Source organism: Seriola aureovittata, chromosome 7, assembly GCF_021018895.1.
Source record: "Seriola aureovittata isolate HTS-2021-v1 ecotype China chromosome 7, ASM2101889v1, whole genome shotgun sequence".
NCBI classification, from domain to species: Eukaryota; Metazoa; Chordata; class Actinopteri; order Carangiformes; family Carangidae; genus Seriola; species Seriola aureovittata.
Window position 1 is genome coordinate 507,466 of NC_079370.1, and position 285,502 is coordinate 792,967.

A 285,502-nucleotide genomic window follows, 5' to 3' on the forward strand; every position below is an offset into this window, starting at 1 on the left:
CTATTGTGCTGATTTTTTTGTGAGGACACATAAAAGTATAACTGATATCTGGAGGCAGGGTGGGTTATTTATTTATTTCAATATCTCAGAAAAGGCTGCACTTTCTTCTTTGTTTAAAAGTGTTTTGCATCTAATTCACTTTCTCTTATGTCTCAAAACTCACCTCACTTTCACAGACCATAGAAAGAATATATTTTATTTTGACAAAAAAAATAAAACACCACCAAATGAACACAAGGTTCAGAGCTCACTCAACACGTCGTCTCCTTGTAAAGTTCATGTTCACGTCCATGTGTTCATTTGTGTGGAGAACTCACCTGTTTCTGAGAAGTTGCTGCAACTACCACGATCTGGTCGTTCTGCATTTTGAAGCAATGAAAATGCTGCTTCCTGTTTGACCATTCATTTCTTTCAGAATAAAAGCCCCATTTCATCATAAAGCAAGGTATTGAAATAATATATGAAATAATACAATTCAGAATTGTAGGCAAATGTTTTCTTAGTGTTACAGCAGCATCAAACCTAAAATGAGTTACAAGATTTATATGTGAGAAAGCCCAATATCTCCCTCTGAACTGTAGTTGAAGAACTGCAGTGGAAAGCACAAATGATTGTATAATGTTCATAGTCTTAGTTCATGTGTTTGTCCAGTAAAGTTATAATTTAACATCACTTTGATTCTGTAAGTGGTTTAGAGTCACTGATTTGCACTTGAAACTAACAACAAATCATGCAGATGTGACAAAGGACAGTGAGACAGGTCAACGTCCTCTATATGCTGCTGTCTGTTTCTGTTTGCAGTTTTAATTCCTGCTGAAGAAACTTCTTCCCGACCGCCATGTTATTACAGTATACAGGTCAGACCAGGACTGAGGTGTTCATCTCTGTTAATGCCACTATATAAAAATACTGAACTAAAAGTCCTGCAGTCAAAAACTAACAAGTAGTTGTTGTGCACTTTCCCTGCATTACAGGATCATCAACACGTATCTTAATGTGTGAATAACATTGTTTGTCGTAGTTAATTACTCATAAAGTTTTGGTACATTTTATCTTTGTGTAGTTAAGAATACCTTAATCCATTTTAATTTGAATCAACTAGTTAAAAAAAAAAAGAGGAAAGCAGGCTGCTGCACTACAAAGATGAAGTTGACTTTAGAAGTATTGAAACGTTTGCAATGAAAACAGGTTCAAATATTCTGACTAGAAACCTTTTCTCACCTTTTATTCAAAAAATGTTAAGGACTCAATTCCAGACTAAAATACCTATATAAGGGGGAATCTTTTCCATCTTGGCTGAAGTAGAAATGTAAAAAGGATACAAAAGAATATTTAATAATCACAAGTACTTCAAAACTATACTAAAATTAAGAATGGGTTCATCACCCGGGTTGAAACTACTGAGAAAACAGTGGTTTTACTCATTTGGTCAGAAATTGCATTTGGAAAAAGCGGAATATGAAATTTTGAACTCACACTTCTGCTTCTCTTGATAGTTATTGCTCTTATTTGTACATAACGAGCACTAATGGTTCTCAGTCACACTTTCCGGTTTCGTGTGATGTACATAGCAGAAAAACACACAGCAATTGAACACGTCACTGTCGATAGTTCTGATGCCTTTATTTTTCAACACAGTTTAACACTGTAAAATAAGCGTATGTCTATCAGTGCCACACACACATGCTTGAACCTCCAACAACAAACACATCGAATATAAGGCACATTACTCAAAAGATCGTAATCAACGGGAACAGTTTAAAAAAAGAGAATGAAATGGAAAGCAGCGTTCAAAGTGCAGATTATTAACAACATCTACTCTGAAGTACAAGGGCAAATATTTTGAAGCGACATCCTGAAGTTTGGCAGAGATGGTACCAGCTGAATTAGTGGTAATCATTGACGTACATACAGTCAATGGTATTTTGCTACGGATTACAGTTCCTGGTACCTGATAGTGCTAAGCAGAGATTTCCCCTCAGGCTGTGTGGTTTACTTGGTGGTGACTTCCTCCAGTAGTGGTTTGTAGAGCTCTGGATCAGCAGTGCTCTGAAAGACAAAAACAATATCAGTGAAGCATATAAAGGTGCCGACATTCTCAAATCATAAAGAATAGCACATAATCACATACACTCATGAACTGTACTGCTATACTGTTTCGAGCGGGAATGCACAGGGAAAATAATTATCTTATTGTTTTAAATGTGTATTTATGTCCATACTGACAGATTTATTAGGATTGTACCCACAAATTCTTAAATCAATAGTTTGACGTGTTGTGAAATGAATTTATTCACTTTCTTGCAGAGAGGCGGATGAGAATACAGTGCTGCAGGAAATAGGTCCTAAAACCCAGAATTTAGCTTCATCAGTCCGAACACGAAATCCGATCTACTCACCAGTCCACCTTCGACAGCCTCTTTGTGTTTATACTCAAACTTTTGCAAAGCTGCAGGCTTTTGTAGAAGAGGCAAGAGCTGAATCAAACCGTGAGCTGAGATTTAGTGGTGGTGACGCTGAAGTCATGTGACCGTGATGTAGTTCGTTTATAGCCCAACATTAGCTTTTTACTTCCTTTTCAGTTTCATGATTTAAGATTATCATGCTGAGCAAAATGTTCAAGTATCATAAACAGTTGTTTAGCTTATTTTCTGCAGTAAACCATAAGCCCATGTAAAAATCCATTTGGCTTTTTGCCAAGGGAACCAGGGTGACACTAACATCAGGGATATGAGTACTGCACTAAATATGAAGCTAGAGGACAGCAGGTGATTAGCTTAGCATAAAGCCTTGAAACAGGGACAAATAAATACATTTAAAAAATACACCTACCAGCATTTTTTTCCCCAGAATGTCAAACTATTCTCCAATTGATTTGCACTGTAAATGGCAGCTGAGGTGAAAATACTGCACTGACTCTACGACCAGAGGTTCATAACCTTAAAGCGCTGTTCACGCATAAAGACTCAAGCGTGCAATTAAAAGAAAACGTTCAGTCAAACGTGTCCTGGCTGAACAACAGGTCTAACAATAAGATATGGCTTCGTGTACTCTACCTCGTCCTCTGTCTTCTCCTCGCTCCTCAGAGCCTTGATCCCCATGGTGGCTGAGCTGATGGCGACGCAGAGCTCCAGGGCTGACAAGACAATCAGCACAGCATTGATGCTTCTTAAGAGCATCTGGTGGGACACAAACAAAACCGTGTTACCTTTAACAGCTTTGAACATAATTGTGGATTGTTTTAATTACATTTAATTAAATTGATTTTTTTGTTGCTTTATGCTTTTAAACTTGGCTGTTTCATTTATTTATCCATTCACAGTTTATACATGAAGTCATTCAGTCTATAAAATGTAGTGTAAAGCATATTTTTTGACAAAATGGAACTTGTCAAAAACCTGTATTGTGCAGTCACAATGACCTTTGACATTTGACCACCAAAATATAATCAGTTCATCCTTGAGTCAAAGTGAATGTTTGTATCAAATTTGATAAAATTCACTCAAGGTGTTACTAAGGTATTGTGTTCACAAGAATGAGACGGACAAACGTACATATGGATGGACGGACAAGTTGAAAGTATCGTGCCTCTGGATACGCCAGCGCACCAGCATAAAAATGTTCTATTGATGATTTTATATTTGAGGATCTCAGACAAGATCATTTTTTTCAAAATTGTTTTTAATTATACATTAAAAGTCTGGAGACGGAAACCTTCAAGTCAAAATCTGTTGAATAAAGAAATGCATTATTTATCTAACTGGATTGTATTTTGACTGCTGAAATGACCTTTTACACACTTACCTGACTCAGTGCCAAGGCCTCCATGCATTTTTCCTTCATGACAGACTCCTCAGGAGATAGTGTCACCTGTTGTCTGAAACTGTAGTAATCGTCATGGTCACACATCCACCACAGCCATATGTTTGCCAGATTAATGCTGTAGAGTATGATGGCTGCAATGGCAAAAGCAACCGCTGCCAGATTCAGAATCACACTGACGATGACCTAAAATACAAGACTTGTCAGTTTATGTGCAAAATTAGAACTAAATACAAAACCACACCAGGCAATAAACAGCTGACAGTACATTCAGGGAAGTTCAGAACTGTCCAACAACAAAAGCCATCAGTTGAAAATAAATACTGTAATCATGTGAAAGAATGTGGGTGTGTATATTCTTGAGTGATATCTGCCTTTACATGTAGCAAGTTCAAAATTATCTCATGTTGTTTGTGCTGAAGTAAAAACTAGTAGAAAAACAAGATAACAATAAAATGAAGGAAGTCATTTTAAGATAACATGAGGATGTTATAAAGTTGAACTACTCACCACACATGGACTGGGGTACTTCTCAGACAAAATGCACATGATGCCAAATAACATAAACTACAGAGAAGACAAAAAAAACAAAATCTTTGAACTCCACTCTTCAACACAAAATGAAAATTCATACGTTATTTTGAGCACCAAGTACAACTAGGTAACCCTTACTATAAAATACAAAGCAACAAGCATTTATTAATTAACAAAGCGGCAGTCTGTTAGTGATTTAATATAATAATAATAATAATAATAATAATGATATTATAATACATTTTGGAGGGAATTCCTGTGGGATTTTAGTTATGACACAAAAGAAAAATCCAGCATTATCTTGCTTACCAATGCTCCCATCCAAAAAGGAAACAAGGTTTCATCCATTTGCCACCAAGAGCCACCACGACTGCAGCAGAGAATCGCTCCGAGGCCAATGTTGAGCAACCCAGCCATAATGTGCAGAGCCTGTGGAGGGAGAAGCCCAGTATGAACATCAAACTCCTCTACAGTACAACTCTTGAGACCAGATGATGTTCATGTTCAAAGCAGAACAGGCAGTTTCTGAGCCGTGACAGTGTAATGGAAAAACTCTATAAGATAACTGTAATGTGATTAGGACAACAATGTGCAGCTTTTAGCAGAGAGCAATACAACTTGGTCAACAGATCAACAATGTGTTTTTAGGTGTATTAAACCGCCAGAACATTTTTTTACTCATAGTTCAAAACAGAAGTGCGTGGGGAAAGAAAAGGTGCTAAATAAAAATTGTTGTGTAGCATAGAAAAGATTTAAAGCTTTATTTCACAGAGAACATAAAACATACAAGGTTATAACTCACCCCTAGAACAGACTGAGACATTCTCTGGACCCTCCTAAGGTGCTGAGACACAGTGCAGCACACAGGGTTGTAGCAAAGGGCCTTGAGGATTTGGCACAGTGGAGGGCAAGGACTTTGGGGGTTAGAGGTCAAAGTGAACACAGTGACCCCATCAGCTCTGGTCACGGAGACAGACATCCTGCCGAGACTGAAAGAGACAAGACGCTACATAAACTTACCATAATATACAATGTGAGATTTCCATGTCTTTATTAAGCTGTTTATAAAGCTTTATAAAGATTATAGATCAGCTCTAGCTTCTATATTAATACTGTGAAAGTATCAAAGCCTCAGTCCACAGAGAAATGCACACAGCCTGTTTTCAGAAACTGAGCCTTAAAACCAGCCGTCAGGACTTCTGGAACTTTGTGATGTCACAACAAAGCAGTCACTGCTCTCTGCCAAGCCCCGCCCACCTGGACCCACCATCCAGCCTTGCAGGATTTGGTTTCTCTGAGTGTTCACCTGAAATCTGCTGTATTTCTATTTGATCACTAACAAAACAGTCATCGACCTGTTGTTGCTGGAGCTCCAGAGAGAGGCCTGAGATGTAAAACTACATTGAGATGGTTTTTTATTCTTAAAACCACAAATATATCTTCTTATGGATATCAAAAAATAACTAAATCAAATACAGGTAGTTTACAAGTATAAAATATGGGACCTTTAACGTTTAAGTATGCGTGCTGGTTTCTCTCCTATTCCTGCTGATCCACCATTTCACAAAGACAATTAACTTCTCCACTTTGTTGCTACATGTCCACAGCTGTGTGAGATGGCGGATTTTAGTAATGGAGCTGGGAGTGATTTGCTAGTGAGCTCACTGTCCGATTGGTGCTGATTAACCTGTGTGATCATTTTGAAGGATGGACATTACAGCTTTACACAAGAGGTGTTTCTCTGCTTCACTGATATAAATGGGGTGAACAAAACAGTCACCATGCAATTCAAGAACAGACTACAGCCTCCAAAATGAGCACACTAATGAATTAACAAAACTGAACATCATAACCTTCATGGAGGTATAGGATAATTGCATGACTGTTGTATTTTAAACTGCATTACTTTAAGATAGGTGAGTAAAAAGGTACAACTTGACTGCAAGCGGCATGTAAGTCACGTGTTTATTCGCAGTTTAATTATGAAATAATATCTAACATTGAACCTTCAGCCACAGCTGAATTTCCAGGAAGTTTCAGTCCCATTTCTGTCAACAAATACTGAGGCTCTGCCTAAACGACAGCTCTGGTCGTATTAACTCAACCGGAATCAGATAAATAATCAGATAAACAGTCGAATACATTACTACCAGTGTATATCCAACACCTAGGAGCCTTCACGCTGTGTAACGTTACTCAAGGAAGTTGTTAACAAGATGGATGAGCACCTACGTAGCAATATAGGCCATGCCTTCATTCTGCTAAATCCCGATAAAAACAGACATAACCACAAGACTTACTTGTTTCTGTTTGATGACTGAAGAGAGCAACACCGTCACGCTCCGCCTGAGAATCTGCTTTTCCTTTTGTTGCGCAGTTAGTATTTCGGGGGGGCAGAGGAGCTGCTGCCAGCCTGTTACCAGAAGGACCTCCCCGGATCTGGAAGTAATAAAAAACCTTAACCCTGTGCTGATCATTCACATAAACACAAATAAATGTGAACACTCCTCAGTAATTAGATGCTGTACAACCAGAGAAAAGACGGCATATTCCTCCAGTATAATCCCATCAGCCAAAGAAACATTTGCACTAGCTCCCTACTGAAAATTAGAACCAGTGTTCTGATTTTTTTATTCATGTTCATTTACTGTTTAATAATATTTTCAGTAAATTCTATCTCACCACGTGATAACCCTAAATGCAGTGTCCAGGCCTTCCCCACACTGCCAGTTTGATACTTCATGTACAGACATACTTCATCCCTTTTATTTGAATTTATTGATTATAATTTATTGATATTTTGGGGCTAAAACAGTAACATGCAGTTACATTTGCAACAGATGAACTTGTCATGAACAGTGAAACTTCTTACTTTTACAATGCCTTCCGCTGGGGAAGAGGAATTAGGTGTAAACTCTGACAGCCTGAGATATCCATGTTCTCTTAATGCCAAACACTGTTTCATACATTCGACATTAGTCCAAAAACAAACATACTTAATAGGAACATAAAATCTTTATGCTACTAGGAGTATCTGAGAATATCTCTCATTTTCAGACTGTGGACAAAGTATAACAAACTATATTTAAGTGACATTGTTACTAAATTAGCTCAAACATATTGTAGGTATATCTTCACTGCAGTTTAATGCATCTAGTCATCAATGCCAGCAGGATACATACACAATAACTGATTGTTGACGGACAAGTTTATGTTATTAGATTATTTGGAAATTGTCTTCAAATGGTTTCAAATTGTATTTACACAGACACATTGAAGGCAGCACTATTATATGACAAACACAAAGGCACCTAAATGCATCATAACTGAACAGAACTTTGTGCCACAAACTTTTATGATAGTTTGATTTAAACCTTTAAGCTAATTCACAGGACTCAGACTCATGATCGCTAGAACACAGCATTTCTTGGATCTGGATCATCAAAGCTCTGAGGAGAAAAACACAAACATGTACACAATAAAGCTTACACAAACATCTGGACACTCAGGAAATGCTGTCACATTTGGGAAACTCTCAGAGTGAATCACACATATAAGACAGAATTACCAAACTTCCAGCAGTGGTATAAAAACATACAGATGTCCTGCACTGCAGAGGACAGAAGGGGCAGAGAAACAATCCAGTGTAACTCAATACAAGCCCTGAAATAAATGGTACAGTTGTGAAGCTTCTAAGCTATCTGTGTTATGTCAGGCTGGACAACAATTTTTACATGTTGAGCTTCAGTTTAAACTGTGTGTGAATTTATATACAGTATATATATTTATATTATCAATGTAAGTTTTTATGGCTGAAAGACCTACAGCGCTAGCAGATTAACAGCATAACAACTTTTTATGTAATGATCAAAACATTAAGAACATTCCTGGACCACCTTTCTACTCTAAACTCATCTGCTGCAATATTTTTAAAAATGTATTACGATATGAGAGAATATGTTTTTATTATATTTACACAGTGATGAAAAGAAACTAATTACAGTCATCCAAGTACTGTACTTACAGTTTTGGGATACTTGTACTTTACTTGAGTATTTACATGTCATACTATTACATACTACGATTTCAATACATTTCAGAGAGAAATATTGTACTTTTTACTCCGTTACATTAATTTGACAACTATAGTTACTAGTTACTTTAAAATTATGACTATATGCACAAAACGTATAATGTGATCATTAATAAATTTTTGTGGATTATATCTAACAGTATATAAAGTAATTCAAATAAACCTCAACTATAGCTACATTAAAATGCTCCTTGTTTATGCAACAATAATAATAATCCAAAAATGTAATGAGGTATATAATAACGCTGACAGCAGCAACTCAGCTGCATAAAAAGTTATTTTACTTGTTGGGAACACCTTTGTGCTTTTACTTGAGTAAAGTTTGGTTTGAATGTTGTACTTTTACTTACTTGTGGAGGATTTTAACAGTTTTTCATTGCTACTTTTACTTACTAACCCTAAGACTTATTCCAGGACTGTATTTACAAAGAGCAAATTCAGGCAGCATGAAATGACATGCAAAGTAACTGAGATGCAAAATCACTGAGCAACAAAGATTTCAGATCAATGAAGAGGCAATGAAATAGAATTTATTTCTGTCATGATTATGGTCAGAAAATGTCAGTGGCATACTGCTTCCAAAATCACACAGTTTGAGACTGAATTTAAAATGACAAAGTAGAATACCAGTTTTGGATTACAATACATTTCTGCTTAATACAAGTGTGTATGAGGTGAAAGTAATGTATCAACCTCACCTCTACCACCAGTTTAAGTTGATAACAGTTTGGATAAGGTCAATGCCAGGAAAGTCCATGGCAATGACGCCAAAGCATGGTCTGGGCTGATTGGGGTAAAACTGTCTAAGGTATCCATTGAGCCATGGGTTGACTTTCTCAGCCACTCTTTTTGGAGTCAGAAACATTCCCCAGAAAGTACCAAAGCCAGTGCCGCTAGTGTAAGTCAACATAGCATTATCCCCTCCACAGGCTTCAGTGGCTTGTTCCAGCTGTTTGATTATTCTGTTGTCTTTATCTTTAACATTGCTAACCTTGTTGGTCTTACCTTCCGTATCTATGAGGGGAATTCCTAGTGTGAAGGTGCTCTTCTGCAAAAAGACTATTTTCCCCCTGACTTGACCCATATTTGGCATCCCAGAGGCCACCCACACATGTTGGTCATTGCCAATCAGATTTTGCACCATTTGATTTACTTTGTTCTTCTCAAAAGACTGTGGCTGCACTCTAATGAGCACAGCTTCCGTCTTGAACTCTGACAGGAAGGCTTTAACTGTGTCTAAGACCTCCCTTAGAGTGCTACGCTGGTACATCACCCCATGCATAACGTAGAGGGTGTCAGACAGTCCCAACACTTTGAGATCCAGAAAACGAATGCCAACCCTCAGCTGATCCCTCAGGGACAAAGCCTGGCATTCGACCTCTGGGCCTCCGTAGCGGGCCATGCTGTCATGGGTGCCAGGGATGGTGACGAGAGATAGGGTGCGGAAATCCTGAATGCCCGCCATCCATGGAATATTGTAGGACCCAGGGAGTACAAGGTTTCCGTTGTCATTGAAGAAAACGTCTTTGCCATGACATAGAAAGCTGATGATTTAGAAGAAGAGTTTGGATGTTATAATTACTACAGTGCCACCAAACTGCAGCCTAAAAACAATCCATCCTCATATCTTACTTGCAAAAAGTTCATATCATACTTACATGACAGACAGCCAAATATGGTGGAAAAGCAGACACCCGTGACCAGCCTTCATTCTTGCAGAAATATGAGAAATCTAGCCAAGGATGTGTAGAAGAAACATTATGCAGGTATCACATCAAAATCACTCATTTCAAATAAAAGACAAGCATTGATAAATACTAATTAAATATCCAAGGCAACCATACACCTGGATGGTTTTAATTAACAATTTTCTACCATACCTTAGAGCCAGGAGGATTTCACAGCACACCGCTGCAATGGTCAGAAAGTCGACAGCACAGCAAAAAATCCATATCTTATATTGCTTAGTTATCTGAAAGTTTCTAGGCGTGGATTGATGTAGAAACAATCAGACAACTTTGTACAGATTGGTGTGTTTGTTTGCAGAGTGTTTGAGAAGGTGGGTCCCTTTACTGGAGAAAGAATTGGGTCAGATTAGATTTGATTTCTAACAGGAATTATCTCAAATACATGCAGCTAGGATGACTAAGCAGTGCCGTGAAAGCAGAGGGAGCAAAACATGTAGTGGTGTAAAACAAGAAAGTATATAAGTACAATTTGGGGTAATTTGGGGTTTAGTATTTTATGCCATTTATGCATTTCAGAGGCAAATGTTGTACTTTTTGCTCCATTATATTAATTTGATAAATTTAGTGACTTGTTACTTAGTAGCCTCTAATTAATAATACAAAATATAATCAACAACAAAAGGATGATGTATTATCATAGGTTAAGCTACCCAGCATTACATAAAGTAGGCCCATAACATATATTTATTCTGGAATGGGCAATTCTGTATAATGATGGCTTAAATTTTTGGTACTTATTAAGGCCTATCATTGTCATATTACCTGATGCTCACACAGCCACACATATCTACTATGTTTGAGAGAAATTCCTTAACACACAACAAATGTTAGGCTGACTTTATGAATAGTTCATCAAGTCATCATTTTGTACTCATTTATTTACAAAAAGAACAAATTACAGGTATAACAGAAGGTTATGTCCATATTGTCTCAATATCTCGTTATCAGTGACTATTAAATGGCAGACTCTGAGCCAATAATTAAGCCATTTATGTTCCATACGGCTTTGTTAGACCCCAACATTGATAGGTAGGTAGTATTAGAAGTGGTAAACAATTGGCCTTGTGCATCAAAGGGGCACTCTAGTACTTAAATAAACAGCACTTCACTCTTGCATATAATAAAAATAGCTAATAACAATAATAATAAAAATAACTTTATTAAGCTTTATAGCACCTTTCATAACATAAAGGCAGCTTGGTACTGGGATTAAAAACAACGGATAGAAGTAAAAAGAATAATTTATATAATATATTAAGTGGTATAGTGGCATCTACCAGTGGTATAGACAATTTCAAAATAATAATATAATAAAAAGAGTAATTCATTTTCTCCATTATTGTGGACTTTACCACAAATTTTGAAGCTGCTGTTCAACTGACGGTCGATGGAGGGCAGCAGCACGTCGACCCAACGTTAATTCTACCGGTATTAACAAGCACGAAGGGGAGTAGTAAAAATGGCGGAGAGTAGCAGCAAGGACCATAAGGAGGATGCTAACGGAAATAAAAATGTTGCTCCCGGAGGGTCTATGATAGTGGTCACTGTGAAAACCCCTCAAGGAAAAGAGGAATTTGCGATTTCGGAGGATTCCTCTGTCGCCCAGGTGCGTTAACTGAACCTTTTTCGGCATCTGTTAGCGGAAGTCAAGTTTGCTAGCTTTACCTGAGTTAGCACCCAACAGTTTGTTGACAGTTTAACTTTGCGTTATAAAGTTATAATCGCGTTAAGTCGTCCATTCTTTTTAGGCCTGTATCACTGGTTAAGTCAATCTGGTCTAATCTAGCCTCGTTTGTGTATTTTTAAAGTCTCGCTGGTGTTTACGCAATATTAAAATGGTTGTCTGGGATTAAACTACGACCCATTCCTCCTCTTACCAAGACGTAGCCTACGTGACGTGTGGACAGTTTAACGTTACTCTGATATTTACCAACAGTTACAACATTGTAACGTTGAAACTGTGTGTGTTTGTCTGTGTGTTTGCTCAAAAGCGATATAGACTTATCGTACACTATCTGTCCACCGGTCAGAACAGGTGACAGATAGGTCGCTGAAAGAAGCTCTATCTGTCAGCGATAGATACTGGGTGTAGTCAGACCGTTTTCCAGCTCTTTAGGTGGGGCGCTGTTGACTAACAATACTGATCAAGCCAAAGTGCTGATAATGATCACCCATTCTTTGATACTTATCTGTGAAACAGTTTACCGACCTATTTACACTATCTAATGTTTTAACTTCTGTGACCAAGCCCTCATGTAGATATGTGGCCGGATTAACCTGTTTTGGGTCCCTGGAGCAAAAGCTTGCTGCTTGCCTCAGTTGTCTCTTAAATTTAAATCAAGGGGACACTATAGATGGCAATTTCATTAGTTATACTGTGCACAAAGATTAAGAAAAACCAACCAATACTCCTACACTGGAATACACTATGTTTGTTTTGTTTTTTTTAAATATATCACCTTGTGGTAATTTGAGGGAATACAAATTTGATTTTCGGATTGTCAAACTAGATTTTGACACGGCGCCCATGTTGAAAAGAGGTCCATTAGATTGCATAATAATACAGGATCCGATTAATATGTGATGATATATAATGAACCGGATTCTCTTATTTTTGGAACATCTGGACTGATGTTCACTTTACTCTGTTCTTGTTTTGTATTTCCAGTTTAGACAGGAGGTATCCAAAAGATTCGAGGCCAAGCAGGACCAGCTGGTGTTGATATTTACTGGAAAGATTCTAAAGGATAGTGATACTTTAAAGCAGCACGGTATCAAAGATGGACACACCGTTCATCTTGTTATCAAGACTGCCCCAAAGTAAGTACAATTCATGAGATGTGCGTATGTCAAGACATTAAGCTTGTGCCTGGAAAGAGTATTATTTGATGGTTGCTTTCTCCCTTCAGAACAACAGGTGGCAGTGCATCTCAGACCAGTCCCAGTTCTGCACCACCTCAACAAAGCACCAGCAGCACCAACCCAACGGAAGCTGAAAGCACAAGAGGTGGTACAGGTCACACACCAACACAACCTGCTAATGCAAGGGGTAAGAATGTCTACATTTTTTAAATTACTGCTGCACTCCAGAGAGTTTAATATTTGCAGTTCTTGTCAAATAGGTTATGCAAGAGTAATTAAACTAGCAGCGGGTAGCAAAGTAAGAGGAATATGACATAAATCACCAATTCAAAATACTTACACAATGTTTGACTTTCAAGAATTTTAGGTTCATGGCAAGATTATGCCAAGAAGGACTTAAGACAAAGATAACAGCTGAATCCAGATTTGTTTCTCCCAGTCTAACATACTTTTTTACTGTAAATAAATGTTGATGGTATGAATGGAAGTCGTTTTTGTTGCTGAGGGAATATGTTGAGGAGGGATGTTGCATAAAACATGAAAACATCAGACACTTTATGAGCCTACATTAAAAGAAAATCACTATGTATAAACTGTGCACAAAGCATGTTTGACATCAAGCCTAAGATTTGGGATGATGGTTGTTGATATGCTGCTAGGAAGACCCAACAACTTCAGCTTTCAGAAACTGCATTTCCACACAGACATTTGGAAAAAATACACAATAAATGTAGAAATGTAAAAAGCAGTTTGAGCGACAGCAAATGCAAAATATTTAGGTGGACCATTGCAAATAATTCCCATTGCAAAATATTAAAAAGCAACCACGTGGCAGTTCCCCATCAACATGCCCGCACACCTGCCAGGAACTAATCTGCAGCTGTATTCGTCCTCCTCAGGTGGACTGGGGGACCTGTCTGGCTTGTTAGGTCTCGGCATGGGTTCATCCAACTTCATGGAGCTGCAGCAGCAGGTGCAGAGACAGCTGATGTCCGACCCACAGATGCTGTCGCAGGTCATGGGGAACCCGCTGGTCCAGAACATGATGTCTAACCCAGACCTGATGAGACGGATGTTTGCGGGCAATCCTCAGATGCAGCAGATCATGGAACAAAATCCTGACGTCTCACGCATGTTCAACAACCCTGAGCTAATGAGACAGGTCAGAGCAGGGCTTTCATGTGATATACAGAGATCCAAGTTATTATCTTGTGTGCACAAGATGGAAAAATGTGAGTTATGTCATGTCTGTCATTGAGCAGATGCAGAATCCCCAAACGCTTTCTATGCTGACCAACCCCAGAGCCATGCAGGCCCTCATACAGATCCAACAAGGCCTGCAGACACTACAGGCCGAAGTCCCGGGTTTCATGTCCAGGTACCAGCTATACCTCTGAGTCGAATACTTCAGCTATTTAAATCATGAAAAGAAAAAGAACACAAGAGCTTGGACTAAGTCATTAAAATGTTGTATTAAGATATATGTGTAAAGAATCTGCCACTCTTACCAGACTACATCAGAAAATGAAATTCTTACAAGGTTAATTTATTTAAAGAAATGGTAAAGCCAGCGGTAACACTGTAACATTTCTGTTTGATAGTTGGCAGGTACTGGCAGTGGAAGATGTACTAAATTATCAGCCATTTCAAGTCATAATGTATTTAGCTAAAATTTGCAGGAATCCTGTGAGTCGCCACAGTTGTCTTTAATTGAAATAAATCCTTCCCCTCTAGTTTATCTCCACAAGGTCTCACAGTTCCTCCAGCCACAGGGGGCAGAGTCCCTCCAGAGAACCCTCCCTCTTCTGCCACGGCATCAGGATCCAGTCCCTCACAGCAACAGCTCATGCAGCAGATGTTACAGATGTTTGCAGGCGGGGGGCCATCGGTACGTTTTATCTGGGTGCAGATTCGTCCTGTTTTGTTTTTGTCAAAATCAGAGCAGCAGTTTTTTTTTTTTTTTTTTTCAATAGATAGCACTTTTTATTAACTAAATACACAGTGTGTTGTAGTTCCGTCAATTCTTTTTTCTTAACCTCTTAACACCTTGTTGGATTGAATGTTTTTGAGTAAGAGAAATAGACAATGATATCTATAAATTTGGTATTACACAGTGGGGTCTGAAACCACTTTCCCATTGAGGTCTCAGAATTATGGACCCCACTGTATATATATGTAGTTTCATAATATTAATGTGATGATATAGTTGAACTAATTGAAGTTCAATTCAAAGAGGCAGTGAAAATGCAGTTACTCAGTTGAAATGCCCGTTAAAATGCAAGTGCTGAGGAAAAAGAAGAGTTGAAGTGTCAACTCAAGACTACGCGCTGCGTTTAGATGAAGCATCAGCTGAAGGTCAAGCCCTGGAATAAAAGAATTCAAGTGTAAAACCTGAAAAAAATTCTCAGTTGAAGTGTAAGCACTGCAGATGGAGCAAATTGTGAACGAACAGTGGAAGTTACAAGAACAGATTCTTTTTGTCCCTCAACTATTATTTTATCTTTAGTTTGAAGTGTAGTCAGATGAAGGCAGATAAAGCGTCAGAAGGTTTAAATGATGAAAACACTTCAAATTTCAGTAAAAATGTCAGTTAATCATAATTGATTGGCTCTTCTGTAGTTTTTAAAGGCAAAAAATCTTAATGCTTAAAATGTGACATCGTGTGAGAGGATGAGTAAATAGCAGTTAAGGAGAGTTAGAAACCTGGTGTGGGTGATGTCACTTTGATTTATTTTTGAAAAAACAGTTGTGTTAGTATCAGCTGGTGTAAGCCGTAGTCACAATCTCAAAGGTCCAAAGGTCCGTCCCTGTAAATGAGCAGCGTCTGTGTCTCTTCCCTCACAGCTTCAGAGCCCGGAGGTTCGTTTCCAGCAGCAGCTTGACCAGCTCAACGCCATGGGCTTCATCAACCGCGAAGCCAATCTGCAGGCACTCATCGCTACAGGAGGGGATGTCAACGCAGCCATCGAGAGACTACTGGCCTAACTCGCTCAGTCCATTTTTGAGTTTTAGGGTGAAAGAATAGTAGAGTTAGGGACTGAGAGATTTAAAAATAAAATAAATAATTGAATGAATACAGTCCCCCGTTACATTTGAGTCTAACCTGACCCCCAGACAGATTTAGGAGTATTCTAATCACTTGTAATCTCCTCATCTGTTCTGTAAATAATGGATGAAAATGGAGGTTGGGGGAAGAGTGTTGCCAGTTTGAGTCTCTAACACAATTAGTCTTGTGCTAAATGCTGTGGCAGCACTGCTACTGTTGAATGTCACCATGACTATTATTGCCACTGTGTTTCTCCTGCCAGTGCAGCCGGAGATGATTTCTGGCAGGCTTCTTCACTTGACTTCTGCATGAGGTTATTAAGAAATTAACATTTAATACGTGTTTTAACATTATTTAATTCTAAAATATTGTATTTAGGTGGTTATGTTAAAGAGTCTTGATCAGGATGTTGTTGCAGAAGGTTGGTTTCGTTGTGTTTTCTGTCTGGACAACCAATTTGTTTCTCACATGTTATTTTTCCACCCTTGAGCCTTAATCTTGCCTGGTTGGAAGGTATTCATGAAGTTATCACTTCTTCTAAGTTGTTTTTTTCATCTCGACAGCTTCTTTCCACCATTCTAAATACTTTATCTAATTTATATGGTTGTATCTGCTGCCTAAATGTTTTCAGGTTATAGGACCAAGGCTATGATGTGTCTAGAATTTGGTTGTCCCATATGACAATATAGACTGTAGAGGAGAAGAATCTGTTGCGATACCAGGGCATGTATCCCTTTAATATCTATGATTATATTACACCATTGCTGGCAGCATTGCCAAAATACATATACATACATGCAATATTGTATATACAGGCGTTTCTTGGACTTTCTCTGTCTTTTCTGACTATTCAGCCAGAATGAAAAAGAACTTCCATCTGATTATGATTATTACTGATGACAAATGAAAACAAGCCATATAACATGGTTATGTATTTCCATACAAGCAGTGTAGGGCCTAAATATAACTGTTGGGATCTGCAATATATTACAAAATTACCTGTGAAATATATGGTTGTATGTCTGCATATGGACTTTTTTTCAACCAAATAAATTATTTGCAAAATTTCTTGTCTATTCTAAATACTTTATACTTTTATACCATGTTTATACTATTTAAACATCTTACAGCTCTAAAGATAAATGCAGTGGACTACAAATAATAGTATTGGATGAAAAGTCTCACAAGCATCAAAATGATTAATTTTTGAGTATTAAGTGTCACAGCTGTAGCGCAGTATTTGTCCTGGGCATATATATTAGGGACATTTAGCTAAACGTATTAAGTATGAAAATAAATCGCAATAAAAACGTTTTCCTTTCACCAAAAATTTCGGGATAAATTTGATGCCTACAATTCCCACGATGCTTTGCCAAGGCTTCCGGAAAGGGAAGAAAACATCAGGATCAGCTGACTTGACGTGTGTTGCTCAGTAGTTTTGAGACAGTTTAAAGCTAGATGTTAAGTGACTTTAAATATATTAAGTTTTTTTTTTTTTTGCAGTATCACACTAAAGTAAGTAGTTCGCTATGTTACGGCCGAAGGCGTTAACGCAGGTTCTCAGCCAAGCGAACACAAACGGAGTCCAGAGCACACTGTGAGTACGGTTAGCTAGCTAGCAGCATGCTAGCGACAGGCTGCTTGGTGCAGGAGTTAACTTGGTTTTTGACCATTAAACAGTTTGTTGATGTGACAGTTACAACACAGGGCTTTTTGACATATAAATGTAAATGTAAAGAGTATGCTAAATATCGTGATGAACCGAGCATAAGTCCTCCTCCGTAGTGCTGCGGTACAAGGAGGCTAATATTAACCTCCGCCAGTGGATATTTTACAGTGATAGCTGTTGGCGAAATAGTTATTCAATAGTTCAATGTTACACGTTGTTTGAAAATAAGGGCCCGAACTAACAAACTTGTATCAATTATAAAAAACAATTACAATTGTTTTGCGTATATATTTGTGAAGAATTATCATAATATCCCAGAGCCCAAATTGACGTCTTCAAATTGCTAATTTAATCCGAAAAAAAAACAGCCCATATCACAAAGATATCCAGTTTAATATCATATATGACAAAGAAAATGATCAAATCCTCACATTTGAGAAATTGCAAAAGGTGAAATTTTTAAATTTTTGGTTGAAAAATTACTGTTAAATACTGAAACAATCGATGATCAATTTAGTTGTCAATTTTTTTGTTGATCGACTAATTGTTCCAGCTTTAGTGAAATTATAATGTCTACATTCACTAATTTACACAAGGGTCCATCCAAAGAAAAACTTCACAGTTGGTTGACACTGCACTTCCTTAGTTCCCCGACACTACACCCACCAAGATGAAGTTGATCTGATGAGCAGTTGTCAAGAAAAGGACAGAAAGATAAAGATTTCTCCATTTATTAGTAGGATGCTTTCATTTTTGACTATAGAATAAATATGGTCCTACCATCCATTAAAATAAGTCTTTGAAGAAGTCTCGAATCTAGTTTAATTATACCTGCAAGCACATCGGGTACTGTGACCCGCACATGATTGTTACATCATGATTCAAAAAGTAACATAATTCATAATAATTACATGTTTGTAAATAGATCAGACGGTGAGATATCACTTTATATTCCGTTTATACTTGGTAACCTTCTGTTCAGGTGGTCTACCCTTCCACTGCATCCCTTATCCCTGTAGTAAATATTACATTTAATGATAGGTAGTTAATGATAGCTTGAGTAAAGTTCCTAGACTGTACGGTGTGTGGTCACATGTTAATCTACTAGATACTGAAACATCTAACTTTAAATTTTCACCAGCCTACTGAATAATGAAGGTTCACTTCTGGCCTACTCTGGGTATGGAGACACTGACGCACGAGTGACAGCTGCCATCGCAAGCAACATCTGGGCAGCCTACGACAAGAACGGCCACCAAGCCTTCAATGAAGACAAACTCAAATTCATACTCATGGATTGTATGGTAAGAGGCACAGTTCTACCAAAACCAATGAAATTATTCTCAGGTGTATGATGAGTGGGGCGCTGACTTTGTATCTCTTGATTTCTCTCTCAGGAGGGAAGAGTGGCCATTACTCGTGTGGCCAACCTGCTGCTGTGTATGTACGCCAAAGAGACAGTGGGCTTTGGAATGCTTAAAGCCAAGGTGAGAGTTTTAACACACTAGCAGTGGGTGCTGTTGTCTGTCATTGCTTCACCGTACAAACCATGTCCTGCTTTTGTTGCTATGCTATTTCATATATTCGCTGTGGCCTTCTGTACTTGCCGAGCTCAATTGTATATGTGGGGTTGCTGCACATTATTAATGTACATTAATTCAGTCACGAAGGTTAGGGATATACCTTCTTGTATGACGAAGAACCAATTAACATATACACTTGGGCATTTTTAAACACGGTAGATTTAGTTTTAAATTTTAAATGGGAGAAATGGGGGAAACAGCACATGAGAAGTGCTTAAGCTTCAGAGCTCCAACATATGATCAATGTAAACAATGTCTTCTCCCATCATTTGATAGTGAAGCATGGCTGGTATCATATCTGCAACATTCTGACCACAGCTGTGTCACAGAGCAGGTTTCAAACCTCATGGAAATCTTCATAATTTATCTTGGAGCAATTTCACTTTCAAACAATGAGTTCACAAGTGGGAGAGTTGCACAGGTATTGTGCAGGAGCCCCCAGCATTCAAGCTTTTTTCTTTTTCTTTCACTACATTATATCAAACATTGCGTGTGAATATATATTTTTATGATGGTGAATGATGAACTGGAAAAAAAATCAGCATTCACACCTGCAGGTTCTTGATGTGGCAGATTTCAGTTAGGTTTTCAAAATGCAAGGGAATGTGGCATTGTGGTATACTGACTCTGTACCACCGTGTTCTTCGAAAATATGACAGAAAAATATACCAGTTTGCTGCACGAGGGCTGCAACTAATGATTATTTTCATTATTGGTTAATCTGAGAACTATTTGGTTGTTTAGTCTATAAGTCATCATAAAGCAGTGAAAAATACTCATCACAGTTTACTAGAGGCCAAGACGATATCATCAGGTGTTTTGTTTTATCAAAAAGAAACAGTCTAAAACTCAGAGATTCAATTTAATGTGTGTCAGAAAAGGAAAAGCAGCACATCCTCACATCCGAGGAGCTGAAATGATCAAATATTTGTCATTTTTTACCCCAAAAAACTACTTAAACAATGAATTTATTATCAGAATAGTGCATGATTGCTTTTCTGTCAATCAGTTTAGCAATTATTAACAAATCACTGCAGGTCCATACTGCACTGTATGATGCAGTGTTCATCTTTAAATCATTAAAAACCGGTTGTGTCGGCAGTAAACGTGAGAGATCAGTTTTGGAGGAAGCGTCATAGTGCAGCTCGTACTGTATGAGTCACAGTACAGAAGCATAATGGCTGAAACTATTCCAAGCATCACTCCTCACTCTGCATACATCCTTTCTTGACATTATGTTGTCTTTGATGTGTTTATAGGCAGAAGCACTGGTGCAGTACCTGGAGGAACCATTAACCCAAGTGGCTGCATCATAGTGGAGATGTGTGTGTGTGTGTGTGTGTGTGTGTGTATGTGTGTGTGTGTGTGTGTGTGTGTATGTGTGTGTGTGTGTGTGTGTGTCGCTTCTGTCTGCCTGGAAAAGACAACGTCATATAATCCAGGTCGTTCATGGACTGTTGTAACATTCTGTTTGTTCACAAAGTGCGTAATGCATATATATCTATGAGTGTGTGAGTGAACGTGTGTGTATGTCTGTGTGTCAGTGTATTTATAATCACAATATGGGGTTTTTTAACTCTTTGCCCTCATTTATGAATCTGTTAATTTAATGATCTGTTTCAAAAGTCCAGGCAGTTTATCAGTAGGATGTCTGCATGTCCAACCGCTGACGTGATTCCATTATCAACTGGTCTCACGGTGGATTCACAGTTCGCAGTTTCAGCTCAGACGTGTCGGTTACAGTTGTGCAGAAAAATTGAGCATTTTGGATCCTGTCAGTGGCCTAACGTGCATATTATTAAGTGTATGGAAAGTTTAATGAGAATTTCTGTCTGATAAAATTCCAGTAAAGATTATTTGCTACTTTTAGTTTCAAAGCTGTCAAATAAACAATTTTTTGGATTAATATTCACACATTCTATCTTTGTGTTTTTTTGTTCTCCACTGAGTGCTCTGGGTTTACGTGTGTGGGCACAAACATGGAGATGGTTCACAGGTTTACCAGGATTAGCTGTGAATGTCGCCGTAGTATCAGTATTCTTTGATACAAATTTAATTTTATTGTCAAAGTAGAAACATTATCTATTTATTTACTACTCTGTGCCAACACTACAATTTCCTTGTTTGCATCCTTTTGTTGTGAAATATTTTCTGGTATATAATCACAGTATATACATGCTTCCCATCTTTTACTCTTTGCTTTGCTCACTTGCCTGAAAACCCTAAATGAATATCGGTAAAATCATTTGAATAGCATAATCAGTGTTTAGAAGCATTTATGGGTGATAATGTAAGATTTTTTGATATATTACTACTTAAAAACTAAATTAAAAAGACGAGGAGCCCCAAAGGTTTTCAGTTTCCTGTTTTTAAGATTGTAGCAGTCAGATACACAGAGTTGAGTGAACCATGACTGGGCTAAAAACGCTTATGAATATGTCCTCACAGTGCATTTATGGCCCAGAATACAAAATCTAAGACTCTGGAGTTTCAGTGACCTTGACCTTTACTGCAAAGGGAGGAAGAAGACAGATATCTGATTTAATGAGTCAGGTCTCAATGTAATAGAATTGGGAAAAAAACAACTTAAAGTAAGTTTTAAAATCCAATATTTTGATACATAATCACTGTAATTAGGCACATACATGTCCAGGACTTAGTCTCCGTCACCGCACATTTTTAGAAACAGGCCAGCAGACAAGGGGATCTGATGGGATCAACAGGCCTGGATATAAAAACAGGATTTGAAAAACAGGTGGTTTTTATTGGCCGTGGGAGATGGAAATAGTAAAATAGTATGCATGTGTGCACATTCCTGTAAACTCAGCAGGGATGGTTTCATGGTGTCCAAGGTGCTGTTTTGTTATTTTCTCTGCTGTAACTGATTAAAAATCCACAGATGAAATTGACCTGTTTTATTATAGAAACACCATGTACGATGTGTTTTTTTCCTTTCAGCGATGAAGCAAGAAGACTTTTTGCTATTTGCTTCCTGCATGCTGTCACCTGATTCTTCCACCAGGAGGCACCTGACAGGCCCCCATCAGCCCTACCTGGTAGTCGCCCTACCTGTCCAACCTGCCCTGCGCTGGCTCCATTACTAAGCCACACCTCCATCACCGCTCCACCACTCCCTGACACAAATCCCGCCTGCTGCAGCAGAACAACCTGGATACACTCCACATGTCTTGTTCAAACAAGCAGCTTTCTATTAACTCCGATAGGGAAGGGTAGTGAAGGGTAGAAAGCTGGTGACTGGCACTCATGTGTCAAAACATTTTTGCAGCCATTTTCTCTCCTGACGCCTGAGGATCTGAGAGGCAGATTGGTCTTGGTGTGGGTCAGTGTCATCTTACATCCTGTGATCAGTCTGCGAGAGCCGGAGACACGGCAGTAGAGTGTGGGGCGGCAACACTGAATGGACAGAACATGGGGTCAGATGAGGCCTACAACTTTGTCTTTAAGGGTGAGTACATGTGTTCTGCTTAGTTTTAAATGAATTTGATCCCCAGGTATGTTCCTATCAGGGTTTAAGTGTCATTCTATAATGTTGTTTTGTCATTGAAATTTTACTTCCTTGTTTATTATTAACTTGGTAATAGGAACAGGAATTGTGTTGTTTTTGTCAACAGAATAAAACAGACTATTAGTGATAAACCATTTATTATAATAAACACCACATAACATAGACAGTTAATAGCCTGGAGTTGTGTCTCTGGATGACAGTCAGCTGTTTGATTTGTTTAGGTAAACCTTTGCTTCAGGTGAAAGAGTTTCATTAGTAGCCTACAAAGTTGAGTGATACTGTAATCACACATTACCTGGTCAGTATGTTGTCTCAGGGAAAGCACATGCATACCACAGGCTACTGTTGAAACCAGGATGTGTACTTTAATTCCTGCTTATTGTTCTAAGTATACCGGAGCCATTTTTCACAAATATAACATGTGTAAACAAGTTGTTAGTGCATCAGAACTGGACTTGAAAAAGGCTTTTTGCTTTGAAAAGTATCACCACGTGCTACTCACTCAATTAATTCTGCACTCAACCTACATGGAATAGTAATCAGTTTCCTATATGCAGCTGCTTACGGTACCAGATGGTTCTTAACAGATGTACGAGAGAAATAAAAGTCATTCAGAAAGGTGATTTGGTTCAGGTACAGTGATTTGACCTTTTGGTAGAAAAATGCCATTTTGATAAAAAGCACCGGATGGATAGAAGGCAGGTGGATGGAGAAGTCACAATCACTGTATTCAAAACATCAAACAGCATCACTTACTTTACTATGGAGTTCCACTGCAGGATAAAATATGTAGATAGTCGAGGCAGTTGTATTCATACAGAATCACAGAAAAGGCTTTTTTTTTTTGGGGGGGGGGGGGGGGGGGTTCCCTGGAGGCCTAATGGTAAAGGCACATGCCACATCCATAAAATATCGATAACATCTCTGATTCATCTCTTTTCCATGTGGGATTCAATTCCTGGAGGGATCCCTCACACACACACACACACACACACACACACACACACACACACACACACACACACACACACACACACTTCCTCTCTATCTCTACACTGATTTGGATAAGAAACAACTCCCCCTAAAAATCTGAAACACCTTGTAAATGATGTGTATTTGCCTTCATGCCAAGAGTCGGATGAGAAGATCAACCTGTCCATTACATATAAAGCTACAGCCAGAGTCCAAAATGATATTCTTTCTGCTATAAAGCTGCATTATGCCTGTGCTGATACAAGTTAAGACGAAAAAAATATCTCGTAGAAAAATTAATTCCAATAAATATACATTAAAGGAACATGTTTACATTTAGAGGATTAAAGCTTATTCCTGTGGAGAGGTAGATAAAAAGATTGATATCACTGTCATGTCTGTTTGCTAATTTTAAAGCTGCATCCAGCAGCCAGTTATCTTAGCTTAGCATAAAGACTGGAAGCAGGGGAAACCAGCTAACCTGGTTCTGTCCAAAGATAACAACATCTTCCTACCAGCACCTCTAAGGCTCAATAATTAACACATTATATTTTGTTTGTTTAATCTGTTGAAGAACTCCAGTGTAAAAGCGACATGTTGGGGGTTATTTACGGGGGGTTATGTGTGGAGAACCCTCAGACGCAGCAACAGAGGAGGTATCCCTCCTCCTGCCTGCGAATTGTGAATTCTCTAAGAAGCCGATTACTATCATTGGATAGACTCACTCACTGCTGCAGTGCTCCTTGCTGTCTGTGCCATAGTTTCTCAAAAGTATGTACAGAATCTCATTCCACCAAGAGATTCACTGATAGCTCAGAGAAACTAATCAGTAAAATCAGATTATATAATGTTTGCCTCATTTAACCTTTTGTACTGTTGCATAAAATTAGGGTTGCCAGGTATCTAAAGTTAACTTACAGACAAATACACATATGCCAATGTATAATAGTGCACATTTAAGAAAAAATTGTTTTAATTAAATTCAATTGAATTAAACATGAATGACTAAGTAGCTTTGTCAGAATGAAACCTTGGATAGTTGGATTATTATAGGTTTCCACCATGAGCAATAGTGTAGTAGTTGCATTTCCAGTCCTGAAGGTCGTGAAGACAAACGAAAGGAAAATTGAATCCTCATTGCAACACATGAAGTTTGTCCTAGCTTCCTCAGAATTCACAATCCAGGCCGCCGGAGAGCGTGAAGGCCTCTTGTCTTGTATCGCCATAGAAACCAGGGGTATTGTTTGAATAAGAAGTTACTCAATAGTAGAAGAGAAGAAGAGGAAAACAGACATTCTCACCCACTGGAAAAAAAAGCCCTGTTTTGTGGCTCCAGAGTGAACAATTACCTAAACATGCCAAAGTAGAGCAACTTGTAAAACATTCTTTGCCGTGACCTCAGACTTCCTGTTAAACATACTGTAAGTTAAGACCTGGAGGTTATTTAGTTATTTGTGCTTTAAGATTCATGGGAATCAGCAGGTGTTCAGGACAAAACGTACCAGGTAGTAAATGAACATTGTAGTAAGACTGTTTTCTTAACTTTTTTTCTTTTGCCATGTTGAGAATGAACTTTGAACTTCAACTTTGAAACCAACATGGATTAGAAATCCTTAAAAATGTTTGGAAAAAAATGAAAATGTATACATCAACAAACCCTCTGATTATGGTAAATCATTATGGTAAAGTGATTTAAATGGTAAAGTATTAGATGCAGAATGTACTTTAAGTATTAAAAGTGAGAGCACTCATAATGAACAACTTATACTGCTGGGTAAGCAGTACAAGCTCCCTCAGAAATTGTAATCAAGCACAGTACTGGAGTAAATGTAGATAGTGTGAAACAGTCTTAACCGTCTTTCCACTGTCTCTAGAAAGATTGTGTTATTGTGGTGTTGCCTAGTTCAATAACTGGGAAATCTAAATGGGCAAATCTTGATTATTGTATGTTGATAAAACTTTTAAACCCACGTAATTTTAAGCTTAAGTTAAGTAACTAAACAGTGGGAATCAGCTGGTTGTACTGTCACTTTCACCTTTTCAATCAAATAATGTACGAGAGAGCTGTTTAATGACGTGTGTAATTATGACTAAATTTAATTATGACTACATTTATTTAAATTTATTTAAATTTAATTCTTTAGATAAAGTGCCCCAGTTATAGTTTGACATTTGGGGAAATTGGACTATTCGCTTTCTTGCTAAATAGATGAGAAGATTAATACCACTCACATGCCTGTGCGCTGAGTACGATGTTAGCTAGCAGGTGATTAGCTTACCTTAGCATAAAGACTGGAAGCAAAGGAAAACAGCTAGCCTGGCTCTGTAAGTTGGGATAAAACAATCTGCCTAGCAACACCTCTAAGGCATACAAAAATGAAAACAACAAAATTTGTGGTTTTAGCATAGTATAAAGATGGAAATATGGCTCTGCGCTAAGCTAAACCAATCGTCTGCCGACTGTAGCCTCACATTTTAAGTATTTATGAGAGTCTCAGCAAGAAAGCTAAATAAATGCATCATCCAAAATGTCTAACTATTCACTTAACTCCCACCACACTCTAAATCCATATTTAATGGCTGTGGAGATGTCACAAGAACTTGGATTATTATCTCAGCGTTCTTGAGCTCACACACCTCAGCAATAAGCTGTGACTGTGTCTTACCCAAAATGTGCAGAGATCCTTTTGCCGCGGTGTTTTCACAGTGCGGTCATACTTTCCTATCTGTGCCCATTAAGCCAAGCCTTTTTTCTCTCTGACTCAGCCACTAACAACTGAAACCCAAACATTAGTCACAGAAATGTACAGAGGGGGTGTCTGTGCTATTTCTTGCCCTGTTTACCCAGTAGGTAGGTTCTCAGGGCAAGATTTAAGGAAGTGGCATCTTAACTTGTTCCACCTGATTTGGTATCACCTTACAGAGACTGTTATTTTCTCAAACAAAGGGTGACTTGTGAGAGGTTTTTACTGCAAAGGTTTTCAGTTTTCCAGAGGAGGAAGTGTGTGTCTTAGCCATAGAGCTGACCAATGTGAAAGGAAATACAAAATACAGTACATTTGTCCTTCAGATTTGGTCAAATACATGGCTTCAGTGAATGAAAACACTGCTCTTTGGCAATTTTCTGGAAATTAAGGACAAACGAAGGTACCTTAAGCAAAAGAAAAATAAAAATAAAACTTCAAAATGTCTACTTTAAAGGCTTCCACCTCCAATACTGCCTGTGTTTTGCTTCTCATATTTTGTAACCATCACTTCCTGCTCTGGAAATAAAAGAATAAACAGAACGAGCAGTATATTTTACACCTGGCCTCTCCTCCAGTGTATACTGCGATAGCCTATAGCCTCACAAAATCCTCAGTAGGATAAATAGGACACATGTATGTATGGATGTCATTTTACCTCTTTACTAATCAATAATGGTGTCTTCTGTTATAGGCCAACACCCTCTCTACATCCCCAATTTGAAATAATTAACGTATTTACCATGTGGGTGTGGTGTTGCTTTTAAAACAGGACACTATATCCCTGATGGTGTAATTAGCCCCAGTCAGACGGCTACAGCTGTGGATTTATGGGGCAGCCAAAAAAAGACACACCTTGACTAAAAGCTTCTGTTAAGGATGATGTGAACAGGATTGGCTCATATTTGGCTCTGGGAATATTTGTTTTGTCTCATTTATCTAAGACATACTGGGTTTACTTTTGCAACAACCTAACCCAAAGCCTGGAGCTCTCATTAAAATGGCTCTGTGGTTTGTTTCCTCTCCAGTGGTTCTGATTGGTGAATCTGGTGTGGGCAAGAGCAACCTGTTGTCCCGTTTCACCAAAAATGAGTTTAACCATGACACTCGCACAACCATCGGGGTGGAGTTCAGCACACGGACCGTGCAGCTCAGCGGCTTCACCATTAAGGCCCAGATCTGGGACACAGCCGGACTGGAGCGATACCGGGCCATCACTTCAGCGTGAGTGCCAGGACCCAGCAGCTTTTATAGATATATTAGTATATACACGTGTACCCATTCTCACACACACACACACACACACACACACACACACACACACACACACACACACACACACACACACACACACCACAGCTGTATGTCTGGGTTATGTGTCCTAAAGTCTTTTTTCTGTTAGCAGGCTTTTAAGGCAGTCCTGCAGTTATTTTATGATTAAATATTACACCAATATTACATTTTTTGTTCAACCAGCGGTTCTTAAAGAGGGGAATAATTTATTTTCACTATAATTCCATCCATAAGTAACACAGTGACATGACTGTTTTGGTCATGAGTTTCAAACACTTTCTGTAATAAAACATCTAAAAGCAAAAATATGATGGGGGACCCTGGGACAAAAACTTATCAAATAGGGGTCAGTGGTCTAATTTGTGTCTGTTTATGGGTCCTTGATGAGAAAGTTTAAGAACCACTGGATTAAATAATTCACTTTTTATTTATATCACCTTATATATAACAGGTAGCTCCATGACAAACATATAAGACACCTAAATGTCACATAAGGAGTCAGTCTCCTCCAAACAGGTAAAGACGGTTTTTTCTAAATCAACATTTTATGCACCATAGCTGTTGAACAACCTGTATGTCAGGTTCTAACTGGCACACTGCTTCCAAAATCCCGTTGGTTAAAGCAGAGACGTCTATTTGAACACTCAACCCTCAGCGAGTCTCTGTTCTATCTGCGGGTGCCCCTGATTCATTCTTTTTTTTAATTAAACCAGGAGGATTAACAGTGGAAAACTGGTTTTAAAACAATAAAACCATGTCAATTTTATTTTTAAGACATGGAAAAAAATCGGAGGATATGCTACACCGCTGGATTAGCTCTTTTCTGACTGCTTAGCTTTTTCAGTAATTACACATCGACTAGTATGCAAATTCTCACTCCCATGGAATTTCCCATTTGTGCTGTAACAAGCAGCTAAAACCTATTAAAGTGGAATTAATTATGCTGCTGGAAGAGTGGAGCAGAAATGTAATTGTGAAGGATGTATTGATTGGTTCATGACTTCAGAGCAATTGTCAGCCATTGAAGTTTTTCAATCAACAGCAGGAGAAAGGGCTTATTATCACTGAGGACAGGACAGTGCTTAAAGCAGCTTCTTTTTTTTTTGTTTGAATCAGATGACTAGGGGTCACTGTTAGTGATGAACCTACAGAGAATTACATCTGACCACAGCTCCTCTCATCTCTGCAGAGCTTCATGTCGACTTTCAGTTTGTTTTTGCCCACACTGTAACAGTTCTCTCTAAAAGCCGACCTCACGCTTCCTGCCCAGCACTAAATCAAAGACATACAATCAAACAATTCACTTTTTATTCAAGCAGCTCCATGTACAAACAAATAAAACACCTAAATGTGACATAAGGACTTACTGTAAAGTCAATCTCCTCCAAACAGGTATTACAGAGGTGCTGTTGGAGCCCTGCTGGTCTATGACATAACAAAACACCTTACCTATGAGAGTGTGGAGCGCTGGCTGAAGGAGCTCTACGACCACGCTGACCCCCACATTGTGGTGATGCTGGTGGGCAACAAGACTGACCTGGAGTCAGAGAGATCTGTGCCCACTGAGGAGGCCAAAGACTTTGCAGGTATAAAGTCAGCAAGTGTTTTCTCTGTGCTAGAAATCATTGCACGGGAATTGTGCATTGATTGTTCATAATTAGTTTATGAAAATTGAATTTATGACTGTAGAGAATGGAAATTAGTCTGCCCACCAAATTGTATTCCTGCATTCTTCATGGTGAAAAAAGTGGCTATAAATTCTCACTTGTTGACTCCAGTCGATGGTTAAAGATACATTATGTGATGTTGCTATAGGGCCCAGTTTCTCTGAGGATTTGGCAGTGAAATTTTGTATTTTAGGCCACTGTGACAAAGTCAGAGTGACAAAATGACAACAAATTTGAATTTACTAAATATAAAATAACTAACTTATCTGATTTGTATTATCCAGAAAAGAAAGGGCTTTTGTTTCTGGAGACCTCAGCCTTGGAGTCAACTAATGTGGAAGCAGCATTCAACAATGTCCTAGCAGGTAATTCATTTAAACTTTTTTTTTACTACTTTGGTAATAGCCATTACACAAATGTGGGCTCCCTTAAAGCTGTCATCTTGAATGTCTCTCCCTTCCTGTCTCTCCTCCCCAAAAACTTAATAACAAATGATGTGAACTGGAAGCACACATTTTCCCATAAATATGCTGGGATAAGGCTTCACCCTGTGAGCGTAAATTTAACCTCACATAGCCAGAAGATCCATCTCCTCAGCTGGTGGAGGCCAGGGAGGGGTCAGGATAACACGACCTTTGGTAGCTCCGGGGCAGCTATTTGATTGACTGCTTTGGGAGGGAACACTTCTGGTTGGTTTGAGGCTGGAAATGAACAACTTTAACAACAACTTGAAGTGATGCTGTCCTTTTCTTTTCAACTTTTGTGCAGGATGGAGCGGCATATACTTTCTTTTGTTATCAAAGGGGTTGTGCTATGTTTTCCTGTCAAAGCCTGAGAACACTGTGTACCTTTTTTCTATGCTAACATAATGTAAGTGGATAATAATGTGTGTTAATGTCTTGTTTCAGATATTCACAGAAAGGTGAGCAGTAAGGAAGTGGTTCGAGGCTCCATCAGTGCCGTGTCCCTGAACAGCCCCAGTGCAGAAAACACAGAGGAGAATAAGCCCTGCTGCAGGAACATCTGATTACACCATCCCCCAGGAGCTCAGGGGGCCACAGGGTGGGTGACAGGTGAACTCCTCCTTCACCCACAACCCTGTGCAAGAGCTTGACAAGAGGCAGGCACCATGGCAGCCATAGGTACCAATATTAACGGCCCTGGCTTAAGATGCCTCTTCGAAATGACTGATTTACAAGTTGTAAGAGCTACATGGTGGTGTGAGGTGTTCAAAGGATGTTTGATAAGTGTGAGTGAATGTAGCTGGAAACCAGCATCAGTCTTTTAAGAGTCCCTGCTGACCGCTGAACATACGTCAGTGGTAAAACACAAAACTGTGTTACCTGTAAGATAAAATATTTATAGTTCATGCAGAAAATTGGAAAAATCATAGCATGGGTAAGGTTTTGAAAGTCAATGACATAAGACTGTTTTATGTTTTCTTCAAATCAACAGTTTAGTTGGTGGTGAATATTTTATGTACTGACTGATCTATGATGAGACTGAATGTATTTCTGTTGAGACATAAATGATTTATGGAGACAGTTAGCCTGCTGTGTGTTATTTTTGTCTTACAACAATAGAGTAAGTAATTAGAAATACCAGGTTAGTGCTGATTGTCAATCGCAACACTGCACACTCCAATAGTGAAAAATAATTTCCTGTGGTTAGCTAAAATCTCAGTTGTTTTATGAGTCAGAGTGTTAAAACATGTTGATCTGAACCCCTTCTCAAACTGTTCAAGTCAGGGTTAGGGTTTAGGTTAGGTAGGTGTGCAACCTTTTCAAGCATGATATCTTGTTTTTCCTCTGCATGGGCTGAGATAATTAACTGGCCCAATTAATGTTGCCTACCCCTTCCAGAATAATGCATGCAGTGAATTAGTGCACAGGCCTCTTAAAAGAGCTGGGATGATATGACATGAAAGTTTCCTCCCTGCATCAAATTTAAGAACAGTAAAACCAAACCAGCTGTCACTTTTATGGGACGTCAGTGAATGATAGCCACAGAGTAAACAACAGATGAACAGGAAACTGTACAAAACCAAACAAGTCCTCCAACTTAAATGATCATAGAGGTCGCTATCCTCAGATACAACCCACCATAGGAGTTTGGGTGTCGCCTCTGGCCCCCTTTTTTTTACAGGACAATGTCGCAAAAACACTGAAATTGTGTGACATGTTTATACATTAACCCATTAAATGCTGAGAGTCGTTTCAGGGTCTTTCCAACTCTGCCAGGTGTTTAACTGTGGGAAATACCAACTACTGTTTAGACTATGTACATATTGTTGTTCTGTTTTTACTTTATAATCTATTTTAATGCATAGAAATGTTTATCTTGATAATAAATATGGTACATTTGTTCATATCTCATGCTTGTATATCCCACATTTCAAGATAGAATCTAGTATTAGCTTCTTATAGTTTCTTTTCTATACAGGTGTTGCTTTGGGTGTTTGGGAAGTGCCAGATACATACGAGCAAATCCTTACACCAGAAACCAAACTTCACTGTGCCACTTTGAGTATCTATCTAGACACCCTGAAACTACGTGAGAAATGATAAAACCTAGTCAACTGTCAGATGTCTGCATTGGATAGCTTCCTGTCTTCTCTGTATCTTTGCTGCAAATTCTGTTCTGTCAAAAAAGACTTATTTAAACACAGAATACGTGATGAATAAATGAACACAATATTTCAACTTCAAAAGGTAAAATTTTCTTTCAATTCTGGCACAAAATATCTACTTACAGTAAATAAATGGGACTGGTATTGTCCTTAAAAAAAATGATTTTCACATCAGTCCACAGGAATCACTTTATCTTACTTTGACATCCACTAAACAAACTGCATGTAATTCAAGGTCAACTGCAGCACTGTAGACTGTGTACCTGCAGGTGACCTTGAATTATTTGCCCTAAAGGAGGAGGACAAAGGGAGATTTGACTGATTACTCCCCTCTTGTTTGGGACTGCATAAAAATAATGACAGCAAAATCAATCATTTTTGTAGAAGAGTATTAAATATTTGATTGTTCTGCCCTAAACTTTTGCACATTTGATGAAAGTGACAAACCAAAGGACCATGAAATATTATTGCACCAAATAAAGAAATATTTCATGTTTTTAGGGCTGCAACTAACAATTATTATCATCATCTATTAAGCTGGTGATTATTTTCTCAATTAATGTAGCCTGTAATCAACAAATCCTCACATTTAAGGGGATGGAGGGATTACTAAAACTAAAATGATCAAAACAGTTGCCACTTCATTTTCTGTCATTCAATAAACCAATTAATCGACTGATAATTGCAGCTACATATGTTTTATTTGTTAGATTTATATAGTTTTGGAGGGGTAGTGCTGTGTAAGAAGAATAGTAAACACTGTATGTTACAACTGTTGTCTCTGAGACACCAAAGATCACTAACGCACAGGCAGGTGAAACATGTCATCAGTTCAAAATCATGTTTATAAGCAAAGTCAGTGAGTGTGGCCTTTTATTGAGTTATTAAACCCTGCACAGGGTCTCCAGGTGCCTCACACTGTCTGTACTGCGGCACTTGTTGCACCGTTTGCCAGCCGGGCTTCGCTACTGCTGCTAGCTAACCTGAGGCTTGATATTACCTGTTGTGGCTAGGGGCCCGCAGACGTCATCCAAGTTAACGACCAGCGGCCAAATCATGACCGACGGCAGGACGGACCAATCGCGTCAACGCCAGTGACAGGTGTCGCTCAGCTACTGACCAATAGGAGCGAAGAAGGGGCGGGACAAAGGAATTGACGTTACGTCGCAGCCTCGGTAATGGCAAGTGACAGAGGGTGAGGAAGACGAGGCGAAAGTTTTTCAGCTAGTAGTTGCCGTTGGGGGGAGTTTTTATGCTCGATAACAACAGCAGCGTCACATTCCTCTACTCTGACACGGATTCAGCCTTGTCGTCGTCTGACTGAAAATCAACCGTCTTTCGTGTGAGGCTAAAGTCGTGAACCGAGGGGGTCTGTCGGTTGGTCTCGTAGCAGCTGAGCAGAGATATATACACCAGAAGTTTTGTTCGACTTGGAGCAAATTCACCGAAGAGGAGAAACTATGACCAACAGAGAAGACGAATATGACTATCTCTTTAAAGGTAAGTGGCTGTTTATCTTTGAGCTAAGTTAGGTAGCTAAACGTCGACACTAACGCTTCACCTGTGAGCGTCATTTGATGCCGAGTTGTCTGGAGTGTTGACCCGCGTGCCTGACAACAAGGTGTAAGACGACGTCTCTCAGACATGGAGACAGAGGCACCTGCTCCGAGCTCCAACAACTTTGCCTGTTGTTGGTTGAGCCTCCAGTTACAGAAGGACGTTATAACCGTCCAGCCATATGATTGCAGCATTGGCAGGCGGCTTACCAGGACTGTGATGTGTGTGGTTAAGCAGCATCTGCTGTAGAGTCATCATCTTGCAGGCCGATGATGCAATCATCTTGGGATGCGGCGTTGGTCAACAAGGGGTCATAAGCCATGACAGGGCGGCAGATTAAAACAGCCGCTATTGAGATTTGGTCCGTCGGTTTTCTACCTGGGGACTTCATGGTTTACTGGAAATCACCTGTGTTTGTAGCCTGAGTGTCCGTATCCTCTTTTATCAATACCTAACACAGCTCTAGCAATTACACCACATTCACTCTAATATAAAAGTTGTTAATATGCTCTAACAACCAGTTGAAGGAGAAACGATTAGGCAATTATTCAGCAACTGCTTTGATAATTGATTAAATGTTTCATTTTCCAAGTAAATCTGATTCGTGTCTCTTAAATGTGGGGATTTCCTGCTTCTCTTTGTCACACAACATTATAAACAAAATATTTTTGGGGTATTTGGACTTTTGGTTGAACAAAGCAAGACATTTGAAGAGGCCACATTCAGCCCTGCAAATGCTTTTAGTGTTTCAATGTAGAAATAATCATCAGATTGATCAAAAACAGCAGCCCTATAAATAAATAATAACTATTAAAAAGCTTTCCTGGTGACCAGATAACATTAAGCAGCAGCAGAAACACTATCCTGCAAGGTGTTATCTGGTATCAAAGATACTACAGTGGGAAGTGATTATTCCAATATGGCTGTCTGGCACAAACAGTGCTTGGCAGTTGTACTTTGTCATAAGCAGGGGGAAATGAAGTGCCCATGGTCTGTTCAAATATAGAACACTAAACAAGCATGTGTTGTCAAACTGGTAATACCTGCATTAAAAGTGTGTATGTGGCACAGAGAAGCTCGCTTTCAGAGCGTAGAGAAGATGAGATTTGCTCACTCACTTGCCTGTCCATGGATGAAGTGACATAGTTTCTGGTGACCAAATAGCAGATTTATCTGAATCATGTGCAGCAATGCAAGGACACTGATAAGGTATCAGCTGCCATTCAGTCTTTCGCTTAAAGCTGGAAAGAGCTAACGTAAGTGTTTTGGCTCTCCTTTGTTCCTACAACCCCCTTTTGTCCCTCGCTGTTGGATAGCATGACTCAAGTAGGGTGAGCTCTCAGTGAGTCACATAAACCTTTCCCCACTGATGGAGACATCAGCACAGAGCACGGGACGTCATGTTGCTGTCCTGCTGAAATCATACCTCATTCCTCAGATTTTAAAGATGTGTATGAACCTTAACGCCAGGTTTTTTTTTTTTGTTTTTTTTTTTTAGAAACCTTTAAATGTCATACTAACTGCTTCATTTCTGGTCCTTCCTAGACAGTTCTCTTTTGATTAACTACCCAACTGAGCAAATTATGTTAAAGCCATCTCTCAGTGAATATATTTTCTATTTTTTGAATCTCATTGATGTATTTGATTCCATAAAATCAGCACTGATAAGAAAATAATGATCCTGCTTTAATAGAAGGTATCTCTTTTAGATCGCCTGCCTTAGCCAGCATTATACACTGCTTTAATTTCAGAAAAATGGAAATGATGAAATTGGACATGGGATGGTGATCTTTTATTCCATTTATAGGGAGATATCAGTGTATAAATTAATCCCACTGAACAGGAAGATAGACTCAGATTCTAGGAATGAGTTTCATTCCTTCATTCAGGCAGTCGTGGGCTTGGCTGTGTAACTGGGTGCAGGTTTTGTATAACATAATAGAGAAGTGTCATATCTTTTTAGCTGAAGAATGCAAACCCAACAATAGGGTTAGTGAATGGGTGTGTAATGAAGCTGTGATATTACCTGTCTGATGGCGAATGACTTGGACATGATTGTATAATGATTTTTGTCCTCCGCCCAAGATCTTTTGTATTGGACAGAATGGAAAATTATAGTATTGCCTTTTTTGGTATGTAGTAGTATTTTTATTTTATTTCAAGTCTAAATAAGCCAGCACTTAATGTGGACACACGTTTCTACTGTTACTCTGTATTATCACTGACAAACAGACAAATTATACACAGTTTCCCTTAAGAAGCAACAGCATTGCTTAAAAACATGTGTAGCCACAGTGGTTGGTTTGTTCATCTAATTTCAACATCCCATAACAAGTTCCTATTTCCTAATAGCAGGGTGGTGTGCCGGTGTGGTAGGTTCTTTTTTTGACAGATTGACTCACCTGACAATTGTGGAAGTAGTTTTCTGAGTAACGCTCATCTTATTAATGCCTCGTTCCATACATTGTAGGAGAGGACCCAGTGGAAGAGGAGAAACAGCATAAAAGCCTTTTTTTTATTGTCATGATTATGCACTATGCATTAAAGGAATAGCTCTCTCTAAATTGTAAATGTAATCATTTACCTCTCTTACCATTATGTCGGTAAAAACCCTGCTGAAGTTTATATGTAGACCAACACAAGGCCCCTTTTTTGTAAGCGGAGTCATTGTAAGGGATGTTAGCAAATTTGATCGATCTCTATGCTTTGTTTGGGAAATGTTAAATGGTGGCCCTATTAACTGAAGCTATTTTGGGGGAGGGTTGAGTGCATTTTGTGTTTGGCATTTGCACAAGCTACTGCAAAGGGTTGAGGAGTTGCTGTCTAAACATTTTCAAACAGCAGGACAACTCATTTATACCTATTGATTTGTGCAATATGTGTCTCAGTTATCTCCATGCATAAAACATTTTTCTTTCTCTGATTTACTGCCCTTCAGTCAAATTCTGTCATAACTCAGGTGCATTTGATGGGTGAAATCAGCAGGAAGTCAGTGGTTTCACTTGGATTCATATGCTTAGACTGCATGTATTTCTTGAAAAGAGCAGGTGGTTCTAATATTTTGAGTACTCAGTGGGAGTCCTCTGAGGTTCAGGGCTTCGTCAGCTGGGAGCCACAAATGTGCGTCATCGGCGAGGCAGGCTATCTAATAGAAATGAGAATCAAATTTAATCTTAAAAAAGTCAACCCATCTTGTTCAGTGTAACTTCTTTGTGCTTTAATGAACTGGTCTACCATGAGTTTCCCTTTACAGCTCCAGTCAAAGAGTACGCTGTGCTGCTCAAGCACTCTCATCAAATATCAAATACATCAGTATGGTCGGGTCTCCATGTATATTTTTCATTCTCCTTGTCCACACTGAAATTGAGATTCTGTTGTGCCAGTGAGTCAATCCAGAAAGTCCAAAAAACATTTGCTTGCAAGCAAAGTTTACAATGTGCCATGTGACTGTGCTAATGATTGTTCCTCTTTATTTTCTGTAGTGGTGCTGATCGGAGATTCAGGTGTAGGGAAGAGTAACCTGCTGTCACGCTTCACCCGCAATGAGTTCAACCTGGAGAGCAAGAGCACCATCGGGGTGGAGTTTGCCACACGCAGCATCCAGGTAGAAGGCAAGACCATCAAGGCTCAGATCTGGGACACAGCTGGACAGGAGCGATACCGAGCTATCACTTCTGCGTGAGTACAAGAGAGCAGATCATCAAAGACTTTGTGGGATCACACCGTCGTGCACCAACTCGCTTCCTCACGTACCCACAGATTTCCACTTCACACAAGTACATGCTCAGTTGAAGAAAACAGTGGACCTTCTTAATTAAATCCAGCACACTCATAGATCCATATGCCTCAGTCCAAACAAGCATGTTATCATTACAGAGCCACACCTTGTCTATTTACTTTAATGTGCTATTTTGTCAAAACTGTCATTCACAGTCACATGAACTTTGGCTGTATTATAAAATGTAGGGACTTTACCAGATATAAACTTCCAACCAAAAGAAACTTGAAACAACGGCCCATCCTCTTTGTGATGCGTTACATTTATAATAAACCAATTGATCAGCTTCATCATTCCTAAAATAGCTGGAAAGATTTAATCAGAAGTGATGAAAACTATAAAACGCACCCTTTTGCCTTGGGGCAGGAAGTGTTTTGTTAACCACGGCTTCCTCCTAATCGCTGGGTCAAATTCCCATCCCAACATTTGTCTCTTTTTGCGTTGTCTTCCTTGATGCAGCAGCCACTGAGGCATTGGCATGTACAGTGTCAGGCCCCCACAGGCGCTGAGGAAGTAGACAGTCAGCATAGCCGGTCTTTGATTAAAACAAGTAGTTTCAGTCAGTGTTTACTTGCGTTATGAGCTTCGTGTGCAGCTGTTTTAGCTTCACAGTTTTATTTCTTTTGTTTTTCTGTTTCTACCATTGTTGCTGATCAGACGTCCTTGTGCTTCAGAGCTGTCAGAGCCCATGTCACACACCCACAAAGAATCCTGAAAAGAACGGGCTGTGCCAAGAACAAATTGTTACTCCAATTTATATTTTGTTCATCTCCTCTCACGTTGTCCAGGTACTACCGTGGAGCAGTTGGAGCTCTCTTGGTTTATGACATTGCCAAACACCTGACGTATGAAAACGCTGAGCGCTGGCTGAAGGAGCTGCAGGACCACGCAGACAGCAACATAGTCATCATGCTAGTGGGAAACAAAAGCGATCTACGCCACCTGAGAGCTGTGCCCACAGATGAGGCCAAGGCTTTTGCAGGTATAGTTTCTTTAATGACATTGTGTGTTTGTGTGAGCACATTATGCATATAGTATGCAGCCTGTACTGGCCGGTGAGGTTGTAGGACTCTGCCTCTTTAGATTATAGCCAGGTTAAAGCTGTGATAATGAGCATATGAAATAAACTGACCCCAAACTGCTTTAATTAGGCCCTTAAGTACATTATAAAATATCATGTGCGTTGCTGACAGAGAATTTAATTAATGCTTATACTTGGCGTCTTACCTTTTCTCTCAGTTTAGTTTGGGCTGCTTTTTTAAACTTGCAACGCTGCCAAACTAACACGCTCATTTCCACATGTCAGGAATGTTTGCACTGTGATACTGTAAGGCATTTTGTGTTAATGTGTCCACTAAATGGCATCTGTCCTTGGCTTGAAAGTGTTACAGCACATAAAGCACAGCTTAAGGTAAAAAGGACTTGATTTAAATTAATTAAACCTCCATTTATCTCTGACCTTTGAGAATTTTAAGGCTTTGTTTCAGAGCAGGGAGCCTTTCAGTCCAGTTATGAATAATTTTATCAACCTTTTGACACTAATTATTTTACAGTGGTTGGGCCACATGTTTACGCTCGCCCTTGAGTGTATTAGCTTGTGTCTGATTCATTGTTGCACCTGCTTTGACTGGTAAATGACTCATAATGGGACAGGAAGCAAGAGAGTCAAATACCTGAGTCTTGTTGATCCATATGAGAGTACAGAAAGTCATTTTCGCTGCTATGTCAGTAATGTTTTCACCAGTTAGTGCTTCCTGTTTGTATTGATTTGTTTTTCCTATACCACCTACCTAATTTATGATTCTCAGTTTGCATAAAGACCATGTTGTGGACGCATCTATGCAAAGTGTATGATAATGCCACGAGTGGAGGGTTTTCCTCAAAGACAAACGACCAGTCTGGTGCCGCACCCACGCCACTGTGTGACAATTCTCCCCTCACTTGGGATCATCAAATGTTCTGCTTAGTCAGTTATCAAAATAATTGCAGATTAATTTCCTTTATATCAAGCGGTTACATCTCGTATCATACTTTTTTTTGGTGTTTTCGGTTGTTGGTCGGCATAAGAAGATTAATTAAACTAAAAAACGATTAAATTTGTGCTTACTGTTTGTTATTGAACTTTTTTAAGTCATGGTAAGAAAAGTTGTAAGTAGCTGTAAATAATAAATGAATAATGGCTGAATTTAATTTCACTGCTTCAGAGTCGCACAGTTTCAGGGACCTGGTATTGTACGTGCTTGCCCACTGACACTGTCATGGCTCACTGGGACACTTGAATAGAAGTCCTCTTTAACAGTAACACCTGAGCTTTTCCTACTGTAACAAGATAAAATATCTGCTGTGAAAAGGGCCATTTCATACACAGATAGTTTATTATATGTATAAAACAGATATATTAATCGTTCTTTTGTCTGTATATGTCCTACAGCACTATAATCTTTTTAAATGGGATATGTACCTCCTAGCAAACCATATTCTTTGATTCCAGAGTTTCTCTTTTTTATCAGAATGTAAACCATTATATTCTTCACAGAGCAGAACAGTTAGCTGTTATAAAACCCATTCAGTTTTCTTTAATTACAAAGCAGTTTCGCTCTCTGGGGAAAACTCTGGAGTGAGTGCTGTATTATGTAGGAGAAATCAAATCCTGAATCAGTGCACTGTCAATGCCAGTACAGTACAAAAGTACACCATATCTCAGCTCAGTGTGGTTATGAAAGTTGACAATAATAAAGACATATAATGATTAATAATGGGACTATGTGCATTTGTGCTTTACAGAGAAGCATGGCTTGTCTTTCCTGGAGACATCAGCGTTAGACTCGTCTAATGTGGAGCTGGCTTTCCAAACTATTCTCACAGGTGAATTTAACATTTCTTAGCTTTTTTGTGTTTATATCAAATCACAGACTTAACATGCATTTGATCCTGAATGCAAATGATGTCTAAAGCGTTCTAATGATAATACTTCATATGTGCTTCATGTGATGCCTTTCCATCCAGACTTTGATGGTTTACATAACAAAGCCTATCTTCTGCCACTAGATGGCAGCAAAATCCATGTAATCAGTTCTTTATGTCTACCACTGATGTGCAGTCTGTGCAAAGAACACCCCCGATTTTTTATTTTATTTTTTTATTTTTTTATTATTAAGGTGAAAAATGTGAGTAATTGGCACACTGAAAAACCACTCAGCCACTCAGTCCTGGGGAGAGCCACTATGAAGACAGGCAATCACCAGCAAACCACTACGCACTGGTCTTTGTTTGTGGTCACAAACACTGTTTGACCCGCTGGACCAGATGCATCTGCTTATTGAAGAGAGAAATTCTAATATTGGTTCACAGATATGTTTCCTCAAGTAAATGTCTATGAGCAGTTTCCCCAGGAGGCTTATAGCCACACTGACAAGTGGGTTTTGATCTTGGAGATTTGGTAACATGGACAAAAAAAGCAATTGTTGTGACTGTCAACCCCTGGAGTGCCTAAAGGGACAATCCAACAGCGAGTGGTGCTTCCACTTCAATTGCTCCAGGGGCTATCAGTCTGCAAGTATGTGCCACTTACTGTTTGTATTCAGCTTCTGCTCCATGTTCAATTCCCCTCTGCTTCTGCTTTAGCCGTTTGAGCCACCCTGCCCAGACCACAGCTTTATGAGTAATTTCAGATTCATAGAAACTTCAAACCAACAAGTCCCATTGAGCTAACGCTGCTAATTAGCTCATTAAGGGAGGAGAAGAGAGGAAGTTAGCAGTGCATTAGCAGGCCAGTAAGATCTGAACTTTAGACCTAGTGGAGTAGAGACGACGTCACGTGTAGGTCAGACAGTGTCATATTGTTGCGTTATTGTCTATACAGACACAGCACCAGGTGTTGTGTAGGATCTATAGAAAGTTATAGTTATAGTTTCCCCACCTGATGTGTCATGTCACTGTCAGCCAGGAGTCTTGTTTTGCTTTAAACCTTCTTGCTTCGTGGGCAGTTTTTATTTCAGGAGTTGTGTTCCACATCTGGCTGTAGTTTAGAGTTAAAGTGGCAGTGTGCAACTGGAAGTCAGATCCAGGTTTGCACTCCGCTCTTCAGTCGATCAGCTGACTACCCCAATTGCATCTAAGCCAAAGTTTAGGTAACTGGCATTCAGACATTTATCGCATTATTAAAGAAGTAGATGATGAAGGTTGAACAATAAAAAATAAAAACCTAAAAAAAGCTACACTGAAGTTCACATGTGTGTTCAAACTGCCAGTGTCTGTTAAATTTGTAGTTTTACTCTATTTTTTTGTGTACCAGATTTAGCATGCAGGGTTATAGAACCAAGTCACAGACACATAATGTATTATATTTATTTAGTTATTGCAATTTTAATGTAAAAGGCACCGCAACTTGTAGCTGTGGGGAATGCCTAAAATGAGACTGGGTACTGCCACATGACATAAGGATGCCAGTTTAGGATGGAAAGAATCCTGCACTGCTGCCAGGAGTCTGGATAGAACAGTTGTTGTTCAGTTTTGCCATGCTGTTTGTCCTTATCACAATATGTCCCACTGTTGGCTGGATTTATAGGCATCTACACATAACTCATTCCCTTTCACTCCTCTCTCCATCACAGCCATCTACAACATCGTGTCACAGAGGCAGATGTCAGGGCGAAGCGACTCAGACTTCTCACCAGCCTCCAACGTAGTGCCCATCACGGTCGAGCCCACCCAAAACTCAGCCAACAAGGGCGTCTGCTGCCAGTCCAACTGAGACCTTATCACTGACCTCCTCCTTCACCTCCAGGCAAATGGAGAAACAGCCTCATAGACAAACAGACACAGACAGATGGACAGATGGACAGGGAAAATGGAGAGACAGGTAGAAATAACCATTTCACAGAGGGACATACTGGGGTTGATTTGTCTAGTGTCTGGTTAAGAAAAACTTAATACAGTATGAAGAGAGGGACCAGTGAAGGAGGGATGGTAAAGAAGTTTAGATAAGCAGTCAAGGGGGGTGTGAATAGGGAGGTGCACACTGTATAACTTTGAAAGAGGTACATGATCAGAATTGATTCACAATCTAATGAAAAATTTAACATTATAAGGTCCCTTTTGTATCTCATCACGATTTCTGTCTTTGCAAACTGTCCTCCCTTTGAAAGCTCTGTTTTACAAGCCAGTAAATGCTTTCCCTCAGTTCCCCACTACCTGGATATTGAGCAATAAAAATCCACATCCAGTAGACTGATCTGCAACCCCTCTGTCGCCACTGTCATTCCCATTTTTCCAAAATGTATAATATTTAGATAAGTGTCCCAGATAATATTTATTGAACACTAGATTAAGGTCTTGTTTGGCCAAAGGGTTTGCAATTTAACACTGGTTGGTTCAGAATTTCCCCACTGAATTCTTCATTGCAAAGGGAGCTCTCTTGCTTTTCGTGCTTTTGCTTTTACCTGCAATCAAATCTCTATGTGGAGAAGCTTGTAAGGGCAACTGTTCCTCACTAATGGAAGGAGCCAGGGCTTCAAGTAATTTTTTCCTAAATGCGCAGGTTGGTCGAAGTTGGTCGGTTCAAGTTGTATTCCACCAGGCCACTTAGAGCAATAACATCCCTCCCAAACAGTGGCATGTAATTTCTCTTTGATTGCTTTTGATCTTTGTTTGGAAGCCTTTCCTGCTCTGTGCACACTTTGTACTCTATAGATGAGTCATGCTCTTGTGAGCTTTGCACAGTGTTAACTCTAAACGAGATGGGATAGCTGCATCACTCGTGGATATGTTAACTGCCTAACATGTCGGTGGGATAGCAGCACTGTTGATGACCGTTTCACCCCTGCTCTGAAAATTTGGGCGTAGTGGAAGAGATTATGTTTAAATGCATGGACAACCCTGCACTGCTGCTCCTGCTGGCTGCTAGCGGGGATGGATGGCTGGATGGATGGATGGATGGATAATGTTTCAGGAGATGAGGTAGTGAGGGCACTCAGCCCTGCCCTGCTCCTGTGATCTCTGATGTACCCGAGATGGCTTGTTTTACTGTAAGTGAAATCCTCCGCTGCCTGCTCACCTACTCCTCTCTGTCTCTCTCCACACTGTATATAACTGGAACAGGACTCTGCCTTCTGGGATCTCCCTGAGGTCTGCCCTCGCTCTCACTTGTCTTTATTTCCTGTTGAGGGGGCGGGGGTTCTATTCAGGAGCCAGGATTGGGTTTGTTAGTATGTAATAGTTTAAGCGATGAGGAAAAGGAGAAAAGGATGGAAGTGTTGGGAGGGGCTTGATTAAATCCAAAGGTTATGCACACAGATGGCGTTTATCCTGCTGATGTGTTCCCACATCAACACTGACTCCTGTTGACTTCACAGGTTTTGAACTGGGTGGTGTAGGTTAGGGCTTTTTAAACATTTATTCTAATATATGTATATTTGGACTGCATATGTATAAATAAATCTCATTTGTTATAGCCTGCCTCTTCTCGTGTCTCTTCACGATGTTTTAAAACGATGAAGGGAGCAAGTAGCTGGCGTCTTCATTAGTGGATCTGGTAGAAGGGCACAATTAATTGAATGAGTCGTGATTTTAGGTACCATGATTGCTAATCACAGAATACAGACATGGCTATAATATAAGTCAATTCTTAATGTCCACTGTGATTCGGTAACAAGCTATTTGCAGTGCTGTAAAATGATACTGTTCCTCTGATCACTGAAATTTAAATATGAATAGTCATTATCATCAAAGGATCGATTTAGTCATAAGTACTCCCCCTTCAAACAAAATTAAAAAAAAACCACAATTGGTTTCAATTGGAGATCATTTCATTTTTGTTTTATTAGAAACATTTACAATACATCTTGAATCTTGGAAAAATAACAAAGAACCAGAACTAACATGGCGCAGATACAATAATAATAATAATAAAAATGTCTCCAAAAAATGTAATTCACAAAAAAACATGTGCTATAAGAAATAAACCTGCAATATCACATGCCTTGTAAGGGCATGGCACACTGTAACAGAGTTCAAAGACTTCTTTTTTTTTTTCCATCCATCAAAGTTGACGGTCAGCCACAGAGGGCCACAGTGGCAACCCTCTTTCACTGTTCACAGAAACTAATGCCAGGTGATGCTGGCCCAAAAACTAATGCACTACGACCACTATTAGACCGGTATGAAACACCTCTACTGTGCTGGAAAAATTGGAAACGCTACCAAAGACAAACTGTCAGACTGTATTGGCCTCTTTGGAAAAGGTTGTGAGTTTCACCAGCAAGCACCACTTCAGTCCCCATCCTTTACATGCAGCAGAAAATGTGCCATTGTAGTATTTTTGTCAAGTTTTTTTTTTTTTTTTTCCTTTATCTGTATCAACTCTTATACAAACTAAGAACTTCAAGTTAATTCATATGAGGTGTGGACAGTCTTTCATCACTATCAGGTAACTGAGAATACAAACTCCAACTTTTATGTGGGGACTGAAATGGTCTCTTTGCCTGGCTCCAAACTCATGTCAACTTTCCAGTTTCCAAAGAGACTCCAACTATGAAAATCTACAGAGGAGAAACAGCCCAAGTGCGCTGACGTTAAAGGATAACGCAGGACCTGCGCCGTTTCTCCTGTCTAAGTGACCATACAACATACATGCAACCTAGTACGGTAATGAATCTGTTGTGTGTATATGTGTGCATCTAGTTACATAGATCTACTACACAGTGCGCTCTTGTCCTCTCCTAGATGCCTCCGCTCAATCCGCACGCTTCTCCCAATTAACACATTAGGGAAAGTCTCTCATAAAGACTTTCTTTAAGCTGATTATACTCTGCTGCTATCGATCACAAACTGTCTGAGTAGTAGATGTAGAAAATGTATGAATGAAAAGTGTGTACAAGTTATGTGTGGCCCTATTGGCGAGAGGGTCACAGCTACCTCATTCATTCCAAGCGTTGCAGTCGTAACATGTTTTATACGTTTGATAAGTAAAAGCGAGTTTAGATTACAGAGGAAATGAGTAATGTGGTTCAGTCAGTAACATGGGGTTAGTTGAAGGGGAGAAAGGGGTTACAGCAAGCAGCACTGCACAAAGAATGCTGATGCAGGAAAAATATATAATTGAGGCACAAAATTGATGCTCTGTGACTAAAATATCTCCAAATTCTAAAAAATATTATATTATTTTCTGTAATTATTCCATTGTGAATGCACTGATGTTGACGTAGTGCATGTCTGAAGTTAAAATTTAAGCTATGGGGAACTCTTCGTTGTTCCATTTACTTCATTCACGATAAAGTACATGGAAAAGACGAGCATCCATAACTTTCATAAATAAAACTTCTAAACTTCTTTTCTCATTTTACTTATTAGTAGAAACTGACTTCCCTGTGTTTAGAAATATATTAACTTCTTGTAATTTTAATTAAAAAACAAAATGTCTTGAGGTTACTCATAAATATGTTGCTTCATTTTTTAACTTTTCATAAATAACATCCAGATACTGACTTTTTTTTCCTCTGCTTTCTATGAAATAATAACCCATGTTAGCAAAATAGATTTGAGAAACTGTAATATGTTTTTTTTATTCTTTTTAAGTTACTTTCTATAAATGTATGTGGAAGAACTCAAATATAGTCTACGTTGAAAACCTGTCGCAAATTCTGTCCAAAAAACAAACAAAAACTTAAAGCTCACTTGTAAATTGACAAAACAATAAGCATAAGGAGTGCATTAAGTTGAGTGGTCTTTTTTTTTTTTTACATTCAAATGCAGTACTTGCTCAATGTGTGATTTTCGACAGGTTGGTACAATTGCTTAAGTGCATCCATTGAAAATAAGGATTTCCTATCACTCCTTAAAAGGGATTCTACATAAATGCATAAAGACCTTTTCATATCAAGAGAAGAAAAACATCAACAGTTTCTACCATTACTATAATAGTAAGCTTAATACAATATTGTAAATAATACTAACAAGAACTTAATGAATCAAATGTCACCGTGAGTCACCCCACCCCCTTGTTGCTCCACTGAATTAAAACGTTTTTCATACTGGGTGATTTGGACAAATGAAACTTACGCCTTAGCATATTCTTAAGAATCATAATTAAACTTTATGTATCAATTAGTTAAACTACACGGTAAATATATGATTTTAAACCGATGTCAACTTTAAGGTCTTAAAGCTTTTTTATACACTTCAGGTATCAGGCTGATGAATTCTTTATGTGATCTTAACTTTTTTTCTGATAAATCTTACCTACTGTACTATATTTTACTAACATGCAGTTAAACTCAAGGATACAGTTAATGGCTCTGGAAACGATATTAACTCAAACCACAGTGTTGTTTTGTTCACTGTTACACTGTCGCCTTGTTTACATCTAAGGTAATCCCTTACTATTTACTCTGAGGGTCTTAAAAATGAGGAATTCAGCCTGAATTTTCACTGGCTTGTCGTTGTCAACACGATTCCTCCTCAGCCTGTTTTTTTTTTTTGTTTTAATTACTTGGGCAGTTCCTTTTTATCTCAACTTCTCAAGCTCGGTCAAGTTTTTCAGAAAGATTAAGACATTCCCTGGACTGTGGTTTCCCCCCCCCCCAACGATCTAACCAGGACAATAGAAAACTACTCAAAGGACTGTGTAAGTGCCAGGATGTGCTGTAAGCTGGTCTCTTTGGGAGAAGTAAGTCTGTTACCGGCGCCTCTGTAGTATTAAACTAATCTTACAACGCTGAAACATAATATGCCTTCATTTCACAGATATCGACTGAGTGGCCTCGAAGACTTTCGGGTAAACAGAGTAATTCTAACCTATGAGATTATTTCTTAATTCAATAAACTCTAAACCAAGCGGATTTTCATGCTAAAATAAGTTAACTCAAGTGATAAGTTAGTTCATGTCCCCTCCTTGTAATTTGTTCTTTGGCTATGTCTGACCTTTTTCCTTCAAAAACAATACAGATGACAAGTAGGTGCAACACAAGTATCAAATAGAGCCATGAAATCAGAAACTTATTATCGTCACAATGTAAACAGAACTCATCTTAAGATATGCTATAAGTAACTCGTCTGCCCCTGTGTGTAGAAGAAGAATCAAAGCTCCTCACATGGTCAACATGACTTCAGTGAAAGAGTGACTGGTACAGTACATCATATCACATTGCCCTCCCCCCTTGCTTCTCACTGCTGTGTGTATGTTTTTCGACCAAAGCCTTCAAGACATCAGTCTGTCATAAGCAAAGTCACCAGCTCCTGCTTTTTAACAAGACAGGACCAACCTCGGTGCTCCTGCTCTGGTCTTGTTGCTTGTTTACACTTGAGCGATCACTTTTACAGCTCGATGAGATTCCCTCCAAGTCGTCGTTTCAGTGCTACTTGGCAGGAGGATTCCTTAAAAGTTTGTCTTGACCCCACCTCTGTGATCGGATTGATATCAACGTAAAAATGAAACAACCGAATGACTGAGACCCTGATGAACACAACAAGAACAATCACTTTATCCTGAAACTGTTACTAATTAATTATATCTGTTACTACACTGGCGTGAATCCATAATGAATTTTAAGCAGATATGAGACAGAAATGCAGCAGTATTATCCTAATAATCAAGGTCAATTTCTGAATAGAATATTATTTAAAGAACTGACTAAGCAGGCTCCTCTGTTTATTGTCCCAGTATAGTCCTATTATTGCTTTTCATCCTAATATACATAGAAACTGATTTATTCAGTAGGGGTTAGGTTATTACACATACTATTCATTCGAGTTTTTATTTGAGATTGGATTTATACATCAGCGGTTTCATAAAGGATATTAATTATTACAGTTTATAGTAGTGTCTGGTTAATTTCTCATTTATATATTTGGATGAAATACTAAGTTAATCAGTTTAAATAATATTTCTTAGATGTATGGATCTATCTAATATACTATTATCGTCAAAAGGATGATGGGACACGTATATAAAAGATTTACTCTCCCTAAAACCCAGAAACATTTTGAATTCCATATGCTAAAAACATTGACAATGACACTTTCAGTTTGTAAAAATAATCAAAACCTCACTTCAAGCGGGCCTTTGTCTGGATGTTCGTAACTGATACACATACTGTATTTACATAGATGCTCAGAGTGCTTTCCCATAAAGTACAATACTCATTAACTTATACAGCGTCTAAACTGGGAGAATCTCCAATAAGCCCTCTCTTCATTAAACCAGTGCAAAACTCAACCAAGTCATCAGCATTGACTACATGGACGAGAGGTCTCCCAAATTACCACTAGTACTACTGTAGTATTAAGAATAACAAGAACCACCATAATACAAAAAATGATAGGGAATCCTTATGTGCATGTCTTTCAGATTCTATGAAATATATTTCACCATCAGTGGTCGGTTTGGTATTAATCAAATGCGCATGTTTTGTAATAAGGTGCTTTACTCTGTATTTTAAGTAAAGTGTTTTAAGGGCCTAATTTCCTGAATCCCTCTAATCCCCACCCGAGCATTTTGAGTCACATTCTTCTCTCCAAAAATAAGGACTTTAAAAGTTGTTTAGTGGGCGGTACTGTCAAAGGCCAAAGTTGCTACCTTGTATGCCAAAGTAAGGACATTATTTTAATAAAAAAGATTAAGGCAGAAAACAAAATAACAAAAATACTAAGTTCAAAGAACAGTGTCATACTGCCTTGAATTCGACGTTGAAAGCTTAGGCCAAACCACTGTGCAATTTCTCCATCCATAAAAAAACTATTCTTTATTCCTACATCTGATAGATTTCAAGGTACTTTTTGCAAGTACAGTGCTTTCCCTGCAGTCCACGTGTAATGCGAGTGGTCTGCTGCTTTTATATGTTGTTGTTGGAAAAAAAAAAGGAAAGAAAAAGAAGGAAGGACCTTTTGCGTCTTAGATGACACAATTTGTAATCGTTGATTTTTCTCTGAGACAGAAGCCGAGTTTTAATTGTTCTCCAGTACAACACAAGAAAGGCCTGCTGCATCACCAGTGTTCCCTGTCTTCACTACTGGAGCACATGTGACAACTCAAAACTCCCTGCTACACTTGAATGATCAATAAAATTGCTAGATCTGCAGGGTCTCATTTATATTGGAGCGTTCTTCTCTGTCTCTCCAGCCAAAATGAACCCCCCCCTTATCATTCAACAGCTTTAATCCCTACCCCCATCCGCTCTCCTCTAGCCCTCTGAAATCCCCAGGCTGGGGCTAAGGCAGACACAGAGGGTGTGTAATTTGATTCAGCATGAGTGCTGGTTAAATGGGGCGTTTCCTCTGCTTTCCTGTCAATTACAATTGTCTGATTTCATTCTGGAAGCTAAAAGAGAGGGGGGCTGCTATTGGCTGAAGCCCGGGTGTCCATAGTGAAGGGGCAGCTGCAGGATGTCCCATACAGTAGCGCGCTGACACGGAGGGGTGGGGTGGGGGGGACTGGAGGTAAAGAGGGACCAGGGCTTTATGGAAACGTCGATCTGCACTGGCTCTGTCACACAATCAGTGCCAGTGCAAATTTCAGGGCAGTGTAGCTGGGGAGTGGGAGTGGTGGGGGTGGTGGTGGGGGGTGGCGTGATAAGATCTTTTGTAGGTGAACGTAAACATTTTCATCATTTGTAAAGGGTATATGGCAGATTGTGTGACATTAACGTTGGAAACAGGTAACTGGTGTTATCTCCAGATAACTGTAGATAATTTATTTTGCTCCAAAGCCTCCCCTCATTTCACAGGCACTGCCAAATCCAGCTACTGTCTTTCAAATTTTGTGTGTGTGTGTGTGTGTGTGTGTGTGTTTTGGGACAAAAGAGGCCCCCTCTCCCCAGTAGGGATAGCTCAGAGCAGCAGAAAAGGAAAGGAAAAGGGGGAGGAAGGGGCAAGAGGGAGCGGAAGGAGGGGGTCCTATTCGCCCAGCTGCAACCAGACCATCCAGCCCCCTCTGTGCTTGTAACAGTGGGGCGGGGCGGTAAGGGGGCTCACTGCGGGACCCTGTCTTACCCCTCATACAGCTCCAGAGTCCCCACACGGTCCGCACCTGGACCAGCCCATTTGCCTAATTATCAATGAGTAGATCCAGGCCGTGTCCGAGCACTCTGCAGCCCACGCTGCTACCCAGCCCAGACAATGCGCCCCACTCAGAGAGGCCTTCGAAAGCAAACGATCGAACTGTAAGCAGGGGGAGACATAAAAGCCACTCCCAAAAGAAAGGAGAGAAAGAAAAGGGGCTAGGCAAGACCTCCAACTTGGGGTCACAGTCACAGTGTGCCATGAAACACCTGCTCCTGTACAGCTTTGCTAATTACAGGGGAGACAGCAGGCCCCTCGGAGCTCACACTTAATGCTGTTAGTAATGGGGACGTGGAGTAAGGATTACTGATTTGGGACTGTGTATTTTTACAGTGTCAACTATTTTAATCTGAGTGTGCTGCTGATTCAGGAAACATTTTACAGTTTTGCTCGGCTTCTGTCCACATACTAATTCTCCTCCTTATTTACAGTGCACACCTCAGAGAACTGCTTGTTGACTGGAGCTCTTGCTTTGTCTTCTATCGTTCAGCGACTGTGGCTAAATGACCACACAAGACAATAAAGCGCGGTTAAGGTGGCTTTGAAACAAGTCCATCGGGGAGACAGATGTCGAGAACTAGCCAACTGGATGAATTCCAAGGCTTTCGGCCTCACAAATTAAATCAGTGCTTTAAGCCAACCGAGGGACCACATGCTTTTCAAGCGCCACGAGGAGCAAGCATTTCTGAATCTTTTCAACAAACTGCAGTGACCAAAGTGTAATCAATGGCTACTGGAAAGAAAATTTTACTGGTACTTTATACAACTTTCATCTATCTTGTGAATTATGATACCAATAAAATGTTACCAATTACTATAAATAAATGATGTAATGCCCTATCCCTTTTTAGCATTAATCTGGTTTACAAGACGATAAGGTATAAGAATGAAATAAGGGGCTGTTTTTGTTTCCTCGTAAAGATCACAAGGCTTTGACTAGGACCAATTGATTCACATTTTCATTTTGTGAAAATTAATGTCTCTTTTGGACCAATTATATCAAACCACAATCACAGTAAAACTGAGAAAAAAAAAGGCTGAATTCACCTTCACATCAGCTCTTGAAATTTCAAGGTATGATTGACAATCCTATTTTAGACCAAGATGATTGTAAGGTGCAATGAAAATTCGTTTTTTTTCCTTCTAATAACAACATTGACTTTCTAGGTCAGTCAGGTGCAGATTGGGTACCTAAACAATCATCTTCTTCCTTCAATATAAACCCACTTCATGGTAAAATAAAAATTTGAATAATAAAATGTTCACATTACTACCTCTGCCTACACTGTGATTCATGAATGAAAAACAGCAGCAGTCAAAAAACTGAAAATGCAGGGTACTATACTTCTCTTATAAACAAAACTTTTATAAAATATATATGCATATATATATATAAAAGAAAAACTTAAAAATATTTCTTATACTTTTTAGTAAAGCAAGCAGTGCCTTCTAAAATATCTGCTTGATTGTTTTTAAATTTTCTGAAAAACAAAAATGTGTATTATAATAATAATCATAATAACAGTAAATAATTATTGAACAAACACTGACAAAACTAATGATAAAAACTGATGTGGTTCCTTAAGAGAATATTCGGATGGCCTGTGTGACCTGGGTGTGGCACACTGGGCACTCCGGGTGGTTGAGCTCACAGATTCGGATGGCACACTCCATGCAGAAGAGGTTATGGCCACAGGGCACCAAGGCAGCCGTCACTTTGCTCTCAAAGCAGGTCATGCAGTCCCGCACAGTGGCCGGTGGCGAGTCCGGCACTGGCAGACGGCCTGGGAAACCTTCGCCGGCTGAGGTGGGCTCACTGTGGGCGCGGCGGGCCTGGGCATGAGGTGAGCCGGCTACGGGCACAATGCTGGTGACTGAAGAGTTGTTGGTGCTTCCACCTCCGCAGGACTCGGGTAAGCCGGGGGAGAGTCTGGTCAGAGGGAGCGGGAGGCCTCCAAAGCTCTTGGAACGCTGCTGGGCGTAGAAGGCCACCTGTTTGGGGTAGTCGGGGTCACCCCAGCTCTGGGTTCCCTCTGATCCAAAATAAGAGCATGGCTTCTCTCCGGAGCTGGAGAAGTTGCCCTTGTTGTAGATACCCCCTCCCTCACCTCCTCCTCCTCCCCCTCCTCCTCCAACCATGGCATCTGAGAAGTTCTGGCGGTAGCTGCTGGTGAGAGGCTTGCGCTGGCCCCCCTGCAGCCCCCACACCTGCTGTAGCCGGCTCTCCAGACCACCGCTGCTGCCCGCTGGGCTGCTTCCACCATTCGGCCCCAGACAGTCATTCTCATTATTGTGGTCGTGCAGGCCTCCTGTTCGGAAGGCGATGTGTGCTTCGATCTCCTCGCGAGCGCGCTCGGCGTTGCTCGGTGACCCTGTGATTTCAAAGACAGGGTCGCGGTCTCGACTGGGAGTGACGATGTAAGTACAGGTTTGCTGCTGGATGCGTTTGATAGTGGAGCCTTTAGGCCCCACTACTAGCCCCACAACACGGTATGGCACTCTCACCTGAATGGTGGTTTGACCTGGCAAAGGTGTGGGTGGGGAGCCGCTAAAGGACACTCCCAGCTTGTTACGGGATGCCCGGAGCATGGAGAAGTGCTCTGCAGCGGAGATGATTTCACGGCGGGCCAGTGCAACATCCTCCTTCCGGCCAGTGATTAGGAACACAGGCTCCTCTCCTCTAACCGGGGTTTTGATGTAGGTGTTGGTCTTGGCCCGCAGGGCTTTGATCTTGCAACCTGCAGACACCAAGATATATTTTAAAATAAGTAAATATGATACATCAGTTCAATTTTGTGATTCACAAATAAAGTTAAAAAGGTTACAAGTGACAAGACAGAACAGAAACTCTCCTTTTGAATTCAGATTTGTTAATAATATATTGCAGGTTTTTACCAGCAAAAGATACACAGAGCAAATCACCATAATTCATGTTGTACTTAATTATTTGCTCCAAATTGGACACTGAACTTGGTAAGAAATAGATGGGTGGTGCAGAGGTATTTGGCAGCATAGGCATGGACTGTTTGGAGGCCTGTTAGAGCTCCTGCAGATGCAATATATTTGCAGTATGCTGGTGAGCGATCACTTTCTGACCTCTCCTTGAACTTACAAGATCATACAGTCAACCCACATATGCTTCGTTTTTTTGTTCCTTTTATTGCTCTACGTCTGCCCTGTTTTTGATCAGTGTGGAATCGTTTACTCTGTGAAGTGCTTTTAAGGCAGAGGCTCACAAATTACCTGACATTATATACAGTAAATCAGTAATTATTTAAGAGGAAGGCCAAGTACATTTGAGGTCAAGTAGAACACGGTAAGAAAAGACATAGCAGCTCTGTTTATATTACTCCCCGTGAAGAATGCATCAAGCATCACGCTGGTCACTTTTCATTCAGAAATTCAAGCAGCCTCCTCATTAAGACCTCCACATTTATTGACGAGCTGAACGTGCCTCACTCGTCTCAGCCGTGTCTTAAAGAGACCAGTACGACTCTCCATTGGACAAGCGAGAATCACCAGGCATCTATTCAGTGAACTAATCTGAGCTCATCGGGCCAGACTCCAGGTGCTTTAGATCACACGGCGCATCGTTGCTTTTCCTGTCTGAAAATCACAGCAGCAGGTATCAAAAGGTTTAACGACACCTTAAGTTGACGACGAATGTCTCTCTAATGCTGCTAAATAGGCCCACTTTGTTCAGGAACACTTGCTTCTCAGGGACCAGTGACCCAGACAGAAGGATAGTGATACTCTGAAGGGTTGGTACTGCTCATGCCCAAAATCTGAATAAATGCCTTTTGTGGCCATTGACTGGTGATAGGCCAATAGACCTGTTCATGTCACAGGGGATCAAAGAGCAATTGCCAAATTCTTTTTTTCGACCTACACTGCAGCTTTTAATTAGTCCAAATTAATGTCTCAATGAAAGAATTATCTGTAAACAAAATAGGCAAAGATTAATTAATCGCCAGCAGAAATGAAGGTCACTGGAGGCGAATTTAAAACTGTTAACCTGTGGTGTAAGAGGTGCCTGCGATGGAAAACAAAACACCCTTGATCTGAAGAGCTCCAGAGGAAGGTACAAGAGCATCCTCGGGAATCAATGCCTGTGACTCTGACAGGAGAAAACAATCATATCCAACCCTTCCTTCATGACAGGATGCTCCGTTTGCCAGATTCACCAGGCGGGTGCTGAGAGGAAGGGGGTGTGTATGTAGTGCCAACTAATGAAGGGCCTGAATCAAAAGCAGCTCATCTCAAATCCCCCCAAATCAGCACTTCTTCTCGGTCAAGGCAAAAGGGCCCTCTCCCTGCACTTGTGCTCACCGGATCCACCCTCCGGCTGTCTTCGGTTACCCCATTAAAATTCAAAACTTACACTTCAGAGTAAAGACCAGGAGCCGCAATGGGAGAGACAAGGGGCACTTAACGGCACAAACTAAATCCACATTGCCAGAGCATCGGTAAAAGAAGCCATCTCAACTCCTCGGAGCCCTCTGTGACATTATTCCAGACCTGTTTGTTTTTGTTGCAAGATAAATGAGGAATTGCTGATGGTACCTCACCCACCCTGCAGTCTTTGTACTTCTCTCTCTGCCCCAAGCCCCTTATTTCTCCCTCTCCTGACAGGCAACCATGTGGTATTGAGAGTGTGCAGTGAAGTGGGGCTCATGAGGAGCCCCTTGTGTTGAGCTCCAAGGCGTGACTCCCATTCAGCTTTTTAGATGCTATACTGCCCTTCCGTCCCCATCCTTGTTTTTCCTGCCCCTCTCACCCATGGGTTCATCACATCAGTTAACAAAGGGTGCAGCCACATAAACAACAGCACCGAGCAGAAGAAAGAAGACGGAGGGAAAAAAAAACTACTTCTGGTTTCCCTGCTTCAAAACCAACTTAGGTTCAAGCTCGTTCGCAGCTTATTGTACATAAATAAAGAACTTGGGCAGAGTGAAAAATCACTTGACAACAGCTTTAATGCAAATAAGCACAAACACAATATTATGTTTTTTAAAAAAAAAAAGGATTCCCACCTCCTGGTGCAACTTCTCGCTGAGTCACTCTTTAAGACCATCCCGTGTGCCAAGCAGCCACACTGTCTTAATGCGCCCCTCCCCTCATCCCCCGACTTTCACACCTTTGTTTGACAGCTGCTGTCATTCAACTTCAGGTCTTTGTTCAATAATAGAGAAACAACAACTGTAGGAGAAATAAGCAGAATCTACAATGTGTCTGGAAATGAACTTTCCAACTCCCTCATTTAAAAAAAAAACCAAAAAAACAAGAGGACCACGCTCGCTCTATTGTCCAATTGTGTCACTGGGGCAGTGCGCAACATAAACAACACGCTGAATAAATGTGGAAAGAGGCGAAACATCTTCCACCCTTGAGCCCAAACGTCTGATTCGGGTTATTTTCCTAACGATCGACTGAAAGTGAAAGACATTCCTCCCTTCGCCAGCCGCACGTTGCCTTTTTGAACAGTCTGGCGCGTCTCAGACGACAAAGGAAGCAAGTGCTCTCTCCCTGCTCCAGTGTGTGTCTGTGCGCTGACATTGATGGCGTGGATGTAGAATAATTCGCCCAGGAGGGAACGGGGGGCTCTCTCGTGCCCCTGTGCAAATTCAACTCTAAAATAAAAATAATCAGCACAAAGCGGCGACCGACTTGTTCCAATGCCCGAGTGTTAACGATGAGTACACGGGAACTTGCTACATTGTAGGAGAAAAAGTGGGAGGCTGATGTCTCGGGGGAGTACAAAAAACACGCGAGCACACACACACACACCACTCCCTTTTCTTTGTCAAATAACACCAGGTAACAGTAAGAGAACCCAAAAAACAAAGCACACGGGAAACCACAGCGGGAATAATGCGGCACGGTTAGTGGGATAAAAGCACAAGTTTGGAGGGAAATTATTTGCAAGCCAGCGGTTTACCTTGTCTCCCCACTATTTCGGCCACATGTTCAGAGCTGGGCACTGGGACGCATTCTGTTATGTTGCAGCCTCGTCCTTTCGTCTCACTTGAGGAGCTCTCATACAGGGCGCACAACTTGCTCTTCCCTTGCAGAATCGCCGTGTCCCCGCCACCGCCGACGCTGTTCGTGTGGTTGTGGTGGTTGTTGTTATTGTTACTCCGGTCCTGTACTCCTGTTGTTGGGGCTCCGCCGCCGTCCTCGCCTTCCCCGAGCCCCAGCAGAGACAACTGGCCCAGCGCGACCCTAAGGGCACGGGAGTCGTCTTCCTCCTCGTCGGGCGGCACAAGGAGACCCTCGCTTCCGAAGCCGGAGCCGGCCAGATCCCCGCCGTAGCCCCCATTTTTCTCCATGATCCCTGCTAGAACCAGCAGGCTAGGCATGGCTAACAAAAGAGTGTATGAGACAAAGACAGGGGAAAGAGACTGGAGAAACAGCACCCGTGCCGCCTCCTCCTCGCCCCCTCCTCCTTCCAATTCCCCCCTTTGCGCTAGTCCCTCCCATAGACCGGCCCCCTCTCTCTCTATCCGCCAGACTTTCAGTACAGTAGTCTCTCCGCGAGCTCCAGGCAAACGGGACACAAGGCCGTCTGCACGATAGATGGGGCTGGGCGATGTGTTGCTCCACCCAGTCTGGTTTACACAGCTCCCCTCCTCGCCGAGACAAAACGAGCCGCCCTCCCGTTGTACCATTCCGTCTCAGGTTCCCGAGCCTGTGGCATCTCGCATCCAGCTTCCTCCCGTCACCTCCAGAAAAGAAGAAAAATTCCTCCTCGTGCACCTCCTGCAGCCGCACGCGTTTTAACGCAGACTGTTTCTTTTTTTTTTTTTTTTTTTTTTTTTTCTCTCACTTGGAGCCGCAGTGTTGCCTGAAAACCGCATTTTGGCAACTTATGTAAGAATAGCCATCATCCAGGATGTAAACAGTTGCGTATCAAAAGGTGCAAGTACAGTGCGCACATGGTCATGTAGTGGTGCTGCTGAAAAGATGATGTCAACTTTATCATTCCAACATAAAGAAACTGCAGCTCCTGTGTAATAAACGGGGACCGTGGACCATCTGCCATGAAATGTTTGAGTTAGTGACATTATTTTTTGGGGAGGGGGGGGTCCGCCCACCTCCATGTAGCCGTGCTTTGCGGCAGGTCACCGCGTTGTTGTTTCTGGCGCCGTTGCGCATGAGGATGTTATGTATAGGAGGGAAGGAGGGAAAGAGGGTGTCTGGGGGAGTGGGGGGGCTGTATACGAGGAGGAGAAGAGAAAGGGAGTTGTCAGACAGGCGTTGCAGAACCTATGCAGCGGGGGAACATCAGAAAAGCCCTCGCACATTTCCCGTTAAAAAAAAAAGGGTTTGCAGCAGCCCCGGTGAACAAAGAACCGCGCCGTTCGTTTCGCGTACAGACTCCCCAAGATGTCCTCGACAGAAGCCACGCCTGACGGCATGGCTGTAGTACAACACAAAGACTCAAACTGCAGTTATAAAAATAATGTTATAAAAATTCTACCGATGCAGTCAGTGCATTTACTCCGTCTTTTCCCCCTTTTTGTGGATTTTTTTGTTTTGTTTCACACTGTAAAGTATCTGCAACTTCAATTAATTGTCATCAAAATGTTTGAATTTTACACAAATCTTAAACAAATATAAAAAGATCAGAAAAAAACAATATACACCATAATATTTTTATGACTGAGTTGTAAATTATTATTACACTTGGGTCACTGTCATAAATAAAGCATTGAGGAAACATTGGATCTAAAATATAATTATACAGTGCTGAGCAACAACTGATGTCCATGTTTTCAGCTTCCTCAAAGTGTCAGTTTAACTCAAGCTAAGCCTGTCCTTACCATCTGTGCATATGTATGGTGGGATGTACAGTGAGCATGTGTTGCGTAAGGATACCTGAATGACAAGGCAAACTCTGGGGATGTTTGAGAAAACATTAGATGCTCCACCACTTCACCATCCACACACGCGAGTCCAGGGAAACACTGAACTTTATGTTCACTGGACTTTATATATATATTGCTGTCAGATGAAATGTCTGTGAAATCAGTCAGTGTGTATGTTTGTGTTCCCCAGGGAGGTATTGAATTCACTCAGTAGATTATTTGTGCATTTTAACCCCATCCAATAAAATTAATTTATTATTCTCCATCATATGTGGTGTTTTCCCACAGTGGAACTGGGTTACAACTGTAATAACAAAAAAAACCCACTCACAGTCTTCCATTTGGGCTTATATGACAGACTGAGCATGGCATGTGACTCTCAGACAGATTCAGCATGAATATTTTAGCATTTCTAGTGAGAACACCTCCTGCCTTTTAATAACACATAGAACAGAGCAACAACAATATAATCACAAATTTCCAAACACCAGATCTGAAAATAGAAACAATATAAACGTTGTTATAAAACGGTACCAGAAAGACAGAGCAGGTGTATTTGCATGTGTAATCATAGTCTAGACCTGCTCGCTGGGTGCCAATCAGGAAGGGGTTCGTTCCCCAAAGGCGTGTTGCAGATGAGAACTCACAGGGAGACTCCTGGTATGAGGCCAGGATTAAAACATCCCCCACTCCACCCAATAACATGGATAAAAAACAGCAGCAGGAGGAGAGCAGGATGGCGTGATGCGTGAAGGACCAGAGGGTGGTGGGCCCAGGGGGTCTGCCCCCAATCCCAGCCCCACCCAGTGGAGGGGCCAGAGGATTGGGTGAGGGCATTGTTGGGGATGGGGACGAGAACCACACAAGAGCCAGCCCCTCCATGGTGCGCCGGGTATGCCAGTGTGTCCAAGAGGTTGTCTGGCTCCATTAAAATGGGTCCGCTGGGAGTCCAGAGCCCCAATCAATAAAAAGCATGGATCTGGGATAGTGTTTCCCCCCTTCACACACCCCTGTCTGCCTGGATGTGTGGGTCTGGTGTAGCCTGTTGGAGGCCTGACTGGTGATGCTGCTGTGCCACATAACCTTTGTGACCCTGAACTAAACCTTCCCTGGCTCTGAATGGACCACAGCAGGTCTGGTTTTCATTCAGACTTCACTGCCTGTAGCTGTGGGCTACAATTGTGATTTGCACACTTGTGTTTCTGTGTGTGTGTGTGTGAGTGTGTTAGCTACAGGATACATGTGAAGCCCAGAGTGCTGAGGTCATGTTACTTGCACATAAAAAACTCAATGATCTTGAACATCTGTTCGTCACAGTAGTGCTGTTTCTCTTTTTTCCCCCATGAAAGGCTGACTGGCATCTTTTTGGGAGATGCTGTGGTTTACTGTGCCGCAGAGACACACACACCAACCTCTTTGTCCGAGAGTCCATGCAAATATTGCTTCCACCTATATGGACAGTATCTGTCTTTCAAAGAGGACAGGCTTAATAGGCTGTGAAGACATGTCTGAGAATCCCTAAAGGACATCCCTTTGACTTCCATGGCCAGATGTCCTTTTCAAGACTTTTCTGGTGCCCCGCTGTCACTTGAATGAGGCTTCTGCGAGCACAAAGGGACATGTTGGCTAAGCACCACGTGCTGATGCCATAATGAACGGGCTCTCAGGGATGATGTAAGACCTCATGCAAATGATACCACATCTTGTGCTCATAAGCTGATGGGAGCCCTGAAGTTGATCAGCTGAACAAATGAAACAGAACATGCAGAGGCCACTTCGTGTGTGGGGTTTTGTCGCTTCTATTTTTTTTCTGTTACTTGTTTATTTGTTTAGGTGTTTGCTCATGTTTGTTTTTATTTGTTGTCTTCGCTGTTGAGATATTCCTTTCAAGGAAGAGCAGGCCGAAGCAGCAGCAGACGGACGGCGCATAATGACGATACGATAAAACAAAAAAAACATAAAAACAATAGTTAAAGAAAAAAGAGTAAAGGGGTTGGAGAGTACAATTATAATGTAAGAACATCATTATACATCATTATAAACTGTGTGTTTCTTTAAGCTCATGTTTTATCAACAGTTTGTTGAGTTTCTCTGCAGGTTTATCCACCGTGCAGGGATCCTGGTTCTGATGCCTTTCCCTCCCAAACTTACATCTTTAGGGTAAGTCAGCGAAAGTCACTGCACTAAGCTCCAGTGTTATTACTCAAACGTGGAAGTCGATGTGTATGACGAGCTCACAGATGTAAAACTTCCCTTTCTTTGAATAATCCAAGACACGACTTGACAGGACATGGACCCTGTAAAAGGGATGAGTTATTGCTGTTGGCTTCGAACAAAGCCAAACTCACATGGTATCAGTCTAATCTGAATGTAATTCAATTCAGATTCATTCAATCCGAGCATTGTTACATTGCCTGGGGCTTTGATCAGCGAGCAGTGTGAGCCACAAGACAAGTACACTCTTTACAAACCTATTGTTTGTCTGTGTGAGGGCGTGAGACCACTAAGAGTGTTGTCCTATCCCCGAACTTTGGCTGTTTTTCAGGGCCACAACTAACAACTGATTATTTTCATTAATCATGAATCTGTTTTATTTGTGTTAATCAACTATTATTTTATTCTATAAAATGTGGAAAATAGTGGGAAACTGCTAATGACATCTTCAAATAGCTTGTTTTGTCCAAATAATATGCCAGAACCCAAAGATATTTTATACAGAATTAACAGACAAAACAGACAAAAACAGCAAAAGTAATTGATGATCAAAATCATTGTTGACAAATTTTCTGATTAATTATCTTATTGTTTCAGCCCTACTTTTTTCATCTGTAAACACGGTGCACAACAGCTTGACTGCAAACACTCAGGCAAGAACAAGTGAAACACAACCATGCATATGAAGCGGTTGACCCACACACACATACACACTCTCACCTCACCCTCTGACAACAAACACACACACACACACACACACACACACACACACACACATGCACTGGGATGTTGTGATTGGGAGAGCTGGTGTCAGCTGGGAATATGAGTCAGGTAGTATGACTTCATTGCTTTTTACGGGTATTAGGTCATCTCTCTCACTCACTTTCCCCCCCACCCCACCCACCCACCCCTCCCCCACCCCACCCCCCCGGCTGCCTCTCTAATCACATTGATGCTGTGGAGCTAGTGACACGCCTAGTGATGAGTAAGGCTCACCTCACCACTTGCTTCCCGTATGGTGGTGATCTCACGCTCGTCACAGACCCCTTTGAACTCAAGGGTCCTCACTTTATTCTTGGCATCCGTTTCTCATTTCATTGACTGTATTTCAGACAATGTCAGTTGATTCAGATATTGAAAGTTGCTGTTTTAATCTGCAAAAGGATGAAGTCACAGGATCAGTTCCACGCTATAAAATTACTGATTGGGTCACATTTGAATAAAGAAATGTTGCTACTAAATTCTGCTGGCATGTTAGAAATCCAACCTCTCACATGCCACTTGCACTTAATGAAGCTCTGATGCGCTTTAACCTTTTTTTATATCAAGAACAAAATACAAATCAGATGGGCTTTAAAACCGTTACTGTAATTCTCAGACATGTTTCATCATGGATGGAAAGTAACTGAGTACATTGATGTGAGAACTACTCAAGTAGAATTTTACACATTTTTATTCTTCCTAAAACCACTGGTGGAAAGTAACAAAATACATTTATTCAGGTAATGTACTGCAGTACAAATCAGAGGTATTTGTACTTGTGTATTTCTATTTTGTACTTCTACTCCATTTAATCTCAGAGGGAAATAATAACTAGTGTAACTACACTACATTTGTTTGACACCTGCAGTTACTGGTTACTTTGTAGATTCAGATATTAATCACAAAACCAATGATCAGCTTAAGAAATATGATGCATTTTTATGTGTTAACTACATAACAGATAAAGTAGTTAAAATGACCTTCACTTTTACCAGCCACAACATTAAAATGCACATATAATACAATAATGTAATATATATACAATAGTATAACATTGTGGAAGGGGCATGTTTGATATTTCAAGTACATTTTGCTGCTCATATTCTTTATTTTTAGTAATAGTAGTAGTAAAGTAAAATTTTCAATGGAGGATTTTAACATTGTGGTATTTCTACTTTTCCTTAAATAAAAAGTTTTGAATTGGCTTTAACTGCTGCCTAACACTTCTTCTCCAAATAATACATGTTATTGAAATAATCTATGTTTTATCTGTTGTTTTTAATGTGCGGTGAAGCCGAGGACTGTAATGAGCTGGACCGCGCTACATGAGGAACAACTAGAGGACCGGCTCTTAAATGGAAGATGAATCTGGACTCCAGTACACTTGATGAACAGACTGTCCCAACTTTTTTGATGTTTTTCAATTGTATTATTTTTTATCTTTTGTTTTTAATATAAATGTACCCAGGACTCAGTTGACAGCAGTACTAGGTGGATTATCATTGGGAAATAAAGTAAATTGAATTGAAATGAATTGAACAGGTAAATTAATTTATTTTTATCTTTATATAACAGAACACTCTGAAAGCTGTCGGTGAAAATAACGAACTACATTCACTCAAGTATACGCCTACTGTACTGAAATATATTTTTGAGGTACTTGTACTCTCTGAGTCTTTCCATTTTATACTACTTTATACGTATACTCTATTAGGAGAATATTGGACTTTTTAGTCAACTCCATTTATTTAATAGTTATAGTTACTAGCTAGTTTTTAAATTAAGATTTAACACACAAACCATCATCAGTTTCTGAAATATAATGCAGTTACAAATCAATATACCCGACAGTGTTAAGAAGTGCTCAAAGTGCAGTTCTGAAAGCAGGACTTGAACTTGTAATGGAGTACAGGATAGAGTTACTTTTTGTCGATTGGTCTCCTGGACGCTGTGTCATCACAGTGCCAGACACGTTTACTGTGTGGATCCACTTCTGTAGACAAATGTGCCCTGAAAGCTAAAATGTGGATGTTAAGGTTCTTTTCGTGGGTTCTGTTCTCCTAATGGGACATTCCGGAGGGTACAGCTTTGTACCAAAACTTCGAAATATGTACATCTTTGTTGGCTGGATTATGCAATCACTTCCAAGCTACAGATGACAAACTAATACTATCCTGAAGGTAGAGTATTAGTGTCAGAGTGGGCTGCAGTCACAGCAAGCATGGGCGCATTCTCAGGCTTTGTTTTCTCAGAGATCAGGATGCCTCCGAGTGACCCACAGTCCTGCTCCATCATTTATGAATATTGTGAATGTAAACAAACCATTTACAGCTCAGTGACATAGGTCATGTAAAATTCATGCTCATCTGTTACATAATGATAAGCTTACCCATGAAGAGCTCTGTAAAATATCTCCAGCAGCACACTTCAGATGTTTTTAATTTGTGTTTTTGTTTGTATTTAGAATGAGTTTGGGATCACAGGGAATTAAACTGACTGCGCCATTCAACTGGACCATCTGTACAGCTTGATAGTGGCAGTCGTGCTGGTAAAGTTGCCTTGAGGAATAGTTGTATGATGCTCCCTGGCTGCCTGTTTAATTAAATTATCAATTCATGTGAAACCCAGCTCAGGTCAGTATATCACTCACTGCCAAAGAGGGGTCCTTGGAGTCACAGGGGCCCCTCAGGGCTCTCCAGGGGGTCCTGAGTAAAATTAATACCACAGTTATTTCATTTATTTCAAGCCACTGACAGACAAGTTTATTGATGATGGTTAAGATAACAGATATCTGAATTGTGGCGTGAAATAATAACATTTTCCTCAGGCAAAGAAGACAAAAAATGAAATTAGTAATCAGCGGTGGGGGAAATAATAACATCCTTTACTAAAAAAAAAAAGCAATACCACAATGTAATTCCATTGACATTTAAGTACACTTTTCTGCTAATATTGTGTACTTTTAATAAAGTGAATTTTTGAATTGACAGATTCAAAAAAGATTTAAATGGAAACTGAAAAAAATACCTATAGATAGATAGATAGATAGATAGATAGATAGATAGATAATTGACTTAGTGATATTTACTTAAGTAAAAGTGTGTGAGTAGCATTAGCAAAATGTACTTACCGTCACAGAAAATAGTCCCCAGTGGACACTTCTGTATTATAACGTTGGTTTAAGGAACTGTGGCCGGTTGTTTAGCTGAAGTTAGAATAGGATTGAATAGAATAGGATCGAATAGAATAGGATCGAATAGAACTGGATTGAACATTATATATAAAATTGTCATGTTGCTGAAAGGAAAATCTTAATTTGTGAAGTAAAAACAGTGTAACCTGTCCCCTCGAGCAGAAACACTCAAATAAAGTACAAGTACCTCAAAATTGTACTTAACTGCAGTACTTGAGTTGACTTTATTAAAAATCCTCAGCAGCTAAAAGTAATGACGACACGAAGCGACAGCAGAGCGTTAATTACGGTCGCCAGGTGGCGCCTATAGGCTGCATTGTAATTAGCAGAGACTGGCAGGCTAATCAAGTGTGTTGATGCGCAGGTGTCTGTTGGCTGCGCGCGCGGCTCGGTGGAGTTCATCCTCCCGGACTTGTTTCAAAGAAGAACCGGTCCTGTGGATAAGATCAGGGTCAAGTGGACTGCCGACAGTCGGGGGGGTCAGCGGTGACGGTGGAGAGGGGAGACATGTTTTAAAGCGACTTCAGAAGAGCCTGTTTCCTACTAAAGAGAACAGGTAAGAGACGCTCATTATTTCGCGGGTTTACGGTGGTGGGTCTTTAGTTTGGGTCCTTGTTTGGTGAGAGACTAAACCAGGCAGGCAGCGTGTCGCATCAGTTCATGAACTCTATGACCCGTGTTGAGGGATATCGCCCACAAGTTTCCATTCAGCGTGTCAGCCAGTGGATGGCGCTTCGCATCTTCCCTGTAGAAAGCGCTTGTGAATGACTTGACGTTGTGCCTCTGTGCAGACAGACAGACAGACAGACAGACAGCAGGGAAGACAGGGGGCGTCAGACAGGCACAGAGCGCGAGCTGCTGCAGCCATTCCTGTGGAAAACAGGCAGCACTACAAGGATGTGCTCTCAGTTTAATAGGTAAAATAATGCAGTCAATTACAATAAATCCTGCCTCCGTGGAGAGATGAAATGTTTGCTTCTTCAACTTTATCCAGCTCTATGGAGACCGGTGAACTGCATCACGTGACGTTGAAGGTGTTGATGATATTTTGTCCACACCTTTTTATATGAATGCCTGTTGTCAGGTTGTGTTTTCTGTCAGTATAGTGGCTCCCATCTTTTTGAATATGGAGAACATTTAAAGGAAAGTTTTGTTAATGCAACACTCACATGCTCGTGTATAAAACCTACAGCTGCCAGTTTCTGTTACAACTGCAGACAGGTGACACATTAAAGGAAAAACCTGAAAAAACAAGTGGAAAAGATTCATCAGAGCAGGCTACAGTTTTCCAGTCCTCAACTGCAGCCTCAGATTTCTGTCCTTGTGCTGACGGGACCTGAACCTGACGTGTGGTTCTGCTGTTGTTGACCATCCACCTCAAGGTTCAAGGTGTTGTGCACCTGAGATGCTTTTCCACTCCCCACATTGATAGGAGTGGTTATCTGAGTTAGCGTAGCCTCAGAGTTGTACTTGAGCGTGTTAAAGCACAGAGGTAGTCCCGACCACACTCTGTATTTTCACTTCACTGTTACAGAGTTGATGAGACCCTGGCAAAGAGGTGCTGGTGGAAACACCTGTGATTCCAAAGGTGAGATTTTCACCACTGCAGCATCCAGAGGAGCAGGAATAAGATTTTTAAAACTTAGAGTAGTTAAAGATTGTTCAGCCTGGATGTGGATATTCTGTCCCATCTACAGTTCCCTCAGTTTCCCTCAGGGAGAGTTACTTGTTCCTCAGTCATGGTTTATCTGTTCAGACCCACCCAGTTCAGAACAGTCTCTTATCGGAGAGATTGTGATGCTCATCCCAGCAACATTTATTCCACATTACCAGTACTTCATGAAAAATTATAAAATTAATTTACATAAGACTGGAGGCCTACATGATCATTTGCATGGTAAGCAAAACGAAAGCTCACAAAGCAACAATAGTTTGACATTTCAGTACATTACAGTAAATGCTCTGTGGATAGAAATGAACAGAATATCAAACTATTATTTAGCTTGTATCAAACAACCAAACAAAGAAAGATGAACAGAAGTTTAGTTTCTAACCTTAACTGTTTCCAAAGCACAGCAGGCTCTCGTTCATTGGTTAGAGATATGGCATATTTTATTAATGATTAAAGCAGATATATGAACAATGGTTTTTTGAACAAGAGAGATAACGGTGAGAGAATTAAAGCTGCTGCTGAGGTACAAAACGAGCAGATACAGACTCAAGGACAGTTTACTGTTTCTGACTGTTTGTCAAATGAAAGATTAATGCTCCTGTGAACTGTTAAATTATACAAATGAGTCATCGTTATTTCACCGTGTTATCTGGAAAATAATCTGTACATGAGGGACTGTAGGCCTGCTCAGGAAATGGAGAAAAAGGGAGATAAGGGATGAAAAACAGGAGCTGTTGTATGTACTGCAGAGCATGTGTGAGCTTCAGGTTTTGAAACTGGAATGGGAGCCCTGATTCAGTAGACTCTGTTTACTTGGCTTCAGAATATTCTGACGAGATGACTCTCGCACCATATTTTCTCCTGCTGAAAGTCGTCTGTGTAATCACTCTTTTCTCCCAGGAGAGCAGCAAGCCAGTGGCTCATGATGGAGAAATAAAACCTTCAGATTGCACAACAGGCACGCCTTGTGTTTTCTGCCGCCTGCTTGGAATGTCATGAGGGCAGAGAGAGAGAAAGACGGGAAGAGAACTCATTGCAACCCTTTGTTCAGTACTTGTCTCGCCTGGTGAGTTGCACCACAGTCTGTCATGCCCGTTCCTGTCTTTGGAGTTGATGAGTGGATCTGGGATTCAGACTATGTCAGACGAGTGGCTAAAGATATGAAAGCATTGGTGTTTGTTGGCAGTCGAAAAATGATTGTTTACTTTTTGAGTTTGTCAAATCTCATTATTCAAAGGTGCCATATAGTTTTTGCTATTGCTACACAGCCAGCATTAGCATTAACAGCTGTTTACTCACCAGACTAGAAGAAACTTTGTGTTCAGCATCAAACTTCATTCCTTTACTTGCCAAGATCTGTCTCCAGCAACGCTAATGTTCACCAAGCCCAGGGCTAGCTGGTTAGCATGCTAGCTTCACTAGATATCTCCACAACACACTACATAGATGTAGACTGTTATTTCTTCACATTCTGCTGATAGCTTTAGTTCATTTTTGAATTTTTTTCGTATATAACAACTTTTCAAAGCAGCATCCGAATGATCTATAGCAATTATCATTATGTCTTGCATCACTTTCAAAAATATCCTCTCGATGTCACACATTTTGCCCGTGTTGGACAATATTTAATCAGTACCTTGGGGAGTAAGAGCAAAGATCCAATAGGTGTAAATGCATCCCTGTGCAATTTACTGGAAAAATTGAGAGCTGAATCAATTAGATGTGCTACAGACAATTAATCGTCAATTAATTTGCTAATAATTTGACTCAACACAAAACACTTGCTGATAACAGCCTCTTAAATGTGAATATTTAGTGTTTTTCTTAATTTTAATATCTTTGTAAAAAAGAAAATGACTTTAAAATCATGGTTACGTTTTTTTACGGTAAGTTTTCTTGCCTCTTGTAGCTAAAATGTTTTGCGGCCATGTTCATAGAAGAAGCTGATAATTACAAACAGCAAGAAATGAAGGCATTAGGTTTGCCTTTAAAACCAAGAAGTGGAGAGTTTTAAACAGTGAGTTCATTATTGATAAACCACCTGCAGATTTGTTCTGTGGTATCGGAGAAAATGTCAGTTTTCACAATTTTCCATCTAGTTTATTGTAGTTTGTGCCCAGAGAACATAAACAGAACAGAGGAAGATTCATAAAGGAGAGATGTTCGGCTGCCAGCCAGGCATTCTTGTCTCAGTGTGACTTCCATGGAAACGAGGGGCTGAAAAGCTTGAAATGGAGAGATAGAGAGAAGGTTAGAGGAAGGAGGAGAGGCGGAGAGCAGGAGGACGCTGGAAAAATGAGCTGCTTGTACAAGGACGTGTGACTCAGAGTGGCCGCTTCAGAGACTGACGGCTCCTTTCCACTGCAAGGCCACACCGGAGCCAGGATACTCCCTTACAGCCACTGAGCCTGCCCCATGCCCAAAAACAGATGCTGTCTTGCCCCCTTGTTTAACCACAGGCGAATACAAAGTAACACACACACACACACACGAATGGACAAACCTCCATTTCCATGGTGAGGAGATGCATACACACACAGACACACACAGAAAACGTCTTTTTCTCCTGCATCAGAACTTGATTGGACCTGTGACTCCATTAACTCCACCCCAAGGAAATAAATATAAGACCAGAATCAACTTGGATTTGAGTGTCAGAGCTTTGCACTTTCAAGATGACTTGTGGGAATTATTCTATCATTCACTGGGAATATAATATGAAATATTTTTGGACTTTTTCCTCCATGGAGTCGATGGACGAGCTCGCTGACAGGTTATTATTGTTCTGCCATGGATAACAGCTGAGCCCTGCTACGAGGAGATCAATGATATGTATGTATTTGACGTGTTTGATTTCCATGCTATGTTTGTTTGAGTGTCCTAAGTTCAGCTCTGGTCCTTTCTGCAGCCCTGAGGATTTTTCTTTTCACTGTATAAGACCGAAGCAGAAATTCCTCTTCCATGTGTTTGCTTTAGAGTCGGCTGTCACGGCTGTTTTCAACCAGAAAAGTGGGCTAAGAATGTATTCCTCATAGCAGCAGGGAAGCAGGATCAGGGTGAGAGTCGCACATTCACACACTTTCATCCACCTGGGAGCTGTTCAGTATCATCAGTGTCACCGCGTTTTATTGACAGACCACTTGCACCAGTCGCTGAGGTCAGTCTGTCTGCGAGGGCGCTGTCTGAGTGAAATGAGAGAGGAAAAGATATGGCCAGTGCAGGGAGAGATAAAGCTCAGCAGCTGCTCTGTGTGCGCACACACACAACACACACACACACACACACACAGTCTTTCTAGTGTGAGTCGTTGCCCCACCCTCCTTTATTTGCTCCCGCCCCTCTCCCTCTTCAGCAGTAGGTACATGTGCAGTGAGCGACAGCTAGGAAAGCAGTTCAGGGCACGAGCCAAAGGCACACACACCCACCAGCACAGAGCAAGACTGCATTATTCAACGGATCCTCTTCTCTCCGCTCCTCTGGGGTATGGCACACACACTCTCACAGCAGCTTACACACACTCACACCAGTACTCAACTTCCAGAAAGGTCCTGTACAGTCAGTCCTTCAGCAGGCTGCAGTCGAGAGGTTCTCACACAACCGAGGTAAGGTTCAGAGTTTCCACAGATCTCCGTCTCCCTCTGAGACTTCATGTCGGTCACACTGATAAACAGTGCTTGTTTAACTTGTTCAGTCAGCTCAAAGCCGTCTTCATTGTCATTTTGGCGAGGAGTGGCGTGGAATAAGTTTGTTACTTGTAAAAGTTTTCCTTTTTTTTTTTTTAATGTCTGCTGTTACTGAAGAGTGGAACATCAGACAGCACATTTTGGGAGCTTAAATGGATGCTTCATTTATTCAAAGTTAGTCCAGAGAGTACTTGTGAGTGTATGGGTTTGCTCCTGTGGGCGTGTGCACACATCATGTGCATGCATGTGTGCGCCATCCCACCCACATGGGCGTGCAAGTCCTTGTGTGCACTTTTGGTAATGGGCGGTGAGGGGATGGATGGCAAAGTTTGGTGCATCCACCCACTCCTGAGCCGAACCGGAGAAGGCTTTCCCGCTGTACTTTGACAAAGGGCTGTTCGGTTGTGAGTGGAGCAACTGCTGAGAAATAAAATGGCTCTTAAGCTCCACCTGTTCAGCCACAGGTGCCATCGATAACAACAGTGCTCATACGTTTATCAATATTGTCGAATTCTTCCATACTTGCTGTTTCAAGTCGGATTCATAGCTTGAGATTTTCCTTTACGATATTAGAGGTGTCTTCCATTTAAAAAAAAAAAAAAAAAAAGATTGTTCTCTTTGTTCATTTAAATCTCACTTAAATTCACTTAAATTTAATATTAGATAATTAATGAAGAAAATTCTGGATTGTAGCTTCAATGACAGAAGTCTTTAACACAGAGCCATCTCATTCATTTCACTGTTACTACACATCTAAGGAGCCGTATGTCCTTATCAGGGCATCCTGCAGTATTTGTTGATATTATGAGTCAACACTTTGGTATTATGACTGACGCTGCGGCTAGACTTCTTTTTTCCTTCTTCTTTTTTTTTTTTGTTGTTTGCCTCCATTTCACCAAAAACTGTGAAGAGCTGAGGAGGAGGAGGAGGAGATATGTTTTTATTCATTTTTCCAATGTGCAGTTGCACATTTTACGAGTGATTATAAAAACATGTAATTGCTTTGTGTTTAGCCGGTGAGCCGAAGGTGGAGGCTGGTGGAGGCTGGTGGAGGCTGGTGTTCGTAGGGAACGTGTTTGCTCAGGAGTGAGCTGCATAAAGTGGCTGAACGGCTCCTAAAACAATTTACTGGAGCCAGAGGAGAAAACAGCAAGGCGCATGTTATGACAGTGTGCTCCACTTTGCAGTGAAAATGCTGGTGTGAATAAGGGATGTTATCAGCACTAAAAGCAGGAAAAAGGCAAGGAAACGGTACCTCCTTCTTTTATAAAATAATAGCAGTTATCTGAAGTCCTAACAAACAACAAGTAAAGAAAACAGAGATTACGTTCCTGTGAATCAGTTCTGCCTCTGGAAATCACTTTTAACTCTTAGGTATTAAATGAAGCTTTAGAGATGGGCTCACTGACTGGAAAAAGGATCTTGGAATATATTGTCATGCAGTCATGAAGGCGGGCTGCCCAGACAAGGATCAGGTTTATTCAAGTTATTCATTTTCTCACTATAACTCTATTAAAGTTTAACATGTGACTCAGTCCGTGGTTTGGTGCACTGCGTTTCCAGGGAAGACAGTCCTAGATACGCCTTGTAGTTTCACTGTGGATGCCACTGTGGATACCATAGTTTTCATTAACTCTTCTCGCCCTCCTCCCCCACAGCCAGTGACTCACCCCCTCTGCACCTCTTGCTGAGCCATTATTGCCATGGAAACCCCGAGCCAGAAACGCACCAGCCGTGGTCACACCACCACCCTCTCGCCGGCCCGCATCACCAGGCTGCAGGAGAAGGAGGACCTGTGCAACCTCAATGACCGCCTGGCGGTGTACATCGACAAGGTGCGTTCGCTGGAGGCAGAGAATGCCGGGCTGCGGCTGCGCATCACTGAGTCCGAGTCCTCAGTCACCCGCGACCTGTCGGGCATGAAGACAGCCTATGAGACAGAGCTGGCCGACGCCCGCAAGACCCTGGACCAGGTTGCCAAGGAGCGAGCACGCCTGCAGCTGGATCTGGGCAAGATCAGGGAGGAGCACAAGGAGCTTAAAGCCAGGTAGGAGGAGCATGATAGGGCGGAGCTTGAATGGGAGGGGCTATAGTACAACAGTGGTGTACATACAGCACATGTTGTCATATTTATTGAAAATAATGTATTTTAGCTTATAGCAACATGCAGTTAGTACTTGGTGCATCTCTCAGAATTTTCTGTCAGTGCACTGTTAAATGCATGGGAATAAAAGAGGCTTTCATGTGGTTGTAACCATCCATAAACCTTTCAAGAAGTGCTGCAGTACAGATGACATAACATTTATTTGCTGTTATCTGGTTCCTCTGTGGGGGATTCCCCAGCTTTCCTGAGATCCCACAGTAACTTAGGAATGTCTGTGACTCGGATTATAAACAAGCCCAGTGATGTGTATTGATTATCACATCAACCAGTGCAGGTTGGATGTTGCATTGGTGTCCCTTTTTAAAATCAGCATTATTCATTATGCTCCGGAGCCATCAGCGTTTCAGCTTTCTCCAGAGACTTTTATTTTTTTTTAATGTTAGTGTGTTTCCAAAGCATCTCATAGCCGTGGTTAAGGCGGCGCTGCAGTCAAAACAGCTGATTACATGGATCTGAATGCTGTAATTTTACCTTTTGTGCTGTTATGCCTCCAGTTCACACCTGTTGCTGTTGTTGTTGTGCAGTATGACTGAGGTGGTGCAACACCCTCATTTTCTAGCAGGAATGCAGTGTGGAGTGTGGAGCCAGTGACATTCCTGGTGGTTAAGCTTGTATGACTCGTCATAGCAAGTTCAGTTATGTCACTTCAAGATGGTGGAAATGACACACCTCCAGCAGAATAGACTCCACCTTTAACACACAGCCTGCTCTGTGTAGTGAGGCTGACTGCTCTAATGGCAGAATGTCTTTAACCACAGTGTGTGACTCTGCTGCATAAAGCTCTGCTGTGTGATAACTTGACAAAATAGTGACAATATGGACAGAAGTGTAGAATTCACATCTGTAGTCTGCTGTACTTTGACGGAGTTAGATAAACTATTGTGCTCTGCGCAGCGAGTACAAGTCAGTGGACTGAGAAACGTGTGGAGCAAAAACTACTTTTTAAACAGTTTGTATTCATTAGAAGTAAAACAAACCAAAACTTCTGTCACTTTACATTGCAGCAGAAATATTATGTTCAGCTTCGTTACATCAAACATTTAGAGTTAACATTTTACTATCAAAAAAGTCACCTCGACCTTTGAGCAAACTTGCTACTGAAGGTGTGTGTGTGTGTGTTTGTGTGTGTGGTAGTAAATGAATGACTGGCTTAAGGTATTGTGGAGTATGATTTAGTAGAATTATATTATTTCTACTATCTCTTTTAAGATGCTTACTGACAATACAGTATGAATTTGACCTGTGACCTGCAGCCTCGTTGAATGTGTTATTGTCAGCTGTGATTTCTGCTACGTAGGTGAATGTCTGCAGACTGCTGTCACAGAGCTCAGCCATTGGTGGCTTCTTAGGAATGTGGCAACGTCTTGGCATAGTGCATCTCAGGTTAGAGGGGTCTGACAAAGTGCAACTACTAAATCTAAACTATTTGCACCCCCCCCCCCCCCCCCCCCCCTGCATTTACCTGCATGTGCTCCTATCACAGAGATTCCCTTTCCCTGTTTAGAGAGTCGAGAATGTAGAAGTAGAAACATTCAACACATGCTCTAAAATGGAAAAAGAAACTGGGTTTTAACACGACGAATTTCACTACTGAAACGTGTGTGTGTGTGTGTGTGTGTGTGTGTGTACGCGTGGTAGGGAATGCTCTCCCCCACTTACTGCTATTGTGGTCCTTTCATGAAGTTGGCATTTTTGTTGAATCGGACTGTGAGGCCTGTGAACTCAGTGGGAGTGGTTCACAGCTGCTGCATGTGGAAAGATAAATTAAAGATTTGAATAGTGTATAGGAAATGTGCCTTCAGTGTGGCTCACGTGTATTTGGCTGGTGGCCTTCATTGTGGTGTCAGTGGTGCAAAGCTCATCAATCTGTGGTGGTAAATTTGCACATGCTGTAGGTGGGTGAGGATGTTGACTTTGTTGCATGCTCCGGATAAAAGGCAGTGTGCGCCCTGCGATTGTTGAGAGAACAGTATTATCAAATTTTGTAAATGATCTCCACAGTATCCCCCTGCCTCTGTGCCTCTCCTTACTCTCCTGCTACTTGTCTAGAGAAGTAGCAACGGCTCCCGAAGCAATATTGTTTTCCAAAGGAAGCAGATCTTTTGACGCATGTGTGGTCTGGGCCGGCTTTATCTGTTATACTTCAGCCCGGCGTGTTTGGTGTTTGGTTGTCATGGAGCTCTGGGAGTCTTGGCTCGGCAGACGGGGTGGTGACTCAGAGGTTTTTCATGGCCTCTGGAATGGGCTGACTACGGACTCGCTGTAACGAGAAGTCAGGTTTATTAATACACACTGACGGGCTTCTTCTGACTCGCTGCTGAGCCGGGCCTCAGGTGGCGACAGCAACAGACGGTGGTGCAACAAACACTAAAGTGCTACGTCTCACAATATGTTGACTTTTTTGTTGATGTCCTTGGTTATTCCTCCCGAGTTTGACAGAACACACAACAACAGGTGGAGCCATCAGTGCAGTTCAGTTGACTGGACACACCTGTTTAGCCCAAAGGCACGACACTGCGTCTCTTTACAGACATGTCTTTGTATGCATAACTACTACAAGGAACACATGCTCTCCCTCCTGAGGCAACCCTTCAAACTTCTGGCCCAGAATGCCAACAATTCTCCCTGCAGCACTATTTGACTTGTAAATAATTCAAAACTGTAGAAAAAAGCAAATAACCTGGCAAAAGCAGGTGTGGGAGGAATGTGGCACTGTAAAAGAAAGTCTAAACATAAATCTCAGAGCCATGTACGCAAGTTGAGGAAGAAAAAACAGGTCAGAAAGACTCAATCTGAGCCCCTGAGCTACTGCAGGAGCCACAGAACCATGTTCGCAGGTTTGTCGAGGGCTTGTTTAGTCATCTTGCCTGTAATACTGAAATAGTGCTCCTGTCTGGTGTCTCGTGTCCAATCTAACCTCCAGCTGTGCCGCTGGCTGTGAAGCATTATCTTATGTGGGGGAACCGGCTCATCAGTGTCACTGCCAGTTCTCGTTCCTGAAGTCCTTCCTCAGCGCCCCACCCACGCAGATGTGGAACTTTGTTTTAGTTAGTTTATTTTAATTTACTTTATCAACCTTTTTTTGTTTTTTTTTTTGCAAAAGACAAATTTAAAAACTACATTAGTGTTGATTCAGTATTATCTGCTGCGTGCATGCGTCTGCATACCCACGCTATCTAAATTCAAAACCCAACACCTTTTTTATGGATATTGTAAAGGACTAAGTGACTCTCTGCTTTTGTCTGATAAGGATGAGACTCAACTGGAGCTGTTGAATAGTTAACAGCCAAGCCTTTCTCCTTTCAGTCCATTCTGAATACATAAAAGCAGGGATTTACCTGGGCTCAGTCTGCCCCGCCCGTCGGCATGGTGTGGTTCAGGGTGTGGCACCAGGTAGATGAAGCTCTTAGACGTTTGTTTTTTTCTGCTGCCAGTCTGTTGGAACAATGTAAAAATGAATCAAAGAAGTGCTGCGGTCGACGAAACGTGACGGGACATGTTCAGCTGCAGACTGAAAAAGATCCAGTCTTGTACTTCACATGCTCTTAATGTTGTATTCAAGGACTGATATGTAATGTTGAGGCTGACTTGTGGCATTCACAGCTATCAAAGAACACAGCAGGAAATGCATTTATCATTTAACACATTCACATTTCCTAGATTGGGAATATTTTCTTTTGCCATTTCCTTTCAGTATGTGTTGCTCCTACTAAATATGACCCACGTTTTTGCAGTTAGTGAGTGATGTCACTTATTACATTGTGTTGGATAAGATCACCCTTAGCTCTCTTTCATTAAGACTTTTTTTCCCCCACAAACTACATTTATTCATAATATCCCATTGAGGTGCAAAGCTGTATACTGCCCTTACTTCCGTTCCCCTGGCAACACGTGTACATATTTTTATTGTCCTCTCAGAGCTACACAATAGACACTGACATTCATGCTCAAAGAAAAGAAGGTGTCACATCCTAGGCAACGCTCACAATGTGATAAACAGAAACTTTAATATTCCTGTATCCTGTGAAAGGAAAATGAGGAAGTAAAAGTAGGAGAGCATGATGGAGTGGTAGCGGCAGTAGATGTCATAAGTTAGTGGTCTAGTATTAGTCATAGCTTGAGTTTCAGTGAGTAAAGTTCCTATTTTTACCTGAGGGGAAATTTTAAACTCATCTCTAAGGTAACACAGTATACATCCGTGCTATTACTGACCATGTTATGGATAACAGGAGGACTCATGTCAAGTTTGTTGAGATAAAATGTTTGTGTTCAAAGTCTCTTCCTAAAATGGACAAGAGCAAAGCTGCACTCCCCTTCTGATCGTGCAGTTAAGCCTTTGAAATGTGAAGCTTTCTTTCAATAGACTTGTGGAATCGGTGCATCATTGTTCTGGTTTTTCTTTTCTTTTTCTTTTTTTTGCTTATGCGACTGGGAAAGTACCGCTGACTGAGCAGCTCTGCCAAACGACTGTCATTATAATGACTGAGAAATCAGTGTGATGCACATAACGAAATACTGAGAGATGGAAAATATTTATATTAAGGAAACTCCAGGAAACTAATAAAAAAAAAAAATATATATATATATATACACACACACACACAATCAGTTATTATTATTGATCATAATCTGCAGAATATTTTCATGCTTAATTTTAGAAATTAGAACTGGAGAATATTTGATATTTATCCTCAGAAAGAAAATTACACAGGAAATGATTAATTATCAGAATAGTTGCAGATTCATTTTCTGTGAATTTACTGTTTGAGAGCTGCAAGAAATAATTTGTAAAAATGAAGCACAGCAGGTGAAGGATGCCTGAGTAGCTTCAGATAAGTATGGCATATTATTAGACCCAGAATCTTCCTGCCAACATCTAAAAGACTGATTATGCTGACTTTGTAAAGAATTAATGACTGTAACGAGCTGTTATTAGGTCAGTGTAATTAGTGGGGTGAAAAATGAAGCTCGCCAGGTCGCTGTGATCCTGGTATATCATGGTTTAACAGTCAGAAGTATAGACTTTGACAGGTATCTCTATCTACAGTTTACACAAATCCATTTGAACAGACACTCATGGAAGCTCAAAGTCTGACTGCTTCATTCATAATTAACTGCACCACACTGTCTGGAAAAAAGTCTCCTGGCTGCTTTTATCTTCTTTTTTTTTTTTTTTTTAGAGGAGACATTTAACATGTCAGGAAAAGCACAGGTAGAGCTGATTAAATGAACAATGGCTTTATTTGATGTACATGTGCCAGTAAGTCATGCTGTGAGCCACCACTCACAATACCAGGTATGACATGTCTTAACTTCTGCTCTGAAATATTTCTATTTCTTTTGTCAAATACATCTCTCAGTGTCAATAGCACCTTGTGGGGCAAAAGTCAAGAAACAAACTCGCATTTATCTCACAGAACTTTAACAGTTGAGCGTCACGAGCCCTGCTCCCTGACGCCAGAGACAGGCAGCAGCAGATCTCACTGTGCTGCTGTAGAGATTTTCTCATGCAGTTTGATCACATCCTCCTCTCTTCTTCTGGCTGCCTCGGGGGGAAACCCTGTGTTCCCCCGCGATGATCTCAGCTTGTATTATGTGGCAGGAGACAATTGTCTGTCACGGTGAGTCATGTGAGGGCAGATGAGAGCTCAGAGAAGAGCCGGTGATTTTTGGGTGTCATCCAGCAGTGATGTAAATTAGATCACACGGCTCTTTCTTAGTGTCACAGCGTCGGGCACACCCTTTCACACTAAATAAAAATAAAACATCCAGTGCAGTGCTTTGCATATGAGTGATAAAAAATTTATATTTGAATTATCTCAAAGGGATACATGAATACGTTTTTCCTACCCAGCACATTTTTCTTTAAAATGATTGGAGACATTAAACAGCAGCAGAAGCTGCAGCAGACCATTAAACCCTGAATACAATTCTGCACTGATTTATCATATTTACATGTACAAATATTATATTACAAATATTAGAAAATTGTGAAAAATACACATCACAGTTTAAAAGATTGTGTCTTTATATACATTTTTACCAACAGCCCAACATGCAGAGAAATTTAATTTACATTGATATAAAACAGAAAAATGCATAACTGAGAAGCTGGAGCCAGAGACTGTCTGACATCTGGCAGCTGATTTTCTGGCGATGGACTAATTGATTAATTAATCGTCTTAGCTCTAGAACAGATCATTTTATTTAACAGAATTCTTTTCTAATCTTCTTTTTCTTCTGATACAGTTGGTTCATTATGTGGAGGTATAAAAGGGACACGGGTTTTTGATGGACTGTGACTGTCTGTTCACAGCAGCATTAGAGTTGCAGCACAGTTTTTATGTAACTGCCTCTGTCTTCCCACAGACGTCCTATAGATAATGCAGTAGGTGCTATAAGGCCTGGTGAGAGAACGGCTAGTCTGGTCTGGTGACTATTTGTTCCCTCAGCCTGTAACAGCATTCTCTGCAATGGAAAACAGATGGGGCAGGCCTGTAAATGTGCTGGATGGCTGCAGTGTGGAGCCGTCTCTGTTGGCTTTATTGGTGCGCGAGTAATGAGAGAGTCGGTCTTGGACTTGAGCGAATCAGAGCTGGGTACTGAGCAGAGGTTTTGGCAGGAGGTGTGTGTGTGTGTGTGTGTGTGTGTGTGTGTGTGTGTTAGAGTGGAGTTGATAGAATTAGAGTTTCCATAGAGCCTTCAGATCCAGCCAAACCCATGATGACTCACTTGCACATGGAGAGGGAAAATCACTTTAAGATGGTGGGACTTTCTCTCTCTCCCTCCCTCTCCTTCCCTCTCTCTATCTTTCCTTAACTTGCTCACTCACTCCCTCTCCCCAAAAGACCTTCCCCTATGGATAGTGGGCAAGGTGGGTGCACTGTAACCTCAACCCCCCCCCCCACCCCCCAAAATCTGGTTGGTTATGTAACAATTGTTCCGTTTCCTGAGCTACAAAAGCTCATTTACTGACATAAACGAGTTGAATGGGATGTTTGGGCTTGTTCTGCTATATGATCTAAACAGGGCACTGAGTTTGTGAGGGAGCTCTTTCAACTTTCAGTCAATCTGAGACGCCTCAGATGTTCTGCATTAACGATTGCTCTTGTTTATTACAACTGAGGAAATGTGATGAGGAGCCAAGTTTTTACATCTTGATGTGATTCCTTGTCAGTAACAGAACTTTAGTTGGATTCTCTTGATAAGCATCATTTTAACTCTTTATCACCTGTGTTGCTTTATACTCTACGCTGCTCTATTCTTTCTCAGCAAGAATTTGGAAAATAGTTTGCATGTTTTTTGGTTTTGTTTTTAGCGTGTTGCCAGATGGGTGGGGTTTGCCATGGAGAGCGCCAGAGTCGAGACAGTCACAGGAAAGCTTGGGAATGTCAGTGCAGCATCGTTTTCGGTGTTTTACAGCTCGTGCGACACTGTATGACTGTTCCTGTTGCAAAAAATACCTTTTTTTTCTCCGGGCGTGTGATGTTAGAACAGATCTCTGTCTCTGTTTGATATGCTGTGCAGTCACCAGTGAGCTCTCCTCTGTTTCCTATATGTCTGCTTTCACTGCCAGTTCACTTTGGCATCGCGTGAGAGAACCCCATCGTCAGGCTCGTCCCACAACCACAACTTGGTCACACTCCAAGCATCAAATCCCTTTTTTTTCCCCTTCATAGGCTAGCACACGTTAAAGAGTGCTGACTAGAACTCATCGCATTCACATAAACTCCATATGGGGTTTTTTTTTAGCTTACAGCTAACATTAGCGGAAGTCTCAGTTTTTATTGTAACTCAGCTGGAAAGAGCGGCGTGTCTCACCGGAGAGGAGCCTGGGATGGAGCCTGTTGCTGTAACATGGAGCGTAAGTGAGGGAGGAGATGCACCAGGGAGCTTTTCTTGTTAATGCCAATGAGAATGAAAGTTTTGGATACAAATTGGGACGCAGTTCAATCAGGAAAATGTGAATCACCAACATAAGAAGCACAATTAAACTTCTTATTGGCAGAAGTCTCTACATTTAACACACTGACGTTGAACCTGTTTTCAAAAGAATGCAAAGTCGTATTTGGTGTGTGTGAGGTTGCATTCAGAGGACAGCCGGAGAGATGATTCATTCTAATTGTAAACATACTTGGAGTTTTACACACGTTTGTCAGGTCTGATCAAGATTTTTTTTAAGATGATGAACAGGAAGTTCACAGTTGGCATAGTAACGGTTACCAAGAAGAGTTCTTATCTTGATTTAGCACTAACATTCGAGTTCTTTACTCCTGTGTTCATGTGTTCTCTTGTTTATTTAATGACACTGTAGAAACGGAGAATGAGAGGGTGAAAGTTTGTCCAGTTGCTAAACTAACACAAAGACCCGAAAACCAGCGTCTGACTCACTCTCTGATGAATCATCAGCTAATCACGCAGGAGGAACAAGGGCTGTTTGATATGCCTTTTAGAGTCTGTAGAGACACACACACACACACACACACACACACACACACACACACACACACACACACACTTTGTAACCGACGTTATCGGTGGGTGGGACATTGTTGTCTCTTTACCTTTTGACTGACACCGTGTTTGAGGAACTGTATTAACGAATGCAAATTCTTATGGGCGTGAATGGGACAAAGAAAGCAGATATAAATCTCCTCAGTTTGCAAAGTTTGTTTTGGTGACATCTTAAACAAAACCATGAGTTTGACATGAGAGTCGTCACTGTCTCCCCCTCCCTCTGTGGTTGTCTCGTCAGAAGTCAGTTCCCTGAAACCCTGAAATCAGCACCGCTCTGCGTTTGCTCTGCTTTAAGACTGGAAACACTAAGTTCCCTGTTCTCCTCTGCCGCATGTGGATGTGTACGGGTCGCCTCTGGCAAAGGCTGCGTTGTTGTTGGCTTTTGGTGATTTAACACACGCATATACACGCACACACACACAATCCCTGTGATTGTGTTCTTCATCCCAGAAAAGATACAGGAAATGGTCATGTGCCCGTCTGTCGTGTTTCTTTTGCTGCTTATTCCTGTGGGAGTTGCACAACACATTTGGAAAAGCAGAGTTGACTTGAACTAGCAGGCCTGAACGCATCACTGTTTGCCAACTCTTATTTAATACACATGTATGTATTTATTTTGTTTGCAGTTAGTGCGACAGTTTTTGATGGACTGAATGCATCTTTCTAACTATTGGTTAAAGTAGTTCATTTTATAGTTGATTTTAGATTTATGCAAATTGATGATTTGTCCTGAAATGATTAGTTTAATCGATTAGTCCATCAACTGTAAATGAATTAAACGATTAATTTTTTAACCTTAATTGTTTAAGTGAAATAAGACCGTACAGTCTCACATATGAGGATTTGTTGTTTTTCTCTTTATATTCATGGAAATTATTGCACACAAGTCTAAAAAATATATTCCTGAGCAAATGGCTGCTGCTGTAATTACTCTGATACTGAAAAAAATATAGATTCCTACTTTTTAAAAATTGTAAAAATTATTGTCATTCTTTTGTTTTGATTTTACCGCTCTGTTTCGTGTTGTTTGTTCACCTGTTACTGAACTGTTGTCACATTAACACTAGGATCTTAAAGTAGTTTTACTGATAGAGGGTTTTTGTTTGTCAAAGTCAAGTGAGGACTCAAGTGAGGACTCAACTCTGACAAACATAAATAATCGTTGCTTGTTAAGTAGTTAAATATCTGTGACGTTAAATAACTGGACGATTGGATGGACAAAAGAATTTTGAAGACACCATTTTTTTAACTTACATAAACTAAACAATTCATAAATCAAAAAAATGCTAGATTAACTGATAATGAAATGATCATTATGTATTTTACTTGTAATTAGGTGTTTTATTGTAATGGCCCATTAACACAGTATTATATTGTACTCCCGCATGTTTCCTTTGTGCCAGTTCTGTTTCTGGGCTCCTGTGCTTGTTGACTAAAACCCCATTATTCAACATCCTTCCTCTTAGTCACCTTTTCCCTGCAGTGCTCTCCACATAAAGCTGCTCTGTGAACTAAACGTAGTGGAGATGGAAAAAGGAAAGGTGGGCTATAATTGGAGAAGGGAACATTTTAGATATTCTAAAGGGAATTTGGGAGAACCCCTTTTTTCCCTCTCCTCAGTGTTTGAGCAGTGAGTCATCGGGAAACCCCACCCACACGTGCCCACATATGCTTGCCAGGTTGTGTGTGTGTGTGTGTGTGTGTGTGTGTGTGTCTGTCTGTGTATTTATGTAGCAACATACCATATGGATCAATGAACACTTACACTGCACGTCAAAGGGATTCTTTGAGTAGTACCACAGGAAACAAACGAGGTGATGAATTGTTAGTAACTATAGCAGCTCGTCATAGAGAGTCAGTGATTTTAAACACACTGGCAGGGAAAACATCAGAGGGTGAAATGAATGAGAATACAACCCCCCCCACCCCCCCTGTTCCCTCCACAACTTCAACAGATGTGTCCATGTGCAAAGTGCTGAAGCCCGTTGTGCTGCAGGGGAGCTGCTGTGTTGTGAACACTGCGAGACTGCAGCTGGAGTGGGCAGCTCCCTGGTGCATGTAGGTGTCTCTGTTCCTCGAAGCTACTTTTCTTTTCCATGAAACAGCCGTGAACGAGAACGTGCGAGTCAGTTTTCCTTCTAGAATCGGTGAGAATAATTAAAAGCTTGCTTGTGGATTTTTTTTTTATTTTTTATTTTTTAAAGGTCAATTCATTCAAATTCCCCCCCAAAAAAGAGAAAAATCTTTTGTTGGCTGATTAATCTAAAGTTAATAAAAATAAAATAAAAATTCTGTGGTGGTAGGTGGTCACACTAATAAAATAGTTTTTATTTACCCAAATCCATTTCATTTCTGCCACCACCCCAGCAGTCTCTCTCTAGAAATATTGTTAGATAAAGCAGACAGCGTGCTATCAACAGCTTTTACTCATCAGAATTACTGTTGACAGTGAGGTCTGTGGATTATCCAGAGCAAAGGGAACGCTGTTTCCGCTGCAAACACGTTCCTATTGACATTTTACTCTTACAATGTTGTGGACTCCTAAAAATCTAAAACTACGTGCGTGGGTAGATAAACTAGCTCAAGAAGGAAGGAAGGAAGAAAATGTGTTTTATTGTAACCTTTTTAACTTAACATCAATCAACATAATGTCCTCGCATTATGAGGAGCAGTCTGATCCGTGCAGGACAACCTGTCAGACTACAGCATGGTTTCCCTCAGTAGTGACATCATGGATTTGGTTTGCAAAGTAGGAAAAATGAGGACAAATTTGGCAGCTCCATTAGTGCAAAGGTCAGTGTTTTTTTTTATGTTTGGAAGTCCGGTAAAGTAGCCATGAAAAACATTGTGCACACAGATCTAACATCTGTAGAACCTACCTGTGGTAATTTTAGAAATCCAGAGTGGTATGTTGAAATGGTGCTGCTGCTAAATCTTAAAAATTGTAAACGAAAATATACGATTCTTTTTCTCATTTTCTACGTTTAAATCTGCATCTGCTGTAAAATGGCTAAATATATGTTCCAAATTGGTCGGTTTGCTTTTAGTTCCAGATGCTGATTATCTACTTGGCGTCGGCGTTGCCAAGGTCTCATAAAGCCTTCTATTGGCTATGTGGCTGCAGTAATTCGTCTGTCGTATCTTGAAGAAATTATGGGTTAGAATCTCCTTCACGAGGCTCCAAAGAAAAACACACCGTCTCAGTCTCGAGATGTTTTGAAAAATCTCCACACAAAACCTATTCCATTGCGTCCACAGCATGGTGGAAATGGCATTCTAGCAGGCCTGATGACAAGGCCTTGGTTTCCGTGGCAACGGCATAGCAAAACAGGAGGGGGGGGTGGTGGTGGGCTTTTTCTCTTTTTCACTCCACGAGGCGGGGTTCGTTTCCCGTTACTGGGATGGACAAAGATAGCTGTGAGTCATCCTTGAGGCTGGGAGCCGAGCCAACACATTCCTCCTCCTCCTCCTCCTCCTCCTCAGATTTCCCGTCTCTATTATTCCCCCTCTTTCTCTTTCTCTTTTTGTCTCATTCTTTTCGCATTTCCATTTCACACTCCCCCACTAGCCTACCCTCCTCTCCCCCATCTCACACTGCCTCTGTCCAATAGCTCCCATTTTGTGTCTGTGCTTGAAAATGTGTCATTTACTCTATATTTGCTCTGTAACAAAATGCCTTAAAAAGCTTTGATGTTGCAGCTGAAAAGGGTAGAACGATGATATGAACCTTTATTTTTCGGTAATACATTTATTTTCAAGAGAGCAGACATTTATGTGTGGGAAGAAAGAAGGCATGACAAACAAGACGAGTGGTCTACGCTCAAAAAACAAGAATAAAGCTTGCCAAAATTACTCTTCTTTTTTCCGTTTTAATTCCCTCTCTCTGTGCAGAATATAAAACATGCAGCGCTGCCCTTTTGGCACAAACATCTCTCTCAGTTTGCAAGCTTAGAATCGACTCTGCTGCCTCGTTTTACTTGCAACAGATTTCCGTTATCGTGATGAAACAGGCTGGTATTTTAATTTAAGTAATTTCTCAAACCTAATCTGCATTTCTTTGCTCATCTGTTGGATCTCAGCCGTTTTCAGTACCACGTTTGTTCTCATGCTGAGTGTGTATTGTATTATCAGTATCGATAAAACTGCAGAGTGACTGTACATGTGTCCTGAGCGCCGGCTGAGAGACTTCAATGCTTCAGTGGAACAGAATGTAAACAGAGAGTCGGAGGATATTTATGCCGAAGCTCTCTAATTACATCATTCATACGGGATCATATAAACAGGTAGTCCCAAGCAAAGCACACGCCATGCACTGGGTTATGTAAATAGTATATGGGAAGACACATGTGCAGGGACATACAAATGCTTTCATACACACTGAGTTGATGGCGTACAAACAAACACACACATTCAGTACGCAAATGCACTTAATGTACGTGGTGGTACACACACACACTTGGCAGTCAACACTCCCCCACACACACACACACACACACACACGGGTACACACTGAAATGTGAACATGCACACAAACTCACACACAAAATTTTCTATTGCCTTTAGCCGCCACACAGTCATTTCGGCCGACATCCAGCAGCTGCATCCTGGAGACGCCAGGAGCAACGGTACAGACCAGTCCATCACACCCGTCTGAGCCGAGCTCAAGTCCATTACTGCAACCAGTGGTTCTGTTTTTATTGTACTTACCCACTGATTTCTGTGAACAGATGACTTTTGCAGAGTGCAAATATGTTTGGTTTAATTTGTGAGTGTGTTAACAGCTTCATCAGTTTTATCAATATTTTCTGACAGACGAGGCGTGGATGTTGCATCAGGAACCGATACAGGCTGAACTTTTAACTGCAAATAATTATTTTCTTCCTTTTTGGATTTTTAAAATTTGTCTTCAAATCTGGCCCACATCTTTTCAAACTCTATCAGATCCAGTTATCTTAATAAAATGAATGTGTTGGCAGTGGACTGCCCCATTTACATGGAGATGGAACCAGAATCCATTTAAAAAAAAAAAAAAAAAAAAAAAAATATATATATATATTTTTTTTTTTTTTTTTTTTTTTTTTAATTTGTGACAGTTTCTTTCATTTGAAAACTCAACTTGTTAACACAAAATGCAGCGATGGTACAGCCTGGTTCAGAGACAGATGCTCTAAATTCCTCACTACATTTAGAAATATCTAAGCTACAGTGCTATGCAACAACATGGAGTTATTTTATGCTACACTGTGATGCTGCTCCCTTCAGTGCCTGAAGAGCACCTACCTAAGGCTGGGACTGTATTTGGTGAGATCAAACGGAACAAATTCCATATTTCTCACCAAATTTGAGCTCAATAGCTGCACTGTTTGCCGGCTGACCAGCTGATCTTGTCAGCATTTTAGCACAATCTTGTTCAAAGCCCCTGATATCAGGCAAAAGCCTGAGAGCACCTCTGGATGATTGTGATTTGGAAGTGTTCCTCTGGTCCAATGCACCAGAAAATGCTGCATGACATAAAGAAATTAAATAACACGTTGCTCCGAGCACTTATGATGACAACAGTGCTATGAATAAAGACACTGGAAAAAAGGTCAGAGGTCATGCATATGTAACTAACAGTCTCTGGCACAGTGTGTTGGATTTTCAGTCCACCACTTTGGTCCAGGCGGAAATGTCTCAACACCTATTGGATGAGTTGCCATGAGATTTTGTACATTCATGGTTCTCAGATGATGACCACCATGAGGTGGACATTTGTGGCTTTGAGCTAGAGTTGCAACGATAAGCCAATTATATTGATTAGTCAGTTGACAGAAAAATAAGCAGCAAGTACTTTGATAATCCATTCATTCTTTTTTCTCTTTTTTCTTTTGTTTAATTTAGAAAATATGTCAAAATTCTCTGGTTTAAGCGTCTCACATGTTGAACACTTCCTGGTTTCTTCTGTCTCTCTGATAGTGAACAGCATGTTTGGGTTTTGTATGAAGGTGTTTTACAATAATCTCAATCTCATCATGTCACCTCAAGCTTTGGAAGGTTGTGGCCTTTTTTCTCACAGTTACAAAACTAATCGATCGAATTGCTTCCCTGCTTTGAGCCAAATATCTCTTACTATTATTGGATGGATTGCCATGACACATTCACATTCTGACCATATAACTGAAAGACTTTAGCTGTACTTCATGTGTTAGCATGCTAACACTCTAAACGAAGAAAACTAAACTTTTAAACCTGCCAAACGTCAGCATGGTAGCATTGTAAGCATGTTAGCATGTGTATGTTAATATTTAGCTCAAAGCACCACTATGCCCACAGCACAGTCTCGCAGAGCTGCTAGCTGCTAGCTGCTAGCTGCAGACTAAGCAGAGTCTTGTTTTTCCACAGAATACAGAGTTAAGGGATCTGCTCCCTGTGTAGTGTAATTGGTGCATCTCGTCTGGGCCACTTGTGCTGAATACCAGAAGTATCTATTAAAAGCATTTATCAAATTGTTACACTGCATGCCATCCTGCTGTAAGGTATTCTCTCTGTCTTACCATCACATTTGTGTATGAAGAGAATACAAATAGTCAAGCAGCATGTCGGTACACCAAATCCACTTCTGTCCATTAATTCACTCCTGGAGCCGATCCACTGGGCCCATTAGCATTAATGAACGTCACAGCAGCCACCTACACACACTCACAAGCATTCATCTGCCCGCAGAGTCAGACTCTTAAAATGCTTCACTGAAAAAAATATTAGCATCTAGACAAAGAGCTGTATGGTTTCAAGTAGTGTTTATCTACAGCTCTAAGTGTGTGTGTGTGTGTGTGTGTGTGTGTGTGTACGATGTGAAAACATACACATCCTTAATGCCTTCACACTCCCCAAACCCAGTCCAATAAAAAGAAAACATGCCTCTCTCTGTCTCTTTCTCATTAAACAGACCTATTTGGGTTGATTTGGCTTCATTATTTAAGTCCATAATATGTTAATGAGCAGCACTGTGAAGAATTAAAAATGTTCCACAATAACAACGCCGGCCTTGGAAAATGAGTTTTCATCACACCTAGAGAGTTATGCAAGCCTCAGGGAGCATGGCCCAACCAGAGGTTGTTAAACTCTATTATACCGTTAGAGTCACTACAAGATAATAGTCATGAAGAGATTTTACAGCAGTGACCACGTCTCATTCTACCCCACTTACTAATCTTCCTGTCCAGTCGACGCTTCCACACTGATTGACGACTGACATGTTCATATGGGGCAGCTGTGTTACTGTAGGCTCCAGTGTTGGAAGGTTCAAGAATTCAGAGAATGTTTGGAGGTGTCAGTAGTGTGTGTGTGTGTGTGTGTGTGTGTGTGTGTGTGTGTGTGTGTGTGTGTGTGTGTGTGTGTGTGTGTGTGTGTGTGTGTGTGTGTGTGTGTGTGTGTCACAAGTGCTTTCACGCCTGTGTCGTAAAGAGTCACATTCTTGTCTCTTTTTATGAGTCAATATGTTAGAAGTCTTCTCTGAGATCTACTCAGCATGCTTCTAATGTGTGTGTGTGTGTGTGTGTGTGTGTCCTACAGTTGCAACAACATAAACAAATTATGCAATGAAATGGAGTTAAGCAACCTGCCCCTGAGCAAAACTTTAACACCCAGCTGCTAAATGGAGGACTGTATTTGCACTGGGCTACTAGCGAAGTTTATAAATATGAATTGGTGCATTGCTGCAAAAACCAAGAATGTATGAACATCTGGTCCCAACATCTGGTCATTTAAATCCAGCTAAGGGCTCTGGAAAAGGTAATTGTTGCACTATATTGACTGTATACACTTAGTTTCTTAGAGAGCCTGGTGAAAAGTAGGCGCGGTCTGTAAAACAGAAAGAGATTATGACCTTCATCATAGTGGAATTTATTATTTTAACGAGGTATTCTTAGTAAAGTGGCATTTGGAGAAGATGTCTGATGATGCTTAACTGACCCTCTCAAACACTGGGCTTTCCCTCCGTTTTTTGTTATTGCCCCTTGAATCTGAACACTGAACAGTCTGGGGGGCTTTTATATAATTACCCATTCAGTTTCTCAAAGCCTGATTGTACATCTGTAAAGCATCAGGGATTTGTTTTCTCTGGATTTTGGATGGAGTTTTTTTATTTTATTTTTTTCAGGACATAAAAGACTTCTTCTTTTCTTTTTTTTTTTTTCATCTTTTTCCACTTTCCGTTTTTTTCTGTTCATCCCGAAGCACGCAGCCATGGTGCAGTTCTGCTTTTTTTTTCGCCAGTTTGTCTCGTCTCTTTGTCCCGGTTCTTTTCAGGAAGCAGAATTGCATTTTCATGCTCTTCAAAAGCCGCACTGGTGTTTGCTGAATGCAGTAATAGATATTGATTGCTGTATCATAGACCAATAAGTGGCAGTTTCACGTCTGAGATAGTAGCTTGTGAATGGACTCGATCTTTGTTGTAAATCATCATTCTGCAGTGGAGTAACTTTATCTGGCTGTGAGTGCGTTTGTGTCACAGTGTATGCGTAGCTCACTCGGCCTGCTCCTCCACACACTGGCTGGCAGTGACCGGAGGACTGTGAGGTCTATGTGAGCAGCCTGGAAGCCATCTCCTACAGCAGATGGCCATTATTAGTGACAATGAAGAGTAGCCCACAGGGCCAAATAGAATAACAGGGAGCCCATTTCCTCCTTGGCTGGGCATGAACCACCTATGCTGCTAACAACCTCTCTGTCTCCCCCTCCTCTCTCTTCATCTTCTGCTGGGAATGTATTGTTTTTCCATGGCTGTACCCAAGTTTTTTTTTTTCTTTCTTGTAACCAGTACTCTAAATTGGTTCCTGCAGAGATGTGAGAGGAGAGGCGGAGCACACATGCACAGGCACAGGCACAACAAACGTGAATTCTCTTAATTCAACACAGGATCCCTTGAGATGAAGCTTAATGGGCTCTTATTCTTTACAGAAGGCTAATAACAGAACGCTGATGTGTTGGCCTGAGTTCAGTTCACATCACCAGTAGACAACTGCTGCTCTCACTGTGCTGCACAATGGCAGTTTGTGTCATCCACAGCTTCGGTCACTGCAGCAGTTATCCACTGATTATCGAGTTTCACTTGGGGGCTGAAATAAAAGCACATGTTCTCATGACTAGCAGCACAAATTCAATCAGAGCTAAAAGTAAATCATGACTCAAAGTTACCAAAAAACATCTTAACTTGCATGTAGAGAAGTTCTTTACATAAGGCAAAGAGATGTGTTAGAAAAGCGTTTTTAAAAACACAATGAAAAGGAAAGTGAAATCAAAATAGAATAAGGGGTAATCTTCGGTTTAACGCCACGCAGCAACATTTATTATCACTAACATTTTGGTATGATTACACAGCTCCAAACAGGACACAAAGACTTGAGTCAAAAAGGAAATTGTTTAATATGTGTGTCCGTAATATGTCGTGAAAAAGAGAGACAAGCTGCCAGAAGTGGAACTGGCCAACAGGTATATGACCGACATACACAGCAGAGGGAGATAATGACACATGCAGCATCGAAGAAGCGGCAAACTAACGACCACATCTTTACTGTCCCGTGTCTTCACAGGAACAGCAAGAAGGAGTCTGACCTGGAGGCGGCTCTGGCCAGACTGAGGGACCTGGAGGCGCTGCTCAACTCTAAAGATGCTTCCCTCACCACTGCCTTGGGGGAGAAGCGGGCCCTGGAGGCCGAGGTGAAGGACCTCAAGGCCCAGTTGGCCAAGGTAAAAACATTTTTACTGGAAATCAATGAAGAGTATGTGTCATGTATGTCATGTCTGTTCGAAAACCCCCTTTTTTATACTGTTGAAGCACAGCGAGCCCCTTCACTGATATCAGGATCATTTCAGCTTATAGACAGCGTCGTTCCCTCCTTTACATGAACAAGGGAAAATGTTTAAGATCCTGAGTTACTACCTGTCAGAGAAACACTCCGTAGTTGGAGTGGAAAGCCGCAGTGACTGACATTTGAAGTGATCTCGGTGTGGGCACTTTCTCTGCCTCCACAGCGCAGAAATACCTGAGTGGAAGTAATAATTTGATGTGAACCCTGCAGGCAGTTGATTATGAATGAGGACAATGTGGTGAGGCAGACAAGGTTGCATTCTCTGCTGTTTGTTTTATCAATGAGTTGTACCACAGGACTGACGTAGATGCAGTTGTGGTCTTCCTCCACCTACTGGCTGAATTTAGGAACTACAGTTTTTCTCCTGAAAGAATAGTTCATAGCTCAAACAATGCTGCACAGATTGCCTCTTGAGCTGCGTTACATTTTTTTTGCTCCGATTTATCTCATCTCTCTCTGTTTCCTCCTCCTCCTCCCTCCCAGTTGGACGGCAACTTGGCCGATGCCAAGAAGCAGCTGCAGGATGAGATGCTGAGGAGAGTGGACGCCGAGAACCGCCTGCAGACCCTGAAGGAGGAGCTGGAGTTCCAGAAGAACATCTACAACGAGGTTCCTACTCTTCGCCTTAACCCTTCTATTTGTGTTCAGCTGTCTTAAGTCATCTGTCCTACTTTTCATCTTTTTCCACAGGATATTGATTCGCTTCCAACCACCTACTTGTTTGTTTTGCATTCCCCCTTCAGATCTGTCATGCAGATGTTTCTTTTATTTATTTTCACATAAAAACGACAAAACACAGTTCAAGTAGCATCACTTACAAATTGTACAAGTATTTAAATGCTGACATTTCATTTCCTGCCATAATGAAGTCACATAGTTTTTTTTATTTTTGGTCAGGTCCCAGTCTAGACCAGGACCAGCTATAGATGTGTTTTTTTTAAACATAATGACGAGGAGAAGCTTAAAGGTCACCAGAGCAGTAGATTCGTCTGCTGGAGCTCTGTACCTCTAAACAAGTAATTACTGCACAGGGACTCACTAATCAATGCAGTTAAGTTCATTGACCATAGCAGGTTTCTACAGGTGGAGTCTTTTAAATTGTTTATAGTGCCTGAAAGAAAATAAACCAAACATCAATACAAATGGCGCTTTTTGTAGTTTGGTAAAGTCATAAGAAGCTGAGAAAGTTAAGTCGCCCTCTAATCAACACATTTCCAATTAAGACAAATAGCATCACTAACCCGTGTTTTCTCTCTCTGCTGGTGTTTGTAGGAGCTTCGTGAGTCCAAGCGTCGGTATGAGTCTCGCATGGTGGAGATCGACAGCGGGCGACAGCAGGAGTTTGAGAGCAAGCTGGCCGAGGCCCTCTGCGAGCTGAGGGCCCAGCACGAGGCTCAGGTCCAAATCTACAAGGAGGAGCTGGAGAAGACCTACCAGTCCAAGGTAGGTCTGCATGCTGCAGGAGGCGCAGCTCTGTCGCCACCTACAGTCCAAGCAGAGACTGTCGCCTTAGTAGTTCAGCTTGGTGTGTGGTTGCTTTGTTGTTAAATAGTCCATAATTCAGATAATGCACAACATTGATTTGCACCCTTTTCATACAATCAGTGTTTTCGTTTATCTGTGTATAAAAATACGTTTATAGATTGTTTCGTGCCTTTCATCTACATTCAGGAAGGAAATTAATTTAACAGACGCAACCACTGTCCTGTGGGAATCCTAATGAGCAATGTGGATAAACACCACAGCGGTATTTGTCATTGTACAATGTACAAATGTTCTTCATCTTACTGGAACCCCGGAGGAAAATTATTTTGGGAATTACTGTGTCTGAAATAGTTGAATTAATAGGCGGGATTGTAAGAGGGAACACGACAGAGACTGTATTTTTCTGTCAAACAGCGCAGTTTTCCTCAGGTAGTTTGTTGGAGTAAAGCCGAGCTGATATCTGACTGTTGCACCTCTCTGTCCGTCAGTTGGAGAACGCCCGTCATTCAGCTGACAGGAACAGCCACTTGGTGGGAGCCGCCCATGAAGAGCTGCAGCAGACCCGTGTTCGAATGGAGGGCATGTCAGGCCAGCTCAGCCAGCTGCAGAGACAGGTACACACACACTCACACACACAGTCTGTCAGTGACACTATCTGTCAGTGGTTCGTTATCTGTCTGGTGGTTTTACTGGCCACGCTGCTGTGTGGCTGACTGATATTGACACGAACGCTCCAAAACAAGCTTCACCTCACTCATCAACCTGTGTTTGCAGCGCAACAGACTGCTTAATTGGCCAGTCTTAATTAACCGGCCTTCCTGTGCGTGTGCTCTCTTCTCATCAGCTGTCATCCAGCGAGGCCAAAGTGCGGGAGCTGGAGGAGGCTCTGGCGCGAGAACGGGACCTGATGAGGCGGCGGCTGGAGGATAAAGAGCGGGAGATGGCTGAAATCCGAGCCCGGATGCAGCAGCAGCTGGACGATTACCAGGAGCTGCTGGACATCAAACTGGCCCTGGACATGGAGATTAATGCTTACAGGAAGCTGCTGGAGGGAGAGGAGGAGAGGTGAGATGGTTGTACAACAGCAGGCAGACCATTGTGAAAGCTCGTCATGAGACACCTTGAAGTTGTTACAGGAAGAGAGGGGTCATTAACAAATCAGTGAAGAGTCAGTCGCCAGTGTAGGCGACTTTACACATGTTCCTTGTTACAGAGACAGAAAATAAAGTAATTCCTCTATTTATTGACTAAGGCTGAAAGCACCAAAACAACATCATACATTAGAGATATACTATGTCTAATGTGGTGTAAACACACCTGTGTGTGTCTGCTGTTCACCTCGCTCTGTGTCAGTGTCCGTTTTAAAAAATATCAGACTTTTAGACTAAATTTCCTGGAAAACAAACCAGTCTAAAGTATTTCTTTATATATAAAAACATTGCATTCTCCTTCCTGTAAGTTTTATGAGTGCTGGGTAAGTCGGCTGAGAGTTCACGCTCTTTTACAGCAGGGCCGTATCAACAGGAGCAGGCAGAGAGAATTAATATCTCCTAAAGCTGACAGTGAAGGAGCTGCAGCCTCAGTGAGAGAAAGGTCACTAAGACTGCTGCTGAAGTTGTTGAGAGGTTACGTGTTGTGATGCAGGTTATTCCCTAAGACTGCTGCACTAAGAACGCAGGCAGTTTCTCACAGATCATTCCAGGTTTGGGGCTTTTTGAGCATCAACCAATCACGGAGCAGGTTGGTCAGGTGTATGTAAGAGTGCCAGAGCAGCAAGGATGAGATGTAAAATGTCAACATTTGTGGGTTTGACAGTGTGAGACTGTATCTGTATGCTACACTGACTCCCTTTGTCTGTATCTATGATCTAAACCTCTTGCTCCTTCCCTCCCCAGGCTGCGTCTGTCACCCAGCCCTCCGCCCACCAAGGTCACCGTCACGCGGACCTCGGGCTCGGGCCACGGCCACACCAGCCGCCTGCTCCACTCCTCGACCACCGCTTCTAGCAGCCGCAACTCCTCCGGCACGGCCAGCACCAAGAAGCGCCGCCTCAATGACAACGACAGCGAGACCTCCAGCATGGTGGGCGGCACCGTGACCAAGACTCGCATCAGTCAGCACGCCTCAGCCAGCGGCCGCATCACTGTGGACGAAGTGGACCTGGAGGGCAAGTTCATCCGTCTCAGCAACAAGGCTGACGAGGTAACGGAGGCTATCTATCAGCTGGTTTTCAGACCCCTTTAACTTGGTTTAAGGTCATTTGACAGCAGTGAAAGGTGGCACTGACATATTGTTAACCTCAGCCTGCGCTGTGTCCCACAGACAGCTGCTTTAACACAGACACTTACTGTATGTGCTGTCTCGGTTATATGAAAGTCACTTACACATTTACAAATGTAGGATCACAAATAACATTCTAGCGTAAGTGTGGTAATCATATTGTCATTTTGTGTGACCTTTAGAGCACGTGTTATCTAAAGAGCTGCAGCTTCAGCCTACACGCTTTTGTGTTCGATTCGTTCTGTTGTGTTTCAGATGATCAATTGATTAGTTTTGTCTAATTTTTGGATAATTATTGTGGACTGCAGTGAATTTAAATTCTCTGCTCCCATGTCTCTGGTGTAGGATCAACCACTGGGCAACTGGCAGGTGAAGAGGCAAGTCGGCACCTCCACCCCCATCGTCTACAAGTTTCCCCCGAAGTTCACCCTGAAGGCCGGAGGAGCTGTGACTGTAAGTTAGAAGCTGCTGTGTGCCTGTTTTTAAATGTACTGTGTGACTTTGTGGACCACTAGTAGTGGAGCTATGTTTTGTGGAACGAGTCCACATTAGCACGTGTGATGTAATACATGTTCCTTCTGCTGATCTAGAAGTTGCAATGTGCCAGAGAAACGCAGGGAACAGAAGACTGTAAACTAACACATGTGTGTAAACGAAGCAGGTGTCACATTTACCCCAAAAACTTGACTTTTACAAATCTGGAAGGAAATTGAAGCTGCCTGTCAGACCATGAGACTTTATGGAAACACTGAAGATAAATCCCATAAATAAAAGTCCACAGGGAACCTTCAAGTCTTTAATCCTAGTGATCTCATGCAAACTCTGTGACCTTTTGACCCTTCCAGGTCTGGGCTGCATCTGGTGGTGGAACCCACAACCCTCCCACTGATCTGTTGTGGAAGACCCAGAACTCCTGGGGCACCGGCGACCTCCTGCAGACCACCCTCATCAGTGCCAACGGAGAGGTCTGACTTCACCTGTCCTCAATGACACATTTCTACATATTTCTTTTACAACTGCAACGACTTAACATGTTGTTACTCGATTCCCCCAACAGGAAATGGCCATGAGGAAAGTGACACGCACCCTCTTCCGTGATGATGAAGATGATGACATGGTAAATTCCTCCTCTCTTTAGGCGGCCATTAAAAACCTCCGTGGGCCTTGCATCAGGAACATCACAGCTCTCAGCTCACCGTGACTGCAGCTACTCCCAGTGGAGCGGCAGTGTTAAGTAAACCCACCTTGTTGTGTGTCTCCCCCTGCAGGGAGCTCACAGCACGAGCGGTGCGGAGAACGAGTACAACCTGCGGAGCCGCACAGTGATCTGCGACTCCTGCGGGCAGTCGTCGGACCGCGGCTCAGGTGTTTGCAGCAGCGGGGGTCTACCTGAAGGCCTCGTGGGACATTCCTTCTTCATGGGGACCAACGAGCCCCGACAGGTACCGTACAATTATTGTCACAACATGGACAAAATAATTATGGAGCAAAATATTATTTTATATGATGTTACTGATTAAAATAGTTGCACCACTAAACTCTGGCATGAGGAATCTGCAGTTAATTCAAGCACAAATCATGAAATCCAGGAGCACAGACACTTTCTCTGTCCTTGTGGAGAACGTTTTTATTAAGAGCATTCACAGAGAAACATCAAAATGTACATGTGGAATTGCAGTTCTTCCATGAGCATGTGTAGGAACACATGATGTGCTGCGCAGTGCGATTTGATTATTCTGAAAACATCAAACGACGAAGCAAATAAGTCTCTTTCCATTGGTTGCGACATACTTTACTCTCCATATTATGTTGAATTGTGGGCTTGTAGACTCATTTTGGCATCTTTGGCTGTGTGTTGGCTTCACCAGCAATACCAATTCACATCTTTATTTTCAGGGGACGTTTCTGGAGATTATCATAATATATGAAAAAAGATAACTGGAAAAACAGCAATTAAAAAAGCACTAACTCACCTGTATTCATGGAAATATTTAGCGCAGAGATTTATGAACAGCAATATCTATTTTTCGGTTTAATTTTCTTATTTGGTTTTGTGTGTTTTCTCATTTTAACGCTGCGCTTTGTCACTTTGTCCTTCAGGGTCGTGCCAAGCCCGAGAACTGCTCCATCATGTAAAAACCAAACAGCACCTCACCTGAAGCCACCACCTCCTGCAGCCCACACAGGAGAATCATTTTCTACCATTGGGTCGTTTGTCTTTATTTTTTTATATGATCTTTGTCTTATTTTGTATTCAGATTAATCTGCAGGTTAGATTGGCTTCCAGGTTTTGGCAAAGGGCACACGATTTTCATATTCAGCTTTTGAGTTTGTATGTTTATGTTATCTTATTGCATGTGTGCCGTGCCTGCTCTGCTTGCACATTCACATTTATACACACACACACACACACACACACACACACACCCACAGAGCTCCATTGACCAGTGCTTGTGTGTCGATCCAAGCTGGGGTTTCACATTTAATGGCCAGGCTGTCAACACTCAACACGCACAGCTAGTGAACCCTGTCAGGAATAAGTCTCTGCAGCCATACAGACGACAGGAAAATAAATCCTGTGGGGTTTGTTAATCATGTTTATCTCTTATCAAATCCAGCAAATCTTTATTTAAAGATGTTTACAGTTTGAATTTATTTGCCTTGTTTTTTTTTTGCTGTCTTTATATGACAGAGAGGTTAGGGCTCTTTGTTGAAAATTGTCCAAAGGAAGCCAAAGTACTGTAAGCTCAGGGTGTACAGCAGTTTTTTCTCACCTTAGCCTTAAACAAACACGATGTAGTACGTTTTCCATGTGGATTTAGATCATACGGTTGGGCAGCTGTGGTGCACACAGAGAAAATAATTGTTAGAGATGAATATATTTTTTTCTTCAATTCACAGCGTAGCCCCAGAGAAATGTATCTAGTGATATTTTTTGAAAGTCTGAAAAGGAATTACTTTTTGCTGGAAAAGTTGAATGTACCCGCTTGAGAGTGTCTCGGCTAGATGGACATTGAAATGTGTTGCCTTATTATTTTTTAAGTAATTCCAAAGGTATTTTGTCATGATGATAGAACATTGTAGAATTTGTCGTCTACTTGGGGAAATATCAGGAGTGGGTACTACATTCTTTACATATAAATTTAGTGCCATATTTACAGTATATATTTGTAAGAATTCTCTGCTTATTCAAACCGATCAACACGACTCTAATGGAGAACTGCTGCTTCTCTTTAGAGAGTGCAACAGTAGTTTTTTGGAAACATTTTAACAAGCTTTTACTTTTTTTTTTTACAGATTAAAAATACAATTGTGCCTTCAGAGAACAGGAAAAAGCATCAACAATCACTGTTCTTTGCTCACATGCCTTGTATCGCAGTCTTGTGACTGTCAGCCGTCCTCTGGTTTGTGTGGCTCCTAAAAACTGGTCATAAGGGCTTTTTTCCTTTTCCTCTAAGCTTACTGACTTTTCAAATCCCCAGGCATGATTTTGGGGATCTGAGTAAGACTGTAGGGTTTGTATACTTTGTGACTTTGGCTTTATGCACTGCTTTTTTTGAGGGCCTTGCCAATTATGCACAGCAGCTAGATTTGTACTGTAGTCTGGCAGCTTAAGTCATTTATCCTCCAGAGAAAAGCATATCAAAGCATTTACGGAAAATACTTGATAGCTGTTTTTTGTTGTTCTGCCATATTAGATTCCTCTCTTTTTTCTTTGCCTTAAGCAGATGTCTGATTTTGACATTATGACCCCCCACAGTGCCTTAAAGTCCGTGACAATCGCTAAGAGAGCTTCAAAGATGTTTAGTATTTGGCCTTCGTGTCACAGATTCACAGTTAACAGGCAGTATTTGTCTCATATGTACTGTACGTGTAAATTTATGAGGCATGATTACTGTATGTAATTGTGTAGTATGTGCTCTACTGTTAACTTTGTATGCAATGTTAGCTGACATGAATGAAGACCCAGGACACTTAGAAACTCAGATGTGTTGTATGTTGCTCAAACACTTAGAAGGACCTGAGGATGTCAGCAAAGGGATTTCTTGTTGCAAGTCTTGAATGCCAAAGTTGTATTAAGCTCAAGGTGGGATTTGTGTCAGATCATAATGATGCTACATTATGGACGTTACATTCAGATGTAATCAGTCTTTTTTTTTCTCTTGTTTTCTTTTCTAAAATAATGCTGAGTAAAACCTTTTTTCTGGTGTTTGGTAGCTGTGATTATTTCCTTGATTTGATTGTTCATTGTCATTCAAAACAACTGATCAAAAGTGCAGTCATTTTTATTTACATTATTATACACAACATGTTCCCATGGTTACATTCAAAAATATATGATCATATGTTTAGAAAAAAGCTGCAGCTCTACCCAAAACTATAGCATTTAAAGCAGAATGTACATTCTCTCTGGTACACAGGGTTTCTGTCATGTAGCTGGCAGGATGATGGACCTTTGGTTCAGTATTGACAGACATCACTAAACAATTAAACCTTTATAACGTTTCTAAAATGATTCAGAGGCAAAACGACACCTTGATTTACAAAAAAGAATAAAGAAATGGTGACAAACTGATTAAAGGGTCAATTCAGGCTTAATTACAGAAACATGTTTTTCATTTAGCAGTATCTAGTCATTCAGATAGTTTTGGTTTTACTTCATGTAGGTTTTTATGCAGGTTTCCAGGCGAAGGGAATTTCATTTATGGAGCTCACAGCCTTAAAGCTCATTTTTTAAAATTGACGGGTTGTTTTTTCTTGATTTAAAAGTAAAAACTGTTCATGGTGAAGTTATCTCAGAGACAGCTTTGTCAAAACCATCAACATGAATAAAGTGAGAGTGAGTTTTCTTCTTTTCTGTAATGTGGGTGAACAGGTCCTTTAGACAGAGACTAAACTTGCTGCTGTAGAATTCTGTATTAACATTCATAACGCTGCTTTGATTTGGTTTCTTCTTCCCAGTTTGACGATGGTTTGTTTTTCACATCATAAACAGTATGTGTTTACACACTGTCCTTTTGGTGTCTATTTCTGTAAATGTAATGTATCTTCAGTCCCACAAACCCCCCAAACAACATATTCATCTTAAAATAGGGCTGTTCTTTGACATTACTGTGACGCTGACAATATATTTATTTCTATATTTACAAAGTTTTTCTCTGACAGCAGCAGTAAGTGAGCCACACATGTACACTTGTGTCTCCAAATGCCATATTTGGAAAAAACGGTGATAAGGATTTTTCCTTTTTTAAACAAAAGTTGTTCTTGGCTCTTTAGTGGTAAACACACATGGATACTTTGGTGAAACAAACTTGACTTTTTGGTTTTAGGCTGAAAAAAATGAAACACTGGCAGATTTGCTGTAAAACATGGAGTCAAATGCATCAGTAAAAATGTCCCATGACATTGATTTTTTTTTTTTTTTTTTTAACTTTGACAGGGTTTTATAAAGAGTAGATCAAAACAAAGTCCAGCTGAGATGAGCTCATCCAAAGCTGCCTGTTAAAAAAATAAAAATCAAAAAATTCAATGACAACATTTGTCAAAGTTTGTCTTCTGATCAAAGGGCCTTTACATGTGCACAACATCTGATCAGTAGCGAGCAAAATAAGTGGAAAACTTCAATTACAGCATGTTTAGATGAGTTCAAACACTAAAACATTCCCTAAGTTGCTGCTTTTAACCGTGAAGTCTTTTGGTGTATTTTTTCCCATGGGAGGTGAAGGCAGCTGAAGCCCCGCTGGCGTCGCCACAGTCCAGCCTTCCTCACCGCAGCCTGCTGGCTCCACAGTCTGGATGACAAGTCTGTCACGGTGAAGCGAGTACCACGTCAGCCCACAGAGGGGCGGTGTTGAGTCGGAAACGGAGGGGGCCATCCACAGTAAACAATAGTTCCTCAGCGGGACAGGGGCCTCGCGCTGCTCTGTGGGTGGTCTACAGCTCTGGTTGTCGGAGAAGAGCATCAAGTTTGCTCTTTCTTTGCGAGCACAGGCCAGAAATCATCCCCAAAGTGAGGAGGAGGAGGAGGAGGAGGAGGAGGAAGAAGAGGAGGGAAACTTGATCACTGAGGAGATCTCCTGGGGGAGGGGGAAGGGGAGGGGGGCCGGCGGACTGGTGGCAGGTCGTAGTGTCCCGGGATGTGGCTGTTCACTGGGAGGTCATAGTGGCTCTGTGGGTCCTCGTGTGGAGCGTGACCGAGGGAGCTCTGACGCTCTGCGGGGGGGGGGGAGGGGGAGGAGGGGGGGGGGGGGGGACAAAACACAGCAGGACTAAGCTTCACATTGTTCTACAGACACACACACTTATATACATATATACAGATCCCACATATCCTCAACTACATTTATCAAATCAAGTCCCATCATCACCGTTTTGATGTTTTGTGGGAAATATGTGGACTTGAACATTTCCTGAGGTTTAAATGAAATATTATAGAAAGACTTTATTATCTGATTGTATAACCTAGTTTACTATTTACATTTATTGTAGAATTAATTGAGAGTGTTGATGTTGAAGAAAAAATAAATGTGTACGGAGTGTGTTTTAACATTTTAAAGTTAGTATCCTACACAAACCATTTTATAGAGGCGCGTGAAACGTCAGCTCCACAGACATTACTAATACATAGATAAATGATCGATAATGCAACGTTTGCTGACACACAGTGGTCGAGAAGTGGGGTAGCAGTCATAAGAGCATAATGTTCATAGTGTTGACACGACAGTTTCACTCTGCCTCAGAATGACTGCTTACCTGCTCCTCATGCCAAACCCGGAACCAACCCAACCAGCGAAGGCAGCGATCATTAGCCAATCAGAGCCAATCAACTGTATAGGAGCGTTTGTAAGTTTACATCCGGCTGCTGTAACATTTAAAGCTAATGGAAGGATAAAATCACAATGGAGGAAAAGCATACTGCAGATTTTTTGGGGGGCTAAAGAGAGCACAGGTGAAGAGAGCACAGGTGAAGTCCAGCCTTCCCAGGAGAGAGAGAGCATCGTTTTCGTTTGGCACCCGCCGGACTACCAGCGTTAGCACCGCCCACCACTAAGGACCCCTGCGGCTAACAGGTGTCAGCCTGGGGGCAGGTAAAGGAAACCTCTTCAACCACTAAACTTTAATCTTCCGGCCAGACGTTTTGGGAAAGAAACTTTCAGCTGTGCATTTACACCAACTTGGTTTGCTGAATGCACGAGGCTTCATCACGTGGTGCGGGGGGGTCAGGTTGTGTGTTTTGCTCACGTGAGGAGGCAGCAGAGGGAAAGCGGTTGATTTGGCGCTGTCCCTCACCTTGTCCAGGAGCTGGACTCAGGCCGTCCTGATGGCCACATGTGGATTATTATAACTACTGGAGCACGTGGTCTGCAGCTCCAGGTAAGATATTTGGTTTATGCTGCTGCAGATTCAGTTGTAGATTTCCTTTAACATCACACTGATATAACTGTTGAAAAAATGTGCGTATTTGGATATGTGCGTGTGTGCATGAGCAATGGGCTTTTGGACCTGTGTATTACAGTATTATGGCATTATTGTGAGCTATTTGTTACCTCTGCTGCTTCTTTGGTGTGTGTGTAGCAGTAGTATTGCTGTAGGCCTATGGTGTATTGGTATGGGTTGTATTGTATTATGGGTTGGGGTAAAATGCTCCTCCCACTACAACACCCCCAACCTAAAACATGGTAGCAGTTCTTTCCAAAGTACAGACCAAGCAGGAATTACTCAGCATCAGGTTATACTGTGTTTGTCTTGACTGAAATGAAGGGAGTTCTGCTCCTTTTCTGCCAATCTCAATCTTACAGTTTAAAAAAGAAAAGACAATATAAAGGATCCAGGCTCACTGAGCTCTATATGATCCCAAGAATCACATTTTTTAACGTAACATCACAGGTTTTTACACTTATCAATACTCCAGCAGTTTGTCTAGTGGAGCTCACTTTACAAGTTCAAACAGGCGAGGAGGCCAATCTAAGTATTACTGCTTCAGTAATCGCTGTAGCATTTATTTAATGATACGGGCTTGTATGTTTTTATTAATCACAGTCCTTTGCGTCCAACAGAGCCAGTGAATTAACAGTTATTCCTCACTTCTCCTCCCTCAGGAGGAGACTGTACCTCCACCAAACCAATATTTCCATCAATCGAAGCATTTGATTCTCTTAACCTATGAGAACACCGGTTTCACTTCATCATTAATTAGCCTGACTGCAGGTGATGTATAACCAGGGCTACGTTACAGTGAAATGCAGAGGTAATAGTAGAAATCCTCAGCCGCCCTGAGCTTCCTCTCTCTTGCTCTTCCTCTTCCTCTACACTTCCATGTAAACAGTCGTTCATTCATAAGGCTGCGCCTTGAGGAAGCTCACCCTCCCCATCTGTCAGACAGGCCACGAGCACAAATCCTGTTCAAGTCTGTAAGTCTGTCATGTCTGAAATCTTCCTTGTAAGTCTCATCTGTCTCTAATGAGTGTGTGCATAGTCTGCCTTTGATTGACAGTGGAAGGATGGTACATTTCTGCACAGGTTGGACATTACAAAATATTTCATGAGGTCACCTTGGGCTTTAGAAAGCTGCGATGGGCCCTTTAATATTTTCTGACATTTTACTGCTACTGACGGCAAAGATATGTTTACTTTAGTCTTCTTTCTCTTCTTCATGATGCTTGAACATCCATCTTTTTCAAGTGCTCATACCTTGTTGAACTGTGTTGTCAGTATCTACCTGATCACCCGGAGTATTTCTTTTGGTTGTGACACAGTAGTGAGGTGTAAACTTGTGCTTCACCTCTGTGTAAGGTGCCCGTGTTGAACGGCGGCGGGCTGATTTCAGTGTATGCTCGCTCCCTGGGCACGGCCGACTTCATCTCCATGTAGCTGCTCTCCGGGGGGCAGAAGGGCAACCCTGGCAGGTCTTTGATGGTGGCGTAAGGGTTCTCGCTGTTCAGAGAGCTGCTGCTCGCCGCCACCGTGTCCTTCAGCTCTGTCACCACACAGGACGCAAAGAGACAGAAGTTTAAATATCTCAAAGTATTGGACTGACCGACTAACTGACAATGACCAGCACTGCCACGCTGGCATGGCTGACAAGTGACAGAAGTTATCGTGTGTAAAATTTACTTTGCAGTGTATTACAAAAGAAATCTATCTTAAAAAGCTAAATATCTTATTTTTTGAGCTTTTATGTGGCTGATAATCATGTAATCGTGTAGTTTTATGTAGCATCACCTCGCTGATATAGTTCTGGTGTTCCCATTTCTCAACAGTAAGTAATATGAAAGGAAAAAAGGGTGAAAACAGGGCGATAAACTACCTTTGCTGTAATATTTTCCGAGGCTGGCGCTGTAGCTGTAGCTCCGATCGATTCCAAAAGCTCCTGTAAACAATAAAAGACAAATCTGGCATCTTCTTTTTCTTTTATGGCAAACTAATCAGAAGCAGATAAGCTGCTTCGGAAACCTGCAAAATCAATACCAGGTGAGTTAACGCTGGCAATGCAACTATCGCTTTTTATGAAGCCCCTTATTATTTTTATAGTCTCGTATCAGATGTGCATTGTTGACTGAAGTGATTTTCTGTCCAAAGGAAATGTAATGGTCGATAAAGTGTCCTGTAGACTGTATAAAAAAATTACTTTCTAAGTTTTCTTCCTTGATGACCTCGACTTGAAAGTCTCTACATTTATCTGCCTGTTGTGGTGAGAATATTTGGTTATATCTAAAGGCCATTATCAACACAGGTATTTTATACTTTAGCTGCTGATAGCTGATCATTTCTGCTGGTATTCACTGTCTTAAAGAATGATTATTTCATTGTTAAACACATTAGACAACTTCAGTGTTTAAGGAAATCCATTTAGGTGTGTTAGCGGACGGTCACATTAGCAGTAAGATTGCAGGTTTTACTGATTATTTTTATGTAGCTGTGGTCAGAAGGTCAGGAAACCAACTTCTTACTTTTATTGGCTTGTAAATGTTAATCCACTCATTTCATTTTACTCTAACAGCTGCAGGTCTCTCTGCATCAGTGTCTTCACTTAAAATGTTAAGTAACTGAATCACACAGCGGAGAGCCACTCAGACGGACCTGTGTCTTTGCGAGGCTCGTGGTGTTTCCAGTCGGCAGGCAGAGTGGCGTTGCTCTCGACCCCAAACAGACCCCGCCTCTCCCGCTCCATGTTTTTCACACTGCAGAACAGCTGGTTGTTGGTGTTCTGTATGACAGAGAGAATGATAAACCAATCAGAAATCAACAATGTGAAGAAAAGAGCTGTTTGCTGCGCCTACTGTGGTGTCCTATGATCCCACAGCCCTGAATACATGACCAGTTGTTCAGCATCTGAGCTGACACTCACCTTGATAGTGCGGTCGTGGTTGTTGGGGAGGTGTGGCAGTGGAGGCCTGTTCTGGCTCAGTGTGTGGTAGCTGGGGTTGGAGTAGTAGTGGTGGTAACTGTGAGGAACATCTGCAGGCCAAAACAAACACATGGAATCACGTCTGCCGCTATTAAGTTACCGCAAGGTCAATAAAATGCATCTCTGTGGATCACTGATTAAAAAAAAAACACAACCATGAGACAGAACCAAAAACGATTACGCACAAGAACAACTATAAAAAAAACATCAAAATATAACGACTAATTCATTTGAAAATGTTACCCAGTGTGCACTGCTCAGCATCTGAAATGATTTCACTCCACCACATTTCAGTGGTCATTTTAAGATATGACTTGCATCGGGTTTAAAATCAATAAACCATTAAGCAGCAACACGCCTTCCTGCAAAAGTCGAGACTGACATTTACAGGAAATGTGATCTCAAGTTTGAGAAACACACGCGCAATATCACAGAGGCTGTTGTCTTTGACACGGTCTCACCTGTTATAACTTCTGATTTGTCAGTAATAAATAAAATAGTGTGAATTAATGTCACTTGTTAAATGCCAGATGTTTCGCTTTTAGTCTCTTGAGCTGGATCCATCATTACACACACAGCATGTGATCTCTAGATTTTAAAAGATATCAGATGTGTCACGTGTACAAAGGGATGGATATGAAGACATTTCTTTTTTGTTTTCATTATAAACACAATAGTTTCAATGAGGCATTAGATGTCAGAAGCAGAATATACATCACCTTAAAATCTATATTGGTGTTTGATTGATCTCAAACACCATGTCTACTGTACCTGGAACAGCGTATTCTGAGTTGACTGTGCGGCTGGTGGAGAAGGAGACAGTCGGCGTGTTGTTCTGCTTGTCCTTCTGCCTGCGGCGGTAGAGCAGCAGCAGAGCCAGCAGCAAGACCACCAGAATGACGAGCACCACGATGCCGCCGATGGCCCCCCACGACTCCCTCTCACCGGGAGGGAGGGGGACCATAACGCTCCCTGACTGCTCAGGTGATTCTGTCAAACAGGTCAGTTTGCTTTCATTAAAGGTCCCATATTTTACACCTTGACAGTGTTTTGTTTGAAGTGCTGATCCATAAGAAGATATATTTGTGGTTTAATGTAGTTTTACATCTCCTCTCTCAGGCTTCTCTCTGGAGCTCTAGTAGCAACAGACCGGTGAGCCAATCAGAAGAGAGGAGGCTCTGAGCCTGATCAAACACTCAGAGAAACCAAATCCTGCAAGGTTGGTCCAAGTGGGCGTGGCCCGGGGCATAGCTACAGGTGGTGACTGCTTTGTTGTGACATCACAAACTTAAAGAAGTCCTGACGGTTCATTTTTAGGCATTAGCATTAGCATTTCTCTGTGGACTGAGCACTTTGATACTTTAACAGTATTAATATAAAACCGAAACACGGAAGTCTCACTTTATACAATATAGGACCTTTAACTTTCCAACAGGAGTATCAAGGCAGTGTTTTAGGAAAAGACTGACTTCAATCACAAAAAGTTAATATATGTGAAGGAAAAGAGGCAGATTATCATGTATGTATTATACCTTGTTTGCAGTCATCTCCACTTTCACAAACGCAGTCTCCAGTAAATCGGTCACAGTTGAGGTTGGTCGGACAGGAGCAGGTCTGAGTACAGAATGAGCCGAAACGTCCTGGACTACAGGCTGAAAGACACACGGTACTCACAGTAAAACACCCACGCATCACACGTGCGATAAGTATTTAACTGTGATGCAATGATGATGTGTGTGCACATATTTCACCAACTTTGTTGCAACTAGTGGAATTAGGTGCAATGCTAAATACAATAATATTCTGCTCTTTCTTTATCTGTCTGAAAGAATTTTGGTTTGAAATTCGGAGAAATATTACACTGAACAGCTAACTAATAACTATAACAGGATTCTTTCCACTTATGTTTTCTGACATGTTGCAGAGCAAATGATTAATTCATCTAAAAATAATTTGCAGATTAATCAATGAAAATAATGGTTAACTGCAGCCCTGAGAGACTGTAGATAATTTAAGAAAAATAATAACACTCAAGCGGGCGTCCAAGGCAGCTGTAGTTTTCACACCCATGAGACCACTGAGTAAATTATACCAAAGGATTCAGAGATCAGCCGAACTCTCCTCACTGCAGTTACAGCTACATTAAGTCCTGTGGCACTCACGTATGGAGCAGTCAGTCGCAGTCCAGCCAGGCAGACATTCACAGTGCCCGTCCCGGTGGTCACATGTGGAGTTGTTGGCACATTTAACACACACTTCAGAACACTGTTTGCCATAGTAACCCGCTGGGCAAACTGTGAAACACACAGTGCAGCTTATTAAATCACCTGCACTTGTTTATATGGAGACTGAATGAAGATTTTCTGTGATGTCTACTTTAAATCTTGGAGCATATGCACACAGGTGCGCTGCATAATTGTTGATGCAAACGCCAACCTTGATCACAGTTGTGTCCGGTGTATCCAGGCAGGCAGTCACACTCTCCTGTCACATGATGGCAGCGGTACGACTGTCCACAGGACGGGCAGGACATACTGCACTGCTCACCATACATACCAGCTCTGCATTCTGGGAGATAAAAGAGTGAAGCCAGGCCAGATGTTACACAGTAAATCCGGTTCAGCTCAGGGTCCGATCTGATCAGTTTCTGTCAGCTGGCCGATAACATAACACTCACTGTTCTGGCAGGTGACTCCCCAGTAGCCTGGACGACACACACACGCTCCGTTTTCCCTCAAGCATGTGTCACTGTTGGGACAATGCTTGAAACAGGTCTGGTTACAGTGGCGCCCCCACAAGCCCTCTGAACATGGCTCACTGCAGCGGGAACCTGGAGGACGAAAGTGGATAATGATGAACGAAGCAGTGAAGCCCAGCTGTTAGTGTGATGTAACTGTAGTGGTAGGGCAGGAAAAAGTACTCGTATAATTCACCTAAATAAAAATTGCAAAACTACAATATACTCAATTTTCACATCCAAGTAAAACTGCATTCATGAGTTTACTTCAATAAAAAGAATAAACAGTAAAATGACACTGTTCTGAAATCAGAGACATCTCAGATGGTGAATCTGAGGAAGATTTAGGCTAAGCTAAGTGGCTAACATGTACCCTCACACAGGTGTTTTGAATTATTCTGGCTGATAAGACCTCCCAGGTCACCAAGCTCAACGTATCAATAACAAAAATGATGAAGATGTAAGTTGCCCAACCTACAGGTGCAACCGGAGAGTGAGGGAGATGTCAATCAAGCAGTCTGGACACGCCCACTCAGTCCTAATCAGGTACAGTATTGTAAGTAAAGATCTGAATACTACAGAGAATGCTAATAAATATAAAAAAGCATAAGAATAAACCTTTACTGTGATGGATCATCTATCCTATATAACTTTTAAAATGAAAACTAATGGCTGCATGGTGGAAAATCAAACCTAAAAACCTGAAAATCTTTGGTTTGGTAAAAAAAAACAAAAAAAGAAAACGGTTGACATTAATGTAAAGTATTGGTTACTGAGGTTAGGCAAATATATTCAGTCTCACTGTTGGTCCTTCAGCTCAGAGAACAGTGTGATCAGACTCAAACCTGTGGCTCACTCATTTTCTATTGGACCAGACTTATCTGTGATACCAAAGCCAAGCTGGCAGCGACACCGGGAGGACGTCATCACTTACCCCACCATCCTGGCAGACAGTGGCACTCCCCGGTGGTTGCCTGGCAGCCGTCGGCATGAACACAATCACACCTCTTCAGGCAGGCTGGCCCAAATGAGCCCATCTGCACATGTGAACAAATGCCAACGGGCACAGAATTGTCAGGGGAATCTCTTCAACGTTCGGCCAGCTCAGTCAGAGTCAGACAAAATACTACACTGGCAGTGTGTTGTTATATAGACAACCTGGTGGGCTGGCAGGACAGAGGCGAGGGGGGTATGCATCCAAAACTCTAGATTAAAGCATACAGGGTGAGGGTGAGGTAAGGGATGAAAAGCTGGACCGCATTTCTACAAACTGTCCAACCAGAACAAACATGTTATGTATAATTATCACCCTTCATGATTTGTGTATGCATCTGATCAGAGATAGTGTTTCATTTGTCGACTCAACTTGACATAGAATAAATATATATTGCACTTTTCTTATCTTTTAGAGTTTGTATTGTTTTTACAAAGTGGCGTGTGTTTTCAGACAGAATAAGCCAGGGGGAATTAACACAATGAAACCCATCTTTTCATTATATTGTGCCATAATTTGTACTTCGCAGCTTCCTGTATTTCAGATTTATTTTATATTTTATTTCAACACATGTTTATATAGTATATTTTAAATTGTACTTGAATACAGTTGTAATTTATCTTTCTAACTTACCATTTTATTTACAGTTTACACACTTTTGACTGACAAAAGTCTTTATGACTCAAATTCATATTATAGTCACGTCATAAAACGAAATGGGTTTATTGTCTGTATTGATGCCCTAGCTTTTAATTTTCCAAACTGGGTGGTATAATCTTCTTCCTTTGCAGAGAGAAAGAAGGTTTATGGAAATATATATATATATATATGTTTCAAGGTTTTCTTTTACTGACTCCCATTAGAGAAAACCATCTTGGACTAACAGGGATTGCGGCATAAAAAACAGGCACGCCACAACAATTCACACTTTTCATGTGTACTCTGAGGTTATCTGAAGGATCTGTCAGTATGAGTTTGCCCACCTCTTTTCTACTTCCTAAAACAAATAAATGAAGGTTAAAAAAAAAAAAAGCAGCTCATATCCAGGTACATACGGGGCATGGTTGGTCACAGCGCGCCCCCTGCCAGCCGGCTGTGCAGGTGCAGGATCCATCTGCAGGGTTACATTTTGCCCCGTTGGCGCAGTGGCAGGTGGCGTTGCATCCTGGGCCCCAGGTTCCCTCAGAGCAGGGGGTGGAACAGTCCGGCCCTCGCCAGCCTGCAGACACACAAAGGACCGTCAGCCATGCTGGACCGGGAACATGGTGGATCTAATCTCTTTGTCTCTGTTTCCTCTGTCTCAGTGTCTTACCCTCTTTGCAGAAGCACGTCCCGTCAGCTGGTGAGCAGTCGATGAAGTTTTTACAGGAGCACTCCAGGGAGCAGTTTTTGCCGTAGGTCCCACTTTTACATGGACTCTCACAGTGAACGCCCTACAATAATACATAATAATATTACCTTCAATAAGGCAGGTAAGTGTGAGATTTTGATGTATCATGTACAGTAAAAATAGCCATTCATTTTGAGAGTGTGTACACACCAACAGAAAATGAATAAATATAAATGATTCTTAAAACTGATTTATTAGCTCACCCAGTAATTTCTAGCTAAATGATGCCAAACTGCCCCACTCACCGTGAACCCCGGGGCACACTGGCATCGGCCTGTGGCGCTATCACACACCCCTCCATTTACACACAGACACGGCTCCAGGCAACCGTGACCGTAGAAACCATGAGCACACGTCTCATTACAGTACAGTCCTGCCCAGCCCGGCTGGCATGTGCACTCTCCTTTCATTGGATGGCAGCTGGACAATAGAAACAGAAGTAGATGTGATGAAATGCCAACAAAAAACACAACGGAGCAGTGAGAAACTAATGACTCTGTCGAACTATCGCACACCAAGACAAAAACAGTGTGTGCCATTGTATGTGTGCCGTGGGTGTTCCCTCATTGTTTTTATTAGGGTAAGTGTATTGATATCTACTGTATTTTGTTTTGTCGATGTAGTCATTTTTAATTGGCAAAACTGTTCTGAAATCAAAAATAAATGAATTGATTAAAGAGACTGAATGAGTTTGAGCAGAATTCAAGCTAAGCTAATTGGCTAACCTGTACAGTCACACAGGTGTTTTCAGTTATTCTGGCTGATTAGACCTCCCAGGTTGAATTTAGATCACCAAGCTCAACGTACCAATAACAAGAGTGATGCAGGTGCAACAGGAGAGTGAGGGAGATGTCAATCAAGCAGAGTCTGGACACGCCCACTCAGTCTCAATCAGGTGAAGTGAAAACGCCTGTGTGGATGTGCCATGTTAGCAGCCACTCAGACTCAGTAAGGCGAGGCCTGGTCAAAACAGGTAAGCGCTAGCTTGGATAGCATAGCATAGCTAACAATAAGAGAACCTGTACTTGGTTCAAATCACCAATTGATTTTCTTGTTAGCTGGCTCTTCTTCAGTACCATAAAGGAATAAAAATTATTTTTAATTTATTTTAGTTCATTGTTGTTGCTAACGTTAGCTGTGTCTGAAGGGCAGAGCCAACTGACCCCTTGTTGGCAGAGGTTGCAGGAGCTCACCAGGCCCTCCAGCATGAGGTGTTGACTTGGACCAGCCTTACAAAGGTGAGATCTGTGCTTTATTTGAAGTATTTTCAAACGGTATGCTTCACTGCTTCATGTTTACAAGGAGAGAAGCCTCACCTTCTGTAGAAAGCAGCACAAATCTGAAGCCCTGAAGGTCTAAATGTGGCCATGTACCTGTAGCTAGCTAACTGTTTCTACCTCCAGTGTAGCACTGCCTCAGAGAAATGTTTTTGTAGCTTCAGCCCGTTGTTCTCCTGGCAGCAGCCACTCACCTGAGTGTGTGTTTGGTCTGACACAGACATGTACGTTCACAGTGCATGCCGTATTTGCCAGTTGCACACATCCTGTCTCTGCAGTGTGGACCACTGAAGCCCGGCTCACACAGACAGCCCCCATCAATGTTGTAGCAGCGAGCGCCATTTGCACAGTCACACACACCTTTACAGTCCTGGCCATAAGTGCCTGCAGCACACTCCTCGTTACACCTGAGGGCAGAACATAAAACATTATGTAGATACACGGAGAGGCTCGACAAATGGGAAATAATGCACACTGTCTGTTCTTTATTCGCTCATGAGCCATAAACTTAAAACTAAACTTCTGTTTTGTGTTGCGGTTAGCCAGTATGATGTTAGCCAGTAGTCTGTACTCTTCTGTCTCTGGTGTTTGTTTAATATTTAATTGAATTTGACATAAAAAACAGAAATACGGTTTAAATTAACAACTGCTTTGTGACCAGAAATGTAATATAATGTGACATCAGTACACTGCAAACACAAATGATTTATATCAAAGGACATCAATGCTGAAACATCTAACCAGGCTTTGTCTGACTAAGGATTCAATTACACTCATTGCCTGGGGGACAGTTTTTGTTTTGATTCTTCACTTGCAGTGAAGGGAGAAGCTGTCATTGACTATACCAGACACCAGAAATGGCATGAATGGCCTCATGCACAAGAGAGTGAAGAAAAGGCAAATGCAGACACATACTCTGTGTTTCCGAAGGGGCACTTGCACATACACACCTGTTACCGGTGAAACCTTTAGCACACTGGCACTGTCCAGTTTCAGGGTCACATTTTCCCCTGTTGTGACAAACACACTCCTCAGCACAGTTTGGTCCAAACCTTCCCTCTGGACATCGCTCCGTACAGACTGCACCCTGCAGAGAAACAAGGAAAAACTCACTCAAGAGGCAGAAAGAGACTGATGCACTCAAATTAGTGTGAGTGCATCGGTGCAAAAAACTGGAACAAAACACCAGCAGTTTATGCAATTACTCAGAGAATAATCTGTTAGTTTGCTCTCTGATGGGATCACAATCACGTCTCCTCTTCTAAAAGCAAAGAAACCTCATGATGAATTTTTCACATTGGTGGAAAACCAAGAATCTGCAGGTCTCCAGAGACGACAGGTTGCCTTCTAAATGTCTTTCGGAATAAGTCAGAGATGAGAAAGAGACTTTGTCCAAAGTCTGGAGCCAGCTGGAACATAACACATGAGCTAATTCGAAATCTGGAAACCTCCCCGGATAACATGAAGGTTAGAGTCAGTGCAAGCTTAAAGCTGAAAACGTACCGTCCACCCAGGGGGGCAAGCGCAGATCCCTTTGCCCCTACAGATGCCACCATTCTGACAGGGGCATCGTGCCTGGCATTTCCTGGGACACGCCTTCTCACAGCTGCGGAGAAGGATGAAGACGATGCTTAATAGAGGATTAATGGACCACTTTAGGCAAAAACACTCCATGTGTCTTGGGACATTCCTCAGGAATTAAGTATTTGTTTTGTTCTACAGTAAAAAAGCACAAAATGACTATTTACAGAGTTTTATAAGACTGGTCATTGAAGCATCAGCTCAAACAGTGGTGGAAAGTAACTAAGTGCAAGTACAATTCTGAGGTACTTGTACTTTACCTGAGTATTTAATTTTTTCCGCTATTTCAATATTTCATTAGTTCACTTCTTCAGTCACTTGTTCCTTTGCAGATTCAGATTAATAATACAAAATATAATCAATAAATAAATTCTGAAGTGTTGCTATAAATAAGACTTTATGGAGTCAAGCTGTGCAGCGTATATAGAGTAGTTACAATAGTCCCACCATTATCAGCTGCAACATTAAAGTGATGCAAACACTAATGCATAAATAATTACAATACAATAATGTAATATACCATTTTCGCATAATTCACAATTTTTTTTTTTGGTACTTAAAGTACATTTTTGTCACAAATAATGTTATTGCAGAATTTTAAACTTTTACTTTGTTATTTTTTACACTGTAATATTTCTGCTTTACCACTGAGCACAAATTATGAGATATTAATGTCACCACTTTCACAGTTTAAAACTGTTGTGACATGTGACTCTGGAGCAGTTACATCCACATGCAGTGACCTTACAGACAACATTTAACTGTTCATACTGCCGTACTATATTCTCTCCAAAAAAAATAGTAGAATAAGTAGAAAAAAGGACAGAGTAAAAAAAGAAAGACTAACAGTAGCTCCCTCATTACTTTAAGACTTGGCAGGACAAAAGCTTTGTGGGAATCATCAGCACAGTTGGAACATGTCTTTGACCAATCAGATTACTTGGCTTAAACTTCCTGTAGCACAAAATGCTAGGATATTATATTTTTCTAAAACACCCTGGAGGTGAAATAACATGGACAGACTTCAGATATACACAATTCATCAAGGAGCTTTATCCCATGATCAGTGTTGCCAAGCCCCCTTTTTTATTTAGCTTGAAGTGGCGTGTTGTGCTTTGACATTGGCAGTGTAATAGTTTCCACTAATATCTAGTGGGGATGAATTTGAGTGCTTACTCATCCTCAGGGGCATCTAAAAAACGGGGCGTAACAGATGACTCACGGATTATAATGCACTACATCAGCATCTTTTTTTTTTTTCCATCTTAAAATTGAGTTGTGGAAAAATAATGTAGTTGGCCATGAAAGATCTGTGCCTGTCAGACCCTCGATGATAATGAAGTGATGTGTAATGAAATAATTAACTGTCCACGCTCTAAAAATGTCTCTTGACTTGTGTCGGATGTTTGTCGGTTAGTTCGCAGCTTCGGACCAGAACGAAATATCTCGACCACTGTTGGATGGATCGCCGTGAAATTTGGTTCAGACATTCATGGTCCCCAGAGGATGAATCATAAGAACTTTGATGATCCCCTGACTGTTCCTCTAGCGTTACCATGAGGTTGACATGTTTGCTTTTCAGTGAAATATCTTAACGGCTATTGGATGAGCTGCCAGGTTCAGTACATCTGTACAAAACTTATTTGTCTTTGTTGACCCACTTACCTCAAATTTATTTCAGTCACTGTTCTTCTCCATTTACAAAGTCAACACAGCATTTCAGAATGGATCTCCTCATTATTATTATTTTTCTGGCTTTGTGCACTTACAATGTCCCGGTGAATCCGTCCCGACATATGCACTCTCCTGTTGCTTTATCGCAGGAGCCCCCGGTGCCACACTTGCACCTCTGCAGACAGCCCTTCCCGAAGGTGCCTGCTGGACAGGACTCCTCGCAGTAGCGTCCTATGAACCCTGGAAGACACTGACACGCCCCCTTCACAGGATCGCACAGAGCTCCGTTCTCACACTTGCACTGCTGATTGCAGCTCGAGCCCCAGTGTTTGTCGTCACAGGCTGAAAAGTAAGAGCACAACTGTTATTGATTGTGAATATTGTATTGAATATTGTTCCAGACTATGCTGTTCAGCCAAGATACCGAAGCACAACCCCTGATTCTTTTGTTTATTTGTAGAAAAGATGAGTTGGGATTTTAGATTTGCTTTGTGTTTTGTCTTAAGCTCCAAATTAGATTTTGTACATGATTCTGTTTCCTGGATTTTAAAACGTATTTATCCAGCACCACCCTTCACTTTTACACCAGGGAGGTTCTCACTTTTATTGCCCACATTTTCCAGGGATTCAGACCAGTCTTCTTCCAGTAATATGCCTGCTTCTCCAAACATTGAGTCAAATCTACTCTGCCATGCTGGAACTTAACTGAAAACACCAAGGCAAAATAACATTACACATGATTATTGTAACTTGCATTCGGGGCAAGTCTGATCGTTTTGTGTCAGTTTTGTTTCTCCTAATTCACTTTTCCTCCCATAAACCTAAAACTTACAGGCGTATATGATGTCATGAAAAACTAACTGTGATTAAATTTAATGTGTTCAGCAGCAAAAAGACGAACAACAGAACAGGAACAAGAGAGGAAGAGTGGGAGTGGAGGGTGGGGGCAGACTGTCTCTTCCACACATTACTGTGAATCTCCCCCATGCTTCCATATCCAGATCTGGAACTTTAGCTCAGGAGTGTTAAGTTACCAACAAATAATTTAGAATCGGCAGGGAGATTTGCATGGAGCTCACAAGACGGACAAGTTTTAAATGGTTAATTTTACAGAAGCCTAAAGATCGGCTCTGGGGGGGGGGCGGGCGGGGGGGGGGGGTAGCATGCAGTGGAGATTCACACACGGTTTGGATTTCAATTCATGATGAAGAGATCTCAGTCCACTGAGAAAACCCACATTGGTCATGGGCGCATTCCTCAAATTTCTCATCAATAACTTCGACTGTCTTGGACATCGGACATCACTGAGAAAATGTGATATCCAATAACACTGACGTAACAGATGGATGGGCCTCAGTTATCTCCCCTCAAGCTAAAAACCAGGCCAACAATTTCATGCTGACCTCTGTGAATCATCTTGCTTTTTTTTTCTTCTTCAGACATTTGTGCACGAAATCAAGCTACACATCAGACGTGTCCATGTTGCCCCTACCTCTGCCTCTGCTGCACATGTGTCCTGCCACAGCTGAGAAAAGTACAAGGACTGCTTTGACAATAATTGCACAGAGGGAAAAGTAGAGCCAAATTTGGCCTGGAGCTAACCATGCTGCCATGGACTGTAGTGTTTATAGCATTAACTCGGAGCAGGACCCTTGCCTCTTCTGTTTAAATGAATCATAACCTCACTCGTTCTCTTAGTGGGCATTGGAGAGGGGTTCTGCCGGAGTGTGTCACGTTGAGTAATGAGAAGCTCAGCTGGAGCAGCGATTATGTTTACACAGACATTCTCCAGGACAGCAGGGGAGGTTTACTGAAGGGTGTGCAGGGCAGTCAGCGCAGGCACCGAGGGCTGAAACATCCACACAGCAGAGCACTGAGTGGCTGAAATTCACTGGACGTGTGATTTTCTTGTTTTGTTTTTTTTGTGGGCAGCCAGCTGGTAGAGTCTGAGCCCTCCACTGACCAGAGTCAGAACGCTTCCCATCTGTTAGTTCATCTGCATGTAAACATACAGCACATCACCAAGTGCAAGTCTTTCTCTGACAGTGTTGCTGAGTGTGTTTACCTTCATCAAATACACTCACTTTAGCCTGAGTGAGTCCAGCTTTGACTTCATCACTTTAGTGGAGTGCAAGGATCAACCCAGAACTGCCAGAAGTTTGAGATTAGACCAAAAGAGTTTTCCTCTGTTTGCAGCTGGACATGATGATTGATTTATCACAACTAAGTATCCAGACTGTGCTAGAAAAACTCTCCATTGTTTGTTTGTTTAAACTGTAAGATTTCATCCTATTTTATAAACTGATCATATGTTTGTGTATAAAATCTTAATCCGAAGAGTAACTAATAAGGTGTAGTAAGAAAGTAGATCTGTGTCTGTTACCGTGGCTCCCAGGCTAGATTTTAGCTTTTAACTTGAACTCCATGACGGCGCTCAGTGGATGTTAACGTCTTTCATTTTCTGTCCTTGTGATTTTTCTTTTCTTTCATTGTTTCCTGAGATATTGTTGAGGTTTGCACTTCCAGGCCCACAATATTACATCAATAATATAACAATATAATCTCAGTTAGCATCAGATAAGTAACCATGCCACATAACAGCAGATGCAGCGGTTTTCATTTTTTGTAAACTGATAACCCAAATATTATGGCGCAATGTGAGAAGTCATGTTTTGATAATCCTAAATTATGATATTGTTGGGATACTGAGACAAATTCAAAATCTGGTGTAATGTTATTTGTCTTTCCATTATATTAAAATTATTCACAATATTCCCTTCCTACCTTAAATAAACTGGCAACTCGGTGTATAATTTGCTCCCAGGCTTCCTGCAAAAGAGATCTTGATCTCAATGAGACTTCCTGAATAAATAAAGGTCAATTTAAGTTCATTTCTGTGATGAAGATTCAAACTGAGCATCATTAATATGACCTCTACTCACACATGACCAGCATCCGGATCACTGCGTGCTCGTAAACCTGTTGATTGACATGCACTTCAGATCTGGCATCTCCTCAGTGCCCTTTATAAGGAATGCACACTGATATGGTGGGAAAATTCTTCCTTTTCCCCTGTGCATTGTCCAAGCAGTGGTTTGGGTTTTGCTTGCGTCCAAAGTTCACATAATCTCCTGGACATCTAACAAGCAGTCCTCGCTGCTCGTTTTTGACTCCAGCTCAAAATCTGCTCCGAAACAGGGCTTAAATAAAGCAAATGCTGCTCTGACGTGACATTTCTAGCTCCCAATAAGCCACATTCCTGTCTTTCTATCACCTCACTCACTGTAATTACTTATATTCTCCCATTTTCCACTCTGTCTCGTATCCACTCGGCACCTCCTCTCTTTTTGTCACCTTCTTCAACACTTCTCCCTCCTCTCGTCTATTCTCCAGATCTATGGGCAAACAGTCCTAAGAGTGTTCAGTATGAAAACCTCAGGCCCCTCTCCTCTTTCCCACAGTTAGATAGCTCAACACACAGGCATCCAGGAAGTGTCAGGTCTTATTCTGCCAAAAACGACTCCATTATAGGACGATGCAGCAGAGCCAAGGCAGAAAAGAGCAGAGTGAACGAGTGAAAACAAAGAAAGAAAATTTACGTCAGTGAGGGGTAGGGTAGAGCGGGAGTGTAAGGAGAGACGGCGCAAACTGGGCCACGCAAGACAGAGAGTGGGGTAACATTTTCCATTTCCCCTTCCCATCATCCCCCTGTCAAGACATCAACCGCTGCCCGTTAAAGCTAATTCCCGCTCTCTGCAGTGGAATAGAGGGGAAATGGAGGAGGGCTGTGTACTATTGACCCAGCTGAGTGCGATGAAACGGGCTGAAGGTGGTGGAAAACTTCATTTCAGTGAAATGCGGTCCTGGTTTCACACTCCACCATCTAATTCATGGAGATTTCAGAAAAGACAAACAGGGTTAGACTCACTGTTCTGAGTTGGCGCCTTGAACAACTATTATATAACTATTTCTGCTGATTTTAGTTCTGTAAAAGAAGTTGTAACGAGTAGAAAGAGAACATATAATGTCCGTCTTAAATCTTTTTTATGGACTATAGCTCCTTTCAGTATATCATACAGTATTTAACTCATAAATTATTGCTTTCATACTATTTTTTAACATCTTTGTTGGAGGAACAAGTCTCAGCTTTATTACGCACGATTGTTTTATTCCTTTATTTCCTCCTCAGCTTTATTAAGAATAGCTGTTGTGAAATTTTGACTATAATCCTTAATAATTTTGAATAGTAAGTGAGTGAGAGGTGGAGGTGCAGCTCAGTGTCCTTCTGGACTAGTAAACTGGTTCCTGGACTGAGGCTGACAATAATGACTCACTGCTGTGCATGCGGTAATGCTCCCTTGCTGTTTCCATTGGAAAGGCCTCCGGTGTGTGATGGAATGGTGTATGTGAAGATCAGCCACTTGAGCAATGGCCAACTGTCATTTCCTGTTGTGTATGTGAACTGTTTTTGTGTGTGCACCTGAAGAGAGAAAGTGATGGAAAGGGAAAAAAAAAAGAAAAGCAAAGGAGAGAGAGTGAGGAAATGTCTGAACGAGGGGAAAAGGCTGATTCATACCGCTGGAACAGTCGTCTCCTCGCCAGCCTCCCTCGCACTGGCAGCGGTCTGGAGCCACACACCGGCCGTGGACACACTCCTTGGTGCAGCGAGCTGTTGATGAGAAATACATTTTTATTTATTTCTTACCAGGCGCAGCTTTGCAGGGAACATTCATCCTGCACATATAATGTTTAAAACGCAGTGGATAAGGTGTGCAGTGATCTGAAGCTCAGATACCCGTCACATCGGGCTCCAGATGTTCATCCAAATTGAACTGGATGTTGTTTAACATTGATAGCTCTATAAATGTGATGCAGTGATCCTGGAACTGTCTGTGTTCAGGCTTTGTTTGCATTCGTACTAAAACGGCTCGGTGACAGGAACGCTTTAATAACGCTCTGATATCTGTGCTCATATGTTCACTGTTTTCACACACCCTCAACAGCAGCACTGGCGTTCGACTGCCGCAGGTTGGCGGGAGATGAGTCCTGCTCAACTGATCCTGTAGCTGGTAGTTTAGTGATTATTGTGATGATAAAATAAACTAAAAAATCAGCCTCACACCAGATTACAATCCTATTTTTCCTCCAAACCAAATGAAATACTTTCTATTCTTTCTGATTAATTAAACTCCACAGTGTTTCCACATACACACTGACACCTGGAATCACTGGTAGGGCGTAGTGTCACACATGTACAGTTTATCAGACCAGAAAGAATGTGGATATCACTTTGACCTTTGGCTGAGCTTCTCTTTTCTCTTTTCTGCAAGATAAATCGCCCACTGTCAAACCGGTTTATCTGCTTGTTTTCACAACTTTTTCACCATGTTCCTGTCAAATTATTTGGAAGTCACTTTGCTCATATTTGCTTTTTGTAACGTCTCCAAACTGCTGACTATGTGTGTCCCGTTTGTGCTCTTTGAAATTTGAAGCACACTCCATAAGAAAAAGCTGCTCAAGAAATGCTTCTTCTTCTAATTATTATTATTATTATTAGTATAAGACTGTGTGCCTGTAAAATCTATTTCAAAAGTGCACTTTTTTTTATTCGATCAACAATCTATTCAGCTGAATTGCATTCCTTCCCTCTAAATTTATTCCACCCATCATAAACAGTTATGAGCTGCCAGCCCGACAGCTGGGGCCCGACCAAGCAATCGAAAGCCCGAGTGCTGAATGCCGTTCATACTGTCGGGGAGCTTTGAGTTGTGTGCAAGCCAGCGTTATAAATGGTGCTGCCATTAAGTTCATTCAAACATGCATTTATGAGTGAAAACTGATCATTCTGCCAGAGACCTTTTCATTTTTTGTTACACTAGACAAGTGTTTTGAAACCATTGGGCGCTGAGAACCACACGCTGTATACAACACACACACACACACACACACACACACACACACACACACCAAACAATCGTTTGACTCTTTATTCTTTCTCTAGATGAAAGTGTGTGGACACTGGAGGATGGAGATTTGGGGGATCTAAGAAAAGGCTAACGTCATCAAATGAAAGAGGTAAGTGTAATTATAGCTAATTATATGTATTTACAAAAAAAAACAGTGATCAGGAAGCTTCTTCCTGATGCGAGTCAGTAAAATCAAGAGCTTTGTGTTTGGCTACAAAAGACCTAAACCGTGAAACGTAGCTCAACAATAAGCAACCAAAGCTTTTTTGGTTTCTTATTGTTGAGTATATTATCTCTGCTGAGTGAACGTCAGCTTTCAAGGGACTACAAACCTAGTTTTGTTATTACCATCATCATTCCTCAGATCAACCAGTGATGTATGAGAAGGTTGGTAAAGCTAAGGTAGAAGTGTCTCCACCCACACAAGGCCGTGTATGGTTTCGCTTTATTTATGTGACACTAGAGCGACGACAGTGTGTCAGCAAACTCTTGACAGCTGCGTCCATTTGTCATTTTCAGATTATAACAACGTTCAACTAACTGCTTCTTATTTTAACCGCTGCACCTACGCTTGTTGTCATGTAAAACTGCTCTGAATGCTATTTTAAGCACATGAAAGTAGATTTTTTTTAAAAAAAATCAAATCCAAACTAAACCAAAATGAAATAAATATCCACATCACGAATTTCATGAATAACATGTCACCTTACTCCATAAATAAGCCCCCGTGTTTTGGACAACTTGACATTTACAGTGAAGCCTTTTACATACATAAAGTGGAGCTGCGTGTAGACCCCAGTTATCTGAGAGTATTCATGAACATGCTCACTAATGATATTGTTGGTGTGACAAGAGTTTCTGTTGCTCCACCCTGAGCTGTGCAGGCAGCAGTGATCCAGCCATAACAGATGCTTTGCTGATGGAAAAAAAAAAAGTAGCTGAAATGATGTGAAATCCTTGAACTGAAATGAAAATATTAAAATGACCAAGATGGGAGCATCGGGGATGTTTTCAAGACAGCAACACACAGTTTAAAGTTGAAAATTCCAGCTAGTGCTGCCAGTACATACTGTGCATTTTCAGCATGAGAAGCCCCTGTGGGAATTAAACCCATAATTTTGGTAATTCCAGTCTCATATGCTCCTTATTGACGAAGCACATAGGCTGGAAAAAGGGGAAAAACACACAGGCTGCTGTGAGTAATGACAGTGAGTTAGTCTGTGTGTACAAAATGTCACATTGTCTCATTTGCGAATCACAACGTTAGCAACCGTTTTAGCTGATGCTCGTATTCCTCCGTCATCACGTCCCAGCGTCACGTTACCTTGTTTTACTTGTGTCTCTCTGCACACTGCTTTTGCAAACGTGCACCTGTGGTTGTGCTGGACGATGCCAGATAACTTGGTTTTAACATCATAATTCTAGCTGTGTGAAACAAATATAAAATATAATATGATAAAAATATAAAATAAAAAAAGAAGACCGTGTCGAAGACCCTGGTTTTATTGTGCAGTCGATGGAAAATGATCCGATAATACAGCGAGTGAAAACATGTAGATTGAGTTATGATTAATTAACCTGTGAAGTTCTTTATAATAACAGTGTCTGTGAATCAATATAGTTTCTTACTTAGATCTAGTTTATTTACTAAAGACCATAAAGATAAAAATTCTTCCATTGTAGCGCAGCATGAAGCTCATCTGTAACCCCGGGCTTTTAAATGTAGATTAAACAGATGAACAAATAAGTAGATTAAATAGAATCAGAATAAAAACAACAGGACAGATAAACTGCACATGTGTACATGTCTATGAATGTGTCCATTGAAATTGTAATTGCACTCATAAATGCATTTAATCAAATATTATTCAGTGCTGTTTAAGCAATTGTTTCACTTGCGTCCTGGAAACTTTAAGTTTAGTTTGGTGATGATCGTGGTTAAAACTTAGTCCCTGCTGACCGAGGACTGGATCTTCTCCTCTGCTGTTTCATCCTCAGCGTTCCTGCTGTCGTACTGTTAAAGATTATTAAAAGGTTTCTGCAGTTACTTACGGACACACTTGTCTCTGCTCTCATAGTAGCCTGGACAGCACTGGTACCTCTTGCGATAGTCCGTCTTCACCGCCTGCCTGTAGGCCGTCTTGTAGGTGATCCTGAAAGAATAACACAGTCAAACAGGATGCTTTGACCCTCCCCCGACAGGAGCAGGAAGTCAGCCCGACAGGAACTGAGTCATCACGTTGGTGCTACCTGTGGCGCATGCATCTGTAGGAGGTCCGAGGGTCCGCACAGGGCTCCTCTGTCACATGGTCGTAAGGATGAAAGTAGGACTCTTTGACTGAGGTGGTGAAGCTGAAAAGGGAGACATGAGTCAGTCAGTGATGCACAGTCTCGAGGTAGAAAAGTTATCCTGCTCCATTTCCAATGACCTCTCACTTTTGAACTATTTATTTATTTACTTATTTTCTAGCCAATCAGTCAGTCTGGTCCAGACTTAATGACCAAGACATTTTGTAGATGTTCATGGTCTCCGGAAGATGAATCCTACTTTGGTGATTTCCTGACTTTCTCTCTCGTATCTCCAGCAGCTCAAAGAAAAGCCATGTAGATTCTCCATATGCTTAGAAAGGGAGTGGTGAGAGCTCTTCATCTGTTTGCACTGGTCTTTTAAGATCACAAAACTGTAACTAAATGACCTCATATGAAAGTACAATCCTAATTAATAATTAAACTCAGATACAAAAGGGTGTGTCCTTCAACTTTTTAGGTGAAAGCTTTGGATTCCTGTAAATATCCTGCACACCTCAGGTTGGACACCAACACCAGCCACACACCCAGTGCCTTTGTTTTTTATTTTTGGCAGACGTGAGAGTTAATGGTCTCTGACAGGTCTGATAGGCCAGATAAACAACTATTTCTACCCTGAAAGCCGGGCACTGAGGTATTTTTGTTAAAGAGAAAGTTTCCCATCTCCTATGAGCAAGTATTTACTGCGGTGCTGCTGTTTTTTCCATAAGTTTACTCGACCATTTATGTGATAGATGAGTTCCCTGACCGACTGCTGGCCCTCTTGAATCTCGCTAAAAGCACAGTGTGTAAAAAATGTGTATCACAGCAGCAACATGTTTGTTTGTCACAGATAAACTGGCCTCACCTCTCCCACAGGCTGCACACATTCGGGTCTCTTGGGTTCAGGGAGCAGCTCAGACCAATCAGGAGGCCAAGAATCAGCAGGAGGGCGGAGCTCGGCATGATCGGCATGGTCCTGAGGGCGAAAAAAGGAAAGGCATTTACAGACGGATGTAAAACCCCAAACATCAGAAAAACAGCAACAGGGCCAAACTAGAGTTTATTGCAAAGAGACGGACACATACAAGCAGCGTTTGTACAATTCAGTGCAATCTGGTTCTGCAAGAAATGTTTAAGATCACACTGTTTTGTTAAAGAGGGGATGTTTTAACACTGAAGTCATTTGTGAGGTTGTTCAGTTGGATTGCTGTTTACCTCCTGTAAACGCTCACGTATATCAACTAAAAACAAAAATCCGTGCAAAAGTAATATATTTTTGTAGGTTTTTTTTTACTGAGTGACAAATCTGAGCGGCCTTGAAACACAGCAATAACTTTGCAGAACTCTGCAAGGGAAACACACAGTGGAAAAAGTTGCACACACAGATGGAAAAAGTAAAAAAACAAAAGTTTTATCCCCACTCTCAACAAGAGATTTGCATTCATTGTTTGTTTTTCATTTACTATAATTAATGTTTCACACTGTGGCGGATAGAAGGATTCATTGAAAACTGGTTCTCGGTACCTATAAATTGTGGCTAGGATTTAGCCTCTGACTGTAAAAGAGTTCATTAAACGCTCAGCAGAGGTGAGGCAGAGAGCCAGGCTGGAAGCGCAGCGCTGTCAGCTCCCCGTGGAGCTCCACACCGTCTCAACAGAGTACATAAAACACAGGCATCAGGAGGAAACCCGACAGGATGGATGGAGTAGAGTAAGAGCATAAGAAAGAAATAAAATGAAAGGTGGGGGGGATTCATCCCAACTACATCCTGACCCCTATCAATCAGTGCAGCAGTGCAGCTTCACGCTCGTCTGCTGTCCCCATCCACACTCCAGCAGCATCTGGATCCAATCAGTGCATCGGCCCCAGAGAGCGTCTCGGCGTGGGGACCCTGTTAGGCTCTCAGGGAGCAAGAGGGAGCCTTTTTTTTTTTTTTCCTCTTTTTCCCCTTAAAAATATCCCATGGAAATGAACAGCAGTTCAGCAGAGCAGTGGTGTGAGCCTTCTGCTAAAAGCATCGTGGGAATGTAACGACATTTTCTAGAAAACAGGGACATCGTGTTGACATAGGATCGGTCAAGCCTGTTCTCCACTGTTTTCTCAACAAGTCCCCTCTGACAGAATAACTGCACCACAGCTGCTCATGTCTACATGTGGCCTTGGGGAGATAAGTGACATGTTGGAACAGTGACATCGCAGCCACGGATCCACATTATCTTCATTTGGTCAAGTGACTGTAAACGTAAAAAACATCTCGGATCTCATTTCATGAGATTTCAGACTGTGTATTGACGTGTATTTGTAGATTAGTTTGGTTGCTGTCACTTGACTAACATCACATGGGAAAAGTTAAGTTTAGGCAACTAAAACTTTACCAAAGTTCTGCAATAACAGTTAACAGGGTAAGATTTTGGTCATGGGTGAGTAACATGAACTAAACGGTGTTTTGAGCTAAATGCTAACATCAGCATGCTTATATTACAATGTCAGTTTTTGCTAATGAGCATCGAAGCACAGCTGAATGATGGGAATGCCATTAGTTTTGCAGGAATCTGATCATAAAGCAAAGTATACAGGAGAAAATCACATTTTTAGGAAAAGGCAGGAGATCTCCAAAGTTATTACGATAAATCTTGAAGGGGACGTGAGTACTTGTACAAAGTGCCACGCCAAACCATCCATGGCTAAAAAAACGGATTGAAGCCGCTTTAAATTTATACTGCTATAACTTTGATATGAAATGGGGTAAGATTTTGGTCACGGGTGAGTTAAGATAAACTAAAAAAATGATATGATTTGTAAGTTTGACCCTGGTTGTTGGCAGTAGTTTCCACTCCCTCGCTCTACTGTCAAACTGCATCCTGTTTCCCGCCCTGACTCCTTCATGTCATGTTTGTGGTGGAGAAACATTTCTTTCACTTTCAATGCACATATTTATATTTTAAGAAACTGTGGCCATTTTAGGAAAAGGGTCTTTTGGGACAAAAAAAGATTTGCCTTTGAAAAAGAAAACGAGCATGGCTCTTCTGAGTTGTGTGACTGTCATCACATAAAATGGTTATTGTTAAGTTTAGGCAACTAGACCTTCGGTAGGACTTGGATCTGAGGCAAGGCTAAGTGAGATAAGCACAAAACTAAATTAGTAAAAACAAAAATCTATCATTTGGAAATTAGAGCCTGCTTTCTGGCAGTAGAATCCATTGATTAATTTCACTGTTAAACTACTTTCTATTCCTGTCTCCTTCATGTCATCTCTTTGTGGTGGAGAAACACATTTCTCTCACTCTTCTTGCACATATTTGCATTTTAAGTCAATGTACTTGGGAACATTTTGGGAAGTTTCCTGAGATGAGAAAAAGATTTGCCTGTGGCTTGGTGAATAATGCATCACTCTAACACTGTCGGTCAGCAGTTCAATTCAGTGCAACTTCACGTGCTGTATGTCTTCTTTTTGGTTCTTTGGAGGAAACTACACTTCAGAATGAGCATTGTTTGATGAGTTTTTAGACGCTGCCCGCTGTAAACACCTCTACAATCAATCAGGATCTCATTCAACAGATTTACGTCGACATTAACTCTGTCCAGTGGCTGGTTATCGCCGCTGGAGATTTGGCATGGCGAGGACTGCGGCATAAATCAGTGTAAGTGCTCGGATCTTCTGCTTCTGATAAAGTGCCTCTTACTACTCTCCTCCCCACCATCAGGAGTTAATTCACTCGCTGGCACAAACACTAACGCCTAAGAAATCTGTGCCACAAAAACAGAGCTTTATGAGAGCAGGCATATGGCTTTTATTAAGAGGAGTCACCAGCTTCACCAGCCACTTCATTGGACTGGGGGTAAATATTTTTCATTACCTTCTTTTCATTTTAATTGTGTTTCATTAGAGAAAGGCTTCAAACCACATGGGAATTCTTAAATGCTGAGAAAGAGAGCTTAATGAGTGTAGACGGAGTTGTTTTGAAGTCGAGCTCAGCTGCTGTTTGCATTGTATGTTTGCGTCACCTACAGTGGGAGGGGGGAGGGGGGGGGGCAGGTAGAGCTACTGGAGCTCCAGGTGGTAACATCATCATCGGTGAACTGGACTCTCCAAGGAGGCAACCCTGCTTTTTAGTGCAATAGAGAAGGACAGGTCGCCTAAAACTGGAGCTTTACATGAAACTCCACATCGCCTGTTGACTGATTCTTCCTCCTCCTCATATAATAACCCTCTGCTCCGTTACATCCAGCCGTGAGCCATCATCTTTTCCTCTCAGTGTTTTCCAGCTCTGCAGCTCTGAACCTTTTCACAAGTTTCACAAAGTAGCATGATGCATCTCAACAGCTCCTCCGTTCAGGTTTGATGTGTCTAGCGAACAGGGAACTGGCAGTAATGTATGCACACTCCCACAGTTCACATCCGCCGGTCAAAGAGGTACAGTCTGGACCCAGATCAGTAAAAAACCACAATAGTAGAGGTTGCTCCAACATATTTTTGGTCGTGTTTGTAATGAAAAAAACAGACAATCTCATCCAGCTCAGTGAGACTTTCATGTGGCTCTATAAACCAATAGAAAATAGGCATAATGCCACACACACGCACACACACACACACACACACACACAGGCGTTTGTGCCAGTGCATGAACTCATACACACACATTTAATGCATGCACATACACACTCTACTCTGTAACTCTTTCATGGACTCATCTTGTGTTTTCATGTTCTGCAGTCATTACACACACACACACATCAAATGAGTCCCATACGCTGAAAGAAGTTCAGAGAGAAACTATTTTTAGTGTCTGAGGACATTTTGCTAATTCACTAGGCTTCTATTGACTCATACTGTCGAGGCCCAGAGCAGCGGCCCACGCGTACACGCATCGTACTGAGGAATGCTGCGAGCTGTTTAAGAGCCCCGCAATGCTCTTTCCAGAACCGCACAGGGGCTTCAGTGAAAACAAAGCCCAAATGGAAACAGATGCACTGGTTTTATATTAATCTCGCTAGACATTCGTACCCATGTTATTACCATATTCCGTTTCAATCACGGGCCCTTCAGGACGTGTAAGTGCTGACAACTAAAAAATTATTTTCATTCAATTTCATGCAAGAGAGCCATTATCTTGACAGATGAGTATTCCCATCGGACTGCATGTTTGTATTAGTTAAACAGTCAGGACGGCGACTCTCTCCCCATGCAGAGAGATCTCCTTCTCTATAATCAAAAGCATGAAGCAACAACAACCTGTTCTCTGCCTGGAGGTTACTGATTAACACATCATATCTCAAAGATTTAAAAAACAAGCGTAAAACAACATGTTGTGGTTTTTCTCGGCGGGTTATGTGCGGAGCTTTTCCTTGTTGCCTTGTACTAAACTAAACTAACCCACTGCTAAAACTATCATCTCATTTAAATCAAACTTCAGATATTATTGTTGTTCTGCAACTAACCAGTAAATTACCTGCATGACGTCCCTTATAATCTGCAACTATTTATTTGCTTGTTTGTTTTTTTTTGCATTTGTTTCTGTTTTTATTGTGTATCATGTTTTCTTAATGTCTTATCTTTAATGTTTTTAATGAATCTATGCCTCTGTAAAGCACCTTGACCTGCCTTGGTTTTCAGTGGTGATATATAAATAACCTTGCCTTGCTGGCTCGAGCATCATATTGACAGTGACATGAGAATCATGTTACTCAATCAGGATATCAACAATTACAGCTGTAAATCTATGAACACAAAATGAAACCAGTTGCAACAGCAACTTCTTGCATGAACCATGACTGAGGAGTCTGGCTATTTCAATTTTATCCAAAGCAATTTATAATTTCTTTTTCATTCAGCTACACACACACAACAATAGCAGAGAGCTACCATCCAAAGTGCCACAGCCTGATCATCGAGAGCAATTTGAGGTTCAGTGTTTTGCCCGAGGACACCTCAACATGTGGACTGGAGGAGCTGGGGATTGAACCGCCAACTCCTTTGATTAGCCCCATAAAAATACCAAAATTGATACAACTTATACTTTAAAGTGACTTTATTTTATCCCCTTGAGTTGAATTAAAACTAATAACAGGTTCCGTAGAAAAAGGTCCTTTATTACATTTTTGTGACATTTTAAGCAAAGCACATGGCCCCGATCAAACTGTTTGCTTCCCTGTTTCCTCTCCATCGAACCTCTGAGCTCTGACTCTGTTTATTTCTATGCTAATTGAAATAGAAAATATTAGTCACCCTGCAAGGGAAAGTCACAGGGGGAAAGTCATAAAATAGAAAGCATATTAGGGGGAGAGACAGCTACGGAGAGAGAGAGACAGTTCTGCTAAATACAAGTTCATATTCATGTCAAGGTGAAGGTGACAGAAATACATTTCTGAGCTTGTCCTGGTGTTGCAGATTCAATCCAGCATCTATAAGATATATAACATAAGAACATAAAAGGCCTTTACTCTGTGCAGTATTTCAAAACTCCCACCAAAGCCAGTGAGACTACCAAAGAGAGGCAGCATGGTGAAATACTGCAGGTTTTCTTGCAGACGTTCTGCTTTAGAGTTACGACACGTGATCCTGCAGGTGCAACGCATTCTTGAGTGGCACAGTCGTGTGAATCTGCGGTTAATTTATGGCTTCTTTCATGCTATCCCGGTAATAAGTAACTCTAACAGCACCAGATTCCCACTCCAGTTTAATGTCAGCTGTAAAAAGGTTCATAATAAGGTCACTCACACAACAGGCTAACTTAACAATGAAGGATGCAAGGTTGGAGAGGAAAGCTTGTTATCCTGTTGAGGTTTAAATGGAAAACAAAACTGAAACTGAATACTGTTGAATAATGAAAAATAAGATGCACACAGTTATAAATGTTTTAAAAAACATTAGAAGATCACTTCTGGGAATACTTTGGAAAGGAAATCAAGAAACTGGACGGCCATTTAAATGAAGACAGGTGTTCTTTATGAAATGAATAAAGACATGGGATCGATTTCCTGGATTTTGTCATTGCAATGCAAATAAAGGTGAAAAATCACAAACTAAAAGGCAGTTAACAGACTTACATTTTTGAGTTTTCATAATCCCTTGAATTGCTCATTACAGTTTTAATAACATAATTGGAAGACAGTTTCAAAATAAGAGTTGCCTGCCCAACCCATCAACTTACAGCTGAACTGAGCTGATTTGATTTACTTAACCAGAGGTTCCCAAAGGGAGGGATAAGGAGTGGTTAAACTCTATTATAATGCCATTAAAACAATAAGAGCACAGAAGTGAAGAATCATTGTTCTTGTTTCAGGCTTTACTCCAGAGTGCTTTGCCCACCCAGCGTGAACTCTGCACAAAATCTCCCTGAGCTGAGCTCCTCCAGACAAACATCTAACCAACAGGAGTCTGTGGCCTTTTAAAGGGGCCATGACATTAAAATATGGGCAACCAGGGTATTCTGCAAAATTGTGAACATTACAAACTGGCAAAACCTCCAGCAACAGACAAACAAAGAGAAACCAAAGGACAAAAAAAATCAACTCAAATGTTTCCTGGCAACAACATGGTCACACTGCACATGATTAAAGCATCGCCGTGCACCATTACACTTAAAAATGGGGCCTATAAAGTTGCGGTGTGTATCAGAGCCTTAAGGAGATTTAAATGATCACTCTCTGATTGTGATCAACATGGGTATCAAAAAAAATACCCTCCCCAGGAGACTCCAGCCAGAGGTTTGTGTCTCAAATTTACTGTTCAGCTCTTAGAATAACAAATCTATAAAACTGCTCAAGGGCAGAAACTGACAGTAACTGGAATAAATTAGCCAGAGTCCTCCAATGTGACACACCGACCGCAGCTACAGTCCCCGCTCCCCCTCCTCCCAATCCCACCCTCACATTAAACCGGAGTTACTGTAAACTGAATATAAGACCCATAATCCTTTGCATCTGGGTTCTCGTCTTGATGCGCAGGACGGGTTCGGCTGCTAGACCGCAGTGAGGCTGGCACACACTCTCCAGTTACTGCTGCGCCTCGTGTTGAGTGGGTGGTTGGTTGGTTGGTGTGTGTGTGTGTGTGTGTGTGTGTGTGTGTGTGTGTGTGTGTGTGTGTGTGTGTGGGGGGTGGGGGGCAGAGACCCTTAACAACACACTGGAGAAACCATTACACGCCGCACCCAGAGATGTAATGTGAGAGGGGACGTTAAACTCGAGGAAAACACACCCACAGATTTCACGCCGTTCATTAATTTTACCACATTATCGGGACGGTCCCGTGAAAAATCACAACGCCTACGTCAACATGTTTCACTCTGTTTACAGTAAAGACATCATATACAGTAAAAGGTGGTACTCTGCCACAAAGCTGGAACCCCCACACTGGAAAAAGCTTTTGAGTGGAAAACTCTTGGCAGCTCAAAGGCAGTTGAGAGTTCTCGGGGGAGTTGCATGACAAAAGGATGATCTAGTGAGGGAGGGGGAGGGGGGGGAAGGGGGGGGGAAAGCCTCGCACAGATCTTGGAAACCTGAATTTTCGCTGAGTGAGTTCTGCAGCGTTTGCTATCTTGAAGATCCATGCAAAGTGAGCTGAGTTATCTTGAACCTTTGACCTTTTGGACTTTAACAAACCCTGCACACCTTTGCACTTTGAAAAGTTTATTTCTTTTGTCTCATTTTTGAGACAGCTGTATTGTCTTAATTTGACCCCGTCCTCTGCAGCCGTATCTTACAATTATGTCAGCAGATCTGCGGCACTATTTTTGTGAGAGTTTCCAGTAATAACATGGGAATAAATAATTTGGATGCTCCTCAACAAAAGACTTTTTACCAACAGGCTCTTAAATACAACGACAGATGCCCGGTGCAGCCTGCCAATCTGTCCGTGGGTTCGAGTCATTTTAAAGCTCTGTTAATTAGGGGAGCTGCAATGGAAAAACTAATGAAATCACCTCATGTCAACTCCTTGTCCTCTCTACAACAACATCTAGCCAGCTCTCATTTGGCAGCCTCGGGAACTGTGGTCTGGGATACTTAATTTAACTGAGAAAAACAGCGTATAATATGTGTCCCCCATTCCTGGTCCCCCACTACATTCAATCATATTTAGGTTCCAGGGAGAAGCAAACACTAGTGGAGAGTCGTGGACCTGAAGCAGGTGGCAGATCTGAGACTTATTATCAGTCTTGAACATCACTTCTCTTCCCTTCACTTCGCTTTATTGCCCCATCAAGAGGACAATAAATACACACAAGCAAAGCTGCAATTATTAGACAATTTGCTGCATTTCCTCGTCTTGACAGTTTTAGTAAATTCAACCTTTAGATGTTGGTCAGACTAAACAGGCATCAAATAACATTTTTAACAGTGTTCTGGTGTTTTATAGAACACAAAGTGATTTATCAATTAGTTAAGAAAAAAAAGGCAGATAATTAAGATAATTATTAGTTACAGCCATATATCTAAACATAACAGCAACCATTAAAAAATCAACCAATCAAGGACCTCGACAAAGAAAAACGTAATAATTTAAAAGATTAACTTAAGTAAGTCGATTTAAGGGATTCGAGAGGACGCAGTGTACGATGACCACACCTTTTCCTCTAGTGGTGCTGTGTGTGTGTGTGTGTGTGTGTGTGTGTGTGTGTGTGTGAGAGAGAGAGAGAGAGAGAGAGAGAGAGAGCGTGTGAGCCTGTTTATGTTGGAGAGTGTCTTTATGAGTGAGGTCAGGAGGTACTGGAGCTCATGTCACAGCCTTTGTCCCCATGGTGATGGAGAGCAGAGCCCATGGACAAGTGATAAGGTTACCGTGGCGACGCTGTTGTTTTGGACCATATGAGGACATCAACATGAGCTCAACACAGAGCCGAAGGAAGGCTGATTCGGTCTCGACTCCTATCTGCAACCAGCAGGAACTGCAACAACACTGATAGAACCTGAACTGGACACAAAACACTGGAAATTGAAACAAGCTGTTTTTTAGCAGTAGAGTCAGTATAACACTATAAAATCCCAGTCTGTGGTTTTCTGTCAGCTAAACGTCCCTTGCGAATCAACTGAGTTGGAAGATGATCCGGTCAGTGAGCTGTGGGGAGCTGTTTCCATGACGACGTGTTTTGAATTGGACCTGAGCTCTGATTCGATCATCTCTCCGCTTATGAACCTTGTGAACATCCACGTAAAATCCAACTTTGCAGATCTAAAACTATGTGAGTCCTCCCTATTTAATGACACAATATCTTGTTTGTAACTGCCCATCAGAATCAGACACAGAAGCCTCTTCTGATCTGACACTGTGCTTAAGATTTGGTCAGAAACAGCTGGGTTTACAATTATGGAAAGGTCATTTGGTTAAAATTATATTCTGTTAAGGTCAGGTTAGATGGATTACAAAAATGTCACTTTTAGAAAATTGGGTGTGATATTTTGTTGAGCCATCCCAGTCCATACCATCACCTCACTTCTTCCTTTGCTCCAGATGGATAAAACACTTCCACCAGTGGAGGGCTTCGTCACTGCAGCATACTTTTAGCATTTGTTGAAACAGTTGGGTTTGTTGTTCTGCTCGTTGGGACGGTCTCTCTTCACCACAAGTTATTCAAAAAATGATTTTGTGTGAAATTAGACGATGATTTCCAAACGGCTGCGAGAAAAACCTGAAGCAATGTGACAGCGCTGTGTTTCTCCAGTCGGGTGCAGAAAGACTTCATCCTGTCACCTGCAGTTCAGGTCTACACCCATTAATGATGCCCCTGACCCAAACTAATGCCTACCGATCCACGACAGACAAAAGTCACAGAAACAAATTTAGAGGGTGGCATGGCTTGGGTTTTGCCTTTCTAACCTTTTAAGATGCACATTGCTCATTTAGCACAATCCCCCCCCCCATCACCGAGCAGCTGTAAATGCCAGTACTGGCTAGAAACAGAATTCGAGACGTGAACCGTCTTTTAAAAAACATATATCATCACCTAGCAAAGTATAACCTTCCCAGCAGACACTCTAACCAAATTTGTGCTGTTGGGAAAAACCGATCACGTTCTTAGATCCTCGACAGTGTCACACATGAAGCCTTTGACCAGGTTTTCAGTAAGTGAGTTACGTTAGTTAGTTTTAGTGTGTTAAATATAATAAAAGAAAACAAATGTTGTAATTGAGGTCTTTGGGGACATCGATGAGAAAACAAATAAATAATCCTTGTTTTCTGTTCTGTTTACTTTCTGCAGCTGTGTGTGATCTGATGTGGTTTCCATTGAAACTCTCTAGTTTTTATGTCGCGCTGGGCTCTTTGCCAGTTGGAGGCCTTTGCTCTCCCCGCTGTATTACTCCGACACGTTTGAGGCTCGTGCGCTCTCGTACGCAGACCCACAGTGCAAACTGCCGCCTGGTCTTCCACACTCCAGACACAAACCACAGGCAGGATGACTGTGGCTTCATTGGTCAGAGAAAGCAGAGGGGTCCACAAAAACTAACTTAAACACCAAGACTCTGTCATAAATACACCAACTCACCTCTGTGGAGCAGAACAAACAAGAGCACAGACTCACACACCTTGGATCGAAACCACGTCTGGTCTCTTTAAAGAAGGTTTTTTTTTATCCAAACTTCAGTCGGTGAAATGGTGGAAAAACCAAAATGGAGGCCCTGGCTGAGGTTTCAGAGGGACATGACCATACAGTGCTGTAATTATATGTGCTGTAATGCTCTGTGGATCACACGGGTGCAAAGACACATAGAGTCCTTGTAAAAAAAAACAAAAAAAAGAACAGCCTTTCCACAAACTGTGACCAAAACACACAGCTTTGCATTGTAAACGCTCACAGCAAGAACACAGGCCAAAAACCTCTCCGTCCACAACATTACAGGGCTGCAGCTCATAAGAAACACGAGTAGTGTTTTAAAGAAGTTCGCAGCATGTGGAATCACAGAGACATCGTTTTAACTAAGACTATAGTTCTGTCTCCAAATAAAGTGGTTTAGATGCTGCAATCTGGCGAAACTGTTGGGCTGCAACCTCCACTGTGTGTGTCCCCAGAACTCAGCAATTACTTTGTTCAGCAATGACTGAAATAATGTCCAAAGCTAAGACAACAAGCCAACAATAACCCACGTTGTAAAATAGCAGAGTTATTCTTTAAGCGCTAAACACTAAGCCCAGCTGAGGCTGATGGGAATGTCATTAGTTTTGCAGGTCTTGGGTTTTAACCAAAGTATTGGACAAATTAAAATTAGGATGGTGGTGCAAGATGAAAAGGGAAGGGATCATCAAAGTCATTACAAATCACCCTGATGGGGACATGAATATGTGTGTGTAAAAGAAAAAACAAACTTCATGATAAACCACCCAACACTTGACAGGAAACGTCAGAGGATCAGCAGGGAACGATTAACGTCTGTACAAAATGTCATAGCAATCCATTCAACCTCTGTTGAGGTATTTCAGTCTTAATCAAAGTGCAGAACTAAACGACCGAACGCTGCCGTCCCTGAATCCATGTCACCAGCGCGTCTAATAATACAATGAACTGAATTTGTCCTTCAGTGAGAAACACATCGACAACACATGGCACAAGAATTTACAACCTCAGTGCATCATGTTCAAACTATCTGAAAACATCTCTGCCATAATGATTCTATACGCAGGATATTTCTAATGGCTGTGGCGCTTGATCGACCTCGCCACAGCCATTGTTTCTGCATGACTCACGGACGCGTTGTTGATTCAGACTTAAACTCTCTCCTCATCTCTTCCTGAGTTTTAGTATCTAACCTCCGGCCTCGGCTGTCATTCAGGAAACTCCTCATATTCTTGCAATGAATGTCTCAGTGAGTCGAGTCATTGTATTAGTTCACGATACATAACTGAAATATTGCTTTACTTCCTGATGACATAATAAGTTAATAGTAAAAAATTAAATACAATCCTTTGAGGGCTGCAACTAAAGATTATTTTCATTCTAAAACAGTAAAAAACAGTAAAAGAACTTTGAACGCAACTTCCCAAAACCAAACATGACATCAAATGTTTGGTTTTGTCCGACCAACAGTCGAAAACCACAAAATATTACATTTAACAAAAGACAGAAAATCATCTGAGAACAAGAAACGAATTTCTTTTAACCCTCAGTATGAAAAATGCGTCGAAATGCAGCTGCACAGTGACACTCCCCTGACCATGTGGTCTGCCCTCCAACCTTTCATTTTACCATTGACCCCTCTGAAGTTTTGGTCCTAATTCTCTTTAAACATCAGAGCGTCATCCTCATGCTCATTTTCCCACCATGACAAACTCATTTCTTTAATAATAACGTCTTTCTCTTCGTCTAATCTCCCCTCAAAAACAAATGATGTCTGTCCTCCTCTTTCAGGGTCATAAAGTTGTGGGAAACGCAGCTATAGTCTTTAGCTGATCTTCCAATGATAAAACTATGCAAAGGCCAACACTTATTCATTCATATTTATTATTACGCGGAGATCCCCCAATATATACAGAACAGGCCACAGGGTCAAGAGCCTTTGAAGTCTTCAGACGAGCATTAGAAAACAGACACGACCTCCACTGAACTCTCACAACAACCACAAACTGTTGCTGTTAGTGAGCAGAGGAACTCTGATAAGAGAAAAGCATCAGTAATTGTATTAAACAGGCAAACAAGCAACTATTGAATTGGTGTAAGGACACTTTAGTCCTTTCTCTTATACTTGTTTTGATTTGACTCGGTCAATGACTTGACTGTTTGTTGCCAAATAATATACTGTGAAGCGCCACTGCATCAATGCTTAACCCTCTGTTTGCAACGAGGTTGTGTAGAGCTGATGTGCAGCTACATCAACAGCTGTTTTCATCTGGATGACACCCAAAACTCATTACGTTTCACTGATGGGAAAAGTCCATGTTGCAGCTGTACCTGTCTTCAATCATAACAGTCAATCAAACTTTATTTGTATACAAAACAAGCATAAAAATCATATGACACACACACACACACACACACACACACATATATATATATAAATATATAAATATATATATATAAATATATATATATATATATATATAAATATAATGATTAAAAAAGAAGTAAAAAGTATTGAGTTAGAAGGTCAGTTCGACTTGATTTATTCTGCTTTTGGTCTCATCGATCTCTAAACCATCAGGAACTCTACTTGGAGTAATTCTTATTGGTTGAGGGGTTTCTATTATATTTCTATCTGCAAAATGTGCAAATACAATAGGATGAGATGAAGCGTTGAGGAGCCAAACCCTGATAGAGCTTATCGTGCCACAGAGCTCCATTGTTGTCCAGAACTATTAAAAACACATCAGTGAGCCACACCATTGCGCTGTCTGACCTGTTTCTTCATTGTGATGAACATGGGAAAGGTTTATTTTTCTAGACACACATGTCCTGCTGTCCTGCCGCCATAAAGACTCAACAGAGCAGCGATTGTGTATTAATCCACAGCTGAAAATAGTCCCTGTTTTCACCCACTTTCATCCTAATGCATTGTTGGCTTCAGTTTTTTCAGCTGATCAGTAATCACTTAGTCACACTATCATTATATTTATTGACTGTCATTGGTGCAAAGACTCGTAAAGACTAGGATGTCATCCTGTGCATTGTGCACATCTGGATGTACTTCACGTGTGGTGACATATGCAAAAACAATCAGTATCTATTGCAGCTTTGTCAAACTTTACAGTCTATCCCTCACAGGCTGGTTGATGACTGTTTGTGCAGTTCTCCAGTCACTTCTTTGACTTGTAGTCTCTTACGAGGGGAAACAGGCGATCAGACTGCAGCCAGTAAAGGGAAACGCTGAAGCACTGCAGGCAGCCAAAACTGCCAAGTCATCACAAAACTCAGTATCGAACATCGACATAAACACAGATGTGCACACACAGACCTTGCCTGTTCCGTGTGCCTCGACACACACACCCACACAGGCAGGCAGGCAGGCAGGCAGGCAGGCAGGCAGGCAGGCAGGCAGGCAGGCACGCTGCTTTCTTTTCTTTCCATTACAACCTTTGTTTTGGCTGAGGAGCGTGCAGATTGCTTACTCTTGTGGTCTTGACCCTCATGGTCGGGGAGCTGCTGTCCAAACTCTGTTGGAGAGGTGTGAAATCAAACCCCATCTGCTTTGGCAAAGCCTGCCAGTGAGCACAGAAGCTGAATGGTCTCTAGTGTCTGAAAAACTCAATTCTAAACTTATTTCAACCCCACGGATGCTGCACTTAATAAGAAAGCTCATTTTGTCACAAAGAGTTCCAGAGAGTTTTTCTTTTCTATATTAATCAAGCCCTACTGTATAAAAACACTGGTCGAAATTCAGTGTTTTATTGATATGTTTGATAAAATATGGGCTTCGTGGGAGTTTGGTGACAACTGACAAGATTATATCCCTCTGAATGTTTGCAGCGTCTGAATTATATCACAGGAAGCATCATCCTTTACTGTGAGACAAGGCTAAAGAACGACGTATTTCATACTGTGGATAAGGGTTCCCATGCAAGAGCTTCAATGTAAGTCTCTAAATCGTGGCTGCATGAAACAGAGAGCAATTTACAGTAACAGACTTTAACCACGCCACATCTGGCTTCGATTAAGACAACACTTCTAATGTGACTGGATGGCAGCTTTGTTTTTTTGGTTTTTTTCTCCTTGCAGCTGCTACGATACAGCGAGTGAGCTGGAAACTATTTGAGCTGGTGTGGCCATCGCTTTCTGCTGCTGCTGCTGCTGATGTTTTTCTGCCATTGGTCTCTAGGATTAACCTGTAGTGCCATTGCCTTGTCCGTGGAAAAATAATGTGACACCCGGGTGATTTACCAAAGACTCGAGTGTTGCTTCCTGCAGGGTGGCTCAGCCGTTGTGCAGGGAGAGTGGGAGCTGCACACTGGGAGACGTTTGTGCATTTCAATTAGTGCCATGTGGTCAAACCTTCCTGTAACGGACGTAGCCTAGATAACCAGGAAAAGCTCAGTAAAACTTAAACACAAGCAGCGGCAGCAGCAGCAGCAGCAGAGTACCACCAAGACAGATAGAGTTCCCCAGAGTAGTTATCAGTTATTATCTCTGTTGGCTTTCCTTCACTATCTATATTTCCAGGAAGTCCAGCCTGGGCCAGTAAATTCCTAAAAGTTAAACCACATTGATTTACAGGCCTACCACTGGCACATGGTGTGCTGCCTTTCTGGAGGACAAGGTGGAAACCTGCAACTTATTAAAGTGATCATTTTAGAGCACCTTTTTTTTTTTTTACACATAGCCCCAAAAGCTCCTTCTCTCCTCCTCCCTCCCTCTCTCCAGATGGGCCTCATTCTGCAAGCATCTGGAAGTTAAAGCCTTATTTTCTTCACTCAAAAACTTGAGCCACGTGTGCTACCCTGAAGGTGAACCCTCCGAGATGTTCCTTTACTTAGGCTGATCCTCCGCGCTTTTCCCAGCAGTGCCACTAGACTGAAACAGTTTCAGCCCCCACAGGTGGTGCCATTAATCCACTCTGCTGGATGTCCGTGTGGCTAATGAAAGATGAAAGTCGGCTCTGCAGAATGTGCTCTAGTTAAGTGAAAACACTGGCATGGTCATTTATATTGTGCGACACATTTGTCTCTAGGGGCTTTTTGGTATGACACCTGCATATCTGTGCAACACAACAGGAAATGGGGGAGGCTGGGGGGGCAGATATAAGCCACCACACAGGACATCCTGGGCAAACAACACAGAGGGAGGGCAAACACTGTCGATGGTGTGTGTGTGGGGGGGGGGGGGGGGTCCAGGCGCCTGTCATCTTGTTTGAATATGACGTTCACAACTCAAGGAAACCAAGTGGAGGGGAAACTGTTAACACTTGGTCTTCTTGTGGATGCCCAGAGGCAAACAGAAGCAGCAGGAAACACAGCAGGTCGTCTGTGAGTCATGGAGGATTTTTATTTTTTTATTTTATGACAGTGAGGCTTCTTTTGTCTCTTCAAAACCGGCTGTAAATTGGTTTCATCTATTTACCGATTAATGAGCAAGCATGCAATTTAGCTGTTAACACGTTGCAGAAGCAACTTACCGCAGAGTATCTTGTCAGCATTTCGCTGACAATGTCTTTGAAGATAACATGCTTTTCTCATTAATTTTTAATTGACTACAACTCCCTGGTTCACATTCATCTGTCTACTGCTAATAATGTCATCTCTTCATCTGAGTTCCTCCACAGGTCCACCCTCTCTGTCTTCCATCATCACTGCAGTGCACCAGGGGAATAAAACCTGGGACAAACAATAGGAAGCTGAAAGGAAACATCTTGCATGAACATCCAGGTCTGCACCTCCACGTTCTCTTCCTTTTGACTTGCAAAGAGAAGCGAGTCGGGAATAAAAAAAAAAGTCAGGTGTGCAAAAGGAAAAGTCCTTGACCGCTGCCATCATACCTATACTGTCTCCGCTACTACCACATTTTCCAAAAAGCAAATCTCCTTTGGCTTCTCAGTGTCCTTCTTCACAAAGAACCCTTTTTAACAGACAGACCTTGTGCTGTTTTGAGGAATGGGGACGCTGACAAATAGTGATAATCTGTCATCTTGCCTTTCCTAAGCCTCGGTTTGTCTTTCAGAAGTGGCCTGGAAAATGAAATACATAAAAAAGGAAAATAAGTCCTCTCATAAAATGCAAGATGGACGACTTCGAGTCATAGCTTAACAGCTGGTGGAGTGGATCTGAGTGTGAGCTCAAGAAAAACATCAAGCGTTCTAGCGTGGTGCCAAGCATGACATAAAGGCCATTTGTTTTTCACATGCAAACCTTTCATCTTGCGTGACAGACTCATGACACTTCTCATAACTGACAAAATAAACCTTCCCCTCTCCATCATCACAAACAATTTCACTTTTAAAAACAAACAACAATATAAATATAAACCCTTTTTCATCACCAGGATGGAAACAAAACACGAAAGGCCCTCTGGGCCTTGAATTTGGTGCTGTATTTCCTCTAATTCTACATCTCAGGTTTCACTTGGTTCCAGTCATCCTGCATAGACACCACAGCGAGACATAGACACCAGTGAAAGCCCCAGAAATCTTAATGAACAATGTCTCCACTGCTGCTCCACCCACCAGCCCAAACGCCACCCACCAACCACCAACATAAGCAACTTCAGGAAAGACCCTCACCACAGTACAAGTAGTCTGTGGTCGCTCCATCAAGCTGCTGCTGACTCCACCTCCTGTTCCAGCCCCAAACCCCTCGACCTCTGCTTTTTATGATTTTGAACCAGAGCCCAATGAAACTGAGCATGTTCCACAGCCAGAGCAGAGCGAGCGACCCGAGCTGGAGGGCTGCAGTCCAATCTGCTCCAAATTATTTGCACGGCTGCAGAGCACATGGGGTTGAGAGGCTTATATAAGCCCGTGGTAGGAATATTCAACCCATGTCACCTTCTTTTGAATTCCCTGTGCTCTTTGTCTTTTTCATCAGGACTATTTTTAAATCAAATCAGAGGTTGGGGAGAAGACATCTACTTAACTTTCAAAACAAAAACTTTGTTGATGATGTGTAAGAATGAGACTGTGGGATGAATAAACTGAATTTCCAGTGACATTATGCAACATTTTACACAAAGTCAACGTCAAAGTAAATTATCCTGTTTTATATTTGTCATTGACATTAGAGTTTATAAATTGTGTTTTGATGTATTTTAGAGGCCCATGCACTGCAAAACAGCTTAGGCTATGAATGCTATGAGGCACTGGCTCATGCTATCTTATCACTATATAAATTAAATGAATAAGTCTGAAAACCTCATTCATTAGACAACCTAAGAAAAAAAGAGTGCCAAGTGCCGAAAACAGAGCAACAATGAATATTTGAGACCGAGAGTCAAGATAACTAAAAGAAAATGAAACAAACAAATATGGCAGTGTCTGTGTGAGGCTTTGATAAAGCAGTGCTTTGAGATAAATGCCAACAACAGCATGCCATGACAATGCTAACCTGCTGATGCTGCTAACCTCACCTGAAATGGGTATAATGTTTACCATGGTCGCCATCTTAACATAGCTTGTTAGCATGCTAACATTTACTAAGAAGCGCTGGACACAAAGTGCAACTGAATGTCATTAGCTTTGCAGATATTTGGTAAATATAAACTAAAGTATTGGACACATTAAAACTGTGAACTGATGACGGTGCGAGATGAAAAGTGAACCACACTCGGTTCATCCTGAGGAGAGCATGAATGTCTGTACCAAAGTTCACAGCAACCCATCCAGTAGTTGTTGAGACATTTCACTCAAAAGCTCAAATGTGAACCTCATGGTGGTGCTAGAGGAGAAGTCATTAGGATTCATCCTCTGGGGAATGTGAATGTCTCTACAACATTTCTAGGAAATTCACTAATAGTTGTACTGACATTTCAGTCTGGACAGAGGTGGAGGATGGAAAGACCAATCCATACAGCCACACTGCCAGTCTGGCTACCATTTTAAACCACACAGGTAATTCTATAGCACAAAGTCAAAGCTTATACAGATGATACAGAGACGTCAGGCTGTGACCTCACTTCAACAACACACAAGTGGTTTGTGGCCATTGGGTATAAACATGTCAAGAATCGCTGTGGCTTTCAAAAGACAATGTGCAGACACCCTCGGTGCCCTGTGTGCTATAACTATAAATTTTACACAACTCCAGGCACTGGGGGATCAAATTAACACTAATGAATCTTACCCAAGTTTCCTTTTTTTTCTATTTCTACCTCATCTCTTTGTGTCTCTGGCCAGTTTCATCTCCAACCAAAACATATCCAGTTGCTGGCCTGAGCCTGAATCCTCTCCTGGACAAACAGATGGTAATTCAGCCAGATCTCCAGCTGTCAGACAAGAGACGATCTTGTTGCTTGACCAGACAAAAAAAAAATAAAAAATGGGTCACCATTATACCAGTGATAGCTGAAACAGTCTGGGGGAGGGCAGGCGCATTTTCAAGGAGGAGAGGATATTTTTCCACTAATGAGGATCTCATATGAGGAGAACTAAGATGGTGTTCTTTGTGGAGGCACAGTTGTGTTACTTTTCACATACAGAATTCAACTCATTAAAACAATATTATGTAAATGATGGCACATATAAAAATGGCACGGTGCTTTAGGAATACTTGGAGAAGGACAAAGGAAAGTTCAGTCCGCAGTCAGAGAGACTTCCTGGGGATTTTTTTTGGTTGCCAGAGCAGATGTGATGTCCTGAGTCCAGACCAGGTGGCTGAGATTTACCCGGACAGTTAATCATATGTTGTCTTCCACACAGATGTTTTTATGTGTTAAATAGAGCATACTTAATCAAAAGGCTTTCATTCATAAGTCACGGTCACAACAAGTACATACGTGTAAAATGCTTCATTTAAAGGGTGATTTTACAGCTGCACCGAGGAAAAGAAATGAGGAGTTTGTTTTTTCCAAAACAATGTAATTCCATGTACAGCAGTTTATCATTATCATTTCAGAGCTGTGTCAAAAAGGGGCATGAACAACATAGTTAAGTAAAGTAGTTTGTCTCTAATTTGGTGCTGCTGGTTGGTTTCTAAAATCTCACTGTAGAAACACTCCGCAGATCTTTTCTGCTTCCTAACATCTGGAGCATCACAGCCTGCGCCGTCTCAAGAAAACAATCCATCACAGTCAAAATGAGGGTTAGTTAGTTAGTTAGTTAGTTAGTTAGTTAGTCAAAATGAGCGCACAAAAGCATCTTTATCGCATCCCCTTCAATCACTGGATGAATCAGAGACACTCCACTCCTGCATATCCAACACAACGAGCCCAGAGGCATTAACACCCCACAGCGGCCTCGCACATCTGCAGAGGAAAAAACACTCCACCTCCATCTGCTTCTTTTGATAAACTTCATTGACAATTGACATGAAAATTGAGTCACAGCATCGCACTCAGGATGTCACTCAGTTGTATGAGGTATAGCAACATCGCCGCCACGTTTCACTGGCTTGAGTCAGAGCTCATCTGTGACCCAAAACACAGACCAAGAGCTGGATCCGGTGCTTGGATTAAGACCGAAACGACTTAATGAAAATCAAACACATGAGAGGCAGAAGACGAGGAGAAGGAGGAGGCAGAGTACTAAGGAAACATTAGCAGACCTACTCCCAGCAACTTCCTCTGAAATGAATCAGCGTGCCAGAGGAGCACAGCTTGTCTTGATAGTGGCTGGAGAAGTTTTCAAAGCAAGAGCCACAGATGCCAAAAAAACAGGCAGGAAAAATACAGCAAGTGCATAAAGTGGCAACACAATGCCAGGTCATCACTTCAACATGTGGTTTAATTCACTCACTGATAAGAGCTAGATGTTATGTTTTTTTATGCTGCCTAATAATAGTCTGTTCACTTGTTGATATGCTTTTATTCACAACCTCTGGTTTAATGTCACTTAGCACATTTACGCAAGTGCTGAACTTCATTTTGAGGTTCTTGTACTTCACTTGATTATTTCTATTTTATCCTCTTCAGTATTCCCACCCTCTCTATTTATTTGACAGCTAAAGTTGTTGTTAACATTGCAAATGAAGATTTTAAATACAAAACGTAATTTTGTCAACTAAAATATGATATAATGTCATGGACCAGACTTCCCATAAACTTACATTTCACTTATATAACAGTAGAAATACTGAAATATAAAAACACTATCACAAGTAAAAGTTAATAAACATTGTTAGTAAATGAAAAATGGCCCCGTGAATGTTATATTAAAATAGATTAAATTATTGGATTACTCTTACAGATGCATTAATATGACAGTAGCATTTTATTGTTGTAGCTGGTCAATTTAATGTATAACATTTCACTTATTTCCTATATTCTGAATTACAGGGTAAAGTCGCATAAAAATAGAAATAGTCAAGTGAAGTGCAAGGACCTCAGTTTGTACATAAGCACAGTTGCTTTCCACCCCTGTGTTTAAATACAGTTTTGAATATGGGACTTTACTTGTGATGGAATACATTTTACTTTACTGTAGCCTACTTTTACTTCAGTATAGGATCTGAACTCATATACTGTAAGTAATAGTACACAACCACTGCTCACAACTACATGTGCAAGTTACCATCTTTAAAAAATGACTTATGTGAAAGAACTAATGTCCTCTTTTCGAGCCTTTACCTTTTTTGGGGATGTTTAGAGATTGCGCAATGGTTTGCATATTTCTCAAATGAACTCCTTAGCAAATGAAAACAAATGCGATAAAAGTAGATGACAAGAAGACTACAGTTGCACTTTAAGTCCCTATATAGTCAATAGGCAATTGGCCCTCATCGTTCACCATTTTAGGGACCGTGGTACATGCTGCACTACTGTTACTTTCCATAACAGCACATTCCCATACAGTACGTGAAAGCTTAGGGTACACATCAAAATGTATCAGTCCATCTGGTCACTGATCACATGTCATCATAACTGTTATAAAAATAATAATAAAAATCCTCAGCTTTCAGAAAAAACATAAAAGCTATTGTTCTGTTTTTAAAAAAATCACTGACAACATTTTACTAACCTTGCCGGCCAAGAACTCCCGGGTGAACTGTCGCGCTGATAACGTTGTTACACACCAACTTCCATGGACCAAATGAGAAGAAAAAGCCTTTTTGTTTTAAGGGCTCGATCACTTAGAAAAACCTTGAATCGGTGTAAACATTTAGAAGAGTGTAAAGAGGCAGAGAGAGACCAGTCGCATCCAACGGGGGAGGGTCCTGAAGTGGATCCAAAGAAACTGGAAAAACTGTGACAACACGGGGACTGGTGGAGGGAGGGAGGGAGGAGAGAGAGAGAAAGGAGGGATGGAGCAGAGAGGAGGTTTTGGGAAGTCTGGGGGGAAATTGGGAGTATTGTTTTTGTCTTCAGCAGACCTTGATGTCAAAGTGCGTGTGCATGAGTGTGTTTGTGTGTTGAGGATTGTTAAGGGGATAAAAAGTCCAGTGGGATAAACCTGATGGAAAACAGAAGAACATTTGTCTGACTATTGCAGGTGGAAAAATAAGGCTCCTTTCATTCCTATATGGATAGATAGATAGATAGATAGATAGATAGATAGATAGATAGATAGATAGATAGATAGATAGATAGATAGATAGATAGATAGATAGATAGATAGATAGATAGATAGATAGATAGATAGATAGATAGATTTATGTACCTATCCTTATCAGGAGTGTCCACATACTTTTGGGCCATACAGTTCTTTTTCTCCCTGTGTCTGAGATAATTGTCAGTCGGCCTTTGCAGCCAGCAGTATGGGCTTCTGCTCTAACAGTAGGTCAGCCATGATAACCAGCCTGTCCAGGACGGGTGTCCTCCTCCCCCTGCTGAGTGTTGACACAGATAAACAACTCATGGATGGAGGCCTGATGGAGCAAACATCCTCACTGAACGGAAACCGAGAGCAGAGGGAAAGGGAAATAAAATAGTTTCCTGTGGGCGACATATAGGGAGCTGAAGAGCCGCCCCATGGTGAGCGCACACAGAGAGAGGGTGCCATCACGTTAGTGTCATTTTAACTTTTATAGTAACGCCAGAAAAGTTACTGAAAGAGCACAATCCTAAGTTTAACTATCAGAAATATCACTCCTAACATTTCAAAACTTTTCTTGCTGTTAGCGTTTGCAACAAGAGTCTGGCTCTACTGGTTTCAGACTTATGGAAAAAATATGACAAAAACTGAAATGTTTGGTTAATAAATAAAATGAAATGATGTTGAAAACAATAATCTACTTTTTTTTTTAAAAAGTCTTTATTCTGTGAGATGTTTAAAGGGAAGATGTGATATTAAATGAATAATGATGTAATGTATAATGCCTGCTTTTGTTTGGGAAGAAGAGAGCTTGAAATTGTTTTCAGCCAAGTATGAGAATGACTGAGGTAGTGACTTGGCTTTTGACCAGGAATCTCATAAAGGGAGCTCCTAAATCCTGCAAGCCATTAGCTGAATAATGCATCTATCAGACACAGTATGTTGTGATCAGAGTGGAGTGCAGCTATTAGATGAGTTTAGCTTCTGCATGCAGATCTTACCCAGCAAAGTTCCCACTAATAATTGTTATTACATGGTGTATATTCAATATGTTTTAGGGAACACATATATTTGATATAAAGAACATTACATGTTTGCACCTGCGGTGTTTCTTAGAAAATAACATGTATAGATTATGATGCTTTTTAGACAATAACATGTACAGATTTTACTTTGTTTGTGTGAAATACTGCCATCTACTGGCATGCTTGTGTATTATGGATACTCTGATTCACCTCTGGGACAGTCGGAAAAAACTTGAAGCCAAAACTTTGTTCAAACTTGCTGAACTTTATTTTAATTTCTAGCCAAGATCCAAGCATTTTCAAAGATATCAGGCATGTCAGGGTGAAATATATATTTAACATGGCTGGAGTATTTCCACGTGATGGAATGGTAATGACATAAAAACATGAAGTCATGAATCTTGATTACCGTAAACATCATTTAGCTTCAATGAAGAGCTGAAACAAGCTGATAAAGAATATATAGTGTGATAGAGTGATACTGAGAGATCGGTTGGAATAATATAAGGTTTGTTTTTCCAACCTCAACGCTACTTAAAAGAAAACAAAATGGAGAAATGAGGTTACAGAGTTGAAAGAAAGTGGATATTTGCGAATATAGCAGCAGTTTTCATTTCAAACAGAAGAAGACATTTCGTCAAACAGGCATAACTGAGAGCCTTTAATAAATCAGTGCAGCAAATGAGAACTGATCCTTTTCTCTTTCTCTTCTTCTGAGGTTGTTTTCTTGTTTTATGTCGTAGCCCAGGGGCTCCGAAGTCCCCATGTTTATGCAGTATCATTTGGGTCTACATAATTTGATTAATCGCAATTTTTTTTGAACCATTTGATGTAGAATATCAACTGTGATCCTCGGCCTTGTGACCCTGATCTTGTGGAGAGACCCTGTGTCAAAATCTTTAGCTTTGATTGTTTTAGTTTAAATTGAGCTCATTTGTTGTGAAATTGTCTTTTATCAAATTGCTTTAATTTTTTTCCAACACACAGAAAACCTGGAGCAATGTCGTACTGCATTACAGAAGAACTATAACCAGCCATTATTTTCATAATCAATATGTTGGTTTTGTATTTTCTTTAATAATCAATTGATTGTTCAGTGTATGAAACGTTGTGTGTCTACTGGTCAGTTTAGTCAGGAGAATTTTTATAACAAAAAAAGGAAATGTTTACGTGTGTGTACAAAAGCGTCTAAGGCGAAGTTCATATGATTTACCATCATCTTCTAAGAGGAGAAACAGTCCTCTGCTCTATGTCTATGCCCCTGTTCTACTGCAGAAATATATACAGAGAAGAAGAAAGCATCTGTAGTGACGTGTTTCCGGTGTCATGTCTGCCCCGTGTTGAAACCACATGGCTAGCGACTGTCGCTGCGTTTAGATCTGTGTTTTCCCGTTTCCCGTTTTTAGTAAAGACGTTTTAATGCAAGAAGACATAAAGAGGTATGTGTCGTTATGTTTTTATTGTGTGAGCGTGGTGTTATAAAACCTTAGCTGGCGAAAGGCAATATAAAAATAACGCAGGCGAGTTGTGTGAGTTTTGGCTTTTAGCGGTGAGCAGCTAAATGCTACCTGTCAACATAAAGGATTAATATGACGTGTGTTATTTACATCTGATGATAAGTTTGCGCTTAAGTGCTTTACTGTCATAAGAAAAGATAAAATACGGCGCAGAGATAGGATAGACATAAAATAGAGACTAAGTACAGCAGAAATTATAAAAGCAAAATATGGTTTATGCACGACAAGTAAAAATTTGCCTGACGCATTTAACTTTACAGTTTTAATGGAAATAAAGGCTGTTAATAAGTCTTTGACCTGACTGTGTACATCACAGATTAAACAGAGCAGTGGCTTTGTTTTTAATGTTCGTGCATAGACAACTGAATAATAACTGCAGATTTTTCGTCTGATTGTTCAGATCATTATAAAATGACATCTTCAGTTTTATTAAACACTGAGCAGCAGGATAAATAGAAGTTATCACTTCCCACGTGCAGTTGTAAGCAAAAAAAATTGGCAATTTTTTTTTTGGTTTTGTTTTTTTTTTTAAGTGAAAAGAAGTAAACTCAATCTCTGCTTCTTCAAATATTAATCAATGTCAATAAATCAATTGATCAATATGCGTTGATCAGCTGGGAGGTTAATCGTCTAATTGTTTCATGTGTATTTTTCTTTTCTACATAAAATCTGATAACAGTTTGTGAAGATACAAGATCTGTCATGTAACGTTCACTTAACCTGGAAAAACTTTCAATACCAAAGGTTTCATGGTGAAAATGTGAAGCAGCTTGTTTACCGGACAGTGAGAGGTGCAGCTAGTTTCTAACAGATACAGGGAAGCTACAGCACTGTGCAATGGTTTTACACCAAAGGCTGAAACCTAATTATATTAAAACAATATGCAGGAGTTCTCAGTTACAGGACTTACAGCATCTGACTTAAAGAAATCTTATTTGCTCAGAGGATTTTTTTAAGTCCCACTTTGACTTTGCTGCTTTTGTGTTTTTCTCTCTCAGTTTTATCAAGTTGTCTAAAATGTTTGTACAGTAAATCAATCTTTGTGTTCATGTTATAAAAAGTAATTTTTCCATCTCACACTCATGTCTTTTGAAAAATGTTCAGAGGCCTGAAGTGGTAAAATGATTAAGCGAGGACTCAAAACATAATTTTGTGCTGCAGACATTTGTTTATTCTGTTTTCCTTTCTGTTTATCATCTTGGGATCCCTGAGGTTTATCTTCAACCTCTCGTAGGAAATAGTGTCCAAGCACATAGTGAGATGTTAGTGTGTATCATACTTCACCAGCTGCTGTCATAATTTTACCAGTAAAACATATGTCAACAGAACTTACAATAGAAATAACTAATAAGTAAATAATTCATTTGGAACTTTTCAGTATTCAGTGGTTGTGCCTAATATTCCACTAACTGTCCACAGATGGCAGAAGTTGTACAGGAGAAAAGTCGTGGCTTGAAGTTTGCAGAGCAGCAACTCCTGCGTCACGGCTGGGAACATGGTAAGATACTATTGGTCTGTTTTGTGCAACAATCCAACCAACACCACCACAATGTGGCAGCCTCAGGTTTCTTACTCAGTTACTCTGTCCTCAGGTAAAGGACTGGGACGAGCGGAGAATGGCATATCAGAAGCTATCAAGGTCAAAGTGAAATGTGACAAAGGAGGGGTGAGTGTGCAGTGATACATGAAGGTCTTTTTTTGGGTTTCTTTTTTCATTATTAAGGATTGATGGTGCACTGCTCTAACTGTTGAGGTACCACATCTGTCTCTGGTTTGGTCTGAACTAGAGAGTTGTTGTTTGTAGATTCACATGTTGCTCCTCTCCAGGTTGGCCATAAGGAAGGAGAGCAGTTCACCTTCCACTGGTGGGATCACATCTTCAATAAGGCCTCTTCCAGTCTGCAGGTGGAGTCTGATCAGGTAGGTCTTACCTTCACATGTCTGAACACACAATCACCTGCACTCTCACACAATTGGTGGACTAGACATTTTTATCTAAAGGGTAGTGATGCAGTCTCGCCGCGTTTGAAAGGCTTTGTGTGTGTTGTGTTTATTTTATTTTATTTTATGCTAACAGGGTGACTTGTTTCAGAATGAGGAAATAACTTGATATAATCAGCTCATTTATTGGTCAGACATTAGCTAAGTTAACCACCTCCTCCATTTGTGAATGTAGCTGTATTGAGCCACTTTGTTGAGTCAGTGCTGATGCGTCAGATAAACAACTTTGAAGAGTTAATGAAAGATGTGTTTGAACTCTGAACTAAAGTTACCATTAAAATCACTTTGTGGTGTCTTTGAACTAAAGAAGTTTCCCCACAAAATCCCTGATTACACTGATTAGTTCCTCCTCTCTTGTCAAAGAGGAGAATCAGCTGGTTTAGTCTTAAACAGAGGGTCATGTGTTTTGTGGTTTTCATCCAGGGCGGTATTAAGTTGAAGAAGTCGGTGGAGGAAGATGAAGAAGATGGCACGATCTCCAATAAGAAGCCACGGAAGGCCTCGCTGGCCAAAGCCAAACTTTATGGATGCTTTGTCAAGGTAATCTGTGCATTTCTCATTTACTAAGGAAATGCTCACTGAGTTCTTGTCCTATTTCTGACTCTACATATAACTGACCTAAAAGACATTTATACCTTTACATGTGTAACTTAGTGTCAGTCTGATCTCCTTAGGGCCTGAATTGTGTGTGAGGTCTTATCACTTATATTGACACACAGTGTGAAACAGACGGGCGTCCGGCCACAGTGTGGCAATGATCATATCTCTCCTTGTTTGGTTTGCAAACCAAAGCTTGTAAACTTCTAAAACCTGCATTTACTGGGCAGAGTTTTAAATAAGTGTTACTCTGAGAGGTTACAGATTTATGAAGTGGAGAGGAGTCGGTACAAATCTTATTCCAGTTTTTCCCACTGGTGGAGAATGTATTTGTAGCGCAGCTTAATTCACAAACTAAAGAACAATGGCAAAACATATACATTCATCTGGTAGACTTTGAATTTAATGGTCAGAACTTTATAGTTCAAATAAACCTTTACAAACATGCTGGATGTGATGCTTAAGGATGTTGTTTTGTTTGAGTTTCAGCGCCACAGCAGGAATCAGTCCAGTATTTTCAGATGTGACTGATTGTGGTCTGAAATGTCCCTGATAGTGTTTGCTTTTGTTGGCGTGCTTCTCTTTCAGTCAGCCACACTGATGTCTGGTCAGGAGCAGCCAGAGCCGAAGTCCTCCAACTCAGATGACAGCAGTAGCTCAGACGAGGAGGAGGAGGACCAGAGGCTGGATCTCTCCAGCACCACCAAGTAAGACCTTCACCTCGAACAGACTAAACCTATGATTTTTGGGAACACTTCACTTCACGCCCTTATAATAAACAGTTTAAAAGACAGTTTAACTCACTTATAAGTAGATATAAGGTCATTTTTAAATGGTTATTACAATATTTGTCAATTATAACTTCTATTTTGTACCATTACAGATCTTTCTTAATAGATATTCATTATTCATATGTTATTAATTCAAGTGTCTATACACTAGCCTCTAGTCATGGGTGCCCACAGTAGGAATTACAGTAAATCAATAAACACCTATATCTGCTTACAACAGGGGTGTCCAGGGCCAGGTTTGTTAAGGTGAAAATGTGTGGGGGCCAACCATTCAGCCTGACATTCTTTGAACCATTAACATTAAATACAAATGAACTATATTATGACATTTTTATTGCAAATGGCATACTTCATTTTTTTTTCATTTTCAAGTTTTTGCCAAAATCTTTCATATTTGAACAACATAAAATGAAGAAAAAGTCTGTCTGGGAAAAAAAACTTTTGGGAAGATGAAACATATCTAGGTTCATTTGAAACATTAAATATTGTTCACTATTAAATGCTCACTGTAAACTTCTAAATTTAAAACAGTGGTCCATGCATAATCAAAACTGTGGTTTTGATCATCACAAAAAAATCTATTCACCTAGATTTTAGAAGTTATTCACCTCAGAGGACTAAGCACATATCTTGCCTGCACTAATGTGAAGGGTGATACTGAGATCTGGACTGCAGTATGTAGGCCTAGTCCAGGTCTGGCTCAAAAACAGTGGTTTTGATGCGCAAGACGTCACGCAGGTGAGAGTCACTTAGTCTCGTCCTCACGCGGCTCTTGTTAATGTTCATAACCGAGAATGTCTTCTCGCACAAGTATGTCGAGCCAAACAAGCTCAGCATTTTCTTAGCAAATGTTCGAATCTCTTAGAACCTGCGTTCATCCAGCTGCGGTAGAAGTTGACAAGAGGGAGCCCTCGCTGTCAGCTTTCCTTTTTTTAGTTACAGTCGCCATGTCAGAAATGGGCTGGGCTGAAAGGATCACGCAAGGGTCACGGCGGCGAGAGTGCGGCCACAGGTCTACTGCCATCTTCAGGCAAAATGTAAAATAGCTTTTTTTATACGCGTGTATTTTATACTGTGGTCAACAGAGCTGGCGGGCCGCATATTACTGATTTTATGACAGAGGCTGCGGGCCGGTGAAAATTTGAACACGGGCCGTAATTGGCCCCCGGGCCGGACTTTGGACATACCTGGCTTACAACAACATCTATGTGTGTTTTAAACCATTTATAAAATGTTTACATACTGCTTAATGGAGGGGTTAAGTAAAGTGTTGCCTGTTTTCTTAGAACCTGTCTAATGCACAGTCAACATGACAACAGCGACAGCAATAAGGTTTTAACTGCTGTTTGACTTTATTATTCAGTCTCTTTGAATTGTCTACAAAACACTTTCATGTTCAATTTCAAACTTTCAATAATGCCATAAAATTTAAGCTACTCGTTGATACCCTCAGGCTTTCTGATGCCGATCTGATGAAGGCTTGTGGAGGACGCACGGCTCACAAGTAAGCTGATTAAATTCTACAAAATTTTGAGTGCTACATCCCACTTGAAAGAAACAGGATGCCTCAAACCCTTGTTTTCAGTAAAAATCACAGAGAAACTGTGAAATGTTTCACCATGACTGAATTTTCTATGCTGCTTGTGTTCTGTAGAGGAGCCAGACACGGCCTGACCATGAGCGCCAAATTAGCCAGGCTGGAGCAGCAGGAGGCTGAGTTCATGGCAAAGTACGGCAAGAAGAGCCAACCAGCAAGCGCCTCAGCAAGATCCTCCGGGAGCATTAATGAGCTAGATGGTAATGAAGTGTCTGAAAGTCCTGAAACAGACGTTAAACCCAAAAAGAAGAAGAAGAAGAAAAAAGCCTGCGGTGCAACTGAGGAAATAACTGATGCAGTTTCCACAAAGGATAATGTGATGTGTGCAGAAAATGGTGAAGCGGATCACTCTGACAAAACAAAGAGGAAGCATAAAAAGAAGAAAAACAGAGCAGAGTCCAGTGAAGAAGAAAGAGTGTCTTCACCTGCAGCGCAGAGCAAGAGTCCTGAGGAGACAGCTGAGCTGCATACTGACACTAAAGTGAAGAAGAAGAAGAAGAAGAAATCCTCCAAACACCACAGTGAGGATGAGGAGAGAATCTGTACAGAATCCAGCCAGTCAGAGAAGGTCCAGGACGCAATTTCATACCAAAAAGAAAAAGTTACAGAGGAAGAATCAACAGTAAAGCAGAAGAGGAAAAAGTGTAAAAAGGACAAACTGTTAATTGATGATAAAGTAGATGAGGAAGCACTTCATCCAAAGAAGAAAAAGAAGTCCACAGTGTAGTGTTTGGCTGACTGGGGAACTTAGCTTTACATTAAATCAGCGGCGGAGGGAAACGTGCTGAACGTGGACGATTCGGAGGCTGTGCTTTCTGCTTTGACCTGTAAATGGTGTTTTCCACTGATTGGAAAATAACTTTAATCAGTTATTCAGACCAGTTACAAGATGATGACATCCAGAACTCCTGCCTCTTGAACAACCTCACTTGAAATCTGTCAAATAAATTTTTCCAAGAGCATTGATTATTAGCTTTTGTATTTTTAGTAGCCTGTCACAGATTTACAAGTGACTGAGAAAATCAGGTCTGTTAAGGTTTATTAAGGTTGTTGCTGGTGGTGCAGGCTTTTTTTTTTTTTTTTTTTAAGGTTGTTGATTGTCTACAACTTGAAATATCTGCAGCTCAATGACCCAATTAATCTTTTATGTTGATGCTGTAAATCATTGTTTGGACGAGTCAGCACTCTCAGCTCATCCATACAGTGCAGCCCCAAATGCAGCTTTTCTAAGCTGACACTTGCAAAGAAGTAAATCTGACATTTGTGCAGCCAATTACAAGTCTGTGTTGAAATGTGTTGACCACTTCATGGGGAATTTTTAGTGGAAAACGAGTATGAAATGTAAAGAATTAATTGTAGTTTCTGCACCTCCTCTACGAAGGAGCTGCCAACTTTGCTGTATTTTTATTATAAGGACAAACTATTACAACAAATTCTGAACTTTATATGCAAATGAATATGACACAAACTCGTGTGATTCTTTCAGATTTACAGATTTCATATTTCTGTTATTGGCTTAAACAAAAAAAACGACACCATAGAATTACAATAAAAAGAAATTCATTATACAAATAGAAACAATATTGATACGGATTGACCTTAACGTCATAGTGGGGACAACTACTGCCTTCAATTTGTTATCTCTAACCATGAAAAATTACAATCTCTTTAGCACTTAATTCCAATTTCTTTCACCCACAACATCGTGTGTCAACAGTTCAACAGCTCATGACAGATTTGACACAAATGACGTATTAAATGCATGCAGTGTTTCTGAATGTGAAATGACCTTATTGCATGTTCCATTCTTACTTTTAGATCATTTGCCCACACAGCCTGCTTCCACCCTAATGTGAAGCACGGTAGCCTAGGGACAGCGTGCATGTGAAATGCAATACCACCATCTTGTATGGTAAGAATATGATAAGGCTCATATCCAGTAATAACTTTTATTCAGTGATACAAAAAAGGAGTATAAAAGTAGACCAACATTTTTTTTTGTCTATAACAAATCTTATAATGTCACAATGTGCAAAACACTTTTCAGTGCACAACATGCAACACGACGAACACAGAAACAGACGTTTGTTGCAACAGTTTGTGGATGCGTAGAAGTCCAATATATTTAGTCCGATATCTGTATAATGAAAGTATATTCCCAGTAAAGGTAATTGATATCTAATTCAAAGATAATTACATTGACACATTCTCTAACCTCCATTGCAACAAATGAGTGCTAGCTGGGCTGTGAGTCCTCATCTCATGTGGAGATTATATGTTTGAAATTTCTCATTTTAAGAACTGGTGATACAATTTTGGAAATGTAATTTGCAGGCAACATGTAGAGTAGGAATACACTAAGCAAACAAATATTACTAGTTAACTAATTGGACCTCGTCAGGACTTCACTCTCACAGATGAATTTGTTGTACATTGCGCAGTGTGCTGGGTCCCAGCTGGCTGTTGGGTTTTTCCCAGGGATCATCAGTGCACATGGACCATTGTCACCAAGGTAATCCTTCATCCAGTACCTCCAGACACAAAACATGAATATCATTACCTTTCATAACCTTTCTGCTACAGATGATAAATAAGAACAAATAAAGAGAGGATACAAAAGTAATGAGAATAAAATATGAAAAAAACAATTGACATCATGTGAAGATTTTTATTCATTCCACTAGTAAGATATGAAGAGGTTTGTTTATTTATTTTTGACTCAGTTCAGTTTACTCTCCACATTGGAAACAGCAGTTCATAAGGTTTCAGTTGTATCACACAATGTTCCTCAGCAGGTTACATGTATTCATTCATGTTGGCCTAAATCTTGAGAGTGAAAACTTAGTTCAAAGCTGAGTTCATGTTATGATTGCTGTCAAGTGAAACCTGTCAGATGCTCATGAAGCAGAGTTGGGTAAATTCAAATGCTCACTAAGGTTTTCTTACCCCAGAGTGTCATTGCGTCCATCAACCCAGAGCCAGTCTGTATCAGAAGTTTGATGTAATCCGATCCAGTATCCATGATATCTGTCGTAGTAGTACTTGCTGTGATTAGCGATGAATTCCTATAAATCATACCGTGGCAGATTATTAAAAACATGAACTCTTTCACACTTGTATTCACTGATTCTGAGAAAACATTGAAAACACTCAACTTCCCCCATGTTTAATTTGAATTTAAAAACTAATTCAAACTGTGAATTTGTATTATGGTGGTAGAGCTCACCTGTTCTTGTAGATTATCAATAACAACCAGATGTGCTGCTGTCTTTTGGCAATACTTTTGGCTTTCTTGCCATTTCAACCAAGGATATTTCGTGTAAAACAGATAGCACTTTTCCTGGAATAGAATCCAGCCTTTCTGACACGGTTGACACTCTATATTCATGAAATAAGCAGAGAAATGGAACAAAATTTCAATCTGTTATTTTAAGCACACGAGGCCCTAATGACAGAACTGCTTTTTCTAGGTCGAGCATTCCAGTGCACTTTACAAGTACTGCATAACACCAATAAAACATAAACAAGCTGATTTTATATAAGCTTGGGCAACACCTACCAACATTACATGTGATTAATGAGCATGGTAAACATTAACATTTAGCTCAAAGCAACGTTGTGGTTTATAATTTAGGCATTACAAATTAGCTAAGGCTAGTGAGGCTCATTAAGCACGTGTGCCAATACAAATAAACATAAATGAATAGCAATTCAGCCTCACAGAGCGGCTAGTATGACTTTATACTTTATGGTATGCCCTTGTTGGGGGATTGTCTGAGGGGAAAGCTTTTATCGCAGCTGTTTTGTGACTGCTTTTAGTTTTTCTGCAACCAGTTCAATGCAGACTAAGCTAGCAATTGTATAGCTGCCTGAGGATAATGTGTTGCAAATAACAACATTTTGTATAACTGTTAATTTTCTGATGGGCTAACTGTTAATGCGCTATGTATTATCTCTTTTTACTTTTGCTCTTGTGGGCTCTGTGTTTACCACTGCGTTGTATTTCACATGTGGTGATATTTAGCTTATTATTTTGAAAACTATTAATTTTAGTCGTTTTTTCTTGTTATGACACAAATTAGTTTGGTATCTCATCTTTTCCTTATTTCTAATCATCATCATTGAATTTGTTGTCAAATGCCATTTTCACAGATGCTTACAGTAAAGACCAAACCTTGTCTTAAACCTTTACTGAACGTGTGAGCTTAGCGTATAGCTAAATCCTGCATGTAGGCCTATGTCAAAACAAATGTGTCGATACATAATAAGTCATCTGTGAGTTAAGCGCTTGGCATACTGTGTGTGTCATCATAGTAAAGTACTCACTTTTCTCAGGGCAGTATTCATTTACTGGAAAGGTGTTAAATTTCAGGATGAGACTGAGCGTCCAGTTGAGATCATCTCTGTCTCTGCTCAGCTGCTCTGTCATATTCTCTAAGACGCTGTTCTCCATCATCAGCTGCTGATATTCTGTCGTGAGGTTGATGAGGTTTGCTTTGTAGTTTGCTTTCTGTTCTTTCATCACCATACTGACTATGGGGCGGATGAGAAGAAGACAGCATATGTCAGTCAGTGGATGCAAAGGTGGTCATCAAAGAAGCAGAGCTCCTGACATTTTTAGATCGACTGCTGACCTCCCAGCATCCAAAGTCAGAAAGGAGTTTTTTTCTATTCTTGACACAACTATTTGTCACTTTTTTTTATTTTGCTAATGCTACATAGCCAGTGTTAGCATTAACAACTGTTTACCTGGAAGAACAATCTAGAATAAACGTTGCGAGTTCAACGTCAATCTTCATTCCAACTTCAGCATTAACAGCTGTTTACTTACCAGTTTACAGCCTCTGAGCAGGGCCACTTCCTCAGGGCAGACTACAGTGACTCAGTATCAGAAAGTGATGCCATAGTCTGATCAGACCAGAGCTGGCTGGTTAGCGTGCACACTTTTGTAGAAGAAGAGAAGTGATGGACAGTGAAGCCAAATCACAGTTAACATTCTCGTTACTTCTGGAGACAGCTCTTGGTGAGTAAAGGAATAAAATTTGATGCTGAATTCACATTTCTTCTAGACTGTAAACAGTTGCTAATGCTAACAGTGGCTATGTGGCGATAGCAAAGCCTACAAATAGCTCCTTTAAACGCAGCAGCAGGTGAAATCATCATTGCGATTGAAACATAAATGACTGCTGAAAAAATCCATACGGAAACTTCACAATATAAAATGCTTTAATATGCTTTAGAAAATGCTTTGAAAAAATGATCCAACAACAGGCTTTACGCGTATATTGAAATGTACTCACTGCAGATGATAGCACTGATGCTCGTCACCAGGAGGACACCAAGTATAACCAAACACACCACCAACAGGCAGGAGTGGTGAGAGTGTGCGGCTGCTTCACCATCTGCTTGTAATGAATAAACTCATTTTCAAATCGTGATGGTCATTATTTTTTCCCCCCTTTGTCTTCTGGGATTAGATGACTGAAATGATCACTGTGACTTTTTCCACTGTCACTTCTATAATCATACAGGAAATTAATATAATTATTTGAGTTTTTTATCAGCTTAAGGAGTAACACTGCCAAAAGTCTAAATGTCAGAACCGCTCACATTCATGTTTGATGTGAAAAGGCTCCGGACGGGTTGGGAAGAGCAGATTTTGCTTCAATTTGGTTCAATTTCCTCCTTTGTGAAGCATTTTGTAACAACTGTTACAACTGAGAGATCCTCTTGAAATTATAATGAAATAATATATGAAGTGTGAATTTAGACTTTTTTCCCACAAGTAAAGCATATTGTACATTTTGAAGTGTTTAAGCTTAAATGAAAATTAATTAATTAATTTAACTTACTTGGTACAGTAGTTGGAGGCCCTTTAGATTTTACTGTAGAATAAATTGTTGAGTCTTCATTTTTCTCTGGTTGATGAACTATATTGAGAAATTATAAGAGACAGTTTACGGTGAAGTTTTTCCCCAGTGTCACAATGAAATGACATTATGTGTAACTGTTGAGTCCAGAAGGGACATAACATGGTGATTGTGTGAATGCTCGCAAGTTTTATTGCGTAAGAATGTAATTTGATGAATTTCTGCTACCTGTGCAAATTCTGCAATGTGAGCGCAGATTTCACACAACAATCTTCTGCTTCTCAGTTTGTGTTGACTCGTGTGAGAAGTCAGTATAAATGAATATGTAAAGGAACACCAGGTTAGTTAGTTGTTGTTTCCAAGAAAGAAAGAGAGGAAAGACAACGGAAAGAGAAGCAGAGTAAGAAATGCAGCGTGAGGTTCCAGCAGCAGCAGAAGAAACAATTCAGAGCACTTTTCAAGCTCATACAGGAAAACAAACAGCCTTTTCTTCAGCATGGCTGAGGCACTTTAAATTTAAAATCCATTGTGTATAAAGTTATTAATTGTTAAAAATTAGGAATTAAGAACTTCAGTGTGATTTCCTTTTGAAAAAAGGTCAACTAGTTAATCCCAGTGACATGTTTTATTTCAATAAAGTGAGAGTCCCTTACCTTTCGGAGGTTTGCCACCATTTTTGAAAACCACAGTAGAATAATTTAATTCTTCTTCCATCCTTAAAAGTCACACGTTTCCGTACTTGCTTTAGTGGAGAGAATGAGAACAGGATTCAACAGAAACTTCTGCTGATGCTTGAAAGGTGTGACTGAACCAACTTTCACAGCACAGCAGTATCTGATGGAGAACCAATAAGAGTTTCCTCTTCCCCCTCGACACGTTATAACCTGAACCTTGTAAGTTTGCATTATGACACGTTTTTACCGGACAATGTAAAACAGTGACGCTGGAGCCACAGTGTGGCTTTGTGGTTACTGGTTACAAAGATATGTGTAATGTGTGTTGTCAGACGTCTGTATCCTTCTGTTACAGTGTGTGATACTGAACTCAATACGTTAACCTGTCTGGGACATTAACTCACATTTGGATTTATCAGCTGATGATCAGTTTAGTGGTGACACACCATGTGATGACACAAGCTAAGGCCTGGGGTATTCTGTATTGTTGTGCACACTGTGTTTTTTTTAATGAAATAGTGCATTTGTTTGAGGACTATTTTGAGCCGCAGATTAATGCACATTTGCTCTGGTGCGTATTTACAGCACCAGGATGGTGTATGTCGGATTGACCCAAAATAAACCACCGCATGTTCCTCATAATTAAGGAACAGTGCAGCAGTGTGGCTCATTAATGTGTTTTTGATAGTTTTTTGAACAACAATGAGACTCTATGACACAGTCTGTAGCTACATACACGTGTACGTGTTTGAAGAACCAGTTCATTGCTTTTTGTGGAATTTGCTGACAATAAGAAAAATATAGAATATTACCAGATTCACCCTTCAAATTAGTCCTCTCACCAATCTCCTTCCACAATATACATTATTTAATTCAAAGGACATGTGGGTATATGTTCAGCGAATATAAAGAAATGATCACATTTATTCAGCACGAAGATGATAGATTGATAGATGATCAGTACACGTGTACAAAGGCTGACATATATTTCTATACATAGTATTCAGCAAGGTATGTCATGTATGTGGCAGAAGGGACAAAACTTCAACATCAGTGAGCCCCCATCTTATTACTCCTACAATAACTCAATAGTAATACTATAGTATATAGTATACTATGACTACTAACCATAATATTAATATTAATTGTATATATATGCCTTTGTAGAAACTGCAATAAAAGTAGAAAAGAGAAATGGATATCTTTAGTTTTAATATTCAGTCGTAACAAAACAAAACAGAAAGATAGAGACAACTTGATTTCTTAAATGTGAAATAACTTATTTTGATAATGAGACTGATTCCTAATCCGCTTTGATCAAGGCTCTTCTTTCACAGATATAGCGGTTTTTCATGCTGCAGCCCGCTGTCTGCCAGTTGGACATAGGATCTTCACGTGGCAAACTTAGAACACAAGGCATTCTGGGGCCAGGTTCCTGAGCTGTCCAGTACCTAGTGAAGAAAGAAAAATCACATGATCTTCAATCTGTGTCCCTGCTTACATCTTGGGAAATACACTCTTTTCTTTTCTTGCAAAGAGTTAGATGAGAAGACTGATACCATTCCCATGTCTGTCTGTGAGGTCTATGAAGCTATAGCCAACAGCCAGTTAGCTTAGCTTAGCATAAAGAATTGAAATTGAACAACAAGCCAAGCTTTGACCTAATTTACCCAGTTTCGCCCACTAGCACCTCATTAATCAACTTTAACCTGTAACAATGTCAAACATTAAACTCTGGTTTTTACACTTTTGTCTCTTTCAGTTAGTGTTTGGAGTCTTATCGTGTCCAGGCTCACAGTCACAGCTCACAGTCAGGAAATAGTTCTGCTCATACCTCACAAATTGTTGTTTTTTACATGTTACCTTTTATACAGTTTGAACAGTTAAGCAAGATAAAGCTTTTTGTTTTCCTTTGTTTCATTCTGTTTCCAGTTTATGTGCTAAGCTAAGCTAACTGTTCACAGGCTGTAGCTCCAACTGAAGTATATAGACATGAAACTGATATCGCTCTTCTTATCTTCTCTTGTCAAAAAGGCATGTTGAGGTATTTCGCTAAATTCTCTGCTGCACAGTTCATTGCTGATATGTGTGGCGTTCCCCTGTTCTGCACCAGAGTGAAGTAATGTGTGAGAGTCTGAGTTGTGTCACACTGTGTGCTGTCAGTGTGTCTCCGTACAAGTGTCAGTTTAATGCCAGACTGATTTCTACAGTCACTGTTAAAGTTAGCAAATAAGACCATTGTCAAGACAACTGGTAACCTCAGCCTAGGGTTGCTTCTATGTGAAGAAATAAGGGACTTCCTCTGTTTGAGGACATAGTTTATAAATTAAGTCACTTGTACAAAAATACGGGACAAATTGTGTAGCATTTTATTTTCAAATACAGGACGATCTAGTTTTGTACGAGATACGAGATTATACCTGGCAACCCTATCTCAGTCTTTGTGTCTGTTGGGAGAGGCTTTATTTTTGGCATTGAAAGGGATTTTCCTTCAGAGTTTTATTAATTTCACCATCTGTCCTTTGACACAAAGTGTTATATGCAGCATGCAGGAGGGAAGATGCTGCCAGTCTCCATGCTGATGGTCTGGTTTGTTTGGCGTAATGATAAAAACAATGTGCCTGATCGTTGTCATGGTTCATTGAGATTAAAGTGACTGTTAATATGTTTTTGTGCTTACATCACGGTGACGTTGCTTCCATCTACCCACATCCACGTGTCCATCTCATTCTTTCTCAAGCCAATCCAGTAGCCATGCTTTTCATCATGATACTCTTCAGTATGATTACTGATGAATTCCTACATTTGTGAAACAGGTGTTAATTGTCAAGAAAGATATATATCTCTCTGTGTCCACTATGATATAATAATCAGAAGAAATACAACAATCTTCAGTATGTTTCATAAAAAAAAAGATCCAATACAATGTGCTTCACAAAGGAAGACCTAAAAGATGAACAACATCATCATGAGAACACAGATCCAAGAAATAGGAACATTAAAAACATTGAAGGCATGTGAAAGAAGTTTAAAGATCTCCGTTTCGTTATCTATAGCGACACCTATGGCCATACATGGTAAACGCAGGTTTGTTATTGAACCACACTTGAGTGGCTCAATCACAACTGTGTGACCACATTTGGTGAGAGAGTGAAAAGCTTTGAGATTGCCACTTTAAATATGTGGTTCTACTGCAGGGTACAATGCAAATCATGTTATTAACATGATTATAAGGGAAGGACTAACTTTGAATATTAAAATCAAATCATCTATTGTGTCTAAATGATTGTTTCATATGTACACACTTTTAAAGACTGTGACATCTCTATCTCCAGTAACTAAGTACTGTACCTACTGAATTTTAAGGTGCTTGTACTTTAATTAAGTATGTCCATTTTCTTCTACTTTATACTTCAACCACACTGCAATTCCAGAGGGAAATAACCTTTTTAAACCACTACATGTATCTGGCAGCTGGAGTCACAAGTTACTTTTCGAATGAAGATTATACATGTGATAAACTTATAAAATACAGTACAAATGTGTGTAATTTCAGATGTCTATGAGTTGTTAGCAGTTGCCCAAAGATATATTTCCCCTCAAATGGTTTCATTTAATTATTAAACTGTTTGACGTCCACAGAGGTAAAATTATCCAACATTTCACATGTAAGCAAAGATTGGAGAAAAATCCAAAAACTGAAAATGACTCCTTGGATTTATCTTGTGACCCTTTGGAGGGACCTGACCCCAGAGTTGGGAACCACAAGTACATTTCACTGATAATATTATGTATGCTACTTTTACTTTCAAATGCAGGACTTTTACCTTGTGTTATTGGTACTTTCTTTAAATAAAGGATCTGAGTAGGATACATCTTCCCCCACTGACCTATGAAGATAGAGGTGGAGTGCTTTTAGCTTTTTTGAGCATGAAAATACAGATTGAATCACAAAATCAGTCTTGCCTGTTCCTCCTGGCTGTCAATCACCACCAGATCTGCCACGGTTTGTTTGCAGGATGCTTGACTTTCCTTCCAAGTATTCCAATAATAAGAATATTTATCTTTTGAAAACAGGTAACAGCTTGATTGGAAAGGTACCCAGCCATCCAGACAAGGTCTACACACTGTTAAACAAGAATGAAATAACAAAATCACAGTCGTTTTCTATTGTATGTATATTATGCATCAAAGAATATATATTCTCTATATGACTTTTCAATAATAGATAGTTATATGCTTAACCAGGTCATATTTTTTAGTAAGTTATTTTTGGGGGAGCTTTTTATGCCTTTATTAGAGTAGCAGTGAGAGAGAGACAGGATGGTTGGGGGTGAGAGAGGGGATGACATGCAGCAAAGGGCCGTGGGTCGAATTCAAACCCAGGCTGCTGCGGGAAGGAGTGAGTCCTAATGGTGTGTGCTGTACCAGGTGAGCCACCGAGGTGCCGCTTAATCAGGTCATTTGACTCAAATTAAAAATGTTTATGTTGCAGAAAGTCCGAGCTATGAAAGAGTCATAATCATAAAACAGTAAAAGTAAAATAGAAATGATATCACAAATATAATACATTCATAATTTAAGAGTTTAAGAGGTTCAACAGCAGGAAACAAACAGGAATGGGAACATTGACAAATTTAATATAATATAATATAATATAATATAATATAATAATGTATATAATTTTGGCATATTTTTTGCATAAGCTGTAATTTTTTTCACCTTTCTGTGGACAGTAGGTATTCACTGGAAAGTTCTCATGTTCCAGGATGACTCTGATGGTCCAGTTGAGTCCGTCTCTCTCTCTGGTCAGCTCGTCTGTCTGTCGCTCTAAGTCTGTCTTCTTCTTCGTCAGCAGCAGATTCCGCGCTGTTAAAGTCATGTTGTCTCTGTTGTGCTCTGACATGACTGTTTTCACTGCAGCCAGGGAAGACACTGTTACAGTGGCACTCACTTACTATTGTCAAAGGTGCCTTAGTGGACAGGTGGACAGACAGGTGGACTTACAGTGGATAGTGAGGGCGATAATGACTGACACCAGGATGACACAAACAACCCCCAAACCTGCTGCCACCAGAGGAAGCAGAGTACAGAGTGGAGCTTTCTTTTCACTTTCTGCCAAGAACAACAAACAATTGATTTATTACACACATTTCTGGCAAATAATTATAACATTTCTTTTTTTTTTTTTATTATAATAAACCTCAAATAACCTTGTATGACAGGATCTTTATCCCACAACTGCTCAGTCTTCACCTCATCATAGATTATTTCCAGGTCATTTGGTTTCTCTGTAAAACACAAAACAGCTGTTTGGAAAGCAAAACTTTGAGTTCTCAGATATGTGACTTTCAGGGCCACTGAAATTAAAACATAATTTTATAATTGCAAAGTTAACAATTCTTTCCATTCAAATACATCTTAAGTTAAAACTTAATACTGACATGCTCTATATCTGTGACTGGTCCCCTCCCAAACAGTGAGTTACACCTCCATAACATGACCCCAATCACAAGTAATTTCAGTAATATTTACAGAGAATGTGGCTTTGATGAAGTTGAGCACACTCTATGTGCAATCATACATAAAGACATTTATTCTAGAAAGAGAGTCTGCGAGCTGCCTGGTACTGCATGTGCAGAATGACCTCCTCAAACGTCAGTGATAGAGGCAGCACTCAAATTCTTTACTTTGCTAAAAACAGAAATGCAACTAAATTACACCATTATACAAGTGAAAATGCTATTCAAAATCTTACTCAAATACAAATATTATAATTAAAATGCGTTTAAAGTAAGACATAAAACCAGAATGAACCCTGTCAGAGTTTCTCTACTATATATTATATGGTAGGAAGTTTGTATGAAGTTTGGTGAAGCAAATTTTAACTGATGAGTTACTGTATGGAGTAGTTCAAAGTCAAACAATGGATTATATTTTAGAAGCTGGCCGTATGTTTTGTATGTAAAATATTACTCTTCAAGTATGTCTGACAAACAAATGTAGTGGAGGAAAAAGCACAATACTTCCCTGTTACAGTAAATGCAGTAGAGTGGAAGTTGCAAAGAATGAAAATAAACATATAAAGTACAAGTTCCTTAAATCTGACTGCTAAAACACCTCTGGGTTCAAGTGCAATTAATAACTTCAGGCTGTGCTCCAAATTCAGAATATATGATTTACTCTTACCCTTGAAAGTCACCGTTACATAATTCAGCTCTTCCTCCATAATGATCCGTTTTAGCATGGCAGCTGATCAAATGCAGGTCATATTGGCTTCTGGGGTTCAGCAGCAGAGACAGCTGCGGCTGGTTTCATGATCCATAGTTCTTCTTTTTGGTAGAATGTTGTAAGACAGGAAAGTGGTGCTTTCGGACATTGATGTTCTCGATAGTCATGTCCGGGTGGGTTGGAGTTATGACACTGGATAGAGGTCAGGCCGCCACACTTCTTATTATGACATGTATGAAACAAAAAAGTTAAGATAAAATCACTGGCAGTAAAATCATCTCTTGCAGGTGGTTTGGTTGTAATGCAGACAACAAAGTGTCATCCCTACATACATATCCACTGTGTTGTCACTGCTGCACTGACACCGCAGTAAAGCAGAAACATCTTTGAAAAGACGGAAAGATGTTTGCAACATATGAGTTGGATGAGCGGTAATTGTTGGTTTTTACACAATAAAAAAGTCTAAAAAGGGGAAAACCTTTCTACATTCATGCAATCTGTTCCTCTTCTGCTCTCTGCTGACCCTGAATGTGAGAAATCACCTGACATGTTCCAAGCCAGCTTCTTTAAAAATCTGAATTAAGAGACATGGCTGACTTTACTGCAAAAAGTAAGTAGATAAACTGAGATTTGACCTTTTTGTCCTAATATTTTGCAACACTGTTTGTCCATCAGATAGGGAGTTAAAACTTTACTTAGAGACAAAATATACATTCAAACTTCAACTTCTCTATCTTTAACTGAAAGTTGCTCAAATTGATCAATAAATGACGATGAAAGTTGAGAGGTTCAGTACAGTGGTGTAAAGTAGTAAATTAATTCAAGTGCTGTTCTAAATGCATTTTAAGGTACTTTTATTTTTATTATTATTATATCCATTTTGTGTTACTTTAAACTTCTACTTTACCACTTTTCAGAGAGAAATACTTAACTTAAACAACAAGTACTGCCCACATGTTAATGCATCATTAAAATGCTTCCATAGTTATAACAATTTAAAACTGTGTTTATGAGTGTTTTGAGCATAGCTTTTAATGAATCATTAATGAATACAGTCAAATATCAGCATGTGTGTGTAACCAGACAGAAACTGTATTGAATATTAATAATAACAACACAAAAAGTAATAAGTGCAAGCATTATATAATAATCATTCAATGAAATAGGGAAAATTTGAAAATAAAAACAACATTAAGGTAACACTAATGTAGTAATACACTGCAACAAATTAAACTCACATAAATGATATTGTACACAACAATATTCTGCACCCAGTTAAGTGTCTGAATGGAATTAAACTTCTAAATTCGCTATTTATGTGTCTTCACTTTTACAACTTTACAAAGGACATGCTGGCAACCACAACAGATGAGGAATCTGTTGTGGGGATTTTTAGCCACTAGGGGAACTATAGAGCACAATCATGTAATATAAAAAATATGTATGTTTTAATTTGACGATCCATCTGTCACTCAAGTGAAGTAAACCCAAACACAACATCCTTGAAAGGCTTCAAAACGAATATGAACATTGTTATTCTGTTATTTTGCGAAATTATTGGATATAATTGTCTTTTTTTTTAACTTATAGATTCAACTTTTTTTTTTCCTTTTTTTTTTCTAACAAAAAACGAAGTGTGGGATTAAAGTGAAGGCCTTATTTTAGTAATCTTTCACCTCTATTGATCTGAGTTCATTTGTAACTGGCTATAGAAAAGCAAAAAGTGACTCGTGTTAACAGATGCAACTGACAAATCAGCGCGCGAGGATCCTTCCAGGAAACGCTCCCTGGTTTAGTTCCCACCTGCAGAGCAGCAGGTAGCTACAAGGAGCCAGAGAGAGTCTCAGGACTGACGCAGTCTCACTGACAAAGCTGGAGAAGTAGAAATATCTTTCTCTCTAGGACAGTCCGGAGATCAGCGATGGTTTGTGGGGGATTTGTTTGCACCAAGAACGGGCTCTGCGCTCTCAATATCCTGTATGTTGTAAGTAAAACTTTAATGCTGTTAAATGTTTTTTTCACCGACATGTAGTTGGTCCTAAAACAAGTGCTTGAAGTGGCCTTCAGTTTCCTGTCTGCGTCTCAGGAAATGCGGTACTGGCCGGTTAGTTTGAGTCAAAAGGAGATGAAAATGTTGGAGCTGTTTTCTGATCAGTTGGAACAGGCAGGTGTTGCTGCTGGTTGATTGATTGGGCCAAGTTAATGGTAGCTAGTTGCTTTTGTCAGTGTTGGTTATTGGTAGCTGGTGTATCCCTCAACAACCTCACGAAGAATCTTCTTGAGGACATTAACGTTATGTTGTTGTTGTTGTTGTTTTGTTATTATTTCATTAGTTAATTTAATTTATTTCTTGCATTCTCCTGATTTATATTGAATGGTATCTCTGGATCTGTATGTGTGTGCATTAGTTTGTCTGTCATCCCCTGTTTTCCATATTAAATAACCAATAATAATTCAAATACCTGAGAGATTTGTTTAGAGCTGCAGCAAGTGGTCAATTAATTGATTGACAGAAAATTAATTAGCAGTTATTTTGATAAATTTAATAATCGTTTTTAAGGAAATATTACAAACACTCAGTGGTTCCAGCTTCTGAATTATGAAAATTAGATTTTTTTTTTTTTTTGTCATTTGAAGACCTGTCACCCTGGGCATTGGGAAATTCTAACTTCAATAATAAGGAAACTCAGTTGCAGGATTAGATTTAATCTAATTAGAGAAACAGCTCTCCGGTTCTCTAAACAGTGTAAAACGGCTGATTTTTAGCACAATAAGTACCTGTTTCTCTTCAACCTTTGTCCTGTAGATTAATGAGGGGCATAATGTAGAGCTGCTTTCAGGAATGGTGGGGACACGATGAAGTTAAAAAACATGTGACTGCTAATTCCTGCATTTATACACATTCATATCAATTAAGGAAATGGCAAATTGTGATGAAACTGGTCATCATACTTTCTGTTTAGAGAAAAAAAGAACAAACGTTATGTACATTTCTGTAATGTTAAGCCCTAAAATCATGTTCAGTTTCCCTGATGGACACCTGACATTTTATGATAAATAATTTTGTATTGACATCTGACATCTTGAATTTTTCAGACTATTACTGATTAGCGACCGTGAAGGTCATTGTTCTTTCTTCTTCTTCCACGCCAACATTGTTCTTTCTGTTCCTCCTCAGTTGGTGAGTCTGCTGCTGATCGGAGTGGCAGCCTGGGGGAAATGGTTCGGCCTGGTCTCAAGCATCAGGGTGGTGGCAGGGGTCATCAGCGTGGGTATCTTCCTGTTCCTTGTTGCCTTTGTGGGGCTGTGCGGCGCCCTGAAGCACCACCAGGTCCTGCTGTTCTTTGTATCCTTTGGTTCAGGGAGTCGTCTTATTTTATTTCTCTGCTGGGCTTGTGTTTTTAATGGCTCTTGTGTAGCAGCAACACAGTGAGATGTCAGGGTGTTTTCATGATTGTTAATCTGACGTTAACTTCCTAAACTTGATCCAGTACATGATGATCCTGTTCATAGTGTTCGTTTTGCAGTTCGCTGTGTCCTGTGCTTGTCTGGCCCTGAATAAAGACCAGCAGGTGTGTTTGTTTTATCTGTGCTGAGTTGATTATATTATGCTATTTTTATTCTAACTGTAGATTTTACATAATTCTATATTTGTATAAACAAACATTATCCATGTCAGTGGTGGAAAGTAACTAAGTACATTGACTTAATGACTGTATTTTATTTTGAGGTACTGTATATTAACATCTTTGCACTAAAGTAAAATTTTGAATGAAGTATTTCTGTCCTGCAGTACTGCCACTTTTACTTAAGTAAATGCTCTGATTACTGCTTCACTGGCCCCTGTTCACATTTGTGATCCAGTTGACCGTCTTATCCTGCTGCCACCTAGTCTCAAGCTTTTCAAATAAATGCTGCCTTTCACAACCAGGCTGTGTGACTCTCCTTTACAGAACCTTCTGCTGGAGGCCGGGTGGAACAAATCCGAGGCCACTCAACAGGACGTGGAGAAAACACTCGACTGCTGTGGCTTCCAAAGTGTCAACCTCAATGGCTCCTGTGCTGCTGTAAGTAAACTGCGTGGGAGATTCTCTTCTCTTCGTCTCGGCAGCAACTTGATCTTCACGCACATGACCGTGTCTCTGTCTCTGGGAGTTATTGAATTTTTCTCCCTTACTTCCTCTTCCTTTAGAGCTGCTTTAAGAGCCCTTCACCGTCTTGTGAAACCTGCTCAAGCATCCTCCAGCACTATGCAGGGGAGGTGCTACAGTTTGTGGGTGGTCTTGGACTCTTCTTCAGTTTCACAGAGGTTGGTAAAATGTCACACTGACAAATCTAACAGGTTTTGAAGCTGAAGATGAATGTACTGTATATTGAGAAAACTGACACTTGTTTGTTTGTCTTTCTGTTCAGATCCTTGGAGTTTGGCTCACCCACAGATACAGAAATATCAAAGATCCTAGATCAAACCCTGGGGCTTTTCTATAATCACTCACAATTTAATAAACTGCACTGCTGAATAATTCTTTGTCCCCTTAATTTAGAAAACCACACATATCTGTACATTTATATGATTTAAACTGTAACGTTGGCTAATTAATTCCCACTGTCATTCAAAGTTTTCCAGCATTAACCACCATAAGCGTGTCTTTTTCTTTAATTGCGTGTCTTTATAAGAATGGTTTGACATTTTGGGAAGTACTATTATTTACTTTATCACTGAAAGTAAATGAGATTGATACCACTCTCTCTGTATGGTGAATATTTAGCTGGAGCAAGCGGACGGTTAGCTTAGCTAAGCATAAAGGCTGGAAACAGGGGGAAACTGTTAGCCTGCAGCTCTGTCCAAAGTTCTGTAGCTCATTTACACATTATAGTCTATCTTGTCTGTTTAAATATAGGGTAAAAACTACAATTTAAGGTTTTACAGTGGGTTATGTTATACAATTTTTTTCGGCTCGGACCATTGACCGAACACAACATGGCTCAAAACCCGAACCAGCTGACATACGGTGTTGGTTGTTACTTTTGGACAGAGCCAGGCAAGCTGTTCACTCCTGTTTCCAGTCTTTATGCTAAGCTAAGCTAAGCTAACCGGTTTCTGGCTGTAGCTTCAGACATAAGAGTGGTAATAATCTTCTGCTTTAACTTTATTGCCTCTTTAATTCTAATCTGTCTCAAAGTGATAGAAGCTAACAGCAGCTGTGTATGCTCACCACAGACACACACCTTATGCAAATACAATGCTGGTTATAGTACCATGATGGCTGAATGACTGTAGTCACCACTCCCAGATGAACTATTCACAGGTGACCACATACACTGGTGTGCTCTGCAGGCAGTGGGTTTGGGTGTTGGATGTCTTAACAGTAGGAAAAGATTAACATCAAATCAAAGTCAAACCTGTTGCATCTGAATGGAGAGATAAATATTATTAAACCAAGCTTGTTTTTGTTTTATTTATGTATTTATTGCTCTTTAATTTCTATTAAACAAAGCTTAATGAATTCATAATAAATCAGGTTTCATCATATTCATCGTCTCACAGCTTAGTTTTCCTTAATTGTCCAAAATAACCATGCAGAGTTGCAGAACATAACACAGGAAATTTCCATATGTGCTTTGCTTGTTAGATCCGGTGTTGATAGACTGTTTCTCAGGAGAACTTGGTAACTCTGCACCACATGACGTTGCTCACATTCCTCACCCTAAACAGGATGCCAACCAGGAACTGCACTCACTGTTTAGGTTCCTCTGCATGGACTCAGCCAGTCCGACCTGTTCACCAGTGTCTCTGAACTCTGCCAAAATGTTATGTAAAGTCATTGTGAGCACACCATGTTATTACCTCTATTCTATATTGTAAGTTGCACTTTTGTTTCATTGTCATTGCTGTTTGTATAACTGCAGACTCCATTTTTATGAGGTAGTTACTGTCTAATCAAAATTAAAATTATTTTAATAAATTTTAATTTGAAATGAATTAAATAAAAAAACAGAATACAGTGTGTTTTTGTGTTTTTCTTTAAATTAATGAAATTATTAATTATTGTTGTTACCGATTATCAGAGCTGGCCCAAGCATTTATGGGGCCCTAAGAAGGATTTTTTTTGGTCAAGGGCGTGGGTATGGACGCAAAAACCCCTCCGACCATCCAAAAGAAAGAGATATTTTATTTTTAATGCCATCAACCAAACGGTTTATTAACATATAAGATCTATACATCATAGTATAGTAAGGCATAAAATATCGTATTATAGTAAGGCATAAAAACGTTAAAAAAAATATAGTATAGTAAAACATAAAAACGTCAAAAGACGTCAGTTTAATGAGACATAAAACATTATAGTGTAATAAGGCATAAAATGTCATAGTATAGTAGAACATAAAAACGTAAAAAAAGTCACAGTATATTAAAGCATAAAAACGTCATAGTATAGTAAGGCATAATAGGTCATAGTAGAGTAAGACAAAAAAGTCAAAAACGTCATATTATAATAGGGCCTAAAAATAAAAAATGTCATAATATAATAAGGCATAGAAACGTCAAAAAATGTCATAGTATAGTCAGGCAGAAAAAACATCTTAAAACATCACAGTATAATAAGGCATAAAATTTGATAGTATAGTAAGGAATAAAACGTCATAGCATAGTAAGACACAAAAACATAAAAAAAAGTCATAGTATAGTAAGAGATAAAAAAGTCATAGTATAGTAAGAGATAAAAACATCATAGTATAGTAAGGCATAAAGTGTCATACTTAAGTGAGGCATAAAAACATCATACCATAGTAAGACATAAAAACGTCCAAAAATGTCATAGTATAGTAAGGCATAAAACATTGTGACTGAATGTGTGATCACATTATGTGATTTAATTTTTTCAGTTTTGATGTGTCTATTGTTATTACAGAGCTTTTTTCAGTTAAATTTATGGGAATGTATATTTGGAGTCCATTCCTGATTTTCGCCACAAGGGGGCATCTTCTCTGTAGCGAGATGGTTTGATGAGGCTGATATCCAACTCTCGTCTTCAGTGCAACAGAAGCGAGTGGAGGAAACACATTACCTGTTGCCTGTCTCATCATTTTACTGTTCTTTCCAGGTTAGTAGCTGGTAAAACCACACGTATAAAGCATAGATGTGATGTATATGTAAAGTCCTGCTTGTGTTTTATCTGTCAGGAGGTTTATGTTGTTTAGTTTAAGTGTCAGTCAATCAGAATCTCACTTCTTCGGTACAAGAGTTAGCTTAGCTTAGTTCAGTGTGCATGTATGCTAAGGATGTTTTGAAGTTGATGTTTTATTTTAAGGCTCTCCATAATGTTATTAGAATGTGTTTTGAAAGAGGGTTTGTTGGACATATGTAATGTTTCTTCTAAATTGATAGTGTATTCATCCTCGCTAGCCGTGTTATATTTTCTTTGAAAAGTAATCGAATGTTACGTAACTTCATGTTAGTTGTGGAATAGTATCCATCAGCCAGTTATCTGAACACTAAACAGTGCAGTTGTCAAGCTGTAAGCAGTAAACCAAAGACTTTTGGGAGAAAAATGTATTTTTATTTCATTTGTATATGAAGAATAACAGAACACATAGAGTGTGGAAATTATTATTAATTTTATAAGAAATTGAAGTTTCTTATGTGGGATTGTGTTATGCTTATGTGAACTGGTAGAGTTTATGAAGAGAAATGTGGAAAATGTAGCTAAAATATGAATGTATAATTAAAGTGCAACAGAAGCGAGTGAAGGAAACACATTACCTGTTGCCTGTCTCATCATTTTACTGTTCTTTCCAGAACAAATATAATCTGCCAACAGACCTCAAGTCGGGGCCTGTTACAACATCATAATATAGTAAGGCATAGAAACGTCAAAAAACGTCATAGTATAGTAAGGCATAAAACATCATAGTATAAAAAGGCATAAAATCTGATAGTATACTAAGTCATAAAACGTAACAGTAGAGTAAGACATGAAAACGTAAAAAAACGTCATAGTATAGTAAGGCATAAGATGGTCAAAAAACGTCATAGTAGAGTAAGGCATAAAATGTCATAATATAGGAAGACATAAGAACAACAAAAAAACTTCAAACTATAGTAAGGCATAAAAAGTCATAAAAACGTCATAGTATAGTAAGGCATAAAAAGTCATAGTATAGTAAGGCATGAAAAGTCCTAAAAACGACATATTACAGTCAGGTATAAATAGTCATAAAAACGATATAGTATAGCAAGGCATAAAACGTCATAGTATAGTAAGGCATAAAAAACTCATGAAAATGTCATAGTATAGTAAGGCATGAAAAGTCATAAAAACGACATATTACAGTCAGGTATAAAAAGTCATAAAAACGATATAGTATAGTAAGGCATAAAATGTCATAGTATAGTAAGGCATGAAAAGTCATAAAAACGACATATTACAGTCAGGTATAAAAAGTCATAAAAACGATATAGTATAGTAAGGCATAAAAAGTCATGGTATAGTAAGGCATGAAAAGTCATAAAAACGACATATTACAGTCAGGTATAAAAAGTCATAAAAACGATATAGTATAGTAAGGCATAAAAAGTCATAGTATAGTAAGGCATGAAAAGTCATAAAAACGACATATTACAGTCAGGTATAAAAAGTCATAAAAACGATATAGTATAGCAAGGCAAAAAACGTCATAATATAGTAAGGCATAAGATGGTCAAAAAACGTCATAGTAGAGTAAGGCATAAAATGTCATAATATAGGAAGACATAAGAACAACAAAAAAACTTCAAACTATAGTAAGGCATAAAAAGTCATAAAAACGTCATAGTATAGTAAGGCATAAAAAGTCATAGTATAGTAAGGCATGAAAAGTCATAAAAACGACATATTACAGTCAGGTATAAAAAGTCATAAAAACGATATAGTATAGCAAGGCATAAAACGTCATAGTATAGTAAGGCATAAAAAACTCATGAAAATGTCATAGTATAGTAAGGCATGAAAAGTCATAAAAACGACATACTACAGTCAGGTATAAAAAGTCATAAAAACGATATAGTATAGTAAGGCATAAAAAGTCATGGTATAGTAAGGCATGAAAAGTCATAAAAACGACATATTACAGTCAGGTATAAAAAGTCATAAAAACGATATAGTATAGTAAGGCATAAAAAGTCATAGTATAGTAAGGCATGAAAAGTCATAAAAACGAAATATTACAGTCAGGTATAAAAAGTCATAAAAACGATATAGTATAGCAAGGCATAAAACGTCATACTATAGTAAGGCATAAAAAACTCATGAAAATGTCATAGTATAGTAAGGCATGAAAAGTCATAAAAACTACATAGTACAGTCAGGTATAAAATGTCATAAAAACGACATAGTATAGTAAGGCATAAAAAGTCATGAAAACATCATAGTATGGTAAGGCATAGAAAGTCATAAAAATGACATGGTATAATAAGGCATAAAAAGTCACAAAAACGACATAGTATAGTAAGGCATAAAAAGTCATAAAAATGTCATAGTATAGTAAGGCATAAAAAGTCATAGTATAGTAAGGCATAAAAATTCATAAAAACGTCATAGTATAGTAAGTCATAAAAACGTCATAGTATAGTAAGGCATAAAAAGTCATAAAAACAACATAGTATAGTAAGGTATAAAAAGTCATAGTATAGTAAGGCATAAAAAATCATAAAAACGTCTTAGTATAGTAAGGCATAAAAAGTCATAAAAATGTCATAGTATAGTAAGGCATAAAAAGTCATAGTATAGTAAGCCATAAAAAGTCATAAAAACGTCATAGTATAGTAAGTCATAAAAACGTCATAGTATAGTAAGGCATAAAAAGTCACAAAAACGTCATAGTATAGCAAGGGATAAAATGTCATCATATAGTAAGGCATAGAAACATCAAAAAATATCATAGTATAGTAAGGCATAAAAAAGTCAAAGTATAGCAAGTCGCCACTGCTAAATGAATGTAGAGGAAACACTGACATAGTATAGTAAGGCATAAAAAGTCATAAAAACAGCATAGTATAGTAAGGCGCAAAAATGTCTCAAAAAGTCATAGTATGAAAGCCATAAAAACTTCAAAAATCATCATGGTAAAATAAGGCATGAACATAGTATAGCAAGGCATAAAATCTCATAGTATAGTAAGGCATAAAATCTCATAGTATAGTAAGGCATAAAAAGTCATAAAGATGACATGGTATAGCAAGGCATAAAAATTCATTGTATAGTAAAGCATAAAAAGTCATAAAAACGTCATAGTATAGTTAGGCATGAAAACGAAATAGTATACTAAGGCATAAAAAGTCATATAAAACTACATAGTATGGCAAGGCATAAAAATTCAAAGTATAGTAAGGCATAAAAATGACATAGTATAGTAAGGCATAAAAAGTCATAAAAACGTCATAGTATAGTAAGGCATAAAAAGTCACAAAAACGTCATAGTTTAGTAAGGTATAAAAAGTCATAGTATAGTAAGGCATAAAAAGTCATAAAAACGTCATAGTATAGTAAGTCATAAAAACGTCATAGTATAGTAAGGCATAAAAAGTCATAAAAACAACATAGTATAGTAAGGCATAAAAATTCATAGTATACTGAGGCATAAAAAACGACATAGTAAAGTAAGGCATGAAAACGACATAGTATAGTAAAGTACAAAAAGTTATAGTATAATAAGGCATAAAAAGTCATAAAAACAACATATAAATAGTAAGCCATAAAAAGTCACAAAAACGTCATAGTATAGTGAAGTACAAAAAGTTATAGTATAATAAGGCATAAAAAGTCACAAAAACGACATAGTATAGTGAGGCATAAAAAGTCATGAAAATGTCATAGTATAGTAAGGCATAAAAAGTCATAAAAACGACATAGTATAGTGAAGTACAAAAAGTTATAGTATAATAAGGCATAAAAAGTCACAAAAACGACATAGTATAGTGAGGCATAAAAAGTCATGAAAATGTCATAGTATAGTAAGGCATAAAAAGTCATAAAAACGACATAGTACAGTCAGGTATAAAAAGTCATAAAAACAACGTAGTATAGTAAGGCACAAAAAGTCATGGTATAGTAAGGCATATAAAATAATAAAAACGTCATAATATAGTAAGGCATAAAAAGTCATAAAAACGTCATAGTATAGTAAGGCATAAAAAGTCATAAAAACGAAATGGTATAGCAAGGCATAAAAATTCATTGTATAGTAAGGCATAAAAAGTCATAAAAATTTCATATTATAGTTAGGCATGAAAACGACATAGTATACCAAGGCATAAAAAGTCATAGTATAGTAAGGCATAAAAAGTCATAAAAACGACATAGTATAGTAAAGTATAAAAAGTCATAATATAGTAAGGCATAAAAAGTCACAAAAACGTCATAGTATAGTAAAGCATAAAAATTAATTGTATAGTAAGGCATATAAAGTCATAAAAAGAACATAGTATAGTAAGGCATAAAAACGACAGTATAGTAAGGCATAAAAAGTCATGAAAATGTCATAGTATAGTAAGGCATAAAAAGTCATAAAAACGACAGTACAGTCAGGTATAAAAAGTCATAAAAACGACGTAGTATAGTAAGGCACAAAAAGTCATGGTATAGTAAGGCATATAAAATAATAAAAACGTCATACTATAGTAAGGCATAAAAAGTCATAAAAACAACATACTATAGTAAGGCATAAAAAGTCATAGTATTGTAAGGCATAAAAAGTCATAAAAACGTCATAGTATAGTAAGGTATAAAAAGTCATAGTATAGTAAGGCATAAAAAGTCACAAAAACGTCATAGTATAGTAAGGCATAAAAAGTCATAAAAATGTCATAGTATAGTAAGGCATAAAAAATCATAAAAACGACATAGTATAGCAGGGCATAAAAAGTCATAGTATAGCAAGGCACAAAAAGTCATGAAAATGTCATAGTATAGTAAAGCATAAAAAGTCATAAAAACGTCATAGTATAGTAAGGCATAAAAAGTCATAAAAACGTCATAGTATAGTAAAGCATAAAAAGTCATAAAAACAACATAGTATAGCAAGGCATAAAAAGTCATAGTATAGTAAGGCATAAAAACGACATAGTATAGTAAGGCATAAAAAGTCATAAAAATGTCATAGTATAGTAACTCATAAAAACGTCATAGTATAGTAAGGCATAAAAAATCATAAAAACGACATAGTATAGTAAAGTACAAAAAGTTATAGTATAATAAGGCATAAAAAGTCATAAAAACGACATAGTACAGTCAGGCATAAAAAGTCATAAATACGTCATAGTATAGTAAGGCATAAAAAGTCATAGTATAGTAAGGCATAAAAAGTCATAAAAACTACATAGTATAGTAAGGTATAAAAAGTCATAGTATAGTAAGGCATAAAAAGTCACAAAAACGTCATAGTAAAGCAAGGCATGAAAAGTCATAGTATAGCAAGTCATAAAAAGTCATGAAAATGTCATTGTATAGTAAGGCATAAAAAGTCATAAAAACGTCATACTATAGTAAGGCATAAAAAGTCATAAAAACTACATAGTATAGTAAGGTATAAAAAGTCATAGTATAGTAAGGAATAAAAAGTCACAAAAACGTCATAGTATAGCAAGGCATGAAAAGTCATAGTATAGCAAGTCATAAAAAGTCATGAAAATGTCATTGTATAGTAAGGCATAAAAAGTCATAAAAACTACATAGTATAGTAAGGTATAAAAAGTCATAGTATAGTAAGGCATAAAAAGTCACAAAAACGTCATAGTATAGTAAGGCATAAAAAGTCATAAAAACGTCATAGTATAGTAAGGCATGAAAACGACATAGTATAGTAAGGCATAAAAAGTCATAGTATAGTAAGGCATAAAAAGTCATGAAAATGTCATAGTATAGTAAGGCATAAAAAGTCATAAAAACGTCATAGTATAGTAAGGCATAAAAAGTCATAAAAACGTCATAGTATAGTAAGGCATAAAAAGTCATAAAAACGAAATGGTATAGCAAGGCATAAAAATTCATTGTATAGTAAGGCATAAAAAGTCATAAAAATTTCATATTATAGTTAGGCATGAAAACGACATAGTATACTAAGGCATAAAAAGTCATAGTATAGTAAGGCATAAAAAGTCATAAAAACGACATAGTATAGTAAAGTATAAAAAGTCATAATATAGTAAGGCATAAAAAGTCACAAAAACGTCATAGTATAGTAAAGCATAAAAATTAATTGTATAGTAAGGCATATAAAGTCATAAAAAGAACATAGTATAGTAAGGCATAAAAACGACAGTATAGTAAGGCATAAAAAGTCATGAAAATGTCATAGTATAGTAAGGCATAAAAAGTCATAAAAACGACAGTACAGTCAGGTATAAAAAGTCATAAAAACGACGTAGTATAGTAAGGCACAAAAAGTCATGGTATAGTAAGGCATATAAAATAATAAAAACGTCATACTATAGTAAGGCATAAAAAGTCATAAAAACAACATACTATAGTAAGGCATAAAAAGTCATAGTATTGTAAGGCATAAAAAGTCATAAAAACGTCATAGTATAGTAAGGTATAAAAAGTCATAGTATAGTAAGGCATAAAAAGTCACAAAAACGTCATCGTATAATAAGGCATAAAAAGTCATAAAAATGTCATAGTATAGTAAGGCATAAAAAATCATAAAAACGACATAGTATAGCAGGGCATAAAAAGTCATAGTATAGCAAGGCACAAAAAGTCATGAAAATGTCATAGTATAGTAAAGCATAAAAAGTCATAAAAACGTCATAGTATAGTAAGGCATAAAAAGTCATAAAAACGTCATAGTATAGTAAAGCATAAAAAGTCATAAAAACGTCATCGTATAGTAAGGCATAAAAAGTCATAGTATAGTAAGGCAGAAAAACGACATAGTATAGTAAGGCATAAAAAGTCATAAAAATGTCATAGTATAGTAACTCATAAAAACGTCATAGTATAGTAAGGCATAAAAAATCATAAAAACGACATAGTATAGTAAAGTACAAAAAGTTATAGTATAATAAGGCATAAAAAGTCATAAAAACGACATAGTACAGTCAGGCATAAAAAGTCATAAATACGTCATAGTATAGTAAGGCATAAAAAGTCATAGTATAGTAAGGCATAAAAAGTCATAAAAACTACATAGTATAGTAAGGTATAAAAAGTCATAGTATAGTAAGGCATAAAAAGTCACAAAAACGTCATAGTAAAGCAAGGCATGAAAAGTCATAGTATAGCAAGTCATAAAAAGTCATGAAAATGTCATTGTATAGTAAGGCATAAAAAGTCATAAAAACGTCATACTATAGTAAGGCATAAAAAGTCATAAAAACTACATAGTATAGTAAGGTATAAAAAGTCATAGTATAGTAAGGAATAAAAAGTCACAAAAACGTCATAGTATAGCAAGGCATGAAAAGTCATAGTATAGCAAGTCATAAAAAGTCATGAAAATGTCATTGTATAGTAAGGCATAAAAAGTCATAAAAACTACATAGTATAGTAAGGTATAAAAAGTCATAGTATAGTAAGGCATAAAAAGTCACAAAAACGTCATAGTATAGTAAGGCATAAAAAGTCATAAAAATGTCATAGTATAGTAAGGCATGAAAACGACATAGTATAGCAGGGCATAAAAAGTCATAGTATAGCAAGGCACAAAAAGTCATGAAAATGTCATAGTATAGTAAGGCATAAAAAGTCATAAAAACGTCATAGTATAGTGAGGCATAAAAAGTCATGAAGATGTCATTGTATAGTAAGGCATAAAAAGTCATAAAAACTACATAGTATAGTAAAGTACAAAAAGTTATAGTATAATAAGGCATAAAAAGTCACAAAAACGACATAGTATAGTGAGGCATAAAAAGTCATAAAATCAACATAGTATAGTAAGGCATAAAAAGTCATAAAAAAGACATAGTACAGTCAAGTATAAAAAGTCATAAAAACGACATAGTATAACAAGGCATAAAAAGTCATAAATACGTCATAGTATAGTAAGGCATAAAAAGTCATAGTATAGTAAGGCATAAAAAGTCATAAAAACGTCATACTATAGTAAGGCATAAAAAGTCATAAAAACTACATAGTATAGTAAGGTATAAAAAGTCATAGTATAGTAAGGCATAAAAAGTCACAAAAACGTCATAGTATAGCAAGGCATAAAAAGTCATAGTATAGTAAGGCATAAAAAGTCATAAAAACGTCATACTATAGTAAGGCATAAAAAGTCATAAAAACTACATAGTATAGTAAGGCATAAAAAGTCACAAAAACGTCATAGTATAGCAAGGCATGAAAAGTCATAGTATAGTAAGGCATAAAAAGTCATAAAAACGTCATACTATAGTAAGGCATAAAAAGTCATAAAAACGTCATAGTATAGTAAGGCATAAAAAATCATAAAAACGACATAGTATAGTAAAGTACAAAAAGTTATATTATAATAAGGCATAAAAACTCACAAAAACGACATAGTATAGATAAGCATAAAAAGTCATAAAAACGTCTTAGTATAGTAAGGCATAAAAAGTCATAAAAACGTCTTACTATAGTAAGGCATAAAAAGTCACAAAAACGTCATAGTATAGTAAGGCATAAAAAGTCATAGTATAGTAAGGCATAAAAAGTCATAAAAACTACATAGTATAGTAAGGTATAAAAAGTCATAGTATAGTAAGGCATAAAAAGTCACAAAAACGTCATAGGATAGTAAGGCATAAAAAGTCATAAAAATGTCATAGTATAGTAAGGCATGAAAAGTCATAAAAAAGACATAGTACAGTCAAGTATAAAAAGTCATAAAAACGACATAGTATAACAAGGCATAAAAAGTCATAAATACGTCATAGTATAGTAAGGCATAAAAAGTCATAGTATAGTAAGGCATAAAAAGTCATAAAAACGTCATACTATAGTAAGGCATAAAAAGTCATAAAAACTACATAGTATAGTAAGGTATAAAAAGTCATAGTATTGTAAGGCATAAAAAGTCATAAAAACGTCATAGTATAGCAAGGCATAAAAAGTCATAGTATAGTAAGGCATAAAAAGTCATAAAAACGTCATACTATAGTAAGGCATAAAAAGTCATAAAAAAGACATAGTACAGTCAAGTATAAAAAGTCATAAAAACGACATAGTATAACAAGGCATAAAAAGTCATAAATACGTCATAGTATAGTAAGGCATAAAAAGTCATAGTATAGTAAGGCATAAAAAGTCATAAAAACGTCATACTATAGTAAGGCATAAAAAGTCATAAAAACTACATAGTATAGTAAGGTATAAAAAGTCATAGTATAGTAAGGCATAAAAAGTCATAAAAAGTCATAAAAACTCATAGTATAGCAAGGCATAAAAAGTCATAGTATAGTAAGGCATAAAAAGTCATAAAAACGTCATATTATAGTAAGGCATAAAAAGTCATAAAAACTACATATTATAGTAAGGCATAAAAAGTCACAAAAACGTCATAGTATAGCAAGGCATGAAAAGTCATAGTATAGTAAGGCATAAAAAGTCATAAAAACGTCATACTATAGTAAGGCATAAAAAGTCATAAAAACGTCATAGTATAGTAAGGCATAAAAAATCATAAAAACGACATAGTATAGTAAAGTACAAAAAGTTATATTATAATAAGGCATAAAAACTCACAAAAACGACATAGTATAGATAAGCATAAAAAGTCATAAAAACGTCTTAGTATAGTAAGGCATAAAAAGTCATAAAAACGTCTTACTATAGTAAGGCATAAAAAGTCACAAAAACGTCATAGTATAGTAAGGCATAAAAAGTCATAGTATAGTAAGGCATAAAAAGTCATAAAAACTACATAGTATAGTAAGGTATAAAAAGTCATAGTATAGTAAGGCATAAAAAGTCACAAAAACGTCATAGGATAGTAAGGCATAAAAAGTCATAAAAATGTCATAGTATAGTAAGGCATGAAAAGTCATAAAAAAGACATAGTACAGTCAAGTATAAAAAGTCATAAAAACGACATAGTATAACAAGGCATAAAAAGTCATAAATACGTCATAGTATAGTAAGGCATAAAAAGTCATAGTATAGTAAGGCATAAAAAGTCATAAAAACGTCATAGTATAGTATAGTAAGGCATAAAAAGTCATAAAAACTACATAGTATAGTAAGGTATAAAAAGTCATAGTATTGTAAGGCATAAAAAGTCACAAAAACGTCATAGTATAGCAAGGCATAAAAAGTCATAGTATAGTAAGGCATAAAAAATCATAAAAACGACATAGTATAGTAAGGCATAAAAAATCATAAAAACAACATAGTATAGTAAGGCATAAAAAGTCACAAAAACGTCATAGTATAGCAAGGCACAAAAAGTCATGGTATAGTAAGGCATAAAAAGTCATAAAAACGTCATAGTATAGTAAGGCATAAAAAGTCATAAAAACGTCATAGTATAGTAAGGCATAAAAAATCATAAAAACGACATAGTATAGTAAGGTATAAAAAGTCATAGTATAGTAAGGCATAAAAACTCACAAAAACGACATAGTATAGTAAGCATAAAAAGTCATAAAAATGTCATAGTATAGTAAGGCATAAAAAGTCATAAAAACGTCATAGTATAGTAAGGCATAAAAAGTCATAAAAACGTCATAGTATAGTAAGGCATAAAAAGTCATAGTATAGTAAGGCATAAAAAGTCATAAAAACTACATAGTATAGTAAGGTATAAAAAGTCATAGTATAGTAAGGCATAAAAAGTCACAAAAACGTCATAGGATAGTAAGGCATAAAAAGTCATAAAAATGTCATAGTATAGTAAGGCATGAAAATGACATGGTATAGTAAGGCATAAAAAGTCAAAAAAACTACATAGTATAGTAAGGTATAGAAAGTCATAGTATAGTAAGGTATAAAAAGTCATAGTATAGTAAGGCATAAAAAGTCACAAAAACGTCATAGGATAGTAAGGCATAAAAAGTCATAAAAATGTCATAGTATAGTAAGGCATGAAAATGACATGGTATAGTAAGGCATAAAAAGTCATAAAAACTACATAGTATAGTAAGGTATAGAAAGTCATAGTATAGTAAGGCATAAAAAGTCACAAAAACGTCATAGGATAGTAAGGCATAAAAAGTCATAAAAATGTCATAGTATAGTAAGGCATGAAAATGACATGGTATAGTAAGGCATAAAAAGTCAAAAAAACTACATAGTATAGTAAGGTATAGAAAGTCATAGTATAGTAAGGCATAAAAAGTCATAAAAACGTCATAGTATAGTAAGGCATAAAAAGTCATAAAAACGTCATAGTATAGTAAGGCATAAAAAGTCATAAAAACAAAATGGTATAGCAAGGCATAAAAATTCATTGTATAATAAGGCATAAAAAATCATAAAAACAACATAGTATAGCAAGGCATAAAAAGTCATAGTATAGTAAGGCATAAAAAGTCATAAAAACGTCATAGTATAGTAAGGCATAAAAAGTCATAGTATAGTAAGGCATAAAAAGTCATAAAAACTACATAGTATAGTAAGGTATAAAAAGTCATAGTATAGTAAGGCATAAAAAGTCACAAAAACGTCATAGTATAGTAAGGCATAAAAAGTCATAAAAACGTCATAGTATAGTAAGGCATAAAAAGTCATAGTATAGTAAGGCATAAAAAGTCATAAAAACTACATAGTATAGTAAGGTATAAAAAGTCATAGTATAGTAAGGCATAAAAAGTCACAAAAACGTCATAGTATAGTAAGGCATAAAAAGTCATAAAAATGTCATAGTATAGTAAGGCATGAAAATGTCATAGTATAGTAAGGCATAAAAAGTCAAAAAAACTACATAGTATAGTAAGGTATAGAAAGTCATAGTATAGTAAGGTATAAAAAGTCATAGTATAGTAAGGCATAAAAAGTCATAAAAACGTCATAGTATAGTAAGGCATAAAAAGTCATAAAAACGTCATAGTATAGTAAGGCATAAAAAGTCATAGTATAGTAAGGCATAAAAAGTCATAAAAACTACATAGTATAGTAAGGTATAAAAAGTCATAGTATAGTAAGGCATAAAAAGTCACAAAAACGTCATAGGATAGTAAGGCATAAAAAGTCATAAAAATGTCATAGTATAGTAAGGCATGAAAATGACATGGTATAGTAAGGCATAAAAAGTCAAAAAAACTACATAGTATAGTAAGGTATAGAAAGTCATAGTATAGTAAGGCATAAAAAGTCATAAAAACGTCATAGTATAGTAAGGCATAAAAAGTCATAAAAACAAAATGGTATAGCAAGGCATAAAAATTCATTGTATAGTAAGGCATAAAAAATCATAAAAACAACATAGTATAGCAAGGCATAAAAAGTCATAGTATAGCAAGGCATAAAAAGTCATAAAAACGTCATAGTATAGTAAGGCATAAAAAGTCATAAAAACGAAATGGTATAGAAAGGCATAAAAATTCATTGTATAGTAAGGCATAAAAAGTCATAAAAATATCATAGTATAGTTAGGCATGAAAACGACAGTATACTAAGGCATAAAAAGTCATACTATAGAAAGGCATAAAAAGTCATAAAAACGATATAGTATAGCAAGGCATAAAACGTCATAGTATAGTAAGGCATAAAAAACTCATGAAAATGTCATAGTATAGTAAGGCATGAAAAGTCATAAAAACGACATACTACAGTCAGGTATAAAAAGTCATAAAAACGATATAGTATAGTAAGGCATAAAAAGTCATGGTATAGTAAGGCATGAAAAGTCATAAAAACGACATATTACAGTCAGGTATAAAAAGTCATAAAAACGATATAGTATAGTAAGGCATAAAAAGTCATAAAAACGACATATTACAGTCAGGTATAAAAAGTCATAAAAACGATATAGTATAGTAAGGTATAGAAAGTCATAAAAACGTCATACTATAGTAAGGCATAAAAAACTCATGAAAATGTCATAGTATAGTAAGGCATGAAAAGTCATAAAAACTACATAGTACAGTCAGGTATAAAATGTCATAAAAACGACATAGTATAGTAAGGCATAAAAAGTCATGAAAACATCATAGTATGGTAAGGCATAAAAAGTCAAAAAAACTACATAGTATAGTAAGGCATAAAAAGTCACAAAAACGACATAGTATAGTAAGGCATAAAAAGTCATAAAAATGTCATAGTATAGTAAGGCATAAAAAGTCATAGTATAGTAAGGCATAAAAATTCATAAAAACGTCATAGTATAGTAAGGCATAAAAAGTCATAGTATAGTAAGCCATAAAAAGTCATAAAAACGTCATAGTATAGTAAGTCATAAAAACGTCATAGTATAGTAAGGCATAAAAAGTCACAAAAACGTCATAGTATAGCAAGGCATAAAAATGTCATAGTATAGTAAGGCATAAAAAATCATAAAAACAACATAGTATAGTAAGGCATAAAAAAGTCAAAGTATAGCAAGTCGCCACTGCTAAATGAATGTAGAGGAAACACTGACATAGTATAGTAAGGCATAAAAAGTCATAAAAACAGCATAGTATAGTAAGGCGCAAAAATGTCTCAAAAAGTCATAGTATAGTAAGCCATAAAAAGTCATAAAATCAACATAGTATAGTAAGGCATGAAAAGTCATAGTATAGCAAGGCATAAAATCTCATAGTATAGTAAGGCATAAAATCTCATAGTATAGTAAGGCATAAAAAGTCATAAAAATATCATAGTATAGTAAGGCATAAAAATTCATTGTATAGTAAGCATAAAAAGTCATAAAAACGTCATAGTATAGTTAGGCATGAAAACGACATAGTATAGTAAGGCATAAAAAGTCATAAAAACTACATAGTATGGCAAGGCATAAAAATTCAAAGTATAGTAAGGCATAAAAATGACATAGTATAGTAAGGCATAAAAAGTCATAAAAACGTCATAGTATAGTAAGGCATAAAAAGTCACAAAAACGTCATAGTTTAGTAAGGTATAAAAAGTCATAGTATAGTAAGGCATAAAAAGTCATAAAAACGTCATAGTATAGTAAGTCATAAAAACGTCATAGTATAGTAAGGCATAAAAAGTCATAAAAACAACATAGTATAGTAAGGCATAAAAATTCATAGTATACTGAGGCATAAAAAACGACATAGTAAAGTAAGGCATGAAAACGACATAGTATAGTAAAGTACAAAAAGTTATAGTATAATAAGGCATAAAAAGTCATAAAAACAACATATAAATAGTAAGCCATAAAAAGTCACAAAAACGTCATAGTATAGTGAAGTACAAAAAGTTATAGTATAATAAGGCATAAAAAGTCACAAAAACGACATAGTATAGATAAGCATAAAAAGTCATAAAAACGTCATAGTATAGTAAGGCATAAAAAATCATAAAAACAACATAGTATAGTAAGGTATAAAAAGTCATAGTATAGTAAGGCATAAAAAGTCACAAAAACGTCATAGTATAGCAAGGCATAAAAAGTCATAGTATAGTAAGGCATAAAAAGTCAAAAAACGTCATACTATAGTAAGGCATAAAAAGTCATAAAAACTACATAGTATAGTAAGGTATAAAAAGTCATAGTATTGTAAGGCATAAAAAGTCACAAAAACGTCATAGTATAGCAAGGCATAAAAAGTCATAGTATAGTAAGGCATAAAAAGTCATAAAAACGTCATACTATAGTAAGGCATAAAAAGTCATAAAAACAACATAGTATAGTAAGGCATAAAAAATCATAAAAACGACATAGTATAGTAAAGTACAAAAAGTTATATTATAATAAGGCATAAAAACTCACAAAAACGACATAGTATAGATAAGCATAAAAAGTCATAAAAACGTCTTAGTATAGTAAGGCATAAAAAGTCATAAAAACTACATAGTATAGTAAGGTATAAAAAGTCATAGTATAGTAAGGCATAAAAAGTCATAAAAACGTCATAGTATAGTAAGGCATAAAAAGTCATAAAAACAAAATGGTATAGCAAGGCATAAAAATTCATTGTATAGTAAGTCATAAAAAATCATAAAAACGACATAGTATAGCAAGGCATAAAAAGTCATAGTATAGCAAGGCATAAAAAGTCATGAAAATGTCATTGTATAGTAAGGCATAAAAAGTCATAAAAATGTCATAGTATCGTAAGGCATAAAAACGTTATACTATACTAAGGCATAAAAAGTCATAAAAACGTCATAGTATAGTAAGGTATAAAAACGTCATAAAAACGACATAGTATAGCAAGGCATAAAAAGTCAGTATAGTAAGGCATAAAAAGTCACAAAAACAACATAGTATAGTAAGGCATAAAAAGTCATAAAAATGTCATATTATCGTAAGGCATAAAAACGTTATACTATACCAAGGCATAAAAAGTCATAAAAACAAAATGGTATAGCAAGGCATAAAAATTCATTGTATAGCAAGGCATAAAAAGTCATAAAAATGTCATAGTATAGTTAGGCATGAAAACGACATAGTATACTAAGGCATAAAAAGTCATACTATAGTAAGGCATAAAAAGTCATAAAAACATCATAGTATAGTAAGGCATAAAAAGTCATAAATACGTCATAGTATAGTAAGGCATGAAAACGACATAGTATAGTAAGGCACAAAAAGTCATAGTATAGTTAGGCATAAAAACTCACAAAAACGAAATAGTATAGATAGGCATAAAAAGTCATAAAAACATCATAGTATAGTAACGCATAAAAAGTCATAAAAACAACATAGTATAGTAAGGCATAAAAAGTCATAAAAACGTCATAGTATAGTAAGGCATAAAAACGTCATAAAAACGACAGTTTAGCAAGGCATAAAAAGTCAGTATAGTAAGGCATAAAAAGTCACAAAAACGACAGTATAGTGAGGCATGAAAAGTCATAAAAACGACATAGTATAGTAAGCATAAAAAGTCACAAAAACATCATAGTATAGTAAGGCATAAAAAGTCACAAAAACGACATAGTACAGATAGGCATAAAAAGTCATAAAAAATCATACTATAGTAAGGCATAAAAAGTCACAAAAACGTCATAGTATAGCAAGGCATAAAAAGTCATGAAAATGTCATAGTATAGTAAGGCATAAAAAGTCATAAAAATGTCATATTATCGTAAGGCATAAAAACGTTATACTATACCAAGGCATAAAAAGTCATAAAAACAAAATGGTATAGCAAGGCATAAAAATTCATTGTATAGCAAGGCATAAAAAGTCATAAAAATGTCATAGTATAGTTAGGCATGAATACGACATAGTATACTAAGGCATAAAAAGTCAAACTATAGTAAGGCATAAAAAGTCATAAAAACATCATAGTATAGAAAGGCATAAAAAGTCATAAAAATGTCATAGTATAGTTAGGCATGAAAACGACATAGTATACTAAGGCATAAAAAGTCATACTATAGTAAGGCATAAAAAGTCATATAAAACTACATAGTATAGCAAGGCATAAAAATTCATAGTATAGTAAGGCATAAAAACGACATAGCATAGTAAGGCATAAAAACGTCATACTATAGTAAGGCATATAAAGTCATAAAAACAACATAGTATAGTAAGGTATAAAAAGTCATAGTATAGTAAGGCATAAAAAGTCACAAAAACGTCATAGTATATAGTAAAGTACAAAAAGTTATAGTATAATAAGGCATAAAATCTCACAAAAACGACATAGTATAGATAGGCATAAAAAGTCATAAAAACAACATACTATAGTAAGGCATAAAAAGTCATAAAAACAACATACTATAGTAAGGCATAAAAAGTCACAAAAACGTCATAGTATAGTAAGGCATGAAAACGACATAGTATAATAACGCATAAAAAGTCATAAAAACGTCATAGTATAGTAAGGCATAAAAAGTCATAAAAACGAAATGGTATAGAAAGGCATAAAAATTCATTGTATAGTAAGGCATAAAAAGTCATAAAAATATCATAGTATAGTTAGGCATGAAAACGACAGTATACTAAGGCATAAAAAGTCATACTATAGAAAGGCATAAAAAGTCATATAAAACTACATAGTATAGCAAGGCATAAAAATTCATATTATTGTAAGGCATAAAAACGACATAGTATAGTAAGGCATAAAAAGTCATAAATATGTCATAGTATAGTAAGGCATGAAAACGACATAGTATAGTAAGGCATAAAAAGTCATAAAAACAAAATGGTATAGCAAGGCATAAAAATTCATAGTATAGTAAGGCATAAAAAGTCATAAAAATGTCATAGTATAGTAAGGCATGAAAACGACATAGTATAGTAAGGCATAAAAAGTCATAAATATGTCATAGTATAGTAAGGCATAAAAAGTCATAAAAACATCATAGTATAGAAAGGCATAAAAAGTCATAAAAATATCATAGTATAGTTAGGCATGAAAACGACAGTATACTAAGGCATAAAAAGTCATACTATAGAAAGGCATAAAAAGTCATATAAAACTACATAGTATAGCAAGGCATAAAAATTCATATTATTGTAAGGCATAAAAACGACATAGTATAGTAAGGCATAAAAACGTCATACTATAGTAAGGCATATAAAGTCATAAAAACAACATAGTATAGTAAGGTATAAAAAGTCATAGTATAGTAAGGCATAAAAAGTCATAAAAACGTCATAGTATAGTAAGGCATAAAAAGTCATAAAAACGTCATAGTATAGTAAGGCATAAAAAGTCATAAAAACGTCATAGTATAGTAAGGCATAAAAAGTCATAAAAACAACATACTATAGTAAGGCATAAAAAGTCATAAAAACAACATAGTATAGTAAGGCATAAAAAGTCATAAAAACGTCATAGTATAGTAAGGCATAAAAAGTCATAGTATAGCAAGGCATAAAAAGTCATAAAAACGTCATAGTATAGTAAGGCATAAAAAGTCATAAAAACGAAATGGTATAGAAAGGCATAAAAATTCATTGTATAGTAAGGCATAAAAAGTCATAAAAATATCATAGTATAGTTAGGCATGAAAACGACAGTATACTAAGGCATAAAAAGTCATACTATAGAAAGGCATAAAAAGTCATATAAAACTACATAGTATAGCAAGGCATAAAAATTCATATTATTGTAAGGCATAAAAACGACATAGTATAGTAAGGCATAAAAAGTCATAAATATGTCATAGTATAGTAAGGCATGAAAACGACATAGTATAGTAAGGCACAAAAAGTCATGGTATAGTAAGGCATAAAAACTCACAAAAACGACAGTATAGATAGGCATAAAAAGTCATAAAAACAACATACTATAGTCAGGCATAAAAAGTCATAAAAACGTCATAGTATAGTAACGCATAAAAAGTCATAAAAACAACATAGTATAGTAAGGCATAAAAACGTCATACTATAGTAAGGCATAAAAAGTCATAAAAACAAAATGGTATAGTAAGGTATAAAAAGTCATAGTATAGTAAGGCATTAAAAGTCATAAAAACGACATAGTATAGTAAAGTACAAAAAGTTATAGTATAATAAGGCATAAAAAGTCACAAAAACGACATAGTATAGTGAGGCATAAAAAGTCATAGTATAGTAAGGCATAAAAACGACATAGTATAGTAAGGCATAAAAAGTCATAAATACGTCATAGTATAGTAAGGCATGAAAACGACATAGTATAGTAAGGCATAAAAAGTCATGAAAATGTCATAGTATGGTAAGGCATAAAAAGTCATAAAAACGACATAGTACAGTCAGGTATAAAAAGTCATAAAAACGACATAGTATAGTAAGGCACAAAAAGTCATGGTATAGTAAGGCATATAAAATAATAAAAACGTCATAGTATAGTAAGGCATAAAAAGTCATAAAAACGTCATAGTATAGTAAGGCATAAAAACGTCATACTATAGTAAGGCATATTAAGTCACAAAAATCAAAAAAAATCATGGTAAAACAAGGCATGAATACATCATAGTAATGTATGGCCTATAAATGTAAAAAAAATGTCATATTGTATGAAGGCGTAAAAAAGTAAAAAAAAGATCACAGAATAGTTATGCATAAAAATGTCGAAAACCATCATAAGGCACAAAATTTTCATCGCATAGTTAGGCATATCATATTACGGCATAAAAATGTATCATAGAAAATTCACACTTTATTCATTGGTTCATCACAATTTGTACCTTTGTACTTAGTATGAACTAGCTTTGTACTACCTAGGATGTAAATCTGTCCTTACACGCATGCTCCCTATCTGGTGCTGCATGGTATGAAGTAAGGAGTTGTTTCTCCTTTAATACACAGCTATTTCTCCTTGATAGGTTGACACTTATGAATTTTTCAGACACACACTTCCTGACCCTTCAGTCTGCCATTACACTCTGTTGTGACTGTACGCTGATCCTCTGCAAAGGTCTTATTAAAATTCACAAAAACAACTTGATCATTTTGTCAACTCTTTATTTTCAGATTTCCACCACAAATGTCATAGTATAGTCAGTCATAAAACCATAAAAAAAATCATAATATAGTAAGACAAAAAAAAAAAAAAAAAAAAATGTTATAGAATAGTTATGCATAAAAACATAAAAAAAAATCATAGTATAGTAAGGCATAAAAATGTAAAAAAAACCCATCATAGTATAGTAAGGTATAAAATGACATAGTATAGCATAAAAACATAAAACATAAAAACATCAAAAAATTTCATAGTATAGTAAGGCATAAAACTGTCAAAAAACATCAAAGTATAGTAAGGCATAAAATTACATCATATAGTAAGGCATAAATGTCATAGCATAGTAAGACATAAAAACGGCAAAAAACATAGTATAGTAAGACATAAAACGTCATAGTATAATAAGGCATTAATGTCATAGCATAGTAAGACATAAGAAAGGGAAAAAAAACATTATAGTATAGTAAGATATAAAATGTCATAAAACCGTCATAGTATAGTAAGGCATAAAAACATCAAAAAAACATCATAGTATAGCAAGGCATAAAACGTCATAGTATAATAATCGTATGAAAACGTTTCAGTACAGAATGCATAATAAGGTAAAAAAAAACGTCATAGTATAGTAATGCTTAAAAATTTAATAAATATGTCATATTATAGTAAGGCATAAAAATGTCAAAAATTGTCATGTATAATAAGGAATAAAAACATCAAAAAACATCACAGTATATTAAGGCATAAAATGTCATAGTTGAATCAGGCATAAAAACAACAAAAAAAAGGTCATAGTATAGTAAGACAAAAACATCCAGAAACGTCAAAGTGTAGTAAGACATAAAAATGTAAAACAAATTTCATAGTATAGCAAGGCATGAAAATGTGATATTGTATAGTAAGGCATAAAGACATCATAGCATAGTAAGACATGACAAGGTCAAAAAACACATAGTCTAGAAAGGCATAAAAATGTCATAGCATAGTAAGACATAAAAAAATCAAAAAAACGTAAAAGTATAGTAAGGCATAAGATATCATAACATAGTAAGGCATAAAAACATTTAAAAAATCATAGTATGGCAAAGCATAAAAACGTTAAAAAAATATAGTATAGTGAGGCATAAAATGTCATATTATAGTAAGGCATAAAAACACCATAGTATAGTAAGACATAAAATGTCATAGCATAGTAAGGCATAAAATGTCATAAAACTTCATAGTACAGCAAGACATAAAAACGTCAAAAAAGATCATGGTATAGTAAGGCATAAAATGTCAAAGTTTAGTCAGGCATAAAAACAACAAAAACGTCACAGTATAATAAGGCATAAAAACGTCAAAAAACATCATAGTATAGTAAGGCATAAAAGCATCATAGTATAGTAAGACAAAAACATCAAGAAACGTCAAAGTGTAGTAAGACATAAAAACGTAAAACAAAATGTCATAGTATAGCAAGGCATGAAAATGTCAAAAAACATCATAGTCTAGAAAGGCATAAAAACGTCATATATAGTATGGCATATAATGTCAGCATAGTCAGAGATAAAAAAAAATCAAAAAACGTCAGGATAATAAGGCATAAAAACATCAAAAAATGTCATAGTATAGTAAGGCATAAAACTGTCAAAAAACATCATAGTATAGTAAGGCATAAAATTACATCATATAGTAAGGCATAAATGTCATAGCATAGTAAGACATAAAAACGGGAAAAAAAAATTAGTATAGTAAGACCTAAAACGTCATAAAACCGTCATAGTATAGTAAGGCATAAAAACATCAAAAAAACATCATAGTATAGCAAGGCATAAAGACGTCATAGTATAGTCAGACATAAAAAAAATCAAAAAAACGTAATAGTAAGGCATAAAAACTTCATCATACAGTAAGGCATAATATATCATAATATAGTAAGGCATAAAAAAAATAGTATGGTAAAGCATAAAAACGAAAAAAAATATCATAGTATAGTAAGGCATAAAAACGCCATAAAACGTCATAGTATAGTAAGGCATGAGAAATGTTACAGTGTATTAAGACATAAAAATGTAAAAAAAAAACATAGTATAACAACGTATAAAAACGTCATAGTATAGTAAGGAATAAGTCTCTTTTTCCTCAGAAAGCTCAGGTCCTTTGACGTCTGCAGTGAAATGCTGCATATGTTTTATCAGTCAGTGGTGGGCTGTGTACCGTTTTATGTTGCAGTCTGCTGGGGCAGCAGCATGTCAGTCATGAACAAAATGATAATGGACAAGCTGGTAAAAAAAAAAAAAGGCTGGGTCTGTGCTTGGCAGGAGCGTGGACTCACTCACTACTGTTGTGGAGAGACACATGCAATGTAAGATGGAGGCCATGAGACAATCCCAACCATCCTCTCATCCATTCTGGCAGGACAGAGAAGCAGCTACAGGTGCATCAAATGTGTCATCTCACTGTGCTGCAGAACAGAGAGGTTCAGGAGATCCCTTGTTCCCACCGCCATCAGGCTACACAACACCTCAGCTGAAGGAAGTGGGCTAATCTAATTATTATTGTTTATTTATTATTAACTGTTTTTATTATTATTATTATCAATGAGCTAATGGACACATGCATTTCCCCTAGGGGATAAATAAAGTATCTATCTATCTCTCTATCGATCTATCTATAAATATAGCAATAAACGTCATACTATAGTGAGGCATATAAATGTTAAAAAACATCATAGTATAGTAAGGCATAAAAGGTCAGTCTCGTATGGAATTAAAATAGTAAGGTGTAAAAACATCATAATATAGTAAGGCATAAAAATGTCATAGTACAGTAAGGTATAAAAAGTTATAGTATACTAAGTTGTACTTACTACAATTATTGTAGCTGTAGTTACTTTAGAAAATAGTTTGACATTTTACATACAAAAATACAAAGTGCATAAAGATGATTTGCTATAGACTAAACTACCAAACAGCATATATAACAATTACATGTTTGACTGTATTTTTTCTTTTAAAAATGCCAAACATTTCATGGTTCTTGGTTCACAAATGTAAAGGTTTGCTTCCTTGCCTTTTAACCATTTTAACATTTTTTATTTCTTCTTCTTTCTTTTTAGTTACATTTGTCGAGTTATTAGTTGGACAAATCAAGGTGTCAGATTTCTCACTAATTTCTGAAGCCAATCAATTAATCAAGAAAATAATCTGCAGATTCATTCATAATGAAAAGTAGTTGGAGCTTAATATAAAAGCTCCACCTCAACCAACATTAAAATGGAAAATTAATAACGATGATATACAAGTCTTCCATTCAGTATTTTTACTTCAGATACATTTTCCTGAATGTATTTGTATACTTTTACCATTTAGCATTTTCAGTACAGGACAGGCAGACAGGCGAATACTTACGTAAAGGGTTTAAATACTTCCTCCACCAGTGCTAACAGCAACACAATTCCTAAAATTCCAAACAAACCTTTGGCATTTCTGCACTGCAATTTCATGTTATTTACCAGAATATCCACAATAAGCTAATATCAGTTCATAATATTTGTCAGTTTTACCCAGAAATCAAAGAGCAGTCTGTTGTATCAAGATTTTATTAAGCTTACTGTACATTCATGTCCTGTACAGCATGTTCATCACATGAAAGTATACTCCTGCGCATCAGAGTATTGAGAGGAAGGCAAAAGTCCACTAGATAATGGGAACTCAGGCTCCATATTAACAAAGCAACACGAGGATAAGAAAGCAAAAGAAATACAGACGTACACATGTATGCAAACAGAATTAAAGTGACCTGATTTAGTCAAACTTAAATCTAATATAATACCTTTTTGATAAGGAACATTCGCTCAGCAAAAGTTGGACCAGAAATAAACAAAGCAATAAATAGGCACTGGGGAAGTAGTCACAACAGCATTGGGCAATTAGTCATGAGAGCTGCTAACTGCTTAAATTTTTTTTTTTTTTTTTTTTTTTGGGGGGGGGGGGGCTGCACTGAATGGTAGTCAATGAAGATCCAAAACAAAAAAATATACAGATGAGGATGAAAAAAAGCTAGAGCGCTTATCAATTGCAGTTGTTTATGAGTCTGATGAGAAGGCTCTGTGTGCGTTGGGAAACTGCTGAGAGTTGAAATCCGGGTCTTCCCTCACTCTTTTCTTGATGTCGGCTTTAACCTGCAAGAACAAAAAGATGACAGGATTATGGTGGGAGATACAAGCACAATTAAGAAGCTATAAACTACAACTAAAAGACTTTTTCAGCATTTTTTCTTGAAAATTGAAAATGATTAATTATATATCTTCAAAACTGTTATGGACATTGGATACTCACATTCTCGTCCCTTGAAAATAATTAATTTCGATAAAGTTATTGGAGACCTGTCTAACCACCTGGGTTGTAAAGTGTAAAAGTAAGTAAGTCTCTGCAATGAAGATTATGATTAAACGATATACTAACTGAAGCAAATCATGGGCAAATCTGTCAAAACAAAAAGGACCACACTATGGTCATTATTAGCCTAAATGATATGTAGTTTGTCCCTGGTTTGTTCTACGATACAGGTAGGATTCAGTTACCTGTTCTGCATATGCCTCCTTCAGCTCCTGGGTCTCCAGATCGTCCTGTAGTCGCTCAGCAGAGGTGATTGGCTTCACTCCGGCTGTCCTGGCTGCTTGACTCACTGCATCAGAGAGGGAGAGGAGGCTTCCACCGCCCTGTCCAGTCTGAAAACACACATGTACACACAACTTAAAGAAGGTAAGACAGGTGACACTCATTTTTCATGACTGAGGTTACAACTGATCTGATTACCTTTCTGCGTTTCGCTGGCATGCCGTGCAAATAGGCATCGGACAACGGCGGCTGAGCCTTCATCTTCCTCTGGGTCATCATATCACACCTGATGATGGGCACCCACTCCTACAACACATACAGTAAATACACAAGGAAGATATGTCTTATGAAGATTATGAGTCACCAGGGTTATCTTTTAAAAAAAGGATCAGTTCTCATTTTTAAAACAATAAATCAAATAAAACAATCAAAGCGTCTTTGTGCTATTATCACTCCACCACAGCTCAGCAAGGAAACACAATCTGGGAAACCACAAGGGGGAATTTTGTACTAAAAAGACTAAATCTTGATTTGACAAATTCAGACTGCAGAAGCATTATATTAGCTTTGGCTAAAGTTTAATGTGGATTTTGTCCCCCATCTCTTACACTGGAATTGAAAACTTTTTCAGTGTGCATATGGACTCTTGTTGTTTTAAGACAGTCTCATTCAATTTGTCTTTCCAGAGACAATGTACCAATTACTCTGAGTAATTCAGACTTCACTAAAACTGTTTTCACTGGAACTATTGTCTACTGAAGAAACAGTTCCTATAAAAGTGCTGCAAGTTTGTTCATTGGATTATCCAGAGTAACAAGGAAACTTTCCAAGAAAGGGTTGACATGACTACATGTTTTGTTGCACTGTCCTGGTAAATTAGAAGATAAACGTTAAATAAAACCAGTAAACAAACTGCGGGGGCTCTTACAGGTGGAACAGCAGCCGCCCAGGCCTCTGACTCTCCAGCAGAATCCTCACTCCCTCCCTCAGCTCCCGCTGCTGCCATGTCGCCACCTAATGGTGCGGCTCCTCCTGAGGCTCCCAGGTCCCCAGGTAACACCCTTGTCTCCCGTGACGATGCCCTCGTGTTGGGTGACACGGACATGGCCTCCTCTGCTGTGGTTGCTGCAACTGGTGAGAGGGTGTCCCCAATCTTTTGAAGTGGAGAACAGCAAAATGAGGGAAACTAAAAGGCAAAGCAAAACCTAAAATGTCGCACTGAGTTCATCTGAAAAGGATATTAAAGACTCACTTACCGTTGCACTTTGTGCTTGTTCAGGCTCTTGTGTGCCAGTGGCAGAAGACTGATCTCTCTGTAAAAGAATGTCATCGAATATTTATTAGCCATTTCAGACCTGCTGTCCAAAGTAACACGATATGTAACAGCCATCAGGTAAGACAGTGTTTTCGCTGCAGGTAACATGTTATATGCAGATGTATTCTGTTGTGCAGGAAACTGATAACATTTTCAAATGTAAAATTCAAGAAATTAAATCTACAGATACAGAGTCATTGATAATGAGATAAAATAAATATTTGAAAAACTGTGTGTCTGGACCAATACCTGTGTGTGAACTATGTAGTTCTGGATCTGCTCCTGTGTGATGGGGATGTGCTCCAGAATGACCTGCAGCCTCATCGTCATCATGCTGGTCATCCAGTTGACAAGGCTGGGGCTGATGTCACTGGACATCCTCCGCTGGAACCACAAAAGAAAATTCAGGTTTTACTTAACAACAGTTGTTTTGTTCTGTAGTCTCTCTTTGGTTGTTTTTTCTTTTACATGACCATTGTAGTTGCACAAAAACATTTCAAGAACACAATAGTTGACAGCTGTCAGTAGTTTAGATTCATCGGTTGTAAAATGAGTTTTTCCTGTACAAACTTGTGAGCTACACCACATGATTTCAAATATTAACATAAACTGAGTCTTGAACATGTGAAATGATAGTTGTAGAGTGAGTAGGTAAATTAAATGCAGGTGGAGACAAAATAAACGGTGAAAGAGTAAACAGCTGTAGAGTTAAGGTAGTGGCGATGCGTGGGTTGACCCATAACCTGCAGATCCCTGTGGTTTGACCTGCGCTGCCCGGTGCTAAAGTAGAGGACGGATTTGTAATTGCGCCTTTTTTTCCTCAGTCCTGCCCTTCTGTCAGTTTAGTCTTGGATCTATAATATAACACTCTATATGATAAATACTCCATTTTATACTGCATTGAAGCCTATAGTACACTCTATAGTGTAGTGCCACCTTTGTGATCAAAGTGACCAATAGCAATGTGAAGTTGCATTACAGCAACAGAAATAAGAGACACATTGCTGACTGCGATATTCCTGCAATATTTCTGTGATCATTCAGTCGCATATATGCTGCTGAAAATACACACAGACCAAACCACCTGTCTGACAGATTATGTTAGGGGAGACATGCAGATATAGTTTAGGGCTGGCCCGACCAAGGCCCAGCACTGCATCTACGAATGCCCTTGACTGACTGAGTGAGGAAGTTACACCATTGGACGGCTAAGTGTTAGACTTTTCCTATTGGCCGTTGCGATTCATCTTCCGTCATCCGACAGCTCTTACAGCGGATCGACGACAGTTTTCATCTAGTCCGTGTATCGGTCTCTCTCGTGACTGCACCTAAACCCAAACTTATTACAACGGAATATTTTCGCAGTATTAAGGTAAGTTAAATGCGTAGTACGTTATACATTTGCCAGAAAGTGTTTTTTACTCGTGCAGTGCCGGTTCAAAATGTTTGGCTGCTCGCTTGGCCTGCGAACTTACCCGTTACAGAAACATACTGACTGTTCAGAGGTGCGGAGCCCCCCGTGCCCCGCACGGGAAAAAACATCCATCTGCACATGTGTAGACACTGGGGCTAGAAATCTGTGCGCACGGATTATAAACGGTACTGTCGGTGTTATATTCCTCGCCCTCAGATTTGTACAAAGTGCCCTCGGATCCATGCGCTGTTTAGAAGTGAAAAGCATAGAAACTACAACGTTGCACAATGACAGCTGTGAAACGTACAACGCACAACACGGTAAATCTTAGGATCTATCTCAAACACTCAACGACTTGGTTTGCGTGTGAAAAGCGAAGTAAATACAACGTTACACAATTTCAGTCAGTACACAACATTAAACAGCGAGTTCCGCCTGTTCCCTGGCGTGTATATGGTCCGGGTGCTGCACTGCTCTGGTAGTGTAGTTCCGCCATTTTCTCCACGTCAAGTAACGTAGAGAAGCGGAGGCTGTGGTCGAAAAGTCAAAAGAAAATCTCCTTTCCTGACCACATTTCCATGACCTCGATGAAAAACGTCTTGAGGTCGGGATCAAGGAAAAATGTGAAGGAGAATTCATAAGGATTTAGGAATATACAACTGCGGTGCAGCGAGAATCCGACTGCTCTTTCACTTTTTTTGAGCCAACTTTATTTATAACACACGGACGATATATGCACCTTTCCTAACCACAAAAACAAAACAGGATTGAAATGTTGAAATAAGAATGGCCAACATAAATAGTTGAGGTATTAAAATAATTAAATGAAAAATAAGCAACTAAGTAAGAGGCCAGAAAACGGTATATTCAGACATAAGTAGGCTATATAGAGTTTTAACTTTTTATTTTAAATACATTTGTTAAGTAGAGAAACGGCCAGCTACACCAATAAAACATGCTCATGCGTTGACTTATCAGTATTAATAATGTAACGTTACAATCACTGAACCAAACAAAGCTGCCATAATTCTGCAAGCAGTTCAATCTACAAACTACAATAATAAAATTCTCCATATTAAGTATTAATAATGGCACGTTTCTTTGTTAAACCGCCCCCGTTTGTTCTGCTGTTTGTTGTAATTGCATTGTTAATGCTGACATAAGGCTTTTACTTTGAAACATGTGCAGGACCATGTTGTGTATAATTCTGTCACTTGGACTGTCCTGCAGATATTTAAAAAAACGTAGCTACTGCCATCATGTCTGACTGTAATTCTTGTTGCTCCATGTAGTATTAAATCCAAACCAAATTCTGTCATGTTATCTAATCACAGGCACCTGAGGTGTCAGGATGGTGTTGACCTTAGTGATGACTACCGGGTGGACTTCCTGGGAAGCACACAAACCTCCCACACAACACCACAAAACAATACATCACAGTCCTCAACCTCCAATCTGCCAACCTTCCACATCTGCCTTTCCAGTTCCAGGTGACTACTGTTGTGTCTATAATAGTTTACTCATTAATACTATACAAGTACTCAGTATTTCCATTTTCTTCCCAATGATACATGTTTCTAGATGAAAGAACGGCGCCTCTGGATCAACATCCACGTTTACCTGCACAAACTGCTGAAGAGATAGTCACTGTCATTTACCAGGTACTTCTTTCATTTTTACAGAAATTATTGTGGTTAATGCTGTTGCCAGGTACTTTTCCCTCTTATATGCAATTATAAACCCTTGGACACTATGGAATTAAATGACTCAACACTGTTAAAATTATTTTTGACAGGGAGTTGACAGCCCTCTGTGTCATCCACTGAAGGAGGAACATGAAATAAAGGAGGAATACGAAATAAAGGCGGAACACACAGGAAATCTATTTGACCAATGTCCTGAAAATAAGCAGATTGTTTGCAAGATCTGTCAAAACCAGTTTAAGAATTTGCTAATACACTTGAAGAAATCTAAAACATGCCAAACTCATTACGACATGGATTCTTTACAAAAACAAGCAAAGGTGAAACGAAAATCAAAACATACTGAAGCTCAGGCTTCTTACAGACGAAGGCAATTACTGGAAGATCCAATCACATTTAGACAAAAACACGCTTTGGAGCAAGCCGCTTCCAGACTAAGGAACATGGAAAAAGATCCCATTGGAACTAGAGCTAAACATGCTAGAGTGCAGGCAGCTACCAGACAAAAACATCTGGAAAAAGATCCAATTGGATTTAGAGCCAAACATGCCAGAGTACAGGCAGCTACCAACAAAAAAAACCTAGATAAAGATCCCATTGGAACTAGAGCTAAACATGCTAGAGTGCAGGCAGCTACTAGACAAAAACATCTGGAAAAAGATCCAACTGGATTTAGAGCCAAACATGCCAGAGTACAGGCAGCTACCAGACAAAAAATTCTAGAAAAAGATCCCATTGAAATAAGCGCAAACCATGCTACAGTGCAGGAAGCTACCGAACAAACAAATACTAGGCTCCAGGAGAGCCAGAACAAACCAACAGAGGCTGTTAAGACTGAACAAGAGGAGGTACCGTGCAACCTCCTCACTGATCTGCTTTGCAATGATGAAAATGACCCGACCCAGTTCACCTTCTCCTGTGAGGTTGGTGAAGGCCACTCATCGAATGGAGATGGAGCCAGGTCTCCAGAAAGAAACTATTTCCCTGACTCATCTAAACAGCACCCATCATTCATCTGCACTGCCCCCAAATTGGACCTCAGTCCTCTTGGGAACACAACAACAGTTTTTCTGACAGGAGCAGACTACCCAGGTGAAGAAGGATCAGTCCAGGTGCCAATAACAGTGGAGGTAAAGACAGAAGCAGATGAACAAACACCAAATACAGCTAGTCCCACCTGTAGCCTCTTGAACATGCCTTCCCCAAGTCCTGAGTGGTTCACCACTGAGGACAGCGATTTGAAGCCCCCAGTTGATACAGCTCTGCAAAGGGCAGCAGAGCAACAGAACCTGAACAGACTCCAGGAGAACAAGAACAAACCAACAGAGGCTCTAAAGACTGAACAAGTGGAGGCACCATGCAGTACTTACAGCCTCCTCCTCAGCCCTAGTAGTAGTACCCAGTAGTAGTATTCAGCTAGGGTGCCCAGTGTTCGGAACAACACCAGGCAACCCAGTTCTCTTTAAGTGGTAAAGACTCCCATAGTGGGGCCCACAGCACAGCCTGCACACAGTGAGTGAAACTGTTAACTGGGAGCTGGAACTAGACTTAGTTTTTACATATCTGGGGAGGAGAGAGACCACACATTCCCCTAGGCTCTATACAGGAGAATGTATCTTCATCACCAGGCCTTTTTTGTTTTGTTTGTGTCTTCTGACTTTGTTATTCTCTGTACATGTCAGTGGAGTTTTTTGGTACAGGTTGATGCGCATTTATACCTCAATTTACACAGGTCATGTCAGGTTTGGGTCATATGACTAATATGTTATTAATACTAAGTATTAAAGTGAAGGTATCATATAGTAAGGTTTATATTGGGTTTTAGATGCAAACTGATACAGAATGAACAATATATTGATGCATGTAAATATTTAAATGGGCCTTTCTTGTATATATTGGCATGAGCTTTATCCACGACTGTTTTGTTTCTATACAGCCAAATGCATTCAAAAATGTTCAAGTTCATGTGAATGATGACTGACCGTTAGCAGTATGATTGGCTGCGGTGCCTTACACCTAAAACTGAGGGATGATGTCCCTTTTTTTATATAAAAACTTCTCAATAGTAGTGCAATATATTCCTTAACCTTTAAACACGTGTTTTTCATAAGTACTACTTTTCAGTCTTTTGTTGCATACAAAAACTTTTATTACCTTCACCAAGGAGTTTATAAGTTTATGTTTTCCCCTGTGTCTGTCTTTCTGTTTGGTTTGTTTGTTTGCACTTAGTGAAGGGTTGATGCATGGGCCAAGGAAGAACCCATTAAATTCTGATACAGATCCGGTTAAAGGACCAGATTCAGGAATTTTTTTTTATAACTTTATGAAAGGTACGGCATTTTCCCCCATTTTCATCCATTCCTCAGGTAATAATATATGGATCTTGATGTAAAAAAAAAAGATCGGACATATTTATGGTGTTGACATCTGAATTTGTACTATTTGGTTCAGATCCAGATAATAATCTGGATCTGGTGGAAATAAATATGCTGAATCTGTATTACAGAGTTTTACTTATTAATACTAAGTAACATTGCATACGGCACCTGCAGCATTTAGGAATGAATCAGTATTTAATTTAACATACAACTAAATAATAATAAAATAATAAATAATAATAAAAGTTCACAATAACAATAGCGGTGGCAACATAGTACTGAGACAATTCATACGGGATGTAGAGCTGTATGAATTTTAGAAGGCTGATGTCATTATTTCATGGCTTATGGAAGCACTTTAATAAAACAATTATTGTTAATGTTATTAGTAACGCCTACACTTTTCCTGCTATGACTATGGATTTCTCAGTATTTGAATCTGATCAGTCATTGTTATGTGATTGGTTGTTAGGCCACTATCTGATCAAACTAGAACAAACCAGATCCACATGGTCCTGATGAAGCATATTAGCTGAGTTTTTGAGAGTTGAACATCGTTTTTTGTTTTTCCAAACTTTAACCTGATTATTGGCTCGGCCAACCACAGCCCAGCGCTACATCCGATAATGTCTGCGACCAACTGGTGATGAAGTTACACCACTGGTCATCCGGCCAAATGTTGGCCTTTTCTTATTGGCCATTGCTCATTCAAAATGATTTGGCGCAAACAGTTTCTAGTACATCATCGTGGAGCGTTTACAGTGTATCCATAACAGTTTTCAAGTACTTTCTCAGGGGGTGATTCCTCTCATCACTGTACCTAACCTCAAATATGTCACAACGGTACACCTGGCCTTCAACACAGTTAAAACATACATTACTGCTATTTCGTCCTGGCACGAGGGCTTCAGTGACAGATCAGTGTTTAGCCACCCTCTGATGAAACATTTCCTAAAATGACGCACGGAGACACAAGCCAGTGTCATGCTCCCTCACCACTTACTGGGATCTAGCACTGGTTTCACACGAGCCAGTTAAAGTCTCCTTTGAAACTCTGGATCTGGTTTCGCTTAACTTGTGTAATTTATGGTTATGTTACTTAAAATGGCCCTGCTTGTAGTGTATTGTGGAAACTCTGCTGAATAAACTCAGTCCGCTGCATAAATCTAAAGGTGCATTTACTCATTACTTTAATACACAGACTTTTAATATATTTTATGCTTTTTTTCTTGTGCATTTACTGTCACAAGCACTTGCAAGTGTACTAATCTGGTATCAATGCCTACTTACAAGTAGACATGAGTGTACCTACATTTTCATAAAGCACAAAATTTGATATCATTTGGCTAACATGTTTCATCTGGCATCTGCTCCATGCTGATCAGAGACCTGAATCTCAGCAGAAAGAAACAGTGAGTGATTTAGTGAAACATTGTGTACTAACTATTCGGTGGTTGATGACTGCAGTAAGAGCTCTCTGGTCTCCTCTCAGGCAGTGCAGGTTGAGGGCAAGACACTCAAACAGTGCCTGGTTACACATCTGTAGCAACTGGGGCCCAAAGGAGTCATCTGGAAAAAAAATAATATACTCAATCATTTATTCCAATAACAAATTCCCTTACAGTTAAGTACCACATTTGCTAAGGAGACAGTGCACTTTGTGGTGGTTAATTTTACTAATTCACCTCACAGCAGTATTCCTGATAAATAATGCAAATTGGTTTACTTCTAGTGCTGCAACCTATACTTTAACACAACCAGTGGAACAAAAAGCTCAACACATACAGTGAACTGGAAACGGGGAAAAAAAGAAGTTTACCACTGCAACGCAGAATATGTGTGGCGATGCGAGTCAGCTGCTGTTTGAAGAAAGACATGTTGGTCTGAGTAACATCAACGCCCTCCAACACGGTGACCGAAGACTCTCTCTGTGAGAGGTGAGAGAGAAGGTTACAATTACTTGAAGAAAAGATGGCACAGCATTTCAACATTTGATTGTTTTTGTTTTCCTTATAAACTATTATCTGTCTAGAATTTGAATCTATTCTATTCTTGATACTTCCATAATACAATATATTCACTACTATAATTTTAAGAGTTTTACATTATCACCCAGAACACATGTTTTCATTTCATCTATTTCAATATAGGTTTGTGGTCCATGCTGTTTGTAACCTCTATGTTTTATGTTCTATGTACTGCTGCTCTCTTGGCCCGTACGCTCCTGTAAGAGATTTTTAATCTCAATGGAACTTTACCTGGTTAAATATATAAAACGTGTTGTTGGATCGACCTTGTGAGAAATATTTTACCCAGTACATTTGGCTCAAATTATCCATAATGCATACAAAAGTTGTTGTCCAACAATAAAGTAGGCTAATTTATTGTGTAACATCACAGCCCTGTTTAGTGTCCACTATTATACATTAAGTGACAATGACAAACTATGTACACTACAACAACAGACAGACTTAGTTGTGCTGGATGTCACATGTTTTATCTGTGGTAGATTAATATCTTGTAGTGTAAATAACTGTTTTGTATTTTACTGGAAGGGGAGTGGACATCAAGGACTTACAAAGCTTTCTGTGATGTACTCCTCCAGTTCATTGACAAGACTGTTGGCAGCCTCCTGGAGATGGAAAGAAGAGGACATGAGGAAAAACAAGATAATGACAGCACACAGAGGAAGAAGACAACAAAAACATAACATTTACTGGTTAATTACACAAAAAAATAAAGCAGATAAGCCATCAAACATGTGACCTGTAATGAAAGCTACATTAGCACTAGCCATTTTTTCACATTTATTATTATTAGTATTTAAAGACAGGTAATCCATCTGAAGTTAACACAAATCATTTCTGGTGAGTAGTACTGACAGCAATGTTCTGGTCAGTGGGCTCTCTTCCATTGAGGTAGTTCTGGGTAAAGAACTGGGAAAGCTGAGGCTGGATGCGACCCAGCGGCTGGTGCTGACCATGAAGCAGCATCACCAGGTCTGACATGGTGAACGTCTGGCACACCAGCATCAGCAGCTCTCCAAAAAACCCTAAGAACCATAATTGGAAAAAAAAAAGCAAAAATAAAAGAAGATAAAGGAAATTAAATGATCAATAGGAGTGAAATTCAGGTAAAATATCTTCTGATATGCTCCTTGACTAAATAATGTGATATTCTTTACCGGTAGGATCCTCAGGACTGATGAAGATGTTGGTTGCCTGTGACAACCTCTGCATAAACTGAGCAATGCTCTCTGTGTCGTTCTGGGCTTGGCCCAGAGAGCCCATCATGGTGCTCAGAACGCCACGCACGATGCCTGTGAACAACTCTGGGTTGAGGGCTTCGGCTGCTGCAGACGGGTTAGGCATTGGGTTGGGCCCTGTACCGGGAGCTGGAGTAGTACCAGAGGGAGGTTGGGGTGGAGAAAAGATCGGCTGGGCCTAGAAATGAGATGAGGATTTGTGAACATTACTTTGCCTTACTTGAAATAGAAGTGATTTTTTAAATGGAGAGAACTATATGTATAGCACAAATAACAACACTCACTGTCAGCCTATCTGTCCTCTAGTGGGTCATTAGGAGACATGGTGATGATTAAGGCTGGGTATCATTTGAAATTTTTCAATACTAGTGCCAACACAATGTTAACAAATAGTAAAATCACTTTCTACAAAGTCCTTTTGTTGCATTTAACAAAAATCTAATTTCTCAGTTGTTCAAAGTTGTGAAAACAACAGTTATACAACTAAAAAAAAGTTTCAAATTTAGTTTCAAACTGGCAAAATTATAGTAAAAAATTGTTTAAAAAAAGAGCACAAATCTTAGCAAACATTCAATGCCAACTTTTGGTACTTCTGGCACAATTTCCGATACTCGGTGCAACAGACAAAAAATTTCAATCAGCACCAAAAAAGCGCAGTTCAACAGACAATGATTGAGTCACTCTGTTCCTCCTTACAATGCTGTTAAGTGTGTAGGGTGGTTTATTACCACACACTGATAATGTTGTAGCTGGGGATGTCTACAAGGTGGAAGAAAAATCCTTTGGAAAGTCACAATGAAATGGAGAACACAGCAGATAAAAGTTTTTAAAAAATGTTGACGAAACCTGTTACTCTGATTCTAGGTAATGTATAATCATTGCTGGCTAGTTTTAAGATGTTTTTAGGATTGCAGAGTCCCCAACAAAAAATTGAGTAGCATGAATTGTGCTGCACTTGTCAAATTAATTACTTCCACGTGATGTGTATGCACGTTATTCTGGATTATACACGACACGCAAATTCTGATGTGAGTCATATCCAAATGCAATTTTCCACCAAAGTTTATAAAGTGCACTCAGGTCAAATGTTCAAGCACTGACCTGTTGCATGAATTCACTCACTCCCTGGATGAAGGCTGGGACACCAGATGTGGTGACAGTGATAGAAGGGGCTCCTCCAGGGCCTGCACCAGCTGCACCAGCCACCCCCAGGAGAGAACCCAGGAGCTGGCTGAGGTCTGGGGGCATCTCCTGGGATTGGGCCTGACTGGGGTTGGTCTCAGGCTGGCTCGGTGGACTCGCAGTGCTTGCAGTAGACGGAGGTGTTGGACCCGAGGCAGAGAAAGAAAAGGAGGAGGAGGCGGAGGAGGTTTGAGATGAGGAGGAAAAGGAGGAAGAGGAGGATGTGGATGTGGATGTGGATGTGGATGAGGAGGAGGAGGAGGGGGGGGAAGATGTGACAGTTTGACCAGCTGTGAAAAAAACAGATTGGAATATCACTGATTGACAGCAATCATTTAAAATCTTTTCTCAAGTTATACTATGCAAGATTTTCCTAAAAAACAATCTACAGACTCATACAAAAGTAATCCCTCTCAATCATCACTTATGACCCAAGAGAAGTGTGTGGCAGGGTTTTATCTGCAGAGACCCTGACTATATTTTCTTCTTATTTTGCTATGTTCGGGATGTTTCTGGGCTGCAAGCTTTGGGCAGTGGGTGTGTAGCCCCCAGCTAAAAACAGTGCACAAGTGAAGCGGCCAGGTTACCCAGGATGTTACAATGTCTGTGTCATAGATGTATGAGGAGCTGCTGGTCTGTGTGTTTGTTTGACGGAGGGCTGGGCTGGGCTGAGCTACAGACAAACACAGAGCAGAGAGGGTTGTGCAGAGGTGTGGGCATGTTTATTCATGCCTTAGAATACAACCACCATGAAAACAATTTCTCTGATTACATGCATTGTTCTCGCCAACGTCCCTAGCTCTCTGCATCTGGTTGAGCTGAGGGGGATGGGATAACTTTGTATGTTGTGCTTCCAAACAGCAACCAATAAATCCTGCATAGTATACCTTTAAACATTAAGTGATTGTATTTACAGAAAAATGCTGCTAATACAGTCAAAATCTAAATGTAACAAAAGGAAGAGCTTACCCATTTGTCCTGGCAGCAGAAGTTGTCCAACTAGTCCACTAATCATCTGGTTGAGAGCAGCAGGGTTGAAAGCCTGTGGAGCAAGATTTATTATTAGTCTCAAATGTTGATCATGTTGACAATCGGCCTCAAAAAGCAAACAGGAACTGAAACAGAAAACACTCTACCCACCTGTCCTGGCTGCTGGCCTGGCATGGCAGCCCTCACATTAATGGTGGTTCCCCGGGTACCGAAGGCTGGAGGGGGCATGTTTGGTGCGAAGGGGGGTCGAGTGAACACGACCCTGGCCTGGGGGCCCGTATGGGGAGGTGGTGGCGGAGCAGTAGGGGTGGTGGTGGGTGTGTTCGGACCCGTGGTAGTAGTTGAGGAGTTGGCTGTGGAGCTGTAGCCAGGAGGGGTGGGCTGGGGTGGGACTGGCTGGCCAGTGGCAGCAGCCGTGGCAGCACTAGTAGCTACAGCAGCAGCGTATTGGCTGATCTGCTGCATAAGATTTCGCATAAAGTCGGGGGGGAGGGCACCTGAGAAATGCATAATTTACATTTGTTATTGGCAGAAAGGGGGCTTCAGGGCTGCAACTAATAATAATTTTCATTATCAAAACATAATCATTTCATCAGAAAGTAGTGAAAAATGTCCATCCTAATTTCCACGTCTTGAAATGTCTTGTTTTGCAAAAGTTTAAAACCCCAGCGTACTCAATTTTCTACAATGTTAGGCAGCAAATTTTTACATTTGAGAAGTGGGAACCATCAAATATTTGGAATTTTTGTTCTAAAATTGACTGAAACAATGAACTAATTATTAAAATAGTTGCTGATTAAATAAATCAATTAATCAATTTTTTGACTAATCTTTCCAGCCAGAATGCTTTAATGAACTTTAGTGTTAGAAATGTAAAAACTGGACTTAAAAAGGTTTACATTAAAACTATAGTATGCCAAATGTACAATCAACTGGCCTTTACCTGGTTGTCCAGGCATTTGCTGACCAGCTGCTGCAGGGTTTGCACCTGGGCCTGCACACATACACAAAAACGACAACACAAAACGTTGGAACAATCCTGCAGAACTTGTCGATATATTACGCTCCACAGAAGTGCATTTGTAATAACAGAGCCATCATTCACAACACATGGGGGGAAAAGTCTTATGAGATTTAAGCTTATAATGAAACATGTCCCTTTCTTTAGGTCACTCAGAAAATGCTTGTGACAGCAGAGCATGGGCAATGAAGTGTTGCAATATATGCATTGATTTCATTCCGATGCACTGCACAGTAAAAAGACACACAAACAGCTTTGATGAAGTGGAACATTCAATCAGTGGTGGATACGGGACAACACACCGTCCGTGTTCATCTGCATCATGACCACCGGTACTGCCTGGTGGCTGATCCTGATGACCCGGGGGCCGGCCTGTCCCTGTCCAGCCTGCTGATTGGACGGGGAAGATTGTGGGGGAGAGGTCTGTCCCTGACCTGCCTGCTCTGATTGGCCAGTCGACTGAGTAGGCGGTGCTTGTCCCTCAGTGCCATTAGCCCCAACAGTCACTGTGGCACCCAGGTTCATCTGTTGGTGAAGATGCAAGGACAATCAGCCTGATGAATCAAAGGTTTGCATTAATTACTTCTAATCAAAATATGCTTGTGTTCACTTACTTGCACTGGGATGTGGTGGTGTACAGCTCCAGGCAGAGTGACCGGGGTGGCATAGTGGGAAAAAGGGCGCACCACATGTAGGTGGCGGGGTACAGGGCTCATGAGGTTCAGTCGCAGGTCACTGAGGGCCACAAGGGCGTTACCAAGGAGACGGAGACACTCCCATGTCAGGATGAGAGTTCGCTGATCCTCCTCTCTCTCCTGTGGCAGAAAACAAACCAGCTTGAGTAACTTTTTGAATAACAACAGGATAATCTGTTAAAAACTCCAGGCCTTTTCACCATAAAAAGTTACAGAAATAAAATATAAACAAGCTAAGGTTAGATTTCAATTGCATTGCTATTGGTACTAATCAAACTTTAATATAAATGAGGATTCCTGCACACTGGGCCTCATGGAACTACTCATGAAAGAATTTGTTCTTAAGCAGCACGTACAAGTCCATGTTTCTCCACAGGCGTTATCATTGTGCCCTAATCTGAACTGATTTTAAGTTTTAATATGATACAGAAATTAATTAAAATAAAATATACAACCACAACTTAAAAAACTAATACAAAAATAATTTTATGATCACCATAACATCAATCTACTCTCAGGCTATTACAGATTTTATGATTTGTGTTAAATTGTTTTTACTATATCCTGGCACCCTGATAAAGAGCATCTATTTCAGACATGTACTAAAGATCACCAGTTAATTATTATTTGGCTGTTTGAATCCTACTGTATTGTTGTTGTATTCTGCAGTGGTGGCTGTCTCCAGGATGGTGTGAGCTCTCTGGATGAAGGGCTGCAGTCTTTCTTCCACCCTCCGTAGCTCAGACAACATCTCTGCCAACTCAGCTGGGCTGGGGTGACTGGGGAGCAAAGGAAATCAAAGCTGGTCACAATCAAACACAATGCATCGATTCTATCCCAAATAATTTCAAGTTCTTCTCAAATTAGAACTTAGACTTAGAAAGGTTTAGAGTGAACTTGTAAGTCGCGTTGTGTAAAAGCGTCTGCCAAATAAGAAAATGTAGATAAAAAAAATAGAATTGCTTGTGTGAATCCACACACAACTGTGTGGTATAAGCAACAATCTGAGTCACTGAGGAAGATGATCTCACTTGGGTCCAGGTTGGGGTGTTGGTCCCTCAGACTGTGCTGAAGAGGTGGGTGGAGGTGGGGGAGTTGTTGGAGGTGGGGAGGTGTCCATGGGCTGGGAAGAAGGAGATGGAGTGGAGGTGGTAGACGAAGACGAGGGAGGAGGGGGGGCAGCAGCCGAAGCTGCCTCTGTTTGGGAGGTTGAGTCGCTCTGTCGACCCTGAAAGGAAACACAATATAGGAGGCATATTTGTTACTGATAAGGCAGCAATTTCTCTGGAGCTTTGCTGATGGAATAATTTGAAGGTTGAGCTCTCACCTCCATTCGGTGGATGACATCATTGACGTCCCTCAGCAGGTTTTCAGCTAGCACCAGCCTCAGCCTAGGCTCACTCTGCACTGGCTGGTCCATATCAATGTGCACATTCACGGACCCATTGCTCTGAAACAGAGAAGGTGACAGTTAACAAAACACAAAGTAATGTTGTGTGGGATTGTATACAATCAGCAGACATAGTATCTCACCCCAGTGCTGGTTGTGACTCTGGCATTCCTGGCATTCTCTCCCACCATCTGCTGGACTGACATCTAAACAATAACAACAACATACAGAATTAACATACAAAGAAAACCTTCTGACTGACATGAAATGAAACATGATTAAAGCTGGGCAACATACATTCAGGGACCACTCTGTTAAGTAAACCTGTTTAGTCTAATGCAATCTTATACAACTGTTTTGCCAAAAAGGCAACTGACTGACTTTTATGATTCTTATAATGTTTGAATATTCAATCTGTTTTAGCATTGAGGTCATAGTTTGTGGTGGTGTTGTGCTGGACGGCATTATATTCAGAGATGTTTTTACTATTCTACCCCTCTAATGTATGTAAACAGGGAGAATAAAAATCTCTCAATATAATGTAATCCAGTACGACCTTTAACTATGACCTCAGTAATAAACATGTGTGAATTTACAACAATTTTCCAACAATGTCAACAAAAACTATAAATCAAAATATGGAACCATTTTATTGAATTACAACAGATTGTATAGGTGTAACCGAACCAGAGAACATTCCTCCACTGCATGTATGTGATGATATCTGTCTGGGTATAGAATAAGCACATGCTGGCTTTTTGAGTTGCAGTTTATCACACTGGACTGTATATTATATGGGAAGCTGAAACTCAAATTAGCTTTTTTTATATGAATGCTCAGGAATATCAGAAATCATTCACAGAGATCACAAAGAAATCTGACAAAAACAATGAAAAGTACACCATAATGATTCAGGTAAAGTATAAATGTTATTGGACTGAACAGCCCTAAACAAGTCACAAAGCAGACCTACCTGTATCTGCTGGGGATCCATGATGTTGACAGGAAGGTTGAAGGTGCCGAGCATTACATAGCTGTTAGCATTGCGATCATGTGGAGGCACTTGGGATGTACCTTGGGAGGACGAGGAGGGCCCGCTGTCAGCTGAAGTGCCTCCTGACCCTGAGCCAGGCTGAGAGGGCGGAGGGGGTGCCCGCTCCACAAGGTGTATCACCTTGCCACCCACATCTGGGACAACAACAGAGAACTATAGTTACACCTGCGCACATAAAATAGTGTGTTAACTGAGCTGCTGTATTTGTTTAAAAAGGAGCTCAAGTGGGCACTTGAGACCTAATAATGCTATGCAATGAGGCTGCATATAACAAATATTTTCATTATATATCGATTTACCGATTGTTCCATTAGTTCTTTGATCTCAAGCATCAGAAAATAGTGAAAAATAAACATCAGAATTTTCCTGAGTCCAAAGTGATTTCTTTATATAGCTTTTGTTGGAAAAACTGGAACCATCAAGTCTGGCATATTTGATTGAAATCTGAAACCTAATTAATAAAAAAAATTGTTTCTAAAAAATTTTCTGCCAATAAACTACTTGATTATTCAACCTATTTTTGTAACTCTACCATCCAATTCTGTCATTACTTTCTCCCATGTTAGTGATCCTATAAAACAGCAAAATACACCAAAGTTGCATAAAAAGTAAATAAAATTAAGAAGGAGCTAGCCTAGAAGTAAATTCTTACTTATATGCCAACATGTACAGCCACATGTTGAGAAACAATGTGTATGTAATCATAAATACACGAGAAAAACACATTTTAGAGATCTGCAGTAGTGCTGTACCTAAAAATATGTAGAAATAAATCTAAAAATACCCTTGACACAAGATAAAATCAAGTTCCACATTTCTTTATTTAACCCCTTAATTACTTACTGTAGTCTGCCAGAGTCCTTTCATCCTGTAGCACTCTACCCTGGTAGATCAGCCTTTGTTTGTCCACAGGAATACCCACTGAAGGAGCAATATGCTCCTTGAACTCTTTCACGGTCAACTAAAAAAGAAGATGGAACAGATGTTAGTCACATGACTCCAAAGGCTGACTGAAAATGAGAATTCACTTCTGATTTTGCAGTAGGAAATTATGATTTACCTGAGCACCAACAGTGTAGGTCCGGCTCTGGGAGTCTAATGTTTTGACTGTCACCTCTATGTCTGCAGTTTGTTCCTCCATGGTGTTCCTGTATCATAACATAATGTATCCCAGAAATTAAAGCCCAGCTGATATTGGATTAAAGGCAAATATTGATATTAGTTTTAAAAAATCTGATAACATTATATAAAACAATTTTTAGTATCAATGCATAAAATAAACAACCATCACCACCAAACTGGTCCTTATTTATGCAGCGACAATTCTTGGTACTTGTTGGGCGACAAAGTTATTATACCCACATACTGGCAATAAGATAAGACCCACTTATACATCAGTAATCACTTGTTGGGCTGTAATTTTCAGTTAAACTGTTGAATATTTCTGTCAACGATTTGACTAATTGGCAAGTCTATAAATTGACATCCTTCGATTGTTTTTGTCCAACCAACTAATGCAAAACTCAAAAATAATCGCTTTACAGTAGACGGATGGTTTCAAAAATCTGAAACTGTGTTTAAACAGGTACTGGACTCTACTTGTTAATCGTGTACAGGTTTGACAATTCTAAATAAAATGGGTTTTAACCTGGTCTGGTTAAATTCTGAATAGATTAAACGTTTCAAAAATCTGAAAGTGTGTTTTAAACAGTCTCTGAACTCTCACTGTGAATCTACTGTAATTTAACGGATCTAAGTATAGTGGCTTTTATCGAAACTGTGTCTGATGATGTTTGGATGGGAAAAGCTGTCAAAAAGCCCTTTTTGTGTTTTCACAAATAGACAAAAGGTTTCTTAAATCTGAAACTGTTTCAAACAGTTACTGAATCTACTGAGGGGTTAGCGGTAGTTACATTAAGTCAGCGTATCTATCGCTTGCTCGTTCGGACGTATATTTTAAATGTAAACATTAATTCAACACTTTGAACAATGCTATGTAACCCAAACCATAACCGGATTACGTTAGCCAGCTATCGTTAGTTACCACTGGCTTGCTAGCATGAGTTAGCTTAGCTTAACTTGGGAAACAGGCAGGCGTTTGTAACGAAGCTAAGAGAGCTAAGCTAATGCTAAATAAACTAAACGTTACAATTAGCTTATTGTATCAGAGACAACCGAGTGCTTTCTTTTCATGAAAACCGTGTTGTTTAGCGGTTACCTTAAAAGCTGTAATATCCTTTCAACTTATCCAGTGTATGCAGCTGTTTCTTATCACCAAATAAGACGCAAATTACTTCCTAGTACAAGCTCTGGTACTTGCCAGAAGCTACCAGGCTTCACGGATGTGACGCTCGAGCTACACCGGAACCGTTGAGCAGGGGAAAGAAAAATGGCGAATCTCGTGGAGGCGACAACCCAACAGCAGTTTGAAGACTTCTTAGCCAAAGCTGGAAAATGCCTGACCGTGGTACATTTCCAGGCGGCATGGGCTCCTCAGTGCGGCCATATGAACGAGGTAATGGCCGAGCTGGCTAAGGAACACATAAGCACCACGTTTGTCAAGATGGAGGCGGAAGCGGTGCCGGAGGTGTCGGAGAAGTATGAAATCTCCTCTGTCCCCACTTTCCTTTTCTTCAAAGGGGGGGAGAAAGTGGACCGCCTGGACGGGGCCCATGCCCCAGAGCTGACCAAGAAGGTGCAGCGCTTGGCAGTGACCGGAAGTCCGCGTGGAAATGCGGAAAGTAGCACCACAGACCTGAACCAGCGGCTAAAGAAGCTAATCAACGCGGCACCCTGCATGCTGTTCATGAAGGGGTCATCACAGGAGCCCCGCTGCGGCTTCAGTCGGCAGATAGTGGCCCTGCTGAAGGAGCACAACATCCAGTTCAGCAGCTTCGACATCCTGTCCGACGAGGAGGTCCGACAGGAGCTTAAGACCTACTCCAACTGGCCCACCTACCCTCAGCTGTATGTTAATGGAGAGCTGGTGGGAGGACTGGACATAGTGAAGGAGCTGGCAGAGTCTGGAGAGCTAGAGAACACCTGCCCCAAGGCTGTCACCTTGGAGCACCGGCTGAAGACCGTCATCAACCAGGGCCCAGTCATGCTGTTCATGAAGGGCAACAAGGAGGCTGCAAGATGCGGCTTCAGCAAGCAGATACTGGAGATTTTGAATGGCACTGGGGTGGATTATGACACCTTTGATATTCTGCAGGATGAAGAGGTGCGTCAGGCTCTGAAGACTTATTCTAACTGGCCAACCTACCCCCAGCTCTACGTGAAGGGAGAGCTCATCGGAGGGTTGGACATAGTCAAGGAGCTGAAGGAGAGCGGAGACCTGGTGTCAGTGCTGAAGGGGGAGTCCTGAAGGGGGAGTCGTAGGTGGATTTGCCATGTCATCAGAGACAGGAAACAAGAAGCTGTCACATATGCCTAGATCTGCCCTCTGTCTCTGATGCAAAACTACAGGAGTGCCAGGAAAGTGAGAGAAACCATTTGTGAAGAGAAATTAGAGTTAATAATCAAATTACACTCTTCTAACCTAACTGTTGTAGCATTTGGATAGGTTTATGTTCTGTTTAAAGTTAACAATGAAACTGCAGTTAACAATGAGGACTGACGTGGTTTTCATTCTACATTTTCCATATAGTGTTACAAGAAAGTTTTGCTTCGAGTAATCCTTGAAAATACATCTTCAGGAATGTGTAAAGTGAAAGTTAAGTGTTCCCTGTGCTTGGCCTAATATCATAAATCCCTGCAATTAGTGATTGGTAGAAACACCTCCTTGCTATGTGACACTGGGTGGGAATAGTTGATGTTAGTTCATATTATCTGTTGTCTAGGTTACATTTTTCCCTCCAGTATTCACAGCCTTGCACTTAACAACAGGTTTATATTTAGTGATAGCTGACTCTTCCTGCCGTCCTGTCCAGCTGCTGTCCCCGCATTCTTCACCTGAAAGACAATAAAACTGTCTTTTACCATATCCAAGAATCACTCTGGTTTAAATACTTTAAAACAAATTCTATGTTGCACTTATTGCTTTGTTTCTTCATCAGTAACATTATGATTAAACAATAAAAAATATCAAATTTTGTTGTTTTATGGTGCTGCTTACATGAATTACTTACTATGTGTGATATCACTCAACGGCTCAGATTGAGAGTCAGCAAAATTAACAACTGGGAGTGGACACTTAACAAGAATAAAAATGCTTTCTGAGACAGTAATACTTCAAACTACAGCCTCAAAGTTTTAATTCTCAACAAAAATCCAAGTTTAGTTTATTCACATATACAAATTAAAACAGTGAGGCAGTGGTGTGTGTTACTATATATTTATATACATATATGTACATAACACACACACACACACACATTTGGCAGTTTATGAGGTCCACCGAGCTTAATGCCATCTCATACAGTGGTCCAGCAATAAAGCCTACCCTATCTTATACTGCTCTGTTTTTATGCCTTTGCGCTGGCGACAGGCAGAACCAGAAGCATATTATTTTCTGGTTGTCTGTCCATCCGTCTCATTCTCAGGGACACAATATCTGATGGAACATATTAAAATTTGGCACAAACATTCACTCTGAGTCAATGATGAACTGATTAGATTTTGGGGGTCAAATGATGTAACCTGAATCTACCCAGAGAGGCGGGGGCATACAACAACGAGGCGGTAATTCTAGTTATTGAATTGTACTGCATTATACAGAGAGGTTTTCCTGTTATTTAACCTATCTTCATTGATGTAAATAAGGTAGACAAATGAATGGAAACACCCATCTGTATAATGCAATACTCCACAAACTGCAGCATCCAAAATCACCACAAAGTTGAATCAACACTCCTCTGTTCCAGTTCTCTTTTAAAAGCCTCAACACCAATGGAACATTACAACTTTCAATTATTAAATTAAGTTAAAGTATTCGTATTCATATAAGTCGGCACATTGCAAAGAAACTGGAATCTACATATAATTTTACACTCTGATGTGCGTCTGTAATGTGGATTTTAGCGAGTTAGAGCAAAAACATCTGCTGATATTATTCATTTGGATAAAATCTCATCACCTGGACACATACAGTTCAGTGGATTTAATGCAGAAAGCCCCCAACATCAAAACCGGGGAGTTCCTGGAGAAGTCTATACAGGTGCAATGTGTGCAGACAAGATTGTTGTTTGACACCACCTTGTGGAGGTACATGTCGAATTCAAGTAGAGCCTGATCTAAGACCTCATGATAATCTATAAAGCTGAAAGTTGATTAATTAATTAGTCAATCAAAACAAAAGTAATTGGCAACTATTTTGATGATTGATTAAACATTTAGGTAAAAAAATGCCGTCAATTTCCTGGTTTCCAGTTCTCTAATGTGAATATTTGTTGATTTTATTAGTCTTCTTTATGAGATTTTTGTATTTTGGACAAACCAAGCAATCTGAGCACGTCAGCTTGGGTTGTGTGAAATCGTGATAGACATTTTTTACTATTTTCTGAAATTTTATCGAAGCTTGATTAAGTGAGAAAATAATCAACAGATTGTGTCATCTGAGTCTGTTCCCATAAACCCGACACAGACAAGCACTATTGTAGGATGATAAAAGTACAGTTAACTTCAAACACGTAGTTAATGATTCCCGGTAGATGTATGTTGACAGAGTGTGTGGGACTGCACAAGTCAGGACAGAACGAACTCAAACAAATTAGTAATGTTTTTTTAAGGGTTTCTGGGAGTACTGAGGTTGTAGCATGTTAATTTACAAAGACTTTCTATAATAAACTGCATTGTTAAAGTAATTGAAAAGAAACCATCACCTCCTACATATGATGATGACTCAGTGAGCTCTGAGTTTCTCCTAAAAGCAGATTTTGGAACATGAGTAAAGCTTGGTGTGAGGAAGGATGATTCATTTTACTATAAAAGTGTTTATCCTAGATCTTAACATTAAATGATGCAGACATCCCCTATTGAACCCATCAGCTTCTGTTAAAGATCAGGGGTATTAGAGCTATACAGGTTAATCATTTACTTACACCCACACTCCTTTCAAGTGACATGTTGAAACACCAGTGTCCTTTATATTTACAGGCATTTTGTTCAGGTTCATGATTAAGTATTGACCCTAAGGCTGCAGTTATGTTGGATGGAGCACTGTCATATTTTCTCTATTTATATAGTTTGGTGTATCAGGCCCTCGTTCCCTGCCCAGTTCCTGAGCAGTTGCCTGCCAACACTATCAACCGTCAGCAGGTGAGAAACCAAATTACATTCAGATTTTCCTGTATCCCTGAGTTTGGTTCCACAGCATATTATGATGGACTGAAATCATTTTATAAATTCTGTCTCTTGCACTTTGTTTTGGGTGCTTTTTCAGGCAAAATGAATTTTATGACAAATTTAATTTCAAGCAAATTCATTTTACTGTTACTATTTTTAATAGTGTATCTTATCAGAGCGAAAGTCACTAGTGTTTCACACTTTGTGCAGACATTTACCACTGTAATTATTAGACGCCGCCACACTGATGCACTTTACACTCCCTCTGTTTTTTCCTTTAGTGGCCTTTGTCGCAAGTTGTGGGCTCATATCTTAAAAAAGTTTCCATCTCTCAGCCGTAGCTGCCACCCCACACTTTTATTCCACCTGTCTGTGTCTGCGTGTGTTGTAGTATCTGGGGAAATGGTACTTTAAAGCAGCAGTCAGTCTAAGAGAGGCTGACATCCAGAAATTCAAAGCAATGGACAACATGTTATTCAGCATCGAGGAGAAAGCCAATGACACACTGCTGCTGACCGGAAATATGCGACTGTGAGCAGACACACACACCCACCCACACACACACACATACACACACACACACACCCACACACATACATACACACACACACACCCACACCCACACACACACACACACACACACACACACACACAACGTAATAGGAAACAAATCTCAACACCTGGAAGTCCAATAAAGAGGAAATCAAAGTAAAAAGAAGCATTGTTTATAATGGAACGATGAGGACAAAGAGATGTTGCAAGAATATTATGATCTCTCTTGAATTGAGACTTTAACATGACATTCAGTCTGGATTGGTTATTAATTGTTTTCATTTATAATATCCAGTGGTGGAAGTACATGGATCCTTTACTCAGATAAAAACGTACCAATAAACAATATAAAAATAAGTCCTGCATTTAAAATGACCAGCTAACCAGCTAAATGTACTTGATGTATGACAAGGAAAAGTTCTGCAGAAATATGGGCCCTGTGACTGATATACTAATATATTATTAATTAGTATATTATGATGTATTTCATTATTAGTCAGTATCAATGTCTAAACAGTGTTTTACTTTTGTGGTTGGTGGACCTAGTTTTAACTACTCTATATACAGTTGGGTAGTTAAGTACAGTGATTACCAAACTAGGGGAGGGGGGCCCTCCAAGGGGGGAAATCTCTCTATTGTGAAACAGCAAACATCTCACAGACCTCTGAAACAGTGGGGCCCCAGCAAGAATATACATTTCCCTCTGAATTATAGAGAAGTAGCATAAAAAGGAAATACTCCAGGAAAGTAAGAATTGTACTTAAGGACAGTACCTAAGTAAAGTACTTAGATACTTTCCACCACTGACAATATTAAAGTTTAATATAACAAGATTCAAACACGTGTATGAAACTGGTTTTACAGAATGGGTAAAATGAGACAGGGTCATGAGAAATGACAGAAACAAGAAAACCCAGGATTATTAATAGGGACCAGAATTAGGGAAGTGACATTCAGAAAGCGTGAAAGGTGTGAATAGTGTGTGTGTGTGTGTGTGTGTGTGTGTGTGTGTGTGTGTGTGTGCGTTTGTGTGTGTGTGTGTGTGTGTGTGTGTGCGTTTGTGTTTATCTTGCAGATTTAATTCATGAAACTGCTTTGAGCTCAATTAATGTCTCTATTTTTACTTTATTTTTTAGGGGAGATAAATGTATGAACCAGACCTGGACCTATTATATAAATCCTGAAAGGGATGATTTGGAGCTGGAGGGTAACTACAGTACTAACTGCACACACACACACACACACACACACACACACACAGTCGACCTATAGTTGCGGGTTATGGCCTAAGCCAGGTTTATTTTATCTTTTTAAGACATATTGAAGATGGGAATTTTGTACCAGAGTTTAAATAATAAGAAAAAAACAGATTCATGCCAAAACACTACAGGGATTTAATAATTTTCCCAGAATTGTATTCTTAACACTTTGGGAAAACCCCAGAGCATTTCTGCTGTTAAAGTCAAATCAAGTAAGTTTTATTTATATCGCCTTATATCACAAATTTGCCTCAAGGGGGTTTGTACAACATACAACACCCTCTACTGTTTTTAGTTTTAGGTAGCTTTACAGCTTCAAAAACTTAAGCCAATGTATAAATTCTGACTCATGTCATCTCATGTAGAACAAATAGAAGGATTTCCTTTTCAAAGTCACCCATCGTTTTTTCACACTGACTGAACAAACAACTATGGCATACCAGAGCTTATTTCCAAAATTTACTGTTGTTCTTATTGCTGTAGAAACGACACAAAAAACAGAAATTTCAACGGGTGGATATCAACAGGACAAAGAGAGAAAGTACTATATCCAGGACAAAAATAACTGTACATTTTTCAAATGTGGCACTCCCAAAACATCCTAACCCTCTAATAAACCATTGCATGAATAGATACAGTAAGACTGCCCTCAACTAAAACATTTCTTAGTTGCCTACATGTAATGATTTGATCAAGTAATTGATTTAATTGAAAGGTCTTTCAAGTCATTTCTCCAATTTTACTGTCCTGCCTCAGGTCACATTATGACACAAGATATACAAGCAACATTTTCTATAATGACTCTCCTCATAAAAATACCACTGAAAAGACAATTTAAACAGATTTTACCTTTGTTAATTAAGACCAATGAGCTACTGGGCCCCTACTTAACCCCCTATTCCTCAATCCCTCTATGCAATGTGTGCAGTGTACTATACTGGAATATAAACGGGCCTAGATTTGCTGTGTGGTCATTTTATTAAACACATAGGGATATGCATGTAAAACTGAAATAATGTAGGTCTTAAATTTAGATTTTAAGATAGGAACCCTCCGTAAAGCAAAGGTTCTGCTGTTACCAGAAACAAAAAAGAGCCAATTAATACCTCAGTACATAACCCAAAGCCCAGGATCCACCTTGAGGCCTTAATGTCAGTTCATGCTGTGTTTTTGTGGTGCATATGTCCACCTTGTCCCATGTCACTTACTGGTCAATACTGATGCTCCCTTGCTGGTGTCCCGTGGATTTGAATCAGGAAGGCCGCAGAGGAGGAGCCTGCTCTGGAGCGGCAAATGGGCCAACTGCTCCAACTGCATCATTTTCCAGGAAGTGGAGCCACCGCTAAGCCAAACAGACTCAGTGGACTCTCTCAACAGATTCATGCTGTACGGTAAGCCATCTTCAAGGAAAAGGTCACCCCAAAATAACAATAATTTCAGCCTTCTCCCGAACTATTACCTCCTAGTTAAGTTAAGTTCAGTTAAGGCACATTTGTGAAAACAGCTAATAATGTTTCACTGTTGTTTGGTCAGTTATCTAACTGGTTAGTTGTAGTTTAGTCAGTTAGCTCTCTTATTAGCTGTTGTTTGGTTAGTTTCTTGGAATCAAATAATGTTGGCCCCCAAATCCAGCATGGCGGTGACTGCAGCAAAATCCAGGGAAAAAAACAAAAATCAGGAAATCGTGAGGTAAAAGTAATTAAAGTAAACACTCCATGTGATTGTTGTTAATGTTTTACATAAATCAAAATGTTTCCTGCGCCTTCACCTTCAACTCATTTTTTTTGTCAATTACTTTTCCACGCTAGCTCGGCAGGGTGATGTGGACCCTGAGGTGGTGACAACATTTCTGAAAAATTCTGCTTGTCATCAAATGTCGGCAAGTGTCAGACTACCTCAAACGAAAGGTTTGTCATTTAGACAATTTTGAAATTATTTGGAGAAGATGATGCCTCTGAATCCCAAAATGTTTCTTTTTAAATCTAACAATAATGTATGCATTTACAGAGTTTTGTGCCTAAATCTTAACACTGAGGTACGAACATTACCTTTCACTTTCATTATCATTTAATGATCTTTCATACCTGCCTTGGTCTGTCTTTGCTGATTGAAATTACAGTCCAGTCTCTCCAATTTCTTACAGGATGTTGCTGTGACCTTGGACACCCAGGACAACAGTATGTTTATTTCTTGTTTTCCCTGTAAAGCAGTGAAAAAAATAAAAGCAAAAATACAATACATTTTTTTCCTCTTTGTGTCGTTTTATTCTGAGATAAATTATGAGTAACAGCAGTTCTTTAAATATCAGAAAATACGTAATAAAACCATACATATGTGGTGCCACTAATATGGTGCTACAATGAAAAGCGAAGCTAGCCATGACGATGTTCTGATTATCACTCTCAGTACAAAGAACCACAGGTGCAATAGCATGAGCTGAGTGAAGAAAAACACCTTTTTGGGTGAGGATCAACATCCACCCAATAAAACCCTGGGGATTTCCCATGATGCCACTGAACAGAAATACCTGTTCACATAACTTGAATGAAGGTTTATTCATGAACGATTCAGTACTAGTTTTAAACTAATTGCACATTCAGGTGTATTCAGTTTGCTGTAGTTTAATAACAAACCCTCAAAGAAACATTAGAAAAAAAAAAAAAAAAATGTGACGCATTCAGCCAAGAAAAATATTGGTTCAATGCGACTCGATTAAAGTAATGTTAAGGATCAGGTTCATATATATAAAAATGACCTTTCTGTTACTTTGTGCTGTAACGTGATTTAATATAGATTTTAATCATACACAGTTCATGAAAGTTTTGTTATTAAAATTAGTTTCTGGTCGATTTTCCTCTGAAAAATTCTCTCCTGAACAGGAAGTGACAGGTGTTTCGTTTACGTTTTTGTTTACAGGTGTTAAATTTACTCAGAATAAACAGAGAGAAAATAATTCTAGGAGCGACATGTTTATGTTTATGCTCTTGTTATCACAGCAACTAATATTCCAGTCACTTCCACATTCTTTATACCTCACTTTGTTCTGGGCCAAACAAAGCACAGCGTGATTATGGAATTCATGTTCTGCTGACACGGCCTAACCATACCATTTACTATGTATTTAGTAAATAAAGCACGGTCACTTAGTAACACGCTTACTTGTGAGACAGGCTGAGGTGGTGGAAATGCATTTGGAGAAGAAAACAAAATCCACATACATATAGCAGAGCAAATGACAAAACAGAAAACAGAAGTTAAATTTCCTTCTTCAGCTTGGTCAGGCTGGTTTCCCTTTATTGGTCTCTGCATGGTTAACAGACACCACTGTGCTATGTGATCCTTATTGACAGCCCACTGTTTGGATTTACTGTGGCACTCAACTGCGTGTCCACCTGTGGTAGAGGAAGTACTTGGTAGAGGTATCAGTACCATAATATAAAAATACACTATTACAAGTAAATGTTAAAGATCCTTATTAAGTAAAATACATAAGTATTATCACCAAGATGTTCTTCAAGTAGCAAAAGCAAAATACTGACAATTTACCCCAGTGAGCAACATCATATATGACATTATTAGATTGATAATACTGACGCAGCAATGTGGAAGCAGCATTTTACTGTTGTAGCTGCTCTGAAGTGGAGATCATTTTAACTATAGCCCCCATGATTTCCCATGATGCCACTGAACAGAAATACCTGTCCACATAATTTGAATGATGGTTTATTCATGAACGATTCAGTAACTAATTACACATTCAGGTGTATTCAGTTTGCTGGAGTTTAGTAACAAATCCTCAAAGAAACATTTAAAAAAAAAAAAAAAAGATGTGATTCATCTTACCAAGAATTATTGGTTCAATGAGACTCGATTAAAGTAATGTTAAGGATTGGGTTCATATATGACATTTTGTTACTTTGTGCTGTAATGTGATTTAATATAGATTTTAAATCATACACAGTTCAGGAAAGTTTTGTTATTAAAATTTGTTTCTGGTGGATTTTCTCCGGAAAAATGTCTCTCCTGCACAGGAAGTGGCAGGTGTTTCGTTTACGTATTAATTTACGTTTACATTTGCAGGTGTTAAATTTACTCGGAATAAACAGAGAGAAAATAATTCTAGGAGCGACATGTTTATGTTTATGCACAGCGTGATTATGGAATTCATGTTCTGCTGACACGGCCTAACCATACCATTTACTATGTATTTAGTAAATAAAGCACGGTCACTTAGTAACACGCTTACTTGTGAGACAGGCTGAGGTGGTGGAAATGCATTTGGGAAAGATAAAATCAACTAAATAAATAGATAAATTTAAACTAAATCCACACAAAAGCAGAACAAGTGACAAAACAAAGGTTGAATTCCCCTCTTCAGCTTTGTCAGGCTGATTATCTTTGCCATGTGATCCCTATTTACAATCCATCAGTGGCACTGTGTGACACTGTGGACACTGTGTGTCCATCTGTAATGGAGGAAGTTTACTCCGATCCTTTACTTTATTTTGATTACAAGAAGACAAAACCCAGATTTCTTGCCGCTTTTACACCATGGTATCATGACATGTGAAAATACATAAAAATGTTCTCGTTTTGACAATGCTGACTTAAAGTGAAGCAAAAGTTGAAGAAAACGTAACTCTCACTTTCCATCGTCATACTTTTGTTGCAGGCTCCACAGACATCCTGTAATACTAGCCAGACCAATCAGCCTGGTCGATATATTGGCCAATATCTGTTTAATGCAGACATACCATATCGGCAGATTGAGGTCATTAAGAAACAGTGTCACTATAAGAAGTGTGTACAAATAGAGTAAACTTGTACCAGCAATACTTCGGTGTCTGGGACAATAAAAGCAGAACTGTAAACTCTTGTTAAAAAAAACGGATTATTCATCAGTGCTGTGACACTTAACAAAGTGTTATAATGTTCTCACTAGTCACAGCTGAACTTCAACATGATATATACAACTCGGTTTTTAAGGGCACGCACTTCTCTTCCTGGAGACCACACTGACCTTATGTATTCATTTTATGCCATTTAAAATCTTAATACATCAGAGCTTAGTCCGACCTCATTACCTCGTCACTGATCTCCGCATCCTGCATCTATAGTGGGGAATTATGTGAGGGCATTTGATAAGAGGATGGTAAATGTGTTTTTATCAAACACTTTACTCTTACAGGTGAGATGCACAGGCAACAACAGTGAAAAACAGTTTGTTCCTTTTCATGTTTTGAGTGGGGACAGCACCCAACAGCCCACACCCAGCCCGTTTATCTTTCATGTCGCATGTGTAGGTGTATGTGTGTTTGTTTGTCTCTCTCTGCTTGATAGAAATTAGGTGGGAGAAAGTTGGTGACATTTACATAATCCAGGAGAAGACAGATTGGTTAGTTGGGGATGTCCCATGGAGCATGAAACCAAAAGCAGTAAAGTGAAATGGAAATGGATCCTCTCACTCTCTCGTCTCTTTGGCTCACCCTGCATTCTTTAAAGCTAACTGTCAACTTTCACTACTGTTTTCATACCAAAGATTTCTCATCCTCGTGCCTACATTTACATTTAAAATCTTTAAAATCTCATCTTACTGTAATGCCAGTTACTCTTAACTTGTTACTGTATTACTACTGCCTTGGTAGTTTTAAAACGATAAGTCAGCTGCTTATATGAGCACTGAAACACTGGTTCTTGTTTGCCGTAATCATTCCTCCTGTTCGTATGGGTCATTAAAGGACAAGGAAATTATGTTTATATAGTACTGAATTCTTTTCCCAATCACTGCGGTTAAATTTAAGCAACAGAAAGGCACGTCTTCTGTATTTAACCAGACATGATCTTCCCCTAACGTGAAAGGAGCTATTTGTAAGTGTTGCTAATGCTACATAGCCAGCATTAGCATTTACAGTTTTTTTTACTTACCACTCTAGAAGAAACGTTGTGAGTTCAGCATCACACTTCATTCCTTTAAACGTTAAGAGTCGTCTCCAGAGGTGGAACGTAACGCCGATGTTAACTCGCCTCTATCACATCTTTTCTTCTACTGTAGTTAGCACGCTAACCAGCTAGCCCCAGCCTGTCCTGTCACTTTCCGATAGCGACTCACTGTAGCCTCCAATCTGCGCTGAACATGTAGCGCTGCTCAGAGGGCGTATTAAAACCTCTTGTCTTGTAAATGCAATGATGGCTGAAGCTCTCGTCAAGCAACAATCACCACCACTCGCTCCCAGCAAGAAACCAAGCTTACAAACAGCCCCTTTAACCAAATGCTGCGATTGCCTAAACACAACTAGGCTATATAACAAAGTTTAGTGATGCTGTAGTCAGTGGATATTGCACTGCAGGATGGGATATTTTTGGCAGAAAACAAATGAAACACGTTCAGTGTCAGCATTTCTGGGATGTGCCAGATACATTCATTAACAACATTTCCTCGTTATGTCAATATAAAACATTATCGGTTCAGCATTATGTTTCCTTCAAAACTTACTTTCTGTTGCTGCAGTTGTGTAATTTCTAGGGGATAAGTAAGTGTGAGGGTATTCCAGAGTTTATGAAGCTAATATGAGGCTTCCGCTGTCTGTTAGTCAGATCAGTGAATACATTTTGAATTTTCTAGTATGAATTTCCCTTTATGCGATACTGCCCCTCCGCTGCAGCACAACAAGGAAACACTTCCCGGGGAAACACAAGGAGGGAATTTCATACTACAAAGACTTGTTGAAATCTCATATTCGCTTTGCACAGAACAGACAGTGGATTTTGTTCCCATCACTTACACTAGAAGCTGAAGAAGGAATCTCACCACAGCCAGTATGGACAGTATGAACAGGAGGAATGATCACAGCCAGCAGAACTGTTCCCATGTTCAATATGGCCGACTGACTCTTCAAGACGGACCATTTTAAACCTATCCTTTAATGGCTGTCAGAACAGCTGGACAACAGAACTCTTAACTGCAAATGCAATAAACCACTTAACTTCTATAACTATAAAAACATGTATAATTACCATCAGATAATTTATGTCAAATATCCTGATTATGTACAAAATAAATCTCCCCCAAAGATAAGTCTTATCTTTCGCTGTCTTAACAAGCATTGCATTGTTTAATAGATGGGTTTTGGCAAATACTGTAGAATAGTCAGTGCTGGTGAGAGACTAAATGATCACAAAAAAGTCACAACAAAACTAAACAGTCAAAAAAATATGATCTGAAATTTATGGGAGGGAATTTTACAGTTGGTTCTGGCTAGACGCTGATATTACAAATCTTACTCACACTCTCCTCTCACTTTGAAACAACCATTTAAAAAAATCCTACACCTTTGTTTCATACCAAATATGGGTTATTCAGTTATACCAGAAGCCTCAGTAAGATTGAAATTTAAAAAGGAAAAAGACTTAAAATTTCAATTTGAGCAGTTAATTGGTTTGTCAAGGAACAGGGAACCGAAGTGGCTGAATTTAACTTAAGTGTGGTTTTCTATATGTATTTACATTTATGACATTTTTGGGCATTACATGAAGCTGTTTGGTAGAAAGTGTTCACACCCCTTCGCTTTTTTCACATTTTCCATTTTTTATAGGATATTCATTGTTGTTCCTAGACCCAACCTGCCATTGTGTCTTTGGAGGGTGAACCTGGTCCTGAGCACTCTGGACCAAGTTTTTCACTACCTCTGTAATTTCCTCAATTCAGCGTTACCTCAACCCTGACCGTTTCCCTGCCCCTGCCGCTGAGGTGATGAGCGCCTCCTGGTTTCCTTCAGACATCCTTCTTCCTTCTGACGCTCAGAATTGAGATCAAACAATTCAATCTTGGTTTCGTCAGAGCAGAGAATCTTGTTTCTCACAGTCTGAGAGTCATTTAGGTGCTTTTCCTTGCAAGCTGTTTCCTTGCAAACAGCTTTCATGTGTCTTTCACTCAGGATGCAATGAAGCATTGATGCTGTTGAAGTTTCTCCCATCTCCACACAGGATCTCTGGACCCTCAGGATCTTGGTCATTTCACTTTCCAGGGCCCTTGTCCCCCAGTTGCTCAGTTTGGCCAGGTGACCAGCTTTAGGAAGAGTCCTGGTCGTTCGAAACTTCTTCCATCAAGGACTTACAGAGGCCGCTGTGCTTCCACTGGAAGTTTCAACGCAGCAGAAATGTGTGTGTTTGCAACCTTCCCCAGATCTGCGCCTGCAGGCAGTTCCTTCCACCATATGACTTGGTTTCTGTTCTGATATGCATTGTCAGCTGAGAGACCTTAAATAGACCAAATGCGCGCCTTGTCAAATCATCTCCAAACAATTGAATTTACTCACAGGTGGACTCCAATCTAGGTGTAGAAATTTCAGGTGTCATAGCAAAGGGTCTGAATACTTATGTCTATGTGATATTTCAGTTTTTCCTCTTCAATTAATTTGCAAAAATCTAAAAACTTTTGTCATTATGGGGTAATGAATGTAGATTAATGAGGTTAAATTAATTTAAATGATTGATTGAGCATGAGGCTGCAACATAACAAAATACACACTCTTACCCATACTCTCCTCTTAGCTGTTCAAAAGAGACTTTAAAAATATGCCATGCCACTGATGCCATCACTTTCTATACCTAATAAGATCAAGGCAATTCCATTAGCAGCAGATGGACTTGTGTGCGGTTGGTTTCATTAGGGATTAGTCAAACATGCAAGAGGAAGAAACGAAGTCGACCTTCATGTGATTTTCAAACATATAAAATATCTAAATCTGGGGTATTTGCTAGATCATGAAGCTGGAAATTACTCTTGTGGAGCACAGCTCAAAGCTACAACAAATATGAACACGTGGCAAATCTCGCTCTTACTATCCTCTTCTATCCCATCCCAGAGATACTAATACTTTTTATGCCAAGTAAGGTTAGATCGATTGCATAAGAAACCTCAAAGGAGTCTTAGCTCAACTTGTTCTGTAGCTGATTCATAAAAAAAAAAAACAGGAAGGAAATAAAAGAAACATCCCAACATCTATTTGTGACACAAAATTCAGGGTTGGTTCAAGCACTTCATGAAGTTGGACTTTATACGAATGTAAACACATGTTCAGCTGTTATTGTACATGCTGAGTTTACATTCAGAAAGAGTTTGGACAACATGAGGCAGCAGCATGTATAAAAGGGACGCATGCCACATGCTGCGTGACGCAAAAAAAGACAGTGTGCTTCCCTCATCACGCATCAAGGTCAACTCAGATTAAATGGTGTGGTGTGAAAAAAAGTCCCTGTCATATTTGTTTGGGTGTGAAATTCTCACAGTGACCTTATAAACGTGGGAAATCACAAACCACCCACAACAAACACATGTGTCAAAATGCCGCAGGACCATCGATAACTTTTTGTCACTGAAATGCCGTAAATTATATAACTTACTTAAGATCTAAATCTAAAGTCAGAATTTGTTTTACCCTTGCTCTCTATTTATAGGAACTGAGGGTGACCATTTGTTTTTAAATTAAAGTTATAAACCTACTATATGAAACTGCATTTTGGTTTCATTAATCGAATAAAAGTTTCACACCAGTCTGTATATGGTGCGTCTCAGTTTCGTACCATATGCAATGCACTCGTCGTCCTGAAGTAGAGCCACCTACACCACAGCCCCCCTCTTCCTTTCTGTCTAACCACATCTCTCTCTACGGAAGAAAAAAAAAGTCTTTCTGATCTTCATTACAAGCCAGTGTCAAAGGGAAAACCCTGTCAACCTGACCTGTCTCTCACAGAGAAGCATCAGATGAATTTGGACACTGAGAGTGCAACACAGACTGGGTAAGTCAAAACTTAGTGATGAATGTAGTTCCTCTCAAAGTTTTCTTTTACATTCATGTGATATGATTCATGTGGGGATACTAGAATTTCTTCGTTATCATTGAGTGGGGTGTGGTTAAGGTTATTGCTGCTGTAAAATGCTATAATGTTGAAAGTCCAAGACAGGGGAGGACACTGGTATAAAAGAATGTGATTTTATTTATTTTATTTTTTTTAACAACAATTTGTCACTCGAGCATATTTGTCAATTTACATAATGATACACTGATTAACTTGCTGCTAATCCTTTCACTTTTTAACTAACTGGAATGTAAAGCAGGAAAGGGCTTGGACCAGTAAACAAAGTATGCTCCTGGAAATTACCCCTCGACCACCTTAACGTTCTTGTTTAAAGGTTTAGGTTTTGACTGAAACCCTTCATGGTCATTGGCATTTTAGCCATAACTGGTTAGTTTCAGTCTATGTCATTGCAAATAAACAACCAAACCACGAAGTGTACACTGGCATCTGAAGGACCAAAAACACTCCCACTGAGGTAAAATCCCAGAGAGGCAGCGGCATGGTGGTTATGAGCTGAGGGTACATGTACCCATGATGCAATGTGTACCAGCAGCCACTCTGGGACATACAGTTAGCCCTACATGTATCTGTGCAGTGTGGTTTCATTATTCTTCTTTAGTCAAACTCTTAGTCAAAGTTTTTTTGTTATGTTTTGACTATTATTCCTCTGAGTCATGATAACATTTTATTTAGCAAATAGATCTTTGTACCTTTGGATTTCATTAGGACAAGCAACAGGAACAGACAGGTTTCTCTGTCTATCCTCCTTTGCCTTTTTAAAAATAAAAGTCCAAAGTTATCATCAGCAGAACTTAAAGTATCAAAACAGAAGAAGAAAACAATGAGTGGTGAAACTAGTTTTAACTACTTTACACACAGTTTGGAAATTTGGTCCAGTGGGTCTTAAAGTAGGGGTTGACCCCTCCAAAGGGTCACAAGTAAAATCTGAGAGGACAAAAAAAACAAAGCTCTGCTATACACATTTGCTTTTTTGGATAATTCAACATCTTTGGGCCTCAAACAGTAAGTTAAATGGAATGGAAATCTCAGAGGGTCGGGAACTACTGGTTTAACCTTTAATATTGTATTACATTTTATAACCTTATCATATGTTTTATATGTAAAATATTAATCTGAAAAATTATTATTCCCTTTTTGCTGTCAGATAAATGTTGTGCAATAAAAGCATAATATTCTCGCCTGAAATGTAAAAGTATAAAAGTAGCATAAAATGGAAAATACTCAAGTTAAGTTCCTCAAAATTACACTTAAATACAGTACCTGAATAAATGTACTGTACCTAAACGCCACAGGGGTCATTGGAAAAGAAAAGGGTGAGTACAGTGTTATCATAACCGACAGGAACGATTCTCAAAAACAAGGACCAGGTTATAAAAAAGGTTCAAACTGGGAATTATACAATCTCAAACATCTAGAAAAAAGCCAATATATGTAAGTGTGCGTGTTTGTGTGTGTGTGTGTGTGTGTGTGTTTGCCAGAATGGAGGGTCAGTCGAGGTCCTCTCATAAGTACCTGCTGCTGCAGGTGTGGTGTGGTCTCCTCACTGTGGCCATGGTGGTTATGGCTGCATTTCTCACTTCAGTCAAACCAAAGTCAGCTGAGGTCAGTACACCTGCTACACTGACATTCACATTCAGTGCTCAGGTAGCTGCTTGAAGTGCCATCTGTTTCCTATATAAATGTACTGACGTGACTGTACAGTTTAGTGACTCAATGACTGAATACTGAAGCAGTTGGTTTACTGTGTTAAACTGTTATTTCCCAAGTTATAAAAATGATATAAGTGTAAGAAGCTCCAGATTTATCTCTCGTCTCATCAAGTGAAGTTTGTTGCTGAAAATCAAGACTCCCAGTCAGTGCCTCTAGGTGGCAGCAATATCATGACCGACAGGATTTATCTGTGGTATGAGAGCCGTATCTGAGATAAGGATACGCACAGGTGCCTCAGTGTTACAATGCATGAACACTTAAGAGGTGGATACATTAACTGAACATGTGCACCATACAGTGCAACTCAAAACAAGCATCAGCACAAACTAAAAACTCTTTGCGACTCTTTGATACACAAGATTACTGTATGGGCATCACAAATGAGTATTTACTGCAGCGCTACTATAGAGCAGTAAGGATCCTTGTAGAAGTAGATGTTATATTTTCCAGAAAAGTTAAAGGAGTGATTCTGCTAGCTCATAAAATCCATCCAGTCCACAATGAATCGTCTAAAAATATGATATTTTGGAGATGCACTGGTTTTCACTGAAGGGACAAATGTAATTACAACTGTAGCTGCAGTCAGTGAGAAAGCAAAGTAACAGGGACGATGAAGATGATGATGATGGCACTGCAGATGATGACGCATGTGATGATAACAGTTTGTTTATCTTTTCAAGGACGGAGTCCCAACGCTGAAGCCAGACAATATCAGTTCAACAAGTACGTGAACTGGACGTCAAATTTTACTGCGTTTACATCAAACAATGCCTTTTAAAGAGCCAATGTTTAAAGACCTAAAAATCATGTCACATTTCCATGAATGAAGGTGGATTTAACTCGATACTTTTCTCTTGTAGTCAACCCTTCTCTGGCTCCTATGAAGTTAGTAGGTGAGTAATAATCTACTTTTTTTTTTTTTTATTGCTAATATCTCAAGTTTACCATTTATAAAAGTTTACTACAAACTCACAAAGTAAAATGAAGTGTGAACATTTCCACTGTGGTTTCATGCTTTTCAGGATCTTCTCTCTCATACATCCAGCTAATCAAGTGTAAGTACACTTCCTCTTGTGATTAAGGGTCAGTTTTATTTTCATCACTTCTTCTTTTGTGGCAAATTGATGTGTTTGGATGATTATAAGCTTCTGTCATATATTAGAGTTTTAGTTAGTTGTATGGAGCATTTGTCTAAGTTACAACGTTGTGTTTTTGTTTTAGCTTGAGGGGAAAACGAAAACTACTTTAAAAATGTTAAATCTTTGGCTCTCAGTCTTGCATTTTTCAGTTGCATTGCTTGATTGTGGATTGTATGTGAAAACCTGAGTGAGCATTAATCACGACGAGCTATCGCCGACATCATCACAAACAGTTCCAGCTTTCTAAGCCATCAAGCATCAGTGTGAGGTGTTGCATTCAAAGAGCAAGGACGAGTTTCTGGAGTTGCTTTCTAGAGACAGAGATGACACTTTGTTACCTCCAGAGAAGTTTAAACTGACCAAAAACGTGTTTTGAGAACGGAGCCCGACTCTCACTTTTTCCTTTTTTTTTTTTCTGACTTCTTTTGCTTTCATTATGGCTGCACTGCATAAAAACCGGATGTTGAGTGCAACAAGCTCAAACAGGTTCTCTGGGAGCTGCTGACAGTCATTCTGAGAAACGTGGGAAGTCTGTAGATGACACAGAGGAAGACACAGCGGGGGGAGGGGACATGGGTGCCGCAACAAGTAAATAACAACAAAATAACACCTAAAATAAATTCCACAATTTTAAGTGTGAAACGAAACAGATGTCATTGGGTTTATTTAGGGTCCTGTCAAGATTCCCTGAAAACATATTTTCCCAATCAAATTCTTGCTACAAACTGTGGGGCAGTTTTTGTTACTTCTGTTTCTTATCTCCCTGTGGTTTAAAGTATTTGCAGTTGTGGACTTTTGTTGAGCTTTACCCGAGTTCACCAAGAGTTTCTGTTCGACAAACTCTAGAGAATAATGACTAAAGATGTTCCTCTCCAGACATGTTTTAAACAATGTAAAAAATACCCTGCTAAGATTAATATTTTGTTTAACATGGTTTTCTCATATAAAAACTGAAAACAAAAATGGAAAACTGGGGCTGTAAACACTTACTTCCTCATTGACAAATTCTGGATCAGGCCTTGTGCTAGCGCTCGGTTGACGAGTGAAAAAGCTGACAGTATCATGACGACTACAAGACGTATCCGAACGGTTAGCATAGCTATTTGTCTCTCTGACACAGAGTTAGTGGCTGTGCTAATGCAAACTCTTACTCACTGTACTAACAAGGTTTTTGTGACAGGCATATCAAGATAGTTAACGTTAGAGGAAACATCGGAGAGACTCAGCCAAATGTTTGTGCCTCAGTCAAACACAGACTCAGATGACGAGTCTGTTGTGCACCAAAAAGTGGCGACTAGCATACAGGACGGTTAGCGTTGTTAGCATCTCATATTTGTTTATGTTGCTTGTTAGCTTTCAAGCGGCAGTGGATGACACAGTGTTAGTGGTTGTGTTAAAGCAAACTCTCACTCTCTGTACTGGCAAGTTTTGGGGTTATTCTGCCCACCCCGGCCCTGCAACTTGACAGGATCGGTTCCTTAGGTTTGTGATGTATGAATCCCCGGCTGTCTGAATCTGTTTTTTGTGAGAGTGTCATTGGTTCCAAGGTGGAAATACGCCTCATGATACGTCTTGTATTATATAAAAACACCGCCAACAGCAACAAGAGTACAGTATGTTTCTGCATGCACACACACTCAGTCTAGAGAGACACATTACAGCACTGTCATATTTCCAATTGCATGCACTCTGTTCCTCCCACCTCTCTACATTTTCCTGTGTGAAGTGGGTTCCTTAAACCACAACAAACCTGAAGCCGAGATATCATGTGGGCTGCGCCGACTTCAGGTGCAATTACAGCCCACGGCAGCAAACATCAGTTTTTCAGGGGATGCTTAGTCTGCCAAGAGAAAGGAAATTAGTCATTAACTGAAAGATCAACTTTGGCTTTGTGCAACTTATGTCTTTGTTGAACTTGTGAGTGTGAATGTTTCAAAGAGCCTAACAGTCCAAACCAGAAATGAAAGGAACATTACTGTTAATGTGTGTAATGTAAATTTATTTTTGCATTTCATTTAATTTCTTTGGGCTCTAATGACAAAAATCAGACATCAAAGCCTTTTTATTTTATTACTATAGATCTCTTCTCATGAGAAAACATTCAAGAAAAATGTGTAAAACTAAAACATTAATCATTTAAATACAGATAAATAAATCTGCATTGGTAAATCTGTGTGTTGGGCCACCAACACAAGTTTTTTGGGCAATCAATCTTTTCAATGTGGTTTTCTATAAACCGTTGGTGTCAATAATTTCCCTCTTCAGGCCAGATAAGAAGGAGCTGCACCGCCCACATTGATCAGAGAGATCTGTTAGTGATTAAATTAGGTTTTGTTTAATTATTACCAATATTATTAATATGACCCTGTATTCATCTGAATTTCTACTGTATTTTCATTGAAAATGTCTTGACAACAGTTTATAATCAGAAATGTAACAGCTTCACCATTAATGGATTAATGGACATGTGTATTGATCAGTAGAGACTGTTTTTGGGGGCAGGTGGGTATTGATTTACATCACGGTAAGTTTCATGGGTGAGTTGAGAATGTCTTTATATCTGAATGACTAAAGAAACGTTTGTCGGATCTCCTCCAGCTCTGGACAAGAGCTCTTGGGAAGTATCACCTGGGTGTCACTCCTGCTTCCTGTCCCTGCGTAACGACTCCATCCACTGCATGAAAAGCAGCCTCTACTTCATCTACGCCCAGGTCACCTTCGCCAATCTCCCAAGTAAAACACAGACCAGATCGGTGATCTTGAAAAGAAACCCCAGGGCTGGTAAAAGGATGAAGAAACTGGTTGAGGGGACCTTCCCAAACACAAGTGAAGTCTCTGTGTGGGTGGCCAAGATTGTCAAGCTCAACGAGGGAGACAGTATCAGCTTAGATCTCACAGATGAAGTTCTAAACGACAACACATTCTGGGGCGCCTATCAGCTCCATTAGCGCTGCAGGTCTTTGGATTTGTTACTATACAAGTGAGAATCATTTTTGATTGGACTGGTATGTTGTTAGTGCAGCTATACGTTTCAACAAATGCTGCTCATCACCTGTATTTGTTTTGTTTTTTTTAGTATTTTGGACCAGATATTTAACAAAAATTTAAATCATACAGATTCTGTGATGATCAACAATTACTGAATCTTACTTTTGCATTGTAGTAAAACCTTTAAATCATCGTTGTGGCCAATGTGGAACACTAAAATGCTTTTGGATTTTGGACAAACATATCTTAGCAAAGTCACATACTGTATCAGACCAGCCTTACAGTTTTCTACCTGCTGGAGTGAAACTGTGTGCCGTTTGGTGGTTTTTATTCTAACTGCATTTAAATGAATGTAAACTGAAAGTCGGGGGCATGAATGTGTTTTCTCACCGCTCTGCTTGTTTAACTTATGAAATGTGATATTATATTGGGATGGTTTGATTTCTGAGGGGGAAGTAAAAAAAGAAAAAAAGTACTCAATTCTTTGACTTGTTATTTGCAGTGTGATCCACCCGCTGACCACACGGTGGCACCACCTTCCTGTCTTACATGAAAGAGTCTACGTTCTGTGAATCCACTGTGTATCTGTTACCCACTCACCATCATTGTCACAGATCACATTACAAAGCTTGGAAACACACCGATCAATTAAAAAAAGAAAAAAAACAAAAACAGTCATTCCACTGATGACTGAGAAACCTCATCAGAGTCATTCAACAAACATCTTTGCCAACACAAAAGGTGGTTCCACTCCTGTTACTGGCCTGAGGCTCATACTGTACACACATCTGTAATACAGCACAACTGCAGTTATGTTCAACTGGCCGTCTTGTTTTTGAACCAGCAGGAGCAACAGGTGCAAAACAGGAAGCCACAGATCTGTTGCAACATCAGTCACGCTGCTTCCCCTTTACAGCACATATCTCTTAACACATTCTCAACACACTCCTTGGAGGCAGTTCGGTTCCTGTTACACAATATGAGCTAACATTACTCTTAGACTCAATGTTGAGTGCATATAGCCAGTAGTAGATAATGTTGATGTGTACTATTCTGGCCATATGTCTGATTGTAACACTGGGGTCCTTCAACCAATTAAGCTGCTGATCTGTTGCCGTATCAAATGAACAATTTCTTGTATATTTATTGGATTGTAACCAACATGATTGTGATTCATTTGCTGAACTGAACGAGTCATCAATCCAGCGACATTAAGACTCTGTTGTGAAACGGTTCATAAGCCCTGCAGAAGCCAATTTAAGAGGTTTTCTTTTATGCAAGTAAATTGGTAAAATGCTCAAACATGTTTGTATTTCTGTACATGGGAAAACTGATTGAACAAGATTTATGCCACTGAAAAAAGAAAAAATATATATATCTACTAAGGATCAGATCTTCCCTCTCAACTTTCATAATGTAAACAAAAAACATTTATAGGAGATTACATTATTGTTGATGTTGAAATCGTGACATCGTAGATCAGGTCATTTCTGAGGGTCCGCACAACCAACGAGCCCAAGCACATGTGAAGCAGCCATGATGCATTCAAAGGTTGAAATCAGGCATAAACAAGGACCAAGAGTCTGTGGCTCTGTGAGGCTGAACATGCTAATGTTTAGCAGGTATAATGTTTAATATATTGACCAATTTAGCATGCTAACATTTGCTAATTAGTACTAACTCAAAGTACATCTGGGATTGATATGAACTTTGAGGGATAAACACTTTTACCAAATTTAATAGTCGTCTATCCAAGAGCTGTCGAGACATGTACTTACATATTAAAAACTGGCCTAATCACCTGTGCACTGATTATTTTACGGTGTTGGAAGGAACCTCAAACACCCACACTAAATCTGTGGAAGGTTTAAATGCTGGAAACTGCAGTGTGTGAAAAGATGTTGGGAAGATTAAATAGGAAAAATGATTACATCAATAAACAATGGGACAGCTTGAGTGTGTTTGTATCTAGAGGGAATATTCTGGTTCTGTAAAGAAACTGATTGATAGATTGATCTGATAGATTACATCTGTTACTGTCACTGTGTCCTAGTACCCATCACATTGCTATAGTCACATAACTATTGTTTTCTATTTATATTTTGAATATATATCATTGTTTGTCATTGTCTGTTGCACTACCTGCCTATTCATTTTTGTTTTTTCCTTTTCCACTTTTGTGTTCTTATTGCTATAAAAGTCAATAAAATTAAAAATATATTAAAAAAAAAAAAGATAATTGGTTATTAGTAAATGATAATTAGATAATACATGGACGTATCATTTCAAAAAAATGATCCGACTGTCCAGTCTGTCCTCACTTTCCAGGATGTCTTCACTCTCCTGGCCTAAAACTCCAAGTGAACACAAAGACAGAAGTACATGAACACACAAACACACACCCACACCAACACACACTCACGAAGCCGTTACACTTCATTTTCTGTAAGAGTGATTCATCCACTTTGCCAGAGACGCTTTATAAATAGCATTGACTGGGCTTTGTTCAACAGGGCAAACGTTTCCTTTGTTTAAGGCCCGTAGCTGCCCTTCACCTTATTGTTATTCACACGACCTGTGGGGCCTCGGTCGGCAGCATGACATCACCTCCAACAGGTATCTCGGCTGCTGACTTCCTCACACATTCTCTCCAACACTTGATCCTTTGTTCTCTCCTGCCTTTGTAGTTGTTGTATGTAGTTATGTAATTCCTTTTGGCTTCTTAACTAAGCCAAAGAATCAAACATTAAAAGACACACAAGACAAAATAGCATATTAAGAAACAAGTTAAGGAACTCCTGGTGGTAATATGGGGGGGGGGGCATTAAGAATTCAATAAGGTAATGGCATGTGATGGTATAAGATAAAACATTTCTTCAGTTAATTCCTGGTTGTCGTCAGCATTCAGCAGCACTCTCTGGCGAAGGGAAATCCATTTAATTTTATTACAAGCTTCGTAAACAATGATGCTTCACATGCAGGCCATCTTTGCTGTGTAACAAATAATCACATTATCTGCAATAGTCTCTTTTTCCAGGCATTTTTTCAATAACAGTCACTTTATCTTTGTTCTTGTTCAAGTCTCCTTCCCAAGTTGAATCTTTAAAAGCCAAAATATTTTCAGTTAAGCACTTTTAATTTATAGCAAAACACTCCACACTAAATGTAATGGTCGTCTATCCAAGAGCTGTCAAGACACGTAACGGAGACGCTTTTGTCAAACAACAAAATAAAATATACTTTTTAAAAGGAGCTGGAAGAAAAAATGAGTTCTGTTACATGAGTAAAAGTAGCAATACCTTAATAAAAAAATACTACTGTTCAAAGTAAGTATATCAAACAAAATACTTGAAAATTCTTGAGTAAAAGTAAGTAAAAGTACTCATTGTACCCTTGTCAGTGCAACTTATATTACTTTACTAAATTACTGACATATAAGCTGGTCAAGGTGGAGCTAACTGTAACTGCTTTATACACTGCTGGGCATTTTAATTTATAACACTATATTTTATAAGCTCATTATGTTTCGTATGTAAAATGATGTGCTTCAGTATTTGAGTTCATGTACTTGGCTTCATTCCACCACTGTATTTAAGTCTTTTTTTATACATATTTATAGTGTGTTTGCATTGAAACCCAAAGTGCCATTAAACTTTAATTCCTCACATAGATGCATGTGCAAGTCTTATTTAAATTAGTGTTATAGCAGCCAAGTCACATTACTACATAAAAAAGATAAGATAAGGTAAGAAACAAAGTCAAATTCTATACAAATAACTAAAAAAGACTAAAATTTGAGTTGATAAATGTCACTCCCTCTTCCTGCTTCATTCATGACACCAGTAGATGATATTGGCTTTGTTTTTAGTTAATGTAAAACAAAAAAGGGGGGAAACGTCTACCATCGCTTCCTCTTGCTCGTCACCTGACGTTAAGTCATGTTGATGTACCGTGGATATTTTCTGCTTTGTTTAATTGTAGCTTTAGTCACATGTGGGAGCTCATGTTGAATCAACTGTTCATCATGTGATAGCGTTAACTTGTGCCTGAGAGAAAATACTAATGGCTGCACTCGTGGCATCTTAGTAGTTGCTGAGTTTCCAGAGCGATGAAAGAAGAAGAAACGAACCACCGCTTCATTTTCAAAAAAGAAAAAACAACAACCTTTGTTGCTTCATCGCTGTAAAAACCAAAAAGTAAAGGTCAAAGTGTGAAACCACAAAGGGCAACAGGCGTAGGAGGAATCGAGTGACAAACAAGAGATTGATGAAACGCAGGAATTGATGACCTAAAGATTAGAGAAGTGGACCCAGGACTGGAATGTGACATCTGATTCCCCAGCAAATGGGAAACCTGAAAACAAAGGTGTCTGTCACCCTAAAAAAATACTGTTGTTCTTATCAAGGCACTTTCCCTCTTACAGATTTCTGCTAAAAGGCAGACAGCAGATGTGAAACTATGGAAACTGAGTCTGCAGGCATGCAAATTAGAAAACTCTACTGTCACAGTACTGTATAACTTAGTCACCTCTCTTACTCATACTGACTCCATCTGACCAAATTCGAACTGAAACCGTCCCACATAGTCTGGACAGATTTTATCTGCAGTGATGTTTGTCTGCGTTTCATCATGATCCCACTGGTTTCAACTTGACTTAAAGCTGCTCTAATCAATATTATATATCAATAATTGATTACATGACTGAGTAACGTGAAAAGCATTGATTGTAACATCTCACCCAAACAGAATTTTCACATGTTCCCTCAGCTCTACAAGGCCTTTACCTTTTTGTAGTCTCAGGGATCCTGCCTGATTACATTTAGAGCTTCTGCTCAATTCAATTATAGTCAAATTCAAATATTCCCCATTTTTCTGTGAACTCCCTAGAACCCCCTGGACCACTGGGGGTCCCTGAACCTCAGGTTGAGAACCGCTGGTGTAGACAACTTCCCTGACACACAAACTAATCTATTGTTTTGTCTTTTTCACTTTCTCTTCTCCCTCTTCCTCCCTGCCATGATAACATCAATGAACAGTTTTCACTTCATACACATTTACTGCAGTTAGTGCAATACTTATTTCAACTGAAACAACTTATTATGATGCTTCAATACATTTTAATCATATACTTATAGTTAATACTTTTACTTTATTTTAAGTTAAACAGTTGGCAATATTTCCTCGGGAGTTGGTGGAGATCAAATTAGAGCCAAAAGAAGAATGAATATTCAACTAACGTTGGTCAGGTATCCAGAAGCATCGATCTGAGTAAATGCTAATGGTGTTTCATGTCTGTCTCTGGATGTGTAAGTGTTTACTAAGACCTTCACCACAACAGCTTCATAATGTGACAGCATGTCAGAGAGGGTTGTGTTTACAGCTCTACGCTGCCGAAACAAATCACTTCATTCATTTTTAATGCACTCCACTGACCCACGTTTGTTCAAGGATCATTCTGTTTTATTACAGCATGAGTCTTAACTTAAGTTTTGGTCATTGTTTACATTAGTTGTGATAAAGTTGCACTCACCAAAACTGTAATCTGGGCACAGAGTGACATCACTAAACAATAAAAGTCCAATGAGGCAAGACAACCAGTCAAGTATTAAACAAGTCAACAGACTCATCTGACTATTTTCACCGCTTTGTTTGGAGGTTAAAATGATGTTGGTATTAGTCACTGACTGAACAGTGAGACATGAGCAACCACAGCAAGCACAGCAGGAAGTCGTTCTGATGTCACTGATACAGTGTGTAAACATTGGTAGTCCCCCCCCCCCATTCACCTTCATTGTCTCTTCCAGCTTTTTGGCTCTCTGGAGTCCAGGTTCATTTTGGTTTTCTATACATTCATTTCTGTCTTTGTTTACCACCTTTTAAACTCTCCTTACTCCATGTGCATTGGTGCCCATTTATGTTTCAGTCAGAGCTAACCAGCTGAAGGTCCCACCCTCACGCCCAAAATAAACATCTGCAAAACACACACAACCTGAATCACTTGTTACTATGGTGATCTGGAAAAAGGTAGTGAATGTACAGCATCTCAGCGACGGTAATTAACAACGACGACAGTCAAAGTTACACACAGATGGAGATGATACACAACATGATGAAAGGAAACTAATATTCAGCGTCACCGAGATTATTTAATAATGAGGCGCACGTGAACATAAATCATAGACCAGGTGCACAATCCGACATGTGACACAGCACCACAAGCGGCCCCGCATTTACAGGCCAGACGAGTTATAGAACAGAGAGAAAGCACAAGCATCAATCAGCACACAGGCCCACAACACTACTGAATATTCAGATTTGATTCGTTTTTACTCACCCGTGATTTTATTTTTACTTAATGAGGAACGTGTTGCTCCTTGCAGCCGTGCGCTGCAGCGGGATTCATCTGCGTTTACTTCCGGGTTCACCTGCAAGGAAGCCGTCGGTCCGGAGCGTTGGCCCTGAGCTGCAGAAGCCGCTTCTACAGACGCTTTCCACGGCTGCTGGTCGTGTGTTGTTGGTGGAAGCGGGACGCTCATGTCTCCAGCTGTGCTGCAAGCCTCACAAAAACACCTGGTTTTGTTTTGGTTTTTTCTGTGTTGCCATCCCAGGGAATTTTATTTTCCAGCTGGCTTGAAAAGTCGCTTCTTCTGCTCTTGCTGCTCGCGTGGTGTTTTTGGTTTTCTGATCCATTTTGCTGAAGCAAAGTCTCTTCAGTTAAAGCAAGTTTGTGGCCAGCCTTGACCTACATTGGCGCTTCGTTTGACCCCGCTACGCCGTGCACGCGGGTCAGGTGGAGTGTGGTAAAGGATCGATTGGATCAATCGGATGGGCGCCCTGTGATTGGTGGTGACAGGTGAGGGGCAGGGTGACAGCCAGGGCCCCTTACAGCCAGGGCCCCTGACAGCCAGGGCCCCTTACAGCCGGGGCCCCTGACAGCCGGGGCCCCTGACAGCCAGGGCTGTCCCCCTGATTTTATTTCAATATGTTTTTCACATTTTTCATTGGCAGTCTGCTGTATGTCTGTCTGGAAATGTGAATAAACTTAAAATGATCATGGTCTGCAAACATAAATAAGATAATGTGTGAAAAAATCATATCAGCACTTTCAATTGGTCAGGTGGAGTGTGGTAAAGGATCGATTGGATCAATCGGATGGGCGCCCTGTGATTGGTGGTGACAGGTGAGGGGCAGGGTGACAGCCGGGGCCCCTGACAGCCAGGGCCCCTGACAGCCGGGGCCCCTGACAGCCGGGGCCCCTGACAGCCGGGGCCCCTGACAGCCGGGGCCCCTTACAGCCAGGGCCCCTGACAGCCGGGGCCCCTGACAGCCGGGGCCCCTTACAGCCAGGGCCCCTGACAGCCAGGGCCCCTTACAGCCAGGGCCCCTGACAGCCGGGGCCCCTGACAGCCAGGGCCCCTTACAGCCAGGGCCCCTGACAGCCGGGGCCCCTTACAGCCAGGGCCCCTGACAGCCGGGGCCCCTGACAGCCAGGGCCCCTTACAGCCAGGGCCCCAGCCCCTGAAGGGCTCCACTGACAGCGAAGCAAATCACAGCAGCTTCTCTCTGCTGCTGATGCAACCTCTCACCAATCTGCACTTTGTTATCAAATCAATTTGGCCCTTTTATAGCTTTAGCACGTGGATGCTCGGCATTTCAGCTTATGTATGTATGAGTCTGACTATTTTTTCTTTTTATGTATAAAGCTGCCAGGAACGAAAAATAGAAGAAGAAGAAAAGATACAGAAGCCTATAAAAATTTACAACCCTCTAGTGACAATCCTTCAAAAATATTACCAATATCAATACAACACAAAAATCACAGATATAAAACTATAATGCAGTCTGTTTACATGTAAAGTGATTTTATTTCAACATGTTTTTCACATTTTTCATTGGCAGTCTGCTGTATGTCTGTCTGGAAATGTGAATAAACTTAAAATGATCATGGTCTGCAAACATAAATAAGATAATGTGTGAAAAAATCATATCAGCACTTTCAATTGGTTTTGTTACATGATATAAATAAATATAAATCAAGCGTTGTTACTATGAATAATAAAACATGCTCATTGTGTTCACTGATGAGTAGACAGACCTCAAAGGGTTAAACCTTACACCATCTGATTTCTATTCAGTGATGTTTCTATATTGGCTGATCTCAGAGGCTCAGTGTTATTATGAATGATGAGAATGACGACCAAAACTACAAGAAAAAGACCCAAATTGTAATAAATAGGAACTGTCCTTTGAAAGTTCAGAGGACCACTGTCTGGTTTTTGATGTATCGTAAATGCTGTTGCGTGTTTGCTGTAAAATGTGCTGGAAAACTGTCTAGACTGAGACAAGGAACTATACAAAACCTAACGACACAACCAATGTGGAAGTTCAACTTCCCCCGCAACAGGCTGTGTTCAAAATGTGATATTTACGCCTTTACACATTTATATGTTTCTTAATGTGTGATATCTGTCTGCATTTATAACTTACAGAAATATAATATTTGAGATATATGTCCCTAGATCAAGAGTGCTGTTGCTGTATATTGTATGTCGTTTCATTGACACAATGTATTCCCTGTATTAGAGTTTACCCCGGACTTAACCATCACGTCTGAAGCCCCAACCCTTTCCCTGGCCCTAACCTAAACTTTAGCCCTAACTATAACCCTAAAACCAAGTCTTTTAAAGGTGTGTCAGAAAGTGAGGACCGGCCAAAATGTCCTCACTATGTTGAGAAAATACTATTTTGGTCCTCACTATGTGGCATATACATGTACACACACACACACACATATATATATATATATTCATATATTATTTTCCTGGAGACTTACCTTAACCTTAAAACATGCCTTCACCTTGAAATGAAAAGAGTTTAATTATGTGGACTTGTTTCTTGTCGTCATAAGGAACACACGTCCCCGTAATGTGGCTGTGTAGACAGATTTAGGTTGCCACAACATGTGTAATATGAACCACACATACTGTACATACAGTGACTTTCTAACTTCCTCTACCTGTTGTAATACTTACCTCATTAACCTCAAGCATTATCTCTGACCAAATCCAACAAATGTATTTCTTATCATTTAGTTAAATTGATTTCTTGTAAACATGCACCCTGAGTTTGGTATCAGCTAATTTCATGGTAATGACTAAACGACAATGTAAAATCCCAGATTCACATAAACACCGAATCTAATCTATTGGTTTCCAAATAATATCATGGCAGACTGAATAGGAAATTGAGGAGGTGAAACCCCTAATGGTACAGTAGGCAAAGTGGAACTTCTTGGCATTGGGTGAGATTTGTAGGCCACCAGACTATACAGTCTGGCGGCAGCGGAAGCCACCTTGCATTTGTGGTTAAGCCTCATTTTGGCCTAGTTTATACTCTTACACATCATCAGCTCCCTCTGAGCCCACACATGGCAACACAGATGAAGGGATGATGAGAAGGAAACCAAAATCTTGTGATGTGGATTTTTTGATTCTTCAAGAACTTGCACCTGTGATCGTGTCACCAGCCAAATATGAAAATGGAGCTCGTCACATAAACATGACATCTTGTTGCCTACTTCCTCCACTTCCTCCCTCCTTGCTCGCCCACCCTCCTGCTCGCCCTTCTTCCTCCCATCCTCTCCTTCCTGCCCCTGCGGTAATCTTTGTCTGCATCGTGGCTGAGCTCAACTGCGTGATGACCGCACAATCCTGGGATTTCATGACGCAATCCCTGAGCAAAATCAGCAAAGAACAAAAGAGGGCTTTTTCAAAGTGCTCCAGATATCGCAGGGGGGAGTTACATGTAGGGAATATGTCACCATACGATTAGGAGGGGACTGATAAAGATTCAGACACACAGAGAAGGGAAAAGGGCACGTAGATATGAATGCTCAAACTGGGGAGGTTTAGTTTCCAGGGTTATAATCCCCCCACTTCATGAAAAGAGGCATTTGTCTCCTGGAGGAATCCAGGGGGAGTTTGTGAGTTACATATTACAGATGACCTCTGACTGGGAAAGTGAATGTTTTTTTTTTTCAGCTTGGAAAGGTTCAACGGATTGTACAGCATAATAAGTTTCCTCAGTTTCTCTAATTTTCTGGTGAGGGTTTCCCCATTATCCCTCAAGTTTTCCCTTCAAATATCCTTTTCTATGTCCAATCATAAGACCAGCAGCCTCCTTTTTAGAGCAGCTTTAAGTTATTGTTTCTTTGCAGGCAGAAAGCAGAATTTCATAGAGATAAATAGTAGATCTGTTCTTAAAACAACTTGTGTTATCAGTCCTTCTTACTACAGATATATTCTCCCAATATGGTCATCTCTGCATGTTTTGCATTTATGTGCCTGCACTATTTCCACTATCATCACTGCTGTGGGTTATGGAGTTGTATATCTTTAATGTGAGTTCTGATGAATTAGTTAGTTCTGATTCCCCATTTTACTGTAACATATTTGGAGAAAGAATGTCTTTATGGATCTGAAAATCCCGTCACGACTGGAGACGAAGCCCATATATGAGCTTCCTGCACAGTCTGAGCACACCGGATATGATAACCAAGAACTTAACGAGATGAATCTTCTTATGAATAATCAGGAGGTGGTGGGTGAGTGAGCAGGAGGAACTGTAAAGAAGCAATGTGTATATTTGTTTGTGTGTGTGCGTGTGTGTGTGTGACATGTGGGCGCATATGATGATGGTGACTATGATATCATCCTGCAGCATCTTGCGGTCGGTTTGTATTTGCATGCTGGAACAAAACAGTCATGGTCGGACCGGGAGGTGCGATTTCAACTCTGATTTCATAGACAACAACACACACACTTACACACTTGTTATTATTCAGCGTCGCAGCACTGGAGTCCTGACAGGTTTCACTCAGAGCCACGCTGCAGGGGCAGGCCCACAGGGGATGGCCAGGGGAGCGGTAGGTAGTCGGCCTATCAGTAACATGAATCAATTAGTGAACAGGCTCACAAAATGACCACAAAAAGACTTTTACAATATGAGTCACAAAGATACAAAAAGCCAAACCAACCACAAAGAAGAAAAGAACCACAAAGATGAAAAAAATGACCAGACTGAAGCAAAGAATTAACACAAACTGTCAGAGAAATTACCACAAAGAGACAAAAACCGTGTCAAAGAGGAACTAAACAACCACTAAGGGATTAAAAATGACCTTAAAGAGACAAAACACAACCATTAACAGACAAACAATGACCAAAGACAAGAACAAAAAGACAAAAAAGAGACAAAAAAGAGACAAAAAAGAGACAAAAGAAAACAAATTTCCAGCAAAGGACAAAAAATGATCACAAAAAGGAATAAAATGACTACAAAGAGACACAAAATGTTCAGCATTCATTTCTCGTTGTGAATAAATGATAAATATGTAATTATTAATAATGTACAGTGTATTATTTCCAGGAACTGGGGCTTTAAATGTGAGTCCTAACACTTTCACAAGTCTTATCACCCTCCCTCGGGGCCCTGAGCAGAGAAACTAGTACTATATAAGGGAAACTTAATATGAAACAAATTCATAAGTGTTGCTAAAAAAACTCTGCCACAAGAAAAGGGAACCTAGCGGGGGGAGCATTTCAAGCATGTGTGATAAAAAGCCCGGACTTAAACGTCCTGTCTCAAACACAAAAGGTCAGGTGAGAAAGTGAATTGGGGAAACTGAGGTTGAGAAAATGATCAACAAGCAGAAGTGTAAAAACCTGTTTGTCAAGCGGTTTGAACGGAGTTGCATCACGTCCCAGTTCTGAAACAGAAAGACGAGCGCTGCCAAGTTTTTCTTTCACATGGATTTCTCTTTTGAGACCGAACGAGATTCCAAGACTAAATTGTGCCTCAAATTAAATTCACTATGTCGTAAGGAAAAGGAAAGTGTGAGAAAAATCCACAGCTTGTTGCTCCTGAGGCACTTTCGAGATAGTCACGATAAATTAGTGTTTAACTGAGACTTTTATTGATATTTTACTTCTTATAACTTATTACTTCTGCTTGCATCTGATCACATGTTGCTGTTTGTCACTGTATGTCTTGTGTTTTCAGGAATCTTGTTGTATTATCCTAAATCTTTACTTTATGTAGGTGTAAATATTTTCATTCAGATCTCTGATGAAAACTAGATCTTAATCTCAGCAGGATTTAACATGAATTAAAATTAAGGTTACGTGTAAATAAGATAATATGTTGCACGCCATGTGTAAAGCACATGACTGTCACTGTGTTTACAGTTTAGGTATTTGTCAGTTCATCTCTACTGAATTCTTCTCCTGCTGTAAAGTTAATGATTAAAATGGCTGCAGCACTTTGTTTAACCACCCTGTTTATTTAGCATTTACAGGTTTATGACACTATAATGTAGTTGTGAGCAGATAAGCAGCGTTTGTTAATGCAGCGGTCAACATCTATAACTCCTCCAGTGTGGAAGGGAAATAGTAAAAATAGTAAAAACGCTATTCTAATAATATGAAATATGACTTCATACACAAATGATATATATATACATATATTGAATTTCCATATATGACTCATGTATATATATATATATAGAATAAAAGAACATATGTAAACATTTTTATATCAAAATTAAAACAATTTCATACATTGACATGAATGTCTAGCCCCTACAAATATGTATGATGATGTGTGTATGTTTATATTGTACACATATGTTATTTATATATACAGTATATCCATCTTAAAGCCTGTCAATATATGTTGATATTATATAAGTTACAGCAGGGTCCAAAAGTCGGAGACTGCTTTCCCAGAATGGGAAGATAGACGTGTTTAAAAGGAAAACATATATAAGCATATAGAATTTTTATATGTATGTGTTTCAAGAAACTTACATAAATATATATTATTAACATATATGCTCACAACATGTTAAAATTAAGCATATAGATATTCTTAATATATGTACTTACACATACAGTATCTTGCTGTGGGTATTTCATATATGTTATAAACTTATATCTTCATATATTCAGAGGATATACAGTGACAATCATATAAGTGACACATATGGCAACAGCACTCTTGATATATATCACATATATGTCATAAATTAAATTTCTCTAAGTTATAATTGCTGACAAATGTTGCAAATGTATAAATGCTTATATCTGCTTGTGTGTGCGAGTGTGTGAGTGTGTGTGTGTGTAAAGTGTTACCAAAATAGCCGATGAACAGGTTGATTGTTTCTGTGATCTCACATTTTTGTGGCGTTTCAGAACATCTGGTCTGATGTGACCTCAAAATGTCGGTGAAACTGAAGTGAAGTGTAAACCTCAGCAGTTACATTCTGTGGGTGGCTCGAGCCAGTAATTAATTCAGTGTGTGTATATGTGTGTTTATGACTTTGCGTCTGCCGGTATTTGTGTTTGTGCATGAATTTCACTGCGTGTGCATGCGTGTGTGTGCGTGTGTGTGCGTGTTTGTGTGTGTGTGTGTGTCTGTGTTTGTGTGTGTGTGTTATGACACTGTAATTTTTTTAAAAACCCAAAAGCAGCCACCAAAAACTATCCCTTCATGACCGCGACTCTCGTTGGTTTCCTTACTTCACTGAAACTCCACTAAAAATTCTGTGACTTCTCTTTCCCTCTCGGCCGCGGCTCTTTTCTCTCCACGGCCCGGGTTGCTCTGCTGCAGCCTCCTGTCTCCGCTTACAGAGTGACATCACTGGAGTTTCCCTTCTGCTGAAGCAGCTGCCACAGCATAAATACTACAAGCTCTCCGGCATAAGTTCACTCTAACACAATAGCAACACAAAGAGAGAAGTATCGCCGCAGAGCACTGGAGGCACCTGAAACACAGACACAGCATTCAAGCCAAGCGTTCAGAGTTGTGCACAGTATGGTGGACTACACAACCGCACCGAGCCACGTGGAGTTGGCACTCGAGGACAGGACGGTGATTTTGGTAGAGAAGAAGTCATCTACAGAGTGGATATGGAAGGTGTTGGGGGCTCTTCTCATTGTGGCCCTTTGTTTGGGAGGTGTCCTGCTGTTTGCTTGGCACTGGAATGGGCCAGAAATGATGGTAAGATGAAGCTGTGTCTCTGAATTTGATGATAAAAAAAAAGAAAAAAGAGAAAATGTATATGCATCTCTAATCAATCTGTTTCTCCCCTCCAATCCAGATACAGTCAGGACAAACAGAAGCACTAATCGAGACGGACTCTGGTGAGAAAACAGGTGATTATACACGTGGTTGCTCACTTTTAAAAAACTTCTGAGAGGCTGTGTGGGATATATTAAAGTCTTTGCGGGTTTTCTTGAGACAAGCTCACATTTGTCCTCCTGTGTTCAGATCCCCACTACACGCTGAAGCGAATCAGCAGCAAAGCCAAGGCAGCCATCCATTTAGAAGGTGAGTCACAGCCTACCTTGAGTTGGTTCTCAGCAAACAAAGGGCTCATGATCTTGGCTTTCAAAAGAGCTTTTCAGACTCTGTCTTCCACGTGTGGGATTTCTGTTGCTCCCTTACAGAGGTGTGTTAGCCAGGAGCTCCATAAGGAAGTTGTTGCATTAGTTATTCATTGCTTTTCATTCCATTTTCTTAACGAAATACCTGTTTATCATTCGCTCCTGTGTTTTAAACCCTGGTGAGAAGAACTCCAGTAACGGTGCTTCTTCTTCTTCTTCTCTGTTTCCAGGTAGCTACGATGACGAGGACAAGAGCTCGAAAGCGGCGCTGGAGTGGAAGAACGGTCAGGGCCAGGCGTTCGCTCAGGGCGGCTTCCTGCTGGCCGACAACCAGATCGTCATCCCGCGAACCGGCCTCTACTTCGTCTACAGCCAGGCGTCGTTCAGAGTCTCCTGCAGCGATGGCGAGGAGGACGAGGCGGGAAAACGCTTCATGCCTCTCAGCCACAGGATCTGGCGGTACTCAGACTCCTTGGGCGGCAAAGCGTCTCTGATGAGCGCGGTGAGGTCGGCGTGCCAAACCACCGCCCAGGAGGAGGACAGTTACAGGGACGGACGGAACTGGTACAACGCCATTTATCTGGGTGCAGTGTTTCAGCTGAATAAAGGAGACAAACTGTGGACGGAAACCAACCAGCTATCAGAGCTGGACACCGACGAGGGCAAGACTTTCTTTGGTGTGTTTGCACTTTAAATGAAACGACTCTTTGTTCTGATACTAATGGAGAAGACACACAGATCCCCACAGTGCCAATACTGTTGGCTTGTTTTAACATTAGCATTTTGTTTTATTTTTTTAATCACTATTCATCTTCATGGTGACATAGAAATGTTTAAATCTCAATGGAGATAAAAGTTGTGTTGATTTCTAAAAATGTTTTATGAACTGTAACAGTTTGCAACATTACTTGTATTTCAGGCACTTTTTGTACATTATTTATGCTGACCTGAGATTGTAGGAGGCTAGACTTTCTCTGCTGTACCAGATGACGCCACAGCTCTTCACTGCAGAGCTGAGGTTCAACGATTATGTACATAACTATTATCTCCTACTATTGCAACCTGTACGTATTTATTTGTATTTATTTATATTTAAAATGTTGAGATTAGGTGATTAAAGATTATATTTATGTACTTTCTATGCACTTAAACTTGATTAAAAAGCAAAAAGAACAACAACAACAACCAAATCAAAATATTGTGTCACTACAAAGGAGGAATATGGTTTCATAGCTGAAATACCAAAGCGAAAGTTGTAGCTGAGTCGGCAAACAGCCCCAACCAGCCCGGGCAGCAGCTCTCTCACACTCACACACACACGCACACGCACACGCACACGCGCACACACACACACACTACAGCAGACTTGTATCTATTATTTGGCAAAGAGCTGCAATGAAATTCCTCCACCGCCAGCAAATACTTCCTTTGTTAGGTCAGACAAGACGAGGGGAATTTCCTACTTTTCTTGAGTCGGACTGAGTGCTGTGTCAGGTGGAGGCCCACAGAAGCCTCAGCCCAGAGCGGGTTTTTCCCACTGACACCCCCCCACCCCCACCCGCCCCTGCCCCCGCACACTCACACACTCACACACACACACGCACACACACACACACACACACACACACACACACAGACACTCACACACCTCATCCACACACAAACACACCCTGCAACCTCCCTCCACACCACCAACCACTTTCCCTCTATTACCACATACTTCAGCTTCAGTCAGCTGGAAAGAGACACGACATGCGAGGGAGTGTGTGATTGCATACAGTCTGTGTGTGTCTATGAGTGTTTGTGGGGTCACGGGGCGGCAGCACAGCTGTTTTGTTTTATTTTTCCAGACATTGTCATCAACTAAAAACACACATTACACAAATATCGGATGCACTTGGGAGCAATTTGTCTATTTTTGTTTCATTTATCTACAAACATCCACTTATTGTCTCAGTAACGAGGTTCCCACTGGCCTCAGCAGCTGGACGCTGTGCTGAAAACCACTTCCCACTTTCGGCTAATGATCTCCTCTTCGGGGTTTATTTACTCTTTGACTCCCCTGGGTCAACCTGGTGAAAACTATCAGCAGTTAATTGCTTAAAGGTCGTCATGAGTCAGAAAAAGGATAAATGACTGGTGACACCTAGTGGATGGTGTAAACAGGCTCGGCTGTGTGATGCAACAGGACATTGAGACTTTGGTTTTAAAGTTAGGGAGCTGTTTTTACAAAAAGGTTTACGTTTCCAGATTAATTGAGAAATTGTGGGTTTTATTTAACAAATATGATCTAGCTGAGCTGGATGCAGAATCACTCAATCACCATCACTGAAACACAAAAATACCATGTGAAAAAAACAATGATTTTATTTATGGTACCCATATATTTGCATACACATACTCTGAAATATATTAACATTTAAGATCTTAGATATAGTGAATACAAATATCCCCAAATCCATGTATATATTGTCATATATGTGCAAGATAATAGAACATTTCCTAAATTATTTCTGCATTCATATGTTACACTATCTGATCCATGAACTGCACAGTTAATAAATATGGCCTATTTCATTCATTTATGACTGTCCTGCTCCATACCCTGAGCTAAAATGTATTAGAATATCAGCAACATAAAGTGGAGTAACCATAGTTTGTTCAGTTTAAAGTGCACACTGAAGTGTATATATATATATATATATATTATATATTTAAAAACATTTGTCAAAGTATCGTTTTACCTGTTGATAAAGCTGTTCAGGTCGCTTTATAAAATCTGGAAATAGCTCATGAATGAAATAGTACATCCAGATTAACTGCTGAATAAATACAGTATGTCACATTGCTTATATCCTCCTTTGATACATTTACAGTTATTGAAAGGCAAAATGAAAAAAAGAAAAGTACAAAAAAAGAAATATGAGTCTCCATCCAGATTGTCTGTTATGGGAAAACATTAAAAAAAAAACATCCCTTTAAAATAAAAAGGTCACAATAATGACATGTAACAGATTCACATGTATAAAAACTGTGCTTTCACTGGATGTCTACAGAAACAGCCACCGTAGAAGCCCCACACCTCAGCGCACTGCTGCTGTAGAAATATAAACTGCCTTTTATTTTCAGGAGGCAGGAAGTACAAACTATTCTTCTGGCAAGTTGGAATTTGGAGTTTTGTAGTTTTGGATTTTTATATCCCTCACAAAACACAACAATCAGCTGCAGCAGGAGCCGGTAATATCTGCAAGATACTTTAGGTGCAGGTTGTGGGATTTATTTGTTGGCTACGACTGCACTGCACTGCTAAGGAGAAACAACACAAATCTAAAAAAAATACATTGAAAAACATTATTTCAAATGGCAAAACTATCAAAATTGTCCCTAAACATCAGCAAGCTTTGATCATTTTCTCCTTTAAATTGGGTCCTATAGTCATACATCAGAAAGGACTGGGTGTTTAAGATGCAATGCTGTACTTGAATACACAGTCCTGACAACGGACGTCCATACATGCCAAGCTCCTTGGCCCTTCTAAGTTATGGCTATTTAATAATGCACATTATCACTTTTCAGTGAGACCAGTATTCCACAGTCGAGTTCAGACGCTCTTCGGAGGAAACATTGGAAAAAACTGTACATTGCTTTGTCCCTTTGTAAATTTCAGTTTTCACAACTCTCCAGAAAAGTAAACAAATAATTGAACAACAACTCCATGACAAAACAGATCAGATATTACAGAACAATATAAATCACTACTGTATGTGCTTGTCTAGTCACAAACTCGAAAGACAAACGGTGGAGACGATATAGCAAAGACACAAACACAAACGTTTCCTTTTAAGATCCTCGACGCGGCGTCTCCACAACAGAACGAGAAAACGAATGAGGGAGAGGAATGTTGAAGAGATCTGTCCGTTCGCGCGTCCTTTCAAAAAGGACCTCGAGTGCCGCTAGCCCGGAGATGTGCTTGTTGCCGTGTCGACCAGTCACAAGTGCCTTGTTGCTGAGTTGAACACAGTGAGATCAAAACTGTGAGGACGGGTGTTACCTGTGTGACTCTCCCTGAAGCTGCCGAGTGTAAAGCCACTCCTGTGAACTTATTTGTGCTTCCGCACCGTATTTTAAAACAGTGTCACTACACCGCTGTGCTCATCGCCCAAACAAGTGAAAGTCACAGTGTCTCCTTGTGTTTTGTGTCCCCTGTGTGCACTGTGTGACTGCCCCCCCACCCCCCTCCCCCCCACCCTCGCTCCCGTGCCTCACCTATTTATACAGCAGTGGGATCTGGCTGTTGTGACAGTGGTTGCGGCTCATCTTGCTGTCTGCTGGGTAGAGGTTGGAGGAGTTGGAGAAGGAGGGCGGGAGGGAGTGATTGTCCGTGGAGGGGTTGGGGTAGCCGGGCGGGGGCAGCAGAGACTTGGGATCCGGCTGGGACGAGGGCGGCGGGGCGTTGTGGTTCTGATTCTGGCCTGTGGAGGGGCGGCGGCGGTTACGTAGAGCCTGGCGCTCAGCCAGCTGGTTGCGGAGCGCTGATACCCTCTCTTCTTTCTAAAAACACGACGAAACAAACTCTCTTTGTTTAGCATTTATAAACAGTCTATAAACATTCAGTGGTTTATAACTATAAAATGTAGTTGTAAGCAGAGGTTGACAAAGTACACAACTCCAGTAAAGATACTCCTGGTGTGAGGGAGCTGGCAAGCATCCCCCCTCACTAAGGTGTTTTCATGGAGTGCACACATGGGAATGCTGCCAGACTCAGCAGGTGTCAGTTACCTCATCAGGCTGTACCAAGTGGGCAGGAAGGAGAGAGGGGGAGTGGGTAGAGGGGTTTTACTTAAGTTTGGCTTTTGTTGGGTATTTCTTTAGTTTATTATGTATTCTATTTTGATCTGTGTTAGTATATGTAAATATCAGTGTGGTTAAATTGTAAAGGTATTCAATATGTGTGGTGCTAGTGTCTAGGGTCCCTGCACTAGGTGATGTTTGGTAGAGGCTATGGGTACTTATACCAGGTGGGAAAGCAGGGTAGGGTGTCAGAGAATGGGGGTCAGGTTGGACATCACCGCCGCCGCTGCTATCCAATGTAACCTGCTACAGCAGTCAGACTGCTTTGGTTGTCCAGCCATCCTGTGACCTCTATGTAAGAACTGTTGGATGTTGTTTGTGTCATTTGCCTCAGCTCACCAGTAAACTAAGAGCTCTGCAACCAACTTTTGTGTGCCTGATTCTGTCCTCTCTCATGCTTGTACTCCAATCCTGCTGGCCTTCATCCTGATTGTAAGGGTTCACCATCATCCAAACCTTACACCTGGTCAAATATTACTCCAACACAAGTGAAAGTTTTTACTGGAGTACTTGCTTTTAAAAATACTTCAGTATTCAAAAGTACATTTTTATGTCAACACATTGTTGTATTGTTCCACATTTACAGAACTTAATGACTCTGAAACAAACTACTGACTGAACTGACTGACTGCAGAACCTGTACAATAAAAAGCTTGTTGCAAACATTGACTAAAAAAGGAGCCATTGTTGTTTTCATATTTCTTTTTTTTTTTTAGGCCGTGATGAAGTTTGGTTTTGGTACGTGACAAACATTTAAAACAAAAAGGAATCGCCATTTATTTCTAAGATTTCAAACATGAACTTAAGATAAGGCCAGGGGTGTCGTGTAGCGTAGTGGTCTAAGCAGGCGCCCCATGTGTAGAGGCTACAGTCCTCGCTGCAGTTGGCACCGGTTCGAATCCCGCATCGGACGGCCTTTACTGCATGTTGTTTCCCCTCTCTGCCTCCCCGTTTCCTGTCTCTCTCCACTATACTATCAAATAAAGGCATAAAAAGCCCAAAAAATATACTTTAAAAAAAAAAAAGATAAGGCCGCGGTGCTCCGGTGAGGAATCTTCCTCATGTTTATCTAACGTAGCCATCGTTAGGACACTGACAGCTTCAAACTGAGCTGTTCACAGTTGGCTGAGATTGGTTTTTCTCCTGTGATGAACACAGCATACGGTCTATCACATCTTTTAAAGTAAAATTTAATTCATGTCACCGACTAAAAGCTCTGCTTCAAGGTGGAACGTCATAGAAAATGTAGTGGAGTCTAAAGTACAATATTTGTCTTTAAGTGTAGGGGATTAAAAGTCATACGTTTCCAAAAAAAGTAAAATACAGACACCTGAAAAATCTACTTAAGTACTTTATTAACGTATTTGTCAACAGCTCTAACTCCTCCTGTGGAGGCCTGTAAGGGGAGGCTGCTGTAGAAACGATATTGAACGACACTATAGCGAAACACAGATGCAATAATATAAAATATGAATGAATAAGTGAGTAAATAGAACTCCTGGATTCCACAATACATCATTTAGCACGTCTTCCTCTCTCTGCCGCAGACTCAGCTTTAGGCTTAGCTGTGTATAGTCCAATACAGACGGAGTGCAATAAACTTTATTAATCATTTTAACGTGTATAAACCTTGCACATACCTCTGATATATGCTTCCATTGTGTCAAATATTAAAACCGATCTTATTCTGAAGTTACAACATCCAAATCCTTCTGCACAAGCACTGAATAAAGAAGAATGCTTCATGCCCTTTTCCATAACTGTCAGTGTGAAAGCAACCTCACATGTAATCAATGAGTCAATCAGCAGAAAAGTCATCTGCAAGAATTCTGATGATTGATTAACGGTTTCACTCATTTTCTGAGCGGAAAAAAAAAGGCCGATACTCTCTCGTTCTAGCTTCTTCGATGTGAGGATGTGCAGCTTCTTCTTCTGTCTTACACAACAGCCAATTAAAGATCCTCACAACTGGTGCTGGACAGTTGGTTTGACAAAACATGCAAACTGAAGGCGTCACCGCGGGTTGTGTAGCACAGTGAAAGTCAACTGATGGTAACATTATCAGAGAAAAACAACCAGGAATAACATGCAGTAAATAAAGTCAGAAATGCAAAGGAAGCATGATAACATTGTCACAGTATTTTAAGTTAATATTAATCTACATCTTCTTATTTTAAGCAGCATTCTCCGTTGCATTGTATGTCCAGAGGTTTAACGTGTCTATATGGCACACACATTAAAAAATACACGAGTGTGTAGTAACCTATATGTCCGAGAATATAAGTATAATACAGCGTCTGCCTCCAGGACGAACTGAGAATGTTAACTGATATGGAAATGTACAGTATGTGTCTAGCAGTTGGATGTGCATGTTTAATAATAGTAATAATATATAATGTTCTGTGTATAATGTCTTCACCTCCTGGATGATCTTTTGCAGCTCCCTGTTCTCCCTCTCGAGCTGCCTGGATTTCTCCTCGTCGTTGTTGTTGGTGGACGAGCCGGTCTTCAGAGTGTCCTGCTGCTCCGACTGCCACTCACCGCGGGTGATCAGACGCCGCATCTAAACCGCAACAGGAGCAGGAAGTCAATAAAGAACAAAACCAGGCCTGAGAGAGCACTGCGCTAAATGAATCATGCATCGAATGATCCCACACTTTTAATATCCGCAGCCCCGTTTAGCCAAATCTCTCACACTTGTCTGCAGGCTTCGGAGGGTCGTCATCACTGAAGTTAATCTAAAGTGTTGTTACTTTTTAAAACATTTTTTAAAGAAAGTTTGGTGACATATTTGGCGCTCACCGCTGTGCTGTCTCTGCACTGCGCTCCCAAAAATAGCCTGACAATCAAACAGCGACGACGATATTGTGTTGTGTTTGAATTTCTGTAGGTGGCACTCTTTCCTCTGTTTGCACAGTTGTCTGCAGCAGCGCTCATGTGCACTACCGAGCTCCTCTTCTATTTATTCCAAACAAATCACAGTAGCTGCTGCCAGACATGTAAAATCTCACTTTGCTTGTGCCAGAGAATTTTTACTTTCCTAAAACCAAATGTTTACGGCAGCTAAAAGTGTAAAAAAAACTTCTTATATTAACCGTCCATATTAAAAATTTCTTATCCTTATTTAATAACACAGCCAGTCCAAAGCTGCGCTGCATTAAACATCAAAGTGTGTTTAGGTGAAACTCTGAAAGTGCAGAGCTGTCAGACTGAACAATGTGAGCTTCCAGAAGTTTGTCATTTTCATGCACCGTGCAGAACAGGCTGGACTCTCCTCCTAAAGACACTGAGACTGTTTGACCTTTGGAGTGTAATTGTCAGTGTGTGCAGCAGTTCCTAAAGGTATCAGTCACGAGTCAGAGCACCTTGGGTACGAAAAGCACCACCAGAGTGATGTAGGCAGAGAAGACTACTGCTAGGGAGGCAAAGGCAAAGGAGGCGTCCTGCTGCGAAGACAGGATCATAGTCACCGGAGCTGTGATCAGGCACAACACCTGCAGGAAGAGAAAGACAAAGAGAGACGGAAACAGAAAGAAAGAAAAGCACACAGGTTAAAACAAAGGAACAGGAAAAAGGTAAGAATGAGGTTTAAGCAAAGAGAAATAAAGAGGCAGAGGGTTGTTAGTGGAGAGAGGGGGAGAATAAAGCAGAGTGAGAGAATGAGAGGGGAGGAAAAATCACATCCATAAAAGCATTAGGCATCTGTTTATCATTCCAGGGAAGGCTCCCATGTGAAAACAGCATTAAAAAGTCATGACTGAAGTAGCAACAGCGCACTGACAATCACCACATTGTCATCTCATCAGGGCCTGAAGCTCACAGCTTAGCAAAGAGGAAGGAGGTCCCTTTGCAGACACCATTAACTATTGACATCACCATAAAACTGAAATGTGTATATCATCACATGGAATAATAACAGTAGACTTGTCTCATATTGTGGAACCATGTGATGAAATGAGTTGCGTTTAATGCTGTCATAAATAACCACGAATGATAGATCAGCGATAAATTCTTGATGAGAAGAGGTGAAATCAATCCGTTTATTAGTTCACAGAGTAAAAGTTGATATGAGTTCGGCTGCTCATTCGGATGCTTCCTCGTTTATGTGAATCCCAGCAAGGACAGGAAATGCTGTAAAATGGCATTTAAAAACTAAGAGGAAAAATGTTTCTCTGCATTTGATCAAAACAGAAAAACTCGTCTGGCAGTTAAAGTGACAGAAACCACTTTTTTCCCCCAGACATTTTACATCAATTTCAAAGTTACCCGGTGTCAAGAGTGTCAGGAAATGGCAGCGAGTGTTTGTCTAAAGTGGCTAAAGTGAACATAATGGCAGCTATTTCGGTGTAAAGTGCATCCAAGGTGCCTCCGTTTAAGATGATTCACTTGCTATTAACAGCCACTGAAAAATGTTTATGACTGATGGCTGTGTTTACTGCGTTTACTGCGTTGCTTTAGTGCCCAAATGGGTACATTTTTAAACCTATTCCTGCCATAGGGCAAAGTAATAGCTCCATACACAGCTCTGTGTATGCAATGTCTAACCATCCACACACAAAGATAATAGCACTTTATATGTCATATATTGTATATGCTCAGCACTAAAGCTAAAGGACAAAGCACTCATCTACAAACCTACAGCTGAAGCTGGAGCTGCATGAGATTCCAGCATTATAAAAGTTTGTGTTGCACCCTTTTGTGTTTCATTGATTTTAGTTAACATTTATTTCACCGAGAGGAAGTCCCACTGAGAACAAGCTTTCATTTTACAAAAGAGACCTGAGATATGACTGTTGCTATCACAGCACCACAGGCGCCACAATCATCAAAACTTATGATTCATATAAGACGGCAGTTTGCACTGGCAGTATTATGATTCTGCCTTTTAGAGAATAAAATCTCAAGATGTACTTGTGGAAAAGCTTGAATATTTCATACATAAGGCTGTTTCTGTGCTTCATATTGTTCCAACCAAAATACCAGCATGTACTCTTCAGTATTATATACTAGCTCATCAACTTGTGATGTTCAGCATGTCCCAAAGGTTGTTTTGAGTGGGGGAAGTTGTCATTTATACGCTGCTGTTCCCACAGTTGGCTTCTTCTGGTGGGATTTTTGAAGATGCAAACTGGTGAATGTAGAAACCTTTAGGCAGTTACCTACCCAGATAAGAAAAATACATGACAGAGGCATTAAAGGAGCATTAAGTTATCTGGGAACTCCATTAACTTTTATAAACGCCCAGCAGAAACTGCAATGAGTTGCCCTTTGAGAAACGAGGCTTGTAAGGCTTTGCAGCTGAAACATCTTGAAATCCTGGTAAGTTGCCTGTTTTGTTCTAGAAGGAGCAGGAACGTGTCCTCTGGAGGCCAGACATCTCAGCACAAGGCAAAGTAATCATGGAGGCCCTGGCATTGATTAACTCCCAGCAGATATACTACGGTCATTTTGTGCTACGGCGCAATAAAAATCGTACTTATTGCCACTTTAATGTTATGCAGCGTGCAACAGACTGCTCTTTGCAGAGAAAGAAACACAGCAGGAAAAAGAAAAGCAGACAGCAGCACCCAGAAACAGGAGTTTAGGCATGACGGTGTCGTTTCTTTTTTGGACTCACAGCAACGTTGTAAATAGCCATCCCAACGGCCCGGTGGTCATTGATCTTTTCAGTGGAGACAGACTTGGTCTCGTAAGCCAGGAATATGCCCAGCAGCAGCAGCAGACCCTTGTAGCCATAAACCACTCCTATGGGATGGGAGAAAACAGTGAGAGAATACAGGTAGAAGAGTGAATAAGTGAGTGAGCAGCAATGTGACATGTGTAATGGAATAAAGGTGGTAATCTAAGTAATGGAGCACCTACAGTTTGTATGTATGTATATGAGACAAATTTAGGCCTAATGTTCAATTTGAAAAACAGTGAATTAAATTATGAATGTCTACCAAACTATAGATAACTGTATGTTTGATTACATTGCGTTTGGCGTTTCATTCAAAATTTCATCTCTCAAATTGGCAAAACACATGTCCCCAATTTGTCCCCGAGTATGTAAAGCACATACTGTGATTGTATTAATGCAAGTGCAGTAAGAACTTGAGGTCAAAGCTAGAAAGCAGAGCTAGTTTCTTTGGATCTTCTGAATATGATCAAATGCGCGTTAGGAAACACAGTATTTACAATTTCATGGTATTTTTTTAAGCAGTGTTGTGTGCACACGGAGAATGAGGGCTTCTATACTGGTATTATGGACCAAGATGTCTTTTTGGGTTTTTGATGTAACAAAGAATATGTTGTGCGCGTTGCATGATGTGGAAATAGATAGCAGTCTTAGAGACATCAAAGAACAGGCTTCTTTGTAAGGGTTTTGTTCATATTCACTGAAGTGTACTGAAGACAGCAGATATCAAAAGTACAAAGCAAAACACAAACAGCGTCTCCCACAAAAAATGTCTTCGGTCTGGTTCAAAACAGGATGTCTTGGCATTTGTTGCCTCAGTTTTGACCATTACCTTTTAGCCATGCTCGCTACATGGTGCTAGAGGCGGCAATGCCTTTCATCTTCATCTTCATTTGAAGTTTTGAGTAACTATTGGATGGATTGCCATGAAGTTGTGGCACCAACGTTCACGCCCCTTCCCCTCGGGATGAATTATAAAAATGTTGGTGATTCCATAACTTTTCATGTCGCACCATCATCAGATCAAAATTTTGTCTATTACTTTGACCAATAACCAAATACCTGCAAAACTAGCCTCAGCTGTACTTTGTGTTTAGTGCTAACTAGCAAATGTTAGCATGCTAACACACTAAACATAATACTTGCTCAAGATCAGCATGTTAGCGTTGTCCTTTGTGAGCATGCTAGCACACTGATGTTAGCATCTAATAATAATAATAACTTCATATATATATATATATCACTTTTTCTCTCAAAAGAGAGTTACAAAGTGCTGTACATACATAAAAACATAACAAAACAATATAAAGACACGGGAAAAAAAGCAAAGTGTCAATTCGCAAGACAAGTACAACAGGGAGAATTACAAATACGCACGTTAAAAAAATTAATAAAACAGACAAAAGTAAAAACAAAAAGTAGAAACCAAAGATAAAAGCATTGCAATCAAGAATTAAAAGCTGCTTTATGCAAAGTACAACCTCTTAGCTGCTAACATGATGCAGACTCCTAGTTTTGTTACCAAAGAAATGGTCCTTTTGTTGTTTTTAGTCTGTCTCTTGTCATTTAATGCTAAAACATCACTGTAGTTATTTCTTTACATGGCTTAACAAGGCTATTGTTTGCTTCTAATGTGGGCAACAGTAACACTGTGAACAATGTTAACATGTCAACGTGGCCATTGAGGGAGAGAGTATGACTTTGTTATGCAGAGGTAGAAAACCAAAAATGTGGATACAATACATATAAAGCCTGAAAGATATGAAAAGCCAGTCAGAGCTCGACGGACTGACAGAGGAAAGATGATATGACAGTGAAAATGAGAGAAGCGGGGAAGAAAAGAGAAACCGTGTGACCGAGTGAGTTCGACACTTCTTCAAACTGTCCATTGTTTCTTTTTACCGCCTGATTTTAAAGCACCATCTTTTCTTCTTGGAGAAAAGAAATGCTATGGGGCAATGGCCCAGTTTGTGACCCACATTATTTGAATTTCAGCACCATTATGCTTTCATAAGAGCTGCCACGCTAAGAAAGACAGCAGAGACAGACAGACAGCGAGAAAGAAAGAGAGAGAGAGAGCGAGAGACAGAGAGAGCGAGAGAGAGAGAGTGTGAGAGAGAGAGAGCGAGAGAGAGAGAGAGAGAGAGTGAGAGAGCGAGAGAGAGAGAGAGTGCGTGGGCTGACAGAAGCAAAGAGGGAGAAAAGCAAATGCTGAGAAAAAAAAGGAATCAAACGTAAGGGGGTGGCGGGGGCTGTTTAATTCAGAGTGAATGGCAGTGACGTGTGTGTGCATGTGTGTGTTTGTGTGTACGCATATGTGTCGGCATATGTCCATGTGTGTGACAGAGATATCCAAAAACCAGAGCAGGGCAAAGATTGATAAAGGGACAGATTGAGAAATGTAAAAAACAACAAATAAATAAATAAAACAAAGAAAAGAAGAGAGGTCAGATACCGAGCCATGTGTTCATCTTCTCTGAGCTGCAGTGCTCCAACAAGGGCTGAATCAGGACATCCAAATCTTCTTTAGGGGCCTCCTTAGTGAACTTCTACTCACATGACAGACGGAGGCAGAGGGAAGAGGAATGGAGGGATAAAAGAGATAGCGGGAAGGAGGGAGAGAGAGAGAAATGGAGAGGGGGAGATAATAAGAAACGATGAGACAGCAGCACACTGGAGGAGGTGGTGAAAATGCACAGTAAGCATAAGCCCCAGTGACTGCACGGTTGATTCCCCCGCGTAAATAGGTCCTTCCCACAAGACAGATATAGATGACTGAATTAATAGAGTTCCAGATATCCAATAAATATGAAAGATAGCCATTTAAAATTCCTATATAAGGCTTGAGTGTAGTTAAAGCAGATCTGGACTGATGATAACATCCAGCCTCTAGTTCCCACAAAGGCTGCGAGTCAGGATGAATTGGATGAATGTTCAGTATTGCAGTGATGAGGTTTCACCAATGCTGTAAAAATGTTTCCACATATTTAAGGTACCCTGTGGAGTTTTTGACGCCTAGTGGCGCTGTGGGGCAACGTGTTGATGAACGGGTTATTGCATGGTTTGTGTCACAAACGCATGCCTAACATCGGTTGGTGGAGGGAACATACTGTAGAGGGTAACACCGCAACAATACAAGAAGAGGGGGTCTGCAAACTGACGTAAACAACACAAACATACTCATTCCCTTTTTACTATATAGTGCACTATATTTACTATCCACATCTTCATCCGTGTCTGTTTCGTTTGCATGTTTGTCAGCAGGATTACACAAAAAGTACTGAACTGATTTGCCCCCAACTTAATGGAGGGATGGGGCATGGGCCAGGGATCTAGTTAAAGGGGGTAATCAAGGAATCTTTTTTAAATCACTTTCCTTGACATTGTGAGATAGGGCATTTTTCAATTTAATTTTTGTCAGTTTCTCAGGAAAGAAATCTAAGGTTTTTAATGTAAAAAGAGAAAAAGAGATATTTATGGTTTTGAGATCTCTGACTTTGTCCAATTTGCTCCAGGTCCAGATAATAATCTGGCAGTTTGGCCTTGGCGGAGGTATGCCCTCTACTGAGTGCCATTCTAGTTTGACTGTCTGAATTCTTAATGTGAAATTTATGCTTTACATAGTCCCCTCAAAAGTTCTCACAATGGGACAAAAAAAGTCGTGTTCATTACATGTACACTATGTTCACTAAGTGCCTCAACTAATAGATGCAAAGATTTCAGTCATGCAACACTATGTTTGTCAGCAATGATGCAAAAATGACGATAATTCATTAGTGTCCCATTTTATTGCTCTCTATACAGTTAATGATTGAGTGTCTAATATAAAGGGAATTATCACTGAGTGAGGGAGGGAGTGATTTCAAACACGGCCCAATGGTGAAATCATTAAAGACCCCATGAAAAGAAGATTTCAAAGCTGCAAAGAAAACAATCACTTTCTGAAAAACAGTTAATATTTAATCTTTAGGCAAAACAAAAACTCCCACCGAGGAATTCATAGCAAACTTTAATGAAATCGTTACCCTCAGATAAAATCAGCCATGCTCCCTTCAACTGATATTTAAAGTGGTTTACGGTTCACAATAAGCCATTTTCACAGCAGACATTTGAACTAGTTGCAGTAAAGACACAGGTGTTACTAAGCACATTAACAATGGCTCCGTTCCATTCAAGTGTCTCAGTAAGTCGTGATGTGTGACGGAGAGCATGTACAACACCAAAAAGCCTGAAACCAAAGCAGTTAAAGGAAATTCATGACTCTTATTATTTACACTTGTATTTTTCTCTACTCTGACATATGAAAATGTCTCCTGTAAAGTCCACTATTGTGCAGAAAACATCAGAACAAGCTGACAGGTTAAGTAAACATGTTTCGACAAGAGAGCCTTCCTTTACATCCATAAGAGGCTGAGCAATATTAGCATTTATTTGGAGTTTTGTTTCTGACCACTTGACAAAAAGAAGTTTTTTAGTTCAGTTTTAGTCTCCACCCAACTCTTAAGACATATATCTCGGTTTTTAGCTGCTAAAAGTTCAACTTTCTACAACAACTAGTCACAAACTTTGCCTGACTACTATTCGGTGCTGGGCAGGTCGTGGATCTATGCGTTGCCTAGTTGCGTTTGAGCAGCTCGGAGTGAAACGCACGTATATGTGCAGCAAACATAACAATGAGCTAAAAGAGGCTGAAATACACCAAACGTACACCACCACACAGCTGTAGATTTGGTTGATATTTCTGTGTTTTCTGCACTGTGAATGCCAAAAATAAGCAAGTGAGTCTTTTGAATAAAATGCTAAAGGTGCCATATTGTATGAAGTGCAATGTCTGTTCTGATTGGCTCACCGATCTGTTGTTACTAGAGCTCCAGAGAGAGGCCTGAGACAGGAGATGTAAAACTACATTGATATTGTTTTTGGTAAAAAGCTAAAATATATCTTCTAATGGAAATTGAAACTTCAAATAAAAAACTGGAAAAGTGTAAAATATGGGACCTTTAATACTGTAACATTGATTCATGCAGGTTTAATGAAGTTAAATGTACAAATTTCAAGGGACCATTAAAGGATAAATATTTTATGAGGCAGGAAGTTCATTTAACACGTTTATTCTGTTGTTTGATGAATGTTTAATTAAATGAAAGTTTGTTTATTATATAAATGCCACAGGGTACCCTAAACAGAGCAACAATTCAAAAGTTCAATCTAACATCAAACACAAATAAATATAATTATTGAAGCCATAAATGTCACTGTTGTAGAACTGCTGTTCATCTGTGCTTTGTGAAATGACGTGAAGTTTATCCTTGTTTTAGTCTCTGCTCTTTGAATGTAAGATGAATCAAAATGAAAGAACATTTCTACAAATGATTCTCAGGGTCTCATTACTGCATTATTGACTGATGACAGCGGCTGCACGGTCTGTGCAAATGGGTGATGAAACACAAATTATCTCATCTGTCTCTCGTACTCTTACCTCGACCGTAATGTGCAGAGGATCCACGATCTGCCAAATCATGAGTGACAGGAAGTCGATAGCCAGCAGCACTCCAACTGTTGCGTAGAGTTTCCATGGCTCCAAGTGTTGCTGTGTGAGTTTGAGGAAAGGCAAAGAGAGACACACACACACACACACACACACACACACACACACACACACACACACACACACACACACACACACACACACACACAAGAAAACACAGATACAGAATAGTCATCACAGTCCAAGGGCATCATGAGCGAGTCCACAAACAAAGACAAACAACCAAGACAAATAATACGACAGGCGTCCTTGTGATTTCTGGATGACTGGGCACGAATTGTCTTTCTGTGTCTCTTCTGCGTGTGTGCACAAGTGTGTGTGTGTGTCCAAGTATATTTTAGGAGCAGTGGGAGTCGACGTGTGTGTGTGTGTGTGTCTGCAAGCAACACACGGAGAACTGCAGTGGCTATATATATGCTGCCACCTGAAATCATCATTTATACACACTGAGATGACACTGCTTTTGTGTGGACAGTTTCCAAAGCAACTGATACCAACTCCATTATTCTTAACTCGAGCTATAATGGAAGCAATACACCCGTAACTGAAAACAAGCAGCAAATGAGCTCTCCCACTTTGCTCCCCCTCCGTCTTTCCACACATTTTTCCCCCCTTTTTTTTTTTTTATTCGACCACGCTGGCTTACTCCCAGCACCTCCAACATAGTAACAGCTATTCAAGCGTACAATGAGTAAAACCGAAAAATAAAATAAAGACGAAAACACATTACACAGTCCTGGGCGCCTCTTCACTTGAGTTGCATGAAAACTGATTTGAAAAGCGCTCATTCTCCCCTCGATTTGTGAAAGTTTCTTTAAATACTTACGCAGAGCTCTCTGGCAAATTGCCCTTCTGTGGACATGAAGAGAGTTGAAAGTCAACCCGATTCGTTGTGCTTTGGCTCAAATAATAAACCCCCCGAAGGTTGGATTTCTGCATAGAACTTTAATACTCATCCATATTCATAAATATTCCATAAATGGCTTAATCTCTTATTCTTCTGATTAGGTCTTAGAAATTCCCACAACACATCGCAGACTGGCAGTATCTTGCTGGCTCCAGGATACACTATCTTCAAGAGGAGGCACACACGCACACGCACGCACACACAAACACACACACACACACATACACACAAACACCCACACACATAAACACATGCACATCCGCTCTTAAACACACCAGCATGCAAATAAAGTTGATGACGTTGGCATCAGAGGCCTGCCCCAAATTTGCTATTATCTGCATGTTTCCATGCATGTGTGTGGGTACACGTGCACTGCGTGTGCATGTGTGAAGTACAGTATCTATGTCAGTGTGTGTCCAAAACCCTTATCCTTGCACTCTCGCTACAACCCCGCCATAGTGAATGATGCCGAGCTGGCCTCTTATAAGCTTATGTTACTAGGAAGCCTGCAAAGTTTCTAACTTTTTTTATCAGCCAGCGCCACACATGCTGCATGGCCCGGCCTCCCTCTCCCATCCTTTCTCTACTCCCCTGAGACCGCTGAGAGGCTTATCCCGTCCTCCCTGACTCCCTCCCTCCCTCATGCTCGCCCTTACCTTCTTCTTCTCCTTCTTCTCGTCCTTCTTTGTGAAGAGGGTGTGGACCCACCAGATCTTGGTGAACATGCTGCCGTACGCCAGGCTGAAGCCGAGGCCGAGGAGCCACAGGCGGAACTGGAGGAGAGGAGAGATTATTCAGCGGTGTTGATTTGGGAGGTGGGGGCCCAATGAGGTACAAATTAAATGAACACATCATCTATCCATGCACTTCCTCTGTAAATAAAAATATCGGGTAACATTTTACTGAAAGTCCATAAACATTTCACTTATTGTTTATAACAAGCTGTAAAGCAGTTACAAACAGATGTAAGTGTTTTTAATGCATTTGTCAACAGGTATATCCTGTGGGGGAGTCCACAAACCATGACAGCTCATTAAGGTTATTGCTCTGAGCACAGAGTGATAATTGAAGGCGACTCTGATGGAAAGAAAAATTTTTAACAATTCCTCTCGTATCTCATTTGGACTGTGGTGGCAGGACAGAAAGAGTTGAGAGAGATTTTTGTAGAAAAAATAAAAATAAATAAAAAAAATCAACCTGTAACTATAAAAGTGAGGAGGACAGAAATAGGATTTTTAAGTTTCCTCTCATAAGCTCTTGCCTTCACTACTGCTTTCTTGCAGAAACCCAGAAAAGAAAAAAAACATATCCAGAATATGCTGATTTCCTCCATTAAGCCAGAGAAATAAAAAACACGCTGTGAACATTTTTGACTCAGTCGCAGATCCAATACATCCAATGAAGGGGAGATGAGATGAGAGCAGAGATGAACTGAGATGAGAGCAGACATGAAATAAGATTAGAGCGGAGATGAAATTATATGAGATAAGAGCAGAGATGAGATGAGGTCAGAGATGATAAAGAGAGTAGAGGAAAAAGAAAGGGGAGAAGAAGTGAGACATAAAAGAGTGAAAGAGAAGAGGTAAGGAGAAGAAAGATGATGAGAGGGTGAGTTGAAAAAGGAGGAGAAAGAGGAAAGCAGTGGTGATATGATAAGAGATAAGAATGACGATGATGATGAGATAAGAAGAAGAAGAGAGGAGTGAGGTAAAAAAGAGAAGAGAGGAAAGTATAGGAGAAGGCAGGAGAGAGAGTTGAGATTAAATATGACAGAGAGGAGAAGGGAGAAGGGAGATGAGGAGAGTAAGAAGAGAGGAGGAAAGGATAAGAAGAAGAAAGAGAAGAGGGGTGAGATGAGATGAAAAAGAGAAGATATGAGATAATGGGAGGAGGTAGAGGGGAGGATAGGAAAGAGGGGAGTAAAAGAGATGAGAGGAGAGAGAAGGTAAGGAGATGGATAATTTACAGGTTTTGCAGGAGAGGGAGGTGAGAAAAGATGAGATAGAGAGAAGACACAGATAGATGGATAGGTTTAGGAGGGGTGAGAGGAGCCAGAGAGGGAAGACAACAAGAGAGGGGAGAGAAGGTGACGCAGAAAAAAGATAGGTGACAAGGTGAGACGCAGAGAGCGAGCAGGGGCAAGAGAGAGATAATATAAGTTTGAGGAGATGGAGAAACAGAAAAAAAGCCCAGAGTAGAAGGTCAGAGGCAGAGTGCGAAACAGACGCAGAACAAAGCATGAGAGAGAATAACTGGACAGGGACAAAGAGCAGGGAAGCGACAGAAATGGAAATCTCCCTCCCGCCCATGCAACACAAAGATTCAACATGGGTGACAGAGAAGGACTCCCACTCCTCATTACTGCCGGGATCCCATTGTCTGTGAGTTATTCTGGCACGCAGCAAATCGTGGCTGTAATACCATAAAAAACCCCAAAAAACAAAATTCATTCAAATACTTCATGAATTATGTAAGAGTTTAAACTTTGACCATCTGTCATCCACTAAGTGTGCGTGATCAAAAACCTACAAACACTGCTGATTTGGTTCGCACGTGCCTTGTTTGCCACTGGCAGCGACATCACGACTGTCAGGGCGGCACGAATGTGGGTTTTGCTTAAAGTAGGAACACAATTTCACAGTAGGGTAGGGTTTTACCAAAACTGACAGCTGTAACTGCAAAGTGCAAAACATAAAATAAAAATAAGAAAAATTAACTGCAAGGTCCACCAGCGCTGCAAATCAAATACAAGGAGTCAGTGTTAATTTGAGAGCAAAGAGGTGTACGCTGCTGACAGGAACATTAAACTTTTGGATTGTATGCCTTAACCATCAATGACCTGAGGCCTGTACCATAAAACAAGATTAGTGGGTTAGCCTTAACTCATCACCTCTAACTCTTTGACGGACACCTTCATTTTTGTGCACAAGCGGGAGAATAATGTACCCAGAATTAAAAGGGAACTGTTCATCAACCCTTTTGATTACAGTCATGACCCCGATGTCCTTTGAAAGGTAAATCAAATTAAATTTTACAACCAGAAAGTCAGAACGAGTATAAGAGATAGAGATTCAAAGTTAGAGAGGAACGAACATAATAGAAATTGTTTGTTTTTTTTTTTTTCCTCGCCCTTTATATGTTTTTAAAAAAAGGAATAAAAGTGTTGTGCGGAAAACACTTTGGAGCCACAGCCGACTCTGAGTCGACCGTGACATGGGGATCCTAAAATGCTCTGCACAGGCAAACAATGTGTAATCTGTCAAGGTTATGTGACGATTGAGTGCAGTAAAGACCAAAACACACATAAAGAAGCGCTGCCAGGACCAAAGTGTCCCACAGTTGTTACAGTGACAGCAACAGATACAGAACAGCTATCCTGCTCTGCAGCAGGTTAACTTTACAGGATCCAATCACAATCACAACGACGGAGAGTTTACCACAACAAATAAATACATAATGACAAGTACAGCTGCACTGAAACTGCACCATGATTATTTCCTGACAGTGCTGATGTTTTAACACTCTTATTCCTTCACAGCTCAGAATAACACCGGGCGACTTTGTGATGATAATTGGAAATAAAAACTAAACCCTCTGTTGTCCGTTCTTCGTTGTCCACTGTTAATTAGCTCCCATGATTATAAATGCAATACAATGAAAGTTTGACATGACTTTCAACATATTCTGAATCGTTTGTTCATCACTGGAAAAAAGGACAAAAAAATACTTATTTATTTAAGACATTTATTAATTATCAAAATGATTTATAGCCTTAGCTTTAATTGGGACTTGGAATAGTTTTTCTACTGATTCTTATTCTATTCTAGTTTTGTGATTATATTATTTGCAGATCACCTTGTTGAATATCCCTCTCTGCTGTCGCTCTAACGGATTTTTCCTGTGAGTATTACCGTTTCATCTTATTTCATTTTAAGTACTTCATTTCATTACTAAAATAACTCACTCATGGCCAGACAGGTGAACCCAGAGTTTTCAGATTGGGTAGATTATCCAGGATGGCCAGGATGTTAGGCTCAGCGAGGTCATGTAACCCCAAGAATGCCAGATTTAAGCAGAGCTCACTTTGTGATACAGGTCCCTGCAGATGGCACAAATCAATGGAAACTCATGAACCCACAGATGTTTATATCTGTTGGAGATCACACAGTTTCCAAAGATACCAAATGTGAGAAGCTGAATTTTGAAGAAATGTATATAAGGGCATGCTGAGGGAATACATGAGGGAATTCTGCAACTATAAAAAATACATGGGTTTATATTTCACTCAGTGTAAACACTGCATCGCTTGAATTAAAACACTCACTATATACAATATGTGACAGTGTGAAATGCCACAAGAAGATGATATTCCCGACCTTTAAGCTAATTACCACAAAAAGAAGAGGAAAACTGTGCATAAAAATCCAGCTCGCATGTTTGTTTCTTCTGCTACAGCGTATATATCTGCTGTGTGCATCATGTGAAACATGAAGGTTTTCAGTGTTAAACATTTCATCATCAAACCAAGGTTGGAAAATTTTAATTTTATTTCTTACTACTAATTTTAAAAAGGTAAAGAAGAAGAATTCATGCATGAATTGCTCTGAATTTAATTTCTTGTACTTTGGATAATATCACATAATAAGTATAAACAGCTCTCTCTGCCTTCTGAGTCTTTTCTACCTCTGTCTGGCTCTTTCTCCTGTTACCTGGCAGACGACGGGGAACTGTGATCTGTGGACGTGGTGACCATCTATCCCCAGCGGGAAGACTGCAGCCAGAGCCATCATGCAGCCCACTGCTGTCATGTTGTTCAGGTAGGGCTGAGAGTTCTGGATGTAGCTGAAACAGGGACACAGACACAAAAAAAAGAAAAATACTTATAATTTACAATTCTGCTGCGAGGTACAGTACATCTGATAAATTTCTAAGTAAACAGGCATTAATTTCGTGTGGTGGTCTGCTGTCAGCTCTTAGAAATGCAATCAGTTGCTGTTAATTGTTCTCGTGTTGGTTTTTAATGGAAATTTTATCATCTGTATTTGGTGGTTCAGACAGTCGGCTGTGTTTCATCACTCTGGAAAAAAAAGGTCCTAATATGGAAGAGTGCTCTTCCCCCGAGCATTTCCTTTGATGTGTGATTGACAGTCATTAATCTAATCAGTGTTGACAGAAGGCAAGTTCCTGTCTTCTGTGAAGTGTCTATTACAGGTTACACTTATATCTGCCTGAAGTTTTTACCTAGTGACATAGAAAAAGGAAATTCCTGTGCAGCAGATATTTCAGCACATCTGACAACAAACCAAGCTGCAACACAATTTAGAGCAGGAGGAATCATTGCTCTAGTTAGTGCAGCCCAGCAGCAGGTGAGCTCTTTCCTCATAAATTATGAATTGGCAGTGATACCAAAACATGCACAGAAACAATATGCTGATTCCTCGGGATAATCCACTGATCATAGTGTCAGCTGTTTTAATAGGGACTTATTTTTTTAGTAACAGGACTGAGAGTCTGCAGTCATGTAAGCAGCTCTGCTGTGTGGCTGTACACAGACACAGCGGGGCCTTGAGCTCAATGCTAACACGAGCAAACAGGAAAAACGCCACTTATTCCGACTCGGCAGTGTTCGTGCATTATTCCAAGATGGTTAGCCCGAGTGCTAACACTGTGGTCACACCAGATAAACAGCCTAAATTAGCCTCTTTTGTTGTGTTACATTATTTGTAGTCGTTCGTTAGTAAGTGAAACCAGATGCAAACAGTGTATAGCTCCTATTTAGTTAGCTGAATGGATAGTTTAAGCGTTAATATTGGGTTTGATTTGGCTGTCGGCTGAGGTGCATTTGCAGCCATTCTGCCAAAAGTTCGTTGAAATGTCTGTGGTTCATTTCAGCAAGTGGGAGATCGGTTATCAGAATTCCCAATATTTCCAACTTGGAATTACAAGTCGGAAGCTGATGTTATGTGGTAAATGCATACTATATACTAATTCTAAGGTTGTTCGTGCGTTCACACTTGAAAAGTGACAAAATGAAGTATATTCAAACCAGACATTATGCACATTAAATAGCTGATTTTTATGAGTGCTGTTGACAGATACTATCATTCCACAATTCAATGCACTAAGAAAATGGGGGTGCTGCTCACAGTTGGAAAATAAACAAACTGTGGGTGGTGGTGAACAGCTTCAGAAAGATTAGGGAAAACAACACAAATAGAAGAGTTAAATCTTAAGAAAGACACTTTGCTTTCTGTTTATAAAGTTTAACTTATTCAGTCTGTGGTTGTATGTGTTGCATCACTTCCTGTTAGTATAAAGCCATTAAGTGTGTTTATTCTTTTGTACACTAACTGCTAAAACGATATACCGTGACAATTAGTTTGTACTACCAGAATCAGTATGTAGTTGGATTTGGCACACAGCTACAACGTGTCTTAGCATGCTAATATTCACTAATTAGCACTAAACTCAAAGTACATTCTGGGCTGATGGGAATATGATTAGTTTTTAACAAAATTGAAAATATGACCCAATGATGACAGTAGATGAGAAGTTAAGGGCTAAACAAAGTTATTAGTATTAATCCTGAGGGCAACATGCACATGTGTAGCAACATTTTTCTCAAAACTACAATGTCAACTTCCTGGTGGCGCCTGAGGAAACGACAGGGGATCATTAAAGATTCAGACCATGAATGTCTGTGCAAAATTTCATGGAAATCTATCCCACAGTTGTTGAGATATTTCAGCCTCGACCACATTGGTGGAGTCACCGTGGCTAAAAAGTATATTCAGTGTAGACTGAGATTATCCGGAGTAGCGCTGACACTGTTTCCGGAGAGGTAAGTTGTTGCTGAAATTTTCAAATGTAATTTTCCAGACTCCCTTCTCCTCCGCTGTGAGAGAGATATCAAGGATGGATATCTCAAACAACTGGACAGACAAAACCTCAAACACTTGAATGAATACCATTAAATGAAATTCTTTATTTAACCCAAGACACTGTATCATCTCGCATCAGTGGCAACAATTAATTGTGGAAGTCTTAAGCTCCTTATCATCCACTTTTCTCTACATTTCTGACATCAGATGAAAGTTTTGCCACTGCGCTGAAGCGCGGCTGTGGTAATCATGTTTTAACACAGTACTGTATATGAAAGTGCAGACAGGAGCTTAAAGGATAATAAAGCACAAAGTAATTACCATAATAACAAATAATAAGTACAGTGATTCCTCAAGTTGTGACAATGTGTTCATTTAACCGCTGAATTAGAAACAATCGCAGCACTATAATGTTCTGAAAACCCCAGATTTAAGACTCTTTTGTTTGGTATAATCTGCACTATACCATAACACCCACCCACCCACTCACCCACCGCCACAGCGCAGCAGCTTTCCTCCGCTCCTCTTTTATTCTTTCATCCCATTGACCTGCCCTTGTGTTGCCCTGAGGCCACACTGCTTATTTACTGTATAGCCACACACTCGTGCTGCCTGCATACAAGCACGCATTAACATGTACGCACACTCTCACCCATGCACACTGGCCCCAGTTCAACCTTTGAAACCTCTGAAAAACCTTTAATGCTGCTACATACCATGAATATATGATGTTCGTAGCGCTGCAGGAGTTTTCTTTCTGAGGTGAAGTGTCTCTTTCTTCCCTTATTATGCACCATGTCTTTTGGCTGCTTTGAATTATGGTCAGTTGAGGCTACTGATAGAAGAAAATCTGGCATCTTTTCTCCCTGAACGACTCCTGAATGTCGTCCGGTCTAGAGAGAATTTCTCGTGTGACTCAAAGGGACCAGATGCTTTAGGGTGCTTTCACACCTCACCTGTTTTGTTTGGCTAAACCGAACTCTGGTTTGTTTGGGGTGCTGGGAAAGCTGTCAATCAAACTCTGATGCGGACCAAACAACCAGATGGAGACTGGTTGAAAAGGAGGGACTCTGGTGTGGTTTGTTTGTGTTCTGAGATATTGACTTCAGGTTAGGGCTGGCTTCAAAGAAATCTGATTCAGTGCATTAATGTAACTGGGTCCATTCACAATGTAAACATTAATATTTGTAATAATGCACCAGGTTAGAGCTACAATTTACAGCATTAGTTCTCTGAGAATCTCATTCACATCAAAGCAAAATTGGTAATGAACTAAATTATCTCTAATTGAATCGATTTGGGAAATCAGTGGCAATACCCAGCCCTAATAGTGGATCTAATGATTTTAAACTACTTTTAAAGCGGTCTGCTGATTGTGAATTGTTCAGGTAGAAATCTAAAAAGAAGTGATTTGTATAAAAAATGTATATATTTATACATATCTTGTGGCAGTTCATCAAAAGCAGTTAAAAGTGTGTTGTGGTCTGTTGTGCTTGTGTGCTACTGTGTACTTTGAAATGTGCCTGACATGCTGATCCCACAGCAACACTCCCTAATAATGCTTATAATCAGTTCGCACTTTGTGACACCAGACGACATAATAATGGACGTAAGAAGCTTTAAAGTGCTGCATGACCTGCTGTGAGTCACCACAATTTGATTTTCCCACATAGTTCATGTAGCACTGATGACGGAGGATGAGGATGATCATGTGTTCGGCTCCTGGCTTGTTTATAAAAAGCCAGCGTGAACAGAAACCAGACCAGAACTAAATACAACAATATATCTTTCTTCTCTTGGTCTAGACCAAATGAACTGAATTACAGGTGTGAAAACACCCCGAGGGACCAAAATTCAATATTTGCTGTTGACATTTTAGATCACTGGAGGATATTCTCTAATAAAACTTCTCTGTAGCTGCACTGGAGACATCAAAACATCATATCACTGGGCAAACAAACAACAGCTGATATATAAACAGTGTCAAAGTGTTTCATTTTCCAGAGAGTTGCTCCTTTAAGACTGTGATTGCATTTGACTTTTTCTTGTTTTCAGTGGATTGGTAATGTATTTTTGCCACCTAACGAGACAGTGGGTGGCAAACTTGTTTTGTAAAAACAGGTGAAATCATGTTTGAAATATAATCAAAGCTGGAGGAGGGTCTGAGTGGTGCAGAGGAGCCAGCCAGAGATCCACAAAGAAACAAACCTCTCCAACTTTCCTTAAAACTCCTGATAAGCTCATGGACTTATGGGACTTAAAATCACTTTGACCCAGGTCAAACATAAAAACACTATGTTAAAAAGACATCAGAGATATTCTGCACTTGGTTCACAGACATGTATTAAGCTTGGAAATTCCAGATCAAAAGGCACTCTTTAAAGGAAGTATATTTGCATTTGGTCTAGGGCCATGCTTAAGCAGTGACAATGAAACCAGCTCCTAGCTCGCAGAAAGCCACACCCAAATCACCAACTTTGTAGTCCCTAAACTTGACAGGCAGCAGCACCATTCAGCATTTACATTAACCTCAAAACAGAGAAAGATCTCCTCTGTGTCACATCAAAAACACATTCACACCACACTGCATGATCAGCTGGAGCTTGTTACAGGCAGTCAGTTCGATTCACTATTCAAATACTGGGAGCTGTTGTTGTTGTTTTACACAGGTGACCTTCATTTAACAAAACTGTGTCTTTAACTTTTGGGCCACTGACGCCCCATTTAACTGAACTATAGGGGCCCCCCATTAATCATGACCTCCATCTCTATTTTCACGATTACTTGCGATTACTTATGAATCGTTTGCTCTAAAAAACATCGAGAACAGTGAAAAATACCAACCACATTATCAAAATATTGTCAAACGTTTTCTTTTGTCTAATCAACCAATCAAAGATATTTCATTTACTATGATGTTACACCAAGAAAACAGCAAATCCTTATACTTGAGAAGCTGAAACCATTAAATAATTGACAGTTTTGCTTGAAATTTTACTTAAACGATTAATCGAGTCTCAAAACAGTCAACTATTAATGTTCTGTTGACTAATCGTTGCAGAATGAAATGATGAACATGCGTTCATCACCATTCAGTTCAGTGTTGGCGAGAAACCTACCGGACGCTGCCATTGTAGATGTTGAAGGTGAGACAGACGATGCCGAGCAGGATGCCGAGGCCGGCGAAGACGGAGACGGCTGCAAACAGCTTTTGAGACAGGAACCTGTACTCTTCGATCACCACTGTCCGATCAGCCGGAGGTCCAGCACCTGAACGGACAGGGAAAGAAATGTGATGAGTGAAAATGCTTCCGGTGCCCTCTCCCTTTTACAATGCCCAGGACACATCGCACATGTCGCTGTTTTAATGGGATAAAAACTTATACTGATCACTTAGAGAGCTCCAAGTAATTGCTTTTCACAGGCGGGTGAGGACTGGACTTATATAAGCCGTCTGAGGGCCGTGTTTTTGTGGCCCCATTGGATCATGCTGTAAAGCTGCTCCCACCAATGTACTTTTATCAAACATCTCTACAATGAGGGTGGGTACATTCTCAAGTCAACCTACACTGGCCAAATTACTATAAGGCAATAATGGCCTGGAGGTTTTCATATTTGGGTTTTAAGTTTTATTCAAATTAAATTAGATTCTTGTTGAGCAACAAATCAAAGGAAGTAAGCAATTAACTACTGCAAAACATTTGGTGTTTCCAGCCTTTTAAATGTGAAGATTTGCCTTTTTTCTGGATCTGATAGTAGATTAAATATCTTTGGGCTTTGGAGAAGTCATTAGAAGGTGGCACTGGGAAACTATGAGGAGCGTTTTTCACAATTTTGCGACATTTTAAAGTATGAACAATAAATCAATCGATTGAGTAAATAATCTACAGATTAATCAGTAATGAAAATAATTGTTAGTCACAGCCCTAATATGGTTAAGGGTCAGTCAGTACTAGCCAACAGTACCTTGATGTTTCGCAGCTGCAGCTACAAAAACTACTGAACCCGGGAGCCAGGCTTGCTTTTACAGCACAGCTACACATATTCACACAGTCCTATCTGCTGGCCACTGGGCAGCTTCACTGGAGCAGCTGGGGTTTAAGTGCCTTGCTCTAGGGCATCTCAATGGTGGTAATGAAGAGAGAGGCAAGTGCTGCCGTTTCATTTTCCCCCACCCAGATTGATCCTGCCACTCCTGGGATTGAACCAACAAGGTTCAAGTCACAAGCCTGCCTCTCTAGAATGACTTTAAAAGACTGAATCAATCATCTTTCTTCACAACTTGTTCACAAATGGAAAATGATAAATATAAGCAATCAGCATCTAATTATTAGAGCACCAATTACTGCAGTTAAGTGGAAACCATAACTCCTCATAACTTTTCATATTGATGGAGCCACTGAGACGACTGAGAATGATTCATAAGAAACTGCTGCATGTAATTTCTTGCCATCACTGTTTACAGAGACGCAAGCATGCAGCTGTAGTTTGATAAACATCAGTGCTTAACTGCAGAATTACAGTTTCATTCAACACTATAAGCACCAAATAAAGTCTACTAGTTTTCTCTTCATGCTCACTCTCTCTCCCCCTCTCTCTCCCTCTCCCATATGAGCTGCCGTCATGTCTTTTTTTAAACAAGTCAGGGAATCAGTTGAGTGTTGTTTAAACATCAGCATCACCAAAATAAATGGCCGTCAGCAACCGCCCTTTTCAACAAGGTCAGATGGAGGGCCATGAAGCTACTCATCATCATCATCATCATCAGTCTGAAAGGAATTCACAACAAAAAACATCATTTATGTCCAGTAGACCTGTGAAAACCGCTATGTGCACATTTTACAAGGTTTAAAATGCACAACCAGCAGTAGCTGCCAGTGCAGTTTTTCAGCAGAGCTTGTCAGACGGTCGAATAGCTTTGACCATCTCTGTGACGGCTGGCTTTTCACTCCTCCTTCATGGACCGTGGCCGTTCAGAACAACTGTAAAGCATATTTGATTTCCAACGTGGGTGAACAACAAGTCCTTCCAACAGTTTCTGTTTGAGCATAACCCGACCTTTCGACATTCAACTTGCTGTGTCAACAGCAGTCAACAGCCCTTTATATTGTATTTCACGCTAAAGAAATCATGAGGGAACAAAACTTTAATTCATCGAGAAACACCTTTGCCCTCACAGTCATTATTCTGGCTGTTTGTTTCATGCAGTAAATAAAAATACTAATTGCATTCATGCCCTTGGATCCCAGAGTTCTTTCTCACGCCACCACCTCCATAAAACACTGATAGGGCTTCAGCACAGAGAAGTGAAATATACAACTGTCAACAGTTACCACTGATTTACACTTAAATGTCAATTTTGGTAATTCATATAATTTAGTAGGAAACTAAGTAACTTTGGTGTTAATTAAGAGTTGGAGCTTTAGGGTTTTAAAGCGTGTGTGCGTGTATACTAACTACCTAATTATTCATGCTTGTGTAGCTTTAAACCAGAAGAATTCCTCAGTGAGGAGGGTTCAAAGAGGGGCAGATGGACAGGGAGCCTCTTTATACACTCAACAGCCCTTGACTATCTGTCTGACTAAATCTGGGACTGCCTGCAGATTTGTGTGTCTGCGTCCTGAGTAAGCCAATGTGGACTGTGTATATGCTATATCCATGATAAGCATGTAGACCTACACAGTAAGCATGAGTGAATATGCTCAAGAGGGTGCATATCAGTGCAGGGGGAGCATTCACGCATGCACACACAGTATGTGTTTAGTGTGTGTATCTTTGTGTGAGAGAGAGAAATAAAGGGAGACAGGGTATGTGTGGATGTCAGAGGGGAAGCAGAGCGGGAGTGTCAGCATTGTGTATAGCTGATGTGTCAGATGTCAGTGGAAAGTGTCAGAGTGTCGCCCCCTCGAGGGTGGCAGGGTGTCAAGACGCCCATCACACGCTGTTTAGATTCTTGTCACTGCCGTCACGTAGCCGATGTGTGTCTGGTGTCATCTGACTGAGGAATGATGATATAAGGGGGTTTCTGCTTTCAGGAGATGAATTAAATAACTTATAATGCCTGTTTTTTGATCATACCTGACAAAATATCAAAGTATGATGGAAAACCAGAAGAGACAAAATAGCCTGCAGTGATTTGCTATTATATCACATATATTTTTTAAGCACTTCCCGGCCATATATAACAGTAAATCCTAATGATATAATTAATTAAATAAATCTAACCTGGACGCAGACAGGCGACACAAAGTGGATGGAAAAATTAGCCAATTAAAAATCATGAATTCATGCAAGTTTTAACTTAAATCAACACTTGCTCATTACGAGTCGGTGAGCGAGCAGCAGCGTTTGCTGCAGGTCTGAAGGTGCTGCACTATCTACAACCACAACAACCACACTTTTTATTTGCTTTGCTCCCAAAGATCCAAAAACATTTTTTAACTAAAATCACTGCCTGTGGTTTGCAAGAGGGAATATGTAAGGTTTGTTAATTCCTCCTGAGGTTTTTTTTTTGAAGAAACTGAATTTGATGCTTTTTAAGATATTTTTTGCGACGTATAGATGTGTAAGCTTCCATTTGTTTGTCAGAGTTTGTCCATCTGTTTAACCGACATCTGCAGCATGACCTACATGACAGCATGCAGTCTGAACAGCACACACAACATATGATGTGTTGAAAAGTAGTACAAATGTGCAGTGACCCAGACACGTCACACAGATAGTGTGTTTTTCAAAAGGTACAGACAGTTGAGACAAAGAAGTGCGAAGGGGCAGCCTTCTCTCTGAATATACTACACCCAATATGCAACTACAGTCTGTTTACCAACCTTGGGAGTACTACTGCATATGTCAAAGAACTTGTATTTAGTCTTTTATGGATCCAGAGGGAGCTCTGCCAAAGTGGTGGTTGGCTCTGAAGACTACAAGTCTGAAAATAAAAAAAATAAAAAAAAATGTGGGGGTGTGGAGTCACAAAGAAGAAAGCTTACCAAACCTCTGTAGCCCGCTCCTCATCTCTGCTTGAGGCTAGAGGCTCCAGGCTACATAAGCAGCTACTAGCATTACACACCCAAATTGTCAGCGGTGGAGCTGCATTGTGGGTAATGTAGGCACCAGTCCTTGACATAAAAGGAGAATGCATGGCATAAAAATGATAATATCTCTGGTTCAACTGCAGGGATTTTGATTCTTTCTTGTCCATCAAGAGCCAGACAAAATTTTAGGGGTGCAATGCTAAATAAAGAACTCTTTAGTCTTGCTTCCATAAAGCTTTTATTGAATCTGACTAAAAATTATAGTCTAATCTTATCTTAAATCTTATTCCTATTATTCTAGCCAGTTTTATTGCATTTTAATGGTTTATTTGCAAACTTTTAATATATTTGTTTAAATATTTAAAAATTTTGTTATACACAGTTTAGTGTAAAGCACTTTGAGCTACATTGTATTTATACATGCTAAACACTGTCTACGTGACTGAATGAACATCCTGTATGGAATAGTAGTACACTTGCTGCTGTGTGTGTGCATACGTGTGCATGTGTGTGCATGCATGTGTCAACTGTCCATTCAGTCAATGCATTTGCACTATTTTAACCCTCCTCCGTCCTTGATCAAGGAATCAGGACAGGGTGTTGCCATGGAGACACAGCTCTATAACAGTTGCCACAGCGATTAGAAAAAGAGCTGAACTGAAGTGGTTGTTAGAGTGAAGAGAGTGAGAAAGTGAGGCATGGAGGCGCCTGGTAAACACACAGGAAAACAAGCAGAGGGGTTAAACTGAAAACCCCCATATGTACTCCACCCTGTCAGGTTGGAGCAAATCAACCCCCCCATATAAAAAAAAAAACCTCCAGGAACTGAGTCAGCTCCAGAGAGCAGGAAATTACTCATTTCCTCTCAACAACTAGATGTCAGATGGATGTGTCTTTATTTGGTAAACAGTAAAAAACAAACTCAAGCTTCAAGCATGAAACAAAACTCACCTCTAACACTTTGGAGGGCGAGTCAGTTTCAACTCAGCAGGTTTTAAGTGGGCTAACGCCGAGCCTGTCACACTGCAACAAGCCAAACTAAAGAGCTGGCAGCCGACCTGGTGAAGGACATGTTGCCTACATGCATACGGGTCATACGTCCCTTGCCAGTCATGCTGACCTGGAATCTCTACCTCTTTGGGGTTCAGTTAAGCCTTGGCAACAGATCATTTCCTTAAAAGCCTAAAAAAAGGCGGCTCTCTGTGGGCCGTGGCAGCGTGCAGGATTGATTAGTGGCACACTCTGTCCAGGCACAAGTGTGTCACCTCTCCAGGGACGGATAGGCCAGTAAACAACTACAGAATTGGTCTTGGTGTCTGAGGCAAATCAACAGTAAAAGGTTTTCACAGCAAACTAGAATATGGGCAACAGGAGTTGTGTTGAGTGTCGGTTCTGGTTTGAGTGACGTGAGCTAGGTTAGCCCAGAGGCTTTCAGTCAGTGAGTCCTGGAGGGAGGAGTGGGAGGCAAAGATACTGCGGGAGGTGAGAGGGACAGGTTCATGTTCGTAAAAACAATGGCAAGTCACTGTATTGTAGTCTGGTTGGCAGTTGGAGCTGCAGCACAGGCTGTGCAGCTTATGGAGGCCATTAAGGTAAGGCAGAGCAATTAGCTTCAAATGCGCACTCCTTCTCACAGTCATAACACAGTCAAACCTTCACATGAAACACATACTTTTAGATTGAGTCTGACGTACTTTCGGAGGATATGTATACATTATTAAACATCCATAAATCCACTTAGATATCAGAAAAAAAGGATGTTCCTTAATTTCCAGAACTTGCCTAAGAATCATCACATTTTTAAGTTTTCTTCAGTATCAAAGTGATCCAGTGATAGCTGCCAAAATGTAAACAAATATAGGCTACAAGAAGAAAAACACGGGCTGAAGTTGTAGCCTACAGCTAATTCACTGAGGGAGGAGGGGTCCCCACAGTGTCAGGCTTTTAAAACCCTGTGGGTTAGCCAGTCAAACTTAGCTGCTGCCCTTTTTGATTACCACACATTTTCAATGTTTTAACACAGGTTGCACAGTGAGTGTGCAGGCGGCTCATTTTGGTGCGAGCGTCAGCATCAAAATAACCAGCTTCTCCCAAACTAGCTGTTAGAGAAAATCCCCCATGATTACATATAATTTAGACAGTGCGAAAGGCTAAATTAAGCCACACAGATGAGGTCTAATGTCAAAGCACAAAGATGTGACCCTGGTGAGTCACAGCAAGACAGACAGGACGCAAACACAGACACAGGAAGCTGGACAAAGGCAGTGTCATGAACTCCATCTTACCTATCCAAACATCATTTCCAAACCAGGAGAGGTTCTTCTGAGAGCTGTCATAGTAACCGATCTTCTTGTAACTGCCTCCTAAATGTTTGAGAAAGAAAGACACAGGAAAAAAAGGAGATACGCTTTAACTAGTATAGCTTGTTTAATTCATTTCATCCCCCATTGTTTTGTGGGCGATCATGGTTTCAAACAATACAACAAAACTTGACAAAGCAGATAAACATCTATATTCATACTAACAGTATTTATCTATTTTTCGATCATTCCTGTGCTTTCACATTAATGGAATGTGTGGGTACAGAAAAAAAGACACACAATGAACAGATAAAAGAAATGAGGGATGAAAAGGTGCATAAAGAAGGACAAACAAAGAAGTACCAAGGGGAGAAGAAGGAGAAAAGAAAGAGGTAAAAAAGGAGCTTATGTGGCAGTCTTGACCAGGAATACTGATGAGGTCCCACAGTGACTCAAGGATTCAAGTCAGGTCGTCTCATTGTGGATGTCAAATTACCTCGACACCACAACAGGAAATATGAGACAGAATATGAGGGGAAAGGGGCAGGATTATGAAATTCTCATCCTTTAGGACGCCAAAGAGAACATAGGTAGAAAATAATCCTCAACCTTATCCTACGCGGGGAAACTCATTAAGTCACTGGTGACAAATAGGATGCCATTTCCAGAAACAGCT

General features: G+C 39.6%; 19 protein-coding genes and 2 long non-coding RNA genes across 28 annotated transcripts in view; 14 read left to right on the top strand and 7 right to left on the bottom strand.

Moving 5' to 3' along the window:
* Positions 1-1,602: 1,602 nt before the first annotated feature.
* On the bottom strand, positions 1,603-6,795 carry LOC130172757 (transmembrane protein 176B-like). Its single transcript, XM_056381665.1, has 7 exons — positions 6,657-6,795; positions 5,159-5,345; positions 4,666-4,785; positions 4,333-4,389; positions 3,805-4,008; positions 3,057-3,179; positions 1,603-2,049 (listed from the first exon to the last, which is right to left on the bottom strand). Exons 2-7 carry the CDS (start codon positions 5,333-5,335, stop codon positions 1,993-1,995), a joined length of 738 nt encoding a protein of 245 aa, XP_056237640.1. The 5' UTR covers positions 5,336-5,345; positions 6,657-6,795; the 3' UTR covers positions 1,603-1,992.
* A 2,162-nt stretch (positions 6,796-8,957) lies between these two features.
* LOC130172756 (uncharacterized) lies at positions 8,958-10,436 on the bottom strand. The gene is made up of 3 exons (XM_056381664.1): positions 10,330-10,436; positions 10,108-10,181; positions 8,958-9,993 (listed from the first exon to the last, which is right to left on the bottom strand). Exons 2-3 carry the CDS (start codon positions 10,158-10,160, stop codon positions 9,150-9,152), a joined length of 897 nt encoding a protein of 298 aa, XP_056237639.1. The 5' UTR covers positions 10,161-10,181; positions 10,330-10,436; the 3' UTR covers positions 8,958-9,149.
* A 1,211-nt stretch (positions 10,437-11,647) lies between these two features.
* On the top strand, positions 11,648-17,172 carry LOC130172880 (ubiquilin-4-like). Its single transcript, XM_056381840.1, has 7 exons — positions 11,648-11,803; positions 12,866-13,017; positions 13,107-13,246; positions 13,959-14,221; positions 14,322-14,437; positions 14,794-14,947; positions 15,904-17,172. Exons 1-7 carry the CDS (start codon positions 11,657-11,659, stop codon positions 16,042-16,044), a joined length of 1,113 nt encoding a protein of 370 aa, XP_056237815.1. The 5' UTR covers positions 11,648-11,656; the 3' UTR covers positions 16,045-17,172.
* A 321-nt stretch (positions 17,173-17,493) lies between these two features.
* Positions 17,494-21,269, top strand: lamtor2 (late endosomal/lysosomal adaptor, MAPK and MTOR activator 2). Its single transcript, XM_056381456.1, has 4 exons — positions 17,494-17,702; positions 18,916-19,078; positions 19,172-19,261; positions 20,617-21,269. Exons 1-4 carry the CDS (start codon positions 17,635-17,637, stop codon positions 20,671-20,673), a joined length of 378 nt encoding a protein of 125 aa, XP_056237431.1. The 5' UTR covers positions 17,494-17,634; the 3' UTR covers positions 20,674-21,269.
* Positions 21,270-22,503: 1,234 nt separating this feature from the next.
* rab25b (RAB25, member RAS oncogene family b) lies at positions 22,504-31,103 on the top strand. Its single transcript, XM_056381454.1, has 5 exons — positions 22,504-22,823; positions 27,628-27,823; positions 29,285-29,478; positions 29,844-29,924; positions 30,468-31,103. The coding sequence occupies exons 1-5, from the start codon at positions 22,787-22,789 to the stop codon at positions 30,584-30,586; spliced, it is 627 nt and encodes a 208-aa protein (XP_056237429.1). The 5' UTR covers positions 22,504-22,786; the 3' UTR covers positions 30,587-31,103.
* Positions 31,104-33,341: 2,238 nt separating this feature from the next.
* On the top strand, positions 33,342-43,974 carry rab11al (RAB11a, member RAS oncogene family, like). The gene is made up of 5 exons (XM_056379819.1): positions 33,342-33,688; positions 37,228-37,423; positions 38,312-38,505; positions 40,308-40,388; positions 42,137-43,974. Exons 1-5 carry the CDS (start codon positions 33,649-33,651, stop codon positions 42,274-42,276), a joined length of 651 nt encoding a protein of 216 aa, XP_056235794.1. The 5' UTR covers positions 33,342-33,648; the 3' UTR covers positions 42,277-43,974.
* A 337-nt stretch (positions 43,975-44,311) lies between these two features.
* Positions 44,312-59,558, bottom strand: mex3a (mex-3 RNA binding family member A). The gene is made up of 2 exons (XM_056379818.1): positions 56,515-59,558; positions 44,312-53,314 (listed from the first exon to the last, which is right to left on the bottom strand). Exons 1-2 carry the CDS (start codon positions 57,242-57,244, stop codon positions 52,158-52,160), a joined length of 1,887 nt encoding a protein of 628 aa, XP_056235793.1. The 5' UTR covers positions 57,245-59,558; the 3' UTR covers positions 44,312-52,157.
* A 5,430-nt stretch (positions 59,559-64,988) lies between these two features.
* lmna (lamin A) lies at positions 64,989-98,472 on the top strand. 4 transcript variants are annotated; one of them, XM_056381914.1, is made up of 13 exons: positions 64,989-65,169; positions 71,627-72,015; positions 90,219-90,375; positions 90,981-91,106; positions 91,770-91,940; positions 92,471-92,596; positions 92,827-93,047; positions 93,878-94,184; positions 94,608-94,715; positions 95,108-95,227; positions 95,320-95,379; positions 95,531-95,704; positions 96,363-98,472. In XM_056381914.1, exons 2-13 carry the CDS (start codon positions 71,672-71,674, stop codon positions 96,396-96,398), a joined length of 1,950 nt encoding a protein of 649 aa, XP_056237889.1. In that variant the 5' UTR covers positions 64,989-65,169; positions 71,627-71,671; the 3' UTR covers positions 96,399-98,472. The 4 variants fall into 4 exon arrangements, with proteins under 4 accessions (XP_056237889.1, XP_056237887.1, XP_056237886.1 ...); XM_056381912.1 differs by lacking the exon at positions 64,989-65,169 and adding an exon at positions 68,267-69,117; XM_056381911.1 differs by lacking the exon at positions 64,989-65,169 and adding an exon at positions 69,627-69,887.
* A 60-nt stretch (positions 98,473-98,532) lies between these two features.
* Positions 98,533-145,311, bottom strand: pear1 (platelet endothelial aggregation receptor 1). Of its 2 annotated transcripts, XM_056381909.1 has the most exons (23): positions 145,097-145,311; positions 123,444-123,554; positions 122,540-122,641; positions 122,342-122,442; positions 118,900-118,992; positions 114,419-114,665; positions 112,572-112,674; positions 112,019-112,155; positions 111,263-111,475; positions 110,037-110,211; positions 109,714-109,834; positions 109,457-109,620; positions 108,342-108,444; positions 107,348-107,500; positions 107,107-107,238; positions 106,833-106,964; positions 106,203-106,322; positions 105,442-105,660; positions 104,611-104,720; positions 104,343-104,469; positions 103,570-103,632; positions 103,045-103,239; positions 98,533-100,475 (listed from the first exon to the last, which is right to left on the bottom strand). In XM_056381909.1, exons 2-23 carry the CDS (start codon positions 123,548-123,550, stop codon positions 100,324-100,326), a joined length of 3,069 nt encoding a protein of 1,022 aa, XP_056237884.1. In that variant the 5' UTR covers positions 123,551-123,554; positions 145,097-145,311; the 3' UTR covers positions 98,533-100,323. The 2 variants fall into 2 exon arrangements, with proteins under 2 accessions (XP_056237884.1, XP_056237883.1); XM_056381908.1 differs by lacking the exon at positions 145,097-145,311 and having other exon boundaries at positions 123,444-123,607.
* LOC130172934 (uncharacterized) lies at positions 105,539-108,337 on the top strand. The gene is made up of 4 exons (XR_008828352.1): positions 105,539-105,671; positions 105,790-105,889; positions 106,214-106,336; positions 107,888-108,337. It is a non-coding gene; the product is annotated as an uncharacterized LOC130172934 (long non-coding RNA).
* On the top strand, positions 110,232-123,585 carry LOC130172933 (uncharacterized). 2 transcript variants are annotated; one of them, XR_008828351.1, is made up of 5 exons: positions 110,232-110,764; positions 110,939-111,029; positions 114,473-114,672; positions 120,325-120,398; positions 123,455-123,585. It is a non-coding gene; the product is annotated as an uncharacterized LOC130172933 (long non-coding RNA). The 2 variants fall into 2 exon arrangements; XR_008828350.1 differs by having other exon boundaries at positions 110,234-111,029.
* A 2,638-nt stretch (positions 145,312-147,949) lies between the features above and the next one.
* Positions 147,950-154,103, top strand: gpatch4 (G patch domain containing 4). The gene is made up of 8 exons (XM_056381478.1): positions 147,950-148,073; positions 149,571-149,649; positions 149,744-149,817; positions 149,979-150,071; positions 150,576-150,692; positions 151,338-151,456; positions 152,994-153,044; positions 153,195-154,103. Exons 2-8 carry the CDS (start codon positions 149,571-149,573, stop codon positions 153,862-153,864), a joined length of 1,203 nt encoding a protein of 400 aa, XP_056237453.1. The 5' UTR covers positions 147,950-148,073; the 3' UTR covers positions 153,865-154,103.
* Positions 154,104-154,769: 666 nt separating this feature from the next.
* LOC130172052 (C-type mannose receptor 2-like) lies at positions 154,770-166,025 on the bottom strand. The gene is given in 13 exon segments (XM_056380470.1): positions 154,770-155,668; positions 156,084-156,202; positions 156,364-156,515; positions 157,464-157,670; positions 158,438-158,542; positions 158,990-159,067; positions 160,972-161,132; positions 162,362-162,480; positions 163,648-163,808; positions 164,404-164,598; positions 164,689-164,796; positions 164,895-164,972; positions 165,871-166,025. Coding segments are annotated over 13 exon segments (1,689 nt in total). The 5' UTR covers positions 165,929-166,025; the 3' UTR covers positions 154,770-155,520.
* Positions 166,026-167,702: 1,677 nt separating this feature from the next.
* On the top strand, positions 167,703-171,922 carry tspan13a (tetraspanin 13a). Its single transcript, XM_056379682.1, has 6 exons — positions 167,703-167,896; positions 169,091-169,258; positions 169,404-169,484; positions 169,866-169,979; positions 170,105-170,221; positions 170,326-171,922. Exons 1-6 carry the CDS (start codon positions 167,834-167,836, stop codon positions 170,398-170,400), a joined length of 618 nt encoding a protein of 205 aa, XP_056235657.1. The 5' UTR covers positions 167,703-167,833; the 3' UTR covers positions 170,401-171,922.
* Positions 171,923-195,928: 24,006 nt separating this feature from the next.
* bag6 (BCL2 associated athanogene 6) lies at positions 195,929-215,715 on the bottom strand. 2 transcript variants are annotated; one of them, XM_056379866.1, is made up of 25 exons: positions 215,591-215,715; positions 214,433-214,520; positions 214,216-214,333; positions 213,292-213,506; positions 212,462-212,524; positions 212,256-212,378; positions 211,960-212,156; positions 211,575-211,707; positions 210,848-211,048; positions 210,668-210,758; positions 210,156-210,206; positions 209,363-209,709; positions 209,192-209,264; positions 208,142-208,512; positions 206,960-207,218; positions 206,658-206,827; positions 206,354-206,407; positions 205,595-205,703; positions 205,220-205,344; positions 198,530-198,664; positions 198,222-198,278; positions 197,894-198,118; positions 197,164-197,271; positions 196,929-197,075; positions 195,929-196,526 (listed from the first exon to the last, which is right to left on the bottom strand). In XM_056379866.1, the coding sequence occupies exons 2-25, from the start codon at positions 214,511-214,513 to the stop codon at positions 196,431-196,433; spliced, it is 3,549 nt and encodes a 1,182-aa protein (XP_056235841.1). In that variant the 5' UTR covers positions 214,514-214,520; positions 215,591-215,715; the 3' UTR covers positions 195,929-196,430. The 2 variants fall into 2 exon arrangements, with proteins under 2 accessions (XP_056235841.1, XP_056235839.1); XM_056379864.1 differs by having other exon boundaries at positions 210,536-210,758.
* On the top strand, positions 198,674-204,940 carry LOC130171746 (uncharacterized). The gene is made up of 4 exons (XM_056379867.1): positions 198,674-199,652; positions 201,029-201,184; positions 201,276-201,355; positions 201,490-204,940. Exons 2-4 carry the CDS (start codon positions 201,046-201,048, stop codon positions 202,801-202,803), a joined length of 1,533 nt encoding a protein of 510 aa, XP_056235842.1. The 5' UTR covers positions 198,674-199,652; positions 201,029-201,045; the 3' UTR covers positions 202,804-204,940.
* Positions 215,716-215,718: 3 nt separating the features above from the next.
* On the top strand, positions 215,719-217,467 carry glrx3 (glutaredoxin 3). Its single transcript, XM_056379868.1, has one exon. It carries the CDS (start codon positions 215,762-215,764, stop codon positions 216,737-216,739), a length of 978 nt encoding a protein of 325 aa, XP_056235843.1. The 5' UTR covers positions 215,719-215,761; the 3' UTR covers positions 216,740-217,467.
* Positions 217,468-219,469: 2,002 nt separating this feature from the next.
* On the top strand, positions 219,470-223,708 carry apom (apolipoprotein M). The gene is made up of 7 exons (XM_056381220.1): positions 219,470-219,630; positions 220,049-220,188; positions 221,346-221,416; positions 222,725-222,859; positions 223,277-223,375; positions 223,476-223,503; positions 223,612-223,708. The coding sequence occupies exons 1-6, from the start codon at positions 219,517-219,519 to the stop codon at positions 223,487-223,489; spliced, it is 573 nt and encodes a 190-aa protein (XP_056237195.1). The 5' UTR covers positions 219,470-219,516; the 3' UTR covers positions 223,490-223,503; positions 223,612-223,708.
* Positions 223,709-232,189: 8,481 nt separating this feature from the next.
* On the top strand, positions 232,190-237,710 carry lta (lymphotoxin alpha (TNF superfamily, member 1)). Its single transcript, XM_056381297.1, has 5 exons — positions 232,190-232,949; positions 233,738-233,780; positions 233,918-233,950; positions 234,080-234,112; positions 236,795-237,710. The coding sequence occupies exons 1-5, from the start codon at positions 232,827-232,829 to the stop codon at positions 237,142-237,144; spliced, it is 582 nt and encodes a 193-aa protein (XP_056237272.1). The 5' UTR covers positions 232,190-232,826; the 3' UTR covers positions 237,145-237,710.
* A 12,946-nt stretch (positions 237,711-250,656) lies between these two features.
* Positions 250,657-252,762, top strand: tnfb (tumor necrosis factor b (TNF superfamily, member 2)). Of its 2 annotated transcripts, none has more exons than XM_056381063.1 (4): positions 250,657-251,242; positions 251,343-251,397; positions 251,513-251,572; positions 251,859-252,762. In XM_056381063.1, exons 1-4 carry the CDS (start codon positions 251,057-251,059, stop codon positions 252,320-252,322), a joined length of 765 nt encoding a protein of 254 aa, XP_056237038.1. In that variant the 5' UTR covers positions 250,657-251,056; the 3' UTR covers positions 252,323-252,762. The 2 variants fall into 2 exon arrangements, with proteins under 2 accessions (XP_056237038.1, XP_056237039.1); XM_056381064.1 differs by having other exon boundaries at positions 251,343-251,385.
* Positions 252,763-253,977: 1,215 nt separating this feature from the next.
* The window catches only part of gabbr1a (gamma-aminobutyric acid (GABA) B receptor, 1a), a 70,192-nt gene continuing 38,667 nt past the window's right edge, over positions 253,978-285,502 (bottom strand). The window contains exons 15-24 of the mRNA XM_056381065.1: positions 284,812-284,889; positions 278,612-278,762; positions 273,321-273,453; positions 269,268-269,384; positions 267,636-267,746; positions 264,612-264,705; positions 262,097-262,224; positions 259,845-259,973; positions 258,899-259,042; positions 253,978-256,179 (exon numbers count right to left, since the gene is read on the bottom strand). Of these exons, the coding sequence (XP_056237040.1) occupies positions 255,895-256,179; positions 258,899-259,042; positions 259,845-259,973; positions 262,097-262,224; positions 264,612-264,705; positions 267,636-267,746; positions 269,268-269,384; positions 273,321-273,453; positions 278,612-278,762; positions 284,812-284,889 (1,370 nt within the window). The 3' untranslated portion in view covers positions 253,978-255,894. The remainder of the gene's footprint in view (positions 256,180-258,898; positions 259,043-259,844; positions 259,974-262,096; positions 262,225-264,611; positions 264,706-267,635; positions 267,747-269,267; positions 269,385-273,320; positions 273,454-278,611; positions 278,763-284,811; positions 284,890-285,502) is intronic.

What these genes read in the sequence shown, in the direction of transcription:
- LOC130172757 (XM_056381665.1), bottom strand. Translation starts at nt 5,335, where the DNA reads ATGTCTGTCTCCGTGACCAGAGCTGATGGGGTCACTGTGTTCACTTTG. An exon ending in AGTACCCCAGTCCATGTGTG is followed by an intron (nt 4,009 to 4,332) that starts GTGAGTAGTTCA and finishes CTTGTATTTTAG; the next exon opens with GTCATCGTCAGTGTGATTCT. An exon ending in AGGAGAAGACAGAGGACGAG is followed by an intron (nt 2,050 to 3,056) that starts GTAGAGTACACG and finishes TTTGTCTTTCAG; the next exon opens with AGCACTGCTGATCCAGAGCT.
- LOC130172756 (XM_056381664.1), bottom strand. Translation starts at nt 10,160, where the DNA reads ATGAAGGCTGGTCACGGGTGTCTGCTTTTCCACCATATTTGGCTGTCT. An exon ending in CATATTTGGCTGTCTGTCAT is followed by an intron (nt 9,994 to 10,107) that starts GTAAGTATGATA and finishes CTAAATCATCAG; the next exon opens with CTTTCTATGTCATGGCAAAG.
- LOC130172880 (XM_056381840.1), top strand. Translation starts at nt 11,657, where the DNA reads ATGGCGGAGAGTAGCAGCAAGGACCATAAGGAGGATGCTAACGGAAAT. An exon ending in ACCCTGAGCTAATGAGACAG is followed by an intron (nt 14,222 to 14,321) that starts GTCAGAGCAGGG and finishes GTCATTGAGCAG; the next exon opens with ATGCAGAATCCCCAAACGCT. An exon ending in GTCCCGGGTTTCATGTCCAG is followed by an intron (nt 14,438 to 14,793) that starts GTACCAGCTATA and finishes CTTCCCCTCTAG; the next exon opens with TTTATCTCCACAAGGTCTCA.
- lamtor2 (XM_056381456.1), top strand. Translation starts at nt 17,635, where the DNA reads ATGTTACGGCCGAAGGCGTTAACGCAGGTTCTCAGCCAAGCGAACACA. An exon ending in TCATACTCATGGATTGTATG is followed by an intron (nt 19,079 to 19,171) that starts GTAAGAGGCACA and finishes TTTCTCTCTCAG; the next exon opens with GAGGGAAGAGTGGCCATTAC. An exon ending in TTGGAATGCTTAAAGCCAAG is followed by an intron (nt 19,262 to 20,616) that starts GTGAGAGTTTTA and finishes ATGTGTTTATAG; the next exon opens with GCAGAAGCACTGGTGCAGTA.
- rab25b (XM_056381454.1), top strand. Translation starts at nt 22,787, where the DNA reads ATGGGGTCAGATGAGGCCTACAACTTTGTCTTTAAGG. An exon ending in CTACAACTTTGTCTTTAAGG is followed by an intron (nt 22,824 to 27,627) that starts GTGAGTACATGT and finishes TTTCCTCTCCAG; the next exon opens with TGGTTCTGATTGGTGAATCT. An exon ending in GGAGGCCAAAGACTTTGCAG is followed by an intron (nt 29,479 to 29,843) that starts GTATAAAGTCAG and finishes TGTATTATCCAG; the next exon opens with AAAAGAAAGGGCTTTTGTTT.
- rab11al (XM_056379819.1), top strand. Translation starts at nt 33,649, where the DNA reads ATGACCAACAGAGAAGACGAATATGACTATCTCTTTAAAG. An exon ending in ATATGACTATCTCTTTAAAG is followed by an intron (nt 33,689 to 37,227) that starts GTAAGTGGCTGT and finishes TATTTTCTGTAG; the next exon opens with TGGTGCTGATCGGAGATTCA. An exon ending in TACCGAGCTATCACTTCTGC is followed by an intron (nt 37,424 to 38,311) that starts GTGAGTACAAGA and finishes CACGTTGTCCAG; the next exon opens with GTACTACCGTGGAGCAGTTG.
- mex3a (XM_056379818.1), bottom strand. Translation starts at nt 57,244, where the DNA reads ATGGTACAACGGGAGGGCGGCTCGTTTTGTCTCGGCGAGGAGGGGAGC. An exon ending in CGAAATAGTGGGGAGACAAG is followed by an intron (nt 53,315 to 56,514) that starts GTAAACCGCTGG and finishes TGGTGTCTGCAG; the next exon opens with GTTGCAAGATCAAAGCCCTG.
- lmna (XM_056381914.1), top strand. Translation starts at nt 71,672, where the DNA reads ATGGAAACCCCGAGCCAGAAACGCACCAGCCGTGGTCACACCACCACC. An exon ending in AGAAGACCTACCAGTCCAAG is followed by an intron (nt 91,941 to 92,470) that starts GTAGGTCTGCAT and finishes TCTGTCCGTCAG; the next exon opens with TTGGAGAACGCCCGTCATTC. An exon ending in ATGATGAAGATGATGACATG is followed by an intron (nt 95,380 to 95,530) that starts GTAAATTCCTCC and finishes CTCCCCCTGCAG; the next exon opens with GGAGCTCACAGCACGAGCGG.
- pear1 (XM_056381908.1), bottom strand. Translation starts at nt 123,607, where the DNA reads ATGTTTGGGGTTTTACATCCGTCTGTAAATGCCTTTCCTTTTTTCGCC. An exon ending in CTTGCCCCCCTGGGTGGACG is followed by an intron (nt 112,156 to 112,571) that starts GTACGTTTTCAG and finishes GTTTCTCTGCAG; the next exon opens with GGTGCAGTCTGTACGGAGCG. An exon ending in AGTGTGCCCCGGGGTTCACG is followed by an intron (nt 109,835 to 110,036) that starts GTGAGTGGGGCA and finishes GTATTATTGTAG; the next exon opens with GGCGTTCACTGTGAGAGTCC.
- gpatch4 (XM_056381478.1), top strand. Translation starts at nt 149,571, where the DNA reads ATGGCAGAAGTTGTACAGGAGAAAAGTCGTGGCTTGAAGTTTGCAGAG. An exon ending in TGAAATGTGACAAAGGAGGG is followed by an intron (nt 149,818 to 149,978) that starts GTGAGTGTGCAG and finishes GCTCCTCTCCAG; the next exon opens with GTTGGCCATAAGGAAGGAGA. An exon ending in GATCTCTCCAGCACCACCAA is followed by an intron (nt 151,457 to 152,993) that starts GTAAGACCTTCA and finishes TGATACCCTCAG; the next exon opens with GCTTTCTGATGCCGATCTGA.
- tspan13a (XM_056379682.1), top strand. Translation starts at nt 167,834, where the DNA reads ATGGTTTGTGGGGGATTTGTTTGCACCAAGAACGGGCTCTGCGCTCTC. An exon ending in CTCTCAATATCCTGTATGTT is followed by an intron (nt 167,897 to 169,090) that starts GTAAGTAAAACT and finishes GTTCCTCCTCAG; the next exon opens with TTGGTGAGTCTGCTGCTGAT. An exon ending in ACCAGGTCCTGCTGTTCTTT is followed by an intron (nt 169,259 to 169,403) that starts GTATCCTTTGGT and finishes AACTTGATCCAG; the next exon opens with TACATGATGATCCTGTTCAT.
- LOC130171746 (XM_056379867.1), top strand. Translation starts at nt 201,046, where the DNA reads ATGGTGTTGACCTTAGTGATGACTACCGGGTGGACTTCCTGGGAAGCA. An exon ending in ATCTGCCTTTCCAGTTCCAG is followed by an intron (nt 201,185 to 201,275) that starts GTGACTACTGTT and finishes ACATGTTTCTAG; the next exon opens with ATGAAAGAACGGCGCCTCTG. An exon ending in TAGTCACTGTCATTTACCAG is followed by an intron (nt 201,356 to 201,489) that starts GTACTTCTTTCA and finishes TATTTTTGACAG; the next exon opens with GGAGTTGACAGCCCTCTGTG.
- bag6 (XM_056379864.1), bottom strand. Translation starts at nt 214,513, where the DNA reads ATGGAGGAACAAACTGCAGACATAGAGGTGACAGTCAAAACATTAGAC. An exon ending in ACACCCCAACCTGGACCCAA is followed by an intron (nt 211,708 to 211,959) that starts GTGAGATCATCT and finishes TTTGCTCCCCAG; the next exon opens with TCACCCCAGCCCAGCTGAGT. An exon ending in ACATATTCTGCGTTGCAGTG is followed by an intron (nt 205,345 to 205,594) that starts GTAAACTTCTTT and finishes TTTTTTTTCCAG; the next exon opens with ATGACTCCTTTGGGCCCCAG.
- glrx3 (XM_056379868.1), top strand. Translation starts at nt 215,762, where the DNA reads ATGGCGAATCTCGTGGAGGCGACAACCCAACAGCAGTTTGAAGACTTC.
- apom (XM_056381220.1), top strand. Translation starts at nt 219,517, where the DNA reads ATGTTGGATGGAGCACTGTCATATTTTCTCTATTTATATAGTTTGGTG. An exon ending in ACACTATCAACCGTCAGCAG is followed by an intron (nt 219,631 to 220,048) that starts GTGAGAAACCAA and finishes CGTGTGTTGTAG; the next exon opens with TATCTGGGGAAATGGTACTT. An exon ending in GGATGATTTGGAGCTGGAGG is followed by an intron (nt 221,417 to 222,724) that starts GTAACTACAGTA and finishes GATTTGAATCAG; the next exon opens with GAAGGCCGCAGAGGAGGAGC.
- lta (XM_056381297.1), top strand. Translation starts at nt 232,827, where the DNA reads ATGGAGGGTCAGTCGAGGTCCTCTCATAAGTACCTGCTGCTGCAGGTG. An exon ending in GGCTCCTATGAAGTTAGTAG is followed by an intron (nt 233,951 to 234,079) that starts GTGAGTAATAAT and finishes CATGCTTTTCAG; the next exon opens with GATCTTCTCTCTCATACATC. An exon ending in ATACATCCAGCTAATCAAGT is followed by an intron (nt 234,113 to 236,794) that starts GTAAGTACACTT and finishes GATCTCCTCCAG; the next exon opens with CTCTGGACAAGAGCTCTTGG.
- tnfb (XM_056381063.1), top strand. Translation starts at nt 251,057, where the DNA reads ATGGTGGACTACACAACCGCACCGAGCCACGTGGAGTTGGCACTCGAG. An exon ending in GGAATGGGCCAGAAATGATG is followed by an intron (nt 251,243 to 251,342) that starts GTAAGATGAAGC and finishes CCTCCAATCCAG; the next exon opens with ATACAGTCAGGACAAACAGA. An exon ending in GGCAGCCATCCATTTAGAAG is followed by an intron (nt 251,573 to 251,858) that starts GTGAGTCACAGC and finishes CTCTGTTTCCAG; the next exon opens with GTAGCTACGATGACGAGGAC.